This window comes from Mobula birostris, chromosome 9, assembly GCF_030028105.1.
Source record: "Mobula birostris isolate sMobBir1 chromosome 9, sMobBir1.hap1, whole genome shotgun sequence".
NCBI lineage: Eukaryota > Metazoa > Chordata > Chondrichthyes > Myliobatiformes > Myliobatidae > Mobula > Mobula birostris.
This window is the reverse complement of record NC_092378.1, coordinates 136,180,330-136,468,687: the sequence shown is the minus strand read 5'-3', so window position 1 is coordinate 136,468,687 and position 288,358 is coordinate 136,180,330. Positions and strand designations below refer to the sequence as shown.

At 43.4% G+C, this 288,358-nt stretch overlaps 3 protein-coding genes across 7 annotated transcripts; 1 reads left to right on the top strand and 2 right to left on the bottom strand.

The window, feature by feature from the left end:
- Positions 1-10,819: 10,819 nt before the first annotated feature.
- On the bottom strand, positions 10,820-14,870 carry socs1a (suppressor of cytokine signaling 1a). The gene is made up of 2 exons (XM_072269545.1): positions 12,885-14,870; positions 10,820-11,845 (listed from the first exon to the last, which is right to left on the bottom strand). Exon 2 carries the CDS (start codon positions 11,771-11,773, stop codon positions 11,138-11,140), a length of 636 nt encoding a protein of 211 aa, XP_072125646.1. The 5' UTR covers positions 11,774-11,845; positions 12,885-14,870; the 3' UTR covers positions 10,820-11,137.
- Positions 14,871-67,812: 52,942 nt separating this feature from the next.
- rmi2 (RecQ mediated genome instability 2) lies at positions 67,813-162,902 on the top strand. 5 transcript variants are annotated; one of them, XR_011887287.1, is made up of 3 exons: positions 67,813-68,079; positions 93,498-93,595; positions 139,544-139,627. XR_011887287.1 is itself a non-coding variant. In XM_072268933.1 (3 exons), exons 1-3 carry the CDS (start codon positions 111,866-111,868, stop codon positions 139,553-139,555), a joined length of 336 nt encoding a protein of 111 aa, XP_072125034.1. In that variant the 5' UTR covers positions 111,820-111,865; the 3' UTR covers positions 139,556-139,629. The 5 variants fall into 5 exon arrangements, 4 of the variants coding, with proteins under 4 accessions (XP_072125034.1, XP_072125033.1, XP_072125035.1 ...); XM_072268933.1 differs by lacking the exons at positions 67,813-68,079; positions 93,498-93,595 and adding exons at positions 111,820-112,151; positions 125,673-125,710 and having other exon boundaries at positions 139,544-139,629; XM_072268932.1 differs by lacking the exons at positions 67,813-68,079; positions 93,498-93,595; positions 139,544-139,627 and adding exons at positions 111,820-112,151; positions 125,673-125,710; positions 133,853-133,929.
- LOC140203113 (syntaxin-binding protein 4) lies at positions 148,555-282,315 on the bottom strand. Its single transcript, XM_072268936.1, has 22 exons — positions 282,273-282,315; positions 281,917-281,982; positions 250,995-251,068; positions 241,669-241,764; positions 237,045-237,114; positions 234,397-234,471; positions 214,656-214,741; positions 212,732-212,843; positions 211,399-211,537; positions 199,472-199,578; positions 195,631-195,781; positions 189,178-189,250; positions 186,047-186,141; positions 184,334-184,430; positions 182,016-182,143; positions 181,601-181,693; positions 172,333-172,398; positions 171,997-172,188; positions 168,992-169,108; positions 161,273-161,322; positions 160,365-160,486; positions 148,555-150,774 (listed from the first exon to the last, which is right to left on the bottom strand). Exons 1-22 carry the CDS (start codon positions 282,281-282,283, stop codon positions 150,647-150,649), a joined length of 2,148 nt encoding a protein of 715 aa, XP_072125037.1. The 5' UTR covers positions 282,284-282,315; the 3' UTR covers positions 148,555-150,646.
- Positions 282,316-288,358: the final 6,043 nt, after the last annotated feature.

The following is a 288,358-nucleotide window of genomic DNA, read 5'->3' as shown; positions in this document are numbered from 1 at the left end:
TACCCAGTCTTCTGGGTATAACTTCGTTTCTTACTCAAATTAAAGTGCTCAAACATGATTTATCATTAAACATTGAATGTGTAGTTCTGTTTTTCTTACAAATGGGTTAGCCTTTTCTTAGTATCTTGCCTCCATGTTAAGAGAACCAAATACTCAAATGGCAAAATAGTGCAGCCATGTCTGATAAGGGAAGTCAAAGGTAATGTAAAAGCAAAAGGTGGGGCATGCAACAAAGCAAAAATCAGCGGGAAATTAGAGGATTGGGAAGCTTCTAAAAACCAACAGAGAAGAACTGAAAGAATCATTAAGAGGGAAGAGAAAAAATAATAAAGCAAGTTAGCAAACAACATCAAGTGAATAGTAAAAGCTTTTTCAAATATGTGAAAAATAAAAGAGTTGAGGGTAGATATAGGACCACTAGAAAATGAGGGCAGAGAAATAATAACGGGACAAAGAGACAGCAGATGAACTGAATGAGTATTTTGCATCAGTGTTCACTGTGGAAGACACTAGCAGTGTGCTTGGTGTTGAAGGGTGTGAAGGAAGAGAAGTGAGTGCAGTTACTATTACAAGGGAGAAGGTGCACAGAAAGCTGAAAGACCCAAGGGTACATAGGTCACCCGGACCAGACGAACTGCACCCTAGGGTTCTGAAAGAGGTAACAGTAGACATTGTGGCTTCAGAAATGATCTTTCAAAAACCATTGGACTCTGGCATGGTGCCAAAGGACTGAAAAATTGCAAATGTCACTCCACTCTTTAAAAAAGGAGGAAGGGAGCAGAAAGGAAATTATAGACTAGTTAGCCTGACCTCAGTGGTTGGGAAGATGTTGGAGTCAATTGTTAAGGATGAGGTGATGGAGTACTTGGTGACACAGGACAAGATAGGACAAAGCCAGCATAGTTTCCTTAAGGGAAAATCTTGCCTGACAAACCTGTTGGAATTCTTTGAGGAGATTACAAGTAGGATAGATAAAGGGGATGTAGTGGATGTTGTATATTTGGACTTTTAAGAGGCCTTTGACAAGGTGCCACACATGAAGCTGCATACCATGTTAAAAGCCCATGGTATCACAGGAAATTCACAGGCATGGTTAGCGCATTGGCTGATTGGTGGGAGCAGGGCCGAACTTTAGGCTGGGCTGCAGCCCAGGGGCCAGAGCTGCAGAGGGGCCCGAAATAGGTAGCTATCATCATGGCGGACAAAAAAAATGCGAGAGTGGGGCACAGAAAAGAAAAAAAGAAACAAGAGAAAGAGGACCATGAGAAAGAAGCATTAAAAAAGACATTGAAATTGACAGAATTTTTTAAACCTGTTCTCGATGATGCAGCAGTACGTCACTCTTGTCACAGTCTGAGACCGGTGGACAAATGGAGACTTGTTCAACAGCTAGCACTAGCACCAGTGTTAGCACAGGACCACCGTCCTTGCCACAGTCAGCAGCTAACGCTGAAGAGGCAGAGAGCATGACTTTGGGATTCCCGACCACAGAGGCCTCCGAACAACCAAGTCGGGTCGCCATTAATGTTAACGTTACCGCTACTGAGGATCCTTACAGCACTGATCCTGCTCGCTGGGGAAAGGAAATGTTAGATGATTCAGTCCAAGCGTACTGGGCTAAGAAAGGGCCGGAGTCCTGCCAGAATAAGGATGTGGATATCAAAACTTTGGAACGAGTATACGAACAGCAGGGACGTTTTTTCTCCAAATTTCACTTCAAACGCAAGCTGGTAAATGGTGAGTACATATCAAGGCGATCGCTCTTATATTCCCCATCCACTAGCTGTGTGTTTTGTTTTGCATGCCGCACCTTCAGTGACGGTAACTGTCAGTCCATCTTCGAAACTGGCTTTAACGACTGGAAACATGCCGCTGAGCGCATAGGAGAGCATGAAAATAGCGAACACCACAGGAAAACGTTACTGACCTGCGTTACACTAGCATCTGACAGCGGAAGAATAGATACAGAACTGCAAAAACAGTTTGAGTCAGAGTGTGTCTACTGGACCGACATATTGAGAAGAGTGGTGGCGGCTGTGAAGTTTTTGGACGAGAGGGGACTGGCTATCCGAGGCTCCAGTGACATATTTGGCAGGCCTGATAACGGCAACTACATGGACATTCTAGAGGTAAAAAATGGACAAGCTTGAGATAGCTTTTCTGAGCAAATTGTAGCATTGCATTCTTCAGCGCTTTGAAAGTACAAGCATTGCATTGCAAGCTGTAAATCTAGACCTGTGTAATGCTGTGGATTTGGTGAGATCACTACGGGGATACATAGCAAGCTTGCGTGATCAATGTGATACCTTTGAGACCCAAGCTAAAACTATGTCTCCAACAGTCTCACAAGTGTACAAAGAAGACACCCAACAACAAAGAAAACGTAAAGCCTTTCTGGGTGAATCCACAACACCTGATGTTGGCTTGTCAGCCAGAGAAAAATTTTCAGCTACTGTTTTTTTGGTCGTGATGGATAGATTACTTGCAGAAATTGATTGCAGATTTGCATCATATAATGAACTTAACAACACATTTGGCATCCTAAACAATATCCTTTCTCTCTCTGTACAAGATTTGCGCAAGAGAGCATCTGATCTCCAAAGCAGATATTCAGCTGACCTGGAGTTAGGCTTTGTGGAGGAGATTGTCCATTCCAGGGAATTTGTAAGTGGCAAAGATATTTCATCTGCAACAGAGCTTTTATGCTTCCTCAGAGAAAAACACTTGCAGGTCATCTTCCCAAATGTAAGCATTGCTTTGAGGCTTTACCTGTCTCTTCCTGTCACAAATGCAAGTGGTGAGCGATCTTTCACCAAGCTCAAGCTTGTGGCTCAGATCCACAATGGGACAGGACAGGCAGAATCATCTTACCCTGATGTCACTTGAAAGTGATCTTGTTCGGAAACTGGATTTTAGTGATCTGATCAAGGACTTTGCTGAGAAGAAATCCAGAAGAACTAGGCTTTAATTTTGAAAAACAAGTATCTGACTTTGTAAATATCTAGGCTTGTGTGTCAATACTGTTCCTGTTTTTGTGGCAGTAGGCTAATAGTTGACTGTTTACAAACCTAGTAAATAATAAGTGCTCTTTACTCTGCAAGCCACACAGCACAGCAATAGGCTAGTATGTGCTAGATCTAATTTTTCAAAAAGATTATTGGAATATTGTCAAGATTCCTAATTTGCCATAGCGCTATCTCTCTTGGCTTTTTTGTCTCTCATTTCCATTTTACTTTCTTAGAACACACAGTTGAGAAAAATACCTGGATAAAAATGCTTTAGCATTGTTTGAGAAATAAGGTCTATGGTATGTGCAGCAATAGCTAAATAAAGATTTAAGATTGGGTACATCATACTTCATCTCCCCCATAACTTTACTAAGCCAACTAAGCCTAGGTCAATTTTTGAGAGCTTTAGATGCTGTCCTTCAAACTAAGAATCTGCATTACTTTCTGTCCTCCCTCTTAAGGCCTGTAAGTTTATAGCTTACGTATTGTACTAAACCAATGCCCTGGTCCACAGCTTTGATATTTAGACCAGTATGACCTTTGCTCTTGTTCTTGCCTTTTTTTTCTTGGTACAGCAGCACTTTACGGTGTCGGCAGGGGCCCACCAGGGCCTCCAGCCCAGCGGCCCCGGCCCCACTAAATCCGGCCCTGGATAGGAGGCAGTGAGTGGGAATAAAAGGTTTCTTTTCTGGTTAACAACAGGAATTCTGCAGATGCTGGAAATTCACACACAAAATTTGCTGGTGAACGCAGCAGGCCAGGCAGCATCTCTAGGAAGAGGTGCAGTCGACGTTTCAGGCCGAGACCCTTCGTCAGGACTAACTGCCAGGCCGAGACCCTTCGTCAGGACTAACTGGTCCTGACGAAGGGTCTCGGCCTGAAACGTCGACTGCACCTCTTCCTACAGATGCTGCCTGGCCTGCTGCGTTCACCAGCAACTTTTATGTGTGTTGCTTTCTTTTCTGGTCGGCTGCCAGTGACTAGTGGTGTTCCACAGCAGTTGGTGTTTAGGCTGCTACTTTTAATGCTGTATATCAATGATTCAGGTGATGGAATAGATGGCTTTGTTGCCAAATTTTCAGATGATACAAAGATAGGTGGAGGGACAGGTAGTGTTGAGGAAACAGGTAGGCTGCAGAAGGACCTAGACAGATTAGGAGAATGGACAAGAAAGTGGCAAATGAAATACAATGTTGGAAAAATACATGGTCATATACTTTGGTAGAAGAAATAAATGTGCAGACTATTTTTTAAACAGGGAGAAAATCCAGAAATCTGAGATGCACAGAGACTTGGGAGTGCTTGTGCAGAACACCCTAAAGGTAGAGCTGGTGATGAGGAAGGCAAATACAATGTTAGCATTCACTTCAAGAGGTCTAGTCTACAAGAGCTGGGATGTGATGCTGAGGCTTTATAAGACACTGGTGAGGCCTCACCTTGAGTATTGTGTACAATTTTGGGCTCCTCATCTAAGAAAAGATGTGTCGACTTTGGAGGGGGTCTAGACACAGTTCACAGGGATGATTCAACGAATGAAATGGTTATCATGCGAGGAACATTTCATAGCTCTGGGTCTGTACTCACTGGAATTTGGAAGGATGAGGGGGGATATCTCAGTGAAACCTTTTGAATGTTGAAAGGCCGAGACAAATAGATGTGGAAAGGATTTTTCCCATGGTGGAGGAGTCTAGGACAAGAGGGCACAGCCTCAGGATAGAGGAGTGTCCATTTAAAGCTGGACAGGGAGTAATATCTTTAGCCAGAGGGTGGTGCATTTATGGAATTTGTTACCGCAGGCAACTGTGGAGGCCAGGTCGTTGGGTATAATTAAGGCAGAGCTTGTTAGGCTCTTGATTGGATGCAGTATCAAAGGTTGCGGGGAGAAGGCTGGGGTGTGGGGCTGAGGCTGGGAAAAAAGGATCAGCCATGATTGAATGCTGGAGCAGGCTCGATGAGCCAAATGGCCCAATTCTACTCCTGTAACTGATGGTCTTATTTCAAAAGTTCCTACTCAGGATTTCTTTCAATCAGCAATGTTGTAATCAGGATGAACTGCCTGGTAATAAATTCATAACTATAGTTACCAGGAAAGGTCAGCAGTTCTGTAGATGCTAAATCCACCATAATAAATGGAGGGAAGTGCTGCAACTATGTGGCTCTTTCTGTTTTATTTTAGAGTTCCAGCAGTTTGCTTTTTTGGAAAACAACTTTTTTTTGTGCTAATCTTAAATACTCATCTAAACATGCATAGGAAAAATAGCCACAAAGGTGGGTACTCCCAAGGTACTTAGTGACGTAGTTCATTAGATCCGCTGCCTTAAAAAGAAGAGTACTAACCCAGCTTTATTTCTGAATGACTTCTCAGAAATTGTAAGAAATCGGTTTCCCATTACATATCTGATAACCAAAACTTTTCCCACAAGACACGTTTCTCTTACTTCTCTTCTGCAAACCTTAGGCAAGATTAGTAGAGGAGGTTGTTGGTAAGGAACCTATATCAGGACACAAAACCTTTGCAAATCTTAGCCATAGCAATAAGATATAAAACACCAATTATGTCAATTAACTATAGATAAGGTGAGTCTTTGCAAGCAGGTTCAAAGAACCTAGTCTGATATAATTCTCCTACAATTCCTGTGAAATGAGGTTTGGTCAGATGACCTACTTTGGTTACTGAAATAATTAGAGATAAAAATAGTCAGCGTTTAACACCTTCCTGGAATTTTGTGTTTGGTTTTATAAGGAGAATGCTCTGTCTTGTGCTATAAATTGAATTTTTAGGCCACAGTGTCAACAGGCACACCAGTGCAATGTTGAGAGAATACTCTATTTTGGCAGAGCAGTGTTTCAAATACAACATCAAACCATGGCAACGAAAGATCCCATGGCAGGGGAGTCATCCCCTATTGTCTGGCCCATATTTACCCCTCAAACAACAGCCCTTAAAACAAGGAGTATATAGTTAACAGATTTCTGGGCTCCAAAATTCAAACATGAATTAATAAACAGAATTCTACCTCTGGATTTTTGGTTTCTGCACCACAGATGTTCTAAATCAAATATACGGGCAGCACTTTAAAAAGTAGCCTGCAATTAAGAAGAACGTTGCACAGCCAGGACAAGCAAATGAAGAGCAGAAATTTCAAGGGTTCTGTCAAGGATTAAGGGTCAACTTTATTCACCAGAAACACTCAGTGGCCACTTTATTAGGAGCACCTGCTGGTTAATGCAGATATCTAATCAGCCAATCATGTGGCAGGAACTCAGTGCATAAAAGCATGCATTCATGGCCAAGAGGTTCAGACCGAATAATGAAGAAATCTCAGTGACTTTGATCATGAATGATTGTTGTTGCCCGACGGGGTGGTTAGTGTGCATCAGAAACTGCTGATCTCCCGGGATCTTCACCAACAACAGTCTCTAGAGTTTACAGAGAAACCAAAAAACATCCAGTGAGAGACAGTTCCATAGGTGAGAACGCCTTGTTGCTGAGAGAGGTCAGAGGAGAATGGCCAGACTGGTTCTAGCTGACAGGAAGGCAAATAACCAGGCATTACAACAGTGGAGTGCAGAAGAGCATCTCTGAATGCACGACATATTGAACCTTGAATTGTTTGGGCTACAGCAGTAGAAGACCACACCGGGTTCCACTCCTGTACTTAATAAAGTGGTCACTGATTGTACTTTTACAAGTATTAGTAGTTTACACTGATGTGTTGGTCAGGGCATGTCATACACCATTCAACAATTATAAAGAATAAAGAATTATATTAAAAATAAAATTAGAAGTTCAAGTGCAGATATGGAATAATTTTCTACAGGGGCACAATTGAGAGCATCCTGACTGGCTGCATCACTGCCTGGTATGGGAACTGTACTTCCCTCAATCACAGCACTCTGCAGAGTGGTGTGGACAGCCCAGCACATCTGTGGATGTGAACTTCCCACTATTCAGGACACTTACAGAGACAGGTGCATACAAAGAAGGATCATTGGGAACCCGAGCCGCCCCAGCCACAAACTGTTCCAGCTGCTACCATCCGGGAAACGGTACTGCAGCATAAAAGCCAGGACGAACAAGCTCTGGGACAGCCTCTTCCACCAGGCCATCAGACTGATTAATTCATGCTGATACAATTGTTATATTGACTGTCCTGTTGTACAGACTATTTATTATAAATTACTATAAATTGGACATTTCACATTTAGATTGCAATATAATGTAAAGATTTTTACTCCTCATGTATATGAAGGATGTAAGAAATAAAGTCAATTCAATTTAGTTCAATTACCAGCATGTATTTACAATATTATAAAAAGTGTTTTAATATGTTTATAGAGCAGTGCAGTTGTGGGGGTAATAGATAGGCAGGGGTGGGTCCAGACTCTCCTTAGCCTCCTATGGTACAAAAGTGACATTGAAGGATTAGGAAGCTGCAAATGTTGATGCCTGCGCAATGTAGAGGAGTAAAAAAATCTTCTGATCATCAGGCCAGCATCTACTTCAGTTATTCAGTTGAAAACTGACCAATTAACTCTATAGCACGTGGCTGGCGAATGCACAGACTTTTCAGAAAGACGGACCAGCAGAAACCACATTCTCAGTCCAAGTGTTGTGCATTTTCAGTAGCACATAACCAAGCTATCTCTTCCCTTTTTTTCAGTCTATAGAGGCAGGGAAGGTGAAACCACACAACAGCCTTTCCTTAAATGTCTTTTCCAGAGAGAGACAACTAATAAGATGTTACCTCCCTGAGATCACACCTGAAGACAAAAAAAAAGTGTTTGCACAGGCAGTGTGTGCTCTGCAGCCCGTCATCTGGCTCTGTTGGAGGAATTAAGGAATGGAGGGAATATTGTCCTAAAGTTAAAGCTAGGTTATTTTGAATTCGAAACAGTTTTTACTGTGGTTACTGAAAATGTTCCACCAAATCAACTGTGGATACTGGGAATAAATTGGTATCTCCAAATGATATAGGGAAAAGATTGAATGGAGTTAAGCTACAGGGAGTAGTCAGAGCAAATAGTCTATTCTTGTAGAAGATAGTGTGTTAAAGTTGGGTTGCCTATATTGGATCATGGTTAAACAACATCTCAACTTAGCAGTGTGATATCTAATCACACACACTGCAGAAACATTAAAGCTGGGATTTTCAAGTAACAGGGTAGACATGGATGCTCTGCACCAGTTGGGACTTGTAACTGGAGATCATAGAAGAGGCCACCTTGTGGAGTAGGTGTCCCACTTCCCCACTGTCAAAGACAGAAGACTTTACCTTGTGCAGGACCACCTAGTCCATCATTAAGTCTTCCATGTCTATTCAATGGCCCACCACTGGCTTGAGTATGGACGGCCTTCTTACTTGAGTAGGTCTTCGCCCTTCCTGTAAGGTCTGATAATCCATGTGAGGCTCAAGTAGTTTCTCCAACATGTGTTTGTGCTCTAACTTTGCAGCAGCATCATTAACCATGTAGTGTTGCGGTTGGTTGACCTCTCACAGGCCGACTTCTCCTGCAGAGGCCTAGAGGTCAAACTCCCATTGTGCTTTTTGCGTGCAGGGAAATGTCACTCATGACTTAGCTCTTCAAATCAATTACTTGACGTGTAAATAAACCATGTGCTATAAACTGAGTTTTATAGCCAGAGTGTCGGCAGACACACGGTGCAATGCTGTGAGAGTGCTCTATCTTGGAGCAGACTTTCAAATGCGACATCAAACTGAGGCAATGGAAGATCCCATGGCATTTCTGAAGAATGGCAGGGGAGCTACGCCCATTGTTCTGGCTAACATTTACCCCTCAATCAACATCTCTAAAACAAGGAATGTAGTTACCAGATTTATGGGCCTAGGTGGTACATTATATGTATAATTACTACACACCATTTGTTGCCCTGGTCCTCTCCAGGTATGAACCTGTACATATAAGCAGAGCTTAGGAAGCCAACAGAATGGTTTCACCAGCTGCCATGGGGCTGTAGGCATCTCTTATCATGTGGGAACTCTGTTTGCGGCAATATCTGAATGGATGAGTTAAATGCCCTAGTTTAAGATATCTATTACCTGCAGTTGACTCATCTTTTTAGTTAAACATATTGTCAAGCAGCCACTTTTCCAAATTGCAAACTGTTTGGGTTACGAAGTTCTCAGGAACAGAAACTTGTTGTAAGCAGGGAAGGATTTGCTTCAGCTACGTTGCTCTTATGAGTCACTAGGTTGGAAAGGCCCACTAAAGAATGAGGCCACTGTGTAGCAGAGTCATTTTTCACTGTATAAGTGGGCTATAAGTGTGGTTGTACTGACTGTATGAAGTTGTGGAACTACCAACGTAGTAACTACCAGATTATTGTACAATTCTTGTGTTAATATCATGATGCAAAAGGAGAAAGTGACATTCTCATTTTAAAAAATTATACTTGTCCCTTACTAAATGGTTAATTAAACCATCCACCAAACTTCGACAGTTTTCAAGGATCAACTTTTCAAATTAATAGAAATAACTATAAACACAAGAAAATCTGCAGATGCTGGAAATCCAAAGCAACACACACAAAATGTTTCAGGAACTCAGCAGGTCAGGTAGCATGAAAAAAGTTGATGTATCTTGCCAAGCCCCTGCTTCAGGTCTGGGAAGGGAGAAGATATAAAAAGGTGGGAACTGAGATGATCTTTCTCCCACTAACAGCTGGACAGGTGCCACCTAGTGGCATAACTTGGAAGAGAAAGCAGTCAGAAACAATTTTATTGCTCCTCCTAGTCATGGTGTGTAAATTCAGCACCTGCACTCCTGTCAAAAGTCACCGCAATCTCTGCATCTAGCGCCTGCCTAATTCCATTTAAATCAGGAATTGACAGATATCCAAGTTACAAATCTACAATATTTTCAGTGGGTCTCCTTATATTCTTGATGTAAACATTCCACCACCCACACATTTTTTGACACTAACGATTTCTTACTGCCAATGGTTGTAATAAAGCTTTGGGAACAAACCGGGCAATGAGTAACTCTAAGTAGTAGCTATGATTCTACACTATAGTGGGCCACTGAGTTGAACCCAGAAAATTTTGAATAAACTACATTATTATACAAATTCCAATAGAGGACGAACTAAAGTTGGCACTTCAGAAAGTCACAAAGCTGGAGAAACTCACTGGATCAGACGAAGGGTTCTGAGAAATGTCAACTGTCTCGAGTTCCGAAGCAATGTGGACGATAAAGATGGAAGAACTTGGGACAGTTGACATTTTGAGTTGAGACCCTTTATCTAACCCAGTGAGTTTCCTCCGGGCCTGCTGTGTGTGTTGGTCAAGATTTTCAGCACCCGCAGTCTCTTTATCTCTAGTTCTCTGACTGACCTTGAAAGGTGATGATGGATGGCATGACAACGTAATGCTTTACAGTGCCAGCGACTCGGGTTCAATCCCACCGCCACTGTCTGTAAGGAGTTTGTACATTCTCCCTATTACCTCACGAGGTTCCTCCCACATATGGGTTAGTAGGTTAATTGGTCCCCTGGGCATAACTGGGAGGCATTGGCTTGTTGGACCAGAAGGCTCTGTTACCATGAATGTGTCTGTGAATAATAAATAGTTATCTCTTGTTCCTATTTTTTATGTTCTTATGTCCTTGATTCAGTAATAAAGACCAGGCACCCTGAAACTCTAGCCAAAGTGATGATATATTTCTACTTAGGTGTGTGCTAAAAGTCCTGAGAACTCTAATTAGAATTCCAGACCAAACAGGAACAATGCAGGATTAAAAAGATCCCAACAAAAGTGTAATTTTAAATCTTTCACAATATATTTTGTTTTATTACAAAATGAATTAAGAATATTATAACTCTGCACGGCAGAAAAAATACAGTGGGTCACAAACCCCACATAGTGTAAACATTTTCTTTTTGTCTGTAAACAGTCATGAAATGGTTCAAGTTTTCTCCAAAACTAAAATACAATGCTACAAAGAGAAATCCCCCAAATAGGACCGAACATTAGAATTCCATTGATTTGGTGGTCCCCTTTTCTTCACAGATCGCTAAGTGAAGGTTGGGGTGGGGTGAGGTGGATTGGTGAGGGTGGGTGGGGTGGGGTGTCCAGAAGGAAGGGAGAAAAGAGGGTAATGCTGCTTTTTTAAATGCGGAATGGAAATGTGTTCAGGTAATCCTTCAGGACCTTATTTAAGGGGAGGTGGTCAATGCTGTCTCTCCCATAGGACTCAATAATCCTCTTCCTGCAGATTTCTTGCAAGGGCTGCAGCTTGACTTTTCTCAGAGGTTTGGAGAGAAGGCTCCTTGGTGCTGTTGTGAAATGTTCAATTAGCTTCAAGACACAGCTGAAAAACTCCGTGCTACCATCCAAACCGAACTGTCCACCCTTAAACTGAATCCTGAAGCTGACAGGAGCAGTGGCAGTTTTGACACTGAGGGAGAAAAAATAATCCTTTTGTCTGCTGTCTCTGATGAGAAATGTCCCCACAGGTTCAGATTTAAGTTTGTCGTGTGCCACCTCCACTGACATTGGGCCCCAGTAGAAGCCACTGTTCTCCAAGTATCTGCAAGTCTTATTGATGATGAGGAAGTCCGAGTAAGATTTGAAGGGTCTGAAGTGTGTTTCCACCTGGCGGTTGCTGGTGTTACACCTTGCTGGCTGGTGTCCATGGTTGGGCTGCTGGAGGCCATGGTTGTGCTCTGTGGGTTCCAGTATCTGAGGCTCTAGATGGTCCCTGGCGTTGGCAGCTTTGTCAGTCAGATTGCGGTCTGCCACCATCCTATAGCATGGATGATCCTGGGAGGTCTCCCATAGCTAGAGGCTTCACTGTGATGCAGATAATTAGCAATCCTGGAAGGGAAGAGGAAACAAGTGAGTCAGCAAGTTCCTGTAAATGTGCCAAATGTGAAAATAAAATATGCCAGTAATGTAAACGATTCTCGTATCACTGAATTAGAAACTAAAATCAAAAACGTAATTTTGATACTGATATCTCTATAAAAGATCCAACTGGTCCACAGGCTGATCAAACTGCGCAATAGAAGCTAGCTTACTCATAACGATAGTGTAGGAAATCCCATGCTCACGTCCTTTCTAAGTTTGATCACCCAGGGCAGTTCTTGCCATCTCAATTACTTAAAAACTCTGTAAATACCCAGAAGGCAGGCGCCAACCACAGAGCGACTACAGCTAATGAACCCAAATCTACGCTGGAACCCAATTTGGGTCACTGTAAACCGGGAGTGCAGGAAACTCTGCAATTATACATCTTGGTCTTCCTCCCCAACTCTGGTCAAACTAATTATTTTTCTCTGCCTCCGCTAGTGCCTGCGACCATTCCCACCTCTGCCCAGATGTTGGTGCACTTCCGCGCATCTGCACGTTATTTCAAGCACCTTTGATGTGGTCCTGTCCATAAAATACAAGCGATGCATCACGCAAGCCAGAAGGCCGCCTTCCAGGTGGGCTTCCAGCTTTCAACCCTGATGCCTTGGGGTAGATGTCACGGATTAGCGCCTGCTCTGCAGGTACTAGAGAAGCCTCCGAACCTGTGTACATTCTTTATCACAATAGCGGTAAAGAGTATTAACGTTCCCTCACCCCGCCGTGCACAGGGAATCGAATCTCCAAGCTCTCACTGAAAACTATCGTTTAATTGCTTTAATGGTCACCGGGAATCCTTAACAAGATTTTTTTTTGCCTGCAAGCCTTAAGTATGAATTAACCTACTCCCACTCTCCCATTTGCACACATCTCCCATCTGCAGAATTCCTCGTTTGCTGTCATTTGCACTGTTATTTTGACATCTGCAAAATGCATTCAATATTTAAGTGCCGAATCTGTCATTTCACAAACAATGCAAAGTAACCTTTAACTACGCCGTTCTTACCTTCTGCATCAGGCTTGGATCTCCGGAGAACTTAAAAGAAAGATTCCAAACGTCCTTTGCAGAGGACGAGGTGCCGAGAAAGTCCGTTCGCTTGGACGAGCTGCAGCAGCAGCGAGTGGCTGGAGTCTCGGTGAATGCTGAGTTGTGCTCCCTGAGTAGTGAACTGTATGATCGAGTCAATAACCCGTGCCTCTTTACACATTTACAGGGCTCCGAGAAGCCAGGCACATTCATCGCCTCTTATTAGATCTGGTCTGGAGTCTGAATCTGACATCAGTTGTTTTATATCACCTGCCCTCCTCTGTTCCGATTCGAGGAAATCACCTGCTTTCAACCAACCAGTCCCGTCTCGTACACTTCACTTTCGGTTTCATTTCTAAGCAATTCTAAGAACTGTGTTTATATTTCAGGTCGCTGAATGTTCTGTTTTCTGTGGAAGTGTTACTCAGAGAGCAAGTTTTTCTTAAGCCTCGCACGGCCAAATGAAGGCGCGGGTACAGCGGCAGACGAGGGAATGAGGCATTTGAGTGTGAGAGGTGGAAAGAGTGTTTAGACCGGAGACAGGGGTGGGGGGGAGAGGTAGATACCGGAGCAGCTTTGCGGTGAGAGAGACAAAAAGTGTACGGAGTGGTGAGCAAAGAGATAGGAAAACGCGGAGGGGGACGAACAGAGAGAGATGGCGAATTGAAGACCGGACAAATTCCACCTCGGAGCCGAGTGTGCTTGGACTAGAGCTCGGCTCTAGAACAGGAAAGACCTCTCGGTTCCTCCTCGGACCCAGCATGGATTACTGGTCATTTGTTTGAAAGATTTCCCTGTCGAAGGCGGTCGGCATTTACCGCTTTACGGGGCAGGAAGGGCCCGCTTTTACCCGACAACCCAGGCTGCTGCAGTTTACGGTCAGGGCAGCGCTCTCAGGGTCGATGTGGGAGTGGGACTGACGGGAGTGGGGGAGGGCTGGAACAGCCCCGCGTTAGTGCTGGCGCTAGGAGCACTGGTTTTAGAAGCTCGGCCAGGTTGAATGATACTCTTCTATCGCGCCTGGTCGAAACAAAACGTCGTTGGTTGCTGCAGATGGACACTAGTTTGTGTCTCAATTTAAAGCGGATTATCCGGTCCTTTAAACTCAGTAGTGTTTATGGGATCTTGCTGTGCAGCGTCTGCATTCTTACTTCAGAACAAGACTTTACACTTCAGAAGGACTTATAGCTCTCAGACACTAGGGGCAGCCAAATGTTAGCCTTTGTTTAGAAGCCAGCTGCTTTGAAAATTAAAAGAGTAATGCTCCGTTTTGAGGCCGCCCCCTTTTTACTGTAAAAGAAAATGCCTGGAAAAGTTGTAGAGGAGAATGATTACCACTTATCATATTAAATAGATCTGTAAGACACATCCAGTCACAGCGAAAATCCCTTCCAGTAAACGGTGACTGCAGCGTGTACCCAGTGAATAGTTTTAGTTCTGTGTGTTGGAGGATGGGGGTTCACCTTAAAAAAAAGTGATGGTTTCAAAGATGCCCGGGCCCACCTGTTGTGGGGCGGTCGGGCCTAGTTTGAAGCGAAGGAGCTTGTGTGAATGATGGTAAATAGGGGCCGCGGTGCGCAACCGAGCCGCCGAGCGAGATCCGGTCGCTACTGCCTGACAGAGGCTTCTGCTCAAGAGTTTGATAGTCAAGTTCAGGAAAGGTGGTTGAGGGTTTCCTGGAATTGGTTTCTGACCTCCTTTAGACAAAGTGATGCGCAGTTCAGATTTCGGGGAAGAGCCACCACATCAATGAAACTGCAAACTATCAACCTTCTCCATTATACAAAAAGGCGGCAACAGCAGCAGCGTCACCGATGATAATTGTCAGTCGACCCTCCTCCCCCTCCATTTCTGTGAATCGAACCCAATTCTTCATCCCTCTGTAGGTTGCATTCTGACTAGATTAGGGGGTCGCCGGGAACTAGGAGGGATGGTTTCATTTTTAAAATGCGATGTCTCAAAAAGGCGGCATGACCATTGCTACCATCAGGGAGGAGGTACACGAGTTGGAAGACCACCGAACATTTTAGGAACAGCTCCTTCCCCTCCGTCATCAGATTTATGAACTCTTTTTGCAATATTTATATAATTGTAATTTATAGTTTTTTTATGTGCTGCATTGTACTTACATCTTGCGACACATGTCAGTGATATTAAACGTGATTTTGAACGGGGCTTCAGATCCAGGTGCCTGGTTGGATTTGATTTCTGTCATAGTGTGATACCGCTGCTTCACACCTTCTTAGTCAACTATATCTGTATTAGTGTCGCCAGTGTAAGATTGTGGTTCGTTTTCTGTAAGCTCGCTCTGAAATGCAGTAAAGGAGCGCCGGGAGAGAGCATCAGAGTTTTGCAATTTGCATAGTTTCCTGAATGTGTGAAACACCTCTGAGTCTTGACATCACGCTGGGCGATTCCAGCACACACACTGTACCCTAATGTGCTCACCTGCGATTTCTCTCGCCGCCGCTTTAATGTCTGGCATCAACTTTTAAACAAGTGCTACTGAATTTAAATGGAACAACCTCGAATAAATTCATCAATTAAAATCTGGAAATAAAACAAAGCGAGTGATGGAAAGTTGAAATAAAAATAAAATGAATATGATGGCACTACTCTTGGATATCGGGCAGAATTTGTGGAGAGGAAAAATGTTTTGGATTACTATGAAGAAAGACCATCACTATGAAATGTGACCTTTCGTTTTTTCCTCTGGACTTTATTCCCTGAGGTATAAGAGAATGAGGGGAAATTTGATAGAGGTATGCAACATTATGAAGGGTATATAGGGAAAATGAAAGTAGACCGAGGTTGGGTGAGACTAGGTCATAGGTTAAAGGTGAAAGGTGAACTATTTAAGGGAACCCTGATGGGGGAACTTCACTCAGGTGGTGCTAGTGTGGGACCAGGTGCCAGCTGAAGTGGTGGATGTGAGTTTGATTTCAACGTTAAAGAGAAATTTGGATAGGTGCATGGATGTCTATGGTTTTGGGGCAGGTTGATGGGCCTAGGCAGAATAGCAGTTTGGTATGTAAATAGGCTGAAGGGCATTCTGTGCTGTAGTGCTCTACAACTCTGTTGTTGGGCCTGCTAAGTATTTGCAACAGTATTTTATTACTATTGAGCATATATCCTTGAAAATCCATACAATGTGGGATTTTTGTAGGCCAGGGTGTTATGGTTAAAGGATCCAAGGTTGGGTATAGATCAGATTCAAAGGGCAGAATGACATTCTGTTTTTTTTCCATGTTCCCGTGGCCTGGTATTCCGTTGTGCAATTCTAGGGACCTTAGGCTTGGCATTTCCTTTTGGGCTGGAGTGAGAAAGCATGAGAGTATTGTGAGCAGGCTTGGGCCCCCCTATCTAAGAAAATACATGTTGACATTGGAGAAGGTCCAGAGGAGAGTCACAAGATTGATCCTGGGAATGAAAGGGTTAATGCGTTAGGAGAATTTGTTGGCTCTGGGCCTGACCTGCTGAGGATTTCCAGCAACACACATCAAAGTTGGATTTCCAGGATTTTCTGGTTTTATTTCAGACTTCCAGTATTCTGCTTTGTGACTTTATCTGGAAATTTTCACAATGTAATTTCTACCATCCACTCATTCCCAGAGGTAGCAGGCATTGGATCTGATAAACTGTGTAAGACTTCTGAGATTACACTGGTGTTGTTGATAAGTGTTTTAGCATGTGTACATTTGACTGTGAGTAAATTCAACATGGAACACAGAACAGTGCAGCACAAGAACAGATATTTTGGCCCACAATATTTGTGCTGAACACAATGTCAAATGACACTGAATCTCTAAACACAGGAGAATCCAATGAAAAATCTTAGACTGAAACATTTATTAGATGCTGCCTGACCTGCTGAGTTCCTCCAGCATTGTACGTGTGTTAATTTCGTCTGCCTGCAAGTGATCTCGTATTCATGAACCAATCTAAAAAGTCTCTTAAACTCCACGTTTGTATCTGCTTCTACCACCACTCCTGGGCATCCTGTTACAGACACCCACCACTCTCTGCGCAATCTATGCAAAACTGTATGTGTGACTTGTGATATGGAACAGTATGAATAAGATTAGCAGCACTGAGCCAGAAGCTGGAGGAGGGGAGGTTCCATTTGTTTGGCCAGCACTTCTTTTAGACAGATGAATAATGGTGTAGGTGAATGTTATATTTAGATGATTTTGTTTGTTTGCTCTGTGGGAGTAGTGATGCACAAACTGGCCAGGACCACAAAAGTAGTTGTGATGATGGTTACACACATAAAAGTTGCTGGTGAACACAGCAGGCCAGGCAGCATCTCTAGGAAGAGGTGCAGTCGACATCCTGATGAAGGGTCTCGGCCTGAAATGTCGACTGCACCTCTTCCTAGAGATGCTGCCTGGCCTGCTGCGTTCACCAGCAACTTTTATGTGTGTTGCTTGAATTTCCAGCATCTGCAGAATTCCTGTTGTTTGTGGTGATGGTTAGTTAGTCATGAGTTAACAGCCTAGACACTGGATTGTGCTTGAGCTGAGAGAGATGTGGGGACAATTCCATCAAGTGCTGCTGGAAGGTTATCAACTCAGTGAAGGGTCTACCCAAAACTTGTCAGTCTTCCAGCACCGTAAGATGTCTGTAAGGGAACAAAAGCTAATCAAAGGCCCAATCTGTTCTGATGTACACATGACAAATAAACCTGAATCTCGAATTTTACTGACTGACACAGTCCAGGCTTCAGGAGTATGCACTTACAAATGAACTGAAATTCAGTGCTACGAATGCTAAGACTTTGTGGAGTAAAACCACAGAATAGAATCCTTTTGCTACCTCACATGGCGGGGCAAAGTTGGGTGGGGAAACCCCTCGAACAATGAAAGGAGTGTCACCTCTGGGAACCACATGAGGGACAATGGTGCTATATTTGTCTGTGTTTTATTCCTTCAAAGTTTACACAACTAAATCTACTCACCATGAACGTAAAAGTTCTTTTAGCACTGTTTTGTCCTTTTATATATTTTTTAATCACGAATATACTCTGGTTTTTAAAGGAAAAGAATATGTTTCACACAGCAATTGAGGGTCAATTCAGAACGCATCAAATGTTTGAGTTCATGAGGTAATATTGCAGCTCTATTAAACTCTGGTTAGACCACACTGGAGTATTATGTTCAATCTGGCCACCTCATTATAGGAAGGATGTTGAAGCTGTAGAGAGGGTGCAGGATGCTACCTGGATTAGGGAACATGATTTATGAGGAAAGATTTAGCAAGCTTTTCACTTTGAAGTGAAGAAAGACGAGAGACAATTTGATAGAGATGTATAAGATGAGAAGAGACACAAGTAGGATGGACAGCAATGGTGAATACCAGAGAACACCCTTTTAGGGTGAGTGGGGGGATAGTTTAGGCGAGATGTCAGAGGTAGGTTTTTTTGCACAGAGAGCGGTGGGTGCATGAAACGTCCTGCCAGGGGTGGTGGAAGAGGCAAATACATCGGGATATTTAAGAGACTCTTGGATAGGCACATGGATGGAAGAAAAATGGAAGGTGGGTCTGAGTAGGTGGCAAAGGGATGGTCGTGGGGTAAGTTAAATGGTGGCACAACATCATGGGCCAAAGAGCCTGTTCCGTGCTATACCATTCTACGTTCAAAATCACTTTGTTCCTCTCAATACTTTCTCTGGAGGCTGCTTCATAGGCTGTAGCAATGCTCACAACAGTGGAGCAGGCACGTGGGTTGAGAGTGGGGCAGGCAGGGTGAAAGTTGAAGGGGTCACCCAGTTCCGGTGACCTGCGCGTTCAAACTTGACCTTGGATACTGCTTATGTGGATTTTGCACTTCCTCCTTAAAATTCCATGGGCTTTCTCCCCCGATGTTCTGGCTTCCCAAAGGCATGCTGGTCAGTTCAATGGCTACTGTACGTTGCCCTCTAGTGTAGTGGGTAGCAGAAGAATTGGGAGAGAAAGTGGAGGAACAGGAATGATGGATATGCTCTGAAAGCTGCAGGGTCAAATAACCTTCTGCAATGTATAAAATAGGAGATGGAAAGAGTTAAACCCGGTAAACTGGAATCAAATACAGAAGCTCACAATTCCACTTTGGCGTGCTGGGGATCTTTCCTTTTCCTCTCAGATATATATTAACATAAGCAAAAAGTCCAGTAAAATTGCTTCTAATTATTAATTATGCTTTTAAGAGCCTTTATTTAGGCTGCATATATTGCAAAGTGACCAGGTAACTAGCCAGTCACCAGCAAATTTATCAGCAGGAGTTGGACACATCCTCCCCATTTCCAGCCAATCCATCTACCAACTCTAACTATCAAGGCTGTCCTCTTTCTCACAAGGATTGGTTCAGCAGTGAGATTCACCCAACCCCAGTAACCAGCACAGTGTATGGCTTCAGCCATATCTGGCTTCTGTTCCCAGCATCACTCTTAAAGCTGCCTGGGATTTCCGAGGTGCTGACTAGCTTCTCGAATTTCCAGTAATGGCCTCTTCCCCCTCTCCTTCACCATTCCCCATCCCTTTTTGCTCTCCCACCTTATCTCCTTGCCTGCCCATCACCTTCCCCTGGTGTTTGCCCCCCCCCTTTCCTTTCTTCCATGGCCTTCTGTCCTCTCCTATCAGATTCCCCCTTCTCCAGCCCGGTATCTCTTTCACCAATCAACTTCCCAGCTCTTTACTTCACCCCTCCCCCCCCCAGTTTCACCTATCACCTTTGTGTTTCTCCCTCCCCTTCCTCCACCTTTTAACCCTACTCCTCATCTTTTTTTCTCTAGACCTGCAGATGGGTTTCGGGCATGAAACTTCGACTGTACTCTTTTCCATAGACGCTGCCTGGCCTGCTGAGTTCCTCCACCGCTTGGTGTGTGTTGCCGCACTTTTCCTTCTCTGTTTCACAGATGGTTGATTTTGATGACGGCCACGTTCTTCCACAAGGGCCCAGGAGAGAGAGCACTGTCACAATGAGAATCAGAATCAGGTTTAATATCACCGTCGTATATCATGACATGTGTTAACTTTGTGATACTAATGCATTACAGTACAATGTAATACATGATAAATATTGTCAGTATATATGTATATTAAATGAAGTTAAAATACGTAGTGCAAAAACAGAAATAAATACGAAAAAGTAGTGAGGTAGTGTTCATGGGTTCAATATCCATTTAAAAATCAGATGGGAGAGGGAAAGAAGTTGCCCTCCGCAGGGATTGCTCACTACATGACTCGCTTGTCCAGTTGTCCCGTCCCACCGATCTCCCCCCTGGCACTTACCCTTGCAAGTGGAACAAGTGCTACACCTCCCCCTACACCTCCTCCCTCACCACCTTTCAGGACCCCAAACAGTCCTTCCAGGTGAGGCGACACTTCACCTGTGAGTCGGTTGGGGTCATCTACTGTGTCTGGTGCTCCCGGTGTGGTCTCCTGAACATCGGTGAGACCCGACATAGATTGGGAGACCGCTTCGCTGAGCACCTACGCTCCGTCCACCAGAAAAATTACGGTCTCCCAGTAGCCACTCATTTTAATTCCACTTTCCGTTCCCATTCTGACATGTCAGTCCATGGCCGCCTCTACTGTCGTGATGAGGCCACACTCAGGTTGGAGGAGCAACACCTTATATCCATCTGGGCACCCTCCAACCTGATGGCATAACATAAATTTCTTAAACTTCACCATTCAACCCCCTGCCCCACTTCACCATTCCTCATTCCCTTTTCCCTCTCTCAATTTATCTCCTTACCTGCCCATCACCTCCCTCTGCTGTTCTTCCCCCATTTCTTTCTTCCATGGCTTTCTGTCTTCTCTTCTCAGATTCCCCCTTCTCCAGCTCTGTATCTATTTCACCAGTCAACTTCCCAGCTCTTTGCTCCCCCCTCCCCCCTCCACCCACCTTCTAACCCTGGCTCCTCATCTTTTTTTCTCTAGTCCTGCTGAAGGATTTCGGCCCAAAACGTCAACTGTGCTCTTTTCCATAGATGCTGCCTGGCCTGCTGAGTTCCTCCAGCATTTTGTGTTCGTGTGTTGCCTGAGTGCATGCCTTCAGCCTTCTGTTCCTTCTTCTTGCTGGTAAGAATGAGAAGAGCTCTAAACAAGCTCTCTGCACAGCTCTTGGGGCCTGTGGAAGCACGCAGCCTCCCTCTAGGCCATTATCTAGAAAATTCAGCCCATCCTATGAATAGAATTTTCAGCTCAGGATCACTTTACGTTATATTTAAATCAGAAAGCAATTAGCTATTTCAACGGAATGATTTGGAAAAACTCAACCCAATACACTGGACCACCTTAGGGGAACAATTATCTTGTGTGGGCTGTGGTTAATTAGCACCATGTGTTTACGACTTGCAATGCTTCCCACAGGTCATTGATGTTCTGCATAATGCAACTCTGAAATGGGCATGTGTATGCTATTTGCTAATAAATATGTTTAAAAAATTTAGAAATGAAGTTTTATTTTTATGGAGTATCTTTCATGATTCAGACTTTCCAAACCAATTTACAGTTGGTTAAGTCTTATAAAGTTGCACAGCAGAGAAACCCAGCCATCAGTTTCCACTTAATATGTAGCTAATCAAAAATGGCAGCATTCGACGCTGCAGATGCTGAAATCTTGAGCAAAAATAACACAAGCTTGTTGGAGGGGTGTATTGGTCAGGCATCGTCTGTGCAGGCAAAGGGATGGCTGTTGTTACAGGTCAGGGCACAGCGTCAGGACTGCGACGGTAGAGAAAAGATAATGAGCACCTGAATCAGGTTTATTATCACTGTTGGCTTGCGACAGCAGGACAGTGAAATACATTAACTATAATATCAAAAAAATATATTGTAAAAAGGTTTAGTGCAAAAAGAGAGAAAGAACAGTGAGATAGTGGGTTCATTGTCCATTCAGAAATCTGATGGCAGAAGGGAAGAAGCCGTAGCTAAAACGCAGAGAGTGTGTCTTCCAGCTCCTGTGCCTCCTCTCAGATGGTTGTAATGAAACACGGGCGTGTCCTGGTGATCCTTAACGATGGATGCAGCTTTCCTGAGATATCACCTTTTGAAAATGTCCTCGATGGTGGGGAGGCAGGTGCCCGTGATGGATCTTGCCGAGTGCAGAGAGGTGAAAGGGATTGGTGAGGCTGGGGCTGCTAGTATCGGGGACCGGTGGAATCAGGTGAGGCGGAGGCTGATAGGTAGACGGGGCTGGTTGAGGAATTTTTTGAGGGCATCACAGTCATTTTCCGGTTGTTCTTTGATATACAAATACAGTATTTGGGAATTCAAACCAGTCGGGTTTATTGCAGAATAATGTAAATGTAGAGCATATCTATGTTGACATCAGGCTTTGCCATTCATTAGCTGATGTCAAAACTATGTTTCCTTTTATTTTCCTTCAAGCCAAATATGATGGTACCACTTCAAATATCTAAAGCCGACTTTTGTTTTAGGGTGTGACAGTAAAACGTATTTACAAAAAAAATGCTCTGTGGGTGGCCTAATTTGCATGACTTAGGTGTCTAAAAGAAGAGTCATAGAGAAGTACAGCGCAGGAACCTTTGGCCTATTTAGTCCATGCCAAAACCATTTAAACTGCCTATTCCAATCGACCTGCATGGGGACAGTAGCCCTCCATACCCCTACCATCCATGTACAGTACCTATTGAAACTGCTCTTCAACATAGACATCGAGCTTGCATGCTCCACTTGTGCTGGCAGCTCATTCCATACTCTCACGACCCTCAGAGTGAAGAGGTTTCTCCTCATGTTTCCCTTAAACTTCTCACCTTTCACCCTTAGCCCATGACCTCTGGTTGTAGTCCCACCCAACCTGAGTGGAAAAAAAAGCCTACTTGCATTTACCCTCTCTGCACCACTCATAATTTTGTATACCTCTATCAACTCTCCTCTCAGTCTTCTACGTTCTAAAGAATACCGTTCTAACCTGTTCAATCTTTCCTTAAGACTCAGGTCCTCCAGACCCGGCAACGTCCTTGTAAATTTTCTCTGTACTCTTTCAACCTTATTTACATCTTTCCTGTAGGTAGGAGACCAAAACTGTGCACAATACTCCAAATTAGGTGTCACCAACATCTTATACAACTTCAATATAACATCCCACTTTCGGTAATGTGCCGAAAGCTTTCTTTAGGACTCTATCTACCCATGACTCCACTCCCAACGAATTATGAACCTGTATTTCCAGATCCCTTTATTCTACCACACTCCTCAGGGACCTACTGTTCTCTATGCAAGACCTACCCTGGTTGGTCCTACCAAAGTGCAACACCTCGCACTTGTCTGCATTAAATTCCATCTGCCATTTATCAGCACATTTTTCCAGCTGATCCAGACCCCTCTGCAAGCCATGATAGCCTTCCTCGCTGCCCACTATACCCTCAATCTTGGTGTCATCTGCAAATTTGCTGATCCAATTAACCCCACATTATCATCCAGATCATTGGTGTAGAAGACAAACAACAAAGGACCCAGCACTGATCCCTGTAGCACACCACTAATCACAGGCCTCCAGTCAGAGAGGCAATCGTTCACCGCCACTCTCTGGCTTCTTCCGCAAAGCCAGTGTCTAATCCAATTTACGACCTCATCTTGAATGCTGAGCGACTGAACCTTTCTTGACCAACCTTCCAAGTAGGATCTTGTCAAAGGCCTTGCTAAAGTCCACGTAGACAACAGCCACTGCATTGCCTTCATCCACTTTCCTGGTAACTTCCTCAAGAAACTCTATAAGATCGGGTAGACATGATCTACCATGCTCAAAGCCATGCTGACTATCCTTAATCAGTCCCTGTCTATCCAAATACTCATATATCCGGTCCTTTAGAATACCTTGTAATTGCTTTCCTACAAGTGATGTCAGACTCACTGGCCTATTGTTTCCTGGTTTCTGTTTAGAGCGTTTTTAAAACAATGGAACAACATTAACTTTCCTCTAATTCTCTGGTACCTCTCCTTTCACTAAGGATGATTTAAATATCTCTGCTAGTGTCCCGGCATTTTCTGTACCTGTCACCCATAGGGTCCAAAGGAACGTCTTGTCAGGTCCTTGGGATTTATCCATCCTGATTTGCCTCAGGAAAGCAAGCACTTCCTCCTCTGGAACCTCTACAGGGTCCATGAAGTTGATGCCACTTTGTTTCATTTCTATGGACAGTATCTGTCTCCCAAGTAAATACAGATGCAAAGAATACATTTAAAATCTCCCCCATCTGTCATGGCTCCACTCATGTATAATCGTTCTGATCTTCCAGAGGACAACGTTTGTTCTTTTCAATCCTTTTACTCATAACATACCTGTAGAATCCCATAGGATTCTCCTTCACTTTGTCTGCTAGAGCAAGGTCATGCCTTCTTTTAGTCCTCCAGATTCCTTTCTTCAGTATTCGCTTGCATCTCTTGTACTCCATAAACACCTACCTGCGTATGCCTGCTATGCACCTCCTCTCTTCTCTTACCCAGGGCCTCAATATCTCTTGAAAACTAAAGTTCCCTACACTTGGTTTCTTTACCTTTTATTCTGACAGGCACATACAAGCTTTGTACTCTCAAAATTTCTTTTTTGAAGGCCTCCCTCTTTCCAAGTACACCTTTGCCAGGAAACAGCCTGTCCTAATCCACACTTGCCAGATCAATACCTGTAGGAAAGTAGGAAACTTAATGCTCAATATTCAGTTGTTAAATTGTCTTGACATTAATTTTGTGTGTTTATGATCAATGGTTGAGTGCCCCACGCTGGATTACAGTCGCATTAATGTGTTCTTTCTCATATCCATACAGGAGTCAGACAACCATGTATATGGTACAAATGAACAGAGTTATTTTGTGTGTGCTGATAGAAAGTGTAGTTTGGAAATGGCTGACAAACCTACATGGAAGATCTAATGTGTGACCTCTGTAATATGGACAGCCATTGTAGCCATTGAACACCAGCTACCATGCAGTCCTGGCAGAGTGAGGTCTTTGTCCAATGACAAAGAGACCCAAAGGGCTCAAGACCAGGGTTTGCAGTATTGAAATGTGACCAATAACATAAACATACACGGACACACTTACAGAAACTTGTCCACCCTTGTCATTTACATAGATGTTTGCATACGTGTGCACGCGCGCGCGCACACGCACACACACACACACACACACACACCCCCATTTTGACATTCACACATTAATCACATACACTCACTCAACCACACAGACCTTTTTGTTGGATATATTTAAAGTGGTTGATAGGTGTTGATTTATTTAGTTAGACTCCACGCAGAATAAGTTCTTCTTGCCCTTCGAGCCATGCCCAGCAACCTGTTGATTTAATCTTAGCCCAATAAAAGGACAATTTACAATGACCAATTACCTACCAACCAGTGGGTCTTTGGACTGTGGGAGGAAACCAGAGCACCCAAAGGAAATCCACGCAATCATAGGGAGAACACACAGGCAGTGGTGGGAGTTGACCCTGGGTCGCTGGTACCGTAAGGCATGTTAACCACTACACCACCATGCCACCTTGATTAGTAAGGTGCCACCTTGATTAGAAGGCAGGAGAATGGTGCAGAGAAGGAATAATAAATCAGGCATGATTGAGGGGCAGGGCAGATTTGATGGGCCAAAATGGCCTAATTATATTCTTATAACTTATAGGCTTATACATCAGACAGGAATACACACACACACACACACACACACACACACACACATATACACACACACATTTTTGCACAGTTACAACCTGAGCTCACTCCTGCACCCACACTGCCCTAATTCCATCTATGCTGCCATCCTCCTCACCCCCAGATTCCTACCTCTTCCAGGGTAAATGATTCATTTCAGCATCTTGCGGAGGCTTTAGAGCCCAACTCTGGGTTGTGGTCACAGGGAGGACTCCCAACTTCTGTGGGAGTTCTTATGTCTGAGTCAGTTGACTTCTCAGTTCGAGAACAGACACAAGTGCTCAAAATCTAGGCTAACCAGTGCTGAGGAAACGCTGCATGCTCTGAAGTGACCTCTTTCGAATGAGACATTAAAGCAAGGCATTGTGTGCCTCATGTGATTGCAAAGCAACTGTTGTCAATATTTTGAAGGACTGAAAAATGTCAAAGTAAAATTTATTAACAAAATAGGTACAGTATGTGTTACCATATACTACATTGAGATTAGTTTTCTTGAAGGCATTTACAGAAAAATAAATAAATACAATCGGATTTATGAAAAAACTACATATAAACAAAGAATGACAAACAGTCAATGTATACAAGCAGACAAATCAAGCAAATAAAAAATAATACCGAGAACGTGAGCTGTAGAGTCCTTGAAAGTGAGTCGGTCTATCGGTTATGGAATTTGAGCATTACTTAGTCACACAATTCATAGTTATAAATTGAGTAAAGCAAGGGATTAAGCACATAGCCTGTTTACCTGTATAATGGGATATCTGGTCACTATAACATTGCTGGAAAATTACTTTGTAAAAATTGTTTTTCCTACATTATAACAATGGCTACACTTTAAGCATACTTTATTGGTTATAGACCTCTTTGAAATGTCCTGAATGGCGCATTAGAAGTGAACATTTTTCTTTTTTAATAATCAAAGGATTCTAATGTCAAAGAAGGATACTACCTGAAAATCAAAACTCTGCACCTGTTGTGTATCTGAAATAAAACAGAAAATGGTGGAGATACTCAGTGAGCCAAGCAGCATCCGTGGAAAGAGAAACAGAGGTTAAGGTTTCAGTTTGAAGACCCAATAGGTCCATATCTAGTAACGTACCGTACTCCACAAAGAGGAACTGGATTCGGACTCAGATTTATTGATCACGTGTACACTGAAACATACAGTAAAATGCATCATTTGCATTGACAATCAGTACACCAGAGGATGTGTCGGGAGCAGCCCGCAGGTGTCACTACACATTTCGACGGCAACTTAGCGCCACAATGCAAGCACAACAACAAAACAAGAGAACAGTAGCAAAACAAGTCCCTTTTCCATCCCTACCACCCACTCACACATCCAGACAGAACCCCAACCCCAACCCTCCTCTCGTCCTTGTCCCCGGATTCTCAGACTTAGGACTTCACCCCAGGATACCGATCATGTAGCTGGCCTGTTGGGTTTTCCCAACATTAAAAATTCCACATAACAAATCAAAGAAATATATTTATCTCTTTGGTAACAATTATATCTTAGTTGAATAACGTTATTCACATATCATCCTCATGACCCACACCGCCAGGTTCAGGAACAGTTATTACCCCTCAACCATCAGGTTCTTGAACCAATGGGGATAAATTCATTCAACTTCACCTGCCCCATCACTGAACTGTTCCCATGGACTCACTTTCTGATGTTCTCAATATTTGTTGCTTATTTATTTTATTTGTATTTGCACAGTTTGTTGTCTTTTGCACATTGCTTGTTTGTCCGACCTGTCGGGTACAGTTTTCCATTGATTCTCTTATGTTTCTTGGATCTGCTGTGTATACCCACAAGAAGATGAATCTCAGGGTTGTATATGGTGACATAAATATACTTTGATAATAAATTTACTTTAGACTTTGAATAAATGGGTTACATTTAAAATGCTGATAAACTGTTAATCTCCAAAGGGATATTGGCATGGTGTTCATTAACAGCTGAAAGCAGATGTACAGCGATTAGTAGGGTGGTGGCAAAGTTACTAGAGGAATATTCTAGGGGCTTGACTATACACCTGGTTTATGAGTTCAAATCTTAGTCTAGAGCTTGGGAATTTATTTAACTAAAAATTTTAAGTAACGATAGCTATGAGATACTTGATCGTAAAAAGTTCTTACCTGATCACTAACGTTTTCCAGCGATGGAAATCTGTGGCTTTTATCTACTCTGAAACACGAGAAAATCTACAGCTACTGGAAATCCAAAGCAACTCACGCAAAATGCTGGAGGAACTCAGCAGGTCAGGCAGCATCTATGGAAAGGAGTAAACAGTCAATGTTTCAGGCTGAGACCCTTCTTCAAGCGTGAAGAATGGACTCGACCCAAAACATCGACTGTTTCCATAGATGCTGCCTGACCTGCTGAGTTCCTCCAGCATTTTGTGTGTGTTGGTTTCCCTACCCTGGTTTGTTTATGACTCCTGGCCCACTGGAGTGAAATCGCGGTTATAATGAAATGGTGTAAATCATACAGTTTGAAGGCGATTAGCGATGGGCAGTAAATGCTGGACTTGGCAGGTTGTCACAAATCTTGTGAATGAGTTTTAAAAAATATTACTAAAAGTAATCAAAGAAGGCAAGCAATGATATGTCAACCTTTATTGCAAGAAAGTTGGATTACAAGAGCAAGGAACACTTGTTGAGCTGTATTCATTTAATGGCTTAAGATATAACACGCCATGGGAAAGTGGTCATTACAATCAGTACAAATGGGTTAATTCAATGATGTGAACACTAAGGTTTAACGGTTAGAAATTAAAGTTACTTTCACTCTTGTAGCCCACTCCTGCTGTTGTTTCATTGTTTCTTATCACTTTAGTGAATTAAATGAATAAAAATATGTGTGATTGAAACACAGTAATAAGTGACCCTGCACACACAATCAGCTCTTTTGGTTTACAAGTGCACTCTTTAGAGAAATGGAGCATGATCTTGTAGAAATTCTCTGTATTTTCACTGCAGAACTTGCCCAAGTAATCTGTGCATTTCTGTTTATTTAAAACAAAAAGAAGCAGCAATTGTTACAATTGTTTTAAGTTAATTCTGTCCAGTTAAACGTTTAGCTTTTTAAAAGTGTTCTTAATTAGTGCCTTAGCATTTTAGTGTTTCTTATAGAAACATTTTAATAATTTTCATACCTTTTTCAACTGTAAAAGTTTTTGAATGCTTCTGGATTTGAACAATTGTGAACAATTTTTGCATCCATCTGAACTGTTGGGCAACTTCAATGATGGGGACTGTTGTTTCATGGACAGGGCTAATTCTGCCCTTGCCCCAGTGGAAAGCATTACATCAAGCCAATGTCTTGTTACTCCACAGGGCCTCACTATTGACGTTTGGGCCATTCATTTGCAGGAAGCTGGTGCCAAGTTTCTGAAGTTGCTTTCAAACTTATTGTGGAGGTCAATGGCGAGTGTGAGTGCCTTTATGCTAGCAGGTTGCCATAGAGTCATAAAACACTGCAGCACAGAAACAGGCCGTTCAGCCCATCTAGTCCATGCTGAACTGTAACTCCCTCTGGTCTCATGGGCTCACACCTACATCCTACACTGACATCACATTGCTTGTGTACAGCAAGGCTATGGCTTAGCCTGTAGCACACTAGCAAAATCAGATGAGAGTGCCTCTGTTAGTTATGGATCCTTTTCTGGGCAAAATATATACAGTATGGTCTTTGTCTGATTTGGAATACAGAAAAAAAAACAGTCCTTGGATGGCTAAGGAAACTGTTCTTTAAGTAAACATACATTCAGTGGCCACTTTATTAGATACAAGAATGGAACCTGGAGTGGTCTTCTGCTGCTATCACCCATCCACTTCAAGGTTCAATGCATTGTGTGACCAGAGATGCCTCTTCTGCACACCAGTGTCATAATACGTGGTTATTTGAGTAACTGCTGCCTTCCTGAACCAGTCTGGCTACTCTTGTCCGATCTCTCTCGTTGACAAGGCGCTTACGCCCACAGAACTGCCACTCACCTGGATGTTCTTTGTTTCTCGCACCATTCCCTGTAAACTCTAGAGACCGTTTTGTAGGAAAAACCCAGAAGATCGGCAGTTTCTGAGATACTCAAACCACCCATTTTACAATTATGAAGACACGCAGTCCTCTTTTATTGTCATTTAGTAATGCATGCATTAAGAAATGATACAATATTTCCTCACAAAACACAGGACAGAGCAAGACTGAAAAACTGACAAAACCACATAATTATAACATATAGTTACAATTATGATATAGCATCAACAATATGGTCAAAGGTACCTGGATCACTTTTCTTCCCCATTCTAATGCTTGGTCTGAGCAGCAACTGAACCTCTTGACCATACTTGCATGCTTTTATGTACTGAGCTGCTGTCACACGACTGGCTGAGCATTACATCAATGAGCAGGTGTGCAGGTAAAGCGGCCAATAAGTGTATTTTTTCTTGCTTTGTCCCCTCTGCCCTATCACCCTGTTCACCAGCGTTGCCATGTGTCTGCTGGTTTGGCAATATGAAATGTGGGAATCTTTCCTTCCCCAAAATGCCTCTGCTGCCAGGCAGTGCATTAATTGGGTCATGAGCAGTGGATTCCCCACCCCTACCACCAGTGTGACATTTCCTCAAAATGAATCAGCTGGGCTGGCAACAAGGGGAAGACTGAAAATGAATGACAGTACAGTAAAAACTTTCAGCTCAAGCCCTTTCAGTAACTCATTAAAGACCCAGCAATGACACATCTTTAAAAAGCTATTGTGACCCAGTTTAATTTTCACCACATTGTCAATAAGGACTTTTTTCCCCCAAAAACCTTTGCTGTTATAACTTACTGGTATATGTAATATTTGTGAATTGCAATATAAGGTCAGTCTGCTTAGATTACAAATACTTGTGGACTCGGAGTGCACATAGTTGTATATTAAAATACAGTTTGTTTTTATTCAGATTGTGAAATGTTAACAACTTTGTAGCAGCCAATTCTAACAAGCCCATTGCCGCTGCTGGCGCGCTAGCATGGTTGTTATCCTCATATGATGCACCCTCCAATCAATAAAGTAATGATGTTCCCCAAAGCCAAAGTAATGTATTCGAACCTTTATTAGCAGCTAGCAAAACAAGCAATCTGGAAGTGATGCAAATTAGCATAATTAAATGTAACTAAGTGGAATTAGGCGGTCAACGAAAGATATGACACCTGGTGGTCCCCAGAACCAAAACGCCCAGAACAAGCCACAAATATGTAACTTATTCCCTTTGCTTTTACCACATCCCGACACATGTGACCAGCATCCACCATAAGCATAATAAATCCGTAACACGGAATACAATGCAGACAGAAAACAGTTGCATGTCTCCGACAAAGATACATAATTGGAGTTCAGAAAGGGAAGCCTCAACACCACAGATGTGCCAGAAAGCATCTCATTAATAAGACTCCCTCATCAGGATTGCCGTGGGCTGCCTTTCCCCTTTGTTCTTGTTTAATCCCGATGTATGATGAGCTTCTTGGGATAGTTGGTGACATAAGGAAAGGAAAAATGCTGGGCCGGATGGTTTGAGCATCTCGGAAACTGCTCGTCTCCTGGGATTCTCAAGCACAACAGTCTCCAGAGTTTATGAAGAATGGTGCGGAAAACACAAGGACATCCCGTTGGGCGGCTGTTCTGTGGGAGAAAACACCCCTGTTAATGAGAGCGGTCAGAGGAAGAGGAGCCAGGTTCAAGCTGACAGTAACTCAACTAATCATGTGTTACAACAGCGGTGTGCAGAAGAGCATCTCTGAATGCACAACACATCAATCCTTGAAGTGGATTGGTTACAGCAGCAGAAGGCCACATCGATTCCACTCCTGTACCTTGTAAAGTAGTCACTGAGTGTGTGTCACTCGGGAAATTCCCCTTTAATTCTTTGAAAAGAGGAGAGCAGGTGAGAACTTCATTTTGAAAGTTGGCATTTCTGGCACCCATTCACTGCTACACTGAAATGTCATCTGGGTTCATGTTTAGTTCTCGAGAATGTGCCTCAAAGCCAAACTAACAAAGTTTCAAGACCAAGCCCACTGTTGATAAGATTTAAAGTGGGTCTCCAAGTGGCACTCTCGAATCAGCTCTACATTTTCTCAAAAGTCCGTGAGCCAGTGCTTTCTGCAGCGGTAGTGTGTTTCTCTAGATTAGATACAAATCCTTTGCTTGAGGGGTTTTTTGATGTCACATATAAAATTAAATTGTATAAATCTGGCCTGTGTACCGAATGGGGCTCACATACTGAAGCAGATAAGTAAGACCCGGATCAAACCTCGAGGTTGAAGACCGAAGTTGGTGAACCTGGAAGTCAAGGCCTGATGGTCGAAGTCAGTGGGTCAGCATATCCACAAGATGGAGGCTCCACATCTGTGAGTCCAGGCCAGGGACAACCCCCCATGTTCGGAGGCCTGTGTGAAACCAGAGTTCAAAGTCTGGACTCTCACCGGCCTCTGTTTGGTAAACCATGGGGTCGATACCAAAGTTCACAGACCGAAGTTGGCGTGTCTGAAGGTTGAGGCCCCTGTGTTAGTATGTCCAAAATTCAGAGGCTCAATGTCTCTAAGTCTGTGAGTCTGGGCTAGGGGCTGCAGATTGGAGGCTCTGAAGTGGCCTGTGTTGGGGTTGGAGGGTTGTCTGAATGTGGGAGTGGATGGGAGGGAGGGACAAAGGGGCTCGATTTACTGCTGTTGTCTTGTTGTTGTTGTTGCTTGTGTTGTTCTGCTGAACATTAAGGGCATGCCACCTTGTTGCTGGAATGTGTGACAACACTTGTGGGCAGCCCTCAGCACATCCTTGGGTTGGGCTGGTTGTTAACACAAATGATGCATTTCAAGTTTCAAAATTCAAAATAACTTAATTATCAAAGTACATATATGTCACCATATACTACTTTATACTTTATACTTTATTGTCGCCAAACAATTGCTACTAAACCGTACAATCATCACAACGATATTTGATTCTGTGCTTCCTGCTCCCTGGATTACAAATATTAAATATTTAAAATATTAAAAATAGTTAAAATTAGTAAATATTAAAAATTTAAATTGTTAATCATAAATAGAAAATAGAAAAATGGAAAGCAAGGTAGTGTAAAAAAACCGAGAGACAGGTCCGGATATTTGGAGGGTACGGCCCAGATCCGGGTCAGGATCCGTTCAGCAGTCTTATCACAGTTGGAAAGAAGCTGTTCCCAAATCTGGCCGTATGAGTCTTCAAGCTCCTGAGCCTTCTCCCGGAGGGAAGAGGGGCGAAAAGTGTGTTGGCTGGGTGGGTCGTTTCCTTGATTATCCTGGCAGCACTGCTCCGACAGCGTGCGGTGTAAAGTGAGTCCACGGACGGAAGATTGGTTTGTGTGATGTGCTGTGCTGTGTTCACGATCTTCTGCAGCTTCTTTCGGTCTTGGACAGGACAACTTCCATACCAGGTTGTGATGCACCCTAGAAGAATGCTTTCTACTGTGCATCTATAAAAATTAGTGAGGGTTTTAGGGGACTGGCCAAATTTCTTTAGTTTTCTGAGGAAGTAGAGGTGCTGGTGGGCCTTCTTGGCAGTGAACTCTGCTTGGTTGGACCAAGTCAGGTCAGTTGTGATATTGACCCCAAGGAACTTAAAGCTTTTGACCTGTTCCACTTGCGCACCACCGATGCAAATTGAGTCGTGTGGTCCGCTACTCCTTCTGAAGTCAACAACCAATTCCTTCGTCTTGCTGACGTTGAGGGATAGGTTATTGTCTTCGCACCATGCCACCAGGTTCTTTATTTCCTCTCGGTACTCAAACTCATCATTACCTGAGATACGGCCTACAATTGTTGTGTCATCAGCAAACTTATATATTGAGTTTGATGGAAACTTGGCTACACGATCATGGGTGTACAGTGAGTAGAGCAGGGGGCTGAGTACACAGCCTTGTGAGAGCTTGTCTCCTATTTTTACAGCCTGAGTCCTGTCTGTGAGGAAGTTGAAGATCTGAGTGCTAAGGCCCAGGTTCCAGAGCTTAGGAATCAGTTTATTTGGAATGATGGTATTATAGGCAGAGCTGTAGTCAATGAAAAGGAGCCTTACGTATGAGTCTTTATTCTCCAGGTGTTCTAAGGAGGAATGTAGGGCCAGAGAGATGGCATCTGCAGTTGACCTGTTGCTCCAGTAGGCGAATTGCAAAGCGTAGAGGTTGACCGGTAGGCTGTGGTTGATGTGTGCCATAAGCAATCTCTCGAAGCACTTCATAGCAATTGATGTCAGAGCCACGGGTTGATAGTCATTCAGGCATGCCACCTTGCTCTTCTTCGGCACTGGGATTATCGTTGCCTCCTTAAAACACGAGGGGATCTTAGACTGAAGCAAGGAACAGTTGAAGATGTCAGCAAACACTCCAGCTAGCTTGCTTGCACAGGCCCGGAGAACCCGTCCTGGGACGCCATCTGGGCTCGTCGTCTTCCTTGGATTTATCTTCAGGAAGGCCCTTCTAACGTCCTCCTCGGTGACGATGAATCTGGATGCTACCAGGTCCAGTTCTTCCGGAGGGAGCGGGACGCTCCTCTTCTGTTCGAATCTTGCGTAGAATATGTTAAGTTCGTCAGGAAGAGAAGCGCCACAGTTATTGATATTCCCAGCCTTTTCTTTGCGCCCAGTGATCTCATTTAGACGCTGCCATAGTCTACTGGCATCCCTCTGCTTAGCATGGGCTTCCAACTTGGCTCGATATTGCCTCTTGGCGCCCTTAATGGCTTTCCGGAGTTCACGCCTGGATTCCGTGTAACGACTGGTATCCCCGGACGTAAGAGCCGCAGCTCTAGCCTTTAAAAGGGACCTGACCTCATAATTCATCCAAGGTTTCTGGTTAGGGAATACCCGGATCATCTTGCGAGACACACAGTCCTTCGTGCATTTCCAAATAAAGTCCATGACAGCTGAGGCATACTCATCGAGGTTAGCTGCCGAGTCCTTGAATACTAACCAGTCCACTGATTCAAAGCAGTCACGGAGGACCTCATCCGTTTCCTCCGTCATTACTACCTGAGATTCTTGCGGAGATTCACAGTAGAAATAAAGAAACACAACAGAAACAAAGAAATATAATTTCACTAGTTAAGAGGGTTGAAAGCTACGAGTTCCCAGAAGTGAACATCACCTTTCTTATTCAGGCCACTTAACTCACCAATGCCTCGACTTCCCCAAAATGATAAGGAAATTTGACATGTCCCCTTTGACCCTCACCAAGTTTTATTGCTGTACCATGGAAAGGAGTCTATCTGGATGCATCACAGGCACTCTCAACAGTAGTGTAGTGGTTAGAACAACAATTTACAGTGCAGGAGACTGAATTGAAATATCTTTATTGTCATTGTATAGTACAATATGTCATGCACCAATACAGCGAAAATGAGCTTGCAACTCTTATAGTCAATTCTGTAAAACAACAAACAAAATAAATAAACAATAAATAAAATCGAGTAACCAGCCAGTACAAGCAACGTCCAGCAGTACAAAAGTACAACTCAGATGCATGACAGCCGAAGATTCAAGTCCCACCACTGCTTGTAAGGAGTTTGTACGTTCTCCCTGCGACTGTGTGGCTGCTTTGTTTTCCTTCCGCAGTCTGGTTGGTAGGTTAATTGGTCATTGTAAGTTTAACTTAAATTAAATCGAGGTCTGTTGGGCAGTGCAGCGTGAAGGGCTGGAAGGGCCTATTCCATGTTGTATCTCAATACATTCAAGTCAGAATTTGCTTTGGCACTATTTAGCAGGCCACTGCTGCGGTGATATCACATCCACCGTCTCCCTGGTGGGTTTCTCAGTGACTGCGCCCATCCTCAGCTTGCTATTAATCACTGAGAAAACACTGAACATTCTCCCAAACAGTCCCTTCCCAGTCATCTCATCACTGCCCCTCCAAACCAAGTACAACCAACTATCCCATCATGATCCTTTCCTCTCTCATGACCCTGTCCCATTTGGTTCTCTTTCCCTCACCCAATCCTCTCCCCTCCCCATTGCTTGGCTCTCCCAGACTCATCTCTTCCACGATTTTCACCCCACACAACGGAGGAATAATATAGAGAAAGGGTCCTGTGTGCGCTTACTTGTGCGAGGTCTATTCTACCTTGAACACTTTGTATGATAGAACCTTGTGCCAGTTGGTATGAACCTGGCACATGATATCATGCATTTCCATGCATGCTGCAGTTTCTAGGCCACTGGGTAGAAACACCAGTTCAGACTATCCCTTCACCTTTTTAGAACGTGGAGCACTAAAGCACAGTACAGGTCCTTCAGTCCACAATGTTGTAACGACCCCTTAACCTACTCCAAGATCAATCTACGCCTTCTCTCCCACATAGGCCGCCACTTTTCTTTCATCCACGCACCTATCCAAGAACCTCTTAATTGTTCCTGTGCGCCCACTACCCCAGCAACATAGCCCATGCACCTTCCAGTCTGTGTTAAAAAACCTGCCTCTGACATCTCCCCCTATACCTACCTCCTTAAAATTATGCCCCCTAAAATTAATCCATTTCCACCCTGGGAAAAAGGGAGCAGTATCCCTATGGTATCACAGTCTAGGTTAAAATTTCCTTAAGTTACTTTTCCTGTAATATGATGACATAGCTGTTGTTCTTTATTTCTCCTGTTTCCTTCAGCATCTTATTCCTTTGAAATGCAGATCATAGTTGTACAAGCATTATTTCAATTACACAATATTTTCCAAGTACTTTAACCTCAATACACATTACTGCAGGGCTATTTAATTGGAAGCATCGCATTAGAGCCTGATTCATCCTAGGCTTAACCCAGGCAGGTTGCCAGAAATGACTGCTGAATGATGTTCTGAAGCAAGAGATCTGACTGAATAACCTTTTCCCAGCCAGACTGATGTTGTGACAATAGTGCAGTGTTTCCTCAGTTTGGACAAGGTCCATTCTACCGTCTCAAGTTGATGAAGAAGTCCCTTCTGCGCTATTTAGGAGAACTCCAGTGATATCGTGGGTTCTCAGCCAACATCCCTTAACCCTTCAGCTCTACCTCACTATTTTCCCACAACTTACTTAACTTTTATGTACAGTGAATTCCAGTTAATTGGGATCAGTACATTTTGGCTCACTGTAGTGTCTGTCCCAGTTCATTGAGATAGTTAAAGGGTATAAAAAAAGATGAACTACCATTTAAATGAGCAACAATTTATGTATTCAAATGAAGTACAGAACAAATGAGAGCAACTACTGATACCTCTAAAGTACTATAAAACTATGTATTAGTTCATAATGGTTATCGATGGAGGAGTTCATCTGTCACATTCATTTGATTGACTGTAAGTGAACAAAATCAGTACAGACACTTAGTGTAGATAATGTACTGCCTCATACAATGCTTTTGACAATTGTCTCCTCCAAATCTTCACTTTCATTGTAACATGATTGTCGATACCTTCGTGATTCCTAATGTGATGGTGGTGAAATTGTTTCATTTTCACTCGCGTGGTGTGACTAGTGCATTGAGCTGTATACATTTCAATGCAAGGAGTATCATAGGAAGGCCGGATGAGCTCAGGTCATGGATCAACACCTGAAATTATGATGTGGTAGCCATTAGTGAGACTTGGTTGGAGGAGGTGCAGGACTGGCAGCTTAGTCTGTTGTATTAGATGTGACAGAGCAGGAGGGATTAAAGGAGGAGGGATGGAGTTACTAGTCAGGGAAAATGTCACGGCAGTGCTCAGTCAGGTCAGACCAGAGAGCTCAACTAGTGAGGCGTTAAAGGTGGAACTGAGAAATAAGAAAGGTATCACTACGTTAATGGGGCTATATTACAGACCACCATCAGCTCTAGGGATTTTGAGGAACCAATTTGTAAAGAGATCACAGACTGTTGCAAGAAATGTAAGGTTGTTATAGGAGGTGATTTTAACTTTCCACATATTGACTGGGATTCCATACTGTAAAAGGACTAGATGGGATAGAGTTTGTCAAATATGTTCAGGAAAGTTTCCTTAATCAGTGCATTGAAGTCCCAGTGAGGGAGCATGCGATACTGGATCTGCTGTTAGGGAATGAGACAGGACAGGTGACTGAAGTTCGTGTAGGGGAACGCTTTGCATCTGGAGACCACAATGCCATTAGTTTCAAAGAGATAAGTCTGGTCTGCAGGTTGACATTCTAAATCGGAGAAAGGCCAATTTTAATGGTATCGGAAATGATCTGGCAAGTGTGGATTGGGAGAGTCTGTTTTCTGGTAAAGATGTACTTGGAAAGTGGGAGGCCTTCAAAAATGAAATTTTGAGAGCACAAAGCTTGTATGTACCTATCAGAATAAAAGGTGAAGATAACAAGTGCAGGGAACCTTGGTTTTCAAGAGATATTGAGGCCCTGGTTTAGAGAAAAAAGGAGATGCATAGAAGGTAGAGGAAAGTAGGTACAGGTGAGGTGCTTATGGGGTACAAGAAATGCAAGAGAACACTTAAGAAAGAAATCAATAAGACTAAAAGAAGGGGCAAAGTTGCTCTAGCAGACAAGGTGAAGGAGAATCCGAAAAGATTCTGCAGATATGTTTAGAACAAAAGGATTGCAAGGGACAAAAATGGTCCTCTGGAAGACCAGAATGGTAATCCATTTGTGGAGCTAGAACAGATGGGGAGATCTTAAATGAATTTTTTGCATCTGTATTTACTCAGGAGATGGACACAGAGTTTATAGAAGTGAGGCAAAGGGGCATCAACTTCATGGACCCTGTACAGATTCCAAAGGAAGGGTGTCTGCTACCCCGAGGCAAATCAGTATGGATAAATTCCCAGGGCCTGACAAGGCGTTCCCTTGGACTGTACGGGAGACAAGTGCAGAAATTGCCGGGCCCCCACAGAGATATTTAAAAGATCATCAGTGATGATTGAGGGATAGCCTATGTTGTTCCACTGTTTAAACAGAAACCAAGATATTATAGGCTCGTGAGTCTGACATCAGTTATGGGAAAGTTATTGGAAGGTTATCCAAGCGACTTGCTGCCTATTCCCTTTCCTTCTCCTGATAGTCATCCAGGTATATATCTCCTGAAACGTAGGGGTGACTACCTCCCTGTAGCTCCAATCTATCATCTCCTGTATGAGCCATATGTCGACAAATACAGCATGTGTACAGTAGGACTCTACAATCAACCAGTGAGAGTCAGAGTTTAGAAAAGTAAAGGCGATCTTAAGAAAATTTGTAAAAACTGGAAATAGCTCAACAGCTGAGATGTTGAGAGAGTGAATACTGCTTGCAGGGCAGACTTGTTGGGCTGAATGGCCTGACTCTGCTCCTATGCCGTACGGTAATCTAAATCATTATCTGTCTGAGATGAGAGTGCTGAGGAGTTTCTTCCTTCAGATGAATCTTTAGAATTCTCTACCCAGGAAGCTGTGGAGGCTGAATCATTGCATCTATTTAAGAATGAGATATTACCATTTTTGGACCACAGAGGGTCAAAGGTCTTGTGGTTCCTTTGTGAAAATGGAGCTGAGTTCAAAATCGTTGATCTTATTAAATCATGGATTGGACTCAAGGACTGTAGTGGCCTACACCCATCCCATTCTCTTACATTCTTAGTTCTAATTTAAGGGCAGAAATGTTTTCCAAACAATTGGCAGAAGAGTTTCCTGCTCCTCATATTGCTACCCTTGTCATAGTACCAAATGGGATACAATTTAGCGTCATCCAAATGATAGCACCCTCAGAAAAATCTGTCTTCCTTCCGTACTGCAGGGTGTGCCCTCTTCCGTTATGTGGTAAAATAGTGGGATTGAGTCCATAGCCGTGCTGACTCAGATGAGATTTCTGAAACACTGAGTTCGACAAACAGATGGAAAGAGATGTCTGACACTTTTTAAGGAGTTCGGGACCGGCGTGTTCCAGGAAGGGTGAAAGACATAGGTGGAAAGAATAGGGAATGCTGGATGGCAAAGTGTATTTAAGGTTTGATTAGGACAGAAATGAATGAACCATAAGGCAAGGGTAAATCTTTTGAGGAATATGGTGTGGTTCAGAGTCCTCATTTCTGCCTCTATGGTAAGGCACCAAGTTATCTTTGGTCTCTCGGGGTTCCTCCGCTCTTCAAGGGTCCAATGAGGTGCTGCCTCGATGATGGAGTTGGTTTCTCTTCTCAGCATATGATTAAGGAGAAAGGAATGTGCTTTAAGGGGATCGAAGAAAATAATCTTCTCACAGACACTTGGAACTTCAATAGCTCAATATTTCAATAGTTGCATTTTATATCAGAGAAATGTATACAATATACATCCTGAAATTCTTTTTCTTCTCAGGCATCCACGAAAACAGAAGAGTGCCCCAAAGAATGAATGACAGTAAAAATGTTGGAGCCCCAAAGCCCCCCTGTACTCCCCCCTCCCACGAACAAGCAGCAAAACAACGACCCTCCCCCACGCCCACCCACTTCTGCAAGGACTTTCTGCCAGAAGTGGTGGTGGAGTCAGATACAGTAACTACATTTAAGAAACATTTGGGCAGGCACTTAAACAGGAAAGGCATGAAAGGTTAAAGACTCAGGAGAAAGGTCAGTATGGACATGGTGAGAGGATCGCTCAGTTCTGTGCTGTACATGATGACTCAATCACTCTATGCTTTCATCTAAGACTGATATTGCTGGAAAGCAGCTCAATTTCCCACCAGATACCAAACTGAATAAGCTAGGTTGTAAAGTGGGAAGTAACTGAGGCGTTAAAAACTATTTTCAGCTTACTGGCATTTTACTTTATACTCATGTAAATTCTTGGTATATCATATGATTCACTTTGATTAACAAGGAACACAGGATTAACAAGCCTGACATCATTCCCTCTTTTGAGCTCTTGTGATCTGACGAGAGAAGCCTAGCATGTTACTGATTTGACCTAAAATGGACAATTATTATGTATTTATATTAATTCCAGCTAGAGTATCTGTGGTTTCCTTTGGAAACAATGTATAAGCTCTCCATCTTCTCTATGGTTGAAGATGATTGCTTCCACACCACTTCTATAAGTAAATGTGACCTGACCCCCACTGTTGGAAAGGTAATCATTGAACAAGACATCATTGGAGACAAGTAATTAGAATGTAGTTGTGGGGGTCACAGCTGAGATCTAACCATTTGGGGGAAGAATTGTCGCAGTGCGGGACAGCTAAGGTGTATTCCAGTCCCAGGTGCCATGTCTCAATAGATGAGCTTTCCATCTACCAGCCAAGATTCAAGAGGTGGCTTGAGTACAACATGTCTCAATTCTCTGAGAGCCTCTGCACATTGCCGTCTGCTAATTTTAGCATTGAACTGATTTGCTTATTTGTTGAATCTACAGTCGATAGCATTTTAGTAGCTAGTTTAAAGTGTTTTTGGGTGAGAAAAGTTGAGTTCCAATGGGAGACATAACTTGTTTCTAATGATTATCTTTCCAACAGAGGTGTTACTGTCCCAGACAAATGGTGTTTCTGGAGACATGGCGGTGTTGTAATAGAAATCCTTCTGTTCATTCTAGGGTGTGAGGAGTGGTTGACATATATTGAATAACCCACATTGACATGGGAACTTAGCTGTGATATTTTGTTTCGATTTGTTTTCTCCTCATGGCCATCCACGGAAGTTTCACATTGATGGATAGGTTTCCAAGCTTGCTAATTAGCTTTGACAAAATCCCACTGTCCGGGTAATTCTGAGGCAGTGAACTTTCTAAAAATAGAAGAGAAAACTCACCCTGACCTTTGCCACAGTGATGGGTATGAAGTGAAGTGCTGCCTCACCAGGTTGGCTCTTGAGGTTGACTTAGATCTGGAGATGGTTTAGGGGCCTCCAAGTAGATTGATTGTCCTCTTCCCTTACAGTAAGCTGCCTTGTCACTTACGACACCATTGCTAAGGTCTGCATGTTGGTCCTCATGGCAGCTGAAAGGATGGTGTACCACCACAAGGAATCTTTTCCATGACATTGATACAAGTAGAGAGCTTACTCAGCAACTTCAGAAGGTAGCAGAACTGAACCCCATTGGAACTCAATAATTTGAAAGGACGAGTAGAAAGGAAAAAGGCTTGAGATGGTTGTAAGCAATTAAATCAGAGTGCTACTGAGAAGGATAATTAGCTCAAAGTACCAAGACGTATTAATCTGGGTGAAGGCGGGAGAGTCTAAGGAGAGAATATATTGGTGGGAATTATCCATATGTCTGTAAGCAGTAGTGGAAATGCATGAGATGGTATCAACAGAAAATTGGAGTTGCATATAAGAAGCGTACTATGGTAACTTTCGGTGGCAGGGTGGAGACATGTCTCTACTAAAGGAGGTGTGAAGCCATGGGAACAGGTGGCAGGCGGTGGACAGTCGCTTGAGCTGCTGGTGCATATCACAAGCTCTGGTTATGCGACCACCGACGCCAGGAAGTCAATCTCTGAAGAGTATTGATGATGGCTGGGGTCGCCCATCTTGTAAAGACACTGCCCTGAAGAAGGCAAAGGCAAAGTTAATAAAATGTACTATGGAGGAGTGTATAAGATTCTTTTATGGACCAGAATGTTGAGGAGCCAATTTGAAAACAGGATATATTAGATTCTGTGCAGTACAATTAGAAGTGGTTAATTAATAAAGTTGCTTGGCGTCCTTTCAGGAGGATTGACCATAATACGGTAGGTTTTTTCCAACAAGGTCGAACAAGAAGTAATTCAATCGAAAACTGGGATCTTTAAGCTGCATACATGAGTGTGTAAAAGTATAAAGAGTAAGGTAGATTGGAGAGTTTCATTGAAAGGCATGAATGAGTGGGAGTCAAAGAAAAATGCCGAGCAGATAAATAGGCAGAGTTCAGTTTGAATAAACATGTGGAAGCTGTCACTTAGAAGGATGGGTCTACAATGGTCTCTGAGAATGTTAAGATATTACGAGCTAGGAACTGGTAATGATATAATCACAGGATAAACCATTCTAGCACGAGACAATCCAAGATATGAGCAAAGACATCCACCTGTAATGAGATTAACATCTCACTTACATCTTTGACTTCAACAGCATGGAGAAAAGCTAACCCAATCTTAAGTGTGAAAAAAACAAATTTCAGAAGAACTCACTGCAGTATCTGTGGAGGCAGAGAGATAGTCAACATTTCTGTTGAAACTCTGCATCAGGAGGTGTAAAGTCCTTGTCTGAGCTGTTGGAAGAAATCAGTCTAATGCTTTGGTGTATTTAATTGGCTCACCACCAATAACTGAGATGCTTTACAAATGGTGAAATGAACTCTGGAGATAGAACATCTACAGCACATTGCAGGCCCTTCAGTTCACAATGTTGTACAGACCATGTAACCTATTCTACAAACTGCCTAGAATTAGCCCTCTATTTTTCTAAGATCCATGTACCTATCTAAGAGGCTCTTAAAAGACCCTAGTGTGGGTGAAAAACTTACCCCTGATGTCCCCTCAGTACCTATTTCCAAGCACCTTAAAACTGTGCCCCTTCATGTTAGCCATTTCAGCCCTGGGAAAAAGCCTCTGGCTACTCACATGATCAATGCCCCTCATCACCTTATCAGGTCACCTCTCATCCTCCAAGGATGACATCCAAGGATCCAAAGAAGGATGAAATGGCTTGCACCGGGACTGGACTAATCTCCTTGGAGGAGAACAGAAGAGATCGGAAGGAGCTGGATATTGGAAGCAAGATTTAACTCCTTACTAGAGCCTGTATCTCAACATGAGAACTGGGACTAACGCTCAGTTGGATGAGACCCGAGTCTGGGACTCAGCGAAGAAAGGAATCAAAAATGCAAAACTAATGAGCTCATATCCTGATGGTTGGTATACAGTGCAAGTTGTGAGTGCTTGTGTTTGGCCTTTGTAAATTAAGTACTTGAATAAAGCTAAGTTTCTATCTTTCACCAGTTGCCAGTAGTGTCTCTAATATCATTGTATACTAGGCATGACAATGGTCGACGGGTAATGGCTGACAGTTTAGCAATAAAGGCAGGAAATATAATGGTTGTTATGAATTCCTGCCTGGCACAAGAATACAAAAAAGTGACCCAATCATACTAATAGAAGAAGTTAGTGTTAAAGAAAGATTGGCTTTATTTATCACATGTAGATCAAAACATACAGTGAAATGTACAATTTGAGTCAAATCAAATCAGTAAGGTTTGTGCTAGGCATCCCCCAAGTGTCGCCCACATTTCCCAACATAATATCCACACAACTTATTAACCCTAACTTTAACCATACATTTTTGGAATGTGGGAAGAAACCAAAGCACCCAAAGGAAGCCCACATGGTCACAGGGAGAACATACAAACTCCTTACAAACAGTGGCTGCAATCAAACCCGGTCAATGGCCACTGGCACTTTAAAACGATGTGCTAACTTCTATGCTGCCATGTCAGCTACTGTGTTAGATCCGGACAGCAGTCATACAAAGTTACACAAAAGATGACAAGCCTGAGAACTGGGAGTGGTTCGAAATTCAGCAAAAAAAAAAGATCAACCAAATGATCAAAAGAGAGAGCAAAACCAGAGTAAACCCACAAGGAACATAAAAACAAAATTGTAAGAGCTTCTTACAAGAGATGAAAAAAGATTAGTGAAATCAAGTGAAATTTCCTTTCAGAAATAGAAGAATTTATAACAGGAACAAGCAGGGTAATTAATCAAGAACTTTGGTTCTGACTTCACAAAACAACTTACCAGAAATACTAGGGAACAAAGAATATAATGACAAGCAGGAACTGAAGGGAATTAGTATTGGTACGAACAATGCTGGCAGAATAAATGGGACTATAAGCCAATATTGAATTGAATTGAATTGACTTTATTTCTTACTTCTTTGACATACATGAGGAGTAAAAATCTTTATGTTACGTTTCCATCTAAATGTGCAATGTGCAATCATAGTAATTTATAATAAATAGAACAGTCAATGTAATATAGAGTACACTCAAGCCAGCATGAGTTCATCAGTCTGATGGCCTGGTGGAAGAAGTTGTCCCGGAGTCTGTTGGTCCTGGCTTTTTTGCTGTGGTACCGCTTCCCGGATGGTAGCAGCTGGAATAGATTGTGGTTGGGATGGCTTGGGTCGCCAATGATCCTACAGGTCCTTTCTACACACCTGTCCTTGTAAATGTCCTGAATCATGGGAAGTTCACAACTACAGATGTGCTGGGCTGTCCGCACCACTCTCTGCAGAGTCCTGCGATTGAGGGAGGTACATATATCCCCAAGGTTTGGTCATCTGTAACACAGAACAGTAAAAGTAGTAGCCATGGATGCATTAATTTTCATCTTCCAAGTTTCTGCAGAATGGAGGGAGGAAAATATAAGCCGTCTAAAAGGGGGGGAGGGGAAGAAGGAAAACAAAGACTGATAAGGTTTACATCAGTTGTAGGAATAATGCTAGAATCTATGGTAAACAAAGTGATAGCAAGATACTTAGAAAATTATGGGATTAGACAAAATCAACATGGATTTTTCAAAGGGAGGCATTTGTCCACAAAATTAAAGCACGTGATATTGGGGGTAAGATAGAGGCATGGATTGATGGACAGAAAACAGAGGAGGAATAAATGGAGCAAAAAAAAACTCCCCAGGGGATCTCAGTGGGTTAGGTAGCGTCTGTGAAGGGAAGGGAACTTAAGGTCAAAACTTTGCATCAGTCCTGATTACATTAACCATTACTTTCCTTCCACAGATGCTGCCCGATGCTCCGGGTTCTTCCAGCAGTGTGTGTTTTTGGTCCATATTCCAGCATCTGCCGTCTCTTGTGTCTCTAGAAATAAGCGGGTCCTTTTCAGCATGGTGGGTGGTGATTATTGGGATAATCATTCTTTCATAAAGTATTTCAATGATTTAATGAGGGAATATTTCAAAGTTTTCCAATGGCATGGAGCTATTATTATTTTAATATAGTTAGATTAATATTTATATTAAGTGATAAATGACATTATAAGAATTATAAATTCTGAGGAAGATGCAAACAGGTTTCAATGTAAGTTGAGTCACTGGGAAATACATCAAAATGCCACTAAATGCCACTAAAAGCAAGCCTGCAGGTGCAGCAAAAGCAGTTAAGATGGCAACTCATTTGCTGATCTTCATTGCAAAAGATCTTAAGTAAAAGAGCAAGGCTATTTTACTATAATTCACCAGGCCTCAGGGAATACTTACTTCTGCCGTTATGCCACTGGCATTTAGAGCAGCAATGACGGACCTTTGTCTGTCCATACTGTCACATCCCAATGTAGAAGCATTCTTCATTGCTGTTTCTGTAACTTCTTTTTGACCAGTCAGGGTTGTTAGTTCTGAGCTGACCCCCCCCCCCCAAACCTGGAGGACTGGTAGACCACTCCTAGTCTGGCCTCTACCCTTTGACCTGTCTGGCATGGATGACCCTACCAAGAGCCAAAGCAAAAGGCCCTGACTATAGCCAACATAGCTCTTTGGGTCATTGGGCACGCAAGCCTCCAAACCACGACAAGTTTGTGGTCCTCTCGCAGGATTATTGTTCAAAGCTCAAAGTAAGTTTTTATCAAAGTACGATTACGTCACCATATACAACCCTGAGATGCATTTTTGTGAAGGCTTTCACAATAGAACAAAGGCATACAATAGAATCAATGAAAAACTACACACAAACAAAGAACGAGCAAAAGAAGATGTTGTGTATGTGGCCTGGTTACACAACAATGCTATTAATAACAACGCTGGAGATGGGAGCTAAGGTTCATGGTTCTTTACTGGCAGAAACCGAACTCGGCACACACGTACAGATCAATACGTGCCTAATAGCGCATGCTCAATATGCGCCTAATAGCGCATTCAACGATTTGTTACTACAACATAAAGTAGTCCCTTATTATACTGTAGGCTATACGGTACAGAAGACAAACTATGTATAATCCCCAGGTTAGGCTTTCTACTGCTGTGCTGTGAGGTAGTTTATATTAGTAGTTTTCTGGAAAAGCAATGTGTCCTACTGGTAGAATGTTTTGGTTTCGGCTAAAGATAAGAAGTCATGTTGTTCAACTTACGAATGTTGTGTCAGCCAGTCAGTCTTCTTTTCTTCTTCCAATTAACTGTATGATCAAGTTGAAAACTGGTAAATATACTTTCTTTATAATTTTATACGGTGTACAATCTGTTATTTCTTACTGACCCATAATTGTGCGTGGGCAGTCTTGAGGTTCCTTTAATTGGAACATCCCGACGATCCTGATTGGTTGAAACCCAAATCATACCACCCCTAGATGTATACTGTTTATGAAAGGTGACCCTGTCACCGCTGAGTCACATGACTGTTAGCAGAGTTAGCTAACGAGCTGAGTTTGTACACGAGCCCCAGTGAGAGGGTTACATATGCAAGTACAGAAATAATAATAGTTAATAAATAAGTAATTAATAATACTGAGAACATGAGTTGTAAAGTCCTTGAAAGTGAGTCCATAAGTTGTAGAATTACTTGAGTGTTGAGGTGAGTGAAATTATCCACCCTGGATCAAAAGCCTGATGGTTGAATGGTAATAACTACTCTTTAATCAGCTGGTGTGAGTCCTGAGACTCCTGTACATCCTTCCCGAAGACGGCAGGGAGAAGAGAGCATGGCATATTGTGCACAGGTTTAGTCTTAGCCAAGAGAGGATATATTTTATTTACATTAGAGGGAGAGCAGCAAATGCTCATCAGATTGATTTTTAGGCAGTTATATGAGGAGAAATTGTGTTCACTATTTCTCATAGTTTTCTATGACATAGAAGGAAGCCATTCAGCCCATCAAGCACAATGTGTTCTCAAAACCTCTTCCCTCACTTGAAGGACACTGGTGAACCAGATGGACGTTTAACCTCATGGCATTTCTTACTAGTCCATTTTAATAGTTCTGATGGCCAAATTTTGTTGGAATTAGATTGGATTGTTTAAAATAGAAAAGCAAAATTTAATTTCGGTATGCAACACAATCATTCAATAGATTTTCCAGAGGAAGCACAGGAGAATAAAATACTCATTTCATTTTTATTTTATTGAACGTGACTAATGTTTGAACTCTTTTCAACATAATAGGGTCGGGAGAAGAATATCTGTATTTATTTGGCCATTTCATATCCTCAGGACACCTCAGTATGTTTTACAGAATACTTCCATTGTAACAAACACAAAATGCTGGAGGAACTCAACAAGTCAGGCAGCATCTATGGAGAGGAATAAAAAGTCAACGTTTCATGCTGAGACTCTTCATCAGGACTGTATAGTCATTCAGGACATCAGGATTGTGTCGCTCCTATTGTTTGGGTGGCATTCAATTTACACGGTTTGACACAGCTGTTTTTTTAAGTTGTTATTCAAAGGTCAATAATTTTCCATTGATTGAGAAGAAAAGATACCTGTTCCAAGAAAACAGCACTCCCTTGGCATGGAATTGAAATATCCGCCCAGATTGGTTGTAATCACTTAGCTAAGTCGATAGTTATTGTAGATCAAAGTCAATGGTTGGTATCCTTAATGACTCAAATTTGTTTACTTCCCCATCAGATAACCAAAGTAAAACAGCATAGCCAATTCCTGTGAACAGCTTATCTTTTCTCAGCTCCAGAATGCAGTGGATTTTGTGATTTGTTTCCAAGTCAATAATTCTATTCCCTTTCCCAGGAAGACAAAGATTTCATCTGTAGTCCTACTGTTCTCCCGGAGGCATCCTGGCTTCTTTGTTCCACTTTCAAAGGATCCTATCATAAACTCCATGTCACTCCAGGAGTGTGGTACAAGAGTCTTACAGGAGTGTCTCAATATGATGCCTGTTGCTCATTTTCACTGAATAAAACACTTCTATAATCACCAGCTTCAGTGTCTCTCCAGTGATTTTGTTCACAGTTACAACTTCTGGCCGCTCCTCCGGGATACGTTTGTATCCTGTTGTATGGTGAGCGATCACAGCAGTCTAAGTGGGTGAGTAGTTTCTTTAAAGATTAATACTCAGACTTTGATCTGTTCAGGACAGTGACTAGGGATCATGAGGTATCATAATCACGGTGGAGAGCTGAACGGGTAGATATAAATGTTGTAGTGTGTGTGTGTGTGTTTAGTTAAGAGACTAGGTTGGATTGGCAGTAAGGAAAGCGAACGCTATGTTGGCATTCATTTCAAGAGGAATAGTGTATAAGAGTAAGGAGGTGTTGATGAGGCTCTATGGGGCACTGGTGAGACCTCATTTGGAATACTGTGTGCAGTTTTGGGCCCCCTATCTTAGAAGGGATGCTCTGATGTTGGAGAGAGTTCAGAGAAGATTTACAAAGATGATTCCTGGAATACAGGGGCTAACATATGAGGAGCATTTGTCGGCTCTTGGACTGTATTCATTAGAGTATAGAAGAATGAGAGAGGATCTCATAGAAACATTTTGAATGTTGGAAGGATTGGACAGAGTAGATGTGGAAAGGCTGTTTCCCTCGGTGGGCGAGTCCAGGACAAGAGGCCACAGTCTTAGAATTAGAGGGTACCCATTTAAAACAGAGATGAGGAGAAATTTTTTTAGCCAGAGGGTCGTGGATTTGTGGAATTCGTTGCCACATACAGCTGTGGAGGCCCGATCATTGAGGGTGTTTAAGGAGGAGATTGACAGGTATCTAATTAGTCAGGGTATCAAGGGATATGGGGATAAAGCCAGAAATTGGAACTAGATGGGAGAATAGTTTAGCTCATGGTGGAGTGGCAGAGCAGACTCGATGGGCTGAATGGCCTACTTCTGCTCCTTTGTCTTGTGATCTAGACATTGTTGTGTTAATTTGGTGAGACAGGGCCACCAGTTACAATAGGCAGTTACTGACCTTTTGGGACATCAGTCGGGTGCATGTATACTCATTCAGGGTACTGTATTGTAGAAGACACGTTTGTGAGTGCGTTTTGTGTTTTAAGAATAAGTCTGTAACCTTGGTGTAACAGTTTTAAATGCAAATGTGGACATCAGGCATTATGAGCTCAGATACACATAAGTGGCAGATTGCGAAGTGCATACTCTGCAGTTTTAAATGTGTACTGTTTAATTTTTATGTATGATTTATATTTTGTGTAGTGTGAAGATATTTGAGGGAGGGTTATACCCAGATATATCTGTGGGGATAGCACAGATTGAGCTCAGGCAACGTCAGGTTGACAGCCCTGACAATGTGAGCCAGCCCTTGACTTTGATTACCACCATCCATAAGCCCGTCACCCCCAGGGAGAAGCAGTGCACTTTGTCAGAGTTGCTCTCACATAAGGTTGCCTGCAGGGATGCAGGATTCTGGAGCAAGCTCGAGGAAATGATTGAAGTTCACGAGATGCACTCCAACAATCAATCTCTTTTACCCTCCCACATCTATTCCAGCTGTTCCTTGCTATGTGCCCCAGTTGCTGGCACACAAAGAAAATCCTCCGTGACATCACTGCAGATACTTTACAACTTCTCTTCCCTCTCCTCTGGTATGTCTCACCAGCTCATAATACTATTGCAGAGTAAGTCAATCCCAAAATCTAAAATTTCTTGGTGGGCAGGGCTCTGACCTTCCTTCAGCATTTTCAGGAATTATCCAACCCTGAGTACTCCCCATGCACTCAATATTTACAATATTATTATGAGTTGGTAGAAGAAAAGTGCCTGAGGAATATGTGGGACAGGATGGCCCAGGAAGTGCAGGGTGATACATGGGCAACTACCAGGAATGCCAGCAATGAAGAGATGATATCACTCTTTTAAAGGGGAAGTGAGGCAGTGACGGGGGGGGGGGGGGGGGGGAGGCGATGTCATAGAGGGGCACTGGAAACAGACCCAAATGCAAGATACAGACACTGATGTACAAGAAACAGGACTTGACTAGAGTAGGGACATGACAGGATACAGGCAAGGAGCAGGGACAAGAACGCAGACTTGGGCTAGGGAAAGCGGAACCAGGACTAGAAACCATGGACTAGGAGACAAGGCTTCGACTCCGAGCCCAAGACCGGATAAGGACCCAGAACCTGCGTCTTGCCTCGGGCTCGAACCCCAGAACCAGGCAAGGACATGGCTTCAGGACAGGATGTGGCTGAAGTCTAGAGGCCTGAGCTTGGAGGGAGGCTGGGAGGCTGGGATCTGCAAGGCTTGTGTTCTTGAAGCTTCTCCTGGGCAGGGTGCAGAACTTCAACTCACAGAGGCAAGGACAGGGAGGGACAGAGAAACCACAGGGTAATGGCAAACAGCCTGCTTACCCAACAGAGGCAAGGACAGGAAAGAAGATCAATCCAGGGTGGCTCTGAGTCTTGGGGCAGCCAGCAACCTTGGTTGGCTACAGAAACGGCCAAATCCATACCACAATAACTGCTCCAACGAGTGGCAACAAGGCTCCATGAAGCCATGGTCCTCCAACCAGCCTAGAGATCACAAATGGTTTCACTAGCCTTCCATCAGCAGGTTGCTCCAAGGGGGACTGACAAGACAAACCAGCAGCTCACACTCAACCCCAAGGCTACTTATATTCCAAATACCAAGATGGGAATCAGGTGCCTATGCTCAACTCAATCAAAACAAGGGACAGCTGGAAGACCCGGAGTCCTGAGTCCACGGACCGGACCGTGAACCGGAATGCGGACTTCACTGACCAGACAATGACAGGCAAGGGGACTGGGGAAACCATAATGTCAGTGGTTCAGAGAGCTGAAGAACTTGCTATGGATTATGCATAACGTAAATATTGAGTGTGTGAGGTGTATTCAGAGTTGGAAAATCGTCGGGGCGGGGGGCGGAAATGACCCAGTATTCCTGAAAATGCTGAAGGAAGGCCAAAGCTCAGCCCACCGGGATGTTTTAGATTTTGGGATAGCAATGGAATCAGCCTACTTCACAATAGTGTCATGGGCCAATGAGATAGACCAGAGGAGGGGAAGAAAAGTCGTAAGGTAGCTGCAGTGGATGTAGCTGCTGTGACATGACAGAGGACTTGCTTTGTGTGCCAGCAACCGGAGCACATAGCAAGGAACTGCTGGAATAGATGTGGGAGGATAAAGTAGATGATTCGTTACAGACGTGGCTTCTCAGGCCATGGTTGAAGGCAGCATCTTCACCCATGAAGAGACTGCCTTCGTGGGTGAAGAGAGAAAGGTGTGAGGAAGAGAGGAAGGTGTGAGAATCACTCACCGAAACAGGCAGAGTCTACAACAGTGCCCGTTCTTTCTGATTTGACTTCTGACTAGATTGTGGAGCTAGTGAGGCCAGACAAACGGTTGACGGCAGCCTCTATTGCCAGTGGTGGTCATCCACGGATGTACACAAGATGTTTAGAATGTGAAGTGTTGGTGGACACAGGGCGGTCAGTATCAATCACTGATCTGCCCCTGCCCACGACTGGAGAGGCGATTTACATCAGCAATGCAGGAGGCGAAACAATGTGGGCGGAGAGAAGTCAGCCCCAGTCACTAGAGATTGAAGAAGTGCAGCTTCCTGTAGATTTTTGGGTGTGCCCAAACAATGAAGGTACTATCCTGGGGTAAGGCAGGTGTGACCATAGTGTCAGCAAAAGGAGAAATAACGTGGACAAGACAGGGACTGCGAATGTGTGAGACCCAGAAGGCAGCTAACATGGCTCTCAGAGAGGCAGCAGCCCCAAGCAGGGAGGAGAGACAGGGCAATGAGTGGGAATCATATCAGGAGGTCCCAGGGGTAGGGGCCAAGCACAGTCAGGAGCTGTTAGAAGTAGTGCAGATGCCTAAGGAGGGAGCTGAGATTAGAGTAAAGGCTCATCAGAAAGGGGGTAGTGAGGAGCAGAGAGGGAACAAGTGGGCAGACATCAGTGCGAGGAGGGCAGCGGAAGAACAAGAAGCAACAGGGATTACAAGTGTACAGGAAGGAACTACAAGTGCCAAGTTAGTATGGTTACATGGAGATTTGAAGGAACACTGTAGCCAGGGATTGATCAAAGCAGCAGCAACATGCTGTGCATCAGAGAGAGCCAGAGGAAGAAAAGATAGTCCTCCCACAGACAGGTGACCAAGTCATGGTAAGAGAGCTGGCTGAAAGGACTGCCTGTTTTGGTGAGTGATTCTCACACCTTTCTCTCTTCCTCTCACCTTCCTCTCTTTCTCACACCTTTCTCTGTTCCTCACACCTTCCTCACTTCCTCACACCTTTCTCTGTTCCTCAGGCCTTCCTCTCTTCACTCCCAGGTGGACAGAACCACAGTTGGTGCACCAGACGAATGGCGCTTGTGTTGGTGTACAGCCCCGGTGAGTCAGCCAGTGGAAACACTGAATGCACTGCATTCTTGTCGCCCCCACAGACAGATCGAGAGATTGAGTAACAGTGTCATTGCAGAGAACCCAAGTGATGAACAGCAGCCCGGCTGCATCAGATCTGGCCACACCCGATGGAAGCAGACCCACAGCAAACATAAAGGCAGAGGACACTGAGAGGGCCTGGCAGCAAACCGTGAACAGCATGATATGGTAACTACTCTGTAATGAAGGCTGCTTGCTGATGGTAGATGATTTGTTGTACAGCTCAGAATAGAAAAAAAATTGGTGAAAACAGATGGGAGGGGATCCAAATTACAGCAGAGACATCGGGTTCCACAACATCGATGGCATGGCAGACCAAGAAGAAGAAAAGAAATCCACAGATCTTCTGAAGGCAGTCACCCCCCGCCTGAATCGGGAGTGAACACAAATGAGCTGGGCTCTTTCAGTGGTTGGGCCAGCAATCGACTGGACAGTTTGGAAAGGGGTGCCACTGGAGTGAGGTCCTTGCAGTCATTCAAACAGACATCGCCCCAATCCCTCCTATACAGCGATGAGAGGGCCTATGAGCCTGAGTCATTTACCTTGCTGGTGCCCCTGACCAGAGAGTAACTACTGACAGCCACTGCAGAGTTTTAGCTATCAGAAAATGAAGGGGTGAAGATAAAGAATGTGATTAAACTGCAATCGGCCAGCAGGTAACAGGCATATTAGATTAGATTAGATTATGAGGACACTCAGTCCTCACCTATTGTCATTTAGAAATGCATGCATTAAAAAATGATACAATGTTCCTCCAGTGTGATATCACAGAAACACAGGACAGACCAAGACTAAAACTGACAAAAACCACATAATTATAACATATAGTTAAAATGGTGCAAAGCAATACCATAATTTGATAAGATCAGACCATGGGCACGGTAAAAAAAATTCTCAAAGTCCCGATAGCCCCAACATCTCACGCAGACGGTAGAAGGGAAAAACTCTCCCTGCCATGAGCTTCCAGTGTCGCAAACTTGCCGATGCAGCACCCTGGAAGCACCTGACCACAGCCAACTCTGAGTCCGTCCGAAAACTTCAAGCCTCCGACTAGCCCTCCGACACCGAGCACCGAGCACTTCGACCCTGCCCCGGCCGCCGAGCAACAAGCAAAGCCAAGGATTCGGGGCCTTCTCCTCCGGAGATTTCGGATCACACAGTAGCAGCGGCAGTGAAGCAGGCATTGCAGAAGTTTCACCAGATGTTCCTCCGTTCTCTCACATCTGCCTCCATCAAATCAGAATTGTGCACGGCACCCTACTTGACAAGTAACAGGTATTCATCACCGGAGTGGCTGCGTGCGCTGCATCGCGCCGCCATCTTCTCCTCCATAAAATATGAATGTTAAAGCTGCATTTTCAAGAACTATTGGTCAAATTTCTGGAACAATCACTGCTTATAGTCTTGTAGGTAGCCACTAGGGATGATAGGGGAGATGTAGCTCTACATAGGGATATGATAGTCATTGGAGAAGGGGTTCCGAAGTACAGGGCATTTTTGCTGCCCTATTTGATTCAATCCTCCTTACAGTTGCAGAATCTCTTGTGTTTATTAAAACTGGAAGGCACTTTGGTGGAGTGAGAGAAAGGAAGTTTTGAGAAAATGAAAAAATGAATGCTGCCATGTATTTTGGCAATAAGTTAAAATTAAATTATATTAACTTAGTTTACCTGTTTATGCCCCTGTAAGACTTGAAGTTTTGCGCATGCATTGTCAAATGTTGAACTGCGGAACTTAGTTATTTTTTAAAACACTCTGATATCAGATTCCCCACAGAATCTTGCAGCAGACTTGTATCTTGCTGAGATTTTCTGCTATTATACATGGTGTCAGTTCAGAACCAGTGTGGGATCTGCAACCTGATTATACCACACTTGGAATATTGTGTTCAGTTCTGGTCATCCCATTGTAGGAAGGATTGGAAGCTTTAGAGAAGGTGCGGAGGAGATTTATCAGGATGCTGCCTGGATTAGGAAGCATGACTTACGAGGATAGGTTGAGTGAGCTAGGGCTTTTCTGTTTGGAGCAATGGACGATGAGAGGTGACTTGATACGGGTGTACAAGATGATAGTGCTGGGGCGTGGCCAAATGGTTAAGGCGTCGGTCTAGTGATCTGAAGGTTGCTTCAGCTGAGGATAGATGCTTGAGGGAAAATACTTTATTCATAATATACAGCATAAATACAAATGGTACACACCTTTACTACATTTATCAATTCAATACAGCACTGAACAGGCACATGTAAAAAAATTCTGTACAGCGAAGATGCTTTCAAAGATAATAAAATGAAATGCTAATAAATATCAAAAAAAACACTTTAGAGAGTTTAAACAGTAAAACAGCAGGCATGGTCAAGATCAAACCAAACATCAGAATGGGGAAGAAATGTGACTTTGACCATGGAATGATTGTTGGTGCTAGATGGGGTGGTTTGAGTATCTCAGAAGCTGCTGAACTCCTGGGATTTTCATGCACAGCAGTCTCTAGAGTTTACAGAGAATGGTGCAAAAACTAGTGAGTGACAGTTCTGTGGGTAGAAACACCTTGTAATGAGAGAGGTCAGAGGAGAATGGCCAGTCCGTTTCAAGCTGACATGAAGGCGACAGTAACTCAAGTAACCATGTATTACACTCTTGTACCTAATAAAATGACCACTGATATGTAATTTTTCCTGTACAATGAAAGTGACTACTTTACAGACAAGAAATATATTGCAACTCAGTCCCAGATATTTTATCTCACCAATGCCAAAGGCTGAAACGTTTCGTCCTTGTTGCCTCAAAATGCTGGAATGTGTTTCCATTGTTTATACTGAGGGCCCCAGCTTACTATCATAATTACACAATTGTTCCAATATATGCAAAGCACGAATGTTTAACAAAGCAATCTGAAAAATTTCCCCTTGCTTGTTCGTAGGGAGTTAAAATAAATATCTTAATAATGTGGTAAGATAGCTGACAGATGAAATTCAGATAAAGGAATAATTGTGGCGACCCACTTTCTGGCACCCACGAACCGGCTCACAACAGCGCGCGCAGGCAGAGGACCGGCCCCAAAAAGGGCGCCAGGCCATCTTCACCAGCAGGGGGAAAATCCTACGCGCGGAAAGGGTCTGGGAATATGCATTCCCCACAGCAATCCTGCCCAGGGAGGGCGGGAACAGGAAGGCTTTAAAGCAGGCCGCGAAGTTTGAATAAATCTCTTTCATCGCAACTCTAACTCACCGACTCCGTGTGGTTATTCTAGCACTGTGTGTAGCACACCGCTACAATTGGTGACCCCAACGGCCCAAACGATATTTGGACCAGAGATGACCGACGCTGCATCTGTTCACGCAGTTTCATTAAAACTGCCAAGCTTCTGGACGCTGCGACCCCAATTATGGTTCGAACAAGCAGAAGCACAATTCCACATTCGGCAGATAACCTCGGGGTCCACTCGCTACTACTACGTGCTGAGCTCACTCGACCAGGAGACAGCTGCACAAGTTGAGGAGTTTATACAGTCTCCCTCGGAGGACGGCAAATACACAGCATTCAAAGCCCTGCTCATAAGGACTTTCGGACTCTCACGGCGCAAACGAGCACGCCGCTTAATGTACCTGGATGGTTTGGGAGACAGGCCGCCGTCAGCATTAATGAACGAGATGCTGGCCCTGGCTGAAGGACACAAACCCTGCCTCATGTTTGAGCAGGCGTTCCTAGAGCAACTGCCCGAGGACATATGCCTGCTGCTGTCCGACGCAGATTTCAGCAACCCCCGGGAGGTGGCGGCCCGAGCAGCTGTGCTGTGGAATGCCAGGAAAGAGAGAGGGGCATCCGTCGCACAGATCACCAAGCCGCGTGTCCAACGTCAGACCAGACCAGGCCCGGCAGCAGAGCCTACAAACCCCAGCGACGGGAGTGAGGAGCCCAACGAACAATGGTGTTTCTACCACCAGCGGTGGGGCACAGAGGCCCGCCGCTGCAGACCACCCTGCAAATTCCCGGGAAACACCAGGGCCAGCCGCCACTGATGGCTACGGCGGCTGGCCATCAGGACAGCCTCCTGTACATCTGGGACAAGCAGTCGGGACGCCGCTTTTTGGTCGACACCGGAGCGGAGATCAGCGTCTTACCTCCAACGAGTTACGACACCCGCAACAGAGAACCGGGACCCACCCTGAGGGCAGCTAATAGCAGCACAATACGAACCTAAAGCACCCGCACAGTGCGGCTACAGTTCAGCTCCAGCCGGTTCATGTGGGACTTCACACTGGCCGCCGTGGCCCAACCACTGCTGGGGGCAGATTTTCTACGAGCCCACAGCCTGCTGGTCGACCTGCAAGGGAAGCGATTAGTCCACGCCAAGACTTTTCAAGCGTTCTCCCTGGGTGAAGCACAGTTGCCAGCCCCATACCTGGACTCCATCATGCTGTCCAACGATGAATTCACCAGGGTCCTGGCGGATTTCCCATCAGTACTGACACCGCAGTTCACGGCAGCCATGCCCAGACACGGAGTACAGCACCACATCCCGACCCAGGGACCACCCCTCCACGCCCGTGCTCGAAGGCTTCCCCCGGACAAGCTCCGACTGGTGAAGGAGGAGTTCAAAAAGATGGAGGAATTAGGGATCATACGATGGTCCGACAGCCCATGGGCCTCCCCCCTTCACATGGTGCCCAAGGCAACGGGGGGCTGGAGACCAAGCGGTGACTACCGCAGACTGAACGAGGCTACAACGCCAGACCGCTACCCTGTGCCGCACATTCAAGAATTCGCAGCAAACCTACACGGCGCAAGGATCTTTTCCAAGGTAGACCTCGTCTGGGGATACCATCAAATCCCTGTACATCCGGACGACATCCCCAAAACAGCACTTATCACCCCGTTCGGACTTTTCAAATTCCTCCGAATGCCGTTTGGTCAAAAGAATGCCGCACAGACTTTCCAGTGGCTAATGGACGCGGTGGGACGTGACCTGGACTTTGCATTCATCTATTTGGACGACATCCTCATAGCCAGCAGTAGTCGGCAGGAGCATCTGTCCCACCTCCGCCAGCTCTACTCCCGTCTGAGCAAATTCGGCCTTACAATCAACCCAGCCAAATGTCAGTTCGGACTCGACACCATCGACTTCCTGGGCCACAGGATTACTAAAGACGGGGCAACCCCTCTGCCCGCCAAGGTAGACGCGGTCCGCCACTTCCCCCGACCCAACACAATCAAAGGCTTGCAGGAATTCGTGGGTATGGTGAATTTTTACCACTGTTTCCTCCCCTCAGCAGCCCGAACCATGCGCCCCCTGTTCACCCTGATGTTGGGTAAGGGCAAGGACATTACCTGGGACGAAGAGGCCGCAACCGCTTTCATTGAAACCAAAGAAGCCTTAGCAAACGCCGCGATGCTAGTGCACCCCAGAACAGACGTTCCTACTGCCCTCACGGTGGACGCATCCAACACAGCGGTCGGCGGAGTGCTGGAACAACTCATCGAGGGTCGCTGGCAACCCCTGGCGTTCTTCAGCAAACACCTACGACACCCGAACTCAAATACAGTGCTTTCGACCGGGAGCTATTGGCACTATACCTGGCAATCCGGCATTTCAGGTACTTCTTAGAAGGTAGGCCCTTCACCGCGTTCACAGACCACAAACCGCTTACCTTTGCGTTCACTAAGGTGTCCGACTCCTGGTCGTCCCGCCAGCAGCGACATCTGTCCTACATCTCCGAGTACACGACGGACATCTGGCATGTCTCTGGAAAGAACAACGTCGTGGCGGACGCACTTTTCAGACCTACCATACAGGCCCTGTCCCAGGGGGTGGACTATGCAGCGCTGGCAGAGGCACAGCAGGCAGACGCTGAGATCCCCAGTTACAGGACTGCAGTCTCCGGTTTACAGCTTCAAGACCTCCCCGTAGGTCCAGGTGAGAGGACCCTACTATGTGACGTAGCTACCGGCCAACCCCGCCCCGTCGTCCCAGCAGCCTGGCGCCGGCGGGTTTTCGAGTCCATTCACAACTTAGCGCACCCCTCCATCAGGACAACCGTCCGGCTGGTCGCCAACAGGTTCGTGTGGCATGGACTTCGTAAGCAGGTCAGTGAATGGGCCAAAACGTGCACACAGTGCCAAACGGCCAAGATGCAGTGGCACACCAAGGCTCCGCCGCAGCGGTTCGAACCCACCCGCCGGAGGTTTGACCACATCCATGTGGATATCATGGGGCCCCTGCCAGTGTCACGAGGAGTGCGGTACCTCCTAACTATGATAGACCGGTTCACCAGATGGCCAGAGGCAGTCCCGCTCACCGACACCACCTCCGCATCCTGTGCCCGAGCACTGATCGCAACCTGGGTAGCACGCTTTGGGGTACCGGCCCACATTACCTCCGACAGGGGCGCCCAGTTCACCTCCAGCCTGTGGTCGGCTATGGCCAGCCTTTTAGGATCACAGCTACACCACACAACTGCCTACCACCCACAGTCGAACAAACTAGTGGAGTGTTTCCACCATCACCTGAAATCGGCTCTCATGGCCCGCCTGGAGGGGCCTAACTGGGTGGACAAACTTCCCTGGGTCCTGCTCGGAATCTGCACGGCGCCCAAGGAGGATCTGCACACCTCGTCGGCCGAGTTGGTGTACGGCGCACCCCTGGTAGTCCCAGGAGAGTTCATACCACCCCCAAGGGGGCAAAAGGAAGAACCCACAGCAGTCCTGGACAGACTACGGGAGAGGCTCGGTAACCTGGCCCCCATACCCACTTCACAGCACGGACAGAGCCCGACCTGCGTACCCAAAGAGCTGCAGAACTGTAAGTTTCTTTTTGTACGACGGGGCGGACACCAGGCACCGCTACAGCGGCCCTACGAGGGGCCGTTTAAGGTGATCAGGAACAACGGGTCCACGTTCGTGCTGGACATTGGGGGGAGAGAGGAGGTTTTCACGGTGGACCGACTCAAACCGGCCCATGTGGACTTGGCACAGCCGGTCCAGGCTCAGGCACCGCGGCGCAGGGGCAGACCTCCCAAACAGAGGCCGATCCAGACTGTGGACATTGCAAGAGGTATCACCGGTTCTGGCGGGGGGGGGGGGGCAGCGGTTATGTGGCGACCCACTTTCCAGCACACACGAACCGGCTCACAACAACGTGCGCAGGCAGAAGGCCGGCCCCAAAAAGGGCGCCAGGCCATCTTCATCAGCAGGGGGAAAACCCCGCGCGCGGAAAGGGTCTGGGAATATGCATTCCCCACAGCAATCCCGCCCAGGGAGGGCGGGAACGGGAAGGCTTTAAAGCAGGCCGCCAAGTTTGAATAAATCTCTTTCATCGCGACTCCAACTCATCGACTCCGTGTGGTTATTCTAGCGCTGTGTGTAGCACACCGCTACATAATATTGATTTACTGTCAGCTGGTGTAATTTTATAACCTAAGAACGTAAAGCAAGAGTAACACGCACAAAATGCTGGAGTACCCTTTGGCAGGTCTCAGCCCAAAACATCGTAGTTTTTTCCATATATTCTGCCTGGCCTGCTGAGTTCCTCCAGCATTTTGTGTATATTGCTTGGAATTCCAGCATCTGCAGATTTTCTCTTGTTTGTGATAATGCAAGGGTGTCTTGTTCTACCATTCAATAATCTCATGGCTCATACTTAACTTCAGTTCATCTTCTGACACACCTTTCAATGCTGTTATAGCAGCCTCCACAGATCTTGGATAAAGAATTGGAAAAATTTACCAACCTTGAGTCATATAATTGTTACAAGATATAAATTGCTCTAGCCTTTCTTCTAGTAAACCACTCCCATTAGTCGCATTCCTCAACTCATATTTTCCCTCAAGCATCTATCCACACCAAAACAACGGGTTAAGGTTTAAAAATAAGAGTTTGTCCAAGAAAGTGTTGAGGATTTTTCTTCTTTTGGAAGATTGCGAGTGCTGGAACTCGCTTCCTCAATGAGTGGTGGATGCAGCATTTTTGAATGTTTTTAAGGCAGAGCTTCAACATTTTAGATTATTAGATTAGATTATGAGGACACCCAGTCCCCTTTTATTGTCATTTAGTCATGCATGCATTAAGAAATGACACAGTGTTTTTCCAGAATGATATCACGGAAACACATGAGAAACCGACTTAAAAACTAACAAAAGCCACATCATTATAACATATAGTTACAACAGTGCGAAACAATACCGTAATTTGATAAAAGAACAGACCATGGGCACACGGTAAAAAGTCTCAAAGTCTCTCGAAAGTCCCATCATCTCACGCAGACGGTGAACCTCCAGCGCCACCACCTTGCCGATGCAGCATCCTGGAAGCATCCGACCACAGTCTGACTCCGAGTTAGTCCGAAAAACTCTAAGCCTCCGACCACCTCTCCGACACCGAGCACCGAGCATTGCGACCCCAGCCCCAGCAATAGGCAATGCCGAGGATTTGGGGCCCTCATCTCCGGAGATTCTCCATCGCACAGTAGCAGCGGCAGCGAAGCAGGCATTTCAGAAGTTACTCCAGGTGTTCCTCCGCGCTTCTCACGGCTGTCTCCATCAAATCTGGATTGCGCACGGCCCCCTAGTTACATATAATCGATATCATTCGGAACGGCCGTGCGCACTGCATCGCGCCGCCATCTTCTCCTCCCTCCTTATATTTCAGGAGATCTCTACTGGGCCCAACATATTGATGCAGTCATGATGAAGTCACACACCAGCTGCTATACATCATTAGGAGGCTTGGTATGCCACCAAAGACTCCAGTAACTTCTACAGATGTACCGTGGAATCACACTGATTGGTTGCCCCACTGCTTGGTACGGAGGTGCCAATGCACAGGACTTTAAGAGGCCACGGAGGGTTGTAGACTTAACCAACTCCGTCATGGGCACAAGCCTCCTTATCATCAAGGACATCTTCAAAAGGAAGTGGCAAGGCCTCTACCATGAAGGACCCTCAGCATCCATGGCGTGCCATCTTCTCACCAGGAGGTCCAGGAGTCTGAAGACCCACACGCAATGTTCCAGGAACAGCTTCTTCCCCTCTGCCATCCGATTTCTCAATAGTCCATGAACTCATGAATACTACCTCATTATACCACTTTGGCACTATTTATTTATTTTCGTGGTCATTTATAGTAAACTGTTACGCCTGCGCTATACCGATGCACGAAACAACCAATTTCACAGCTTATGTCAGTGACAATAAACCTGGTTCTGTTTCTGATCAGCGAGGAAGTGAAAAGCTTCAACCAGGAGACTGGAATGCAGAGCTGAGGAATACAGTGCTTCAGGGCCACTGGTCTGTTAGGTTAATTAAATTACATCATAAATCTGGATAAAGACTCAAATTTACAGCTTCATAAACAATATACTGTATGATTGAACACTCAATAATGTATACAGGAAGCATACATGTGATTATACTCCTGTATTTATGGCTTTGTAAAATATGCATGTGAATATGTACGAATTCAAATTCAGATTTATAGGTTCATAATATCCAAATGTGTCTCCATCCTAATTTGAAATGATAACACTATCTCCTAAAATACTGCCTGGCATTTTTTGTTTCATTTTATTAGTCCAGCTCATATTTTCAACATGAGTAAATATTTTTCTGCCCATTTCTTCTTGCAGCTCAAAACCCAAGGGCCTGGACCAGAAACCTGGGGAAATCAGGTTCAAATCCCATTACGGCAGCTATGGAGATCACAATCCAAAACAATCTGAATTTTTAGAAAATATAAATACTAATTATGTGTGATGAGAACAGCAAAACAACTAGATTATTGAAAAAAAAATCTCATACACTGATAAACTGCAGGGAAGAAATCTGGGAGTCATGTGACACCGAACCTGTCAAGATGGCAGCTCCTTAAGTACTCCTCTGAACAGACCCACAAGCCATTCAATTCAAGACTAATTAGGTCTGAGCAGTAAATAGTGATGTCGTGAGAAACACCCACATCCTGTAAAATGGGTGAATAATGTAACAAAGTTTGGAGGTATTGTTACTGGTTTGTTATTATTGCGTGTGAAGAGCTTTTGTTGCAATGCCCTTCAGACATATCATACCATTCAAAGGTACATCAAGGTAGTAAAGTGAAAACCAGAATGCTGAATATCGTATTGCAGTTACAGAGAAAGTGTACTTCAGGTGGGCAGATAAAGTGTAAGGGCCACAACAAATAAAAAAGCCTGCTCTTGTCGACAGTGTTTGGTCCTTGCCACACTGCCTTGGTTTATACTTCTTAGCCCTCCCATGATGAAATAGCAGAGCAGACTCGATGGGCCGAATGGCCTAATTCTGCTCCTGTATCCTACGGTCTTATGGTCCAGGCCCCGCCACAGCTCGTAAGAAGTTTGTGCGATCTTGGCCTGACCATGTGGGTTTCCTTAGAGTGCTCTGGTTTCCTCCCACAGTCCAAAGACGTAGGTTAATTGGTCTTTGTAAATGGTCCTGTGATTTGGCTAGGATTAAATCTCGGGGTTGCTGGATGGCGTGGCTCAAAGGGCCGGAAGGACCTATTCCATGCTGTATCTCAATAAATAAATAAATAAAAAGAGAGATAGGTAGGTAGAAAGATAAATAGATAGATAGATAAATAAATGAATACTGTAAGCAGTGTGATTGCTCAAGTTAACCATTGTGTTCTCCGAAGGCATTGTCTATTAGTGGGTCTTCTTGATGTTAGGGTGTATTCCCTTGAAGGAGAATGCCTGTTCTTTGTTTAACATGGAGAAGCTCAAGCACCAGCAGCCACCAAACGGTCCTCGACAGATCAGGGTCTGGATCCAGTGGCGTGGAGTGCAGGACAACCGAGGACCCTTCCCTGCTGCAGGTTCCTCCACCTTCACTGCCGTTGTAATGTGTTGTCATCTTCTGTCAGCTCCACTGTTGAAGATTGCTCTTTGTCTGGACCCTCCCCCTGTGACCTTAGCGCCAGATGGCTAAATTTAGGACCGAGAAGGAAGGGGCAAGACACCAGATTAAAATGATGGGGGGGGGGGGGAAGGAAGCCAGCTAGAAGGGGAAAGGTGAAGCCAGGTGGGTGGAAAAGGTCAAGGGCTGGAAAAGAAGGAATCTGATAGGAGAGGAGAGTGGACCATAGGAGAAGGGCAGCAGGAGGGGAACCTGGTTTCATCTATCTCCTTCCTCTCCCCCCCTCCTTTTAACCTGGTGTCTTTCCCCTTCCTTCTCAGTCCTGAGGAAGGGTCTCAGCCCAAAACGTCGACTGTTTTCTTTCACTTCCATTGCTGCTGAGTTTCATCAGCGCTTTGTGTGTGCTGCTTTGGATTTCCACATCTGCAGACTTTCACATGTTTACTCTCTCAAATGGTGTAAAAAGTCAGATGGCACTATTTCAAAGGAAAGAGACTGAGAATTTTCATTTTCTCAGTTAACAGTGCAGAAAGAAATTGTTTGCCCATTATTGCATCACTATTTGCAGAAGGTTAGTTTGCACAAATTATCTGCAGCATTTCCTCCACTTCAACAGTAGTTAATCAGGGAGGGCAGTGGAACACCCTTCTCAGTCTTTGGGCTGACTGCAGAACTTTGTCTCTCTTCATAATGGCACAGAAACCATGCCTAAAGCAACAGATTCACAAATGAAGTAATCTCAGTAATAAATGATACAATATATCATTGTCTTGGCACTCATTTCAACCCTTCTCACTGCAGTGGAACTAATTGATAGGACTAATGAAAAGCTCTTCAACTTAAGACCTGTGATAAAATAAAGAAAATGAGAGGATTCCAGAACCTAGGTTTTAACAAAGGGTCTCTGACCTAAATGTTAACTTTCTTTTCCCGCAGATGCTTGAAAAAGGTGGCATCCATCGTTACGGACCCCCATCACCCAGAAAATGCCCTCTTCTCATTGCTACCATCAAGGAAGTGGTACAGGAGCCAGAAGACAAATGCTCAATATTTTAGGAACAGCTTCTTCCCCTCCACCATCAGATTTCTGAATGGGCAATGAATGCATGTACACTAGTACCTCACTAATCTTTTATCTTTTCTTTCCTTTTGCACTACCTATTTAACTTAATTATACACACACCACACACACACACACACACACACACACACACACACACACACACACACACACACACACACACGCATGCACACATGCACACATGCTTATTGTAATTTATAGCTTTTTAAATTATTATATATTGCACTACATTATGCATAATATGCATTATGCTGCAACCAAACCACAAATTTCATGACATATGCTAGTGATAATAAAACTGATTCTGATTCATCTGATCTGCTGACTACGTCCAGCATTTTTTGTTTTATTTTTGATTTTCAGCAACTGTAGTTTAAAAAAAAACATCAGTTTAGTAATTCCAAGTCATAATCACAAGCTTAGAAAAAGATGGACCCCCCCCCCACCCCAGCACCCAGGACATGCCCTTTTCTCACTGTTACCATCAGGTAGGAGGTACAGAAACCTGAAGGCACACACTCAGTGATTCAGGAACAGCTTCTTCCCCTCTGCCATCGGATTCCCAAATGGACATTGAACCGGTGAACACTACATCACTTCTTCAATATATATTATTTCTGTTTTTGCACGATTTTTAATTTCCAGTATACATATACTGTGATTTATTTAGTTATTTATTTCCCCTTCTATATTATGCATTGCATTGAACTGCTGCTGCTAAGTTAACAAATTTCATATCACATGCCGGTGACGATAAACTGGACTCTGATTCTGAATATTGAATACCTTTAACCTGAAGGTCCTTTGCCAATCTGCTCCAGCTGTGCAACACTGTCCTTTGACAGTAAAGGTTCACATCAACATTCATTACACCTGATCCCATTCAGGTTCCTAAGGTTGTCCTTGCTGGGGGTGGTACTGGGGATAAGCTCCCACTACTTATAAAGTGCTCCAAATAGCATCTCTAACACCCTCTGACAACCTCTTGGCCTTCACATGTGGCTTAGCTACTAGGCCCAGCGGAGGTGTTTCTACTGACAAGAGAAGGGGCAAAGGTGGACCACTGGCGCCTCAAAACCAGTTGCTTTGGGCGGTTGGGGCTCATCGGCCTTGGACGGCAGCCTGCCTAGGAGCAGGAAAACTCTGATTTTAAACCTCCGCTGCCTTGCGGCCGTACCCACCCATGGGAAAGGCTTCAGGAGTAAAACCCCGAGGAAGAAATCCTGAGCCGGGGTCCCTAAGGCAGTTTGATGTTGTTTACAGCCTCTGCGACGACACCGGTGCCAAGCTGGATCAATCCTTGCCCTTCCCTTGGGCTACATCAGTGATGTGGAGAGCGTGCATGGGCAATAATCAGTTCTTCTAATCTTCCCGCCCAGGCTTGTGCCCTGGAGAGGACACGGTCCATCAGAGGCGCAAACCCATGATCCCCGGGATTGATGGCTGCTTGCTACTGAGTTCATTCAGTAGCAGTGGGCAGAGGTAAATGGCAGAAAGGGTGAATTAGTTCATGAATGGCCCACCCACCTGTCCCGTCCGGCAGTTTCTGAGATAAGGTCTCCGGGCCTCGCATTTACCTCACCAGCCAGCGAACCAGGGTCAGGCTTGAACCCATGGGAATTGAAGAAAAGCAAGGCAGTGACTGAGCAAAAACAAATAAACTTCTGGAGGAACAGCTGGATCAGGCAGCATCCGTGGGATGAATTGGACAGTGAACATTTTAGGTCAAGACCTTTGCTGTGGGTTGCTAAATATGAGATTGAACCCTGTCATATAAGTGGAAAGTATTTTTCATTTTATTCCATTAGCTTGCCTCTTACAACCACAATCTCTCCTTTATAGGGCATTCAGCCCATTTCACCTCTGTTGTTCCTTTAAAGGAGTTTTCCAGTTAATTCTACTGTGATGGTGATCAAAGTCACCAGAGGGACACTGAAGCTGCTAGATACAGAAGTCTTTATTCAGCCAAACAAGTAGGAATCACACTGGAGGCACTCTTGGAAGAAGGTGCCTGCCTGATCCAATACTACATGGCATTTTATATGCTAAAGATCAATGGTAACAGCAAGACTATTCTATTTGAAATATTGCAGAATATTGGTAGCACGGGTTGGCTATTTTGAAGTTTGGTTGATCGCTGAGCTTGGCAAAATGCTTGCAGACATATTGGCTCCAATCAAGAAGCTATCATCAGTGCACATTTGGGGGTGTTGTCTCACCCGGTTTATATACGCCTCTGGGGAACAAATAGATATTGATTAGACATCAAGATGGTTCAAAACACCGTGAACAGATTAGCAGTAGAACCTGGACAGGGAAGCCAACACTTTGAATGGACCTGCTGCGAAGCTAGCCAATCAAAATCTTCGACTTAATACTCCAGACATCCAAAATGAATGTTAATACCCGCTGATGCTGGGCTGCATTCATGCATATGCAGACATTTCAGGTCAATGGAGTGTTGATATGTTTGCAATCAATTCCATCCTGCAGTTCCAAGAACACCATTGTTTTGAGCTGCATTTTAAACTGAATCTACTATACACCTTCAGGCCTGAAGTCTGATTGCTGTTGAAATTATTATTTGCTAGATGCCATAACTCCAGGATACGCCTAACAATTCCACCTACCTGCCTCCATTCCAAGTATCTATCAATTTCTCAGAAAGATACTATAAAATTTTTATTTCCTCTTCCTTTCAAACAGCACATTCTAAATTATAGCAACACTAAGAGTAAACTCGTGAACTTCTTTCACATTTCTTCGTTCTCCTTGTTTAAGTTTTGTTTACTTTCATGAAGCGTGTTCCTAGACTTATTTGAGCAGGCTCACACCGCTGAAATGGCAAGCCGAGCCCTTCATCAAAAATAAAATCATCAGAACCACAGTTCAAAGTGTAGGCATACGGTATAAATAAACAGACAGCGGTCTAATCTCATTTGAAAGAGAAACTCCGTGGAGAGCAACGTAAGCGTAGAAAATCGAAACTCTTCGTTGCACGTCAAATTGAAGTGATTCACCCCAGTTTAAAAGTGATTTCGTGGCAGTTAAAAAATGAGTGGACGGGTAAAATAAAGGAGGATTAAACTTTAAAGAGCGATCTGAAATCTATTTTGATATGATACTCTAATATGCATCCCGCTGGTAATCAGCCATACGGCAGCTGGGACATGAACTAATACAACAGAGGCATTCAGTTCCATCAGTGTTAACACGTCAGAACAAGGAAAATGAAAGGACTCCCGAAACTGATCTGCTGCCGACTTTATGCAAGGTGACTTTGTGTTTGGGTGTTTGTCTTAATTTTGTCTGGCATTCATTCTCACTACCCTTTAGCACTGACGCGGGAAAGTTTCAGCGCGGTTTCGTTACTTCTTTATCCCCGGCGATCTATTGCTTCCAGTGTAGACTCCTTCCCAGAAACGGGAATTGTTTTCCCCGTTTAGGATTAGTAATAAATTGAAGAGAGTTTTGTTATGGGTGTCAGTTCGTTTCAAGTCTGAGTGTTACTTTCATCTTCACCCACTCGGGAGATTCTGCAGATGCTGGAAATCCAGAGTAACCCACACAAAGTGCTGGAGGAGCCCTGTAGCATCAATGGAGAGTGATAAAGAGACGTTTCCGGCCGAGACCCTTCATCTCCACTGTTACTATTTCCTTGAGATTAAATCACTGACACACAAAGAACATTCCACTACACCTCTGTTGGTGTTGGCACACTAGATCTATGTTGAAATATTACTCCACGCTCCTTGCTGTCTTTTGTTCCTTAAACAATGCGTTGCTTTTATCTGTACCTGCCTATCAGGGCAAGTGGATACTCAATCAGTGAGGATGAGGGAAACGTTTGAAACAAATAAAGATTGTCAGGTCAAATGAAAAAAAAAACACATTGCCAAAAGCCAAATGCCACAAGAACAAGGGATAAATAGAGGTAAATTAACCCGAGATCCCATAGATACTAGAAATCCAGAGTAACATAGAGAAAACGCTGGATGAACTCAGCAGGCCAGGCACTATCAATGGTAAGGAACAAAGAGTCAACAGTTTGGCTGTCCTTTCATCTGGAGTGGAAAGGTAGGAGAAAACACAAACCAGAGAAAGTCTTCAGCTTCTGGAAGAAGCTTTTTGAACTTTGAACTTTGAACATGAAGGTGGGGGAGGGGAAGGAGAACAAGCTGGAAGGTGATCGGTGAAGACAGGTGAGAGGGAAGGTAGGTGGAGGATAAATTGTTGCATTGGAGACAAATATTCTTTTAGGATGTGGTGAGGCCAAGAGTTATTACTCCCAATTTGTTCCCTGGAGTGAATGGTTTGTGGGACCATTTCGGAGGGCAGTTGAGACTCAACACTGTTGCAGGCTTGGAGTCACACGTATTCCATGCTGGTGACAGGCAGTAGATGCCTTTCCAAAAGTTTCAGGTGGGCTTTACAGCAAGATAATAATTTTGTTCTTGCATTTGTGTTCCTGATGCATCTAATTAAACAAATGCATTTAAACTGCCCTGCTTCTGTGCTGGTAGTTGAACTCCAAACACTGGGTTCATAGTCTAGACCAATTTAACCACTGACTCAGCATGGTATGAAAGAATTGTAAATACAAATAAAGTGAGGTGTAATCTGTATGTTTTTAAGTAGCTATTACCGTCGACTCCTGTTGTGTCAGGTGGTCAGAACCAACCAGAGAATATAAGAACCTTCTGGAAAAAGCTAGGCTGCTGTGGTAGGGATGTTTGTACTGTTATCTAGTCTGGTTTAGTGCTAAGCAAACATTTAAACACTGCAGAGCTAAATCATGTGCGTTTGCTGAAGTAGTGGCAATACTAAATGGGTAGAGACAATCTCATTCACCTACTGCTCCAACATAATGTCCATTGACCGTATTTTACTTGACCCAAGTCAAACTGGTGCCCCCAGATGACCAGTTAAACTTTCTGGCTGAAGAACACTAGAATAGAGCAGGAGCAGACCATCAGGCCCTATAAATGTACCCCACCATATAATGTGACTGTAGTTGATCTGGACCGTGAAATATAGCAGCAGTATTAAACCACTTGGGCCACCAAGTTTGCTCCACCATTTTAGCATGGCCGATCCATTTTCCCTCTCGGCCCCAATCCCTTGCCTTCTCCCTGTATCCTTTCATACCCCGACTAATCAAGAATCTATCAATCTCTGCCTTAAATATACCCAATGACTTGGCCTCCACAGCCGCCTGTAGCAACGAATTCGTCACTCTCTGGCCAAAGAAATTCCTCCTCACCTCTGTTCTAAAAGGACACCCTTCTATTTTGAGGCTGTGTCCCCTAGTCTTAGACTCCCCCATCATAGGAAACATCATCCACTCTATCGAGGCCTTTCAACATCAGATATGCCTATACCTCCTCCAGCTCCTCTTCTGTGTCACTCCTGTCGGTGCAGAGTGGAGATTATCCTAATTGGTTGCATCACAATGCCCAGGAATGGAAAAGTCTACAGAAAGCAGTGGAAACAGGCCAGTCCATATCCGACAATGCCCTCTCCATCTTTGAGGACATTTACATGGAGCATTGTCACGAGAAAGGAGCACAAGAAATCTATCGTCAAGACCCCTAGCATCCAGGCCATGCTCTCTTCTCGCTAATAGCATCGGGCAGGAGATACAGGAGCTGTAGCTTCCACACCATAAAGTTCAGGAACAGTTACTACCCTACAACTATCAGGCTCCTGAACCAGTGTGGATAACTTCATCATCGCAAAACTTACAGACTCACTTTCGCGGACTCTACAACTCATCACTTTACAACCCATGTTCTCAGTTTTACTTACCTTTATTTGCATAATTTGTCTTCTTTTACCTATTAATTCTCTGTCAGTCTTTGTTTATGCATAGCTTTTTATAAATTCTATTGTACTTCTTTATTTTCCTGTAAATGCCGTCAAGAAAATTAATCTCAAGGTAGTATATGGTAACATATACGTACTTTGATAAATTAAATTTTGACTTTGACTTTTGACCTCGATATCCCTTTATTCCTCAACCTAACAAATATTTATAAACCTCCACTTTAAATATTTCTAATGACCCAATTTCAATCAATTGCCAGGCTTGAGATTCACCGTCCAGATCCAGAGAATCACTGTCGCATTCAAGAAGAAATTTTTATGAACCTCAGTTTTAAATGACTAGCTCCTTATCTTGAGATGACATGCTCTTATTGATGACATTCCCATGAGTGAAAACATTCCAAGCCTGCTTAGGATGCGGTCACCCCTCTTTCTTATAAACTCTAAGGAATGCAAGCCCAAGCTATTTAGTCTTCCTTGATAGGAAATTCCTCTCATCCTGGGAATTAGGCTGGTGAATCTCTAGGTTATGATGTAGGGTGTTGTGCACAGTATTACTGTGGTGAGTGAGTATTTCAAGTATTGCAGACATAAAGAGCAATAGTCTTATTTATCCAGAGTCTACGGTCGAGACTGTTATTATTGGAAAGTTCCTTCAGGATCAGAACATGCATGGAGGCAGACTTTGATTCAAGTGGACATAAGAGTCCTATTTTTGCACAGTGCCTTCTATTTTAAGTGTTGTGTGAATGAAGATATTTCTTGTTTTCTCAGAAATATTGGGAGATATGTTAAATGGGCTGTCACTATGGTTCTATGTGAGAATCTGTGTGTGGTCTCCCACAAAGTTGTTCACATCTTAAAATCGCCGTCAGTTTCAGAGAAATGTGAATACGCATGAAAATGCTCCTTCCAGACTACACTGTGATAAGGAGCACTGCTCTTCGTGTTATAAGAAAACTGGGTACATGTAACCCCATCTTAATGTTCAAGGCGCTGGGTCAGCATGTTTCTTCATTTTATCAACAAACGTTTCTTGTTCTCCTGCTCGATGGCTTCTTACTTCATGATTTTTGTTTATTTTGGAACAGGATGTGATTGGCAATACTAGTGTTTATTGCTTGAGTGCACTACTCTTGCGAAAGCTGAGGTGAGCTGCCTTGTTGAACTATTGCATTCCTTCTAATGAGGTGTTCCCACAGTGCTATTGCACTGACAGTATGAACATTTAGACCCAGTAGCAATTAAGGAACATTGATATTCCCTCCAAGTTTAACTGGTAGTATGCATTTTGGATTGGAGCCTGCAGTTGGTGAGTTTGCATGAGCCAGTTGCCCTTATCCTTTGTGGTGGTGGAGGTCATGGATTTGGGAGGTGCTGTTGGAATGGCCTAGGTCGTTAACCGTGATGCATTTTGTAACTGGGACACACTATACTCACTGTGTGCCATTGATGGTGGGAATGAATGTTCACAGCGGGTGCTGTGGTGTCAGCCAAATGGGCTTCTTTGTCCTGAACGGTGCCTAAGTGTTTGGAGGTGGGTTCATCCGGACAGGTGAAAATTATTCCACGGCATTTCTGACTTGCAATTTGCAGATAGTGGAAAGGCCTTCTAGTGTCAGGAGCTCAGCCACTTGTCACAGGATGCTTCACCTCTGACATGCCTTGTAGCCGCTGAGTTTAGGTGAATTGTCCAGCTGAAACTTCCAGAATGCTGGTGGTAAACTCAGTGATGGTGCTGCTACCAAATGTCAAAGGTAACTGCTTTTGGCTCTCTCATGTTGGAGTTTGGAAGTGCCTGGATCTTGATCTTGATGCTGAGAATGTAATTTGGCACTTATCAATCCATGCCTGAATGTTGTATTAACATGCTCAAGTACAGTTCTGCCCTGCTATTAAATAGCTTCTTCGTGCAATGAATTGGACTCATAACCTATGTTGTTGAACCTCATTCTTTACCTGCCATGTACTTTCTCTGTAGCTGATACACCTTATTCTGCATTGTTTTACCTTGTTCTACCTCAAAGCACTGTCTAATGATTTGATTTGTATGGGCTGAGTGCAAGGCAAGCTTTTCACTGTACCTTAGTACATGGGACAATTACAAACCAATTCTAATACCTAGACTAGCTCTTCATGTATGCAGACAAGTGCTGCTTCATTTCCCGAGGAGTTGTGAGTGGAAATGAATGACGTGCAAGCATCATTTTCTGACATAATGATGGGGGAGCAATTATTGATGAGGCAGCTAAAGATGGTTGGGCTTGGACTTTGCCCTGGCTGTGAGTCTGACAACCTCAGCTATCTTCCATTGTGCCCGTTATGACACAGACTTTTGGAGTACTTTAAATGTCATTCCATTGACTTATGCCTTTCCAAACTACAGTACTTTCAAAGTTCAAAGTAAATTTATTATCAAAACACATATATGTCAGCATATACATCCCAGAGATTCGTATTCTTGTGGGCATACTTAATAAATCTGTAATAAAATAATAATCATAATACAATAACTGTAAGACCATATCAACTAGGGCATTCAACCAGTGTGCAAAAGACAACAAACTGTGCAAATGCAAAAAGAAAGAAATAATAATTATAAATAAATATTGAGAACATGAGATGAAGAATCCTTGAAAGTGAGTCCATAAGCTATGGGAACGTTTCACTGATGGGGCGAGTGAGATTGAGTGAAGTTATCTCCCTTGATTCAAGAGTCTGATGGTTAAGGGTTAATAAGTGTTCCTGAACCTGGTGCTCAGAGTCCTGAAGCTCCTGTACCTTCTTCCTGATGAGACCCGATGTAGATTGGGAGACCGCTTCGCCGAGCATTTACGCTCTGTCCGCTAAAACAAGCGGGATCTCCCAGTGGCCACTCATCATATTTCCATTTCCCATTCCCATCCCGATATGTCCATCCATGACCTCCTCCACTGTCGGGATAAGGCCACACTTAGGTTGGAGGAACAACACTTTATATTCTGTTTAGGTAGCCCCCAACCTGATGGCATGAACATTGATTATGCAGCATCCCACGCCATGACCACTGGACTCAGAACCAATTACTTCCCCCAAGCTGGCAGGCTGATCAACACCTCAACTCATTAACACACTCCACCACCACTAAATACAAACACCTAGCATCATTTTGTGTATGTACAGCACACACAATCAGACTATGTATCAAACAGGTATTTGCACTTTGTGTTTTATTAGATTGTTTTTATATTTATTGTGTTTCTTATGTTTTTTTAAATGCTGCATCATTTGAAATTGAATTTGAGCTGCTCAGTGCAAGTGGTCGATGCACTTTCAACTTCAACATTGAAGAGAAGTTTGGGTGGGGACATGACTGGGAGGGGTATCATCCTGGTGCAGTTTGATGGGACAAGACAGTTTAAATGGTTCAGCATGCACTGGATGGGCTGAAGACCCTGCTCCTGTGCTGTGGTTTTCTAAGACTCCATCAGATCCGGAGAAACAATCATTTCGTTCTGCTTTACAGTCATGTGCTGAAGAATAATAATAAGCAATATTGAATCGTTAAAAAAAAACTTAGCTAAGCAACACACACAAAATACTGGAGGAACTCAGCAAGTCAAGTAGCCTCAATAGTCATACTTTGTTGATCCTGGGGGAAATTGGTTTTCGTTACAGTTGCACCATAAATAATAAATAGTAATAAAACCATAAATAGTTAAATAGTAATAAGTAAATTATGCCAGGAAATTATGAAATAAGTCCAGGACCAGCCTATTGGCTCAGGGTGTCTGACCCTCCAAGGGAGGAGTTGTAAAGTTTGATGGCCACAGGCAGGAATGACTTCCTATGACGCTCACTGTTGTATCTCGGTGGAATGAATCTCTGGCTGAATGTACTCCTGTGCCCACCCAGTACATTATGTAGTGGATGGGAGACATTGTCCAAGATGGCATGCAACTTAGACAGCATCCTCTTTTCAGACACCACCGTGAGAGCATCCAGTTCCATCCCCACAACATCACTGGCCTTACGAATGAGTTTGTTGATTGTGTTGGTGTCTGCTACCCCAGCACACAACAGCAAACATGATAGCACTGGCCACCACAGACTCGTAGAACATCCTCAGCATCGTCCGGCAGATGTTAAAGGACCTCAGTCTCCTCAGGAAATAGAGACGGCTCTGACCCTTCTTGTAGACAGCCTCAGTGTTCTTTGACCAGTCCAGTTTATTGTCAATTCGTATCCCCAGGTATTTGTAATCCTCCACCATGTCCACACTGACCCCCTGGATGGAAACAGGGGTCACCAGTACCTTAACTCTCCTCAGGTCTACCACCAGCTCCTTAGTCTTTTTCACATTAAGCTGCAGATAATTCTGCTCACACCATGTGACAAAGTTTCCTACCGTAGCCCTGTACTCAGCCTCATCTCCCTTGCTGATGCATCCAATTATGGCAGAGTCATCCGAAACCTTCTGAAGATGACAAGACTCTGTGCAGTAGTTGAAGTCCGAGGTGTAAATGGTGAAGAGAAAGGGAGACAAGACTGTCCCCTGTGGAGCCCCAGTGCTGCTGATCACTCTGTCGGACACACAGTGTTGCAAGCACACGTACTGTGGTCTGCCAGTCAGATAATCGAGAATCCATGACACCAGGGAAGCATCCACCTGCATCGCTGTCAGCTTCTCCCCAGCAGAGCAGGGCGGGTGGTGTTGAACGCACTGGAGAAGTCGAAAAGCATGACCCTCACAGTGCTCGCTGGCTTGTCCAGGTGGGCGTAGACACGGTTCAGCAGGTAGAATGAAGGGGAATAAACAGTCTACGTTTCAGGCAAAGACCCTTCATCAGGACTGACAATCTTACCTGAACTTCAGCAGGAACAAACTGAAGAAGAGCATCTAGCAAACTGAATCAAGTTGTAATCAGCATGAAAATCTAATCATTGGGCAATGTGTACCTTTAAGGCTGACATTATCATAGAAACATAGAAACATAGAAAATATGTGCAGGAGTAGGCCATTCGGCCCTTCGAGCCTGCACCGCCATTTATTATGATCATGGCTGATCATCCAACTCAGAACCCCGCCCCAGCCTTCCCTCCATACCCCCTGACCCCCGTAGCCACAAGGGCCATATCTAACTCCCTCTTAAATATAGCCAATGAACTGGCCTCAACTGTTTCCTGTGGCAGAGAATTCCACAGATTCACCACTCTCTGTGTGAAGAAGTTTTTCCTAATCTCTGTCCTAAAAGGCTTCCCCTCTATCCTCAAACTGTGGCCCCTCGTTCTGGACTTCCCCAACATCGGGAACAATCTTCCTGCATCTAGCCTGTCCAATCCCTTTAGGATTTTATACGTTTCAATCAGATCCCCCCTCAATCTTCTAAATTCCAACGAGTACAAGCCCAGTTCATCCAGTCTTTCTTCATATGAAAGTCCTGCCATCCCAGGAATCAATCTGGTGAACCTTCTTTGTACTCCCTCTATGGCAAGGATGTCCTTCCTCAGATTAGGGGACCAAAACTGCACACAATACTCCAGGTGTGGTCTCACCAAGGCCTTGTACAACTGCAGTAGTACCTCCCTGTTCCTGTACTCGAATCCTCTCGCTATAAATGCCAGCATACCATTCGCCTTTTTCACCGCCTGCTGTACCTGCATGCCCACTTTCAATGACTGGTGTATAATGACACCCAGGTCTCGTTGCACCTCCCCTTTTCCTAATCGGCCACCATTCAGATAATAATCCGTTTTCCTATTTTTGCCACCATAGTGGATAACTTCACATTTATCCACATTAAATTGCATCTGCTATGAATTTGCCCACTAACCCAACCTATCCAAGTCACCCTGCATCCTCTTAGCATCCTCCTCATAGCCAACACCACCACCCAGCTTCGTGTCATCCGCAAACTTGGAGATGCTGCATTTAATTCCCTCATCCAAGTCATTAATATATATTGTAAACAACTGGGGTCCCAGCACTGAGCCTTGCGGTACCCCACTAGTCACCACCTGCCATTCTGAAAAGGTCCCATTTATTCCCACTCTTTGCTTCCTGTCTGCCAATTCTCCACCTACACCAATACCTTACCCCCAATACCGTGTGCTTTAAGTTTGCACACTAATCTCCTGTGTGGGACCTTGTCAAAAGCCTTTTGAAAATCCAAATATACCACATCCACTGGTTCTCCCCTATCCACTCTACTAGTTACATCCTCAAAAAATTCTATGAGATTCGTCAGACATGATTTTCCTTTCACAAATCCATGCTGACTTTGTCCGATCATTTCACCGCTTTCCAAATGTGCTGTTATCACATCCTTGATAACTGACTCCAGCAGTTTCCCCACCACCGACGTTAGGCTAACCGGTCTATAATTCCCCGGTTTCTCTCTCCCTCCTTTTTTAAAAAGTGGGGTTACATTAGCCACCCTCCAATCCTCAGGAACTAGTCCAGAATCTAACGAGTTTTGAAAGATTATCACTAATGCATCCACTATTTCTTGGGCTACTTCCTTAAGCACTCTAGGATGCAGACCATCTGGCCCTGGGGATTTATCTGCCTTCAATCCCTTCAGTTTACCTAACACCACTTCCCTACTAACATGTATTTCGCTCAGTTCCTCCATCTCACTGGACCCTCTGTCCCTTACTATTTCTGGAAGATTATTTATGTCCTCCTTAGTGAAGACAGAACCAAAGTAATTATTCAATTGGTCTGCCATGTCCTTGCTCCCCATAATCAATTCACCTGTTTCTGTCTGCAGGGGACCTACATTTGTCTTTACCAGTCTTTTCCTTTTCACATATCTATAAAAGCTTTTACAGTCCGTTTTTATGTTCCCTGCCAGTTTTCTCTCATAATCTTTTTTCCCCTTCCTAATTAAGCCCTTTGTCCTCCTCTGCTGAACTCTGAATTTCTCCCAGTCCTCAGGTGAGCCACTTTCTCTGGCTAATTTGTATGCTTCTTCTTTGGAATTGATACTATCCCTAATTTCTCTTGTCAGCCACGGGTGCACTACCTTCCTTGATTTATTCTTTTGCCAAACTGGGATGAACAACTGTTGTAGTTCATCCATGCAACCTTTAAATGCTTGCCATTGCATATCCACCGTCAATCCTTTAAATGTCATTTGCCAGTCTATCTTAGCTAATTCACGTCTCATACCTTCAAAGTTACCCCTCTTTAAGTTCAGAACCTTTGTTTCTGAATTAACTATGTCACTCTCCATCTTAATGAAGAATTCCACCATATTATGGTCACTCTTACCCAAGGGGCCTCTCACGACAAGATTGCTAATTAACCCTTCCTCATTGCTCAAAACCCAGTCCAGAATAGCCTGCTCTCTAGTTGGTTCCTCGACATGTTGGTTCAAAAAACCATCCCGCATACATTCCAAGAAATCCTCTTCCTCAGCACCTTTACCAATTTGGTTCACCCAATCTACATGTAGATTGAAGTCACCCATTATAACTGCTGTTCCTTTATTGCACACATTTCTAATTTCCTGTTTAATACCATCTCCGACCTCACTACTACTGTTAGGTGGCCTGTACACAACTCCCACCAGCGTCTTCTGCCCCTTAGTGTTACGCAGCTCTACCCATATCGATTCCACATCTTCCCGGCTTATGTCCTTCTTTTCTATTGCGTCAATCTCTTCTTTAACCAGCAACGCCACCCCACCTCCCCTTCCTTCATGTCTATCCCTCCTGAATATTGAATATCCCTGAACGTTGAGCTCCCATCCCTGGTCACCCTGGAGCCATGTCTCTGTGATCCCAACTATATCATAATCATTAATAACAATCTGCACTTTCAATTCATTCACCTTGTTACGAATGCTCCTTGCATTGACACACAAAGCCTTCAGGCACTCTTTTACAACTCTCTTAGCCCTTATACAATTATGCTGAAAAGTGGCCCTTTTTAATGCTTGCCCTGGATTTGTCGGCATGCCACTTTTACTTTTCTCCTTAGTACATTTTGCTTCTACCCTCACTTTACACCCCTCTGTCTCTCTGCACTGGTTCCCATCCCCCTGTTGTGAATTGACCTCCTCTCCCCTAGCCTCCTTAATTTGATTCCCACCCCCCAACCATTCTAGTTTAAAGTCACCTCAGTAGCCCCCGCTAATCTCCCTGCCAGGATATTGGTCCCCCTAGGATTCAAGTGCAACCCGTCCTTTTTGTACAGGTCACGCCTGCGCCAAAAGAGGTCCCAATGATCCAAAAATTTGAATCCCTGCCCCCTGCTCCAATCCCTCAGCCACGCATTTATCCTCCACCTCATCGCATTCCTACTCTCCCTGTCGCGTGGCACAGGCAGTAATCCCGAGATTACTACCTTTGCGGTCCTTTTTCTCAACTCCCTTCCTAGCTCCCTATATTCTCCTTTCAGGACCTCATCTCTTTTCCTACCTATGTCATTGGTACCTATATGTACCACGACCTCTGGCTCCTCACCCTCTCACTTCAGGATATCTTGGACACGATCAGCAATATCCCGGACCCTGGCCCCAGGGAGGCAAACTACCATCCGGGTCTCTGGACTGCGTCCACAGAATCGCCTATCTGACCCTCTTACTATCGAGTCCCCTATCACAACTGCCCTCCTCTTCCTTGCCCTACCCTCTGAGCTACAGGGCCAGTTCAGTACGCGAGGAAGCCAGTTACATGGTCCCCATGTCTGCTGATGGGCCTAGAGCAGTGTGAGATGTGTCAGGGGACTGCTGAACTCTACCAGCAATGCAGAGACTGAGTGGTGGGACTGCTGACAGACCAGTTCACCCGTGGGAAGGAGAGCTTAGGCCCGCTCAGTGCAAGAGCGCTCTGCCCTCCTGAATGAGTTCTTAGTTCATTCAGACCATGAACAGCTGTGAAGGCTGGTCGGTTTTATTGTCAGCATCTGCTTTCACTGGAGATGGCTCCTGAGAAGTGGCCTATGTTTCCAGGGTCTCATATGAACTTCTGTGATCAGAGGGCAGGGTGGCCCTGCTGGGGAGAGATCGGTGGATAACTTTGGTCAAAATTGGAATTAGGATCAGAATCAAAGTCAGATTTATTATCTCTGACATAAGTCATAAAACTTGTTTCATGGCAGCGTATAGTAACAAATTATTGTAAGTTACAATAAAAAGTAAATAAATGAGTAGTGTAAGAGAGGAATAGTGAGGTATTGTTCATGGGTTCCTGGACTGCTCAGATATCTGATGGCAGAAAGGAAGAAGCTGTTCCTAAAACGTTGAGTTTCTGCCCCCAGGCAGTGTTGGTCTTCTGGATGTTGAGTTAATGGGCAATCCAGTGAAGGTGTCAAGAAATGTACTCAAAGGAAAAATCCACAAACACTACTTCTACATTCACTTGTCCAAGTGCATTAGAGGGACAAGTGAACCAATGTTACTTTCTCCTCCCAAGCCAACATCCTGAGTGTTGAAGCCAAAGTTGACTGACAGTCAACTTTGTTGGGCAGTTCTCATCACCTAGCACCAATCTTATGAAACAGACCCTCTGGCTTGTGCCCTGTCACGGGAAAGTAGAAAAGGTACAGGCTCAGATCCACTTAAAGGATGCAGCATCCCCATTGACTCCTTGCATTCTCTGGCTCATAACCATCAAAGTAGACAAGAAGCATTGGGAATGGTATTGAGAACCACAAGGCGAAGCTCTGGGAGCCCATAGCGTTGCTTATTTCATAAGCAATAAAATTAGCACAGCTCCTTACAAACTACAATGGAGAAGTTCTGTAGAAGGGTCCTTGACCGGAAACATTAACAGACATCCCACCTCTCCCGGACGTTCCTGGAGTCTCCCGCATATTAGTAGTGGCTCCCTGATGCCCGCAAATTATATACAAAGTTCTGGAAATCAATTTTTTTGCGAGCGAGAGAGCACATGAGAGTGACCACGAGAAAGCGAGAGAGAGTGACCACGAGAGAGAGAGAGAGAGAGAGAGAGAATGAGAGAGAGCGAGCGCGAGAGAGCGAGCATGAGAGAGAGCGAGAGAGAGCGAGCGTGAGTGACCACGAGAGAGAGAGAGAGAGAGAGAGAGAGAGAAAGAGTGCACACCATGGCAGAGTGTTCCAAAAAAAGAAAATATAAAACGTACGTCACCCCAGAATACACTAAAGTGTACCCCTGCCTAATAGGGGTCAAAATAATGACAGTGTTGCTCACTGCACTGTTTGCAACAGTGACTTTTCTATTGCCCAGGGTGGGTTAAGACTGTTAAAGACATGCTGAGGTGAGTTTAACAGGTGACATTCGTTCATTAACATAGCTAATGTTATTTAAACTAGCTGGCTAGCTGCTAAGGAGCTACTCTATTGCAGACATCCCACCTTTCCGGGAGTCTCCCGCAAATTGATGGTGCTACCTCCCTGAAGTGAGTTTTTGCAGGGTGGGATATCTGCATTAAATGATTTCATTTCACACAGATGGTTCTTATCTGCCTGCATCATTCCAGCTTTTGTTTCGGGTTCTAACATCTGCAGTTTAATTTGTTTTCTTGGAAAGCTGAAACATTTGGTGATTGATGTCAACTTCTGCTAACCCTTCAAACTTCCCACAGGAAGCCCTAGTTAGTGGTCACTGCCGGAACTGCTGGTTGATGGGACAAATAATCTAGCCCAATGTTTCCTAATGTAGGGATTTAGGATTTGTAGTTTCATGCACATGACAACATGAAATACTGGAATTATTTTTAGTCTTTATCCTTTTAGCAATGTGGATCTTTGCCCAACAAAATTGGATTATTAATCTTTTAAAAAACACTGCTTTATAAATTAATCTTTTATTAAAACAATGCAAAATTTCCTCATCCCAATGGCCCATCTCACCATTCTTATATTTGATATCAGTTTCTTTTGTTGTTTAATTTGGGTCATGACTCTTTGATTTTAAAAAAAAATCCTCTTTTAAGAGGTTACAGATCAAATTGAATTTTCAGGATTTTATTCCATGATAAACTCCATACTTCAAAGTTGAATTTATTGTTAAATTTGCAAGTAAGTGAATGCACAGTTGCAATAAAACCTTACCTGCAACAGCATTACAGGCACACAGCCCGTGACGAGACAAGACAACCATAAACTAAACGTAAATTAGACACAGTTTTTTGCAAGAGAGAAGAAACACAATTAGAACAAAAAGTTAATTTACATCTTGTGATCACTGACCTTAGCAAAAGATTTAGGGACTATTAACAAAAAGTCACAGTACTGGCATTTTAACAAACTAAAATCAAGTATCTCACTCCAGCAGAGTACTGGTGAACCTGTAGAGCTAAAGAGCTGGTTAGGGAATTTATCTTAGAAATTTATGGAGAACAATTTCATAGAAACAGGCCAGAAATTTCCCCTGACTGCTTCCTAGACAGACTACGTAAATCTAGTGGCCTAAAGCAGCCTCCATTGTAATTTCTTACAATTCCATGGAAAGTCCCCTGAACTGATGAAGCTCTCTCAAATTTACTGGGAATCCAGTCTCCAAATTTGGGGATACAGAAAGGAAAGATTGAAAGAATATTCCAGCAATTCTAATTTCCTTCTTTTAACTTTCCTGACTGTTGCAATGTTTTCCAGTTCATCTGGTGAAACTCCAGCTACTGCTACTGATTCATAAATGGAAATGGACCAAAAATTTTCTGCTAAGTGACACCCCTGCCAGTCCAGAAGTGTGACTAGGTGAACAATGGCTTGGACGTCAGAAATGAGTGTTCAGGTGATGACTAGGCAAAAAGAAACAAGCTCCAAAATCAACTGGTCACTCGACCATTCAAAGGTGCAAAGCTCAATGATCTGGACTCATCTTAGTCCATCCAACCAGCAGTGTGCTGGATGCAAGCTGGAAGTCAGTAGGTTTACCACTTCCTTACAGTGGTAAGGAAGGCAAATTCAATGTTAGCATTCATTTTGAGAGGACTAGAATATATAAGCAGGGATACAAAGCTGAGGCTTTATTAGGCGTTTGGTTAAAAGAATGAGGGGGGATCTCATTGAAGCCTATTGAATATTGAAAGGACTAGAAAGAGTGGATGTGAATCAGAGTCAGAATCAGGTTTAGTATCACTGGTATTTGTCATGAAATTTGTTGTTATGCAGCAGCAATACATAATAATAAAATAACTGTAAATTACAGTAAGTATATACAGTACATTAGAAAGTTAAGACTGTAAGACATAGGAGCAGAATTATGCCATTCAGCCCATCGAGTCTGCTCCATCATTCCATCATGGCTGATCCTGGATTCCACTCAAACCCATACACCTGCCTTCTCTCAATGACTTTTGATGCCCTGACCGATCGGGAAACCTGCAACTTCTGCTTTGAAGATTCTCACGGACTTGGTCTTCACCACAGTCTGTGGCAGAACATTCCATAGATTTACTACTCTCTGGCTAAAAAAATTCATCCTTACCTCTGTTCTAAAAGGTCGCTCCTCAATTTTGAGGGTGTGCCCTCTGGTTCTGGACACCCCACCATGGGAAAACTCCTCTCCGCATCCACCCTGTCTAGTCCTTTCAACACAACACCACACGGAGTGGTGAGGAAAGCAGGAAATCAAGTGGTAGTTGAATTTCCAACTGGAGTGCAGTATGCAAAAAACACCACACGTAGAAAGTTCAACACAAGAGAGACTTTTGACAAACAGGAGGAAATTCAAGGATTTGACAATGAGGTACCGGGACAGGAGGAAAATACAATGGACATTTATGGACAAGCTCAGGTTCACAGTGAGCAAAAGCCATTACCAGACATTGAATGCAAAAGAGAAACCAGTAGAGAGACCTCAAACAACCTCTGAATTTTAATGATTTTGTCTTGAAGTAGAGCTTTAATTCATGAGTTTTGAAACAATGAAAACTGTTGTAAGTTGAAAATGAAGTCTTCATTTTCAGAGTTATAAAGCTGAAACAGAAAACATGTTGGTTATAGTCATGCTTATCAAAGAATAAGCATGACTATTCTTTTAAATCCCAGAGCTGTCAAATGCACTTCATATGACGAGCCGTTTAATCCTGGAATCATTTTTGTGAACCACCTTTGAACCCTCTCCAATGTCAGCATATCCTTTCCAAGATAAGGGGTCCAAAACTGCTCTCAATACTCCAAGAAAGGCCTCACTAGTGCTTTATAAAGTATTAACATTACGTCCTTGCTTTTATATTCTAGACCTCTTGAAATAAATGCTAACATCGCATTTGCCTTCCTCACCACTGACTCAACCTGCAAAATAGCCTGTCAGGAATCCTGCACAAGAACTCCCAAATCCTTTTTGCTTCAGGTTTTTATATTTTCTCTCCATTTAGAAAATAGTCAACCCTTTCATTTCTTCTACAAAGTGCATGACCATACACTTCCTGACACTGTATTCCATCTGCCATTTCTTTGCCCGTTCTACTACACTGTCTAAGCCCTTCTGTGGCCTCTCTACTTCCTCAAAACTAACTGTCCTTCCACCCATCTTCATACAGTCCTCAAAACTTGCAATAAAGTCATCGATTCCATAATCCAAATCATTGACACATAACGTAAAAAGAATCAGTCCCAAAACAGAACCCTGATGAATATCTCTAGTCACTGGCAGCCAACCAGAAAAGACTCCCTTTATTCCCAGTCTTTGCCTCCTGCCATTCAGCCATAGTTTTATCCATGCTAGAATATTTTCTGTAGTACCATGGGTTCGTAGCTTGTTACGCCCCCTCATGTATGGCACCTTTTCAAAGGTCTTCTGAAAATCCAAGTACGCAACATCAACCAATTCTGCTCTGTCTATCCTGCTTGTTATTTCTTCAAAGAACTCCAACAGATTATCAAGCAAGATTTTCCCTTGAGAAAACCATACTGACCTCGGCCTATTTTATCATGTGCCTCCCAAGTACCCCGAAACCACATCCTTAATAGTTGACTCCAAATCTTCCCAACCACTGAGGTCAGACTAGCTGGCCTATAATTTCCTTTCTTCTGACTCTCTCCCTTTTTGTAGAGTGGAGTGACATTTGCATCATTAGCCACCTCAGAAACCACAAAGCTAAAATGGAGACAATCATTCTTGATGCCAAGTGTCTGTACAAGAGGAGAAAAGGAGTCAGCATAAAAAAGTCTACATTCAACCCAGTTGTTCTTTCCAAGTCCAGCTCTATCTCTGGACCTTTTAAAAGTTTTTGAGTACGTTGTGCATTCTCGGTTCAATGCCATCACTCCCCAGCTTCTACATGACTCACTTATCTGTTAATTCTGACCAGAACTGCAATAAATATTCTTAAACACCAGTGCAGTGGAACACAATGTGCGAGTCACGGAAGACAGCCAGATTGTAAGAGATTTCTTTTGAATCCATCCCAGGGTCTCGGATAAGGCAGTAAGGGTGATGTTAACAGGAGGTCCCATGGCTCAGCTGCTTCTACGCATTTAATAAAACCATCTAATTCACAGTTGTTCTTTTGTGAAATCTGTCAAACATTTACAGTGTCAGAGCACAGCACTCCTCATTTTAACTAAATAATAAGACTGTAGCAATGAATTCTACAGATTAACCACACTTTAGCTAAAGAAATTCCTCTTCATCTCTGTTCTAAAAGGACATCCTTGTTGTCGTGTATTGAAGTGGTAAGTTTGGTTAATGTAGTTTGATACTTGTCAGGTACAGTAATGATGTCATCAGTTGGGGACAGAACAACACATGATGTGAGGGAGCATGGCAGGGAGAAGGAGAAATAAAGACACGTTCAGAGCATGAAGCATTGAGTCATTATATCTGCAGTATCTAATTAAGTACTGAGATAGGTTGCAAATACACAACAGTGGCGACGAGGATACAGACTTTGAAAGTAAGTTTAACATTAGTTGATGAGAATGGAGAAATTTGGGATCCAACACTTCCAATGATTTACGGAGCCTGCTACACCAGGGCCGAGATGGACGTGCTGGCTCCACCCATTTGAACTTTATGCCGACGGTAAAGGACTGATAATGGATGATAATGTAACAGATAATACAAAACAAAGAAAGAGAGCACTACTTTTGCACCTTGCAGGAACCAGATGTGCAGGATATACCTTCAACACTACCAGACACAGGACAAATCACAGATTACATGGCAGCAGTGGAAGTGCTGAATGCTTACTTCATTCCCCAGGTCAACACTGCACTGGCCTGGCAGCACTTTCATCAGCTTGCCCAAAAACAAGGGGAGATGGTTCAACAGTTCTCTACTCGCCTTCAGCAGGCAGCAAAAGACTGTAAGTTTCTAATTAACATGGACAACCAAACCAGGGATGCCATAGTGCAGAAATGTAACTCAGTTTATGTGCGGAGAAAACTGCTGGAGAATATGCAGGGTCTAACACTTGCCCGCACACTGGAAATAGCAGCACAATGTGAACAAGTAGAGGAACAATTGTCAGCCGTGTCACTCCAAGGGAGCCAGCCAGAGACCGTGCACCATGTTTCACACCATGAGGGTACAATACACGGCAAAAAGACAGAGGGGGAAAGAAAGTCTCTGAGTACAGAGGATAGGAAATGCCACAGAGGTGGAAACACAAAACACCTGAGTAGAGACCCAAAGTGTCCAGCTCGTGGACAGACATGCAGAAAATGCACTGGAAAAGACCACTTCGCAAAAATGTGCCAGACAAAAGGATTAAAATCCCAGAAAGTGAACAATGTTGAGGATGGACAGAAGGAACTTGCGTTTATTGTTAATGAAACAGTCATCTGAAAAAATTACTTTGTGTAAAGAGTGTAAATCTCCACATGTTAGATTCAGGAGCCAGAAGTAACATACTAGGTGAAAATGTGTGGGGAAAACTTATGTCAGAGAAGGTAAAGTGTCATTCATATATTTCTAAGCAGAAGAGAAAGGTGTATCCATATTCATCTAGCACATCACTGGGGGTTGAGGGGGTGTTTGAATGTCAGATCAGTATTGGAAACAGAACAGACCAGGCAGAGTTCATCGTGATAAAAGGCAACGGTGAAACGCCCCTAGGTAGAGTAACAGCTCCAAAACTGGGTGTGTCAGAGACTGGAGAAAATGTGTCAGTAGTGACAGATGTTAAAGAGTCACTTAGGCTGCCGTACCCAAAAGTGTTTGAAGGGGTAGGAAATTTGAACACTAAGCAGATCAGTCTGTACGTTGAGCCAAAGGTAAAGCCTGTGGCCCAGCCACTCAGACACATACCTTACAACTTAAGGGAAGCTGTTGAGAAAAAAATGTTGAACAGCCAATGAAAATGGACATTATTCGGAAAATTGAAGGCCAACTCTTTGGGTTAACCTGGTAGTAATTTTACCAAAACCCAACAAAGTCATCAGAATGTGCCTTGACATGAAATGGAAAAGTGAACCAATTGTGAGGGAGGGATATCCCATTCCAACTGCAGATGAGATATTGAGATTGGGTTATCACCACCAGCTAGAACTAACTCCAGAATCTAGAGAGATATCCACATTTGCTTTGCATAATGGAGTGTATAGGTACAAGAGACTGATATTTGTTGTGTCATCAGCCAGTGAGCAGTACCAGCACGAGATAGCAAGTGCTTTAGCTGGAATTGAAGGAGATGAGAACATCTCAGATGATGTGATTGTACATGTGCCGTACCAAAAACTGCATGGTTAGAGACTGCATGCTGTCTTACAGAGACTGGCAGAGTGTGGACTGGCACTGAACCTGGAGAAATATCAGTTCAATGTGGGCAGACTAGTTTTCATGGGAATTCTCTTGTCACAGAAAGGCATCGGACCAGCTGAGGAGAGAGTGCGAGCAGTGATGGAGGCTCGTGAACCACAGAACACCACAGAAGTGAGGAGATTTTCATCCTTACCTCTGTCTTAAAAGGTCGCTCCTCAACTTTGAGGCTGTGCCTTCTGGTTCTGGACACCCCACCATAGGAAAAATCCTTTCCACATCCACCCTATCTAGTCGTTTCAACATTTGGTAGGTTTCAATGAGATCGCCACATATTCTTCCAAATTCTAGTGAGTACAGGCCTAAAACTGCCAAATGCTCCTTCATTTCCTGAATCATCCTTGTGAACCTCCTCTGGACTCTCTCCAAAGACAATACATCCTTTCAGAGATATGGGGCCCAGCACTGTTGACAATACGTTAAATCCGGCCTGACTACTCTCATCTACAGTTGGAATGGATTATCTGTCCCTCACAATTGCTTCAGTATTATCTCCTTGCTTTTATATTCTATTCCCTTTGAAATAAATGTCAACATTGCATTTGCCTTCTTTACCATAGACTCAACCTATGAGTTGTTAAGTTAAATAATAGTGCAGAAAGAGGAAAAAAAGTAGTGAGGTTGTGTTCATGGATTCATTGTCCATTCAGAAATCTGATGGCAGAGGGGAAGAATCTATTCCTGAATTGCTGAGTGTGATCCTTCAGACTCTGTACCTCCTTCCTGATGGTATCAATGAGAAGAGGATATGTCCTGGGTGATGGGGGTCCTTAATGATGGATGTCACCTTTCTGAGGCATTGCTCCTTGAAGATGTCCTGGGTGCTGGGGAGGCTAGTGCCCGTGATGGAGCTGACTGAGTTCACAATTGTCCGCAGTATATTTCGATCCTGTGCAGTGCCCCCCTCCCATTCCAGATGGTGATGCAACCAGTTAGAATGCTCTGGAATGGAGTCAAGTTAGGAAAAGGGGAAGTACAATGAGATCTTGGTGTCCTTGTTCATCAGTCACTGAAAGTAAGCATGCAGGTACAGCAGGCAGTGAAGAAAGCTAATGGCATGTTGGCCTTCATAACAAGGGGAATTGAGTATAGGAGCAAAGAGGTCCTTCTGCAGTTGTGCAGGGCCCTGGTGAGACCACACCTGAAGTACCGTGTGCAGTTTTGGTCTCCAAATTTGAGGAAGGACATTCTTGCTATTGAGGGAGTGCAGCGTAGGTTCACAGGGTTAATTCCCCGGATGACGAGACTGTCATATGTTGAAAGATTGGAACGACTGGGCTTGTATACACTGGAATTTAGAAGGATGAGAGGGGATCTGATTGAAACATATAAGATTATTAAGGGATTGGACACACTAGAGGCAGGAAACATGGTCCCGATGTTGGGGGAGTCCAGAACCAGAGGCCACAATTTGAGAATAAAGGATAGGCCATTTAGAACGGAATTGAGGAAAAACTTTTTCACCCAGAGAGTTGTGGATCTGTGGAATGCTCTGCCTCAGAAGGCAGTGGAGGCCAATTCTCTGGATGCTTTCAAGAAAGAGTTAGATAGCGCTCTTAATGATAGCAGAGTCAAGGGATATGGGGAGAAGGCGAGAATGGGATACTGATTGTGGATGATCAGCCATGATCACAGTAAATGGCGGTGCTGGCTGGAAGGGCCGAATGGCCTACTCCTGCACCTATTGTCTATTGTCTATTGTCTCTCCATGGTATATCTGTAGAAATTTGTCAGTATCTTTTGGTGACATAGCAAATCTCCTCAAACTCCTAGTGAAGTATAGCGGCTGTTGTGCCTTCTTTGTAACTGCATCGATATGCTGATCCCAGGATAGATCCTCAGAGCATTGCAAGGACGTGGCTGGGGACGAACTCAAGAGCAGAACACAGGCACGGAGACAGGGTCGTGAGGCGTTAGCGCAGCTGCAAACATGGAACAGGTATTCAGGAGAATCTTTACACAGAGACAAGGTTTACGTAGATTATCCAGGGAATGATGTGGAGCTTAGAACTGACAGTCCTAAGGAATCAGGAAACGAGGTTTACACACACTAGAAAAGACCAACGAACTGGCAAAGCATGACAGTGACACCAAGGTTCTTTTTCTTTTTCAATCTTTTTATTAATTTCAAAATATAGAAACAAAACATAGCAATAATACAGATAATATGAGATGTATTGTTACATTTAAAAAAAGAGTAATTGCAAAACCAAATAGTGGAAATTACCAAAACTCCCATACATGTAGAACTGATTACGGATAATATAAAGCAAAAAGAAAGAAAAAAGACAAAAAAAGAGAAAAAAAAACCCATCCCAAAAGAAAAAAAAGCAACTAAACTAAACTAAAAGACTTGAGCAAAACTAACAACTTAAAAATGGAAAAGAAGAAAACCTCAGCGTCGACGCCTCCACTCCCCTCCAACAACAGTACAGAGAAATAAAACCAGTTTGGAAATGATCAAATTACATCAAATGAAAATGCTGAATAAATGGCCTCCAAATTTTTTCAAACTTAATAGAAGGGTCATAAACTGCACTTCTAATTTTCTCCAGATTCAGACACACCATAGTTTGTGAAAACCAATGAAATACTGTAGGAGGGTTGATCTCTTTCCAATTCAACAAAATGGACCTTCTAGCTATTAAAGTAAGAAATGCAATCATCCTTCGTGATGAAGAGGTTAAATTGTTTGAGTCTATCATTGGTAGTCCAAAGATAGCAGTAATTGGATGAGGTTGTAAGTCTAGATTTAGGACCGTTGAAATAATATCAAAAATATCTTTCCAATATTTCTCCAACAAGGGACATGACCAAAACATGTGAGTTAGAGAAGCAATCTCAGACTGGCATCTGTCACATATTGGATTAATATAAGAGTAATAACGAGATAGTTTATCTTTGGACATATGAGCCCTGTGAACTACTTTAAACTGTATCAACCTATGCTTAGCACATACAGAGGATGAATTCACCAACTGAAGAATTTTTTCCCATTTTTCAGTTGGTATATTAATCTCAAGTTCTCTTTCCCAGTCAGCTTTAATTTTATTAGAGGCATCAGGACATAAATTCATAATTATATTATATACAATTGCTATTACACCTTTCTGAGAAAGATTTTTCCAAAGTGTCCATTGGATATGGGTGTGGAATATTAGGAGAGACAGTAATTAAAAAGTTTCTAATTTGTAAATATCTAAAAAAGTGAGATCTGGGTAAGTTATATTTATTAGAGAGATGATCAAAAGACATAAAACAGTTATCCAAGAATAAATCGCGAAAAGATATTATACCTTTGGTTTTACAATCAAAGTAAGCTTGATCCATCATGGAAAGTTGAAAAAGAAAATTTGATATAATGGGACTTGCTAGAATGAATTGATTAAACCCAAAAAATCTTCGGAATTGAAACCATATACGTAAAGTATGTTTAACTATTGGGTTATTCATTTGTTTATATGATTTAAAAGAAGTAAAAGGAAGTAAAGTTCCTAAAACTGAACCCAAGGAAAACCCTTGTAATGAATTAGATTCAAGATTTACCCAATGAGGGTTTAAAGATGCGTCCAAATCTTGTAGCCAAAATTTTAAATATCGAATATTAATTGCCCAATAATAGAATCTAAAATTTGGGAGGGCAAGTCCCCCCTCCTTCTTAGATTTCTGTAAATATCTTTTACCTAACCTAGGATTTTTATTCTGCCAAATATATGAGGAAATTTTTGAATCTACGTTATCAAAAAAAGATTTTGGGATAAAAATTGGAACCGATTGAAATATATACAAAAATTTAGGCAAAATGATCATCTTAATAGCATTAATCCGACCAATCAAAGACAAAGAGATTGGGGACCATTTGGTAAATAAAAGTTTAATCTGATCAATTAAAGGTAAAAAATTAGCTTTAAATAAATCTTTATATTTTTTGGTAATTGTTATCCCTAAGTATATAAATGAATCAGTAACCAATTTAAATGGTAAACGTCCATAAATAGGTACATGCTTATTTAAAGGGAATAATTCACTCTTACTAAGATTCAATTTGTAACCAGAAAAGTTACTAAATTGAGCTAACAGATCTAAGATAGCAGGAACTGACTTCTCCGGGTTAGAGATATATAACAACAAATCATCTGCATATAATGATAATTTATGTATTTCATTTCCACGGGTAATACCAACAATATTTGGCGAGTCACGAATAGCAATTGCTAAAGGTTCAAGAGCAATATTAAATAATAAAGGACTAAGAGGGCAACCTTGCCTAGTACCGCGAAAAAGACGAAAAAAAGGAGATCTATAATTATTTGTACAGACCGAGGCTACCGGGGAGTAATATAACAATTTAATCCAAGATATAAATGTCAAATTAAAATTAAATTTCTCAAGAACATTAAATAAATAAGGCCATTCAACTCTGTCAAAGGCTTTCTCAGCATCTAATGAGATAATACATTCCGGGGTAGTAAGTGAGGGGGTATAAACAATATTCATTAACTTCCTAATATTAAAAGATGAATAGCGATTTTTAATAAATCCGGTTTGATCCATGGAAATAATTTGAGGTAACACCTTCTCCAGTCTAGTAGCTAGAATTTTTGAAAAAATTTTTGAATCTACATTCAGAAGAGATATCGGTCTGTAGGATAACACCAAGGTTCTTATCCTCAGTTCGCTGACGGAAAGCAGGTGTGTTGTAATTAATGAAAACTGGGAACAATTGGAAATCAGATGAGAGGATTAAGACCTAATCAAGGAGATATTAGCAAAATGGGGCATTGCTGGGAGGGACCATGACACAGAGATGTTGACAGCTAGGAACTTGAAATTGCTCACCCTTTCCACTACTGATCCCTGATGAGGACTGATGTGTGTGTCCCCGTTGGGCACGTGGCCAAGTGGTTAAGGCGTTCGTCTAGTGATCTGAAGGTCGCTAGTTCGAGCCTCAGCTGTGGCAGCGTGTTGTGTCCTTGAGCAAGGCACTTAACCACACATTGCTCTAGTGTCTGTGCGAGGAGTGGCGCCCCACACAGACTTCCAATCTGCGCCTTGTAAGGCATGAGAATGCCTGACGCAGGCCTCTCATGGTCTGAGTCGACGTTCCCTCCCTCCCTCAAACATGGAGAAGACTAAAGGTACCTTGCTATATCTCCTTTTCTGGCAAATGTCAGAAAGTAAAACCATATCATTTACAATCCTGTTGTCACGATAGAGCATCAGATTAATTGAAATTACATTGCAAATTACCATTACCATTGATAATGCCTATTTCTACTTTTATAATTTTGCAATTCTACCTCTAGCTCACTTTATCTACAGCCAACTCCATCATTCTTGTTGTTGTCATCTCCAGATGACTATTCAACACATTTCTAGTTGTGCTGCCTTATTCTACATTTGTATATTACAGGGCAAATAAATAACATCATGCATTTTTTGTCTGATATGATACAGAGAGACAGATTTACAAATGAAAACAAAGGAAGATCTGAACACAAGAGATTCTACAGATGCTGGAAATCCAGAGTAACACACACAAACTGCTGGAGGAACTCAGGGGTCAGGCAGCCACTATGGAGAGGAGTAGAGGGTCTCAGCCTGAGGCAGGAGGAAGCCAGAATCAGAAGGTTAAGGGAGGTGAAAGTGCTAGTGAGGGGGAAGGTAGGTGGATGGAGGAGGGGGGATGAAATGGGAAGCTAAGAGGTGTAGTTAGAAAAGGTGAAGGGATGAAGAAGGAATCTGATAGGAGAGGAGGTTGGGGCATAGAAGAAAGGGAAAGAGGAGGGAGTACCAGAGGGAGGTGGTAGGCAGGTGAGGAGAAGAGGAGGGGTAAGAGGGGAATGGAAAAGGAGAGATGGGGAGTGGGGTGAAATCAGCAGAAGAAGGAGAAATCGATGTTCATGCTGTCAGGTTAGAGGCTACCCAGATAGAGTACGTCGTGTTGCTCCTCCAGTCTGAGAGGGGCCTTCTTGTGGCAGTAGAGGAAGCCACGTCAGAATGCGGATAGGGAGTGTGTGGTAAAAGGGTTGCCTCTGGGAAATCCTCACTGTTGCGGATGGAGCAGTTCCAGTTTGTACTTCTTCCCCTTCCTGCCTCCACTCTTATCCAGCTTCTACCCTCTTCCTTTCCAATCCTGATGAAGCATCTCAGCCCAAAGCATTGACTCTTCATTTCACTCCGTAGATGCTGCCTGACCTGCTGATTTCCTCCAGGATTTTGTGTGTGTTGCACAGGAAAGTCTGATCAGTCTTATTAGCCTGTTGATGAGGGAACTGATTTTGGTGAGTAACCACAAGTTAATTAATATGTAAAAAAATAATAATTTCAGACAATGGATTTGTTAGGATCTTGGTGTATTATTGTATTTCTAAGGTATGTTGTGTAGGACTCGATGTTAATATCCCTTATTTGCACTCCTGAGACATGCTGTCTAGACTCCGTGGGGTGGCCAAGTGAGTGGTGGCATCTTCTGGGTTATCGTGGGTGACCTCTTTGCTCAGTGTTTCGCTGATAGGCCCACGACACCGCCGAAGGGTTCAGCAGTGAATCCCGGCATCCCGGGCTCACCCCCTAGGTGCCTTTCAGTCACTTGGGGGCCCAGATGGAATCCTTTCTCTTCATCCGGAGCCACTGACTACCCTTTTCAGCAGCTCTGGAGTGGTCTTTGACTACTTGTTGGTGTGTCTTCCCTCACACTCCCAGCTCCCGGAGTAGCCTTGATGTTGATGTGGCTACAAATCCTCTGCAGCCTACTTCGACCGGTCGGACCCTTGCTTTCCAGCCACGTTGTTGCGCTTCGGCTGCAAGCTCAGCATACCTCAGCTTCTTGCACTCGTAGGCCTCCTCCACTGCATCCTCCCAGGGCACTGTAAGCTCGATGATGTAAATGAGATGGAGTGAGGCCGACCATAGCACAAGGTCTTGTCTGACGTTGGTTTCCGCGATTTCAGTTGGGAAGCAGAGCCTCTGGCCTAAGTCTGCCACCATCTTCCAATCACGTGCCCCGCCTAGCCGCCCGGTGTCTGGTCTCGATGTATCGAGTCTGGCTTGTCCCTTACCTTCCCAGACAAACGCTGTTAAAGGCCAGTAGGATGAAGGGGGAGGGAGAGCGTTGAGCTGCAAGACACCGTAGCACCTGGTTGTGTATTGGCCTTGAGTAAGGCTGGTCTTGCAGCCCACCAGAATGTGCTTTAGTGTTGCTGAAGTTGGGCAGAGGGAGCATGTGGGGTCGTCTCCATACCACTGGCTGAGATTCATGGGAGACGGCAAGACATCGTCGGCAGCCCTGATGGTGAAGCTCGCTCTGAATGTCCCCATCTCCCACAGCTCTTTCCAGGAGATCTTTCTTTTCTCCACTGCCTCCTATCTCATCCATTGTCCTTGCCTTGCCTGAGCGACGGCCTTTGCGCACCTTGCCGCCTCCTCCTGCCAACGTATCTCCTGCGTCTCTGAGGCGGAGCAGCCTTGTTCTGGGCTGGTGTACTGTCCCCAAGGCCGAGACCGCTCCTCCCTTGCTGCACTGGGCCCACGATGTCCTTGTCCTTGAGTGCTGCCTGTGCTTGCTTGGTTGCTTCTGATGGAGTCCATTTCCTCCCAGTAAACAGGATGTGGGCAGCTTGTGCTACAAATGGATCACTCGCCTCTGAGATAATGGAATTGTTAGGATCTTGGTGTATTATTGTATTTCTAATAACATTAATTCACTTTTTTTGTTGTGTCAAGTTCTTGCTAAAGTCCTAATGATGTCATTAGCATTGAGATAGTTAATCGTTTTCTGTTGATCTCACTGTGTAGGGTATTACTGAGAAAGGAGTGTGGGTTTGATGAAGTAACTCCATTCTATGAATTCCCCTGTTCAAGAGAATTAGAATATAAAAGCAATGATGTAGCGCTAAGGCTTTATAAGGCATTGATCAGGCCATACTTGGAATATTGTGAGCAGTTTTGGGCCTCTTATCTAAGAAAGGATGTGCTGGAATTGGAGAGGGTCCAGAGGAGACTTATGAGAATGATCATGGGACTGAAAGGGTTAACACTTGAGGTGGGTTTAATGTCTCTGGGCCTGTGCTCACTATTGTTTAGAAGAATGAGGGCAGAATCTCATTGAAACCTACCAAATATTGAAAGGTCTAGATAGAGTGGACAAAGAGAGGATGTTTCCTATAGTGGGAGAATCTAGGACCAGAGGACACAGCCTAAGAGTAGAAGGATTTCCCTTTAGAACAGAGATGAAGAGGAATTTCTTTAGCCAGTAGGTATGGAATCCATTGCCACAGAAGGGCTGTGGAAGCCAAGTTAATGGGTGTATTTAAAGCTGAGGTTGATAAGTTCTTGCTAAGTAAGGGTGTCAAAGGTTATGGGAAAAAAGGGAGGAGAATAGGGTTGAGAGGAAAATAAGTCAGCCATGATTAAATGGCAGAGCAGACTCAATGGTCCAAATTGCCTGATTCTGCTGCTATTTCTCAAGGTCTAAACATTGTTGGGTTGCCTTAAACAAGGGCATCATTGCTTTCCGGTTGCCTGACTGAGTTGACTTATGGCCCTTTACCTACTGTACTTCCTTCTACACATTTAGCACTGTACCGGGAAACATAGGGTGACTCAGTCTTACGATGGAAAGTACCACCACGTAGAAGTAGTGATATGACAATTGAGGGGGGGGGGGTGTTTCTTTACTGATTTTCTCATTATGATGTGACAAAAATGAGTAGAGTGTGACGTTCAAATAGTGATTCAGCAGTCCAGAGTCTAGACCCTTCAGTGCTGCCTCCTCATACGCGAAGTAGAAAACTTTAGTGTGGCTGTTGTAATCTGATTTATGGTGTAGAGTGGAGGGTGACATAAAGTGTTTGGGTTCATTTGTCTTTTCCTGTTCTGATTGATTTTTTTTTCGCATCGCCTATACTCCTCTGCACCTTAAAGTCATTTGCTTTTCATCTTGCTGCAACAGTTTAATTTGCAGACGGGTAGCTTCAGCACCACTATAGTAGTTTCTCATGCGTCGTACTTCAAAAAAAATCATTAGCCTGGATTCTGAGTTCGGTAACTGAGAAACCACATTAATGGTTAAACTTACAGAAAGACCCTGCTGCCACCCAGCACACATGTACATCCTGTCTGAATCCCCTACCAACTCCCCAATTCAGAGATACGCTCTCACCCTGCACTGTGGCTGTTTCCCATATTTGTACTACTGTTTGTTTTTATTATAATAGTGTCAGTAACATTATACCTTCTTCCATAAACATGCACCTCACACTTCATGTCGACCTGTCAATCTTCAGGCCATGTCACACAGGGACTTATGCTAATATTTTGTGACTGTATGTGTTGGACCATAACTATATGTACTGTGAATTGCAGCTTGGCCCGAGAAGAATGATGTCTTGTTTAGCCGCATGCAGTTGTATGGTCGAATGACAATAAACTTGAACTTAAAAGTTGACAGTAAATATTCAGTCAGCGCTGTAACATTAACTTCCTCGATCTTTCCATTATTTTAGACAAGTGCCATCTATGGGTGATTTCTGGCATCCTGCAAACTGGAATCATCTAGCAGGCTAATAAAGCCTATCAAAAAGAAGTATCCACAATGCAAATCTGAAGTAAAAATAAAAACAGACTATAATTAACTTTACACTAATTTTCATTAACTTTGGAAAGCGTGAAATAAGGATACCTTTTGTATTCAAGGAGAAATTTAAATATCATAAACAAACTTACAAGTAAACTAGTGTTCATTGTTTTAAATATTTACAGAAAGTTTTAATACAAAATGGAGCAAGTGACAACTATAGTCATTAAATGAGTTACTCCGGACCACATTCAATAACATTTAATTTCTTCAACTGCTCTTACAGTGAGAATGCATTGAGGTTTATGTCAAACCATTGATTGCCAGAGAAGACTGCAACTGGCACTGTGATGTGGAGCCGAGTTTAAGTGACTGAGATCCTCTAAAGTCCCAAATTTAAATGAACAAGTGCAGGTGCTGCACGTGACGGTCAGTTTTACAGAATGGCGATGTCAGGTCCTCTCCTTACCTTTGCAAGTTCTGGGCTGTTATTTTCGTGCACCAGAGGTGGTCACTGTGAAAGTTTATTGCCCGAGCTACCAGTAGTTCCCTCTGCATATTTCCGCTTTTGGTGGCTAGTTTGTTCATTCTGCTATGAAAGTCTTGCTGAAAATATTTGCTTTTGCATTTGCAATGTGGATTTTTCCTTTAAAAATGTTTCTTTGGCAAATCCACCATTCCACTGTTTGGATGATGAGTAATTTGTTTCTGGAATACTCAGTATTTTGGCATTTTCACTTGTAAATGCCACTCCCTCTCCACACATCACTTAGGTGGGAAACATATCATCACTAATGGTGTTCTCATCCTTGTCCTAGTTTTGTGGGTGTGTTTCTTATGTGAGGAGGCAGTCATCAAAATACACACTCAGTGGCCACTTTATTGGGTACACCTGTACACCCGCTCATTAATGCAAATATTTAATAAACTGATTATGTGGCAGTAACTCAATACAGAACATGGTGCAAAAACACACAAAAAAAAATCCAGTGAATGGCAGTTCTGTGGGCGACAATGCCTTGTTAATCAGAGAGATCAGAGGAGAATGGTTGAGGCTGAGAGGAAGGTGACAGTAACAGATAAGCATGCCTTACAATAGTGGTGTGCAGAGGAGCATCTCTGAATGCACAACATGTCGAACCTTAAAGTGGATGGGCTACAGTAGCAGGAGACCACAAACATACACTTAGTGGGCACTTTGCTGGGTACAGGATATGCCTAATGAAGTGACCACTGTATGTATATCGGAATGTCCCTCCAGCCATTCTGAAAGAGTGTGCAATGTAAACATTAGCACATAAAATGTTTTCTAGTTTGAGCAGGTGGACAATCTAAGACATAAAGCAGCCAAAGTGGACAACTTATTTGGCATGGATGTTTGGCCAAGGGCCTGTTTCTGTGGTCATTTACTCTGAATTACATTAAATAGAAATAGATAAATAGCGCAAAGGATGACTCGTGAGTGAGTGTACATGGACTGTTCAGAAACCTGATTGTGTGGTGAGGGGGTGAAGAAGCTGCTCCTACGTTGTTGAGTGCGTCTTGAGAGCTGCTTTAAGTGGCCAATTAAGTTACCAATGTGGTTGAGGAGGAAGTCAGGGCACCCACAGAAAACCCATTTGATCACAGGAAGGCAGTGCAACAGCATACTGTTCGAATCGGGGGTCAGTAAGGAACCTGGGATGCGAGGGCTGTGAGACAACTGCCCCACAAGCTGCACCACTGTTGTGCCTGACACTTCATCTGGTTCTGCCCGGCTGTGAAAAGCGTGCTGTTGGTGCCTCACGATGGTGCAGCGACACACTGACTTCATCTGAAAATACTGCCTTGGCGAACATCAGAATGTCCCTGGTACAGATCTTCCCACCCAGAAAAGGAGGGCAATATTTCAATAGCTATCATTTTCCCTTTTTGAAAATATTCCAATATTACCTTTGGAAAGGCCAGCAGCAATTTCTTCAGTGTGTCAGATTTTAAGGAGCAGAACACTGAGCAGTTTTGTTGGTGTCTCTCTATCACTTTCAGCATTTTAACTGTTCTCTCACCAAGGCCCGATGCCTCATCTTCCAAAAGCAGAATTTCCCGGTGGTCAAGCATTTTAATTTCGATTCCCATTCCCGTTCTGACATGTGGGTCCATGGCCTCCTCTTGTGCCACCATGAGGCCACCCTCTGGGTGGAGGAGCAACACCTTCTCTGAGTAACAGCTTATCTGGGCAATACCTTATACATTTGAGTTTGGGTAGCCTCCAACCTGATGGCATGAATATCCGTTTCTTCTTTTGGTAAGAAATGTTTTCCCTCCTTCTCCTCTCTTGTTTGATTCCCTGCTCTGGCCTCCTACCTCTTCTCACCTGCCTATCACCTCAGTCTGTCGCCCCTTTCTCCTATGGTCCACTCTCCTCCTATCAGATTCCTCCATCTCCAGCACTTTACCTTTCCTGGCTTCACTTATCGCCTTCTTCCAACTTCCTCTCCTCCCACCTTTTTATTTTTACATCTTCCCCCTTCTTTTCCACTCCTGAAGAATGATTTCAGCCCAAAACATTGACTCTTTTATTCCTCTCCATAGATGCTGGCTGACCTGCTGAGTTCCTTCAGCGTTTTGTGTGTGTCACTCCAGATTTCCAGCATCTGCAACACTTCTTGTGTTACAGATGCTTCTTGGTTGTTCTTTATCTAACTGATATTTGTCTCTTCAAATGTTGAAGGGTTCTGGGAATTTTACAGATTAGATTCTAAGGGACATAGCAACAATTGTTTCTTGGTTTGGAACCATTCCTTCCAATGTTCTTTGATAGACCTTTAACAAGGTAACCACTATTTTCAGACCTCAGTAGCGTGTTTTCTTTATGGCGTAGATGTTAAAGGCTCACAGGTTTGGACCATACATGATCTAAGCCTCATGGAAAATGAAACTTTGCTTATCATGTTAGTAGTTCTTGCATTTCTTTTTGCTTTGTTCATTCACTAATTTTTTTTATATTCTCTGTCTGACTTTCATTGATTTTATGATGGTTCTTGGATTTACTGAGTATGTCTGCAAGAAAATGAATCTCTGGGTTATATTCAGTAACGTATATGTACCTCCAGGTTCAAGAACAGTTACTGCTTCTCAACCATCAGGCTCATGAATCAAAGGAGATAACTTCACCTCTCTTCATTTGCCCCATCACTTAAATGTTCCCACAACTAATGGACTCACCTTCAAGGACTTTTCATCTCATGTTCCTGATATGTATTGCTGATTTATTTATTAGCATTATTTCTTCTTTGCATATTTGCACAACTTATGTTTTCTGCCACTCTGGTTGAATCCCCAAGTTGGATGGCCTTCCATTGATTCTGTTATGGTTATTATTCTATAGCTTTACTGAGTATCCCTAGAAGATAATAAATTTACTTTGAACTTTGAACCTCGGTTTTAAGAGCAGAATTAGGCCATTCAGCCCATTGAGGTTCAGCTGTTTCTATTTGAATAATGGATGATTTGCTAGTCATAGAACACTTTCCTCCAGTCAAAGAGTAAAGGCAGAAAGTCCAATGAATTCATTGCAAACTTCATACATGGTCTGGTTTAGAGTTTTCCCAGTCATCTCCTGTTGCCTTTGCCTGGTGTGTATATGAATTATTCATCATGGAGGTGGCTTTGGAAGTTCTACTCATGCCTTTATCATTCCTTTAACAACAGTTACCACACTCTAATTGCAGGTGTGGTAACCTGCAATTGAGGAAAAACAGAGCTTGAATAGAACTCCCCATAATAATTGCAGGTGCAGAAAATCTGAAATTTTTAAAAATTGCTGGAAATACTCAGTAGTTCAGCAGGGAGTCTGTGGAGAAAGAAAAGCATGTGTTCACATGGATTTCATTGGTTGTAAAATGCTTGGAGAAGGATGAGAAAACACTGTAAGTAACACACACAAAGTGCAGGAAGAAATCAGCAGGTCAGGCAGCATCTATGGAAAGTGCCCAATTCTAATCCCCTCCGACCTTCCCCTCCCAAAGGAGGGTTTCAGCCCGAAACATCGACTGTATATTTCTTTCCATAGATGCTGCCCGGCCTGCTGAATTCCTCCAGTATTTTGTATGCATTACTCTGGATTTCCAGCATCTGCAGAATCTCCTGTGTTTATCAAACTGTAAGTTTTTGTTTGTTTCTTAACATTGGACAAGACCAGTCGTGAACTTTTGTTGCAAAATTTCCAATGATCAACCTGCTCCTAGTGGTACCATAACTGTATAATTGGTTAAGACATCATTCACTTGTTTGATTAATGAGCTGGGCAGCCAACCATAGTAACTCAACGATGGAGTTAACATGTTGTATATACATAGAAGAGTACAATGCAGGAACAGAGCCTTTGACCCTCAATGTTTGTTCTGGCCATCATGCTTATCTGCTTGCACATTAGATTAGATTAGATTATGAGGACATGTAGTCCTCTTTTATTGTCATTTAGTAATGCATGCATTAAGAAATGATACAATATTCCTCCGGTGTGATATCACAAAAACACAGGACAGACCAAGACTCAAAAACTAACAAAACCACATAATTATAACATATAGTTACAACAGTGCAACAATACCATAACTTGATGAAGAACAGTCCATGGCACAGTAAAAAAGTTCAAAGTCTCTCGAAAGTCCCACACCTCACGCAGACGGGAGAAGGAAGAAAACTCTCCCTGCCATGCCCAACCACAGTCCGACTCTGAGTTGTCCGAAAACTTCGAGCTCTGATCAGCCCTCCGACACCGAGTACCGAGTGCCATCTCTATCCGCACGCTTCAACCTCAGCCTCGGTTGCCAGCAGCAGGCAAAGCCGGGGATTTTGGGGCATATGGTTCATATCCCTGCCATTCCCTGCCAGTCCATGGGTCCATCTAACTGCTTTGTAAATGCTGCTAGCACTCCTGGCAGCAAGGTCCAGCATCCATCACTCTCTGTATAAAAATCTAACCTTGGAAATCGCAGAATCAGAATCAGCGTCTGCAGTACAGTGCAAAGACATAAAGTGACCATAAATTACAAAATAAATAAACAGTGCAGGAAAAAGAATAAGAGGTATCACTTGTGGGTTTATGAACTGCTCGGAAATCTGGCGAGGGAGGAGAAGAAGCTGTACCTGAATTGCTGCTGGACCTCCTCCCTGATGGCAGCAACAAGAAGACGTCGTAAGCAACTCACACAAAACGCTGGAGGAACTCAGCAGATCAGGTAGCATCCACAGAAACATAGAAACATAGAAAATAGGTGCAGGAGTAGGCCATTCGGCCCTTCGAGCCTGCACCACCATTCGGTATGGTCATGGCTGATCATCCAACTCAGAACCCTGTACCTGCCTTCTCTCCATACCCTCTGATCCCCGTAGCCACAAGGGCCATATCTAACTCCCTCTTAAATATAGCCAATGAACTGGCCTCAACTGTTTCCTGTGGCAGAGAATTCCACAGATTCACCACTCTCTGTGTGAAGAAGTTTTTCCTCATCTTGGTCCTAAAAGGCTTCCCCTTTATCCTCGAACTGTGACCCCTTGTTCTGGACTTCCCCAACATCGGGAACAATCTTCCTGCATCTAGCCTGTCCAATCCCTTTAGGATTTTATACGCTTCAATAAGATCCCCCCTCAATCTTCTAAATTCCAACGAGTATAAGCCTAGTCGATCCAGTCTTTCATCATATGAAAGTCCATGGAAAAGAATAAACAATCAACGTTTTCGGTCGTGGCCCTTCTTCAGGACTGAGAAGGATGGGAGAAGATGCCAGAATGAAAAGGTGGGGGTGAGGGAAAGAGGCTAGCTGGAAGCTGATAGGTGAAGCCAGGTGGATGGCAAAGTCAAGAGCTGGAGAAGAAAAAGTCTGATTGGAGAAAGGGAAGGAGGAGGGAACCCGGGGGGAAGTGATTGGCAGGTGAGAAGAAGTAAAAGGTGAGAGTGGGGAATGGTGGGGGTTGGGAAGAAATTGACATTGATGCCATCAGGTTGGAGGCTACCCAGACTTAACACAACGTGTTGCTCCTCCACCCTGAGGGTGGCCTCATCTTGGCACAAGAGGAGGCTTTGGACCTTGGCTAAGTAACTGGTGCAGGGGGCAGGGCTTCAAATTCTTGAATCATTGAGATCTATTTTGGGGAAGGTATGACTTATATAAAAAAGATGGATTACACCTGAACTCAAAAGGTACTAATATCCTGGCGGGATTGTTTAATATAGCTGTTAGGGAGGGTTTAAACTAAGTTGGCAAGGGGAAGGAAACCAAGGTGTTAGGGTCGAGGAAGAGGAAAATAGTAATAAGTCAAAAATACTGTGCAGCAAAGATGGCAAGAAGGACAGGCTGGTGAATATACAGGATAATTTGCTGCAAAATAGAAATATAGCAAAATCGGCAACAGATACTGATCTAAATGTACTGTACTTAAATGCACGCAGCATTAGAAATAAAGTGGATGACCTTGCTGCACAGCTGCAGGTTAGAAGGTATGATATTGTGGCCATCACCGAGTCATGGCTAAATGATGGATGTGATTGGGAGCAGGATACACAGTGTACAGGAAGGATAGGAAGGTAGGTAAAGGGGGTGGCGTGGCCCTGATGGTAAGTAACGATATCAAATCAATAGAAAGAAGGGACATAGGATCTGAAGAGGTAGAATCCTTATGGGTAGAATTAAGAAATGGCAAGAGTAAAAAGACACTAATAGCAGTTATATACAGGCCTCCAAACAGCAGCCGGGATGTGGACTACAAGTTACAGCTGGAAATAGAAAAAGCGTGTCAGAAGGAAAATGTCAAGATAATTATGGGGGATTTTAATATGAAAGTGGATTGGGAAAGTCGGGAAGGTAATGGATCTCAGGAGAGGGAGCTTGTAGAATGTCTACAGGATGGCTTTTTGGAGCAGCTTGTCCAGAAGCCCACCAGGGGACCGGCTGTTTTGGATTGGGTGCTGTGTAACGAACCTGAGGCGATTAGGGAGCTGGAGGTAAAGGAACCCCTTGGAAGTAGTGACCATTATATGATTGAGTTCAGTTTCAAATTTGAAAAGGAGAAGCTGGTATCAGGTATATCAATATTTCAGTGGAACAGGGGAAATTATAGTGGTATGAGAGAGGAACTGGCCCAAGTCGATTGGAAAAGTAAACTAAATGGAGGGATGGCAGAGCAGAATTGGATGAAATTCCTACAAGAAATAAGGAAAATGCAGGAAAAATATGTTCCAAGAAAAAAGAAAATCGTGAATGGAAAAATGGCACAAATGTGGCTAACGAGAGGTTAAGGCAAAAATAAAAGCAAAAGAAACGGCGTACAAGGAAGCAAAAATTAGTGGGAAAAATGAGGACTGGAAGACTTTTAAAGACTCACAGAAGAAAACTAAGAAAGTGATTAGGAAAGAAAAGGTGAATTATGAAAGGAAGTTGGCGATTAACATAAAAAAGGATCTAAGAGTTTTTTTAAATATATGAAGAGTAAAAGAGTGACAAGGGTAGGTACGGGACCGATTGAAAATGATGCTGGAGAAATTATATTGGATAACAAAGAGATGGCGGAGGAACTGAATGAGTATTTTGCATCAGTCTTCACAGTGGAAGACATGAGCAATATACCTGATAACCAGAGGTATCAGGGAATAGAATTAGGTACAGTCAAGATTACTAGAGAGAAAGTGCTTGGGAAGCTAAGTGGACTAAGAATAGATAAGTCTCCCGGTCTGGATGAGGTGCACCCAAGGGTTCTGAAGGAGGTGGCTTTGGAGATTGTGGAATCATTGGAAATTATCTTCCAGGAATCAATAGACTCTGGCATGGTTCCGGAGGACTGGAAGGTCGCAAATGTAGTTCCGTTATTTAAGAAAGGAAGGAGGCAGCAAAAAGAAAATTACAAACCTATTAGTCTGACATCGGTAGTTGGAAAGATATTGGAGTCAATCCTCAAGGACGAGGTTATGAAATACCTCGAGGTGCATGACAAGATAGGCCGAAGCCAGCATGGTTTCATGAAGGGAAGATCCTGTCTCACCAACCTATTGGAATTTTTTGAGGTAATCTCAAATAAGATTGACAAGGGAGAGGCTGTGGATGTTATGTATTTGGATTTTCAAAAGGCCTTCGATAAGGTACCGCATATGAGGCTGCTTCATAAGATGAGAGCCCATGGAATTATAGGAAAGATATTGAAATGGGTGGAGCATTGGCTGATAGGCAGAAAGCAAAGGGTGGGAATAAAGGGATCCTATTCTGATTGGTTGCCGGTTACCAGTGGTGTTCCGCAGGGGTCGGTGTTGGGGCTGCTTCTTTTTACGATGTGTATCGATGATTTGGATTATGGATTAAATGGTTTTGTGGCTAAGTTTGCGGATGATACCAAGATAGGTGGAGGAGCAGGAAATGTTGAAGAAATGGAAGGGTTGCAGAGAGACTTAGTCAGTTTAGGAGAGTGGACAAAGAAATGGGAGATGAGATACAACGTCGACAAATGTACGGTTGTACATTTCGGAAGAAGAAATAATCGGGCAGATTATTATTTATATGAGGAGAAAATTCAAAAATCATAAGTGCAAAGGGACTTGGGGGGTCCTCATGCAGGATACCCTAAAGGTTAACCACCAAGTTGGATTGGCGGAAAGGAAAGCGAATGCTATGTTGGCATTCATTTCAAGAGGAATAGTGTATAAGGGTAAGGAGGTGTTGATGAGGCTCTATGGGGCATTAGTGAGACCTCATTTGGAATACTGTGTGCAGTTTTGGGCCCCCTATCTTAGAAAGGATGTACTGATATTGGAGAGAGTTCAGAGAAGATTTACGAGGATGATTCCTGGAATGCAGGGGCTAACATATGAGAAGCGTTTGTCAGCTGTTGGATTAGAGTATAGAAGAATGAGAGGGGATCTCATAGAAACATTCTGAATGTTGAAAGGGTTGGACAGAGTAGATGTGGAAAGATTGTTTCCCTTGGTAGGTGAGTCCAGGACAAGAGGCCATAGTCCTAGAATTAGCGGGTACTCAGTTAAAACAGAGATGAGGAGAAATTTTTTTAGCCAGAGGGTCGTGGATTTGTGGAATTCGTTGCCACATACAGCTGTGGAGGCCCGATCATTGAGGGTGTTTAAGGAGGAGATTGACAGGTATATAATTAGTCAGGGTATCAAGGGATATGGGGAAAAAGCTGGAAACTGGAACTAGATGGGTGAATAGTTTAGCTCATGGGGGAGCTGCGGAGCAGACTCGATGGGCCGAATGGCCTACTTCTGGCTCTTTGTCTTGTGGTCTTGTGGAGAATGGGAACTGGAATTAAAATGTTTGGCCACCGGGAAGTCCCACTTGTGGCAGATGGAGTGGAGGCACCGAACGAAGCGATCCCTCAATTTAAGACGGGTCTCACTAATGTTAAGGAGGTCATATTGGGAGCACCGGAAACCTTAGACGACCCTAGCAGATTTGCAGGTGAAGTGTTGCCTCACCTGGAAGGACTGTTTAGGGCCCTGAATGGAGGTGAGAGAGGAGGTGAATGGGCAGGTGTAGAATTTAGGCCACTTGCAGGGATGATTGCCAGGAGGGAGATTAGTGGGGAGGGATGGATGGACAAGGGAGTCGTAGAGGAAGTGAACCCTGTGGAAGTGTGGGGGGGAGAGGTAAAGATATGTTTAGTGGTAGGATCCCTTCGGAGATGGTGGAAGTTGTGGAGGATAATGTGTTGGATACGGAGACTGATGGGTCGGTAGGTAGGCATAAGAGGGACTATGAAGGCAGTGGGAAGGTGGGGTGAGTGCAGATGTATGGGAATTGGTGAGGGCAGCATCAATAGTAGGAAGAGGGTTGTGCCTGTGATGGAGCTGCTGAGAGTACAACACCTTGCAGCTTCCTGTGATCCTATTCATTGGAGCTTCCATTCCTGTATTTCAACCAGTCAAAATGCTCTCCACTGTACATTAATAGAAATTTGTTAGAGTCTTAGGTGATATACCAAATCTCCTCAAACCCCTAATGAAGAAGCAGCACTGGAATGCGGTCATCATGATTGCATGATCCTCCGAGATGCTGATACCAAGGGACTTAAAGCTGCTCGCCCTTTCCATTCTTGGATCCTGGACTTCCTGTCAGATTGCCAGCAGGTGATAAGAGTGAGCTCTCTCACCTCTGCCCCTCTGACCCTCAACACAGGTGCTCCTCAGAGCGGTGTCTTGAGCCCCCTCCTTTACTCTCTGTATACCCACGACTGTGTCGACACCCACAGTTCCAATCTGCTAACTAAATTTGTTGACGATACTACATTGATTGGCCTAATCTCAAATAATAACAAGGCAGCCTACAGAAAAGAAGTCACCACCCTGACACGTGGTGTCAAGAAAACAACCTCTCCCTCAATGTTGCAAAAACAAAGGAGCTGGTTGTGGACTACAGGAGGAATGGAGACAGGCTAATCCTTACTGACATCAATGGATCTGCGGTCGAGAGAGTGAACAGCTTTAAGTCCCTTGGCATACACATCACCAAGATTCTCACGTTTCTCTGTACATACTGGCTGTGTGGTGAAAAAGGCAAAAGAGCGCCTCTTTCACCTGAGACGGTTGAAGAAATTTGGTACAGGTCTCCAATTCCTAAGAACTTTCTACAGGGGCACAATTGAGAGCATCCTGACTGGCTGCATCACTGCCTGGTACAGGAACTGTACTTCCTTCAATTGCAGCACTCTGCAGAGTGGTGCGGACAGCCCAGCGCATCTGTAGATGTGAACTTCCCGCTATTCAGGACATTTACAGAGACAGGTATGTAAAAAGGGCCCGAAGGATCATTGGGGACCCGAGTCACCCCAACCACAAACTGTTCTAGCTGCTACCATCTGGGAAACGGTACCGCAGCATAAAAGCCAAGAACAACAGGCTCCGGGACAGCTTCTTCCACCAAGCCATCAGACTGATTAATTCATGCTGACACAACTGTATTTCTATGTTGTATTGACTGTCCTGTTGTACACACTACTTATAATAAATTACTAGAAATTGCGCATTGCACATTTAGACTGCGATGTAACGTAAATATTTTTACTCCTCGTGTATGTGAAGGGTGTAAGTAATGAAGTCAATTCAATTCATCGCTATTCCACAATGGGAACTGGTGTGTGTTGTCCCACTTCCTACTTTCTGAATTCCACAATTCATTCCTTGTTCTTGCTGATGTTGAGTGCTAGGTTGTCGTAGCACCACTAAACCAGCTGATCTATCTCACTCCTGTACGTCTCCTTCTTGGTATATGAGATCTTTCCAACAATGGTGGTGCCATCTGCAGATTTACAAATGGCATTCGAGCTGTGCTTAGCCCCATAGTTAGGAGTGTAAATAGAGTAGAGCAAGCGGGTTGAGCAGGCATCCTTTGAGGTGCACCCGTGTTGATTGTCAGTGAGGAAGACATGTCATCAGCAATCAGTACTAACTGTGGTCTCCCAGTGAGGAAGATGAGGATCCAGTTGCAGAAGGAGGTAAAGAGGCCCATGCATTGAAGCTTGCTAATTAGTACTGAGAAGATGTTGCTGTCGAACGCTGACTCTAGTGTACGTTTTGCTGCTGTCTCAATGCTTCAAAGCAGAGTGGAGAGCCAGTGAGGTTGTGTCCACTGCCAACTTGTTGTGAATTGCAGCAAGTCCAGATCCTTGCTTAGGTAGGAGTTAATCCTAGCTATGGTCAACTTCCCAAAGCACTTCAGCACAGTAGGTGTGAATGCTACTTTTTTTTTCATCAAAGATATCTTTATTACAAATTCAGTGTTATATATACAAAACAGTGCAAAACAGTGATTAACACAATTACTTCACTACAAATAAACAATACACATTAAACCAAAATGCAGATCCTCCTGCCACCCGTTTCCAAGACCCATGGATGGCTGTTTCCGCCAGCCCCAGGAGCAAGTTGACAAGGACATCCTCATCCCTCCATGCCCCCCTCCTTACTGGATGACCGTATATAAATAGGGTGGGGATAAAATGCAACCAGAAGGCGAGAAGCAGCCCACGCAGATACGCAAAAAGGCGCTGCAGCCTCACACACTCCATGTACTTGTGGTACACGGTCTCCTCCAGCCCGCAGAAGTGACATGTGGCTGGGAGAACTGTGTACAAACTAAAAAATTGATTACAAGACACCGTTCTATGCAGCAGCCTCCACCCCACATCTGGGAACCTCAGATCGCAGTTGCAAGAGGGTGATGATGTCCTTGAACACACCAGCCAGAGGTCAGCACAGGTTTTCAGTACCCAGACAGGTATCTCATCTGATCCAAATGTATTGCAAAGGTCCACCTCTCTTGAAGGATGTTCTGATATCGGCTTTCAAGACAGAGATCACAGGGTCGCCGATTGCTGTGGGGATTTGCATGGTTGTGGTGTTACTCTCCCTTTCAAAGCATGCATAAAAGACATTGAGCTCATTGGGGAGTGAAGTGTCATTGCCATTTATGCCATTAGGTTTTACCTTATAAAGAAGCAATGGCATGCAAACTTTGTCACCACTGCCATGTATTGCTTTTTTACTCTCACGATGACCTTTTGTAGGTCACATATGGACTTCTTGTAGACTTCTGAATTGTCAGCCTGGAACGCCACAGACTGGGAAACTCCAGGGCTTCTAATTTTGGAGAATTCAGTATGTTCTCAAAGGTCTTGCACCTTATAGTTTATTTACACTGCACTTTCTCTGTAGCTGGTACATTTTGTTCTGTATTGTTACTGTTTTACCTTGTTCTACCTCAATGCACTGCGTATAGAAGACAAGCTTTTCACTGTATCTTGGTACACGCAACAATAATAAGCTAATTCCAATTCTATTTCCAAAGAACGTTTGACACTTCCACCCTGGCTATGATTGGTTTGAGTGTTGCTTTCTCTTATTGGTAGAATGTTATACAAAATGCTGAAGGAACTCAGCAGGCCAGGCAGCATCTATGGAAAAGAGTACAGTTGACGTTTCAGGCCGACACCCTTCATCAGGACTGGAGAAAAAAAAGATGAGAAGTTGGAGTAAGAAAGTGGGGAGAGGGGAGGAAGAAATACAAGGTAGTAGATGATAGGTGAAACAGGGCAAGGTGAATTAAAGAGTTGGAAAGTCGATTGGTGAAAGATATAAACAGGTATAGAATGGGGTATCTGATAGGAGAGGACAGAAGGCCATGGAAGAAAGTGAAGGGGGAGGAGTACCAGAGGGAGGTGATGTGCAGGTAAGGAGATAAGGTGTGGAGAGGGAAATGGGAATGGGCAATGGTGAAGGAGAGGGAGGTGGGGCCATTACTGGATGGTTGAGAAATTGATGTTCATGCCATCAGGTTTGCTCCTCCAACCGGAGCATGGCCCCATCACAGCAGTAGAGGAGGCCATGGACTGGCATAACGGAATGGAAATGGGACATAGAATTAAAATAGGTGGCCACTGGGAGATCCTGCTTTTTCCGGCGGAAGGAGCATAGGTGCTTAGCGAAGTGGTCTCCCGATCTATGTGGAGTCTCACCGATATACAGGAGGCCATACCAGGAGCACCGACCACAGGATATAACCCCAAAAGACTCAAAGGTGAAGTGTTACTTCACCTGGAAGGACTGTTTGGGGCCCCTGATTAGTAGTGAGGAACGAGATGTAGGGGCAGGTGTAGTACTTGTTCTGCTTGCATGGATTAGTACCAGGAGGGAGAACAGTGGGGAGGCATGAATATACAAGTGAGTCACGTAGGGAACATTCCCTGCAGAAAACAGAAAGTGGGGGGGTGGGAGAGAGGGAAAGATGTGCTTGGTGGTGGGATCGCATTGGAGATGGTGGAAGTTACAGAGAATTATGTGCTGCACACAGAGGCTGGTGGGGTGGTAGGTGAGGACAAGAGGAACCCTATCCCTGGTGGGGTGGTAGGAGTATGGGGTGAGGGCAGGCATGCATGGAATGGAAGAGATGCGGGTGAGGGCAGCATTGATGGTAGAGGAAGGGAAGCCCCTTTCTTTTAAGAAGGAGGACATCTCCTTAGTTCTGAAATGACAAGTCTCATCTTGAGAGCAGATGCAGTAGAGATGGAGGAATTGAGAGAAAGGGACGGCATTTTTACAAGTAACAGCGTGTGAAGTGGTGTAGTCCAGGTAGCTGTGAGAATCAGTGGGTTTATAAAATATATCAGTAGATAAGGTGTCTCCAGAGATAGAGACAGAGGAATCGGGAAATGGGATGGAGGTGTCCGAAATGGACCAGGTAAATTTGAGGGCAGGGTGTGAAATTGGAGGCAAAGTGGATGAAGTCAATGAGCTCTGCCTGGGTGAAGGAAGCAGCACCAATGCAGTTGTTGATGTAGTGTAGGAAATGTTGGGGAGTGATACCAGTGTATTATCCAGTGGCCATCCGTTTTAATGCTATTTCCCATTCCAACATGTCAGTCCATGGCCTCCTCTACTGCCGTGATGAGGCCACACTCGGGTTGAAGGAGCAACACCTTATATTCCATCTGGGTAGCCTCCAACCTGATGGCATGAACATCAATTTTTTGAATTTCCGGTAATGCCCCCCCACCCCTTCAGCATTCCCCATTCCCATTTCCCTCTCACCTCCCTCTGGTGCTTTTCCCCTTCCCTTTTCTTCCATGGCCCTCCCCCATTTTATTACGCCGATTTCTTGTCTTCTTTTTCTCCAGTCCTGATGAAGGGTCTCGGCCTGAAACATTTTCTGTTTACTCTTTTCCGTAGAAGCTGCCTGGCCTGCTGAGTTCCTCCAGCATTTTGTGTGTGTGTGTTGCTTGGATTTCCAGCATCTGCAGATTTTCTCTTGTTTGTGAACACACCTGTATCTTTACTTGGGTTTATAATATAGCTATTCTCTGATTGGCAGGAAGGTTCTACCAGTAATGCGATTGGTTAGACTGGTTTCCTGCTCTCATTGGCGGAGACGTTCCGCTTGCCCTGTAATTGGTTGGTTCTGGAGACTCTGGACAGCCGGCGGGCTCGGACGAGCAGTGAGGAATGGAAGCGGCCTCGGGTCGCGGGCGCCTGCGGTCGCCGCCGTGTAAGGTGCTGGCGGAGCAGCTGCGGCTCGGTGCGAGGAGGGATGGGCAGCCGTCAGTGTGGCTGCTGGATCGGCCTGGCGGTCACCGGGCTCCGCTGGATGTGAGCGTAGTGTGGATGCAGGGCACGGTGCTGGAGGTGCGGCCCGAGCACAACACCAGCCTACAGCTCCTCGACGAGACGGGCACGTTCACTGTGGTTGGAGCGGCCGGCGTCCCGCAGGGGAGACCCTGCACCAGCCGAGGTAATGGCTGCAGGCTCGGCGGGGCGAAAGGGTCCTGGGTTGAGGAAATATATTACTCTATTTCTAATTAACTATCAGTCTCCTCTTCGTATCGCTTCACGATATATCAGGAGGCGTTTTGGTCCACTGAGTCCCTGGGGGCTCCAAAATAAATCTCATTTCAGCACTCCTCCCATTATTTCCCTGTAATCCATTTTAATCCTAACCATCCATAACAACCTGTACTAGGGGAATTACAGTATCCAGATAATCTGATGACCAGTGTTTCTTTGGGAAGCGGGAAGAAGATTATGAGAATGAACGATCTCCTCGCTGACATCAATTAAGTTCAAAAGTGAACCTGGGTTGAAGGAATTATGAGACCATGCTGTCTGTCTCTTTGTTTGACCCTCCCCCCCTTTCTTCACCTCCTAAATGTTTCATTTGATCGCCAACACCAGGGATGAGAAAGATATAAGAAATGTTGAGAGAATGGTTTACCTGAAGTTGCTCATCTTTATTGTAGTCATAAAGCACTACAGCATAGAAATAGGGACTTTGGCTCATCTAGTCTGTGCTGCACTTTTATTCTGCCTTGTCCCACCGACCTGCACCTGGACCATAGCCCTGCACACCCCTCCCATCCATGTACTTACCCAAACTTCTCTTAAATGTTGCAATCAAACCTTCATCCACCACTTTGTCTGGAAGGGTGTTCCACACTTGCAGCACCCTCTGAGTGAAGAAGTTTCCCTTAAATATTTCACCTTTCACCCATAACCTATGACCTCTAGTGTAGTCTCACTCAACCTCCGTGGAAGAAGCCTGCTTGCATTTACCCTATCTATATCCCTCATAATTTTGTCTACCTCTATCAAATCTCCCCACTTTCATCTACACTATAGAAAATATAGTCCTAATCTATTCAACCTTTCCCTATAACTCAGGTCCTCAAATCCCAGTAACATCTTTGTAAGTTTTCTCTGCACTCTTTCAATCTTATTGCTATCCTTCCTGTAAGTAGGTCACCAGAACTGCACACTATGCATATTTGGCCTCGCCGACATCTTATATAACTTCAACATACCATTCCACCGCCTGTACTCAGTGCATTGGTTTATGAAGGCCAATGTTCCAAAAGCTCTCCTTACAGTGCTATCTCCCTGTGATAACACTTTCAAGGAATTATGGACCTGTATTCCAGCTTTCTCTGTTCTGCTGCACTCCTCACTGCCCTACCGTTCACCGTGTAATCTTATCCTGGTTTGTCCTCCCAAAGTGCAACACCTTGTACTTGTCTGCATTAAATTCCATCTGCAATTCTTCAATCTCACCCAGACCTTGCTGCAAGCCTTAACAGCTTTCCTCGCTGTTCCCTACACCTCCAATCTTGATGTCATCTGCAAATTTGCTGATTTGTTAGCGGTTTGCAAAGTGCCTAAATGGAAGATAAGATGTTGCTTATGTTACGGAGCAGTGAAGAATGTTACGGGGCAGTAGATCAGAATGGAGTGGAATTGAGAATTAAAGTGTCAATCAGCAGGAAGCTTAGCATGTTTAAAATATTTCGCTGACGGTCAAAATGTGCTCCTTCTCACCTGAACACGAGGAAATCTGCAGACACTGGAATTTCAAGCAACACACATAAAAAATGCTGGTGAACGCAGCAGGCCAGGCAGCATCTATAGGAGGAGGTACAGTCGATGTTTCGGGCCAAGACCCTTCGTCAGGACTAACTGAAAGAAGAGATAGTAAGAGATTTGAGAGGGGGAGATCCAAAATGATAGGAGAAGACAGGAGGGGGAGGGATGAAGCTAAGAGCTGGAAAGTTGATTGGCAAAAGGGATATGAGAGGATCATGGGACGGGAGGCCTAGGGAGAAAGAAAGGGGGGGGGGAATGCCCCACCTCCTCTTTGTACCCCATCCGTTATTTATTTTTTATTATTATTATATATATTTTTTCTCATTTCCTTCCTCTGTCCCTCTCACTATACCCCTTGCCCAGCCTCTAGGATTCCAGTTGGTGAGGAGCTGAAACATTGACTGGTTTCTGTTTCTGACTAAGTTCCTCCAGCATTTATGTTTTTCTTTCAGATTCCAGCAGATGCACTTTTGCTTTTTGTACAATGTGGGATGCCCTTTCATTACATTAGAGGGTTGACAACAATCGTCAGCTTTTCGATGGTACTTGATATGTAGTACCTTTATTTTATAGAAGTCTTATTTACATAGAAAACATACCAAAAAGCTTTATAGGACTGTTATCAAATAAAAATTAAATTTCAATAAATTGCAGGTGTGCTTCAGTAACAAGATGCTGGAAGCATGCTTTCTCACTTGTCTGAGTAAATTTAATTTCCCATTTCTTGGCCTACCTTCCCATTTGATCTTTGTCCCATGTAACTTGAATAACATTCTCTGTCCACTACATAAATTTTAGTGTCATCTGCAAACCTACCAATCACTGTCATTACATTCTTAGTATCACTGGCATATATGGTGAAATTTATTATGTGACATCAGTACTTCAAACTTGCACACACTCATTAAATAAATAGTGTAAAAAAGGGGAAAAGAAAGTAGTGAGGGAGCATTCATGGGTTCAGTGCTCATTCAGAAATCTGATGGCAGAGGGGAAGAAGGTATTCATGAACCGTAGAGTGTTGTGCTTTCAGGCTCCTGTACCTCCTCCCTGATGGTAGCCATGAGAAGAGGGCATGTCCTGTGTGAAGGGGGTCCTTAATGATGGATGCCGCCTTTTTGAGGCATCTCTCCTAGAGGATGTTAGGGAGGCTAGTGCCCATGATGGAGCTGATTGAGTTTTTAACTTTCTGCAACTTATTTTAATCCTGTGCATGCTCCTCTACCATGCTCTGACTCCTGCCACCAAGTCAATTTTGTGTCTATTTGGTTAGCTCACCCTGGATCCCACGTGATCTAGCATTTTGGATTAGCCTCCCATATAGGGTCTTGATCACCTCTTGAAAAACCTTAAAAATCTTGAGACGCTATTTTCCATGAACAAAGCCATGCTGACTATCCTTAATCAGTACATGTGTTTCTATTTGCATATAGGTTCCTTCCAGTAATTTTTCTTCTTCTGAAGGTAGGCTTACTGACTTGTAGTACCCCGGCTTGTCTTTGCAGCTTCTTAAATAAAGGCACAACATTTGCCATCCTTCAGTTTTCCAGTTCCTCACCTGTGGTTAACAATGATACAAATATCTCTGCCAGGGCCTCAGCAATCTTTTTCCTGGTTTCCCGCAACATCCGAGGATACTCCTGGATTTATCCTCCTTCATGTGCTTCAAGACTGCTGGCACTGCTGCTTTTGTAATGCCAGAATATCTGATGACATCCCTGTTCTTCTTCCTGAATTCCCTGGCTTCTATGGCTACCTCCACAGTAAATACAGATGAAAAGAATTCATTTAAGATTTCTCCCATTTCTGTGGCTCCAAACATAGCCATTCTGATCCTTAATCGGACATATTCTGCTATAAGACTGAAATAGAGAATGCTGGGAGCATAGCGTCTGTGAAGAGCAAAGCATTTGATATCTCCAATCCATAACCCTTCTTCAAAGGTGAATAGATCTAGAGAGAGCAAGATGGAGGGATCCAGAAAGATCAGTACCCTGTGCTGAAGACTTTGGGCAAAGGAAAGAGCACAAAGGAAGAGACATAGAAATGTAGAAAACCTACAGCACAACACAGGCCCTTTGGCCCACAAAGCTGTGCCGAACATGTCCTTACCTCAGAAATTACCTAGGGTTACTCGTAGCTCTCTGTTTTTCTGAACTCCATGTACCTGTCTAGGAGTCTCTTAAAAGACCCTATCGTCTCTGCCTCCACCACCGGCAGCTCATTCCACGCACTCACCACTCTCTGTGTAAAAAAAAACAACTTACCCCTGACATCTCTGTACCTACTTCCAAGCACCTGAAAACTGTTCCTTCTTGTGCTAGCCATTTCAGCCCTGGGAAAAAGCCTCTGACTATCCACACGATCAATGCTTCTCATCGTCTTATACACCTCTACCTAGTCACCTCTCATCCTCTGTCGCTCCAAGGAGAAAAGGCCTAGTTCACTTAACCTATTCTCATAAGGCATGCTCCCCAATCCAGGCAACATCCTTGTAAATCTCCTCTGTACCCTTTCTGTGGTTTCCACATCCTTCCTATAGTGAGGCGACCAGAACGGAGCACAGTACTCCCAAGTGGGATCTGACCAGGGTCCTATATAGCTGCAACATTATCTCTTGGCTCCTAAACTTAATCCCACGATTGATGAAGGCCAATGCACCGTATGCTTTCTTAACCACAGAGCCAACTTGCGCAGCAGCTTTGAGTGTCCTATGGACTTGGACCCCAAAATCCCTCTGATCCTCCACACTGCCTAGAGTCTTACCATTAATACTATATTCTGTCATCATATTTGACCTACCAAAATGAACCAGTTCACACATATCTGGGTTGAGTGCCATGTCCAACTTGGATTAAGATGAGGATGAGGGGAGTAAATTTGAGGTTTCTACTGAGGACTGATTGTTGGGAATTAGTGAGGGGAAGATGAGAAGGAACAGTGAAAACATTGCAGGCCATGGCCTGGGAGGAAAGGGAGAAGAGGTCAAGGTTATGATATGTTTATGAGGACACGCAGTCCCCTTTTATTGTCCTTTAGTAATGCATGCATTAAGAAATGATAAAAATGTTTTTCCAGAATGATATCACGAAAACACATGACAAACCAACTTAAAAACTAAAAAAAAACACATAATTATAACATATAGTTACAACAGTGCAAAGCAATACCATAATTTGATAAGAACAGACCATGGCACAGTAAAAGTCTCAAAGTCTCTCGAAAGTCCCATCATCTCACGCAGACGGTAAACCTCCAGCGCCGCCAACTTGCCGATGCAGCATCCCGGAAGCATCCGACCACAGTCCGACTCCGAGTCCGTCCGAAAAACTCCGAGCCTCCGACCACCTATTCAGCACCGAGCACCATCTCTGCCGAGTGTTTCAACCCTGGCCCCGGCAACAAGCGATATGCAAAGCCGAGGATTTGGGGCCTTCGTCTCTGGAGATTCTTGATCACACAGTAGCAGCGGCAGTGAAGCAGGCATTTCAGAAGTTTCTCCAGATGTTCTTCTGCGCTTTTTCACGGCTGTCCCATCAAATCCGGATTGATGCACGGCCCCCTAGTTACACATATCGATATTCATTCAGAACGGCTGCGTGTGCTGCATCGCGCCGCCATCTTCTCCTCCCTCCTGGTTCAAGAGCTGTTTGAGTTTGAAGTCAAATAGAAAAGAAAAATTTGGTGAAGAATAAAAGAAAACTGCGACCACAACTGCTTGGAGGTAGTTAGAGGAGTGAAGAATGTGCCTATGCTGACACATGGTTGTAAGTGTGGATTTTGCAATGTGATTGAATTTAATTGAATTGACTTTATTTCTTACATCTTTCACATACATGAGGAGTAAAAAATCTTTACGTTACATCTCCGTCTGAATGTGCAAAGTACAAATTGTAGTAATTTGTAATAAATAGTATGTACAGTAAGATATACAACAGAACCGTCAATATAGCTTAGAAATACAATTGTGTCGGCATGAATTAATCAGTCTGATGGCCTGGTGGAAGGAGCTGTCCCCGGAGCCTGTTGGTCCTAGTTTTAATGCTACAGTACCATTTTGCAGATGGGTGTACAGAGAGTAAAGGAGGCGGCTTAGTACACAGCCCTGGGGGGCTCCTGTGTTGAGGGGCAGAGTTGAGGGAACCCACTCCTACCACCTGCTGGCGATCTGACAAGAAGTCCAGGATCCAGCTGCACAAGGCAGGGTGAAGGTTGCGGTCTCTGAGCTTCTTGTCAATCTTGGAGGGAATTATACTGAACTGTAGTCCAAGAACAGCATTCTCACATAAGCATCCCTCCTCTCTAGGTGTGTAGAGCTGTGGCTATTGCATCATCTGTCGATTGGTTGTGACGGTTGGTGAATCATAGGTGGTCCAGTGTGGGTGGTAGCAAGCTGCAGATGTAGTCCTTGACCAGCCTGTCAAAGCATTTGCTTATTATTGAGGTCCAGTCATCCAGACATGTTACCTTGGCCTTTTTAGCTATAGGGACAATGGTGGATGTTTTGATAACGCTACTTCCAGGGTTGCTGTTTGGTTGAACGTGCCTATGATCCTAGGTGGGTCTGAAATGTACAGGGTGGAATTCAAATCCATGTGGGATGAGTTATTGCTAGAAGCATCACCTTGTGACATCTGTTCTTTTTCTTTGGCTTTAGCACTTCCTGACCTGCTAGTTTCAACTCAAGAAACCTTTGTCACCCTCTGCTGCCACTTGTCTCCACAGCAACCCTGGTCTGAACTTATCGCAGATATTCCATTCGTCCAAACCAACCTTTCTCTGTCCTCTCTGCAACTTAATAACTATTTCCTCGCTTTATCAATCCTTGCCCAAGAGTCACGGACCTGAAATGTTAACTAATTTTTTCAACAGAATCAGTTCTTGAATTTAAAGGGTTATTTTAATAATTTAAATCTTAAGGGAGCAAAGTTATGTTTATAATGCAAGTCATACGGAGTTGCAACTTAGAGATTGTTCAGTTCGGTTTAAATACAATTTTTTTTCAAAGATGTACATTACGATAACTTTTACTAGAAAAAAGCTGTCACTAGTGAAAGCCAAAAACTGGTGCATTGTAAAACCATAACCTTCAGCAGGTTATTTCCCAAATTGAAAATGACATCTCCTCTTCCCTACAACACCCCAACCCCCAACTGACTCTACAGCGTACAGCAGCTGATCTCTATTTGTCAAGCGGGAAGGTGGTACCACAGAGTTGATGAGCTGGCTGCTTCTAATGGTTGGTTCCATTAGCCTTGTGTTGTAAGAGATATAAACGAAATGCTTTCACACTATATGGTAAAGATGAACCTTTGATCTCTCGACCTACCTCATCCTGGCTCTTGCACTTTACGTATCGAGCTGCATTGCACTTTTTCTGCAACAGTAACACTATGTTCTGCATTCTGTTACTGTTTTCCTTTTGTACTACCTCAATGTACTTATGTATAGAATGATCTATTGGGATGGTATGCAAAACAAAGTTTTCGTTGTATTTTAATACACGTGATAACAATAAACCAATTACCAACAGTCTTCTCTGTGACTTAAGATCATGGTCGGCTTTGCGCCTTAAATCCACTTTTCCTCCTAATCCTTAAAATCCTTGGTACTTTTGCTGCTAAAGAAACAAATGATTTTAACGTACATTATCACACAATGATTGAACAACCATAGTTCTTTACCTCTTTGGGGTAAACGGCCATCTGCCTTAATCTGAGCCTTGCACTCTAGTTCTGAATCCTCTGGTTGGAGGAAGCAGCCTTTCAGCATCTACTCTTTCCGAATGTTGTTCATTTCCATTGTTTTGGACCCCAGTTAAATATAGGCTGGTTTTACTTTGTCTTTCCTTATAGGACATCTCCTTTACTCTGGGGATCTAGTAAATTATGTGCACAGCCTTCTATGGCAAACATATCCTTTCTTCAATATGGAGATGAAAGCATGTGCAGTGGCAAAATTGTCTCTGGACAATAGTGACCGCATAATTTGATTTGCTAATTTTTTTGTAACTACGTGCTTACTTCTGACTTTTCATGAGTGATCAAACCAATGACATATTTTAGACTCCCTCTGAAGATTATATTTTTTATCCTTTTCTTTCTAATGAAACAAATGGGCGTAAGGAGTTTAGAAGCAGGAGACCTCCAGATGATCCCTCCTCTGTCATTCACTAAACTTACCTCTGCTGCAGCCTTCACTTCAGCCCCTATTTTCTGTTTTCTCCCCATATTCCTCAACTCCCTAGTAATTCAAATATTTATTAATCTCTACCTCATAGATTAGAGATTTCCACAGACTCATGATTTTCTGTGACCCTTAGACTTACTTAGCATTCACTCTGTCATTTCCTTTCAGAGTTTCGTCTGTTTCAATTAGTGTAGGTCCAATCTGCTCAATAGCTTTTCATATGCCACCTAAGTTATATTCTTGTCTGTCATACTCTTGCCCACTATTTAACCTGTACATATCCCTTTGTAAAACACACAAAATGCTGGAGAACTCAGCAGGTCAGGTTGCATTCTTACTCCACATAAACAACCAATGTTTCAGTCAAGATCCTTCATCAGGACCTATGTAGATTTTTTTTCACACCTTCCTCACAGCCTTCCTGTCTCTTGTCACTAAAAATTGCAAAGTACAAAGTTCAAAATAAGTTTATTATTGAAGTACATTTATGTCAACATGTATAACCCTGAGATTCATTTTCTTCTGGACATGCACGACAAAAATATAGTGTTTATCCAAATCGTTTACTATAAATTGTAAATTGCTGATGGTCCAGTACTAATCCATTGGCATACCACTTGCAACCACCTGTCAGTCTGAAAAGTCAAGTCGTTCCTAATGTAATTGTGACTGTTGTTTTATCTTGTGATATCTGATAAGATCAATTTAATCTTTCAACTGCTTGCCAATCTAGGCATTCTGCTGTGTATATCTTCATTAAAAACTTCCACTAGATTTGCTAAAAACTGTTTTCCACCTTAAAACTGTGCCTAATATTCTCTACATGCACTGTTAACATATCCCTAATTCATGTTCTTGACATCAAAAATGTCTCGAGGTGTTTTACAAGAGCACTATCAAACAAAAATTGACTCCATGCCACATTAGGAACTATTAGCCTGGCTGACCTGAAGGTAGGTTTTAAGGAGTGTCTTAGAAGGTAAGAGAGAGCAAAGTTTGTGGAAGGGATTCTGAGTAAGTCAGCTAAAGGTCCCACCACCCATGATGGTGCATTTAAGTTGCAGAATGCTTGAAAACCTAATGAGCAGTGCGGGTATTTGAGGAAGGTGATGATGGGTGCTGAAATCTTGGAGACATTTGAAAATAATGAAGATTCTAAAATCAAAGCTCCTATTAAACCAGCAATTTTCTGAATGGTAACCAGTAGGCTTTCGGTTGAACAAGAAGGTTGTGCATCCTGGATTGAAGTAAAATATATTTGAGAACTTTAATTGCCTATCCGGGAGAAATTATAGACTGAGTACTATTAAGTAGGATTGGTATAGATTAGCAACACACACAAAATGCTGGAGGAACTCAGTAAGGCAGGCAGCACCTATGGAAAAGAGTACAGTTGATGTTTTGGGCTGAGAATGTTACTCTTTTCCATAGATGCTGCCTGGCCTGCTGAGTTCCTCCAGCAGTTTCTATATGTTGCTGGGATTTCCAGCATCTGCAGATTTTCTGTTGTTTGTGATAAGTATAGATTAGTACCTCAATCACAAACTCCAGCATTTTGTGTGTGTTGCATAAATTAGTACCTGCTTGGCATGAGCATGGAACATGCTGTCAGGGAAAGGAGTTGAAGCAGGTACAATTTAAAATGTATTTGGTTAAGTACGTGGGTGAGACAGGTTTTGAGGGGTATGGGCCAAACGCAGGCAAGTGGGACCATCTTAGGTGGGCACCTTGGTCGGTCTGCCTTCGTAGTGCCTGTGTACAAAGCTAGACAGGGAACTAAACGCCTCAAAAATCACTGGAGCCAGAAGCTTTCTGCAGGGTTTTTAGTGAGATCTTACTTGTGAAAAGATACTACTGTTTCAAGGGCAAGTAAAGAGGGGTTGGAGATGGATTTCTTTGAAGTCGAAATCCACGCAGGAAATTGTATAAAAACAGTGTACGTGCAGGATGTGATGTTCATACAAAACAAACTGTGTCTCTAGAGGCCAGAACACTCTGTGCTTGGTATCCCAACTTAACTACTGAAATTAAAAGACAAATGATCATTAAATCTTTGGCAAAAGAAGGACAGTCTCAAAGATTGGTTTTGAAAATGGTCTTACTACACAGTCTTTAACCATTCTCGCTTCTTATTGACATACTTGTGGTAATGTCTGACATGCAGACTGGTGACATGGTGCTCACTCGATGATTGGGTGAGGGTCATCTGAAGTGAGTTGCGCCATCTTAATACGTCTTCTGGACTGTTCCCCTCAGAGTCATGAAAAGGACTGAGTTCATTAAGGTAATCTTGGATTAGGAGAGGTTCCTGCTTTGTGATGCATTGCACATCCTCTGCATTCACCTGTCTTTGAACAACAAGGATTCTAACCTTTGCCCAATTCAGTCGCTCTGCACTGAGACGTTGCTTACAAATATGCCAACCACTGCAAAGGCTGTCTTTGGCTACTCTTACAATCTTCTCTTTCATGGAGACACTCTGAGCAAATGGCCTAGTTTTGTTCCCATGTCTTATGATCTTTGGCCGGCTGGTGGCGTAGTGGCATCAGCACTGGACTTTGGGGCGAGAGGTCCCGAGTTCGAATCCGGCCGGCTCCCTTGCACGCTCTCCATCTGTGCCTGGATTGAGTGTCGAGCTTGTAAAAAAAAAGTCCTGGAGAGGGATGGGCTCTGCCAGTTTTCAGATGCTCAAGACACACTGTGTCTTGTCGTGATGATGCCCTGACGACTCCATGAGGAGTTAAGGGTGCGCGCGCGCGCGCACACACATCTCTCAAAATATCTGAAGTGACTTGGGCACCCATTTTCCAGGATATTAGTCTTAAGTGCACCAATAAACACCATCAAGACACTCTTCACTCCTCATGACCCAACCCAGGTCCAGTCGTTGGGCAGGGGTTCATCGTGCCAACCATTGCGCTGTTCATGAACCTTATGTGCACAAATGGTGTCTTTGCCAAGCAACAGGAGAGTTTCAGTGGAAGTGGGGGAATCTTGTCAGCTATATCCTTAAGGTGTGAATGACCGTGTGCTGTTTAGGGGTTGGGATTTCATCCTTGTTTGGGAATATGGTTGTACTCAATGAGGGCAAGCAGACCTCCCCTCCTGTCGGTTCTATGACAAATTCATTGGCTGTTCTGCCAACAACTACTGATGTTCCAGAACATGTCTTTGGAGTTTATGAGGAAGAATCTGCATCTGATGTATGCTCAGATGGCTCTCTGCCATGCTCTGTTGTGAGTATGCTAGTACCAGTAGTAACTCGGTGTGTTGCCCTGAATTTACAGTTGTATCTGGGTCTAATTCTTCTGAAGTGTCAATTGGTTCTTGGCTCAATTTCGTGGAGTCTACTGGTGCTTGCTGCACTGTGTGCCCATTCATTTTCTGCAATATATTGTTACTGCTTCTCCAGCTCTCCTTGTTACCATCCCCAGATGCTTCACCACTATCCTGATAGCTGTCTCATCCACATCAGGACTGACTCAAACTCAGGGCTTCTCTGGCCAGACTCACTCACACTGTTGTCCAATGGTGATATATCACCCCAGCCTGGCACAGTGAGTGAGAGATGTGCAGTTGGTTCCACAGTAGCTTCTGTTGAGAATTGAGCCGGTGATACACTTAGTGCACTGTTCAGGCCTTGTGTGCTCTTATAATGTGATAAACACCCATGTGTTTCCAAGTTGGGTGACTTTGGGGATTTTTCAATTTGTACCTTAAATGAGGGCTCATCTTTCTTTGGGTTTCAATCTGAAGCAGAGGATGCAATTGCAAGAGGAGGACGGGGTAAAAGTCTGGTGCGAAGCATGACAAGATGTTGGATCCTATCTTTGTTTGCTGCTTTAATTTCATCCTATGTTGAGCAATCATGTCATATTAGAGGGCTTGCACCAATGGTTGGTTTGTTAGAAAGATGACCACCACTCTAAGTCAGCTGCTGCTTCATACACCTTTGCCTCTGCTAAGATAGCCTCAGCATGGTGCTTCTTCTTCAGTGCATGCAGTGTAGCTAGATTAAAAGGCATCCATTAGTCTAGCGAGATTAAAAGGCATCCGTTAGTCTTGCGAGATTGTGTGAAGTCTTCACTCTCCAGGGCGCAGGCCTGGGCAAGGTTGTATGGAAGACCAGCAGTTGCCCATGCTGCAAGTCTCCCCTCTCCACGACACCGATGTTGTTCAAGGGAAGGGCATTAGGACCCATACAGCTTGGCACTGGTGTCATCGCAGAGCAATGTGTGATTAAGTGCCTTGCTCAAGGACACAACACGTTGCCTCGGGTGGGGCTCGAATTCAGGACCTTCAGGTTGCTAGTCCAATGCCTTAACCACTTGGCTACGTGCCCACGCAGTGTAGCTAGATAGACACAAGCTTTCTCCATGTCTGTATGAGCTTTCTCCTTTTGCATTTTAACATTGCTCTGACACTGGCTCGTGCTGCAGCAATGCTAATAGTGGTTTTGCTTAAGCATCGTAAAGACTCGATTGATGTGCCACATTCTGACTTGACTTCCAGGGCTCAGCGATCAACGTTGTTTGGGTAGAAAGCTGTCGTTGTAGCCTACAGCGATCAGCCGTGTCTCCGATCCATGGTCAATGCCTTTGAAGATGAGTTATCATTTCACTCTATTGCCTTCACAGAGCATTGCATACAAAGCTAGGCAGGGAATTAAACACCTTCTCAAAAATCATCCAAGCTTGAAGCTTTCTTCAGGGTTTTTGATGAGATCTTTCTTGTGAATAGATATTGCTGTTTTAAGGGCAAATAAAGATGGGATGGAGTTGGATGTTTTTCTACACCATGTGCTTCAAGTCAAGATCCAAATTAACCTGTGCAGGAAATATGTATTAAAAAAACAGCTTACAGCAGTTGATGTTCATACAAAATGAACTGCATACAAAACAAACAGCGCCTGTAGAGGCTAGAACAGTTGGCATGGACAAGTTCAGCGAAGCGGCTGCTTCCCATCTTGCATCTCTGTAGGATTATGATTCCATGATGCACCAAAGGACCTGTTTCTCTGCTGTATGACTATCAGCATGACTAAGCACAATTGAATTGTGGAGATTAATTTGCAAAGTCTTTGGACTTGAAAAATCACAGCATCACAGCTCCAAGTTCCCCTGGAGTTGTTAAAAATGATGACAGTAGCGGCTCTGGCTGCAAGTTGTTTCTAACAGGGGTATCCTCAGCTTGCAAGTGGTAGGCTTAACCCATCATTCATTGATCAGCAGCAGAGAAAGTCCAATGATAGAAAAGTTGCTATCCAAGTATATGAACAGGTAAAATGATCAGTGAGATATGAAGGCAAAAATATTTAAGTCTCGTGGAAGGGAAAGGAAAGTCATCTTGGAATTGATTTTCTTGTAGTTTAGCTGCCATTAGCAAATTAAGTGGCTTTGAATGCTACAACCATAATTTGATGTCTATGATTATAATGAGCAAGAAAGTGAAAGTTTATCTGCAGCCAGATTGCAACAACAGTGTGGTTAATTCTGTCAAAATTCCTTGCACAATAACATGTTTATGCAACTAGTGATTTGTTTGAGACAATGTGAAGTTCTAGTGAAACTACACCAGAGAAAAGGAGCCCTTGGTTCTATTAGACACGCTCTTTTGCTATGTCATAATGAACTGTTTGGCTGAAAGTTCACAGTGTGGCAAAAGCCAAGCCTAAAATCCAAAACTAGTTTGTGGTTTTCTTTCTCTTCAGCTTTAAAGAGGAAGAAGAAGTTCAGCTTCAACATTCTGGTAAGCAGGAGTTAAATATCGGAATTGGGTCATTATCACTGATTTACATGACGTTAGCTTTGTTGTTTTGCAGCAGTAGTGCAGGGCAAACACATAACAATTACTTCAACTTACTGCAGTCTGTACAATGGACCGAGACAATGAAGTTGACAAGGCATTGTCATAGAATAAGGATTTTAATGTAGTTCCTGTGTACTGACTTGAGGCTGCCAACACCAGCTGCCCTGCGTGCTGGTCTGGCCTGTTACCAAGGTGAATGCTACTTGGTGTTGGTGCTTACAGGTGTTCTCAGGGCTAGAGGACTTAGGGTGGTAGTGGGGAATGGAATGATACAGAGGACCAGGGAATGAGTGAGTGGAGTGTTCAGTGCAGGAAAGGAAGGAGGGTGTCAAGCAACAGGATTCAAAAGAGAGAGACAGGCTCTTAAGGTTTAAAGGAATGGGTTCTGAGGGTGAGAAGTGGAGGGTTCACCCTCAGAACCCATACCTCTGAAGAGATCTGGAGCAACACACACAAAGTGCTGGAGGAACTCAACAAGTCAGGCAGCGTCTATGGAGGGTAATAAATAGTCAACATTCAGGGCTGAAGCCTTCATCGGGACTCATGAAGGGTCTTGGCCCATAATATCGACTATTTTATTCCCCTCCATTGATACTGCCTGACTTGCTGAGTTCCTCTAGCGCAGCGGTCCCCAACCACCGGGCCGCAAAGCATGTGCTGCCAGGCCGCGAGGTAACAATATGATTTGGTGATAGGAGTCAGTTGCACCTTTCCTCATTCCCTGTCATGCGCACTGTTGAGCTTGAACGCACGCGAGTTCATTATGCATGCGAGGTCATCACCCGCGCGTCATCCATGTCAGCGCGGGAAGGAGATCAACTCCTCGAGCTTGTAAATGACGGCAGGCTGAAAAGTGTGTTTGACATAACATCTCTGCCGGCATTCTGGATCAAAGTCAAGGCTAAATATCCTGAGATAGCCACAGAAGCACTGAAAACATTGCTTCCATTTCCAACATATCTCTGCAATGAATGCAACGAAAACTAAATTGCGGAATAGACTGGACATAAGGAACCCCCTTCGACTATCGCTGTCTCCCATCACCCCTCGATAGGACCGTCTTGTTGCAGGAAAACAAGCCCAGGGCTCCCACTGATTCAGCGATATTGGTGTGTTGCAATGATTTTATATGTTCATAGGGGGAAAATATGTGCTGTGTGTTTAATATCCAAACGTTACTTAAAATGTTATGATGCTATTGACTTATAAGTGACTTATATAACCAGATAACAATTACAGCACGGAAACAGGCCATCTCGGCCTTTCTAGTCCGTGCCAAACGCTACTCTCACCTAGTCCCACCGACCTGCACTCAGCCCATAACACTCCATTCCTTTCCTGTCCATATACCTATCCAATTTATCTTTAAATGATAATATCGAACCTGCCTCTACCACTTCTACTGGAAACTCGTTCAACACTTACTTCAAGCTCCCCTGATAATTGACTTATCACTATATTCATGCGAGGAAAATATGCGCTGTGTGTTTAATATTAAATTCATTAGATAAACCCTTTTAGAAATGAAATTGAGTGTATTAGCCACTTATCACCTATATTCCGGTCGTGATTAACACACCCCCCGCACAGAATTGCCAAAAACAATTTGTAGAAAAAAAATCGGCACATACACGCATGGGCAGTGGTGCCCACGCAAGGCTTCATGGTCATGGTAGTCTTTCTCGGGGTAAGCTCAACGTATTTGACTGCTACTGTTGTCTGTTGGCAACCCTACCCCCCCCCCCCCCCCCCCACCTGGTCGGCCGGTCCGCAAGAATATTGTCAATAATAAACCGGTCCACTGTGCAAAAAAGGTTGGGGACCCCTGCTCTAGCATTTTGTGTGTGTTGCTCAAGATTTCCAGCATCTGCAGAATCTCCTGAGCTTAAGAAGAGATCTGGAGATGGGGAGGATGGAAATCAAATGAGGCGAAGGAGTCGAGAGGGGAGGAAAGAGGCAGTGGGAAAGAGTTTGTGTATGATTGTGCACATGCTGACAGGCACCTGCAAGTGTCTGCACATTCATGCATTTGATTACGCCCATGCAGCACATCCTAGTCTCTAATCATTTTGCACAAGTTTTCCACTGGATATTCTGTCATATGTATATGGTAGCTTGTGAGCCATGGCCAATACCTGTAACGGAGGTCCTGCAGCAGCAGCCACTCCCTCATTATGAAAGTCAAGTCCTGGAGCACCAGGACCCTCGCTGACCTGGTGTAGTTTCACGAGAACTTCACATACTCTTGCATAAACATGTTGTTGTGCAAGGCCCTAACCTACGTGAACATCACTTCTATCAAAAATGTGGGAATTATGATACTTTGTTACATCACAACTCTGGGTGAGGCATAATGGGCTGAATGGCAAGGGTAAGTAGAAAAGGAATGCACTGTTAGTGATGTGAGCTCCATTATTGAGAAAGTGATAGTCTAATGTATCTTCACCTCATTCATGCGGAGGCTGGAAAACAAAATGTCAGAGGAAGGAGACAGGGAGAAATGCAGGTAAAAAAGGAGAGGACCAAGTTCATGGTCTTCTGGCTGGGACATCAAAGCGAGGGTAGTGTTCTGAACTGTGTAACAACAATAGATTGTTCAGTGGATAAAGGAAGCTATTCAGAGATTTATTAAAGCCTCCTCAAAGAAGGTATAACATATTGCCAGTCCTTTAAATAAAATGGAACATTTGGGATGGCATTGAGGGTCTTGAGTTGGGACGTGAAGCTGGAAGGCAGAAACGGGAGTACAGGACAGTGGGTCATTGAGTTTGAGCTTTTATCATCGGTGAGGTATTAGTTTGGGGTTAGTTGTTTGGCAGCAGGCAGGCAAGGAAGACTTAGCTTTTGTCAACTCTAGTAGCTATTGATGAAATAATTTTGTAAACGGGGTGGGTTATCAGATACCTTGGATCAGGCATTCATGTTTTTGGGTTTCTTTTACAAAGTGATGTAAGTAATAATTTGGATCTTCAGAGTAAATATATTTACTAATGTGATATTAAGAAATATACAAACGGTAGTTCAGGTAGGTTCAAGTTTTCATTTCTGGGCTGTGTTCAAGCTTACTGATCATTGCCACAAAGCATCAAAGCTTGAACTAGACACATCTCATGGTGCTTGAAATTATGCCAGTGTCATTAATGTGGGAAGCCTGGTGGCCAGTTTTCATATAACAAGCACTCAGAGCAATGGAAGAAATGACTGGATTGTCTTTAGTGACGTAGAATGAATGACAGGCAGGATACAGGAGGCTAAAGACCCACACGCAGTAATTCAGGAACAGAATCAGGTGTATTATCACTGGTATGTGTCGTGAAATTTGTTATAGAATAGGAATAGATTAAAGTTGGTGCCAAAACAGATATAGTATATATTTAAACAGTGTGGTAGTGTTCATGGGTTCAATGTCCATTCAGAAATCGATGGCAGAGGGGAGGAAGCTGCTCCTCAATCACTGAGTGTGTGCCTTCATGCTTTTGTACCTCTTTCCTGATGGTAAAAATGAGAAGAGGGCATGCCCTGGTTGTTGGGGGTCCTTAATAATGGACGTCGCCTTTCTGAGGCATGAGTCCGTGAAGATATGGAGGCTAGTACCCAAGAAGGAGCTGACTAATTTTATAACTTCCTGCAGCTTCTTTCGGTCCTGTGCAGTAGCATCCCCACCCCTGTACCAGATAGTGATGCAGCCTGTCAGAATTCTCTCCATAACCTTCTATGGAAGTTTTTGAGTGTTTGAGTTGACAGACCAACTCTCTTCAAACTCCTAATGAAATATAGCCACTGTCTTGCCTTCTTTATAGCTGCATCGACATATTGGGACCAGGTTAGATCCTCAGAGATCTTTACACCCAAGAACGTGAAATTGCTCACTCTCTTCACTTCTGATCCCTCTATGAGGATTGGTTAATGTTCCCTTATCTTAACCGTTCCTGAAGTCTACAATCATCTCTTTCATCTTAATGACGTTGAATGCAAGTTTGTTGCTGAAGTACCACTCAACTAGCTGGTATATCTCACTTCTGTATGCCCTCTCATCTCCATTTGAGATTCTGCCAACAATGGTTGTATCATCAGCAAATTTATAGGTGGTGTTTGAGCTATGTCTAGCCACACAGTCATGGGTATAGAGAGAGCAGAGCAGTGGGCTAAGCACACACCCCCTGAGGCGCGCCAGTGTTGATAGTCAGCAAGGAGGAGATCGTCCCATCAGTCATCAGATTTTTGAACACTCCATGGACACTACTATTCTCTTTTTTTGCGTTATTTAGTTATTTTGTAATTTATAGTGATTTTATGACTTTGCACTGTAGTGCTGCCGCAAAGCAACAAATTTCATGTCATTTAGACAGATAATAAACCAGGTTCTGATTCTGAATTACCATATATTTTCGTTCTAGAATTAACTGCATTATTCTGTCCCCCACGCATAAGGAAACTCTTGGCTTAATACTTAAATTTAAAGTGGGACTTTCCGCAGTGTTTTGATTTGAAGGCTATAGTGTTACCACTGGTCCAAGGCTAAAATGATTTAAAAAAATTAACAAGGGAAACTCTAGATAGATTTCCCCTATGTCCTGTTGATCAAGGGGCTACTGTTGTGGAAAGTACATTGATTAGTTTTCTTGTGAAGGAGGCCTTTCACAATTTACCAATATCTTGACAGTCATTGTGCCTGTATGTGAAGGATGGGTAATCTACCAAGTATGGAAAGCATGAGCTTCCCAGCAGTAGTAACTTTTGCCTTTGATTCGGGGACGAGTGGGTTTTTTTTAAAGGGGATCAAAATTAAATGTTTGATTCTTTTCAATGTGATCATTCAAGATGGGTGGCCATTTCTTGCAAAATTTAATAAATACATTTCACTGAACTGTAATCTTTTATGTGTGCAGCATATTAAAGTAATGTCAGGAGTTTTTAAACTCAGCATAACTATATCTGATTAGGATTTAATAAACTTGTAGATGTTTGAACCATGTCTGCCGACAAGCCATAAAAACCATCAAACCATCAGACATAGGAGTGAACAATTTGTACATGACATTTCCATTGAAGTGAAGGAAGAGTAGGTGTTCGTTTTGATCTGTTAAGATAATGCTTGAAATTAGGTTCAATATTCGAATTTGTTCTGAAATGTTTGTGAATGGCTAATTTTGAAGTGGTCACTTCAAAGATCAAAGCAAATTTATAATCAAAGTACATGTGTCACCATATAAAATCCTGACATTCATTTTCTTGCAGGCATACTAAATAAATCTGATAACCATAATAGAATCAACGAAAGACCGCGCCAACAGGGTGGACAACCAATGTGCAAGATACAACAAACCGTGCAAATACAAAAAGAAAGAAAATAAATAAATAATAAATGCATACATACATGCATACATGCGCAAGCAAGCAATAAATACTGAGAACATGAGAGGAAGAGTCCTTGAAAGTGAGTTCATAGGTTTTAGGAACAGTTTGGTGATGGGGCAAGTGAAGTTATCCCACTGGTTGAGGAGTAATAACTGTTCTGAACCTGGTACTGTGAGTCATGGGACTAATGTACCTTCTTCCTGATGGCAGCAGTGAGAAGGGAACATGACCTGGGTGATGGGGCTCTTTGATGATAGAGGCTTCTTTTCTGTGACAACGCTCCGTTTACATGTGTTCAATGGTGGGGAGGGCTTTGTTGGGGTGCTTTTAGGGTTAGGACATAAAGCGAATATTGACTTCCGTGAGCAACCTTCAATTTCAAATATGTATTGAAGTTTACATTTAAAATGTCAATCAGACAGACCAGAAAACAGACACTTAACTGATTGTCTACATATGCATCAATTTGATAGTAATTAGTAATTATTTTGGGTGTGATGGTGGGAAGATCCAGGCTTTTGAGATTGTCACATGTGTAGCTTAAAGAAGGCATTGTAAATATGGGTTTGTTTGAATTGTCCTGAATTTTCTTTGATGTTTAGCACATAAAATGTTGTGTAGTGTTGGGCCAGGCAGACTTTTCCACTGAAGGGATCTCAATCTAATGCCTGCTGCATCTTGTTGAATAAAGAGGTTGCTTCATATCTACCAGTACTTTTCTCCGCTGACTTCATTCACGTAACAGGCTTTACCTGCGATGGACTGAGTGGTATCCGCTACCTTTTGTAGGATTTTCTTTTCAAAGCATTGGTGTTTCCATAGCAGACCATAATGCAATCAGTCAGTATACTCTCCACCACACATCTATAGAAGTTTGTCAAAGTTTTATGTCATGCTGAATCTTTGCAAACTCCTGAGAAATTAGGGGCGGTGCCATGGTTTTCTCACAATTGCACTGATGTGCTGGGCCCAGGACTGATCCTCTGAAATGATATCACCGAGGAATTTAAATCCCTCAGATCCTGGGCCCTGACTCGGGGACCTTAGTTTTCCTCCTTTTGAAGTCAGTAATCAGCTCCTTGGTCTTGCTGACATTGAGTAAGAGGCATCACACAGCCAGATTTTCAGTCTCCCTCCTATATGCTGATTTGTCACCACCTTTGATTCGGTCTACAACAGTGGTGTTATCAGCAAACTTGAATATGGCATTGGAGCTGTGCTTAGCCACGCTGTCATAAGTGTAAAGTGAGTAAACCAGGGGACTAAGTACACAGCCTTGCCTTGTGATGCACCGGTGCCGATGGAGATTGTGGAGGAGATGTGCCAATCCCAACCGATTAGGCTCTGCAAATGGGAAAATCGAGGATCCAATTGCACAAGGAGGTACTGATGCCAAGGTCTTGAAGCTTATTGATTACTTTTGGGGAGAGGGGTTGATTTTATTGAATGACGAGTTGTAGTTGATAAAGATCATCTGGATGTATGCATCTTTGCTGTCCAGATGTTCCAGGTTTGAGTGAAGAGCCAATAAAATACTGTCTGTTGTGGACCTGTTGTACTGGTAGGCAAATTAGAGCGGATCCAAGTTACTCTTCAGGCAGGAGTTGAGATGTTTTATCAGCAACCTCTTAAAACACTTCATCACTGTGGATGTACACACATTGACTGGACTATGCTACAAAAATCTAGGGTATCTGTTTTTGTATGTTAATAAATATGTTTTGGCCATCAAGTTATTTTTGTTTTCCAAGCGGAACATATTTTTGGAGAAAAAAATAGGGCCTACCATCCTGCCTAAGTGATATTCCATTTTGGAGCTCCTCTGCCTTTTCTGCATTTCACTTTCTTGTTATCTGAGATTTGTGGAGTAGAAATTCAGTTCTTTTTTTTAAATAGTGAAGTATCAACTGCATTTAACTCGAGTAAGTGTTTGAAAAAAATTTTCCCTCTGATTTTCTTTTATACAATATCTTTTGACCTACTTGCATTGAATAGAACTGAGCACACACATTGGCAGTTTCCTTGAATTTCTGGCTTTAATACGTGCCTCATTTAGGATGACCTAGACAGAATGTTCTTGGAGAGGATGTTTCTTATAGTGGGGGAATATAGGACTGGAGGGCACAGCCTCTGAAAAGAAAGACGTCCCTTTAGAATAGAGATGAGGAGGAATTTCTTTTAGCCAGAGGGTAGTGAATCTGTGGAATTCATTGCCATGATGGCTGTAGAGAGGCCAAGTTATTGGGTATATTTAAAGTGGAGGTTGATAGATTTTGTTTAGTGAGGGCATTAAAGTTCACACTGAGAAGACAGGAGAATGGGGTTGAGAGGGATAACAAATCAACTATCATGGAATGGCAAGTAGACTTGATGGGCCAAATGTCCTAATTCTGCTCCTATGTCTTATGGAATAACAGGATATAATTGTTTTCTCGTATGGATTAGCAAAGTTGTTTCTGTATTAAAACAACTGTAAGCTAAAATTTGTGGTACTATTTGGTTTAATCTCTTGGTAGTGTGGTACTGTATCCCAATTGAAGAGTCAGTTGTTCACAAATCAGCAATACTATTAAAAATCACACAGCATGTTTTTTCTCTGCCTTTGTTTATAGCTTACCTTGCCTGTAAAGATTTTCAGATTGAAAAGTGCCATTTCTCTAGTGCTGCTTGGTATTTTCCATTCCAAGGTAAAATATTAAATGGTCATTTGTTGATGAATTTGAGATCCAGAATTTTCAAGAAGTGGTACAAGGATCATTGCTCCCATGTCACATCTGAAAAGATGAAGCAGTGCCAGAAAATCTGCCACCTTCTAAACTATGGCCACTATTCCACATCATTTGAGAGGTAACATGACAATTTTATGCATTTTTGGGTTATATTCTAAATGGTTCAGCAAAGCCCTTAATCTGGGTTTTACTTGGGAAGATAAGATGGAAAGATGCAGTGAGCAAAAAGCACTTGCCTATTCTATATGTCCAAATTACCTGGTGAAAATGTTGAAGGGATGCTTTAATGTTAAGGTTGGGAATCGCTCAGTAGGGTCACTGTAGATTCTGGTTCGATACTTCTTTGGTTAAATAATGGTGTGTTAAGCTTTGGGTTACAAAATTCCATGGTATTACACTCCTGAATGATAAATCACCCTCAAATAACATACTTGAACATTAAACTTGGTTTATTACCCATTAAGACAACAGCAAAACACCTCCACTTCACTCTGTCTCTGGTGGGCCTTTTAATGGTTCCTCAGCTATGTCCATCATTTTACAGTTGAACTACCATTGTCACCTGCCACGATTTCAGGTGACCCTGTTTCACATGCCTTCAAGTATTCTAATGGTGCTCTAATGATGGAACTGTCTTCCATCTGTAACATCATCATCACTTAGTAAATTTGATGCTCATATCTTTTTAGCAGCTCTGTGCAACTTGTATTGGTTCGACATTATTTTGGGCTAAAAGATTTAGAGGATATTTAGAGGTTGCTCTTTGAATAACTCGCCCTCTGTCATTCTTCAACATTCTACACTATATGAATAAATGGTTCTTGGGCTTCAAGCCAGGTACAGGTATTGATTATAACCAACAGTTCAATGGCAAACTCTGCCATCTTCTTCCCTGAATGACTTCAGGGATGATTTCTTCCCTGAAGAAGATGGCAGAGTTTGTCATCGAAATGTCGGTTATAATTAATACCTGTACCTGGCCTAAAGCCCGAGAAGAGTCTAATTGTCATATACAAGTTTCCTCCGCCATCCGAAGGTAGAGCGTTCCTAAGAAACGGTTCGTAAGCTGGAATGTCGTAAAGCGAAGAAGCAGTTACCGTTAATCTATATGGGAAAAATTTGTGAGCGTTCGCAGACCCAAAAATAACCTACCAAATCATGCCAAATAACACATAAAACCTAAAATAACAGTAACATATAGTAAAAGCAAGAATGATATGAAGAATACACAGCCTATATAAAGTAGAAATACTTTTCCACAATCATTGCTGCACTGTTCTCCGTAGCGTAAATCTCACGCAAGCACTCTCGGCAGAAACACGGCGCAAGCGCCATCCGCGGAAACACTCTCCAGTAACCTTTAAGCTATGAAGCTGCCAAATCATACCAAATAACACGTAAAAATACACAGCCGATATAAAGTAGAAATAATGTATGTACAGTGTAGTATCACTTACCGGAATCGGGAAGACATCGAGCACACTGATGATGGTGTGTTAGGCTGAGTCGTTGGAGGTTGGGGCGGTACAGTGGTCCCCACCCTCTGGGCAGCGAACCGATACCGATCCGTGAAGCATGCAGGATACAGCGGTGGCCGGGACGCACTCAGCACATCTTTAAGAAAAAAGCTGAAATAAACAAGCTAATTAATCAGCAATTGCCTCTGATCTGGGCCGACATTTATGTGCCGGACAGCACCTAATTAATTAGCTTGTTTATTTCAGCTTTTTTTCTTAAAGATGTGCTGGGTGCGTCCTGGCTACCGCTGCATTCTTTGCGGATCAGTATCTGTCCGCGGCCCGGTGGTTGGGGTGGTGCAACACTGGGGTGTCATCTCGTTGTCTGTTTCCATCAGGGCAGGCAGGCCATCTTCTTCTGTGTCTGCCTGCCTCGATGTCGAAGGTCGAGGTTCGTCGTCTGCTGTGGCTAATGTGGAAGGCTTGCTTGATTGCTTAGCCTCGCGCATTTTTAGATCATACAGTTCTTTGTAAGCACTCAAACTATCCTGCAAATATGCCCTAAACCGATGTACCCTTTCAAAATTAAAGTCGTACTTTATCATTGCAGCGAAAATCTCACGCAGTTGCTTCACGTTCAGTTCCTGGACGACTTCATGTTTGCTACTACATTCGGTTTTGTTTGTTATCCTTTCCTCTTCCAATTGCATCAGCTCTTCATCTATCAGTTCTTGGTTATGGGATGCAAAACCTCTTCAGCATCATCTTCGTCAACTTCCACAAGCCAAACTCACTTTGTCATTACTTAGTTCACTACGATCGAAACACTTAATTATGTCTAGTTTTCCGCTAAGTGTAACACCCTTACGAGCTCTTTTAGGCTTTTCCGATACCTTAGAACTCGCCTTGCTAATGGCTGCTCACAGGCACGTGTTTAAGCAATGCCGGCGAGAATGCCGTTCCGAATCCGGGGGAGAGCGGCTGCTCGGGGTGCGCACTGCCTTTTTTCATAACAGTGAAAACACCTTCTGTTAGCGAAAACAGGGAACTAGTGTAGGTCTTTCGTAACAGTGAGGTTTCGTAAAGCGAACGTTTGAAAAGTGGGGGACATCTATATGCTGAGAAAGCACCAGAGCCTTTCTCCTACAGTATAGATTCATCTGATAAATCTTGGATGCAGTTTTACCTTGATGATTGAGCAAAATTTAAATATGTGATGTTCTGGTTTTATTGATTCTGTTCCAGATATGCTGTTTTGATCCATTATGATAGTCATTGGAGCTTGCCAAGTATGCAAATATTTTGATTAGTAAGAATATGGCCCTCTGTCTGCACTAGTTCCTTGTACTATGTTTACACTGATTGGCCATTTTATTAGTACATGTATGCATCTGCTCGTTAATGCAAATATCTAATCAACTAATCACGTGGCAGCAACTAAATGCATAAAAACATGCAGATATGGTCAAGAGGTTCAGTTGTTCAGACCCAAAATCAGAATGGGGAAGAAATGTGATCTAAGTGTCTTTAACTGTGGAATGATTGTTGGAATGATTGGGTAGTGTATGTATCTCAAGAACTGCAGATCTCCTGGGATTTTCATGCAAAACAGTCTTTAGAGTTTACAGAATATGATGTAATAAACAGAAAAAAACTTCCAGAGAGCAACAGTTCAAATGCCTTGCTAATTAGAGAGCCACATGTATATGTGCTGGGGGTGAGGGAGAATCCTTCAGCTTCCCTCGGAACCTTACACCTCTCACTTCATACCTATGCCTAATGTTTAAGATACCCCTACCAAGGGAAAATGAATCTTATGATCTACCCTATTTATTCCCCTTATAATCCTGTATATATTTCTATCTATTCCCCTCATAATCTTATATACAGTACTGTGTAAAAGTCTAAGGCATCCTAGAATTTTAGATGTTTATTTTTTGTCTTCGACATCAGAGTGTCAATAGAAAAAAGCAAACTTCAGATTTCCAGTTTCCAAAAAATTAAATGTTGCAGAGAATTTTTTTCTATTTCATTAAAGAAAGTAGCATTTAAGTAATAGACCACTTTTCAAATAAAAATTTGATTACTTTACGGATGTATAGCTCAGTGCATGATTAAACAAAGATAACCCACAGGTGCTAATGATCAATGACATTAGTTGAATGAACTAAACTGATTAACTGAAACGGGTGTAGAAGGAATAAAACTAGGTGAAGGACAATCAAACCAAAAGATGAGGTTGTGGCAGATGTGACAGTTTAACCTTCAAATCATCAATTCTTACACCATGGCAAGAGTGAACATAGCAACAAGACACAAGGTGGTCATAACTGCATCAGCAAAGTCTCTCTCAAGCAGAAAATTTGCAATAGACAGGAGTTTCAAGATGTGCTGTCCATGCTCTTCTGAAGAAGCACAAAGAAACGGTGAGGGCCAGAAACTCAGTGGTCAGGCTCGGAAACCAAATGCAGCAAACGAGAGATACATCAAACTGACGTCCCTTCTAACTCAAAACCTTCCACAGTCTACAGAAGTCTTGTCTGAAGTAGTCTTCATGGAAGAGTTGCTGCCGAAAAGCCATTCCTCAGAAGAGGAAACAAAGCCAAGAGACTCACCAACACACAAAAACACAAGGACTGGGGTGCTGAACAATGGCAGCAAGTGCTCTGGACTTGTGAGCCAAAATTTGGCATTTTTGGCTCAACTAACAGACAGTTTGCCTGTAGGAGAACAGGAGAGTGCCATATGGATGACTACAGCCAATATTCAGGAATGGTGGAGGATCCCTGCAGGTTTGGGACTACATTTCTGCAAATGGAGTCAGTGATCTGGTCATAATTAATGAAATCCTCAATGGCGAGAAGTACAAGCAGATTCTCATCCATCAGGCAGTACCATCAGGGAGATGTCTGATCAGTCCCAATTTCATTCTATAGCAGGAAAATGACTCCAAACACATGGCTAAGGTCAGAGAGAATTATCTTCAGGGAAAATAAGAACAAGGAGTGCTGCCACAGATGGTATGGCCTCCACAGAGCCCTGATCTCAATATCATCAAGGCTATCTGGGATTACCTGAAGAGACAGAAGTAAGCAAGACAGCCAAAGTCTGCAGAAGAATTGTGTCAAGTTCTCCAAGGTGCTTGGAACAACCTACCAGTTGATTTTCTTATAAAGCTACACGACAGTGTACCTAAGAGAATTGATGTGGTTTGAAAGGCAAAGGGTGGTCACACCAAGTATTGATTTGATTTAGTTTCCTTTACTGTTTACCTCTTTATAGTAATTTTTTGATATTTGTTAATTTTTCATTTCATTATTTTTGAAAGCTTTTTTGCTTTACTGGGTTTGTTTTACACATGCCTAAGACTTTTGCACAGTACTATAGTTACTGAGATACAGTACTGAATAGGCCATTCTAGTCCTTTGAGCTGTGCTGCCCAGCAGCCCCCAATTTAACCTTCACCTAATCATGGGACAATTTACAATGACCTATTAACCGGTACATCTTAGGACTGTGGGAGGAAACCAGAACACCGGAGAAAATGCAAAACCCTTGCATCTCACAGGAATAACATACAGGCTCCTTACAGATGATGGCAGAATTGAACTCCAAACCCCCAAGCTGTAGTAGCGTTGTGCTAACTGCGATGGTGAGGACTACACAGTAAAATTCTGCACTCCTGTAGCCGAGTGTCACTGACATAGTGTACATTTAGTACTTATAAGAATCATTGTTTTCAGAACTACAGCAGACAATGAAGGCAGAAATAGGTCACTAAAGTCACTGAGATGGATTTGCAATTTCTTTAATGATCTAGAGTAGTTTCACACTATTGAGCTGTTTTATGTGTGACATATCATCAAACATATGTTTCACTATGCTCATTGTGGATTAAAAAATGGATATAATTAGGGCAGGAATATTACTTCACTTCCTCACATTAAGTCATTTGAAAGTTTATTCACAAAAGGTTTTTCAACTTATGTACATCATGTAATGCCATTTGGAACATAATTTACACTTACTAGTTGTTTCCAGGATATATTGATTTTAAATTATTAAATGCAAATTCTGTTGAAAGACCAGCAACCTGAAGCTATAACATTTTCACTCCACGCAGGTGATGCCTAACGTGTTGTCTTTGTTTTAATTTTTCTGTGGTGTTTGTATTTAATTGCCTATTTTGAGACTGTGAGAACCTTCACTACTGAAATACTTCCTTGCAGGAAAATATGTGATGGTGATGGGCGTGGTGCAGTCCTGCAGACCTGAACCTGTTGTACGTGCTGTCAAGGTGACTGATCTCTCTGGTAATCCTCTGCATAGGAGCATGTGGAGACTTGAAGTGGAAGACCTCCAGCAATATATGCCATAAGCTGATGCAAAACACTGCCTCCTGCTTGATTTCTTATCAACTTGAGATGCCAGGGAATGTGATCGCCTTGGAAGCAGAGTAAAGACATGAATTCTTCGAAAATGTTTGGATGCAATCCATGAATAGGAGTTGAAAAACATAAAATCTCTTGGCTTGATATCCTCCTGTGAAGATCTTGAAGTTTGTTAACGTTGGGTATATGTCCAGTTGCATATAATATCAAGTTGCATATTAATAAATAACAAGGAAGCTATTATTGTGAACCATGGGGAGAGTTACAATTGGGAACTTGTATAATGAAATGAGAAGCAAAGGGACAGCTTGAACATATTGTTATGATTCCTTGGATTCCTGGGACAGAATTACTACCGCAAAATATTCTTTGGTGTTTCTTTTATGTGTAATATGTATAATTTTCAGAGCAATTTTTCTAGAACTGTCTGGAAGGGGAACAGCAACCATCAACTCACTCATGACTGCGTTGGTTAGAAGTTGCGGCCTCAGTGCTGTGAGTTTCCAGGAAACCAGTATGAATTAGGGTAATTTATTTTAAGTCCATTGCATGAAAGATAATGTTAATAATGTCATTTATGTAATATTACTTAGTCAGCCTTAACTTTGCCTTTATTTTTTTTCCAAAATCTGAATTACCATTTTTATCTTGAGACCAGGTAGATATTTAGTGGTTTAAATAAAACTGTACAGTTTATACATAAGAGAAATCAGTGTAAGACTGGACTCATTCTTGGACAAGTTAAAATGAACAGCAGTATTTAATGCAAAAGGACAACTGTTTATTAAATGCAATATTCTATCCTTCATAACAAACTGGAACTGACAAGTAGCTGACAGCTCTTGGTCTTTCAAAACCTCTGGGGCAAAAGTAATGTTGCTTGAATCTGTATTTATTTTGAATGTTTGGGTAAATCTTTCTTCCATGTGCTTGGCTTTATTCTCCAATCCTTAATCCTTGGCCACTCAAACAACGTGTGGTCTACTTGGTTTTCATTGGCTCTTGGTGGTCACAGCACTGAAGACCCCAGGAGACTTCTTTCCTCCACTCAGGTCAGCATCTCATAATTGTTTACCATGATCTCCCTTACTCAGATCATTCACACGCATTCCTACTACATTGTAGACAACTGGAGTCTTGCTGGGGTAAATCTGGGCTGGAGTTGCTGGAGTGGACTTGGAGACAATTTGCTGCGGTGGAGCCAAATTGTGGAAAGATTGGGTAATTCGGTATTTGTTGCAGGAGCGGCCTCTCTCTCCCTTTCTCATGAGAGAGTCTGTCTGAGATACCGAAGTGTTGGGTTATGACTGTAGTTTTCTAATGGACTCTAGATCAAGGTCTCTGACGGCTTTGCTGTTGTGTGTATGGTGGGGGAAGATGGTTGATGTTTTTGGTGAGGCAAGTGGGGGTTGGGGGAGGACTGATGCTTTTGCTACTGGTTGTGCATAGGAGGAGTGAGGGGGCTTTGGGGTTCAGACATTTCTGTAATTTATTCTTTGGGTTTTTTTCTGTGTTGTGGATGCCTGTAAAGATTAAGAATTTCAGGTTGTATACTCTATACATTCTCTGTTTTTAAATTGGACCATTGAGGTGGAGCTGAGGCGAGAGGGATTTGAGGTTTGATTGATTTAAGAGCCAGGGCGAATTGGAAAGTTTGGGTACTGGCCTTATCAGGATGAATGAGCCTGAGGGTGAGGAACGACTCAAGGTTTGGACAATTTAGGTGCCGGGCCATATTGAAATGGTCGCGGTGTCAGGGTTGGAGGTGAGAGATAGGTCAGTTTGGCTCACTGCTTCGTGGGGTTTGATGGACTCAATGCTGGACTTGAGGCCTTCTGAATCGGCTGTAGTGATGTCTGGTACTGTTAGCTTCAGTTCTGAATGCTGTTTTCTTGCTTTATTGTTTGCACTGTTTGTTTTTTTTTCCCTCTCTGCACGTTGGGTCTTCGACCATTTTCTGTTTTTAATGGTTTCTACTGGGGTTTTTTGTTTCATGGCTGACTGTAACGAGATGAAAGTCAAGGTTGTATAAAGTATACATACTTTGATAATAAATGTACTTTGTACTTTGAACTTTGGACAAATAAAGCTGATCTTTTAATGGAATTCTACTTCACTAAAGAGATATTTTTATTCAAATTTAGTTTTGCATTACCTCCTTGTATAATTACGAGACCACAGATCCTGTCTCAGTTAACAGAAACCCCGGTATGTACAAGGTTTATATATTAGCTCCACGAGTCTTTACTTGCTCAGTTAATCAGTAAATGGCGCTACTGAATGTGCGTGGCAGCTTACTGGTGGTTTTCAAAGCAAGAAGTTCGACTCTCATAATAACAGTTTTTATATGGAAAGTTATAGTAAATAATCACCGCAAGCAATGTAGAGGCAAGTGAAGGTGAGGCTGATCTGAAGGTTGAAACGTGCGGGTGCGAGATGGACTTGGAGTGAGGTTGAGACATGGTCCAGGAGAATTTGGAAAGAAGTAGAGATGTTGGAATTTTGGAGTGGATGTTAGACTTAGCAGAGTTGAGAAAAGTTGAAGCAGAGTTGTTTCGGATTCCGTCCACGTAAACTGGGAGTGAGGTTTGATCGATCTAAGGTTGATTGATCGAGTTGGAGGTAGTAATGGGGGACAACGAAATGGTGGATGAACTGAATAAGTATTTTGCGTCAGTGTGCACTGTGGAAGACACTAGCAGTATGGTGGAAGTTCCTAGTGTTGCGGGTCATTAAATGTATGAATTTACCATAACTAGAGAGAAGGTTCTTGGGAAACTGAAAGGTCTTAAGGTAGATAAGTCACCTGGACCAGATGGTGTACATCCCAGTTCGGAAAAATGTGGTTGAAGAGGTCATGGAGGCATTAGTAATGATCTTTCAAGAATCACTACAATGGTTCTGGAAGACTAGAAAATTGCAAATGCCACTCTAATTTTCAAGAAGGGAGCGAGGCAGAAGACTGGAAACCACACACGAGGCTGCTTAACGAGCTACGAGCCCATGGTATTACAGAAAATATCCTAGCGTGGATAAAGCAGTAGCTCATTGGCAGGAGACGAAGTGTGGGAATAAAGGTAGCCTTTTGTGGCTGGCTGCCAGTGACTAGTGGGGTTCCACAGGGGTCTGTGTTGAGACTGATTCTTTTTACATTATATGTCAATGATTTGGATGATGGAATTAATGACTTTGTTGAAAAGTTTGTAGATGATATGAAGATAGGTGGAGGGGCAGCTAGTTTTGAGGACGTAGAGTGGCTACAGAAGGACTTAGGTTAGGAGAATGGGCAAAGAAATGGCAGATGGAATACGGTATCAGAAAGTGTATTGCCATGCATTTTTGTAGAAGAAATGAAAGAATTGACTAATTTCTAAATGGAGAGAAATTACAAAAAACTGACGTGCAAAATGACTTGGGAGTCATCGTGCAGGATTCCCTGGAGGTTAATTTGCAGGTTGAGTCTGTGGTGAGGAAGGCAAATGCAATCTTAGCATTCATTTCCAGAGGACTAGAATATAAAAGCAAGGATGTAATGTTGAAACTTTATAAAGCACTGGTGAGGTCTTATTTGTATTGTGAGCAGGGTTGGACCCATTATCTTAGAAAGGATATGCTGAAACTGGAGAGGGTTCAATGGAGATTCACAAAAATGATTCCAGGATTGAACTGCTTGTCATATGAAGAGTGTCTGATGCCTCTGGGCTTGTATTCACTGGAATTCGGAAGAATGAGGGGTGACCTAATTGAAACCTATTGAATGGTGAAAGGCCTTGATAGAGTGGATGTGGAGAGGATATTTCCTATGGTGGGAGAGTCTAGGACCAGAGGACACAGCCTCAGGATAAAGTGCGTCCTTTTAGAATGGAGATGAGGAGGAGTTTCTTTAGCCAGAGAGTGGTGAATCTGTGGAATCTGTTGCCACAGGCAGCTATGAAGGCCAAGTCTTTATGTATGCAGTATTTAAGGCAGAGGTTGATAGATTCTTGATTGGTCAGGGCACAAAGGGATACGGGGAGAAGGCAAGATGAAATGGCAGAGCAGACATGATGGGCCAAATGGCCTAATTCTGCTCCTATATCTTATGGTTTGGAAAGTTCAAGTATGGGGTGGAAGCAGCCCAGAGCGTACTGCTGGGTGGGGCCTGGGTCCAAGTGCAGGGGACGACCCAATGCTTGGGCAATTTAAAAGCAAGGCCAGATGGACTGAAAAGTCGGCATGTTGGGAGCGGAGGTGGGGGTTGAGCCAGTTCTGCTCTGCAACGTTTTATTCTGTTCTCCTCGGCGCTGAGGCTACGCGCTTCATGCCTGTGAGCCTTGCATCAATTTGCCCCGCTATAGGTTGAACTAAAACCGAGGCTAAAAGCCTACTCTGGCTAATCTGATATTTGGGCTTAGGAACTCAATTTGCTTTGGAATGCTGTTGCTTGCTTTTATTGTTTGCATGATTTGTGTTTTTTTCTCTCCTCTGATTGGGTGTTGGTCTTTTTTTTAAATCTGTTTTCTGTTGGGTTTCTTGCTTTGTGGCTGCTTGTAAACAGATGAATCTCAAGGTTGTGTAATTTAGATATACTTTAATAATAAATGTACTTTGAACTTTTCAATATTCCCACATACTCTACAATTACAATACAACAGCAATTTACAAAAAAAGTCTGTTGTCCAGGAACTACATTAGAAAGACTGCATTTATTTATTTATAGTGTGAGTTTCTTGACCTCAATGTACAAAAATACTTTATAGATAATGATTTATTTTAAACCATTGTCATCTTAGTCCCAGTGCACAAATGCATGCAGAGTACCTTCAATACATTGACTTCAGACGTTCAAGTTAACTCATGATAATGATGACAGCATAAGGGTTTTCAAACTGAAATTTTCACTTTTACTTTTCATGGATCTTGTATGTTTACAGTATTTTCTGGTTTTATTGTAATCACAATGATCATCTGGGATGAACAATAAATACTAGCCTTGCTAATGATGCCCACTGCTAAGAACATAAAGCAGGAGATGGATATTGGCCAAGTCCTTGGGATCTGTTAAAATGAAGGAATGCACAAAACCTCAGTTTAGCATCTTATGCACAAGTCAGCACCTCCGTACTGCATTAAAATAGAAATCTCCATTTTTTTCTGGAATTTATGTCTGGCAGATTGAATCTTGAACTTGCAAAACTTCTAGTATGGAAGTGAGAGTATGGATCTGAGCCATAACTGACATTTAATTAAAGGAATTGAGTTGCTTGATGTCATTAATATGGGCTTCTTGAGTTTCATTTCCTCACTTTTGGGCCATGCAGCTATTACTGTAGTCAAGGGCTTTTAAATGGACATGTGCCAATTAATTTTGTTTTGCATTGCCCATTTCTCCAAAGTTGAGTGAATTGGAGAGAAATCCTGGCATTTTTAATGTTACTCAGCATACTTGTGTTTTTAACTTACTGCAATCCTCCTGTCTTGATTTGGGTATTTTGGACTGCCAAGGTAGAACTTAAGTGTAGATCTTAAACTTGAAAATGTGAACTTAGCCATCTGTAAGAAATCTTAATTGTTTAAGCTCTGGAAGGATGTGGCTTATGATGAGGTTACACGGAAGGTATATCTGGTGCAAGGAGGAAGACTATATGCTTTTCCCAAAAAACCTGACACATCCACACCAATTTAAATCAAACACTCTGAATGTTGTAACTTTACGATATGATAAACTGTCCTGCAGTGATGGTGGAACAAAATTTTACTTCCAGCTGCAAGTTAAATATTGATCTGCTTTAACAGGATGTAGAATGGGTACTTTTTGAAAAACTGGGCATCAAGAACTGGACAAACAGCATTTGTGGTGAGTTACAATGAACCCCATTGCAAGCATGTCCCTAGTGTGGATGCTGTGCTGAATTTGAAGTGATCCAACTTGCCTTCTTGCTCTGGATGGCAAAAGGTCTTAACATACATCTTTAATCAACCTGGACTTTTGCTGTTGGACAAAACATATATAAAGTAATACCGAACTAATTCAGATAGTTGCAATTGATTATGATATGAAAGCTCACCAAGCCCTGTGTGATCATGCACATGAAATCTTTCCACTTTCGGATTTTTAGGAAGTCGATGACTTACTTAAAATGTTCATCTCCAGTATGAAAGGGAGAATGGATGGACTATTGGTCCAATATGGGTTTTCTGGTAACTCATTCTGAACGTAAACTCAGCGATGACTTTATTAGGTACAGAGTGGAACCTGCTGTGGTCTGCTGCAGTAGCCCATCCACTTCACGGTTTGACATGTTATGTGTACAGAGATGCTCTAATGCATTAATAAGCACGTGTAGCTAATAAAGTGGCCACAGAGTGTATAACTAGGATTTAGGTATGGGCCTGTAGCGCATGCACCACCGGGCAAAATAGGATTTAAAATGTATGAGTGGCTTCCAAAAATTCACTGAAGTTTTTTTAAAATTTATTTTTGATTTTCCTCATTAATTAATGCACTAAAGCTACACATGGTTCTTTGAGAGCTGAGGAATCGTCCTTTGGATTTAAAAAAAATTCTTACACTGATGTCAACTAGAAATATTGTACATTGTGTACATTGTAAAAAATAGAAGCACTTATTTATACATAATTTATTAAAAGCAGCAATTGTTTAATGCTTAGCATTGGTGTTAATACCAGTTCCTGGACCTCTAGTACAGTCAAATTACATACAGGATATGTCAGTAGAATTCTAAACCATATCTGATGCATAATTGGTTTTAACCCTTGATGGAACTTTTAACATTTCAAGGCTAAACTCTGCAATTAAATAGTTTTATGTGAAACTAATCCATCTGGCATACTCGCCCATTTTAATATGAGGGGGATCCGATCCCATCACTAGAAAATTTGTTCTACACCAGCATTTGCTCTTCAGCACAAATTAAATAAAATGTTAAGAGGGGTGCTAGAACGTTTGAAGAAGCGCTCTTGTATAGACATAGTTAGGTTTGTTAATTGATGTTGATAGAGTCTCATAACATCCTGATGATGACTAATCTCAAACAGAATACTTATCTTTACATCTTTACATCTAGTCTCAGTAGATGCCTTAGTTATCCTTAGCTTAGATTCTTCTGTACCTTGTCCTGGAATAGTAAATTATTTTTATAGTTGGTCTTAAAACCAGAGGCTTTGCTTTACAATGTTGATTTTACTTAGTTGATGACCTTATCTGCATTGTGGTGAATTTTATGGGAGTCTAATGATGTATTCAGTCCACTGTAGAGCTGTAGTTGATGGCTTTTCAAAAGGGATGTGAGGCTTTGTGCAAACTTATTGCAGATACAGTGCCTATAAAGTATTTACACCCCCTTAGAAGTTTTCACGTTTTATTGTTTTTACAACATTGAATCACAATGGATTTAATTTGGCTTTTTTGGCACTGATCAACAGAAGATGACTTGTGGCAAAGTGAAAACAGATCTCTACAAAGTGATCTAAATTAATTACAGATATAAAACACGAAATTGCAAAAGTATTCACCCCCTTTAATATAACACACTAAATCATCACTAGTTCAGCCAATTGGTTCTAGAAGTCATATAATTAGTTAAATGGAGACCACCTGTGTGCAGTCAAGAAGTTTCAATTGATTGTAGTAAAAATAACCCAGTATCTGGAAGGTCCAACTGCTGGTGAGTCAGTATCCTGGCAAAAACTACACCATGAAGACAAAAGAACACTTCAGTCAACTTTGTGAAAAGGTTATTGAATAGCATGGGTCAAGAGATGGATACAAGAAAATCTCCAAGGCAGTGAATATCCCTTGGATATACAGTTAAGTCAATCATCAAGAAATGGAAAGAATATGGCACAGCTGTAAATCTGCCTGGAGCAGACCGACCTCAAAAACTGAGTGACCATGCAAGAAAAGGACTAGTGAGGGAGGCCACCAAGAGACCTATGACAACTTTGGAGGAGTTACAAGCTTCAGTGACTGAGATGGGAGAGACTGCGCATGCAGCAACTGTTGCCCAGGTGCTTCACCAGTCACAGCTTTATGGGAGAGGGGCAAAGAGAAAGCCATGGTTGAAAAAAAAATCTTGGTTACAGTTTGCCGGAAGGCATGTGGGAGACTCTGAAGTCAGTTGGAAGCAGCTTCTATGGTGTGATGAAACCAAAACTGAGTTTTTTGACCATCAGACTAAGCGTTATGTTTGGCATAAGCCAAACACTGTACATCGTCAAAAACACACCATCCCTACTGTGAAGCATGGTGGTGATTGCATCATGCTGTGGGGATGCTTCACTGCTGCAGGCCCTGGAAGGCTTATGAAGGTAGAGGGTAAAATGAATGCAACAAAATACAGGGAAATCGTGGGGAAAAATCTGATGCAGTCTGCAAGAGGACTGTGACTTGGGAGAAGATTTGTCTTCCAGCAAGACAATGACCCCAAGTGTAAAGCCAAAGTTATACAGGAATGGCTTAAAAAAAACTACAAAGTTAATGTCCTGGAGTGACCACATTAGAGTCCATACCTCAATCCAATTGAGAATTTGGCAGGACTTGAATTTGCCGGGACTTGAAAGGGGCTGTTCACTCGCGATCCCCATGCAACCTGACAGCGCTTGAGCAGTTTTATAAAGAAGAATGGGGAAAAATTGCAGTGTCCAGATATGCAAAGCTGATCAAGTGCTATCCATATAGATTCAAAGCTGTAATTGCTGCCAAAAGTGCATCTACTAAGTACTGACTTGAACGGGTGAATACTTATGCAATCAATTGTTTTGTGTTTTATATTTGTAATTAATTTAGGCCTCTTTGTAGAGATCTGTTTTCACCTTGACACAAAAGTCGTTTCTGTTGATCAGTGTAAAAAAAACAAATTAAATCCATTGTGATTCAATGTTGTAAAACAATAAAACATGAAAACTTCCAAGGGGGTATATCCTTTGAATAGGCACTGTAGTAGCGCAAAACAGGCAATATCATATCAACTGCCAAGCAACACACATCAAAGTTGCTGGTGAACGCAGCAGGCCAGGCAGCATCTCTAGGAAGAGGTGCAGTGGACGTTTCAGGCCGAGACCCTTCATCAGGACCAGCAACTTTGATGTGTGTTGCTTGAATTTCCAGCACCTGCAGAATTCCTGTTGTTTTCATATCAACTGCCGGTTGTTTTCCCCACTGATTTTTCTGTGCAGTCAATTGACCAGAATATAAGGCTGGAGAGCTTTTGTAGTAAAAAAAAAGGTGAAGTTCTATTTCTCACAGCAAATGTTGCAACTGCAGCAAGAGTGTTTTGGTTTACACTGTTTTGCAGTAAATGTGTATGTCTGAATCGGGGTTACGATCTGACTTAATGTTGGGGGGCGGGGGGTGGCTTGCTGCTCTTTACAGCAGGTCTTTGACCTTAAACATGCACTCGGAGTGTAGGGGCTCGTGTGGCACAGTACAAGCAATATGATATCAAACTTGAAGGTGAAATGCACTTTAGACGTGGCAGAACTACACTCAGTGGCCACGTTATTAGGGACACCCACTCGTTAATGCAGATGTCTGATCAGCAAATCACGTGGCCGCACTCAATGCATGAAAGCATGCAGATATGGTCAAGAGGTTCAGTCGTTCAGAACGAACATCAGTATGGGGAAGAAATGTGATCTTTGACCATGGAATGCTTGTTGGTGCCAGACAGGGTGGTTTGAGTATCTCAGAAACTGGGATTTTCACGCACACCAGTCTCAAGTTTACAGAGAATGATACAAAAAAAAACTAAGTGAGTTGCAGTTGTGGGTGAAAACACCTTGTTAACAAGAGAGGTCAGAGGAGAATGGGCAGACTGGTTCAAGCTGACAGGAAGGCAACAGTAGCTCAAATAACCATGCATTACTAGTGTAGAAGAGCTTCTCTGAATGCACAACATGTTGAACCTTGAAGGGAATGAGCTATAGCAGCAGAAGACCACAAACATACTCATGTTTATTAGGTGCAGGGGGTTTCTAATAAAGTGGCCACTGAGGATACCTTTTGGTCTGGAAATAAAACTGCAAATGATACAAATCTGAAGTAAAACAGTAAATATTGGGAAAAAAAGAACTCAGCAGGTCAGATTGCACCTGCGGGAAGAAAAACAGGTTTAAGGGCAAAGGCCTTTCACCAGAACTGGGAAAGGGAAGAAAATAACTTGTGTTTTCAATAGCAAAAAAAAATGTGGTTGAATGGGCAAGAACAAAGGGAATCTTTGAAAATGTGAGAACAAATAAGTTAATTCAGCAACTAGAATTATACTTCTCTGCCTGTGTTGCTAATAGCAAATATTAAAGGCCAGCCTGTACCTTCAGAAAAGTAAAACAACCAAAATATTAATTGCATTTAGTGTTCACATTGTGGTTTTTCTACATCATAGAAATCAAACACAAACTAGGTGAGCAGCCATGTTTAGTCCACAGGATGGACTCTGAGCTGGTTTGCTGCCATTTAATTGGCTACCCCACTCAGCTACCTGTGACCTTCCCCAACACAGGAAAATAGGAACAGCAGTAGGACATATAGCCCCTCAAGTCTACTCTGCTGTTCACCACATTTGTAGCTAATTTCCCCCATCGTTGTGCCAGATCCCCAGGCAGCCCTTTAAACCTTCACTGCCGTTCAGTAAGATCACAGCTGATCCTTTATTCTGATGGGCAGAGCCTAACGCTTTGATCATGTTCAATGCGTTGAAGGACCTAATGCCTGTTTTAGGGAACCTTTTCAAAAATGAGTTTCTATTCAGCAAGGTAGCCCATTAAAAAAAGATGATGACATTGGACCCAACATTCCTGCTGTCTCTTGGAGAAGACTCTGATCAATCTCAGGAATGGTATCTTCAACACACACAAAAATATATGTAGATATTGCATTTACATTGAATATACATTTACAATAGGTATGGATAACAATAGAATGCAATCTGTTTTACATTATCTTTAGATAAATAACATTTCTTGCAGCTGGCTGGTTTGATGCGTGCGTGGTGGAGCATTCCTCTGCCGGTTGGTCTTCTGCACTGCTGGCTCCTGTGAGGGGGGACCACGTTGTACTTCCGTGGCTTCCGCTGCAGAGGAGCAGAACAAGGGTAACAAGTTTTGGAAAAGGAATCATTTGACACTAGAATTAGCATAAAAGTATCTCCTACCTGGAATCAAAATTTGACCACTGAGGTGACAATTTTACTTCAGCTGAAACCATTCACTGGGCCTGAAATGGTGAATTCTTCTTCACCATTTTTATTTGGAAAGCAAATAAAAGTATTTTGGGCCATTGAACACAGCCCAAATGCAAAGTAGATCCTAGTGGACTTTAATCCCTACCTGCTAAAAAGCATGCAAAGTTATAGACTGACGGCATGGAAATTTTCTGAAGTAATAGCTGACGTTTTTCCTCAGCTGGGCCTCCAAGCTTGCCATATCTAAATCTACCAGCATGGCAGAGTGTGGTCTGCAACGTGGAATCAGCTGCCAGAGGAAGTGGTAGAGTTGGGTACAATTACAACTTTTAAAAGGCATTTGGACAAATACATGAAGAGGAAAGACTTTGGTCAGTGTCCTCTTGCTACCATCAGGGAGGAGATACAGGAGCCTGAAGACATAAATTCAACATTTTAGGAACAGTTTCTTTCCCTCTACCATCAGGTTTCTGAATGGACAGTGAATCAACTCAAGAACATTACCTCACTATTTTTGCTCTCTATTTGAACTACTTAAAAAAAATACTACTTACTGTAATTTATATATTTTATGTATTGTACTGTACTGCTGCCCCAAAACAACAAACTTCATGACATATATAAGTGATATTCTGATTCTGAAAGATAAACACAAGAAATTCTACAAATGCTGGAAATCCAGAGCAACACACAAAATGCTGAAGAAACTCAGCTGGTCAGGCAGTATCTTTGGAAGTGAATAAACAGTCAACATTTCAGGCTGAGACCCTTCATCAGAACTGGAAAGGAAGGGGGAAGGTGCCAGCATAAGAAAGTTTGTGGGGTGGGGGGGGGGGAAGAAGTATGAGTTGGAAGGTGATAGGTGAAGCCAGATGGGTGGGGGAGAGGGGATGAAGAAAGTAACTCGGAGGTGATAGGTGGAAAAGGTAAAGGGCTGGAGAATGTGGAATCTGATAGGAGAAGAGAGTGGACCATGACGGAAGGGGAAGGAGGAGGGGCACCAGGGGGTTGTGATGGGCAAGTAAGGAGAAAAGGTAAGAGGACTGAGTGCAGAATTGAAGAAGGGGGAGGGGGAAAATGACCAGAGATTGGAGAAATCTATGTTCATGCCATCAGGTTGGAGGCTACCTCAACGAATATACAGAATATGAGGTGTTGCTCCAACTTCATCGTGACAGAAGAGGGAATGGGGATTGGAATTGAAATGGTTGGCCAGCGGGAAATACTACTTTTGGTGGATGGAGCAGAGGTGCTTGACAAAGTGGTCCTATAAACTATGTCAAGTCTCACCAATGTAGAGGAGACTGCAGAAGGAACACCAGATACAGTAAATGATTCACCTTCTCCGTCACCTCCATTCAGTGTCCCTAAGTGATTCACCTCACCTGGAAAGACTGTTTAGGGCCCTGAATGGAGGTGAGGGAGGAGGTGAACGGACAGGTGTAGCACCTCTACCATTCGCAGGGATGAAGATTAGCAGGGGGGATGAGTGGTCAAAGGAATCACGGAAGGAGCAATTCCTGCAGAAAGTGGAGAATGGGGAGTGGGAGGTAAAGATGCGTTTGGTGGTAGGATCCCATTGAAGATGGCAGAAGTTTGCAGAGGGTGATGTGTTGGATGCGGAGGCTTATGGGGTGCTAGGTTAGGACAAGAGGAACTCTATTAAGGTGGAGGGAAGATGGGATGAGGGTGGATGTTCAGGAAGTGGTGGAGATGCAGGTGACAGCAGCATCAATGGTAGTGGAAAAGAAACCCCATTCTTTGAGGAAGGATATCTCTGCTAACCTGGAAAGGAAAGCCTCTTCTTGGGAACAGATGCAGCAGAGACAAAAGATTTGAGAAAAGAGAATGGTAGTTTTAAATGAGACAGTGTGGGAAGAGGTGTCACCCAGATAGTTCTGGGAATCAGTAGGTTTATAAAAGATATCGGTAGTTTCACTTCATTCTTCAAACCCCTCTCCTCCCACCCACCTGGCTTCGCTGATCACCTTCTAGCTTGTATTCCTTCCCCTTCTCTTACTCTGGCATCTTCCCCCTTCCTTCCCTGTCCTGATGAAGGGTCTCGGCCAAGAATGTTGACTGTTTATTTATTCTCATTGATGCTGCCTGACGTGCAGCAGTTTGTGTCTGCAGATCCTGAGAGATATTGGCCATATGCAGACAAATGGGACAAGCTTAGTTGATGAGTACTGATGACTGGGCCTGTTTCCCTGCTGTATACCTCTATCATTCAGTAACTTTTGAATCCATTTTTCCTATAAGTTTTCCTTTTTCACAGCCCCTTACCAAAATGAGAGAGAATAAGCTGTATTGGAGCATAAAGACACCTGTGTGATACGAGTTGAATAATGAACTGACAGTGATATTCTGTGCAGCCTGAGAACACAGCAGCTCCAGCTGTTCGAGTTCTACCCGTTCTCCGTGTGGAGTTTGTGCATTGTCCGTTTGGCTGTGTGGGTTTACTCCATCTGCTCCAAAAACATGATGGTAATTTAACTGGCTAGAGCAGATTGCCCCTTGTGTGGTTGGATGGAGGAGGAATTTTTTTTTTTTTTTTATTTCAAAATATACTTTATTCAAAAATAAATATATACAGTAAACCATTCAATAACTTTTCATCCTTTACATACGTTTCCATTATACTCAGTAAAATACCCGTGTTTATAGCCACCCACGTGGCACTCCAGTAGTTCAGCTTTGCATCTCATTGTTGAGGGGTATACTCCCCGCCCACCGACCCCTCCCACTCCCACGGGTGGAGAAACCTATACTGTGGTCCTCCCCCACCGGGCCCTTGCGGTGGCTGCACCGAGTTTCAGTGCGTCCCTCAGCACGTACTCCTGCAGCCGAGAGTGTGCCAGTCGGCAGCATTCTCCCACGGATATCTCCATGTGCTGGTAGATCATCAAGTTTCGGGCTGACCAAAGAGCGTCTTTCACCGAGTTGATGATCTGCCAGCAGCACCGGATGTTGGTCTCCGTGTGCGTCCCCGGGAACAGCCCGTAGATCAGAGAGTCCTCTGTCACGCAGCTGCTGGGGATGAAACGTGACACTAGCCCGTCCATCCTCCTCCACACCCTCTTTGCGAACTGGCAGTGTGCAAAGAGGTGGGTCACAGACTCCTCCTCACTGCAGTCCTCCCGTGGGCAGTGGGGTGCGGAGACGACGTTCCGGGCGTACAGGAGGGCTCTGACTGGGAGGGCCCCTCTCACCGCCAGCCAGGCGAGGTCTTGGTGCCTGTTGGTGAGATCTGGCGATGAGGCATTTTGCCAGATGAACTGGACAGTCTGCTCAGGGAACCACCCCACTGTGTCCATCACGTCCTTCTCCTGCAGTGCCTGCAGGACACTTCGTGCCGACCACTGCCTGATGGCCTTGTGGTCAAAGGCGTTCTCCTGGAAGAACTTTGCTACGTGGGATAGGTATGCCGGCAACGACCAGCTGACTGGGGCGTTGCGCGGGAGTGGGGCCAGACCCATCCTTCGCAGCCAGGGCGACAAGTAGAACCTGGGCACATAGTGGTACTTGGTGCCCACATACCTGGGCTCTACACACAACCTGATGCAGCCACGTACGAAGCTGGCCATCAGGGTGAGGGCGACATTGGGGACGTTCTTGCCCCCGTTGTCCAGGGACTTGTGCATGGCGGTCCGTCTCACCCGCTCCATCTTGGATCCCCAGACGAATCTGAAGACAGCCCGGGTGATTTCCGAGCTGTAGGAGCGGGGGACGGGCCAGACCTGCGCCAAGTACAGCAGCCCTGAGAGCACCTCACACCTGATGACCAGGTTCTTGCCCGTTATCGACAGGGAGCGCCCTCCCCACAGTCCCAGTTTCTGTTTCACCTTGGCAGTCCACTCCTGCCAGTTCTTGTTGCACGCCTCAGCCCCTCCGAACCAGATCCCCAACACCTTCACGTGGTCAGACCTGATGGTGAAGGGGACGCTGGATCGGTCGGGCCAGTTGCCAAAGAGCATGGCTTCGCTCTTCGTGCGGTTGACCCTGGCCCCCGACGCTAGCTCGAACTGTTCGCAGGTGCCAATCAACCTGCGAACTGACCTCGGATCAGAGCAGAAGACGGTGACGTCGTCCATGTACAGGGAGGTTTTCACTTGGGTCCCTCCACTGCCTGGCAGCGTCACCCCTCTTATGCCCTCATCCCTCCTGATGGCTTCCACAAAGGGTTCTATGCAGCAGACAAACAAGACAGGGGAGAGGGGGCAGCCCTGCCTGACTCCAGACCTGATGGGGAAGCTGTCTGTTTCCCACCCGTTGACCTGGACTGCACTACGGATGTCTGTGTAGAGCAGTCTGATCCAATTCCGGATTCCCTCCCCAAATCCCATTTTGGAGAGCACGTCCGCCATGTACGTGTGCGATATCCTGTCGATTGGGTTGGGGATGGAGGTAGCTGATCAACCTGCAACAAAGAAGTTACTTGGAAATAACTGGGAGGTGCAATGGGATTGATGGGAATGCTGGTGCTAATGTATTCTTGATGAGCCGACTGGCCACTTATGTCTGTCTTTCTTGTTAACAATGTGTGGCATTGAGATGCATTTGCAATTATAATTTATAATTAGCATTATAAAACATCTTTTTCTCCACAGTTGTCACCATGTCCATTAAACATCAGAGCATGTGTTCTCATTTTTAACAACCTTAAATACATCATAGAAATATTATAAGTTATTCCCACTTCTTTCTTTTTTTGTAATCCAGTATATTTATCCTCTTTAAATACATATCACTTCCCTCTTAGAGTTGCCTTTAAATCTTCTACTATTCTTTAAGGTAATGCATTACCGTTCGTAGCAGCCTACTGTGTTCTAAGGAACCCTCCTCTCTGCAGTAATATTACTTTATCTGCAAATTTTAGAAATCGATTAGAGTGTTTAACATTGAAATGAATACTCCATGGATTGCCTCAAGCTGAAAACAGATTCTCATCATCAATTCTGGAGTTTCTAACGTAGAAAACGTTGACATGCCAACTGAAATTCTGGCACTTAGGAGTGTGCTTCACACGCCTTCATGTTGAATTGTCAGTGGCTATTAAATATTTTTGTTTATATTCACAAGTTCCAAGATATAAATTGATGTTATTCCTAATACTGAACTTTAACGTTTCAGTATTCCTAGTGTATAGACAACAACTGATGTATGTCTCAGTAGTTCAATACATTGCTTCGACTTGCTTAATTTTCTTTTCACTTAGTAAATATTACTGCAATTTAAAAAAAAATTGGTCAAGTTGCTTAGGCACCCTGTTCAGCACAGTTGAGTTGGGCTGAAGGGTCTGTTTTCCTACTCTATGACTCTATCATTGCTCAAATGAACAAATCCACACAAAATCAAATTTAAAAACCTGAACTGCTGGAAGTCATATAGAAAATGCTGGAAAAACCATATCAGGCAGGATCTGTGCAAACAGTTAATGCTTTAGGTCAAAGACTCTCTGCCTGAAACATTAATTGTTCCTCTTTCCATTAAATTCTGTCATTGAAGATCTTGATATACATGTGATCAAACTTCCTCATCAACTTCAATTGTTCATGTGGAGCTCATGTACTCATCACAAGAATGTGAAGACACTTTCTGAATCCAACTGCATTCTACAACACTTCACCGACTTGCGCGGCATTGATAGCAAAGATAAATGGAATCAGTAGCAGCACTGTTGGTGCTGAATGACTGAACTCAGCTGAAGGTAACCAGGAAACGATAGTCACTTACTACAAAATATTGCATTTCATTTTTAACCCACAGGAGCCTGAAGGCATACACTCAGTGATTCAGGAATAGCTTCTACTCCTCTGCCTTCCGATTTCTAAATGCACATTGAGCCTATGAATGCTACCTCAATAATTTTTAACTTTGTTTTTTTTTTGCACTATTTTAACAACTAGCTAATATACATAACTATACTTACTGTAATTCAGTTTTTCTCTATATTTATTTATCATGTATTTCATTGTACTGCTGCTGTAAAGTTAACAAATTTCATGACATACACCAGTGATATTAAACCAGATTCTGATTAATTCAGAGTATGGGAGGTGCAAACTCACATACCATCTTATTCTACCTTTTGCCCCCTATTCCCTACACATCAATCCCTGATGAAGGGTCTAGACCCAAAACAACTGTTCATTCACCTCAAAGATGCTGCCTGACTTGCTGAGTTCCTCCAGCACTTTCTGCAAAATCTCTTTTGTCAATCATTTTTGGAAAGTACTACAAAAGAAACGAGTAATCTCAATCGTGAATATTCTGATTTTACTTCCATAATCTTCTTTTGCATAGAATTTCATCCCCAGTTAGCAACATCAAATAGTAGTCCCAGAGCTTTCTGCCTCTGGTTTAATTCATTCAAACAAACAAAATGAATTTCAGAGTCAGAACAGTGTTAACTGCATGGCAAGATTAGCGCACTAACAACTAAACCCATGAGTCTGTCTCATTGAGTTCTGTTACCAGCGTGACCAGCCAATGACAAGTTGATCCTATTTGCCTTGCCAAATGGTAGACTGTTCATATATTGTATTTTTAATATATAAAACTGCCAATGAAACAAGGGCTAACATTATGTTTGAACTTCATTTGACCGGTACGGAATCTGAAAAAGTTCCATCATTAAATGTGTGCTTGAATGACGGGGTTAACAGTGACTCATTCTAAGCAACCCTGTTACCAGCTCAAACCACAACTGCATATTCACCATTCTGAGAATTATTCTACCATAAACCAACCTTTAAAAATCGTAATCTTATCAGGTATTTTTCACACTATTAATTAACGTCACAATTTTAAGAATGACCATTGGATTTCAAGGCAAAAACCACAGTGAAATAAGGACGGTGTAGATTGGACAGAGGGTTTGTTCCTCATTTTTAACATTTAAAACAGATATTTTAAAATGTCTGTTTTTATTGTAATAAAATTATTTGAATTACGTGGAAAAATTGTGCATGCAAAATGGTTCACCAGTGTTGTGTTTATCTCAGTACTTACATCTTTCTGTTCACGCAGAAACAAGTTTGATTAAGAATTTTACTTTCAAAGATAAATAAAGATTTGCGTGCAGAAAATTTCCCAACTAAGGTTAGCACCTTAGCACCCAAGCAGTTAGAGCATGGCCACTAATGACGAACTGATGAGAGTGGAAGTGGGGAAGGTCAGAATGAGAAGAGCAGGATGTCAAAACAATAAATCAGAGGAAAAAAGGAGAGGCAAGGTTACAGGGGTAATTGTAAGCATATTAAAACTGATGATTTATCCAGCCGACAGCAATGAAAGTCAAAGAGCTGATGGATAAACAGGTTTTGGTGTGAATTTTGGTCGAATGAAGCACAGGATGCACAAAGGCTGTTGTAAATCTAGTCAAAAAGAAAAGAAGAGCCTTACAAAAGGTTCAAAGAACGAAGTAATGATATGAATCTAGAAGATTATAAGGCTAGCAGGAAGGAGTTTAAGAATGAAATTAGGAGAGCCAGAAGGGGCCATGAGAAGGCCTTGGCAGACAGGATTAAGGAAAACCCCCAAGGCATTCTACAAGTTTGTGAAGAGCAGGAGAATAAGATGTGAGAGAATAGGATTTATCAAGTGTGACAATGGCAAAGTGTGTATGGAACCGGAGGAAATAGCGAAGGTACTTAATGAATACTTTGCTTCAGTGTTCACCTTGGAAAAGGATCTTGGCGATTGTAGGGATGACTTGCAGTGGACTGAAAAGCTTGAGAATGTAATTAAGAAAGAGGATGTTCTGGAGCTTTTGGAAAGCAACAAAGTTGGATAAGTCACCGGGATCGGACAGGATGTACCCCAGGCTACTGTGGGAAGCAAGGGAGGAGATTGCTGAGCCTCTGGCAATGATCTCTGCATCACCAATGAGGACGGGAGTGGTTCCGGAGGATTGGAAGGTTGTGGATGTTGTTCCCTTATTCAAGAAAGGGAGTAGGGATAGCCCAGGAAATTATAGGCCAGTGAGTCTAACTTCAGTGGTTGGTAAGTTGATGGAGAAGATCCTGTGAGGCAGGATTTATGAACATTTGGAGAGGCATAATATGATTAGGAATAGTCTGCATGGCTTTGTCAAAGGCAGGTTGTGCCTTACGAGCCTGATTGAATTTTTTGAGGATGTGACTAAGCACATTGATAAAGGTAGAACCGTAGATGTAGTCTATATGGATTTTAGAAAGGCATTTGATAAGGTCCATGCAAGTCTTATTGAGAAAGTAAGGAGGCATGGGATCCAAGGGGACATTGCTTTGTGGATCCAGAACTGGTTTGCCCACAGAAGGCAACGAGTGGTTGTAGACTGGTTATGTTCTGCATGGAGGCTGGTGACCAGTGGTGTGCTTCAGGGATCTGTTCTGGGACCCCTACTCTTTGTGATTTTTGTAAATGACCTGGATGAGGAAGTGGAGGGATGGGTTAGTAAATTTGCTGATGACACAAATGTTGGGGGTGTTGTGGATAGTGTGGAGGGCTGTCAGAGGTTACAACGGGACATTGGTAGGATGCAAACCTGGGCTGAGAAGTGGCAGATGAAGTTCAACCCAGATAGGTATGAGGTGGTTCATTTTGGTAGGTCAAATATGATGGCTGAACATAACATTAATGGTAAGACTCTTGGCAGTATGGAGGATCAGAGGGATTTTGGGGTCTGAGTCCATAGGACACTCAAAACTGCTATGCAGGTTGCCTCTGTGGTTAATAAGGCATATGGTGCATTGGCCTTCATCAGTCGTGGGATTGAGTTTAAGAGCCGAGAGGTAATGTTGCAGCTGTATAGGACCGTGGTCAGACCCCACAAGGAGTACTGTGCTCAGTTCTGGTCGCCTCATTAGAGGAAGGACATGGAAACCATAGAAAGGGTGCAGAGGAGATTTACAAGGATGTTCCCTGGTTTGGGGAGCATGCCTTATGAGAATAGGTTGAGTGAACTTGGCCTTTTCTCCTTGGAGCGACGGAGGATGAGAGGTGACTTGATAGAGGTGTACAAGATAATGAGCGGCATTGATTGTGTGGATAGTCAGAGGCTTTTCCCCAGGGCTGAAATGGCTAGCATCAAAGGGCATAGTTTTAAGGTGCTTGGAAGTAGGTACAGAGGAGATGTCAGGAGTAATTTTTTTTTTCCACAGAGAGTGGTGAGTGCGTGACACGGGCTGCCAGCGGCGGTGGTGGGAGTGGAAATGATTGGGTCTTTTAAGAGGCTCCTGGATGGCTACATGGAGCTTCAAAAAATAGAGGGCTATAAGTAAAGCCTAGGTAGTTCTAGGGTAGGGACATGTTTGGCACAGCTTTGTGGGCTGAAGGGCCTGTAGTGTGCTGTATGTTTCTGAGCTTCTAAAATGGTGATGTTTCTTGCTTCAACACTACAATACCTTTAACACAAATGATATCCTAGAAATTTTACAATCATTAGACCAGTGATACAGAGTTCTGTCAACTTACTGTCATGCCGGACTCCTTACCATTTTCACAGTCCAGGGAACAGACCCACTCAATCAGCTCTTTGGCTTCAATGGCAAGCTGCCCTTCAGGTCCGGGAGGGGCCAGACTGCTTTCTCTTCGTGTTTTCTTAGACAGATTTAATCTGAAGGGAGGTAGGAAGTATATCTCTTGAATTCTTTGGAAAATATTCAAGTACAACGTGCTCAAATTTCAGTGCACTTGTAAAAGACTGAGTCATACTTCTTAAATGCTGAGATGAAGTTGATAAATGGTTGGACTACAATCACATGGAAGTGATTATCAGGTATTAAAGATAATGTTATTTTTATTGGTGTTCATATAGAACACTCAGGGATAGATCTTCCCTTTGTATAGGTATGAAATAGGAGTAGGCATACCTGCTCCACCAACAAATAAGATCGCAGCTGATCTTACGCATTGTATCCACTTTTCTGCTCTGTCTTTATCCCCATCAATTCCCTTAACGCTCACAATTTCAATCACTTCCTTGACTGATAATCTACAGGTTACAGCATGCCAGTGTGAGCCAAGTAATATTGAGTCAGACTTCTTGCCCAATTTCTACTTTAACTAATTTAATTGAAGAGAAGAGGTACGTGATGTAAATATGGCACTAGACCTGCAGTTACACAGGGTGGTGAATTTGTTGGCACAGGCAGCTGTGGAGGCCAGGTCTTTGGGCGTATTTAAGGCAGAGATTGATAGGCCCTTGATTGGACATGGCATCAAAGATTACGGGGAGAAGGCCAGGAACAAAGGTTGAGGAGGAGAAAACAAAAGGATCAGCCATGATTGAATAGCAGAGCAGAATCGATGGACCGGATGGCCTAATTCTGCTTCTGTCTTATGGTCTTACGGTCTAAAATCAATATCTATAAGTCAAGATGAGTTGAACTTAGCCAATTACCTTTGGGTAGTCCGGTGTTGGCTGGCAGATGTTAGGACTTTGTGGACTTTCTGTGGGAAAAGGAAAATAGTCATCACTGAAGCTTTCAAAGAGAAAGTTAACATAATTCCAATTTTGAGATAAATCAGTTAGTTGTGCTTTTGGTACAATGATATCAGTGTGGGGGAGCACAATAGTTTCAATAGTTACACTTCCCTTTCCATTGTTTTTTATGTAACTGCTAATATTCCCCCCACTTCCAGATCAAGACAGTTAGCAGAGACAACAGACTCCACAAATGGTCCTGTTTCACTTTCTGCATGATCTCTTTTTTTTCATAAGTCATTCTGATACCAGACACAAAGAAATATTTCACTTTGTCATCAAGGGTAGAAAGCAGAAAGGAAAAGCAGCCAATTGTTGTATCTCTTGGCCTACAGGATTATACGGAGGTGGAATCACTCTATACCAGCCCCATTGAATTATTTCTAAGAAGCCTTTCCTGAGAAGGTATGAGTGTTATGGAGCTGGCTAGAGCAGATTTACAAGCAGTTGTGAAGACACTAGTCCCAGATAAAAGGTAAACTACCTGTGCTCACTTCCTGTGACAACAAAGTGCAAACCACAAGAGTACATACTGAAGATCCGAGGCAAGGGCTCAGAAGGGTGGCATGTTAGCCTCGAGGTTAGTGTAACACTTTACAGCGCTGACATCCAGTGTTCAATTCCCAGTGCTGTCTGTGAGGAGTTTGTACATTCTCCCTGTGACTGCGTGGGTTTCCTCCAAGTGCTCCAGTTTCCCCCCACAGTCCAAAGATGCACTGGTTGGGGTTAGTAAGTTATGGGCGTGTTACGTTGGTACTGGAAGCTTGGTGACAAATGCAGGCTGTCCCCAACATACCATTGGTTGTTGATGCAAGTGATGCATTTCAATCAAGTTTTGGATGTACTTGTTATAATTAAAGCTAATCTTTATTATTATCACTGATTTTTATAGATGCACCATAGAAAGCATTCTTCTACGGTGTATCACAACCTGGTATGGAAGTTGTCCTGTCCAAGACCGAAAGAGCTGCAGAAGATCGTGAACACGGTGCAGCACATCACACAAACCAATCTTCCATCCTTGGACTCACTTTACACCGCACGCTGTCAGAGCAGTGCTGCCAGGATAATTAAGGACACAACCCACCCAGCCAACACACTTTTCGTCCCTCTTCCCTCCGGGAGAAGGCTCAGGAGCTTGAAGACTCATATGGCCGGATTTGGGAACAGCTCCTTTCCAACTGTGATAAGACTGCTGAATGGATCCTGACCTGTATCTGGGCCGTACCCTCCAAATATCTGGACCTGCCTCTCGGTTTTTTGCACTACCTTACTTTCCATTTTTCTATTTTCCATTTATGATTTATAATTTAAAATTTTAATATTTACTGATTTTTACTATTTTTAATATTTAATATTTGTAATCCAGGGAGAGGGAAGCACAGAATCAAATATCACTGTGATGATTGTATGTTCTAGTATCAATTGTTTGGCGACAATAAAGTAAAGTAATCTTTTATCTCCTTAATCTTTAAAGAACGAAGTAGAAATGTAATAATGACAGGTAGGTAGATGGTGTTCTCTGTAGCCAAGAACAAGAATATCAAGGGCTTGTGACATACTCAGCGCCAGAATAAAGTACATCTTGTAACAGCTCACGAGACTCTTATTGGGAAGGAAATAATCTAGCTTTTGTCATTCATGTTGGAAAAAGTGAAACAGGGGGAAGTCCTGCTGAAAGAGTTTCTGGAGTTAGGTTCTAAAATAAAAAGCAAGATTTCAATTGTAATATCCTCTCCATTATTACGTGAACCACATGCAAATGAAATACTGGTAGGCAATTCAAGAGATCTACTATGTAACAAAAGGGCTAGCATAGGAAAGAAGGTACCAGTTCTGAGACAAGGAGGAGTTGGAACAATGAGACAGCTTCCAGGTGAAATAGCGAAGTACCTATGTCCTACAGATTCACTTCTCACTCCTACAGCTAAATACTTTGTTAATCAGTCTTTTTCTGGTAAATGATCACCGCAAGCAATAGTCTGTAACATCCCTTTGGAAGTGGAGGAAATTTAATGTGGCAGAACCAAGGCGAGGTAAGGTAGTGGACCCGTTGCCAGGAGCGAGGAAGACCCAAGATTTGATCAATTTAAACGCCGGGGCGGATTGGAAAGGTCAGGTACAGGCCAAATTGAGGCGGTGGCGTCCAAGCCCCAGAGTGTACTGAAGCGATTGAACCCGGTGTTTGGACAACGATTTAGGTGTCAGGCTGAATTGTGAAGTTCAGGCACAGGCCCCAGAGTGTCTCGAAGCATTTGAACCCGATCTAAATGCCGGGCCAGATTGTAAAGGTCAGGGTGTTGGGGCCCGAGGTGAGAGATGAGCCCATTCAGCTCAGTGCTGAACTGAAGGTCAGGGCGTTGGGATCCGAGGAGAGGGATGAGCCCATTCAGCTCAGTGCTGAACTAAAGGTTGGTGCGTTGGGGCCCGAGGTGAGGGACGAGCCCATTCAGCCCAGTGCTGAACTGAAGGTCGGTGTGTTGGGGCCCGAGGTGAGGGACGAGCCCATTCAGCTCAGTGCTGAACTGAAGGTCAGGGTGTTGGGGCCCGAGGTGAGGGACGAGGCCGTTCAGCTCAGTGCTGAACTAAAGGTCGGTGTGTTGGGGCCCGAGGAGAGGGACGAGGCCGTTCAGCTCAGTGCTGAACTGAAGGTCGGTGTGTTGGGGCCCGAGGAGAGGGACGAGGCTGTTCAGCTCAGTGCTGAACTGAAGGTCGGTGTGTTGGGGCCCGAGGAGAGGGACGAGGCCGTTCAGCTCAGTGCTGAACTGAAGGTCGGTGTGTTGGGGCCCGAGGAGAGGGACGAGGCCGTTCAGCTCAGTGCTGAACTGAAGGTCGGTGTGTTGGGGCCCGAGGAGAGGGACAAGGCCATTCAGCTCAGTGCTGAACTGAAGGTCAGGGTGTTGAGGCCCGAAGAGAGGGACGAGGCCATTCAGCTCAGTGCTGAACTAAAAGTAGGTGGATGGGACTCTCTGTGGACTTAGGTTCAGATCGATATTTGCTTGTGTTTATTGTTTGTATAATTGTTTTCTTTTTCTCTGCACATTGGGTGTTTGGTGGTCTTTTTTTTTTGCATTTCTTTGTTTCATGGCTGCCCGTTAGGAGATGAATCTCAAGGTCGTATAATGTATACATATTTCGATAAATGTACTTTGAACGTTGAAGTGTGAGTGAGTGAGGGGGATGGAATATAAGCAGACAAGATATAAACGGAACACGAAAAGAAAGGACCGGGGAGAGTAAAAGACGGGAGGAAGAACACTTTTGATATAAGGGAGTAAATGGAGTTATAACAGGAGCCTAACAAGATGGTTAACTGCACAAGGTAGGAAATCCTGTCAAAAATGAGTTAAACTCTCTATGTAGCCACGCATACAAACTGGAGGAAGTCATATTGTGAAGAACCGAAGACTGTACATATTATTAACATACAACAGCAGAAAATCAGGTCTGGGAATTAAACATTGCTGGGTGTAACATGTTTAGAAAAAAACAGGGGATAAAAGAATGAGGTGGGGCATGAGGACACAATTATAAGGAAGATATAAAATCCATATAAATTGAGTTAGAGATAATAAGAATAAGTGATACTGATAAACAGAGTCAATGGAAAAGTGACTGAAAAATGTAGAAATTAATAAAATGAGTGAAAAACAGAGAATATTAGTCCAATTTTAATTATACTACGAAGGCAGATAAAAGAGATAAGGGAATTGTGTTCCTGAATGTGGACAGGACTCCATTCTAACCTAGCATGCAAAAAGACCCAAAATGAGAAGGTTTGCTATTGGATCTAATAACGGGGAAGGGAATGAAACAGAGCAGGTGAGAGAAGAAAAAGTAGGGGAATATCTGGCAATAGCTACTGTAATATAATACACTTGTAAATAGGGAAGGGCGTGCATGACAAAAACAAGCTCAATGGAAGCTTAGGTTGAGAATAGGACAACGAAATGGAGAATAGGAACAAACAAATGAAAATATTTAGAATGTTGCTCAACTGAGTGTAGAAAAAAATCCAACTAGAGATTCCATGGATGAAAAAAGAGAATAATTGAGGGTTGGGAAAAGGTATAAAATACATGCAAGTACAAAGAGAGCGCAGTAGTCCATGATAACAGAGAAAATGAAGAGAGGGTAAAATAAATCTAAGGTGGCAAGATGTATGATTAAATAATAAAGGAACACTTAAAAGTATTTTATAGACATTAAAAAGGGAAGGTTGGTACAGGAATGGGATCATTAAAGCATGGACAAGGCAATACAGTATGACGATGGCAGAAATATTAAAATCATTTCTTCACTATTGGTGAGATAGAACAAGTGGATATTTTAACAGATTACAAATAAATAATAAAAGAACATTTAAATAAAAAGGTTAAATCATTAAAATTAGATAGGATATAGAAGAGTACAGCACCGGACTGGCCATTTGGCCCAAGATGTGCCAGTCTTGATGTCAATTCACACTCCTGTTTGTGTATCATCCATATGGTTCCATTCCCTTCACATTCATGTGTGTCTAAAAGCCTCTGTTATCCTTTGAGGAAATAACAAGCAGGATAGACAAAGGGGAGTCAGTAGATGTTATGTATTTGGATTTCCAGCAGGCCTTTGACAAGGTGCTGCACATGAGGCAGCATAACAGGGTAAGAGCCCATGGTATTACAGGAAAGATACTAGCATGGATAGAGCATTGGTTGATAGGCAGGAGGCAAAGAGTAGTATAAAGGGAGCCTATTCTACTTGGCTGCCCGTGACTAGTAGTGTCTGCAGGAGTTGTCTTGGAACTGTTTCTTTGTATATTATATGTCAATGATTTGGATGTTGGAATTGACATATAACATAAAAAGAAGCGGTATCAAGTTTGGCCAAGTTTGCCAATGATGCAAGGAAGCTGGAGAGCCAGGTAGTGTTGAGGCAGCAGAGAGACTGCAGAAGGACCTAGACAGATTAGGAGAAAGGGGCAAATAATTGGCAGATGGAATATTGTTTTGGGAAGTGTATGATCATGCACTTTGGTAGAACAAACAAAAGCATAGACTATTTTTTAAATGGGCAGAAAATTCAAAGCAATGAGATACAAGAGGCCTTGGGGGAGTCCTCATGCAGGACTCCCTAAAGGTCAACTTGCTGGTTTTGTCAGTGGTGAGGAAGGCAAATGCAATGTTCGCACTCATTTCAAAAAGGACTAGAATACTGTATAAAAACAAGGATGTAAAGCTGAGGCTTTATAAGGCACTGGTGAGGCTTCACTTGGTGTATTGTGAGCAGTTTTGGTCCTCTTATCCAAGAAACTATATGCTGACATTGGAGAGGGTTCAGAGGATGTCCACAAGAATGATTCTGGGAACGTAAGGGTTATTGTATGAGTAGTGTTTGATGGCTCTGGGTCTTTACTTGCTGGAATTTAGAAGAATGAAGTGGGGAGATCTCATTGAAATGAACTGAATTTTGAAAGGGTAAAGTGAATGAGGAGAGGATTTTCCTATAGTGGGGGAGTCTAGGACAAGCCTCAGGATAGAGGGATGTCTATTTAGAACAGATGAGGAGGAATTTCTTTAAACAGAGGGTGGTGAATCTGTGAATCATTGCCACAGGCAGCTGCTGAGGCCAGGTCATTGGGTGCATTTAAGGTGGAGGTTGACAGGCTCGTGATTAGTCAGGGTATGAAATGTTATGGGGAGAAGGCAGAAGAATGGTGTTGAGAGGGAAAATGGATGAGCCATGAAGAAATGGCGGAGCAGACTCGATGGGCCAAATGGTCCAGTTCCGCTCCTGTGTCTTATGGTCTTAACCAAATTGCATGCTTTCCACTACTACCCACTTACTGGCACCTATCACTGTCTGTGTAACAGACCTGCTTTGATATCCTCCTTGATCCAGCCCATCGAGGACATTTCATGGCTCCTTTTTGGCCTCTAAATCATCGGTTTCTGCTCTGCTTATATTCTACAAGGGCCAAGTCTGATTTTAGCTTCCTAAATCTTACGTTTGATTCCTCTTTCTTCCTGACGAAATTTAGGACCTCTCCATCACCCAAGGTTCGCTTACCTTGCCATCCTTGTTTTTACCACTTACTAGAACATGCTGATTCTGAACTCTGATCAGCTGGCCTTTAAAGAAAAATATTTTCCTCCTCCTTCCCTCTTCTTTCCCCACGGGCCTTTTACCTCTTCTCATCTGCCTATCACCTCCCCCGGGTCCCCTCCTCCTTCCATTTCTCTAATGATCCACTCTCCTCTCCTATCAAATTCCTTCCTCTCCATCTCCTTACCTTTCCTACCCACATGGCTTTACCTATCACCTTCTGGCTATTCTCCTTCCCCTTCCCCACCTTTTTACTCTGATGCCTTCCCCCTTCCTTTCCGGTTCTGAAGAGGTTCTCGGCCTGAAACAGCGACTGGTTATTCATTTCCATAGATACTCCCTGGCCTTCTGAGTTCCTCCAGCATTTTGTGTGTGTGTTGCTTTGGATTTCTAGCATCTGCAGAATCTTGTGTTTATGAACAACTCACACATGTCAGGACTTGTCCGACAGCTGCTGCTCCCAGTCAACACACCTTATCCTGTCTAAATTTGTTGTCGCCTAATTTAGTACCTTCCTGCAAGATCCAATTTCATTCTTAGTTATAACTATCTCAAAGCATAATAAATTGCGACCATTATTCCCAAAATGTTTACCATACATCTACACCTGTAGGGTTTTGAATTTCATTTGGTAGATAAAGTTTATCAACTATCGGTGTGAGGAAAAATAGGCAAATAATTTATTGTCTGGAAGGTTTAAATCCAGGCGGGGTAGGATTAGATTTATTAAACTCATGTACATAGAGACATACAGTGAAATACTTCATTTGTGTTAACAACCAACACAATCTGAGGATGTGTTTGGAGGCAGCCCGCAAGTGTTGCCACCCATTCTGGCATCAACATAAGATGTCCACAATGTACTTCGATCACTAAATTTACACTGCAGCATCGTAAATTCACAAAGAAAGCAAACCAATCCCCAGACTTTCTTTCTAGATGGATAGAAAGCAGGGAAGTTTTGATAAATCTTTATCCCAAGTTGCTGGTCAGTTGGTTAAGTGGTGACTGTAAATTATCCCTGGTGTGGCAAGTTGATGCAGATGCGAGTGGGAATAGGTTATAGGGAAATAAGTGGGTGGAGCGGGAGTTCGATGGGGCAGCACAATCTTCCTCTGGCTCTCAGCTCTCAGGCTGAGAATCTGCCCTTGGGGGGAAATGTAATCCATCTGGCGTTATCTGGAGCACTGTTGTGGTCACCGTGGTAACCAGGTTGATCAAGGATCTGGGCATCATTGCTTCACTTTTTGTGGGAGCTTGCTGTGCACAGATTAGTTGTCTTGCTTCTCTGGCTTCTCCATAATAACAGCAAATATGCTTCAAAAATGTTTAATTGGCTGAACATTCCTGAGGTTGTAAAAGCAGGTACACATGTACAAGGCCTTAAACAGGATTAGTTCAGTGAGTGCTAGCATTACTCAGTGTATTGTGTCAGTAATGATAATAGCTCGGTTTGTTTTGCAAATTTAAACCACCAACACACTGGCAGATTCCAATCGGATCAAGTTTTCCACTTGTGAAAGTACTTAAGCAATAATCCAGCCTCACCTCAGCAAAGGAAAATAGTTTCTTGTTTGAGATTTCCAACTGCTTGCGGGCGAGCTCAGATGTGTGCAGCTGAGAGACGGTGACCGACAACCTCTGTTGCAGATCGTGCGTATCCTCCTAACAAATTAAATCTCAGTATCAGCAGAGCAGGCTCTTGGAGAAGCATTTCTCCGTTCTGTTTACTTTGCAAGGCACCAAGTTGTTAAAATATCTTATTTTGAGATTCTCTCGGTGTATGACCATAAGACCATAAAACATGGGAGCAATATTAGGCCATTTGGCCCATTGAGTCAGCTCTGCCATTTCATCGTGGGTGATCCATTTCCCTCTCAACCCCGTTCTCTTGCCTTCTCCCCGATAGGGCGGCGCAGCCGCGTAGTGGTTAGCACAACGCTTTACGGTACCAGCGAACTGGGTTCAGTTTCCACCGCTGCCTGTAAGGAGTTGGTATGTTTGTGACCACACGTGTTTCCTCCGGGTGCTCCGGATTCCTCACACAGACCTACTGGCCGGTAGGTTAATTGGTCATTGTAAATTGTCCCATGACTATGCTTGGATTAAATTGGGGGATTGCTGGGCACTGTGGCTCAAAGGGCCAGAAGGGCCTAATCCGTGAGGGAGGGAGGGAGGAAAGGAGGGTGGTAGGTAGGTAGATGACTTGAAACATCAGGTGTTTTGACTTAAATGTTACTTCATCTTATCTTAAGTATCATTATTTTCAATTTGCCTCATTTTACAAAGACAATGCTGCCACCAAACTTGCCAGTGCTATGGCAAAATTGGACAAAGTAACACTTTTGGACCAGAAATGGACAATGCATTGCCAGGAATTTAATAATTTTCTTCTGAGATAGCAGCCTCTCAGTAAAGATGCCCGCTGAGCTAAATCAGGCCAGCTGGAGCCTCTGCCTTTCCATAGGCAGTGTTTTATGAAATTGTGGCCTGGTAGTTTAGTCATTGTTTGGGAATAAAGGTCCTTTTAAATTTCCAACAGGGTAAACGGGAAATGCAGAGCTGTCACAAGCTGGAAGTGGCTTAATTAAAAGTAGTGCCTGAAAAGGCCCTCTGTGCTTGGAAATAAGATCACAAAACCCCCCACATCATGACTGATTTGCCGTGATAAAGTCAGCGCTAAAACCAACCACTGGAATTTCGTGTTAATTCGGATAATGAACGTTGGGCGCCACAGTAGTGTAGCGGTTAGTGCAATTCTATTACAGCTCAGTGCATTGGAGTTTGGCGTTCGAATCCAGCACCCTCTGTAAGGGGTTTTGTACGTTCTCCCAGTGACAGCGTGGGTTTTCTCCGGGTGCTCTGCTTTCCTCCCACAGTGCAGTGACGTACTGGTCAGAAGGTTAATTGGTCATTGTGAATTGTCCTGTGACTAGGCTAGGGTTAAGTAGGTGGGCTGCTGGATGGCATGATTCATCGGGCCAGAAGGGAGTGTTCCGTGCTGTATCTCTAAGTTACAAATAAATAAAATTTTATTTTTGTTTCTGCTTGGTACCTTAGGATGTAGTGGTGAATCTGTGGAATTCTCTGCCACAGGAAACAGTTGAGGCCAGTTCATTGGCTATATTTAAGAGGGAGTTAGATATGGCCCTTGTGGCTACGGGGGTCAGGGGGTATGGAGGGAAGGCTGGGACAGTGTTCTGAGTTGGATGATCAGCATGATCATAATAAATGGCGGTGCAGGCTCGAAGGGCCGAATGGCCTACTCCTGCACCTATTTTCTATGTTTCTATGTTTTGTAATTGCAAGGTATTAACATATGAAGGACAGCCGAAAGGTAATGGACCGGAACTGAATCAGTTGTGAGTTGTTTGCACTTGTCATCAACTTCCAAATAAATGTCATACTCCATTAGAGGAATGTGGATAACCACATTTGCAATTAACTAGATCAGGTAAAAGATTATGAGAAGGAGTAAACACATAAGCTCTCACCGCTGTCTGAGGTAGAACTGTCAAAGCAGTAACACTGTTTGTATATTTCTGACTGCCATTTAAAAAAAATCAAAAAGATCATCAAGGTATTAAAACCTTTAAAAATTTTGAATAATCTAAAACTGAAGTAATTTTTGAAAATATTAATTAACCAATATCTTTGTCCTTTACATCCACTCTCCTCCTTTGGAATTAAGGGGGAATGGTCATTGTACTGTCAAAACTAGTGTAAAATGCTTGTGCGGATTAGAGAGTTGGGAATTAGTGTCTCTTCAGGCTTCAGGTTGAGGAATGCAATATCAGAGCTCAACCAAAGAACTAGCAGCCGCCTTGCCTCAGGCACCGTGAAAAGGGGATGGTGGAGACAGGTTCTGTCACACATTTTGTTTGGATAGACTCTTTGTCAAGTGGATAGATACCTGATGAAAATAAAATTGAAGCACTACATGAAAAAAGCAAGGCATGGGAATAATGTGGTTATCTTGACAGAGCTGAACCTCCCGTTTTTTGTGTTTTAATGATTCTATAAATACAAGTTTTTCATAATTTTGGAATCAGGGAGTTAAAAGAAACTGCTCACGGTAGCTTCCCAAATATCCCTAATGCTCTACGTTACAGGAACAAGACTCTCACAGGCGGTTAAATGTTAGACAGGCAAATTTCTTTCTATGGTAAGCGTTAAAAACATTGGCAATGTTTACAGGAAATGTGTATGTTTAATTCTTTTACAATAATGTTTCCTCTGAGCGTAAGGTCTTTAATTTTGTTAAAAGGCATTTACCACAGGATTACTATATTCAACCAGAAATGACTAATGTGATGTCACATGACATTTGTGAATACATTTCGTGAAGTGAAGAACTTGCAAACTGTTTCGTACACAACATCCCAAATCTTCCATTCCAGCAAACTTAGCTGGTGTTGTGTGAGCTAGAAGGGGTGGGGTGGTGGTCCTTAACATAAATTTCAGATTTCATGGTCTCAGGTGAAACAAAGAGAATCACTTCATTCCCACCCACGTGCACCTAGCTATCTCACATCAGTCGGAATATAACTCGCCTTGGAGACTTCGGCACGATCCTTCTGCAGCTTCTCTGCCAGCTCAGCTTTGAGGTCTGTGATCTCAGCTTCCAGAAGGCGGATCACCTCCTCATAGTCCTGCTCAGCACTGAGGGCCTGGTGCTGGACAGAACTGGCCAACTGCAGCTTGCTCTGTAAAGTCCTGTTTTCCGTAAGTGCAGCTGTTGCTTTCTGCAGGATTTGGAAACAAGAGAGTTAGCTCTTTCAGTGCCGCTCTTCACCTCCGAGGCAATTTGACTGGTGCATAGACTTCCCAAACACGCGGAGTGTGAATGGCAATTCTTTTCCATTTCTGCAGCCAGAAGTCACACTAACCTGAGAGAGCTGTTGAAGCTCATCCTCTAGTGTTTTCTTGCTCTTCTCTGTCTCCTTGATGAGAGCCTACGATGGCAAAGGAAGACTCGATGATACACAGGACTTGGTTAGTTACATTATTAAAAATACCTACCTTGAGATTAATTAACAAAATTGTGAACATTGAATGAAATAATTAACATCTGAGATGGATGTGAAACATTTCATTACCCTATTTGGAAGCTCACAGAGGAGCTCACAGTCAATAGTTATCCCTTGGTCAACATCACTAAAAGTTATGATGTAACTATGTACATCATTGTTGCTTCTGGAATCCCAGAATTAGAATTATAATCAGAATTGGAATCAAGTTTATTATCAGTGATGTATGTCATGTAAAATATACATATATTTCACTTCTTTAATGTCTTTTACGTTTGTTTTTTTTTGACTTGGATGTGATTCTGGAATTGTTGGAGCCTGTGGTTTGCTGTTTGGAGATCGTTTGGGTGCTTCAGTGCTCTGCAGTCTCCGAGAGCATTCCGGGAGGTGGGGAAGTGTGTGCAAGCCTCATGGTGGGCAGGCTGCGGGGACAGGGCGCGAGCCGGTTCAACGCCATTCCACCAATTAAAACTTCCAGTGTTTGCCGACAAAAGCAACAAGGGAGATTGAAACATCGAAGGGAATGCAGAAGGTGAGCATGGCTGCCTGCCTTTTGATTGCTGAGATCACTCTGCAACACTACCTGAGAGGGGAGAGCCTGCTGCTGGGCCTGGAGAATGCTGCCCAGCGTTTCTGCGTTTGGGATGTGGACTTGAACTATAGACTCTTTTTTTCGGTCTTATAGTTTTTTTTTGTATTTTGTGTTTTTTGCCCCATCTTTCTCATTTTCTTTGTTGGGGGGGGGTGGATTTGGGAGTCAATGTGCCTGTTCCATTTTGTTCATTTTTTGTGGGAGGAGGTATTTCGGGGTTGATGTGCATGTTCTGTTATTGTTCGCATTTTTGTGCAGGGAGGAAAGATTTAGGGGTTGATGATTGTGCTGCCTTTCTTTTATTTTCTTGGTTTCATGGCTACCTGGAGAAGAAATATTTCAGAATTGTATATGTCAATAATAAATAAATGAACCTTTGTTGTTTTGTGACAGTGATATAGGCAAAACATAACAAAATTACTACAAATTAAAAATAAGAAATATAAAAGAATAAATAAATAAGTAGTGCTAAAAGAGAGCAAAAAATAGATAGTGCTCATGGGTTCAGAAATCCAATGACAGAGTGGAGGAAGATATTCCTAAAACGTTGAGTATGTATCTTCAGGCTCCTGTACCTCCTCCCTGATGGTAGCAATGAGAATAGGGGAGGTCCTGGATGGTGAGAGGTCTTAATGATAGACACAATAGGGATGGTTATTTATTGTCTCAAATTGCACAGACAATTAAGAGTCAACCATATGGCTGTGTCTGGTATCACACAGAGGCCAGAACAGGTAAGAATTGCCACTTCCCTTCACTGATGAATTGGATGGGTTTTACAAAAAACCAGTGGTTTCCCAGTTATCACTACTGATACTAGTTATTATTTTATTTAACTGCTGGATTATCTCATTACTTGAATCCTAGTTGCCATAGTGGGATTCAGACTGATAATTCTGGATCAACAGCAACTCCTAGGCTGTGAATATTAAGTTCTCTCCCCTTGTCCTTCTCTTATTTTCTAGTCACAAGTTCTGGTTCCCCTCTCACCCCTTCTCTTCTCCTCACATGCCATCACCTCCCTCTGGTGCCCCTCCTCCTTCAATGGTCCATTGTCCTCTCCAACAAGAGTCCCTCTTTTTCAGCCACTTACCTTTTCCACCTATCATCTTCTGCATTCCTATTTCATTCCCTCATTCCCCACCCAACCCACCCCTCTCCTGGTTTCACCTACCATCTGCCAGTATGTACTCCTTACCCTTCCCTGATCTTTTTAATCTGGCCTTTTCCCTCTTCCTTTCCAGCCTTGGTGAGGGGTCTTGACATGAAATATTGACTTTATTTCTCTCCATAGATGCTGCCTGACTTGCTGAACTTCATCACCATTTTGTGTGTGTTACTGTGCATTTCCAGCTTCTGCAGAATTTCTTGTGATCTTGGGCTGTGAATCCAGTAGCTTAACCACTAGGTAACTAATGCATGGTTAACCACTTCTCTGTGTCCAATACATGGTCAACCACTTCTCTGGGCTGCAGTAACATCCATACTTTTCAACTATTTTGGAGTTCATGATGTCCCTATATAAATGTTTACATTTTATTGTTCATTTTATGCAGTGGTCATTGCTTATCATGAATAAAATTAAAATGTGTATTCTTTCCATTTTCCCTTCACTATACCAAACCATACATTTGGTCCCGATAACTGAATGATAACACTACAACAGCAGTAACAATAATATATAAATTATTGGAAGCAATGGGAAGATTTAGCTGAGGATGGAAGAGTGTGCCAAGTGTAATTCCTCTTTTATTTCAGAATCAGATTCAGGTTTATTATCACTGATTTATATGAGATGAAATGTATTGTTTTGTGTCTGTAGTATAGTGGAAAGTCTGAGTCACACATATATAGCCAGGGTGCCTAAGACTTTTGCAGAGTACTGTAGTAATTTTATGTATTGCACTGTACTGCTACCGAAAAAAATAATTTCATGACATATGTGAGTGATTATGAATCTGATTCTGATATGGGTCTCTATTGTGGACTGAGAGTGGGAAGGGGACAGGGAGAGGGGAATCATGGTTGGGAAAAGGGGAAGGGAGAGGGAAAGGGAAGGGAAGCACCAGAGAGACATTCCGTAAATGATCAATAAACCAATTGTTTGGAATTAAATGACCCTGCCTGGTGTCTCAGGGCTGGGCGTGTTTGCACCCGCACCACCCCTCACCCTTGGCACTCCTTCTCTCCCACCTGTCCCACATCCCTCCTGTGGCACCCACTCTCACCATTCCCAACATCCTTGGCTTTGGCCAGATTTACAAACTCGCTCTCCATTCCACATTGACAAATACAGTACTGTGCAAAAATACTACATATAAGTGCCTAAGACTTTTGCACAGTACTGTAAAATTAATAAAAATTTAAAAAATAGTGCAAAATAAAGGAATAATGAGGTCCGTTATTCATGGACTATTCAGAAATCTTGTGGCAGAGGGAAAGAAACTGTTCTTGAATCATTGACACTGGGTCTTCATGTTCCTGTACCTCCTCCCTGATGGTAATACCAAGAAGAGGCCATATCAAGGATGGTGAGGGTATGTAACGATGGATGCTGCCTTCGTGAGACACCAACTCTCGACTGAAGGGAGGGAGTGCCTGTGATGGAGCTGACTGAATCTATGACCGTCTGCAACCCCTCGCAGTCTGTGAACTGTGAGCTTCCATACCAGACAGTAATGCAACCAGCCAGAATGCTCTCCGCCATATATCCATAGAAATTTGAAGGAGTTTTTGGTGACACAATAAATCATCTCAAACTCCCAATGAAGTAAAGCCCCTGGCCTTCGTTCTTCATGACTGAATCAACATGTTGAACACAGGACAAATCCTCACTGATGGTGGTGCCCAGCACCTTGAAACCGCTCACCCTTTCCACAACTGGTGTGTGTTCTCCCAACTTCCCTCTCTGGTGTCCACATTCAATTTTGTGGTTTTGCTGATGTTGTGTAGAAGGTTGTTGTGACACCATTCAGTCAGCCGATCTGCGTTACTCCTGTATCCCTTGTCATCACCTGAGTTTTTAACCAAAACAGTGGGGTCACCTACCAATTCAGTGACGGTGTTTGAGCTGTGCCAAGCCATAGGTGTAGAGAAAGCAGAGTGATGGCCTAAACACACATCCTTGAGTTGAGTCTGTGCTGATTGTCAGTGAGGAAGAGATGTTATCACCAATCTACACTGACAGTGGTCACCTGATGAGGAAATCAAGGATCCAGTTGCAGAGGGAGGCACAGAGGCCCAGGTTTAGAATCTTAGTGACTAATATTGAGCGAGATGATGGTTTTGAATGCTGAGCTGTAATTGATGAATACCAGCCTGACATACATTTTGCTGTTGTCCAGGTGCTCGAAAGAAGAGTGGAAAGCCAGTGAGATTGCATCCTCTGTTGACCTGTTGTGGTAGAGGGTGAATTGCATCTGGTCCGGGTCCTTGCCCAAGCAGGAGTTAATTCTAGCCGTGGCCATCATGTTTAACTGGTCAGTAGAAGGTCTGGACTCATTGTGAGTACTGATAACTGAAGTGTGCAGCTCATGTGAAACAATCTCAGGTTCTGGGGCCTCCTCCATGGTAATTGTACGAGTCGCCTCTAGGACTGCAAGGATGTCAAGATGGCCAGGTGAACAATGATTCCTCAGGTGACATCTTTCAGATAGCAAACCTCTCCAATTATTTCACTTTTTCTACGCCTTCTGCTTGTCTTTTTGTCTTGTTTGTGTTACAGAAACTGTTGGAGCCTGTGACGTACAGTTTGGAACTTGATCGAAGTTTTCATTGCTACGCTGTGTCCAGAGAACTGGCTTGTGGAGATTAGAAATGGGGGACCAAAAGAACATGAGCTGACTTGTGGAAAAAAAAACAAAGACAGGATGTGGGGTCTTGAACGACTCCATCTCAAAGAGGGGAGGAAGATTGAAGCACCAAGGTGAATGCAGAGGGGTCAGCAATCACTCCTAACAGAGATGGTCAGCAGCCAGATTGGTGCGTTCAGCCCTCGGTATCTGGGCTGGCAGTCGCTCTTTATGGAAGGACTGAGTTCACGTGGCTGCTAACCTCGTATGCAGATGAAAAGATGGTTCCAATACTTTGTTATTTATGTGATTTTTGGACTGTGCTTTATATTGGTTTCCTTCAGCTTTTCAGCGTTTTCGTTCTTGTGGCCGAATGTCGGGTGGGTGATCTGTTAATGTTTTTGAGTTTGGGGGGCGTTGGGGCATTGGTGCTACGGTTGCTGTTCTTTTCTGCGAATGGGGGGGATCAGGGATTGTTATTGTCACGGTTCTTTTCTGTGTGAAGGGATTAGGGTTTGTTATTGTGACTTTTTTTGCTGTGGGGGTGGATTTTGGAGTCTGCGAGTTTTGTTTCCTTTCTTTTTCATGTCGGGGGTGGGGGGGAGTTGATGTCTTTTCTTTCATCAACACCCATGGTCTTTCTGTATTTAATGGCTATCTGGAGTAGACAAATATTAAAGTTGTATTGTACATGCATACTTCGACGATAAAATGAACCTTTGAAGTGGGGTCTGACAGCTCCAGACACCTTTCTTCTGGGTGTGTTGGCATCCTGAATAGTGTATGGCAAACTTCACTGTACAATGTTGATCATAATGTGTGAGTGCAGTGCCTGACATCACCATTTTCTTTACCTTTTGGAAAGCCAACTCACACTGCCTTGCCCATTGCCAATTCCTCCCTCTCTGTAGAAACGAGTTCAAGGGGTGGACCACAGTAGCCAGGTTTGGCAGGAACCTGTTATAGTGATTGACAACTGAGACCTATCCTTTGGCCTTGAGGCATCCACCACTGTTTGAGTTTTCTCAGCCCACTTGTACAATCCTTATGCACCAGTGGTGTGACCACAGTAAGTGATGTTTGATTTAAAAAAAATTCACAGTTGTGTCATGCTCAGAGCCCATAGCCTTCTAATCTTTTAAACACTGTCTTGAGATTTTGGAGATGTTCCTTGTCATCCTCATCAGTAACAATAATGTCATCCAGGTAACACTGAGTGCCTGGGCAGCCTTGCATCACCTGTTCCATAGCTTTCTGCCAGAGTGCAGGTGCAGAAGCTACTCCAAAAATAAGCCTGTTATATTGATGAAGCCCTTTGTGAGTGATTATGGTGAAGAACACTTTGGACTGTTCTTCCATTTCCATCTGTAGATAAGCCTCAGCTAAGTTTGATGAAATGTTTCTCTCCAGAAAGGTTTGAAAGATATCCTCTATCCAGGGCATAGGGTATTGATCTACTTTCAGTACTGGGTTGATGGTGACATTAAAGCCACCACAGAACCTGACGAACCCACTCTTCTTAGCTACTGGGATGACTAGTATTGCCTATGGACTCCATTCAGGTTTGGAAAGAACTCCATCAGCCTCAATGCGATCTAGCTCACTGACTACTTTATCACAGATGGTATAAGGGACTGGACAGACTTTGCAAAACTTGGGTGTGGCATTTTCGTTTAATACCATTTTACCCTTGATATGTTTGAATTCCCACTTAGACATTTTTGAATGTTTTCTTGTAAGATGCCTCAAATTAAATGATTGGTCATGTCATCATTAAACCCATCATTGAACTGACAATGTTCAGACAATCTTTTCAATTCAGCCACATATGCTGAGATTGTTTCCCCTTCCTTCTGATTCTGCTTATGAAAGCTAAAGTGTTTGCAATCAACAATGGTTTTGGTTCTAAATGTTCCTGCATTATTTTCATGATATCAGCAAATCTCGTTTCAGTTGGTTTGGCTGAAGCAGTTAAATTTCTAAGCAAACTGTTTGCTTTTATACCCAATGCACTCAGCAAAACTGGTGCTCATTTTTCATTTGGCTTTTCATTTGCTTCAAAATAGCAATTGACTACGTTTATCTTTCCAGTGTAGCCAGCTATTTCTGCTATTTATATATTTATTGTTAACCTCCTGTTCTCACAGTTCATGGAACTGTGATTCATCCATTTTTTGCCCTTTTTTAAAACTCTTTCTCTTCCTCTTGCGAAGAAACAAACATGTTGCACTTTTTAAAAGAAAACTCAAATGTCTCACTGCGCTTCCACGTTTTCGGATTTGCTTTTAACTTACTCAGCACCACTGTTATGTTTTGTAACTCCAAAACATAAAAGTAACAAAGAAAAAACACAGAGCTAGGGGATGCATGTCTTAGTTTTGTTTTTACTTTAGCAAGGAGTGCACTTAAGACGTGGTGACATAGTGACGTATGCTATTCACGTACTTTTACATATAACCTGTAATTAATTATGTAAACAACAAAGAATGCTGAATCAAACAATATGTTTACAACATTACTCAAATATTACTGAAATATTAATTACTCAACAGAGGAGTCTAGGACCAGAGGGAACAGCTTCACAATACAAGGACATGCCTTTAGAACAGAGGTGAGGAAGGAGGTATTTCTTTACCCAGATGGGGTTGAATCTGTGGAATTCATTGCAACAGATGGCTATGAAGGCCATGTCATGGGGTATATTTAAACTGGAGGTTAACAGGTTCTTGATTTGTAAGGATGTCAAAGGTTATAGGGAGAAGGCAGAAGAATGGGGTTGAGAGGGATAATAAGTCAGCCATGTTTGATTGCCAGAGCTGACCCAATGGGCCACATGGCCTAATTCTGTTCCTATGTCTTACAGTCTTATAGTCTTACTGCAATGATCTAATATGACATTTTTAACATTTTTAAATCCAAGTTAAATCCACAGTGCTTGCAACACTGTGTGTCAGACAGAGTGAACAGCAGCACTGGGGCTCCACAGGGGATTGTCTTGTCTCCCTTTCTCTTCACCATTTACACCTTGGACTTCAACTACTGCACAGAGTCTTGCCATCTTCAGAAGTTTTCTGATGACTCTGCCATAGTTGGATGCATCAGCAAGGGAGATGAGGCTGAGTACAGGGCTACAGTAGGAAACTTTGTCACATGGTGTGAGCAGAATTATCTGCAGCTTAACGTGAAAAAGACTAAGGAGCTGGTGGTGGACCTGAGGAGGGCTAAGGCACCGGTGACCCCTGTTTCCATCCAGGGGGTCAGTGTGGACATGGTGGAGGATTACAAATACCTGGTGATATGAATTGACAATAAACTGGACTGGTCAAAGAACACTGAGGCTGTCTACAAGAAGGATCAGAGCCGTCTCTATTTCCTGAGGAGACTGAGGTCCTTTAACATCTGTCGGACGATGCTGAGGATGTTCTACGAGTCTGTGGTGGCCAGTGCTATCATGTTTGCTGTTGTGTGCTGGGGCAGCAGGCTGAGGGTAGCAGACACCAACAGAATCAACAAACTCATTCGTAAGGCCAGTGATGTTGTGGGGATGGAACTGGGCTCTCTGACGGTGCTGTCCAAGTTGCATGCCATCTTGGACAACTTCTCCTATCCACTACTGGTTGGGCACAGGAGTACATTCAGCCAGAGACTCATTCCACCGAGATGCAACACTGAGCGTCATAGGAAGTCATTCCCGCCTGTGGCCATCAAACTTTACAACTTCTCCCTTGGAGGGTCAGTCACCCTGAGCCAATATGCTGGTCCTGGACTTATTTCCTGGCATAATTTACATATTATTATTTAATTATTTATGGTTTTATATTGCTATATTTATACTCTGTTCTTGGTTGGTGCAACTGTAACAAAACCAAATTTCCCTCACAATCAATAAAGTATGACTATGATTATAACTATTAAGGCCAAGGTGGGCAGGGTCAAGGTAGGGCACAATCTGCAGGTTGATCTAAGCTCACATACGAGGCTGCACAGACTATTAAAAAAGCTGGAATTCACAAACTGAGAAGTATTTAAAAATTATTAAAATGATTCACATTACTGAAAAATTAAAATATTTAACAGTTTTAAAAATGAAAATGTTTAAAATCACAGTACTAGAAACACTGATGTACATTTAAAATAACAATTCAATAGTTTAAATCAACTCAGTGTATTCAACTAAGCGAAAATACCTAAAATATCTCTCATCCACATCATCAGCACTGCTCTCCTCCACTGCAATGTGTGCAGTTTTACAATTTGCACTCAGTCTAAGTTCATTGCCTAGATTTCCTTGCATAGCTGGGAGAAAAACTGCAGGAAATTGTGATTCCGAGACGGGATTCCTTGTTAAAGCACAGTTAGAGTAACTGCAGTAAAGACGCTTTTGGACATTTGGGACTTTGAGTCAGGTGCTCAAAAGTCATTTGCTTGTCAGTCTAGTCTTCCCAGCAAAAAGAATTGTTCACCGTCCTCAGTTGTAAATATTAAAATATAATCCTTGTTCTTCATTACTGCTGGGTCAAAAGTCATTATCTAACTGGGTCATCATCATTATGTAGGTGGCCTCACCACAGGAACATAACAGTTCAAGGTGGCTGCTCACCAACTGGCTTCTCAAGGGGTCTTCGGATTGAGCAATAGATGCTGCCCTTGCTACTAACTCCCACATTCTGTGACTCAAACTCAAAAAGAACAGAATTGTTCCACCATCTCTTTGCACCACATCCTTTGTATAAAGAAACCTCACCTTCAGTTTTTTCACTTCCTGACGTAACTCAGTTACCTCTGTCTGCAGATGTTCCAGATTCTCTGACTCACGGGAGGTGACAGAGCTAAATATCTGAAATGTACAAGGTGAAACAGAAACAAAACTTAGATCTTGATATTGTATTGCACAAATAAATCTGTGAGGATTCATTCAGAAACTAATGGGTTCAATGGGCATCTTAAAAGGGTCGCTGCTCTATTTGTAACTTCGAGAATAAATACAATCTAAAATAGTATATGCATTTCTCACTTTGTTTCACAGGAACAAATATCTATTTTGAGCTGGATGCTAGGGCAAGGAGCATTTTAAACAAGGAGATAGAGCCCAAGCAGGGAGCTTTAAAAAGGGAGATCTAAAGTTTGATGTCTAGCCAGGTAAAAGCAATATTTCTTACCGGAGATTGGAAAGCTGTTGTATCCAAAATATTTGCAACTTCATGAGGATAAAACATCAGGGGACTCTGACTAAGGCCGACATCCTCTAGTTCCTTTGGTAGTTTATTCCTTATTGCATGCTCAAAATCTGTATAGAGTTCATTCAAGGTTATTATGGGCCAAGAGAGATGGCAACCATCAGCACGTCCATCAGCCAAATCCCAGTTCCCAATTAATGTAAGAAGCTCCAGTCTTTCCTGTCCCTGAAAAGTTTCAAACCCAGCAGAGGAGAGATAGATTGCGTTATCCCCTCAATGGCTCAGTATTCGGGGTCAGAGCTCAACACAGCATGCAGCATAGAATCATGCCTTTCAAGAACCAATTACACTAATTCTTCACTGATCCCATTCTATTCTGCCCACACTTCCCTCAGCTTCCCCCCCTACACACCAGGGGCAACTTGCAGTCAGTAGGTTAGACCTGCACGGTACCTACGAAAAGAGCAAGGATACAAAGAAGTGGTGGGAGTAAGCGTGAACATGTGTGAAAAAGTGTGTTGCATGACTGTGTGAGAGTGTAACTGTGCTTTCCAAAAGAGTATGCAGTTGTGTGTGGCGGTGCTTGAGTTTGCCTAAGTGCTCGAGAATGCTGACTTATTTGAAGCTTTAGTGCAGGATTTCAGCCCATGGAGAAGGAAACTGTGAAAAGATAGTACATTTGATAAGCAAAGTGGCTAGACTCGTTGACAGGTGGTTGGGAAGACAAATGGCATACCTGCCTTTATTAGTTGAGTCACTGAGTTCAAAAGTCAGGAAGTTATGTTGCAGCTTTATGTAACTCCAGTTAGTCTGCATTTGGAGTACTGCACACAGTTCTGGTTGTCCCATTATAGGAAGGATGTTGAGACTTTGGAGAGGGTGCAGAAGAGGTTTCCCAGGATGCTACCTAGATTAGAGTGCATGTGTTATTATGAGGGGTTGAACAACTTGGGTTGTTTTCTCTGGAGTGGCAGAGGCTGTGGGGAGATCTGATAAGGTTTGTAAGATTGTGAGAGGCAGAGATAGATTAGATAGCCAGCATATTTTTCCCAAGTTTGTAATGCCTGATACCAGAAGGCATGCATTTAAGGTGAGAAGGGATGTGTTCAAAGGAGAGGTCAAGAGCAAGTTATTTTACACAGGAAAGGGTGGTTGCCTGGAACGCACTGCCTGGGGTGGTGGTAGTGTGATGAGAGCCTAGGCGAGGATGTTGGGACCCAAGCACTGGAGTATCTGAGACTAGATTCGAGATACGAATCGAGACTAAACAAAGACTGGGTTTAAAACCAGGATGCTAAATGAGAATCCGGGGTAGAGCTGATGATAGAGCACCAAACCTCAGTTCAGGTGCTCATACTGTGTATATTGAAATCCTGGTGGCAAAACGTAGCCATCAATTAGCGGAGCGGACCTGAATCACCAGCTACCCATATTCCGGAGAGGCGGAGTGCCTAAACCCTGGAAGCTGGCCCGGTTGGGTGCATATCGTAACGGGTAGAGGCAGATACATTAGGGATTTTTAAGGCACATTTAGATAGGTTTATGAATGAGGAAAATGGAAGGATATGGACATTGTGTAGGCAGAAGGGATTGGTTGGCCATTTGATTACTAATTTAATTGGTCCAGCACCACATTGTGGGCCGGAAGGCCTGTCCCACTGCTCGACTATACTGTGCTCTATTCTTTATCTGTTACTCAATACCCACCAACGTGGTTGCACCTTAATTCAAAAGATTTACAGTGCTGTGGGTAAAGTTGTTCTGCATTCCTCATCTGAATCCTCAGTGGTTTATCCAGAGACTGTATTGTTCAGTTCAAGGCCTTTGAGGTTGAGGGAACAATCCCACAATATCTCCCTTGCCAATCCCTCACAGATTCTAACATAGTAGTGGAGGTGGTAGACTATATTCTTGTACAATGCAGTCTGCCACGTTGGTTGGGGAGAATAATAAGAACATAAGAGCAGAATTATCTCATTCAGCCCACTGAGTCTGTTCCACCATTTGATCATGACCGATTTATTTACCTTCTCTGCCCTATTCTCCTCTCTTCTGCCCATAACTTTAATGCCCTTACTAATCAAGAACCTATCAACCACTTTAAATCTACCCAATGACTTGGCCTGCACAGCCATCATTGTCTGCGAAGGCCGAGAAGGCTTCTAATAATGGAACTATGCTGATAATAATCATAGTAAGTTCTATTTAGAGAAAGCAATTCCTGTGAAATAGATTCTTGCAGCAATAAAACATGGATAAATGTACCTAAAGTGTTATTTTACTTAAAAAGCCGTCTTTACCTCCGAAGGCTACAGTTCCCTGAGAGTCATTTCTCAGACCGTGCTTCAGTGCTCTTCTCTGTTCTTCTGTGACAGGTAGCCCTAGATACTTTAGTGCCTGCAACAGAGAGGATGCTGTAACAGACAAAGCTACAGCGAGAGTGTGGTCCGACTACGACCCGTGTTAGAATATTACTGAGGTGCAATGTGATGCTCCTTTACATTGGTTAGATGATCACTGTTCAGTATTTCCATTCCATCATCCCTTCTGCCTGGTGCTGATTGAGCAGGACTGAACGATGGGATTCAGATCTAATCTCGTGCCCCAAGCTGAGGCAATGTTTAAACACACTGTGCCTTGGAATCCACAGCAGGCAAAGAGGATTTCAGATTTTACCTTTTCATCAAACCAGAGAATATTCACAAATCAATGCTCCTGGGATTCTGGTTTGCCTCCAGTTTTCAACATCAAGAAATAACTTGGCCATATTAATAGACTGTGCTTCCTTAAGGTTGTTATAGCCAGGGGGTGATAATGAGCCCCAACTACCTATTAAATGCTCCCAATGGTGACTGTCTCAAATAGCCTCGGACAACCAAGTCCAGCACCACCAAATCATTTCTACTGATAGGAGAAGGGGCAAAGGCGTGCTACTGGCGTCTTAAAACCAATCGCTCTAGGCAGGTCGAGCTCGACCGTCATGTTTGGCAGCTCAGTTAGGAGAAGGAAAACTCTGATCTCAAACCTCTGCTGCCTTGCGGCTGCACCCACTCATGGGGAAGGCTTCAGGAGCAAGCCCCGAGGGAAACATCCGGCGCTGGAGCTCCTAAGTCAATTCAGTGCTGACTGGCAACTCCTGCGACGCTGCTGGTGCCAGCTTGTATCGGTCTCTGCCGTTGCTTTGGGTTCAGCAGATACGTGGAGAGGGGGAGATCATGGGCAACCGCTTACCGTCCATATGGTACTGCCCTGGCTTGCATATCTAAACAGCTAGAACACAACATCCATGGTGAACCCTGACCTATGGAGATAATAGACTGAAAAATAGCTGAGTTCACCCTTGTGACAATGCCTTAGTGAACTAATCAGCTTTAAGGTTTGAGAATTTCCGTACCCTTAAAAGTTTTTAAGGTGAAGACTTCACACTCATTGTCAGCATTAGGTTTTCTTCTGGTCTGTTTGAATAACTCCAACGTAATCAACCTGTTTGAATCTACAGGCCATTATCGAGGAATTCAATTACACAACACCACTCTTTGTAGGACTGAAAGTTGGGGATCTCCTCTGATTGATGCACAAAGGGTTCTAAAAATTCATTGTGGCATCCAACGGTGTGGATGGCTACATCCAGAATTTCATTTGCCAATCGTAAGCACTTTATGAAGAAAAAAAAGCTTTCAGAAGGACACTGCTTTATCTTTATTTAAAGGGGCAAAAAAAAAGAGCTGCTGGAGGAACTCAGCAAGTCGGGCAGCATCTGTAGAGGGAAATGGATGGCTGACTTCATCTCTAGACTAAAGGACTAAAGGGCAGATAGTGTACAGTGGTGACGGGGAAGGATGGAGCTGGCATGTGATAGGCAGATCGATGATTGGTTGGCAGTTGGTGTAAGATGTCAGAAGGGTGGAAATTATGATGCAGCTGAGAGCTGATGAGGTGACAGAAGGGAGGAGGAGGAAGAGAAATAAGAGAAAGGGAGTGAGAGAGGAGGAAGACAGACAGGAGATACTTACCAACTCCAATTTGTCCATTTTTAACCGAACATGAGGATCCAGGCAGACTTTCAGTTTGCTGCTGGGCACTTCTTTTGGGATGGATGTTTTGGCAGCTGCAAGTGAAGGAATAAAAGAGAATTACTCTTGATAATTTGTATAAAATGTGATATCCTTTTCAATGGCAAATTGAAAACCCTCATCCTCTCAGTGGGAGGAATCCAGAGCACCCAGAGGAAACTCACGCAGTCAAGGAGAGTACAAACTGCTTACTGACAGCAGTGGGAATCGAACCCCGATCGGTAATTGCTGGTGCTGTAAAGTGATTCAGCTGAACACTATGCTACCATGCCACCCCACCTACGCTGCAGTGGGTGTACACATTACACATGGGTTAGGGTTAGAAAGTTGTGGGCATGCTACGTTGGCACTGGAAGCATGGCGACACTTGTGGGCTGCCCCCAACACAATCCTTGTTGATTTGATTTGACACAAACGATGCCTTTCACTGTATGTTTTGATGTACACATGACAAATAAAGCCAATCTTTGCATTCAACCCGGATCTACATTTTCCACCTGGATCAGCTGAGACTTGTGGCCAATGGAGGTAAGGGGTAGCTGACTGGATGGAGGTGCGAGTAGATCGTGAGGTGGTACACTCTTTCTGCCTTTTGCACAGGACTCCTGAAGCATGGCCTCAGGGTTATCAATGCCATTCTCAATATTCCTTCTCCGCTTCGAGCAGGCGAGGACCTGAGGTTCCTGGGAGTCAGTGGGATGTTGCACTTCCCCAAGGAAGGTTTGAGAAGATCACTGGTATGTGATAATGTAGCCAGGTGGAACAGAGAATTGTGCCTGTTATTACCAGCAGGAGGGAAAATAGCGTGGGACCTTCCTCCCCAGGCGGCCTTAAATGCTTGCTGACCACGTGTGCTTTGGCCATTATCATTGCAGAAGGGGAGTTGAGTGGCAGCATTGCTGATCCTTCTGGTTGATTTATTTTAGTGACCATGTGTACCTGTGTGAGGTGTGTTTCTTATCCAGCTCCTTCTGTACACTGCAGGACAGTGTAGGTCTTTGTGTGAGTCACTGCTTTAGCCTTTTATTTAATACCTTTTGTGGAACTTGAGTTTGTGGTACTTGTATGGCTGGTCTTAAATTTCCCTGTAAACCTGAGGTACTGGTGTAGAAACTTCACCTAACGCACTTTATTGCACTTTATTCAGTCTGATGATGGCTCAGGAGCTGTATTTTATGTGAAATCTGACTCGCCTCTCTATGTACAATGTTTTTAACAAAACTGTTATTTTTTAAATAAAATTTGTTATAACTTTAAGCTACCTTGTAGGACTGCCTGCCTAAGGAGGTCCAGAACCTGCCTGTACTACTGGCTCAGTAGTTATAATAACCTCCTCCCATGACAGAGCTTGGGACAGTGCCTCTTTTGGGAGTCTGGTGTCTTCCGTGCAACTGAAGCGACCAGCCCAGTATAGCTGACTGACCGTAACTTGGGTCTCAATGCTGGAGATGTTGTCCTTGGAGAGGACACTAACATTAGTTCACTTGTCCTTCCAGTGAACTTACAAGATTTCACAGAGATAATGGTGGTGATCCTGTAGAGCCTTACGATGCCAACTATAGGTAGTCTAGGTCTCAGAAGTGTATAGGAATTGAAGGATTTTTGCTGCCCAAGGGACAAGTTTTGTGCTAGACCTGAGGTTTTGATCTTCAAATAGTCTTTTTGCTCAATCAACAAATACCGCATTGGTGCCTTTGAAGACACTGGTGAATGTCATCCCTGATGTCTTCCTTTGATGTGATGGTCAATCTTTTCCAGGATCTTGTCATAAATCTTTATTGTTGGACAACAGTGTGCTGAAGTAGAAATGGTTCATAGAGGACCTTGGTCATGTGGATATTGTGTGTAAGGCCTATTCCCTCATGTGTTTTAGTGAACTAGTCAACAATATCTTGGAGCTTGTTCTTGGAGTGTGTGCAAGGTGAAGCATCCTTTGTGTACAGTATCTCGACTACTGAGTTTGGGTCACCTTGAATCTGGAGAGCTTTGACTTTGAAAACATTCCTGGTTCACATTGAAAAGAGATAATGCCAGGATTAGAAGGGAGGAAACTTTTTGGGAGAGTGTCATGTGGAAAAGGAATAGAGAAAGTTTAATATAGCAAGGTCTTTTTCCTGACAAAATGCCTAAAGCAAGGCCATGTCGTATTGAACTCCCTGTTTCATCAGTGGGAAAAGTACAGGATGTCATGGTAACATCCCTGCTCCAAGTGCTGGCACCTGTTAGATTATTTGAGGGTCTGCTAAGATGTTTGCATCAGCCACACAACAGGTTGACTGCTGGATTGACTCCTGGATTGACTCCTGCTTACTCCACTCTGTTATCTCCATCAATGTGGCTGCAAAACATGAACATTAACAGAGGCTTTACCATAGATCTAATGAACTGCCTTGGAGCTGGCAGTAACTGGTAACAGTGAAGAGAATTAGGCCCTTCTACCAGGAAGAACCAAGACCATAAGACACAGCAGCAGAATTAGGCCATTCAGCCCATTGAGTCTGCTCCGCCATTCCATCATGGCTGATCTTCGATCCCACTCAACTCCATACACCTGCTTTCTCACCATATCCTTTGATGTCCTGACTGATCAGGAAACTTAAATATGCCCACGGACTTGGCCTCCATCGCCATCTGTGGTAGAGCATTCCACAGATTTACTACTCTCTGGCTAAAAAAATTCCTCCTTACCCCTGTTCTAAAGGGTCGCCCCTCAGTTTTGAGGATGTGCCCTCTAGTTCTGGGTACCACCACCATAGGAAATGTCTTCTCCACATCCACCCTATCAGGACAAACTCTTGCAAACAAATGTGAACCAACCAATCAGAAAACAGAACTAAAATGGCTGCCCTCATGATCCATTCATTTGGAGGTCAAAAGACCCTCTTTAATTTTTTCCACTGAGTATACTGTACTTGGACACGGATACCTTATGGCATAATATAGCTTAATCCAAGAGGAAACATGGGAAGTCAGAATGAACTGGAGAACTACCCATTGTTTGGTTAACACTGTTCTAAAACCATATAACTTAAACAACCTCAGTAGATTTCTCCTCCATCGTTGATAGATACCTGAGGCAGTGAGCTCTGGTGGGCAGATGTCCGGTGACTGAGAAGGCACGAGATAATGGTCTTCATGTTGAGGCTGCAGAAGTAAATACAAATAATGGTGAGCCTACTACAGAAGATTAAGGAACAACAGCTCAGAAAATCTGTTTGAAATTTCACAAGAAACGAGAACTTTGACATTTTATCTGCAACATATTAGAAAATCTTTGATAGCTGAGTCACATTCAACTTGAAATTGAGAAACTAGGGTCATCTGGTAAATTACAACTAGTAACCAAGGATACGACCTAGATTCACTACAAAGAAGTAGAATGGACAGGCATGTGGACACATTTTTGCCACTTTTTCCTCTTTATTCTCTTGGGAAGCCACAGTGTGTGATGGAGTCCTAAAGGTGGCAAGAGCTCTTTGGTTGTTATCCAAGTGGCCATTTTGTCAATGAGTATCAGCCAGCTTGTCACCAGCAGAGGCTAATCCCTCCTCAGAACCAGGAAAGGAGTATTCCACAGAGTCATAGAGCACTACAGTACAGAAACAGGCACTTCAGCCCATCTAGTCCATGCTGAACTATTAATCTGCCTGGTTCCATCGACCCGCCCCCAAACCATAGCCCTCCATATCCCTCCCATTCACGTACCTATTCAAAATTCTCTTAAATGTTGAATTCAAACCTGCATCCACCACTTCTGCTGGCAGCTCCTTCCACCCTCGGAGTGAAATTGTTCCCCTTAAATATTTCACCTTTCACCCTTAACCCATGACCTCTAGTTCTTGTTCACCCAACCTCTGCTTACATTTACCCTATCTATATCCCTCAAATTTTGTTTACCTCTATTAAATCTCTCCTCATTCTCCTATGCTGTAAGGAATAAAGTCCCAATCTTTTGAAACTTTCCCTATAATTCAGGTACTCCAGTCCCAGCAACATCCTTTGTAAATTTTCTCTGCTCACTATCATTCTTGTTGACACATTTCCTGTAGATAGGTGACCAGAACTGCACACAATACTCCAGATTAGATCTCACCAATATCTTGTGCCAACTCAACATCACATTCCAACTGCTATACTCAATACATGATTGATGAAGGCCAATGTGCCAAAAGCTCTCTTTACGATCCTATCCGCCTGTGATGCTAACTTCAAAGAATTGTGGATCTGTATTCCCAGGCTCCTCTGTTGTACCACACTCCTCAGTGTTCTGCTCACTGTGTAAGTCCTACCATGGTTTGTCTTCCAAAGTGCAACACCTTACACTTGTCTGCATTAAAGTCCATCTGCCATTTTGTTTCAGCCGATCTTACCAGCTGGTCCAGATCCCACTGCAATCTTTAATGGCCTTCCTCACTATGCTCCCAACCTTGCTGTCATCAGCAAATTTGCTGATCCAGTTAATTGTATTATCGTCCAGATCATTTATAGGAGACCCTTTGTTGGTTGACCATGGATGTTGCATCCTTGCTGTTGGTCAACACAGAAGCCAGGGCAGTAGAATATGGAGAGCAAGCTATTTGCCCATGCAGCAGGCTCCCCCTCTCCACACAGCTGATGAATCCAAAGGAACGGCAGAGACTGATACAGTTTGGCACTAGTATTGCAGGAATTGCCAGTCAGAGTTAAACTCAACGTAGGGACTCCAGCTCGGGGTTTACTCTTGAAGCCTTCTCCATGAGTGGGTATAGCCGCAAGGCAGCAGAACCTTGAGATCAGGGTTTTTCTTCTAAATGAGCTGTCAACCACGGCTGATGAGCCCAATGTGCCCGGGGATTATTGATATAGATGACAAGCAACAACAGGTCCAGCACTGATCCCTGTGGCACACCACTATCCACAGACCTCAGTCAGAGAGGCAACCGTCCTCGACCGCTCTTCGGCTTCTCCCGCAAAGCCAATGTCTAACCTAGTTTACAACCTCATCCTGAATGCCAAGCGACTGTAACTTCTTGACCAACCTCCCATACGGGACCATGTCAAAGTCCATGTAAACACCCACTGCCTTCTCAATTTCCCTGGTAACTTCCTCGAAAAACTCTATAAGATTGTTTTGACATGAACCATAGCTGTCTATATTGCAAAACAGAGTGCAGCACAATAGACTGTCCTTCAAAAGTATTGTATTTATAACATGTTATTTTTAAGTAGATACTCTTGAGTTTGCAGAAAATAATTCTTGGTAATATTTATGTAATTGTTAGTTTCAAAATTCAAGGATGTTTAATGTCACTTGCAGGACACAAGTGTAAAGGAAAATAAAATGATTGTTACTTGGAAATGATACAACACAAAAAACACAGTAAGATAAAGAACACAATAATAAAAGACAATGAATATAAGTACATAGCTTATATACATAGATGGATTGTATATTGGCGGGAGGGGGGTGGTGCAGTGAGGTAGTGGGTGGAGATGTTCATTAGCCTTACTACTTGGAGAAAGTAACTATTCAGGAGTCTGGTGGTCCTGGCATTTTTGCTACATGGCCTCCTTCCCGATGGGAGTGGAACAAACAGCCCGTGAGCAAGGTGTGTAGAATCCTTCATGATACTGCCAGCCTTTTTATTGCATCTTTCTTGATGTATGTCCTTGGTGGTGAGTTAACAAACACAGCTACAAAACAGAACAAGGAGCTTGTTTATGTGGCTGCTTTGTCAAGTGTGTTGTAATCCTTGTTGGTGCCTGCATTGTACTTTGATAAATATGTTCTATTAATGGCCACCCTATATCATGATACATGATGATTCACATTCCACCCATCTTCCACAGAGTTTTCTTCTTACTTATTCATTTAATAGATTTGGGGGTTACTAGTAACTTTGACAACAAGCCTGGTTCTGGGACTGAGGAGGCAGTTGAGAATCAACCTCCTCAGTGGACCTGAGGATACCTACAGGCTAGATTCTTTAATGAGCTGGACAATCCACTAGTTTCATGGTTATTACTCCTGAGACCTGCTTTCCTCTAATACTATGCTACTTCAAAAGTGTTCACTGTCACTATGTCTATCCAAGAGGAGAGACTTTCTGATCAATCAACTTCGTTTCTATTGTCAGGAACCCCCAAAGCCATCTACAACCATAATCACGAACCTATTCACTGTCCGGGAAGGGGAGAATGTGAATCATGTATCAATATATAGGGTGGGATTACAAAATGATAGTTATCATGGTTCAACTTAAAGGATAGTGTTTGTTCTAATGCAGAAATAGTCAGCTGCAAGATCCCATAAACAGCAGTGGAAAAGGAACTCTTTTTAGGATTTAACTGAGGGATAAATATTGCCCAGTACGCTGAATGGACACCCATTCCTTTTTGTTTTGAAATAACAATGTTCAGTTTTCTCCATCTACATGAAAGGACAAATTAAATCTTGGTTTAGTCCCTGTCAGAAAGAGAGCCACTCTGGCACTGAAGCACTGACCAGATTTTGTGATCAAGCAGGCACAGTGAAATGCATGATACTGTGAATCGGGGCAAAGGGGGACCACTGAGTCACAGCATAAGTCACGGGGTAGATCAGCACATGAAGAAAAAGGAAGTAGGATATCAGATGAATTCAGGACTGCTGCTTACGTACAAAGCAAACGCAGACTCTTGTTTTACATTCCCTAAAAAGGCTGTAGACTCAGCTAGCTCAGTCACAGCACCATAAGATGTTGGAGCCAAATTAGGCCACTCGGCCCATTGACTCTGTTCCACCATTCCATCATGGCTGATCCTGCCATCTCAACCTCATACATCTGCTTTCTCACCATATCCTTTGATGCCCTGACCAATGAGGAAATGATCAACTTCCATCTTAAATATACATTTACATATGTACCTGGCCTCCACCGCAGTCTGTGGCAGAAAATTCCACAGATTCACTTCTCTCTGGTTTAAAAACATTCCTCCTTACCTCTGTTCTAAAAGGTCACCTAAGGGGGGTGCTGTTATAGTCTGGTGTACTGACCTCTACCTTGCCGAGGCACAGCAACAACTCACGGATACCTCCTCTTATTTATCCCTCGATCGTGACCCCACTAAGGAGCACCAGGCCATTGTCTCCCACACCATCACCGACTTTATCCACTCAGGGGATCCACTGCTACCAACCTTATAGTTCCCACACCCCGCACTTCCCGTTTCTACCTCCTACCCAAGATCCACAAACCTGCCTGTCCTGGCCGACCTATTGTTTCAGCTTGCTCCTGCCCCACCGAACCCATTTCTGCATACCTCGACACTGTTTTATCACCCCTTGTTCAATCCCTTCCGACCTTTGTTCGTGACACTTCTCACGCTCTTAAACTTTTCGATGATTTTAAGTTCCCTGGCCCCCACCGCTTTATTTTCACCATGGATGTCCAGTCCTTATATACTTCCATCCCCCATCAGGAAGGTCTCAAAGCTCTACGCTTCTTTTTGGATTCCAGACCTAATCAGTTCCCCTCTACCACCACTCTGCTCCGTCTAGCGGAATTAGTCCTTACTCTTAATAATTTCTCCTTTGGCTCCTCCCACTTCCTCCAAACTAAAGGTGTAGCTATGGGCACCCGTATGGGTCCTAGCTATGCCTGCCTTTTTGTTGGCTTTGTGGAACAATCTATGTTCCGTGCCTATTCTGGTATCTGTCCCCCATTTTTCCTTCACTACATCGACGACTGCATTGGCGCTGCTTCCTGCACGCATGCAGAACTCGTTGACTTTATTAACTTTGCCTCCAACTTTCACCCTGCCCTCAAGTTTACCTGGTCCATTTCCGACACCTCCCTCCCCTTTCTAGATCTTTCTGTCTGTCTCTGGAGACAACTTATCCACTGATGTCTACTATAAGCCTACTGACTCTCACAGCTATCTGGACTATTCCTCTTCTCACCCTGTCTCTTGCAAAAACGCCATCCCCTTCTCGCAATTCCTCCGTCTCCGCCACATCTGCTCTCAGGATGAGGCTTTTCATTCTAGGACGAGGGAGATGTCTTCCTTTTTTAAAGAAAGGGGCTTCCCTTCCTCCACTATCAACTCTGCTCTTAAACACATCTCCCCCATTTCACGTACATCTGCTCTCACTCCATCCTCCCGCCACCCCACTGGGAATAGGGTTCTCCTGGTCCTCACCTACCACCCCACCAGCCTCCGGGTCCAACATAATATTCTCCGTAACTTCCGCCACCTCCAATGGGATCCCACCACTAAGCACATCTTTCCCTCCCCCTGTCTCTCTGCATTCCGCAGGGATCGCTCCCTACACAACTCCCTTGTCCATTCGTCCCCCCCATCCCTCCCCACTGATCTCCCTCCTGGCACTTATCCGTGTAAGCGGAACAAGTGCTACACATGCCCTTACACTTCCTCCCTTACCACCATTCAGGGCCCCAAACAGTCCTTCCAGGTGAGGCAACACTTCACCTGTGAGTCGACTGGGGTGATATACTGCGTCCGGTGCTCCCGATGTGGCCTTTTATATATTGGCGAGACCCGACGCAGACTGGGAGACCGCTTTGCTGAACACCTATGCTCTGTCCGCCAGAGAAAGCAGGATCTCCCAGTGGCCACACATTTTAATTCCACATCCCATTCCCATTCTGATATGTCTATCCACGGCCTCCTCTACTGTAAGGATGAAGCCACACTCAGGTTGGAGGAGCAACACCTTATATTCCATCTGGGTAGCCTCCAACCTGATGGCATGAACATCGACTTCTCTAACTTCCGCTAAGGCCCCACCTCCCCCTCGTACCCCATCCGTTATTTATTTTTATACACACATTCTTTCTCTCACTCTCCTTTTTCTCCCTCTGTCCCTCTGAATATACCTGTTGCCCATCCTCTGGGTTCCCCCCCCCCACGTCTTTCTTCCCGGACCTCCTGTCCCATGATCCTCTCGTATCCCCTTTTGCCTATCACCTGTCCAGCTCTTGGCTCCATCCCTCCCCCTCCTGTCTTCTCCTATCATTTTGGATCTCCCCCTCCCCCTCCAACTTTCAAATCCCTTACTCACTCTTCCTTCAGTTAGTCCTGACGAAGGGTCTCGGCTGGAAACGTCGACTGCACCTCTTCCTACAGATGCTGCCTGGCCTGCTGCATTCACCCGCAACTTTGATGTGTGTGGCCTATAATTTCCTTTCTTTTGCCTTTCTCTCTTCTTAAAGAGTGGAGTAACATCATCAAGGATATCTTCAAAAGTGATGCCTCAGGAATGTGACATCCATCACTAAGCACACCCACCCTCCGGGAAATGCCCCCTTCGCAATATTATCACCAGGGAGGAGAGAAAGGAGCCTGAAGACCCACACTCAATGATTCAGAAACTCCTTACCCTCCTTTGGACAGTCCATGAACACTACTTTTTTCTACAGAAATTATTTTTGTAATTTACAGAAATTGCTGCTGCTCTAAAATAACAAATTTCTTGTTGTGTCAGTGATGATAAATCTGATTCTGACACTCATATGATCACATTTAATATTATTCACACTAACCTTGGGAGTTCTTACATGAACCTTCAGTCTGCAAGAACTGAAGTCATTTCCTATGTTCCTCTGAGCTGAGTCGTCAGCATTGTGTAACGAGGATTGACGGCGTAAAAGTCCTTTGCCTGGTAAAAAGGCAATTGTTATGGTTCCTTCATTCCTTTAAAAAATGTTAATAAAATGCACAATTACAAACTAATAGGACAATTACTAAAAAACTGATTTGTCAATTAACAAGTCCCAAAGCCAATTTAGATTTAAACCCGCACATAATGCATTTTTACAAGTCAAAGTACAAAGAAAATTTCTTATCATAGTACATATATGTCACCATATACAGTACCATCCTGAGATTTGCTTTTGGAGATGCGGTACGGAATAGGTCCTTTCGCCTCCCGAGTCGTGCCGACCAGGCAATACTGCCTACCCTAACCTCATCATGGGACAACTTACCGTGATCATTTATCCTACACGGTGCACCTTCAGACTGTGGGAGAAAACCAGAGCACCTGGGGAAAACCTATGCGTTCCACAGGGTGGGTGTCCAGACTCCTTATAGAGGACACCAGCACTGAACTCCAAACTCTGACGCCCCCAGCTGTAGTAACGTCACGCCAACTACTACACTACTGTGACGCCCAGATGCCTTTCTTGCAGGGATTCACATTAAAGCAAAGAAATACAATGAAAAGCTACATACAAAGACGGACAAACATCCAAAGTGCAAAAGAAGGCAAGTTACACGAACACAAAAAACTGGTAATAATAATATAAATAAATAAATAAACTTATTCAATGGGCTGACACATGTTTAAATGTAAATCTTCTCCAGAATGTCAAACTTTGCAGGCCACTTTTTATTTTGAGATAAATATAAGTGCCCTGAAGTTGCAAAGATTTTCTGATTCAATAAAGAGAATAACTAGTAGCATATCTGATAAATGGCCCATTGCCGCTCACTTCCCTCAATGATCTGAAAGACATTCTGTCCTGTCTGTGGAAAATGATAAATACAACTGTTGGATCTTCAGCTCCATGCACCCAATTTATGGCTAAAGAGATGTGGACTTTCTCACCGGAGCATTTGTGTTAAGCCAGTACTTTGGAAAGGTGAAGAGGAACTCCTCAAGTACCATGGAAATACAATTCAATGGAAAAACTGCAGCAGACAGATTTCAGTGTAAGTGTGAGGTCATCTGCTTTGGAACTGAAATGGAGAGATCAGTGTATTTCCTGAATGGGGAATACCTAGATACGACGGAGATCCAAAGAGGTATCTGGTTGAGTGAAGAACAACATTGTTCAAATGTCAGGGATGTGTATAGAAAATAGTCACAAAAACTAAAGAGCACTGGCCTTTGAATATTAAACATTAGCTTTATTTCTTACATCAAAATGCAGTGAAATGTGTCATTTGCATCAACAACCAACACAGTTTCAAGGGTTGTGGTGGGCAGACTGCAAGTATCGCCATGCTTCCGTTGCCAACATAGCATGCCCACAACTTACTAACCCTGACCCTAACCCATAGGTCCTTGGAATGTGGAAGGCAACCGAAGCACCCAAATGAAATCCACGTGGTCACGGAGAGAACTTACAAACTCCTTACAGATGGTGGCATAATTTCACCTGGGTTGCTCACGCCTTAATAACGTTATGCTACCTTGATACAGTGAGGTAGAAGTTATGATAGAGCTAACTAAATCATGGAGCACATCTGGTGGAAATCTCGGTTAGGTAACATTGACACCTGGACTATTCTGAGAGTTAATTACAAGGAGACGTGATAGAAACTGGTTGTAGTTTTTGATATTCAAAGGCTAACAGAATCATTTGATTAAAGATTTTATGGTATCAGAGATGGCTATGGGCACTTACAAGTTATTTCATATGTTGGACATTCTGGAATTGGACAACAGGATTCAAGAAATTAGAGGAAAGTGGCAGGGAAATGGAGTTAGAATTCTTTCTAGAAATAGCTGCTGATGCTCAGTTTTTAATTTTAAACTTTACACTCTTAGACTTTAACTAATTGAAGGTGTGAAGGGACATTGGCCATTGATTGTTCATAGATAAGTCATGCTGAATGGCAGAAGAGGATAGAAATTGCCTCCAGTCCTGTACCTCTGCTTCTTTTTTCCACAAACTTTAAAAAGAAAATGGCATATTTTACACTGTCCACCAATATTCATGTCCAGATTATACAGAACATAGAAGAGAACAGCACAGTATGGGCCTTTCAGTCATACTGTGCTGTAGGTGTCTTGTTGACCTATATAAATCCAATCCACAGTCAATCTAACCCTTCCCTTCTACATAGGCCACGGCCCTCATTTCCTTACATCCATGTGCCCACCCAAGAGTCCTTTAAGTATCTCTTTTGTATATCTTTCTACTACTATGTTTAGCAGTATGTTCAAGGCAGTACTGCTCTCTGTGTTAACAAAAACCTTACGTCTGATATCTCCCCAAACCTTCCTCCCCTCACTTTAAACAGATATCCTCCAGTATCGGCCATTGCTGCCCAGAGTAAAAGGTGCTGGCTGTCAACGCTTCTCATAATCTTGTACACCTCTGTCAAGCTACCTCTCAACTTCCCTCATTCCAAAGAGCAAAGCTCAACTTTTCTTCATAAAGAATATATTCTAATCCAGACAGCATCCTGGTAAATCTCCTTTGCACCTTCTCTCAAGCTTCCACAATTGTTTTAAGAAGGTCAGCCAATGAAACATTTGAAATATACACCACGGGAGATGCAGAAGTTAATGTGCATAAGTAAGCACCACTAAAGAGCAATTAAATTAATGTCAAAATCACTTCTGCATAGTGGTTGGCTAGTGGTTAAATATTGACCAGGCCACCAGGAGAATTGGCTAGTGTGCGAATTTTGGTCAGGTGAGTGTTAAAGACAACATCCAGGCAAGAATAGTCAAGAGCAGTGTGTAGCCAACTCAGGCAAGTGGAGCCTCTGAGGTGAGCCTCTTTCTAGAAAGTTCTATGATGAATATAGCTTCAATTTTCCCTCTAAGGTATGCACATGTGCGAGCGCACACATCTTTTGCTACTAGCACACAAAGGAATTTAAACTGCGCACGAAAGGTTGTCACCACCCTCCTCGCGGGCATGCTAAGTACATTTCATGATCACACTTTCTTTTCTGGTTTCTGATATGAACTTTGTTGACAATGGTTTGTCTTGTAAATTTTAGAACTGGCTTGCTTATACTGTTTTATCGAAGAAATTATTCAGTGCACACATGTTGGTACTGGGTAAAAAATTTGCGCAACCCAAGATTTTTGTGCACACTGGTCATTACAAATAGCTTCCCTTTATATAGTAGTGGGTGCCAGAGATAGATGAGATCAGAATATAATGGAAGGATGCGAAACACAGCCAACAACTAATGGACAATGACTTTACTAACTTCAAAGTGTCATCAGTGTATGCTTGTAGTTTCTATTGACTTTTAACACCTGTATTGTGAATGGTGATTGATCTTGCAAGTAAGGAATTCAAACATACACAGTTTAGCAAATGGTCAATATCTGTACTCGATAAGTCAATTCTGTATAACAATATCATATTTCTACGCAACAGGACCATGCTGTCCTCCTTGTGCAGAAGTACAGTAGAGTATGAATAGTCTAGTTAATCAGTGATGACACTTGCACTTCTTTCACATTTGAGCCAGAGGAATTAATTATTTACGGTGCATTACAGTATTGAGTGAAAAGGGTAGTCCAGATTATGTGCTCCTGTCTCTGGAACAGGGACTGAACAAATGATATCATTCTGAGTTAAGGGTGCCTATCCCACCACTGACCCACCATATGAAATTTCATCCACTTACGTCAACTTTATTTTCTTGAGGATGCTTTTGGCTTCTTCATGCGTCACTCCGATCAGCGACTTTTTATTAATTGCAACCAGCTGGTCTCCTGGACGAATCTGGCCATCCTAAGAAAACCCATTTAAAAATCAAGTAGCTGGTTGTCGTTTTACTGCAGCACACTGTTTTCATGGTCTTAGCCGGTTTCAAACTCTCAATATGCACACTTTCTCTCTTTTATTTTCTGTTTTCAGGACAATATTGTGAAATACACAGATGTCAGCATTGCCGACAGTCAGCACCAACACCAGCATCAAAAATGCCCAGATCATATATGACAGACAACGGCCTTTATACTCTCCCCAGTAATGTACTGTTACGTATACTCAAGAAACAGTCCACAATTTAATTGGGTAACATTTTCCTACTGGGGGTTTGAGTTTCGTCTTTATCATGGCCTCATGAGTAAACTGGTGGAGTGGATTGCTTCTGTTACCATTGGGTGGAGATGAAAAAGGCTTGCATTTACAGTACTGTGCAAAAGTCTTAGGCACATCTACATTTGTATATTGCTAGGGTGCCTAAGACTATTGCATGGACCTGTAGTCATTTTATGTATTGCACTGTACTGCTGATGCTACAAAAAAACAAATTTCATGAAATGTGAGTGATGATAAACCTAGACACTAGACACGAGAATACTACAGCACAGTACAGGCCCTTCAGCCCTCAATGTTGTGCCGACCCATATATTCCTAAAAAAAGTACTAAACCCACACTACCCCGTAACCCTCTATTTTTCTTTCATCCATGTGCCTGTCCAAGAGGCTCTTAAATAACCCTAATGTTTCAGCCTCCACTACCATCCCTGGCAAGTCATTCCAGACACCCACAACTCTCTGTGTAAAAAACTTACCCCTGATGTCTCCCCTAAACTTCCCTCCCTTAACTTTGTACATATGCCCTCTGGTGTTTGCTATTCATGCCCTGGGAAACAGCTACTGGCTATCCACCCTATCTATGCCTATTATAACCTTGTAGACCTCTATCAAGTCCTCTCTCGTCCTTCAACGCTCCAAAGAGAAAAGTCCCAGTTCTGCTAACCTTGCCTCATAAGACTTGTTTTCCAATCCAGGCAACATCCTGGTAAATCTCCTCTGCACCCTCTCCATAGCTTCCACATCCTTCCTATAATGAGGTGACCAGAACTGAACACAATACTCTAAGTGTGGTCTCACCAGAGATTTGTAGAGCTGCAACATGACCTGTCTACTCTTGAACTCAATCCCCCTGTTAATGAAACCTAGCATCCCATAGGCTATCATATCAACCTGTGTAGCAACCTTGAGGGATATATGGATTTGAACCCCAAGGTAACCGACCATTAACCCTGTATTCAGCCTTCTGGTTTGTCCTTCCAAAATGCATCACCTCACATTTATCTGGATTGAAATCCATCTGCCACTTTTCTGCCCAACTCTGCATCCTGTCTATATCCTCTTGTAACTTTCAACAACTTACGGCTCCATCCACAACTCCTCGAATCTTCGTGTCATCCGCAAACTTACTCACCCATCCTTCCGCCTCTTCATCCAGGTCATTTATAAAAATCACAAAGAGCAGAGGTCCCAGGACAAATCTTTGTGGCACTCCACTAGTCACTGACCTCCAGGCAGAATACATTCCTTCCACTACTACCCTCTGCTTTCTTCCTGTAAGCCAATTTTTTATCCAAACAGCCAAGGTTCCACTGATCCCATGCCTCATTACTTTCTGGATGAGTCTCTTGTTGGGGACCTTGTCAAGTGCCTTGCTAAAATCCATGTAGACCACATCTACTGCTCTACCCTCATCAATTTCTTTTGTTACCTCTTCAAAAAGCTCAATTAGGCTTGTGAGGCATGATCTTCCCTTCACAAAGCCATGTTGACTATCCTTGAGTAGACTGTACTTCTCCAAATGCTTGTAGATCCTATCCTTAAGAATCCTTTCCAATAGTTTGCAGACCACCGATGTAAGACTCACTGGTCTATAGTTCCCAGGATTCTCCCTATTACCTTTTTTAAACAAGGGAACTATATTTGCCATTCTCCAATCCTTCTGCACCTCCCCTGCAGCCAAAGAGGATTCAAAGATCATAGCTACTACACCAGCGATCTCTTCTCTCACTTCCCACAGCAATCTGGGGTATATCATGTCCAGCCCTGAGGACTTATCAATCTTGATGTTTTTAAGAAGATCCAACACTTCTTCCTTCATCTCCACGTTGTCCAGCACACAGGCCTGTTCTATTTTGACCTCACCCTGATCAAGGTCCTTTTCATTGTGAATACTGAACCAAAGTATTCATTTAGGACCTCCCCAACCTCCTCCACCTCCAGGCACATGTTACCTTCTTTATCCTTTAGCGGCCCCACCTTCATTCTAGTCATCCTTCTGCTCTTCACATATGCATAGAATGCCTTGGGGTTCTCCTTAATCCTACATGCCAAGGCCTTTTCATACCCCCTTTGAGCTCTTCTAAGTTCTTTCTTAAGCTCCTTCCTGGCTACCCTATATTTCTCATGAGCCCCTCCTGCTTCCTGCTTCTTATATCTAACATATGCTTCCTTCTTCCTCTTGACAAGTTGCCTCACGTGTTTTGTCAGCCATTGTTCCCTTTTCCTACCATTCTTTCCTTGTCTCAGTGGGACAAACCTATCCTGAACCCAGCACAAGTGGTCCCTAGACTTCCTCCATATTACCTCTGTGCTTTCACCCTTGAACATCTGTTTCCAATTTACTCTTGCTAGTTCCTGCCTCATCCCTTCATAGTTAGCCCTTCCCCAGTTAAGCACTTTCCCATTTTGTCTGTTTTTATCCTTTTCCATAGCTATGCTGAAGCTAAAGGAGTTGTGGTCACTCTCACCAAAATGCTCCCCCACCAAGAGGTCTGCCACCTGACCAGGTTCATTACCCAGAACTAGATCCAGTATGGCCTCTCCTCTCGTCGGCTGGTCCACATACTGTGTCAGGAATCCTTCTCGAACACACCTGACAAATTCAGCCCCATCTATCCCCCTTGCAGTCAGGAGGTGCCAGTCAATATGAGGGAAGTTGAAATCACCCATAACTACAACCCTGTATTTCCTGCACCATTCTAAAATCTGCCTGCTTATCTGCTCCTCGGTGTCCTGAGGGCTATTTGGGGGCCTACAGACTACTCCCAGCACAGGATTCATCCCTTCCTATTTCTGACTTCCACCCACACCAACTCGATGGACACTCCCTCTGCAGCGTCCTCCCTTTCTATAGCCGTGATACTATCCCTGACCAGTAATGCTACTCCCCCCCCCCCCCCCCCCCGCTTTTCTACCTTCCATCCTATTCCTTTTAAAACACCTAAACCCCGGTACCTGCATCAGCCAATCCTGCCCTTCTTCCAGCCAGGTTTCAGTAACAGCCACAATATCGTAGTTCCACATACTGATCCATGCTCTAAGTTCATCCCCTTTATTCCTAATACTCCTAGCATTGAAATAGACACATTTCCACCCCTCTAAATGGCTACATTTATGTTTTGTCCCCTGCCTGTCCTTCCTCAGCAACTCAGAACACACAGCATCATGCCCTTGTCCTTCTACCCTCATCTCTGCACTCACATTCTGATTCCCACCCCCCTGCCAAACTAGTTTAAACCCTCCCCAACAGCTCTAACAAACCGGCCCGCCAGGATATTGGTCCCTTTCCAGTTCAGGTGCAGCCTGTCCTTTTTGTACAGGTCAGACCTTCCCCAGAAGAGATCCCAATGATCCAGAAACCTGAACCCCTGCCCCATGCACCAACTCTTCAGCCACACATTCATCTGCCATAACTTCCTGTTCCTACATTCTCTGTCTCGTGGCACAGGCAGCAATCCCGAGATTACCACCCTTGAAGTCCTGCTTTTTAACTTCCTTCCTAGCTCCCTATATTCCTTCTTCAGGACCTCATCCCTACTCCTATCTATGTCATTGGTCCCCACGCGGACCATGACATCTGGCTGCTCACCCTGTCTCCTAAGAATACCGAGAACTCGATCCGAGATATCGTGGACCCTGGCACCAGGGAGGCAACAGACCATCCGGGATTCTCGATCTCTCCCACAGAACCTCTTATCTGTCCCCCTAACTATTGAATCCCCTATCACTACTGCTCTCCTCTTTTCCCTCCTTCCTTTCTGAGCTGAGGGTCCAGTCTCAGTGCTACAGACGCGACCACTGCAACTTGTCCCTGGTAGGTCGTCCCCACCAACAGTATCCAAAACGGTATACTTACTGTTGATGGGAACAGCCACAGTGGTGCTCTGCTCATTCTGACTATTCCCCTTACCTCTTCTGATAGTCACCCAGCTACCTGTCTCCTGACTCTTAGGGGTGACTGTCTCCCTGAAACTCCGATCTATTACTGCCCCTGCCCCCCGAATGATCCGAAGTTCATCCAGCTCCAGCTCTAGTTCCCTAACTCGGTTTGACAGGAGTTGCAGCTGGATGCACCTCTTGCAGGTGTAGTCAGAGACAATTGTGCTGTCCCTGGCTTCCCACATCTTACAATCGGAGCACCGGACTGCCCTATCTACTTACCAACTCCTAAGTTAATTAAATTAATTAAAGAAATTTACCCAGCCTTACCTCACTGGGAGCAAGCTTGTCCTCAGCCTCTGCTTGCCAAAGCCTCTGCTCGCCAAAGCCTCAAAGCTCCACTCCTTCACTGGCCCACTCACTCACTGGCCGCTCTGCTTGAGCTACCCCTCTTTTCATTTGTTTGAGCTTTTCAATTTTCAATTGCCCAATCAAACTGCTTGGTCACCTGACCTCGATCGCCCAATCAAACTGCTTGGTCACCTGACATCGATTGCACAACCAGCTGCCTTCTGCTGAGTCTGAGCTATTCAAATCTTGATTGACTTGATTGCACAGTCCAACTGCCAAAACTGCTAAAACCTCTCAAGCCAAAGCCTCAAAGCTCCACTCCTTCACTGCCCCACTCACTCACTGGCCGCTCTGCTTGAGCTACCCCTCTTTTTATTTGTTTGAGCTTTTCAATTTTCGATTGCCTGGTTCTGACATTGGTCTCTATTGTGAACTGAGAGTGGGAAAGGGGCAGGGAGAGGGTAAAGGGGAAGGGAACAGGAAGCACCAGAGAGATATTCTGTAATGATTAATAAACTAATTATTTGGAATCAAATTATCTTGCCTGGTGTCTCCCGGCTGGGGTTATCTGCACCCATGCCTCCGCCCACCCCTGGCATTCCTTCTCTGCCACCTGTTCCATGCTCCACCATCAGCATTCCCAACATTCTTTGTTCATGCCAAATTTACAAGCTTGTTCTCTGCTCCACATTGATGAATGCAGTACTGTGCAAAATTCTTAGACACCTTAGTTAACACATATATGTGCCTAAGGCTTTTGAACAATACTGTATATAGTGCTTTTCACAATCTTTTGAGGGCATCACAAAGTGTTCACAGCATTGTCAATGGGCAAGATACTGTGGGTGCTGGAATTCTGAAATAAAGCCTAGAAACGCTCAGAAAGGTCAGGGAGCAACTACAGTTATTAAGATGAAATACTGACTCAATTTCTCTCTCAAAGATGCTGAGTGCTTCCGGCATTTTCCGTTTTCTTTAATTCAAAGTGCAGTCAGTGTTGAAAAAATTTAATGAATTGGATGAGAGTGCCAACCAGTGAAACAAAAATCCGTCCTGGGTCTGTACATCAGTTTGCTAGGTTGCCTTTATATTGCGACCACTGTCTTTGGATGTGGTCTTTTGGTCACCTGTATTTCTAATTGACTTCCTATACTCTTTACAGTGCTAAGTTTATTTAGCAGAAGCTTCACTATAAAGATTCACTACCTTGCTGCACTGAACTAGTCAAATAAAACTCCTGGTTATAAAGATATGAGACCAATTAAGAGATAACATCTTATCCGGAAAGATGCATGATGAAGATTCAAATTCTATCACTAAATAAGGCATGACTTGACTTTGAACTTCATGTGAAAATTATAAATAAGTTCAAAGATAATGACAAACATTGGGACAACACAGCTAATGAGAGGATTTCCACTCTGCCAGAACAACTGGATTTAAATGCCTGAAAGGTGAAAGGATACTGTAACATATAACCAAATTCACTATGATCAGTGTTTCTTTTGAAGAAAGCACTGCTGCGCCTCTGCTTCCTTAGAAGTTTGCAAAGATTGACATGGGTAGGAAAAGGGAGGAGGTCCTGAAAGCAGACTACAGGGAGTTAGGAAGGAAGTTGAGAAGCAGGACCACAAAAGTAGTAATCTCAGGATTACTGCCTTTGCCACGTGACAGTGAGTATAGGAATAGAATGAGGTGGAGGCTAAATATGTGGCTGAAGGATTGGAGCAGGGGTCAGGGATTCAGATTTTTGGATCATTGGTACCTCTTTTGGGGCAAGCGTGACCTGTACAAAAAGGATGGGTTGCACTTGACTCCCAGGGGGACCAATATCCTGGCAGGGAGATTTGCTAAGGCGACTGGGGGGAGTTTAAACTAGAATTGCTGGGGGGTTGGAACCGAACTGAAGAAATGGAAGAAGAGGCAGTTGGCTCACAAATAGAGAAAGCTTGGAGGCAGTGCGAGGGGGAGGATCGGCAGGTGATAGAGAAGGGACGTGCTCAGACTGATGGTTTGAGATGTGTCTATTTTAATGCAAGGAGTATTATGAACAAAGCGGATGAGCTTAGAGTGTGGATCTTGGAGCTATGATGTTGTGGCCATTACAGAGACTTGGGTGGCTCAGGGGCAGGAACGGTTACTTAGAGTGCCAGGCTTTATATATTTCAGAAAGGACAGAGAGGGAGGCAAAAGAGGTGGGGGCATGGCACTGTTGATCAGAGATAGTGTCATGGCTGCAGAAAAGGAAGGAGTCATGGAGGGGTTGTCTACGGAGTCTCTGTGGGTGGAAGTTAGGAAAAGGAAGGGGTCAATAACTCTACTGGGTGTTTTCATAGACCACCCAATAGTAACAGGGACATCGAGGAGCAGATAGGCAGACAGATTCTGGAAAGGTGTAATAATAACAGGGTTGTCATGGTGGGAGATTTTAATTTCCCAAGTATCGATTGGCATCTCCCTAGAGTGAGGAGTTTAGATGGGGTGGAGTTTGTTAGGTGTGTTCAGGAAGGTTTCTTGACACAATATGTAGATAAGCTTGCAAGAGGGGAGGCTGTACTTGATCTGGTATTGGGAAATGAACCTGGTCAGGTGTCAGATCTCTCAGCTGGAGAGCATTTTGGAGATAGTGATCACAATTCAATCTCCTTTACCATAGCATTGGAGAGGGATAGAAACAGACAAGTTAGGAAAGTGTTTAATTGGAGTAAGGGGGAATTACGAGGCTATCAGGCAGGAACTTGGAAGCATAAATTGGGAACAGATGTTCTCAGGGAAATGTACAGAAGAAATGTGGCAAAATGTTCAGGGAATATTTGTGTGGAGTTCTGCATAGGTACGTTCCAATGAGACAGGGAAAGGATGGTAGGGTACAGGAACCGTGTGTACGAGGGCTGTTGTAAATCCAGTCAAGAAGAAGAGCTTACGAAAGGTTCAAAAAACTAGGTAATGATAGAGATCTAGAAGATTATAAGGCTAGCAGGAAGGAGCTGAAGAATGAAATTAGGAGAGCCAGAAGGGGCTATGAGAAGGCCTTGGTGGACAGGATTAAGGAAAACCACAAGGCATTCTACAAGTATGTGAAGAGCAAGAGGATAAGGCGTGAGAGAATTGGACCAATCAAGTGTGACAGTGGACAAGTGTGTATGGAACCAGAGGAGACAGCAGAGGTACTTAGTGAACACTGTGCTTCAGTATTCACTACAGAAAAAGATCTTGGCAATTGTAGGGATGACTTACAGTGGACTGAAATGATTGAGCATATAGATATTAAGAAAGAGAATGTGTTGGAGCTTTTGGTAAAGATCAAGTTAGCTAAGTCTTCAGGACTAGAAGAGATGTGCCCCAGGTTACTGTGGGAGGTGAGGGAGGAGATTGCTGAGCCTCTGGTGTTGATCTTTGCACCATCAATGGGGACGGAAGAGGTTCTGGAAGATTGGAGGGTTGCGGCTGTTGTTCCCTTATTCAAGAAAGGGAGTAGGGATAGCCCAGGAAATTATAGGCCAGTGAGTCTTACTTCAGTGGTTGGTGAGTTGATGGAAAAGATCCTGAGAGGCAGGTGTTATGAACATTTGGAGAGGCATAATATGATTAGAAATAATCAGCATGGCTTTGTCAAAGGCAGGCCTTGCCTCACAAGCCTGATTGAATTTTTTGAGGATGTGACTAAACATATTGATGAAGGTAGAGCAGTAGATATAGTGTATATGGATTTCAGCAAGGCCTTTGATAAGGTACCCCATGCAAGGCTTATTGAGAAAGTAAGGAGGCATAGGATCCAAGGGGACCTTGCATTGTGGATCCAGAATTGGCTTTCCCACAGAAGGGAAAGAGTAATTGTAGATGGGTCATATTTTGCATGGAGGTCAGTGACCAGTGGTGTGCTTCAGGGATCTGTTCTGTGACTCCTTCTCTTCGTGATTCTTATAAATGACTTGGATGAGGAAGTGGAGGAGTGGGTTAGTAAATTTGCTGATGACACAAAGGTTGGGGGTGTTGTGGATAGTGTGGAGGGCTGTCAGAGGTTACAGTGGGACATTTATAGGATGTAAAACTGGGTGAGAAGTGGCAGATGGAGTTCAACCCAGATAAGTGTGAGGTGGTTCATTTTGGTAGGTCAAATATGATGGCAGATTATGGTATTAGTGGTAAGACTCTTGGCAGTGTGGAGAATTAGAGGGATCTTGGGGTCTGAGTCCATAGGACACTCACATCTGGTGCGCAGTTTGACTCTGTAGCTAAGAAAGCATATGGTGCATTGGCCTTCATCAATTGTGGGATTGAGTTTAGGAGCCAAGAGTTAATGTTGCAGCTATATAGGAACCTAGTCAGACCCCGCTTGGAGTACTGTGCTCAGTTCTGGTCACCTCACTGCAGGAAGGATGTGGAAACCATAGAATGGGTGCAGAGGAGATTTACAAGGATGTTGCCTGGATTAGGGAGCATGCTCTGTGAGAATAGGTTCAGTGAGCTCGGCCTTTTTTCCTTAGAGCAACAGAGGATGAGATGTGACCTGATAGAGATATGCAAGATGATGAGAGGCATTGATCGTGTGGATAGTCAGAGGCTTTCTCCCAGGGCTGAAATGGCTAGCACAAGAGGGCACAGTTTTAAGGCTTGAAAGTAGGTACAGAGGAGACGTCAGCAGTAAGTTTTTTATGCAGGGAATGGTGGAATGGGCTGCCGGCGACGGTGGTGGAGGCAGATACAATAGGGTCTCTTAAAAGACTCCTGGATAGATACATGGAGCTTAGAAAAATAGAGGGCTATGGGCAACTCTAGGCAATTTCTAAGGACATGTTCGGCACAGCTTTGTGGACCAAAGGGCCTGTATTGTGCTGTAGGTTTTCTATGTTCTATGACACCAACTTCTATAGATGTGTGTAGGAGAGTATATTGACCGGTTGCATCACAGTCTGATATGGAAATGCCAATGTTCTTGCATGGAAAATCTTACAAAACATATTGGATATGGCTCAGTTCATCACTGGCAAAACCCTCTCCAACAATGAGCACATCTACAGGGATGGCTGTCACAGGAAAGCAGCATTCATCATTAGGTGCCCCCACCACCCAGGTCAGGCATTGTTCTCATTGCTGCCATTAGGAAGGAGGTGCAGAAGCCTCAAGGCTTACACCACCACATTCAGGTACAGTTATTACTCCTCAACCATCGGTATCTTGAACCAGTGGGACAACTTCACTCAACTTCACTTGCCCCATCACCGAACTGTTTCCTTGACCGCTGGACTCACTTTCGAAGACTCTTCATCTCATCTTCTTGATATTGATTGCTTATTTATTTATTATTATTTCTTTCTTTTGTATTTGTACAGTCTGTTGACTTTTGCACACTGGTTGAAGGCCCAGTTGGTGCGGTCTTTCATTGATTCCATTATGATTATTATCGTATTATAGATTTATCGAGTAGGCTCACAAGAAAATGAATCCCAGGGTTGACATATGTACTTTGATAATAAATTTACTTCGTACTTTGTAACTGCAAGAAGATAGTGCTAGCCCAGAAAGGCAATTTGGTCAGCATGGATGTGTTGAGTCAGAGGGCCTGTTTCTGTGCGATAGAGTTAAAAAATACACATGTACTAAGATGGTAACTGTCCTGTGCTATCACCAGTGGGATCATCAGTTGATCTGCTACCTGTCTTCAGGAGTTTCGGCCCGCTTATGATCAAGACTCCCTCGAGGTGGTGGGCCAGATAAACTATGACTCTGTAACTTTGCCATGGTGAAGTACAAATCAGCAGCAAGTTCTACTGCTTACACCATTCAATAGAAGAGAGAGGCCATTCATTTCAATGAAGAGGAACGGTTGCAAGGACTTAGCTAGTAAGTAATGTATACTTTTTGGAATTAAATGAGTTTGTTGTTTTGATGTTTAACATTTAACTAATTTTGTACACTTTCTGTATTTTGAATATTTTTTTAAAAATGTCTCTGATCAGAAATATTCATAGCTTTTCACATATTTGACAATTGACTAAACTAGGAAGGATGCCTTAGTTGGATGTCAGAGACTTCTTCAGCAGTTCTGTGAGCAGAACTTATTCTACAACCAACCATTACCCTCAGCTCACCCTGTGAGAGCAAAAGCTTCTTGTTGCGTACCAACATCATCCACGGGCTCCTAGCATTTACATTCAGAGTGGCTTCAGAGGGCATGTTTACAATTACAAATCTCCAAAGGAAAGTTCTGTACTTGCTGTGTGGGTCAGTGATAAAAATGAGCAGTTCACCACAGGCAGGACAATCTAACCCCTTAAATTAATTTCAACTCATTTAGAGGTGACAACTGCTTAAGGTGAGGTATTGCACAGCATCATATAAGCAGGTCGTGAAATGTTGCTTTCTTCAAATAATGGGGAAGATTTGATTTTGGGAAACTGGATAAATATTTAATTATTTGTTTTTCACATGTACTTCCTAATATCACTGTCACCCAAAAATCAGGAAGTCATCTTTGATACTGAACTGGAAGTGGAGCGATCCAGAGTCTGTAAATGGAAATGGCATCTTCAGATCTGGAATACTGCTGGCTGGCTTTTAGGTGACATCTACCTTGACAGCCATTGCGGAATGGGTTGTTTTGGGAATATGGTATCTGATTTGATTGGTAAGCAGAAGGTCAGAGGTCAAGCTCCTGAACTCCTGTGGAATCAAGAATAGGATAGGAAAACACACTGTGGTCAGGGAGATTTAGCATCAGAGGGGCAAAGGTTGCTTCCAGAAGAAGGGGAAGAATTAATCACAGGAGTACAGACCAGACTGTGTTCTAATTCACAAACAGGACAAAATGCAGCCTATTTAGTTATTCTTTAACATTTCCTATAACAGATTAAATAAATCTGTGTTCATGATTAACTGACATAACTTGATAAATAAACTAGCTTTTGGATAGTTTTTCTCCAATAGCTTCATCCCAATGAAAAATCAGCAATTCTAGGTTCTGAAGAAGTTCAGATGGGTGACTTTCACATTTAGTGCAGGTTTCATTATAAAGAAGCCATTTCCTGATCTACATGCCCAGACATTGAGCAGTGAAGTGAAACTCTTAAACAATTTACAGGTGACACCATACCCAGAAATATATATTGGGAAGATGCAGAATCTAATACAAAATAAGAACATGCCTTGACTTTAGACTTAATATAGAAATAATAAATATCAAATTATCTCAAAGGAAATTGCAAACATGTTTCTTGTGAAAAAAATATAAAACTGACTTCAGTGATATTTCCAAAATCCCAGATAGCCAGCCCTTACCATTTGGCCGTCTTCCCCGAAGATGATATCCTCCACGTAGACTTTGGGTCCATCAGGCCTGTTGGATCCTCCTGAGACAGTGAGTCCAAGGGCTGCAGATTTGGTGATGGTAACGAGCTGAATCTCTTCATCACTATGACTATGAGAAGAAGAAAAATCTGTGAGAAACAATATTAAATCTAAGTTCCTTAAAAAAAGAGACTCCTCTATCAATTAAACTGCAGTGACTTTCATGCTCAATTTATGAATAAAGTTTGAATTTCTTGATTTCCAATGAGCTTGCAGTATTTATCAACAAAAAAAACAACATAAGAACACAAGAAAACAGAAGCAGGGGTAGAAGGTCACGTGGGTGCTCGAGCCTACCCCACCATTTAATACCATCATGGTTGATCTAAACTGGCCTGAACTCTTCTTTAAGGTAGCTGAGAGCAAGGGATATTTGAGGAAAAATTGCTTCACACGGAAGACTTATGAGTGGTTTGAATCTCATAAGTGGAAAGAGGTAGTGACCCCAATTGGATGAGCACCAACTATTCCAGTATTCTACAAGGGTGCACACTTTGTAAGAGTCATAGTCACACATTGAAGAAATGGACCCTCCAACTCCTACACCCATGATGAACATCCCATTTGCAAGCGCTTGATCCGTGGTCTTCCATGTGTCTGGCAATTCAACTACTTGTCTAGAGGGATCCTGAATGTTGTGAGAGTACCTGCCTCCATCACCCTCTCAGGTAGTGTCATCCAGATTCCAACCATCTGGCGGGGGTCTGGAAAGAGGGTGGAATCCTCTCCTAGCCTCTCGCCTCTCACCTCATACCTGTGCCTCATTTTTAGACACCCCTATCCAGGTAAAAAGATTCTTACTTCTACTTTATCCATTCCCCTCATTATTTTGTATACTATCAGATCTGATCTCAGTCTTGTCTGTTCAAAAGGAATTCAAATGCAACCTATCCATTCTCTCCTCATAACTAAAACACTTCATCCTAGATAATAATTGGTAAATCTCCTCCGTACCCTTTCCAGTACAAACATAACCCTGGTCAGATAGTTCTTTCCCAGGAAGTATGCATACAACTAGATGAATGGTGTCATGGTATATGCTGTTTCTCTGATTCACCAGGAGGTTTTGATCAATAGTTGCTGGAATTCAACCATAGGTCAGACTGAAAGGATTGCATGCTGTCGCATTGAGGTGTGGCCTTCTCAACATGGAAACGCACCAGTGACAATTGGCTGCCTTTATTCAAAGGCCTGCACATCTCAGAGACTAGCTGAGTAAACAATGGAGTGAGTGCCACACAAAAATGACAGTTCTCTGACGTACACTACATTAGAATGAAGTAAACTTCCAGTGTTTCCATTGGACGAGTGGTGGGAGCTCATTGGGCTTGACAGTCGAGGGCTCACAGAAGTTAATGAGGTGCCTGATGATCTGCCTGTTCCAAATCCAAAGGGAAAGAGGAAAGAGATAATTAACAATTGAGATGAAATCTGAAGAATCCTAATCTTATATATTCTATATTATCACTAGATTGCTTGTCCAAGTGTAGGAGCCATGTATCTATTTTCTGTCTGTATTGTATTTTGTGTTGTGCATTTACTAATGATAATTTGTCATGTGGTTGGGGTGTGGTAGAAGGAAAGAGTATAGTTGAGTATTCACACTTTGTCTAAGTCAGCTTGGTCTAGGTAGAACCAGTGAGGCAGTTGGGATGACTTTTTTTTTGTTGACCACTTAAGAATTAAGACTCAATTAAGAATGCTTAAATATGCTTAAATACACTAAGATTGCTTATGCTATTGCTTAGACTGTTTATTTCATTATATCACTAGATTTAGTTTCATTAGGTTTAATTGTTACAAGATTGTTCATTGTTTAGAAACGCAAACATGAGGAGATCTGCAGATGCTGGAAATTCAAGCAACACACATAAAAGTTGCTGGTGAATGCAGCAGGCCAGGCAGCATCTCTAGGAAGAGGTACAGTCGACGTTTCAGGCTGAGACCCTTCGTCAGGACTAACTGAAAGAAGAGCTAGTAAGAGATTTGAAAGTGGGAGGGGGAGGGGGAGATCCGAAATGATAGGATAGCCTGTCTTCTCCTATCATTTTGGATCTCCCCCTCCCCCTCCCCCTCCCACTTTCAAATCTCTTACTAGCTCTTCTTTCAGTTAGTCCTGATGAAAGGTCTTGGCCTGAAACGTCGACTGTACCTCTTCCTAGAGATGTTGCCTGGCCTGCTGCGTTCACCAGCAACTTTTATGTGTGTTGTTCGTTGTTTGCTGGTTTCTTAATAAGGGATCGAATGCATTCTTTTGAACTTGAGAACTTGGATAGCTCGCCTTACGGTGTTAACCACGCCGCCACCCCATGCTTAGTCTTTAAGAGGTTTTGGTTGGCTTTCAAGTAGCCACTAAACCAAGGTTGCAAGAAACACAAGAAAACAATATTAAGGAGAGTATCAAATAGCTGGCTTCAATTTGTTTTGCTCTAATAACCTTCCACCATTCTAAAGGACACCTGAATTATGAAATATAATATTCACTGGCAGGCTATTGCACCTTTGGAGCTGATGAAGTCTCACTCAGTTACTCTAACAGAGAGGAAACTTGCATTACACCTCTCATTTATATCCTGATCACAAATGAGTTCCTGGAATCTGGGCATTGGCATAAATTTGGCAGTCGTCAGGAGCAAGCATTTCAGTTGCGAAATACCTGTCAGTGATTTGCTTGTGAAAAGGCAATGCTGGAAAGCCATACGACACACCGGTAGAAGGTAGATCCCAGAGGAAATGACCAGTGCTACCTCATAACCCACAGCTGCGATGAAACTGATTTTAGAACAGTTTTGTGGGCCTGTCACCACTTTGATAAAAGACCCACTGGCTGCACTTAGAGATATCGCTCACTACCTGCTGAAATCATTCCCTCCATTCACCATATCAGATGGGAAGTGGGTGGGGCAGATCTGTGCAAGGGGCATTAGCAGACATAAGTACAAGGAAGATAAAAAAAAATATGCTGGAAGCTTGGAATAAAAACAAAAAATACCAGATATGTTCAAGAGCAGGCAGCATCTGTGTAAAGAGAAACAGAGTCTAATGTTTGTCTCCACAGACACTGATTGACCCGGTGTGTTTTTCCAACATTCAGTTTTTGTTCTTTAATGTTCCTTTGCAATAACCAGATTATATTGTATGACAAACTTTAGAAATAGTTGGCATTTGTCACAAAAACTGAAACTCACAATTTCCTCGTGGGGTGGGTGAATTCTGTCCTGATCCTGTACTACTCCTGGATTCATGGTTTTCCAACAATTCGGAAAATTCTCGCCTGTTAGAAATGAAATAGAACCATGATGACATGTGTGCATTACAATAGCTTTAACATACTAAGAAACATGTTTGAAATACTACAAAATATTCTGTCTGAGTGCATAATGACTTTGTTGGCAACTGCTCTGCATATGACTGCAAGAAACTGCAGGAACTGTGGACACAGCTCAGCGAATCATTGATTCAGCCTTCCCTCTATGGACTCTGTCTATACTCCTTGTTGTCTTAGACTAGATTAGATTCAACTTTATTGTCGTTGTGCTGAGTAGATACAAAGGCAATGAAATGCAGTTAGCATCTAACCAGAAATGCAAAGAATAATGTTATTTAGAAAATAACTGTGAATAAAAAGTAAGTGCTACAGTACACAAATATAAAAGTACTGAGTCAGTACAATACAGATGCATTACGCTTAGCGCTGTGATGTGACGTTCAGCAGGGTCACAGCAGGGAAGAAACTCTTCCTGTGCCTGCTGGTGTGGAAGCGGAGGCTCCTGTAGTGCCTACCGGATAGGAGAAGAGTGAAAAGTCCATGGTTAGGGTGAGATGCATCCTTGATAATGCTTTTCGCCCTGCCCAGGCAGCGTTTATGGTTGATGTTCTCAACGGTGGGCAATTGGGTGCCGATAATCCGCTGGGCAGTTCTCACCATACGCTGGAGTGCTTTGCGGTCCAATACAGGGCAATTGCCCTACCACACTGAGATGCAGTTGGTGAGTATGGTCTCAATGGTACAGCGGTAAAAGTCCATCAGTATCCTGGGACAGAGGTGAGCTTTCTTGATGCTGCACAGGAAATAAAGGCGCTGTTGCGCCTTTTTGATCAGGATGGAGGAGTTCAGGGACCAGGTGAAATCCTCGGAAATGTGGACACCAAGGAATTTGAAGTTTGATACACGCTCCACGACAGCTCTGTTGATGCAGATGGGGACGTGACTGTGGCTCCTAGCATGCCTGAAGTCCACAATAATCTCCTTGGTCTTCTGGGTGTTAAGGGCTAAGTTGTTGCTTCGTAAAACAGCTGCATAGTCAACAGCTGCATCCGTCCCAGACATTCAATCTTTTCCCCTCTCCCATCGGGCAGAAGATACAAAAACCTGAAAGCACACAGCAGCCGGCTCAAGGGCACTATTATCAGAATCTTGAATGGTCCTTTTGTGTAGTCAGATGGACTCTTGACCTCACAATCTACCTCATTATGATCTTACACTTTACCATTTACCTGCTTTGTACCTTTTGGTAGCTTTTACACTTAATTCTGCATTGTTACTGTTTTACTTTATTCTAGCGAATGAATTCGGTCTATACAGACAGTATACAGGACAAGCTTTTCACTGTATCTTGTTACCTATGGCAACAATAAGCCAAGCCAAACATCATTCTACTATAAAGAGTGCAGAAAACATTTATGAAGATGGAATGGGGACTGAAGGCCTGTGCTGTAAGGAGAGACTGGATAGACCAGGCTTTTTTGCCGGGAGCATAGAGGCTGAGAGGTGACCATTTGGAGTATTCATGAAGAACACAGATAAGATGAATGGTCATAGTCTTTTTCTCAGGATAGGGGAGTCTAAAACTAGAAGGTACAGATTTAAGGTGAGAGGGAAAAGATTTAAGCAGGGTCTGAAGTGCAATATTTTCACATACAGGCTGGTGGGTACATGGAACGAACTGCCAGAATAGTAGGGGCAGGTACAATTACAGCTTTTAAAATACATCAGGGCAGGTAAATGGATAGGAAAGGTCTAGGGGGATACGTACCAAACTCGGGGAAAAGGGAATAGCTGAAGTAGGCTGGCCACTTGGTTGGCATGAATAAGTTGGACTGAACAGCCCGCTTCGCCTCTATACCACACTAGGATTCCGTAAGTGGGTACATCTGTACTCGAGGTGGTGTTGCAACAGCACTCCTGCCGCTCACTCCAAAGTTCCTGTGTTCAAAACCCACTCCGGAGATCGGAACACACATTGCGCACTGCAACTTTAAGCCAACAGTCCTAATGAAGGGCCTCAGCCTGAAACATCGACTGTTTATTCCCCTCTGTTGATGCCGCCTGACCTGCTGAGTTCCTCCGGCATTTTGTGTGTGTTGCTCATTCTCTCCTTTCCTTTCCCCAGTTCTAATGAAGGGTCTTGCGTTCAAAACGTTAACTCTATGTCAGATTTCCAGCATTTGCAGCTGTTTGATTTTTATGTTCTGACACACCCAGTGCCAGTTTTCATGTAAATGGTAAACAGTGGCCTCTCTCCTCTCCGCACTAGTACTGCAAGTCTGAACTAGGGAGAACATACTCACTGCCCGATATGCCGCTGGTGTTTAGGGCAACAATGAAGGTCCTCCTTTTCAGTCTGCGTAGAAGGATTCTTCATTGCTGTTTCTGTAACAATTGCTTTTTGACCACTCAGGGTTGTTAGCCCTGACGGAACCCCAAAAACTGGAGGACTGGTAGACCACTCTTAGCCTAGCATCTACCCTTTGGCTTGTTGGCATGCGTGCTGCCACCAAAAGCCAAAGCACAAGGCCAACGTAACTCTCCTGGTCATTGAGGCAATCAAGCCTCCAAACCCTACGACAAGGTTGTGGTCCTCTAGGAGGGACTAGGGAGAGGTCCACACTGCTTTCATTACATGTCACCATCTACTACTTTGCTGTATGTGGGGTCTTGCTGTATATAAGTCAACTGCCTTTTAAAAAATAGTTCTGTAGGGTTTGACATGACTGACAAGGCCAGGGTTTCTTGCCTATTCCTGGCCACTGAGAAGGGGGTGATAAGGTCCCTATTTGAATTGCTGGATTTCCTCCAGTAAAGAGACTCCCACAGTATCATTTTGTGGCCAGATAAAAGATTTAGAAACAGCAGTACTGAAGTGGTTGTTGGTTAGCGTCCGTCTGTCTTGAAGGATGTATTGAAGGGTGATGATGATCGTCGTCACAAGCCTGAGCGGAAGGTCTGGAGATCCTGAGATGCCCAGTCGTCAAGATCCCCCGCTCGGCCTCACCAGTGTAGTCCAAAGGAAAGCTTGTGAAGCAATACGTTTGGCACCAGCTTGGCTGCAGGAGCTGCTGGAAGGATGTTCAATGACGTCCGGCCACCTCAGGGGGCTCCACTCTGGATTTGCTGTCTGGGTTTACTCCACTCGCTGTCGCCTCTCTCGAGGCTGCCCACATGGCAGTGGGGCTATTTACTCTTTGCTGGGGATCTGGTTCACGAGCACTGGGGCGTGTCCACAGACCGCCGGGCCTACGTGCCATGTGTGCAGGGGCCAGACATCCTCCCCGTCCTCCATAGTTCAACCCGTGTCCGAAGAGTGTTCAGCTTCCGTGTGTCGCCAGCGAGGAGGCACTACATGAGGCTTGCTTTTGGAGAGGCTATGTACTGGCAGGGACAGACTTACACATTCAGCTCTCCTTTTCGTGAGACTGCTAGCCAGCGGCGGAAGCTGAAAGCGAGAGCAACAAGCACTAGCCACTGCACCACCACACTAGATGCATCACAACAACCATAATGCATTTCCAAGTTCAGGATGATGTGGGCTTGGCAAGGAACCTGCAGGAGGTGGGGGTTCCAATGTGCTTGAATACTTGTAGACAGGTAATTTGGGGTAGACAAGCTTTTTGGAACTGGGGCTTTTTGATCTGCAGCTACTGCTTGCTGATGGTGGAGGGAATAATAGGGTCATGGTGGTAGATGGGCACCATTCAAATGTCGTTGAGCTTCTTGAGTTGCTGCTGGAGCTGTGCTCATCCAAGAAAGTAGAGATAATTCCATCACACCTCAGAGCCTTGCTCTGCACATGATGGGAAGAGTTTGAGGCATCAGGAGGCAATTGATAACGTGATACCTATTGTATGTCCTTCTCACCACAGCATTTATGTGCTGGTTAATCTGTTCCATACCTTACAATATTTCATTTATGTACTTCTGTGTGATGCTGATCATCTATATATTTCATCTATGGAGGAATCTAAGGTGGGGGGTTATATGGGAGGCAGGGTTTGAGGGTCAGCACAACATTGTGGGCCAAAGGGCCTGTAATGTGCTGTACTATTCTATGTTCTATGTTCTACTCTAGTTTGTTATTTATGCATGATTCATCTGTAGATTTTATTCTTACCTTTATAAGTTATCGTGTGTAATGTATGTTATGTGTACTACTGTGCTTTACACCCTGGTTCAGAGAAACGTTGTCTCATTTCTATGTATATTATATGGTTATATACATCATATACATGTACATAATTGTGTTGAAATGGTTGTTGTGATGTATCTAGTGCGGTGGTGTAGTGGGTAGTGCTCGTCGGCACCCCCACTTTCAGCTTCCACCGCTGGCCAGCAGCCTTGTGAAAAGGAGAGCTGAATGTGTAAGTCTCTCCCTGCCAGTACACAGCCTGTCCAGCAGTAAGCCTCATGTAGAGCCTCCTCACGAGCGACACACGGAAACTCAATTCCCTTCAGACTCGATGAACTGCCGAGGACAGGGAGGCGGTCTGGCCCCTGCACACATAGCACACAAGCCCACTGGTGTGTGGACACACCCTGGTGCTCATGAACCAGATCCCCAGCTACGGGTAGATTGCCCCACTGCCCTGTGGGCAGCCTCGGGAGAGATGAGGCCCACAGGATGAATCCCAGGGAGCAAATCCAGAGTGGAGCTCCTCAGGCAGGGGACGTCATTGGACATCCTTCTGGCAGATCCTGCAGCCAAACTGGTGCCAAACGTATTGCTTCATTGGGTTTCCTTTGGACTACACTGGTGAGGCTGAGTGGGGGATCTTGACAACTGGGCATCTCAGGATCTCCGTACCTTCTGCCCAGGCTTGTGACGACGATCATCACCCATCGTCCTGCGAGACAGATGGATGCCAACCACCATTGTTAAATGACAATAAACTAGACTTGACTTGACTGGGTTTCTGGTCAATAATTATGGTAGGGGATGGTATTGGCACAGAATATTAGACATAACTGATTGATTCTGATTTATCTATCACACGTACGTTGAAAAATACAGTGAAATGTGTCATTTGCATTAACAACCAACACACCCAAGGATGTGCTGGGGGCAGCCTGCAAGTGTCTCCACATATTCCATTGCATGTTCTCTCCAAGTTCAGCAGAACTGCACATGCAGTAGCAACAACAACAAAACAAAACAAAACAAGACAACAACAGCCAAATACTGCAGAAACTTCCATTAAGGTGGCGGCGCAGTCGATTGCAGCAGCTTTTCAGGTCCAATAAATGATGAAATGTGTGACTTAAACATTTTTATTTTGACTAGTTTTATAAGAAAATTAACTGATAGGTTGTTCCAAGCATCTTAGAGGACTTGCCAGAGTTCCTCTGCAGACTTTGCCTGTCTCGCTTGCTTCTGTCTCTCAAGTAACTCCAGACAGCCTCAGTGCTGTTGAGATCAGGGCTCTGTGGAGGCCATTCCATCTGAAACCATATAAAGAATCTCGGGTGCCTAAGACTTTTGCATAGTATTGTAACTCAGAAACTGCTGATCTCTTGGGATTTCCACACCTAACAGTTTTGAGAGTTTACAGAGAATGGTGTAAAAAAAAAGCAAAAAAAAAAAAAAATCCAGTGAGCAGCAGTTCTGTGGGTGGAAAGGCCTTGTTAATGAGAGAGGTCGGAGGAGAATGGCCCGATTGATTCAAGCTGACAGGAAGGTGACGGTAACTCAAATAACCATGGGTTATAACAGCTGAAGAACATCTCTGAACGCACAACACGTCGAACGTGTACCTAATAAAATGGCCACTGAGCGGAGCATAATCAATTTGGCTGTACTTGGCACCATTTCCAAGTGTGTGTACAACTCACATGTGGAACTGTAGTAAACAGTGAAGGGAGCAGACAATATAGATAGGATGGTGAACTAGGTGGAAATAATGCAGATGAAAATTAATGCATTAGATATAATGTGTTATATTTTACTTTATTTTATTTTAGAGTTACAGCATTTAACAAGCCCTCCTGGCTTTCAAGCCAGAATGATTTACAATGACCAATGACCTGCTAACCAGTGCACCTTGGACTGTGGGTGGAAACTGGAGTACCTGGAGGAAGCTCGTGTATTTCACAGGGAGAACGTACAAACCTCTCACAGAGAACACCGGGATTGAATTCCGAGCTCAGATGTTCCAAGCTGTAACAGCATCACGCTAACCTCTGCCTTCTCATGGCACCCCAGTTTTGGTAAGAGAAATGAGAAGAAGGCACTTTTCCAAACAGACTACAGGAACATGGGATCTTGGGGAATCTGTGCACAGATCATTGAAATCGGCAGGGCAGGTTGAAAGGATATTTCAAAAAAAAGCATTAAAATCCTAGGCCTTTCATATCAAAATAACACACACGAAACCCTGGAGGAACTCAGCAGGCCAGGCAGCATCTATGGGAAAGAGAAAACAGTCAATGTTTCGGGCCAAGAACCTCATCAGGACTGGAAAAAAAGTCCTGACCCCTTTTTTTCCAGTCCTGATGAAGGGTTTCAGCCCGAAATGTTGACTGTTTATTCATTTCTATAGAAGCTGCCTGGCCTGCTGAGTTCCTCCAGCATTTTGTGTGTGTTGCTTTGATTTCCAGCATCTGCAGATTTTCTCATTCTTTTATATTGAGGCAGTCATAATTTCTCACAAGATATAAAGACACCATCCAGACAATCAGCCCTATGCCAGCTCATTGAGTAATCCTGTCTCTGCCATTTGTCATAGTTCACATGCCATTATCTCCCCTCAGATTCCCATCTCTTCTCTTCCACAACCTATGCACTAACTTTCAAGGACAAGTAGGTCAAATATGATGGCAGGATATAGTATTAATGGTAAGAACTTGGCCGTGTGGAGGATCAGAGGGATCTTGGGGTCCGAGTCCATAGGACGCTCAAAGCAGCTGCACAGGTTGACTCTGTGGTTAAGAAGGCATATGGTGTATTGGCCTTCATCAAGCGTGGAATTGAATTTAGGAGCCGAGGTAATGTTGCAGCTATATAGGACCCTGGTCAGACCCCACTTGGAGTACTATGCTCAGTTCTGGTCACCTCACTACAGGAAGGATGTGGAAACCATAGAAAGGGTGCAGAGGAGATTTACAAGGATGTTGCCTGGATTGGGGAGCATGCCTTATGAAGACAGGTTGAGTGTACTCGTCCTTTTCTCCCTGGAATGACGGAGGATGAGAGGTGACCTGATGGAGGTGTATAAGATGATGAGAGGCATTGATTGTGTGGATAGTCAGAGGCTTTTTCCTAGGGCTGAAATGGCTGCCACAAGAGAGCACATGTTTAAGATGGTTGGGAGTAGGTACTGAGGAGATGTCAGGGTATGCTTTTTACTCAGAGAGTGGTGAGTGCGTGGAATGGGCTGCTGGAAACAGTGGTGGAGGTGGATACGATAGGGTCTTTTAAGAGACTTTTGGATAGGTACATGGAGCTTTGAAAAACAGAGGGCTAACCCTAGTAATTTCTAAGGTAGGGACATGTTCGGCCCAACTTTGTGGGCCGAAGGGCCTGTATTGTGCTGTAGGTTTTCTATGTTCTATGACTGTACAACTCATTTCTCGATACAGTGGATTCTGGTTAATCGCAGCAGCCGCTTATTTGGGAACAAAAACTAATCGAGAAAATAGCCGGAATTCCTTTCATTTATTTGGGACAACATGCCACTTAATTGGAACAGGAGACTGTTGCTGAACTGTTTCTAACTAGCGTCAGTCATGTGTGCTTGTGTGGCTGTTTGACACTACAGCGTGCTTAGAGCGAACAGTATTTAAATAGCATTAGTTGTGTGTGTTTGTGTTCTAAAATCTGTGATTTTTGTCACTAATACTTGGCAAGAAGTAAGTAATAAAACAATTCAGAATTGTTCTGCTCACTTGGGTTTCAAGCATTCAGACTTGGAGATGCCAGAAATGGCCAGGAGTGAAAATGAAGCAATTTCACTACTTCAACAAGTTCAGAACTACCAAGAATTTGAAGGTATTGACAATCATCTTGAATGTTGTCTTCGGTCCCCACCGGACACTCAGCTCTCACCTGTGGCTCCAAGTGGCTGTTTGCACACGACAGCCGCAACACCCTGGGTCACTGCTTTGACAGGCGGGCCAAACCAGACGAGGGGAGCTGGTGGGCTTCATACGCCAGTGAGATAGGGTCATGCCTGTCCTAGCACGTTAAGTCACCTCCTGCAAACTGAGCAGATGAGATCTGCAGTGGTTTCCTGTCATCCCCAGATACGACAGACAACCATTAGTAGTATTGGTAGTGTTCTAATTTGTTCTGTATTTCATGTAAATAAATAATTTTCAACTCAGTCAAATGGTAGTTTGTCCTTTCCATGAAGCTTTGGCTAATTGGGGCAGCTGATTAATTTGGCCAAAATATACTTGTCCTGGTGTGGCCCAGTGAACTGGAATCCACTGCTGTATGTATGTATGTATGTATTTATTTTCTTTGTGATTGCACAGTATGTCTTCTTGCGCACATCGGTTGTTAATCTGACTTGGTTAGTGTGTCACTTAACATTGATTCCATTGTGTTTACGGTATTTACTGTGAATGCCCACTAAAAAATGAATCTCAGGGTAGCATATGGTGAGATACGCATTCTTTGGTAATAAATGTTCTTCGAACTTTGATCTCACAGTGAGCAACTGCCCGGTCCATCGTTGGGAGTTGTGAGGAAACTAGATCTTCCAGGGTCAACAAATGCGGCCACAAGGAGCTGACGGACAGCACCTCAGATCAGGGCTGAACCCAGATCTCCAGAACTGCGGAGTCTCGAGCCCGAACCATTAACCACCCTCCACCCGACCCGTAGAGTCCCTCCAGCAGTTAGTTTTTGCTAGCGGCACTACCAGCTAGTAGGTCACTGTGCTGTGTCGGTACAGAGTGCAAGAGGAAGGAAACGATCAGAAGCTCTACAGTGATTACAAACGTGAGTCACACTGATTTTGCAATGCTACTTACAGTGGCCGGCTGTAATCTGGTGAGAACCATGGGCAGTAAGGACAGAGTGCTTAATAAGAATATCGGGAAAGCTGACACAAGCATCTGATAACACTGCCAGATAAACTAACATTCTGAAATATGGGCCTGAGGCTGAGTACATTGCAATGTGCATTGTAGGATCCCTGGGAGCAGTGGAGAATTTGAAATAATGTATGAAAAAAGGGCAGCAACACTGAGCAGGGCAAATATTTGACAAAGAAGTGTAATGGCGTTAAGAATCGTTGGGGGGGGTGGGACATCCTTCAGGGATTATGGATAGGATTAAGAGCCAGTTAATATAAACAAGAACCAGTCTTTAGTCTAAAACAAGGAATACTGAATAATTACACACCATTGTCTGCAGACATAAACACGAGGAATTCTGCAGATGCTGGAAATTCAAGCAACACACATCAAAGTTGCTGGTGAACGCAGCAGGCCAGGCAGCATCTCCAGGAAGAGGTACAGTCAACGTTTCGGGCCGAGACCCTTCGTCAGGACTAACTGAAGGAAGAGCTAGTAAGAGATTTAAAGTGGGAGATCCAAAATGATAGAAGACGACAGGAGGGGGAGGGATGGAGCCAAGAGCTGGACAGGTGATTGGCAAAGGGGTATGAGAGGATCATGGGACAGGAGGTCCAGGGAGAAGGAAAAGGGGCAGGGGGGGAAAACCCAGAGGATGGGCAAGGGGTATAGTCAGAGGGACAGAGGGAGAAAAAGGAGAGTGAGAGAAAGAATGTGTGTATAAAAATAAATAACGGATGGGGTACGAGGGGGAGGTGGGGCATTAGCGGAAGTTAGAGAAGTCAATGTTCATGCCATCAGGTTGGAGGCTACCCAGAGGGAATATAAGGTGTTGTTCCTCCAACCTGAGTGTGGCTTTATCTTTACAGTAGAGGAGGCTGTGGATAGACATGTCAGAATGGGAATGGGACGTGGAATTAAAATGTGTGGCCACTGGGAGATCCTGCTTTCTCTGGCGGACAGAGCGTAGATGTTCAGCAAAGTGGTCTCCCAGTCTGCGTCGGGTCTCGCCAATATATAAAAGGCCACATCGGGAGCACCGGACACAGTATATCAACCCAGTCGACTCACAGGTGAAGTGTTGCCTCACCTGGAAGGACTGTTTGGGGCCCTGAATGGTGGTAAGGGAGGAAGTGTAAGGGCATGTGTAGCACTTGTTCCGCTTACGAGGGTAAGTACCAGGAGGGAGATCAGTGGGGAGGGATGGGGGAGGACGAATGGACAAGGGAGTCGCGTAGGGAGCGATCCCTGCGGAAAGTGGGGGGGGGGAGGGAAAGATGTGCTTAGTGGTGGGATCTCCTGATGTGGCCTTCTATATATTGGCGAGACCCGACGCAGACTGGGAGATTGTTTTGCTGAACACCTATGCTCAGTCTGCCAGAGAAATCAGGATCTCCCAGTGGCCACACATTTTAATTCCACATCCCATTCCCATTCCCATTCTGATATGTCTATCCATGGCCTCCTCTACTGTAAAGATGAAGCCACACTCAGGTTGGAGGAACAACACCTTATAGTCCGTCTGGGTAGCCTCCAACCTGATGGCATGAACATTGACTTCTCTAACTTCCACTAATACCCCACCTCTCCCTCGTACCCCATCCATTATTTATTTATAGAAACATAGAAACATAGAAAATAGGTGCAGGATTAGGCCATTCGGCCCTTCGAGCCTGCACCGCCATTCAGTATGATCATGGCTGATCATCCAACTCAGAACCCTATACCAGCCTTCCCTCCATACCCCCTGATCCCTTTAGCCACAAGGGCCATATCTAACTCCCTCTTAAATATAGCCAATGAACTGGCCTCAACTGTTTCCTGTGGCAGAGAATTCCACAGATTCACCACTCTCTGTGTGAAGAAGTTTTTCCTCATCTCGGTCCTAAAAGGCTTCCCCTTTATCCTCAGACTGTGACCCCTCGTTCTGGACTTCCCCAACATTGGGAACAATCTTCCTGCATCTAGCCTGTCCAATCCCTTTAGGATTTTATACGTTTCAATAAGATTCCCCCTCAATCTTCTAAATTCCAACAAGTATATGCCTAGTCGATCCAGTCTTTCATCATATGAAAGTCCTGCCATCCCAGGAATCAATCTGGTGAACCTTCTTTGTACTCCCTCTATGGCAAGGATGTCTTTCCTCAGATTAGGGGACCAAAACTGCACACAATACTCCAGGTGTGGTCTCACCAAGGCCTTGTACAACTGCAGTAGTACCTCCCTGCTCCTGTACTCAAATCCCCTTGCTATGAATGCCAACATACCATTCGCCTTTTTCACCGCCTGCTGTACCTGCATGCCCACTTTCAATGACTGGTGTACAATGACACCCAGGTCTCGTTGCACCTCCCCTTTTCCTAATCAGCCACCATTCATCTGCCATGAATTTGCCCACTCACCTAACCTATCCAAGTCACCCTGCATCCTCTTAGCATCCTCCTCACAGCTAACACTGCCGCCCAGCTTCGTGTCATCCGCAAACTTGAAGATGCTGCATTTAATTCCCTCATCTAAGACATTAATATATATTGTAAACAACTGGGGTCCCAGCACTGAGCCTTGCGGTACCCCACTAGTCACTGCCTGCCATTCTGAAAAGGCCCCGTTTATTCCCACTCATTGCTTCCTGCCTGCCAACGAATTCCCTATCCACATCAATACCTTACCCCCAATATAGTGTGCTTTAAGTTTGCACACTAATCTCCTGTGTGGGACCTTGTCAAAAGCCTTTTGAAAATCCAAATATACCACATCCACTGGTTCTCCCCTATCCACTCTACTAGTTACAACCTCAAAAAATTCTATGAGATTTGTCAGACATGATTTTCCTTTCTCAAATCCATGCTGACTTTGTCCGATGATTTCACCGCTTTCCAAATGTGCTGTATCACATCTTTGATAACTGACTCTAGCATTTTCCCCACCACTGATGTTAGGCTAACCGGTCTATAATTCCCCGGTTTCTCTCTCCCTCCTTTTTTAAAAAGTGGGGTTACATTAGCCACCCTCCAATCCTCAGGAACTAGTCCAGAATCTAAAGAGTTTTGAAGAATTATCACTAATGCTTCCACTATTATATACACACACTCTTTCTCTCTCTCTCCTTTTTTTCCCTCTGTCCCTCTCACTATACCCCTTGCCCATCCTTTGGGTTTTTCCTCCCCTCCCCCTTTCCTTCTCCCTGGGCCTCCTGTTCCATGATCCTCTCATATCCCTTTTGCCAATCACCTGTCCAGCTCTTGGCTCCATCCCTCCCCCTCCTGTCTTCTCCTATCATTTTGGATCTCCCCCTCCCCCTCCCCCTTTCAAATCTCTTACTAGCTCTTCCTTCAGTTAGTCCTGACGAAGGGTCTCGGCCCAAAACGTCGACTGTACCTCTTCCTAGAGATGCTGCCTGGCCTGCTGTGTTCACCAGTAACTTTGATGATTGTCTGCAGACAGCTATCTCTCAGGGCAGTGGTTTGGAATGCTTTGATTCCCATCAAAGGACTTTGAATTCCTGGAAGGTGGTACTGAGATACATATGTGCTGGGACACATCATCGGTGATATAATCTGGGGTCATCAGGTGTTTCGGATCTTTCAACATCAGACACCCTCGACCAGGCAACCCAGCCAGGGTTGATCAGGCCCTGGCTTGTGTCCCAGCAGCACTGGTCCACAGGTCACACCTCCCGATCGATAAGCATATGGAGGCTTGCTCATCAGCCTCTATGATGGTCCTGATGGCTGGAAACAGAAATGGTGGAGCGGGTGGAGGGATGATGGACAGATGGAGATGTTCTCTCACTGGACTGTGGTTGGACAAGTTCTGATCTCCCAAGGGACCATTCTTGCCATGAACAATGAGTCCATTGTTATCAGGGAGAGGGTGATAATGCGAGAAGCCCACCAAATTTAATGTCAGGAGCTTATCTTAATTGTTCTCCTTCATTATTACCTAATATGTTGGGTGGTGGAACAGTAGCTATTGGGGAGGAGAGCAAATGTCACAGCCAGGTGACCTTTGAAGAGTGTGCCGATCACTTGGGAATGCTGAGGTGTACTGTGTGTGGAAAAAGAAGGTCGGGGATCAGAGCTGGTGCAACACACACAAAATGCTGGAGGGACGCAGCAGACTGGATGAAGGGTCTTGGCCTGAAACGTTGACTGTTTATTCGCCTCTATAGATGCAGCCTCGCTTGCTGAGTTCCTCCAGTATTTTGTGTGTGCTGATGAAGATTTCCAGCATCTGCAGAATCCCTTGTGTTCAGGGCTGGTAGCCAGGGAAGGGGAACCAAGTGTGCATGGCCATCATTGTGCTTAGGATTGGGAGGAGCTCTGTCATGATAAATAGGGAGTGGGAGAGGCTGAGTTTAGCTGGGGAACTGGGATAGAAAAATGGGCACTAGTGAGGGGATGGACAGCACCCCAGTTGATCATTTCATGGTGAGAACTTGACAATGGAGTGCTCTGTCTCCACATCTTGGGGGTGAGATTGGTGATATTCACCATTCTGGGCCCAGAGCTAATACTGAAGCCAATGAATCTGCGGAAACTTACTGAACCCAGAGATCATTGAAGTGGTACCCAGAGCAGTAGTGTGATCACTTGAGCCGAGTATGATGTTCTCCTAAGGGGTTGTCCATTGGTGGGTCCTTAAGTGGCTGTAGCAAACTGAACACTGGTCCATCCCTCTCCTCCAGCCCCAACAGCCTGACCTTTTCAATCTGGCCCGGTGCTTAAATCAGCCAAACCTTGAGTCGTTCCTCGTTCTCAGACCTGGGCCCTGTCACTTTGATACGCTCTCGCCTCAGTTCTGCTGCTTAGAATTGCCTCTGCTTCAGTAATGGCCAAACATTGGCTCATTTCCTGCTCTCAGGCTCAGGCCTTAACACCTCAATTCAGTTTGTACTCGCCTTACCACAACCATCCTGCACCTTCGAGACTTCCGTTCAGGCTGCAAAAATGCTAGGTTGTGCGGGTGGGTCAAAGGCTCAACTCCGAAAGGGAAGTTACAGGCTATAGATTGCAGTGATTGCTTCAGAGAAAATATGTGATTAATAAAGCAGTTAGTAGTTTTGTTTGCTGCCAACAAGTCGTCACTGTGCTTCACCATTGTGCATTTACCCTTCAGCAAAACCAATACCTCATTTTTGCTTCCAGACCATTCACTGCCTTTGTAGATTGACCAATTGGAAGAAAATCCCTTTATGATTCTTTCCATGGGAATATTTCATTTATTTCGGCTACGTGTTCTTGTCATTATTTATCTCTCAACTAATATATCCAAAGCAGATCTTTCATTATTCCAGTACTGACTAAAATTCATTGACATAAATGTTAACTTAATTTCTCCCTCCACAAATCTTCCTGACCCCCATTTTCTGTTTTTATCCCTGAAAGAGATTATTTACTCATTATTTCATCCCTTTTTGCTCCAGCTTGTGGTGCTCAACTTAAATGAACTATTTCCCAGTGCAACAACAACAGCACACCAAAAATACTTCAATAACTTTGAGACAAACCGGTAGCTCAAAACAAGAAATTATACAGATGCTGGAAATCCTGAGGAACATACATCAAGTGCTGGATGAATTTAGCAGGTTAGGCAGCATTGTGGAGAGGAATAAACAAGTCGTTTCATTTTGGACCGAGAGCTTTCATCAGGAAGGGAGAAAGAATCCAGAGAGTGATATGTGTACAAGATAGCAGGTGAGAGGTGAAACCAGGTGAGAGGGATGTAGGTGGGTGGGAGATGATGGGTGGAAAAGATTAAGAGCTGAAGAAAAATAAATCTGATATGTGAGGACAGTGGACCATGGGAGAAAGAGAAAGAAGGGAACCAGATGCACCAGTGGTTTAAATAAATGTAAGTCTCTTTCTAACGCAGAATATTCCTTTTAACTACTTAGTTTAATCCACATGTACTATTGTCTCAGTGAACATATATAAGTATATTTGAGGATTTTATTTTAAGACAGAATTTGCTAAATGAGACGGGCATGAAGCTTACATCTCAGTCCTTGCTCTGTAATCCTTGCACCTGGCTACCTGCCTAAATGGTGATTGTCTTCATCTTTCAATAAGCAGTTTGACCCAGCATGCATGCATGTGTACCAGGTCAAAAACCCATTTGGCTCAATCCAGCTAACTCATTTCCATGGCAAGTCTCAATCTGCTGAATCGTTAACCCCCTCGAGCATCAATTTCTTCAGTAATCACAAGTGGACTTGAGATTCCTTTTGCCAATGCTTTTGTTAGCAACATCTACAATACCTTTTGGTGAAACAGCAGCAGAATAATTTCACCTCGTGCTTCTATCAAGAAGCTTCATAGAGCTGACAGAGATAACAAATAGCTTCATAGAGCTGACTGTGATCATGGCTTTGGTTAAAGTATATACAGTATACTATATAGTATATAGAAATCCACGGCATAGTAAATTTTAAATTGTCCCATTCAAGTCTAATGATTTAATCATTGTGGAGTCTTTCAACTCTTGGGGGATAACATCTTTCCTGAAAAGGGGAGTCACTCTGCTCGGCTCGTGAGAATTGTAGCTGTGAAACAATCTCAGTTTCTGGGGCCTCCTCCATAGCGATTGACTCTGGGACTGTAGGAAGTGGTTCTGACACCTCCGGCCACCTTTGTTCTCTAACAATTGACTCTGCTCTTCTCAACTGATCGATGTGTTGTCTCTAGGTGATATCCGATGGAATCTCCACTGTGTAGGAGAGTGGTCCAGTCCCGTACTTAATCTTTCCAAGTACCCACTTTTAATCACTGCTGTAGTCCCTCACCAGGACTGCTTGTCCAGGAGTGAAACATTGAACCTCCTTGTTTAAGGAGCCCTCAATTTGTCTCAGCTGATTGTTCTGAGATTGGGTTTGAGGAGATTGGAGCGTGAACACAAGGGATGACCTAGGAACAGATAGCTGGTGAGCTGTCGGTTGTGGAGTGTGCTGCATTGTGATATGCAAGGAGAGAGTTGGCGAGATTCTGATGCAGGGCAGTGTAGTGTGCTCTGCTAACATTGCTCACAGTACATTCTTTAGATCCGGGACAAACCTTTCTACCAAGCCATTTGTGGTTGGGTGTATGATGTAGATGTAATATTTCTTATTCCATTCATTTTCAGGAATTACTGAAACTGTTTTGCAACAATCTGTGGTCCACTGTCTCTGACTAAGTGTCTGGAACACCAGTTCTTGAGAGGAGTCTTCTCAACATATCAGCAGTGTGCGAGGCTGAAGTGGAGACTATTGGGAACACATCTGGCCAGTTTGTAGTTGCATTGACTACTACCAAAAAATTTTGCCCATGAAAGGTCTGGCAAAATCTACATGAATCCTCTGCCAGGCAATGCAGGCATTCCCCAGGGATGGAAAAGCACTGCTGTTGGCATCTTGCACACTGCATGACAAGCTACTTGGTTTATAGATCTATCCCAGGCCACCAGACAAAACTACAAGCCAATGCTTTAATTTTAACCTTGCCCAGATGACGTGTATACAACTCCTCCAACACTTTAGCTCTCAGATTGGATGGTACAACAACTCTCAATCACCATATCAGACAACCTCCATCACAGGCAAGCTTCACTGGATGATATGGATCATAATATATAAGTACAGAGTCTGAAGTCACCATTTCCTTTGCCTTTTGAAAACCACCTGATACTGCTTTGTCCATTGCCATTTCTTCCTGATCTGTGCCAATGAGTTTAAGAGGTGGAGCACGGTAGCTAAGTTTGGTATGAGCCAATTATAGTAATTGAAAAATCATGTGATACTTCCTTTGGCCTTTGGGCATCCAGCACTGCTTGAATTTACTCAGCAAGCTTGTGACACTTGGTTAAAAGAATTCACACTTGTTGCATCCTGCTCTGATCTAATATTTAATAATCTTATAGTATTTTAATATTGTCTTGAGATTTTGGAGATGTTCCCTGTCATCCTCACCGGTAACAATGATGTCATCCAGGTAACCCTGAGTGCCTGGGTAGCCTCGCAGTACCTGTCCATAGCTTTCTACCAGAGTGCAGGTGCAGAGGCTACTCCAAAAATAAGCCTATTATAGCAATAAAGTCCTTTGTGAGTGTTTATGGTGAGAAACTCATTTATCTCTTATTCCATCTCCATCTGTAGGTAGGTCTCAGCTAAGTCCACTTTGCTGAAGTATTTTCCCCCAAAGAGGTTTGCAAAGCTACCCTCTATCCTAGGCAGAGGGTATTGATCCACTTTCGGTATTGGGTTGATAGTGACCTTAAAATCACCAGGGATCCCGATAGTCTCATTCTTCTTGACTACTGGGACTGCTGGCATTGCCCATGGGCTCCACTAAACCTTGGGAAGAATTCCTTCTGCCTCCATGCAATCTAACTCACTGGCTGTTTTATCACGGATGGTATAAGGAACTGGATGGGCTTTGCAAAACTTGGATGTGATATTTTCATTTAACACTACTTTACCATTGATATGTTTGAGTTTTCCAATGCCATTCTTGCAATGGATTTTGTACGTAAATGGTGGATGGATCTCCAATCAAGTTGTAGCTGTCTCAGCCAATCACTATGCGGGGCCTCCTGTTTTTACCACATACAAGCCCAATGTGGGTTGTTAGCTGTTGTATTTCATTGTTACAAATGTCAGTGTCAAGGAATTATCTTTTCTCCAGTATAAGTTCTTAGTTGGATATCTGCCAGCTTCAGTCCAGCATCTTTGAAATTCTGTTAAATTCTTTTGTTTTGAATAACCAAAACAGTCGAGCCAGTGTCCAATTCCATTTTAACGTGTTTGCCGTTTAAACCATATTGCTTGTCTATTTTTGTTTTTACAATGTAAGTGTCAAGGCTACACAGTCCTGAGGGTAATCTCATCACTATCAGAGTTTTCATCAACAGCACACAGATTAGTGCTCTTTTTGAAACTGCAACTTGACTCTAGCCTTTTCTCTTCACTGTTCAGTCCATTTACTTTTGTCTGCCTGATATGCCCTTTTGTATGTGTCATACTTTATTTCATTTTCTGCAAGTTTCACCTTTAAATCTGCGTTGGACCCACATTTTAATTCCACATCCCATTCCCATTCTGACATGTCTATCCACAGCCTCCTCTACTGTAAAGATGAAGCCACACTCAGGTTGGAGGAACAACACCTTATATTCCGTCTGGGTAGCCTGCAACCTGATGGCATGAACATCGACTTCTCTAACTTCCGCTAATGCCCCACCTCCCCCTCGTACCCCATCTGTTACTTATTTTTATACACACATTCTTTCTCTCACTCTCCTTTTTCTCCCTCTGTCCCTCTGAATATACCCCTTGCCCATCCTCTGGGTTACCCCCCCGTCTTTCTTCCCAGACCTCCTGTCCCATGATCCTCTGTTATCCCTTTTGCCTATCACCTGTCCAGCTCTTGGCTCCATCCCTCCCCCTCTTGTCTTCTCTTATCATTTTGGATCTCCCCCTCCCTCTCCCCCTCCAACTTTCAAATCCCTTACTCACTCTTCCTTCAGTTAGTCCTGATGAAGGGTCTCGGCCTGAAACGTCGACTGCACCTCTTCCTAGAGATGCTGCCTGGCCTGCTGCGTTCACCAGCAACTTTTATGTGTGTTGCTTCTGTTTAGATGTTGCAATTTTGTTCATACTCACTATCATTCCTGACTGCAACTCAATTGTGTCTCTGCTGTTTCCATGGCAACAGCAATTCTAACTGCTCTTTTAAATATAAGTAGTGATACAGTTAGGAGCTGTTTTTGAATACTTTGTCGTAAGATACTACAAACTAAACAATCTCTCAGTGCACCATTAAGCCCATTACTGAACTAACAATGCTCAGACAATCTCTTTAATTCAGCCATGTACACTGAAATGGACTCCCCTTTCTTTTGATTCCACTTATGAAACCTAAAGCATTTTGCAATTATGAATGATTTTCATTCTAAATGTTCCTGCATTACTTTCATGATATCAGCAAAGCTCATTTCAGCTGGTTTGGTTGGAGAAGTGAAATTTATTAGCAATATATACACACTCAGAAAAACTGGCACTCGCTTTTCACTGGCTATTTCATTTGCTTCAAAACACTGCTTGATTTGTTCAGTACATAATATCCAGTTTCCTGTTGTGTAATCAAACACACCAATTTTTCTGGTGTAGCTAGCCATTTCTGCTCTTTTATTTGTTTATTATTATTATCACCCAGTACTTACTGTTTATAAACCCAGAATTCATACTTTCTTGTCTTTTTCAACTCAATCGTTTCTGTCCCCTTTCCACTGCACTTCAAGAGGTAGGGAGTCATCTCGGATTTATTTAAAACTTACTCATCACCACTGCTATGTCTTGTAACTCCAAAATGTAAAAATTAATTGAAAGCTGAACAACAGAGGTGGGAGATAACTTGTGTTCGTTTGATTTTACTTTAACTGAGGCACACTCATATGACATGGTACTGTTACTTCTTAAAAAAAAAGAATGTTTATTCAATCAATATATTTACAACATTACTGATATATTACTGACATGTCAAGCACACAACAGTCAGCACAACATTGTGGGCTGAAGGTCCTCTACCATCCTGCAATGCCCTGTGTTCTATAAAGAGACAACACATTAGATTACTGTCTAACGGCTTGGAGTTTCTTACCTTCCCTGTTCATCCCGTGCAATCATCAGCCTCATGTTATTGGATGAAGAGGCAGCTCGAAGGATTTCCACTGCACTAGAAATGAGAAAGGTTGATAAATCCAGAAATGTCACCAAAACAGACTTTACATCCATAGTAATGTAATGGCTATAAGGAACTAAAGTTGAAGATTTACTCCCTGGTTTCAACAGCTCCCTGAAAACTAAAGAAAATAAGAAATAGGGGCCCTCAAACCTGCTCTGTTACACAATAAGATCAGGACTGGTCTTATTGTTAACTCCACCTGCAACTAACTTCCTGTTTGCTCCCCATTATCTTTAATTGTCCTATATTTCAAAAATCAGTCCATATCAGCCCTGAATATATTTAATGGTTCAGATTTCTGGAGTAGAAAAAGACATGTACAACAATAAAAAAAATCCTCCTCATCTTGGTGTATCGATATTGGTTAATTATTGTCACACATGTTGACAAATAGTGAAAAACTGTTGTGGATGATCCTTTATTCTACTCTGACAGAAGGTGGAACTTTTAAAGCACATCCTGGAAAGTTTTTTGATCAAATATGTGGATAATATCACCAGAGAAGAAAGGAGCTGAATCTTTGGAAATGTGATCTTTAGAAATACTATGCAAAAGTCTTAGGCACACATATATTGTTAGGGTGCCTCAGACTTTTGCACAGTGCTGTATTTGTCAACGTGGAGCGGAGAGTGAGTTTGTAAATCTGGCAGGAGCAAAGGATGTTGGGAACGGCGAGGGTTGAGTGCCGCGGGAGGGCTGTGGGACAGGTGGCAGAGGAGTGCCAGGGCGGGGGATGGTGTAAGTGCAGGCACACCCTGCCCAGAGACACCAGGCAATGTCATATGGTTCCAAACAATTAGTTTATTTATCATTACAGAGTATCGCTGATGCTTCCTGTTCCTTTGCCTCTCCCTTCCCTTTTCCCAACCATGAGTCCCCTCTCCCTGACCCCTTCCCTCTCTCAGTCCACAACAGAAACCTGTATCAGAATCAGGTTTATAATCACTCGCAAATATAATTTCACTAGAATTCAGGAGAATGAGGGGTGACCTAATTGAAACCTATTGAACGGTGGAAGGCCTTGATAGAATGGATGTGGAGAGGTTGTTTCCTATGGCGGGAGAGTCTAAGACCAGAGGACACAGCCTCAGAATAGAGGGGTGTCCTTTTAGAATGGAGATGAGGAGGAAGTTCCTTAGCCAGAGAGTGGTAGGTCTGTGGAATTCTTTGCCACAGGCAGCTGTGGAGGCCAAGCCCTTATGTGTGTTTAAGACAGAGGTTGATAGAATCTCGATTGGTCTGGGCATGAAACGATAAGGGAAGAAGGCAGGAGATCAGGCCTGGGAGGAAAATTGGATCAACCATGATGAAATGACAGAGCAGATTTGATAGGTCAAGTGGCCTAATTCTGCTCCTATATCTTATGGGCTTTTGGAAATTAGGTTTTTTGTGCAGCAGTGCAGTGAAATATATAAAATTACTACAATACTCTGCAAAAGTCTTAGGCATCCTAGCTCTATATATGTACCCCAGACTTTTGCACAATCCAGTAACTCTATTAAGTAGAGGAAGTGTCAGTGGGGGAGCATTTCAGAAATAATGACCATAGCTCTAAATTTTAAAACTACTAAGGATAATTAGGAAATTAAAGATCTGAATTGAATGAGGTACTTCCCAAAATGGTGGTGGAGGCAGGAACTCTCACAACACTTCAGAATTATTTAGCTGAACACCTGAAATGGCTGGAAAGCTGGAGAATGGGATTAGTATAGATTGGCACCCAATGACTATCATGAACACTGTGCACCGAAGGACTTGTTTCCATGGTATATAACTCTGCTCAATTGTCCTGGAAATGTCTTAACTAAACCCACCCCTTCAAGCCCACTTAGAATGTTATATCTTTCAATAACATCACCTCACATTCTTCTAGATTTCTAAGCGATGGCCCTGCTTGTTCAGTCTTTCTGTTATCAACTAAATAGGCCAAGGAAACTACAGCAAACTTTGCATTTCTGAGGTGGTGTTGCCTTACTCCTTGCTGGGCAGAGCTGCTTCAACACGAATGACTCACTTAAAGGTTCTTGGGCCCCATTTAGCAGAAGAATGTTGTCAAATGTTATTTAAAGCCTTGAGCCTCCACCATGGAGTCAGGTGAACCAAGGTTTAAATATATCTAAAAGTGGCCTTAAAAGGAATTTAGCCTGTGAGATGCTTATGGTTCTGCACTAGGAAAGCATCAGTTTTATCTTGCTCATGAGACTGATAGAGGGGATAATTACATTACTAGCAACTAACAAAGATTATTAAAACTTCTTGTTTTGAAATAGGTTTTGTTGTAAATAAACAATTTGAATTTTAGCAGTACAGATTAAAGGTGGTTTCTGGTAGCTTTAGACATAGATATAGTGAATCAAAATATGCTTTAGAAAATGAATGCATTCAAATGGTATCTTTTCTGTCCCTTTCTGGATATCCCAACAATTTTAAAACTATTGCAGTAAGTACTTAATACACACACACACAGAGTAGATAAATTTCATGTCTAATAGATTGGAGCAGAATGTTTAGCAGATAAAATTATGTAGAACAAAACAATTTTTTGTTTCTTTTGCCTACTGTACCTTTCATTGGTCACTCCCACCAGACTGTCACCATTAACTTCAAGAATCTGGTCTCCTGGTTGCAGACGACCTAAAAATTTAAGAGTAAGAGCATAAATTGTAGAATATTTAGAATGCATTCCAATATTGGTTTATAGGCACCTTCGGAAGTTCATTATTAATCACTTGAAGGTCATTTGGTCTTTGAACTCTGAGGAGAGATGGATAGAGCCAAAACTACTCATGAACCTGCACACTTCAATATCTCGGGATATGTTCTTAAAAGCTAGCAACCAACTTACTCAGAGGCATCAAGGAGAATGTGAGACATTAGACGATGATCATTTGATGACCAATCCTGAGACAGATGTATGTCATTTGTTGACCAATCCTGAGATAGATGTATGTCATTTGTTGACCAATCCTGAGACAGATGTATGTCATTTGTTGACCAATCCTGAGACAGATGTGTGTTATTTGTTGACCAATCCTGAGTCAGATGTTGGTCCTCTGATGACTAATGTTGTTGTCTGGAGAGATACTTCCAGTAAGATGGCAGCAAGTGCAAACACAGCAGCCTCTCGAGGGCCAACCAAATATGCTATTTTCTTTGTACAGTTTGTTTTTTATGATACAAAGACAATTCTACTCCAAGAACTTTGAGCACTGCAGGGCTACTCCTCAATGAGCCGCTCATTGATCAGAGTAGCTGGATTAGTGTTGGTGTCAGAGCCAGCCGGGGTACAATCCTAAGACTCTGTTGGACAGTGATAATGTAACTTGCCACAGGCCTGTTACCCTTGTCTGGGGGAAGGACAGATGACATAGGAGCTCTGTAGCCTCAGCTGTAACAAGAACTGGGCCTCAAGCCTCAGGCTTGCCTGCTGCTACAGAGCAGGTGAGAGATGCGTAAGCGTTTACAGTGTAGCGTCCGAGCTTGGCTGGGGCCTGACTCCTCCCATCAGTGCTGCCCTCTTGTGTTCAAGCAGTGGAACGACAGGCTGGATTGCGTGCATCTGCTCACTGCTTGGAGACTGTACCACCAATTGCTAGACATTGCCGCTCAGGGTCTTGGGTGATACATATTTTTTTCGAGTGAACATGCTTCTTTTCTTGCTATTTTGAATGATATTACTCACTATTTTTGAATCTTTTCTTGCTATTTTGAATGTTTTGCACCTTAGCCCCAGGGGAATGCTGTCTCATTCAGCTGTATCTGCGTATGGCTTGAATGATAATTAAACTTAAACTTGATTTGAACTTAAACTTGAAACAACATTCTGCTGCACCACCTGGTCCAAGTGGAGCTCTCAGGAGCATTGGCAACTGATCTGCCGGCAAAACTCTAGGCCAGACCCTAACACTTTGAGACATTGGAGAGAACGATGCAATGTAATTTCAGGAATTTTTGCGCAGTGTCCTGACCTATAACAGGGGAGAATTGTAGGCAGGACTCACACTTGGCGTGACCAGAATCAGCCTATGTGATTCCTCTGTCATGTTCGGTGTCAGCTCAGGCGATCTTTCCATCCAGTACTCTCAGGTATCCGAGAGGGGCAAGATGCAAGGCCGGGCTGCCCAGGGATCATGGCACAGTGGCACGACTATTAGAGTTTTTGCCTCACAGGGGCAGAGGCCAGGTTCAATCCTGACCTCAGGTCCTGTCTGTGTGGAGTTTGCACCTTTGTCCTGTGATTGCATGGGCTTACCCCCCCCCCCCACAAACCCCAAAGATGTACTTCTTGGTAGGTCCACTGGCCACTGGAAGTTGAGCCTAGTGTAGTGTATAGATGAGTGGTAGAACCTGGGAGGAGTGGATGAAAATGGGGGGGGGAGGTGAACAAAGGAAATAAGATTAATGGAAATAGGTGGTTGATGGTTAGCGCAGACCCAGCGAACTGAGGGCCTGTTTCTGTGCTGTATCCCTCTACGACTTTATAGTCTGTGGTGTCCATGCAATCAGCAGAGGAATCCTTCTGCAGGTAAAGAGCCGGAAATATTTTTACAAGTTTATCCACTGAGGTACAGTGCGGAACAGGCCCTTCCAGCCCTTCAGGCCATTCTGCCCAACTACCCCTGATTTAATCCTAGCCTAATCACAGAACAATTTACGATGACCAATGAACCTGTCAACCAGCTTCTGGGAGGAAACCCACACGGTCAACTGGAGAATGTACAAACACCTTCCAGGAATTAAACCCGGGTCACTGGTACCGTAAAGCATTGTGCTGCCCACTTCAGTCCCAAAAGGACCCCTCAAACATATCTGGGATCTTTAACTCAATGAAACTCCAGGATATTCTTTGAGATCTTAGAGAAACACAGGGTAGGTATGCCATGAGCACATGCCTGTAGAGGAAGATCACACTGAGGGTTAAATCCAGCATCCGTGTGTTCTGTGCAGGAACCTGAAGGTCAATTTTCAGTAAATGGAAGAATCATTACTTTCTTTTATACCTAGGGCCTCTTGCGCCCATTGATCATCACCATGTACTGAGGGCTACATGGGAATGGTCCAGGGCAGAAGGGCAATCAGAAAACAAAAATACTACAGGCACTAGAAATTATGAAATAAAATTAAATCCTGGAGTTACATCTGTGCCTATTTCTGATGAGAGGTCTCAGAACTGAATTATTAACTCTGTGTCTCTCCCTTCAGATGCTGCCTGACCTACTAAATATTATCGATGTGTAATCTATTTTAATTTCAGAATTACACTCTGACTCTTGGCCAAAGTGAGTATGTTGGGGGGAGGAAGAAGAGAATTAATTGATATTTGGTTCATTATTGTCACATTTCCCAAGGTACAGTGAAATGTTGTTGTTTACATGCCACCAGGCAGACCACACCATACACTTATGCAGTACAAAAGGAAATAAAACAATGCAGAAGATACAGTAGTTTCACAGTTATAGAAAAAGGGCAGTGCAGGTTGACTGAGAGATCAAACATATATTTTTATACCAGCAGGATTGACACAGGAGATTTTGCAGATGCTAGAATTCCAAAGCAACACACACAAAATACTGGAGGAACTCAGCAGGTCAGAGAAGCTCTCTTTGAGCCTGGTGGTGTGTGTTTGCAAAGTATCAAGGATCCACTCTTCAAGAAGGGGGAGAGGCAGAAGAAAGGAAGCTGTAGGCCAGTCAGTCTGACCTCAGTGGTTGGGAAGATGTTGGAGTCAATTATCAAGGCTGAGATCTCAGGGTACTTGGAGGCACATGATAAAATAGGCGTGGTTTCCTCAAGGGAAGATCTTGCAAGGGAAGAAATCTGTTGGTATTCTTTGAAGAAATAACAAGCAAGATAGACAAAGGAGAATTGGTTGATGTGTATTTGGTCTTTAGAAAGCCCTCGACAAAGTGCCACACATGAGGCTGCTTAACAAGCTACAAGCCCATGGTATTACAGGCAATATTCGAGCATGGATAAAGCAGTGGCTGATTGGGAGGAGGCAAAGAGTGGGAATAAAGGGAGCCTTTTCTTACTGGCTGCCAGTGACTAGTGATGTTCCACAGCGGTCTGTGTTGGGACCAATTCTTTTTATGTTACTTATCAATGATTTGGATGATGGAACTGATGGCTTCATTGCAAAGTTTTCAGACTTACAAAGTATGCAGATAGGTGGAGGGGCAGGTTGTTCTGAGGAAGTAGAGAAGCTACCGAAGGACTTCGACAGATGAGGAGAATGGGCAAAAAAATGGCAGATGGAATACAGAGTCAGGAAGTGTATGGTCATACACTTTGGCAGAAGAAATGAAAGGGTTGGCTGCTTTCTAAATGGAGAGAAAACACAAAAAACTGAGATGCAAAAGGACTTGGGAGTCCTTGTGCAGGATTCCCTAAAGGTTAATTTTCAGGTTGAGTCTTTGGTAAGGATGGCAAATGTGATATTTGCATTCATTTCAAGAAAACTAGAATATAAAAGCAAGGATGTTATGTTGAGACTTTATAAGGCACTGGTGTGGCCTCACTTGGAGTATTGTGAGCAAGTTTGAGTGCCTTATCTTAGAAAGGATGTGTTGAAACTGGAGAGGGTTTAAAGGAGGTTCATGAAAACAAGTCCAAGATCAAATGGCTTGTCATATGAAGAACATCTGAAGGCTCTCGGCCTGATTTCACTAGAACTCAAAAGAATGAGGGGTGACCTCATTGAAACCTATTGAATGGTGAAAGGTCTTGATATAGTGGATGTTTAGAGTATGTTTCCTAAGGTGAGAGACCCAAAGACCAGAGGACATAGCCTCAGAATAGAGGGACATCCTTTTAGAATGGAGATGAGGAGGAATGGGAGAGTGGTGAATCTGGAATTCTTTGCCACAGGCACTGTGGAGGCCAAGTTTTTATGTATATTCAAGACAGAAGTTGATAGATTCTTGATTGATCAGGGCATTGGGGGTACGGAGAGAAGGCAGGAGATTGGGGCTGAGAGAAAAGATGGATCAGCCATGGTGAAATGGCAGACCAGACTCACTGGGCCAAATGGACTAATTCTACTTATGGTCCATCAGTGACAAGAATGGTAAAAAGAATTGATTTGTTACATAATTATAAATGTTTGCGAAAAATCATCCTGATCTTGCAGTACGGTGGAAGTGGAACAACAGATGAATAATAAGAACTGTCAATGAAAGCATCACTCACCATCCACTGAAGCAAGACCACCAGGCAGAATCCTCTTCACATACAGACCGTGTTCCTCTCCAGTCAGCTCCTTCACTCCTCCAATAACCTTAATTCCTGCAAAGACATTTTAATCATCTTCAAACAATCAGCGTTGTGATTTCTTCTGTGTCCATAGTCATAGAGTCATAGAACACTACAGCACAGAAATAAGCCCTCTGGTTCTTCTAGTCTGTGCCAAAGTGTTATTCTGCCTAGTCCCGTCAGCCCACATATTGAGAAGACTACAACGTTTAATATCTAAGAGTAACTACTGAACTGTTCTTGAGATGATTTGGCTTGTTTGGATTTTTTTGTAGCATCAGCAATTTCAATTTGCAAATAAGGATACAAACACCTTCAACAAGTTCTCGTAGACTTCCAGTTATGCAACGTTGTTCTGGAATACCAGCATCTGCAGAGTCTCTGGTGTTGATCTTGCTGCTCCTATGTTTTTCTTGTCTCCTGTGCTGAACTGAGGCAATGGCCTGCAGTTAATGGGCTCCTGCATTGGCTGTGACTGGCTTTGTGGCTGTGAACTCACTTCCGTGAACTTCAGTTCTGATTTTACTTGCTTACTTTTATTGTTTCATGATTTGTTTTTTTTTTTCTGCGCAGACTTATCTCCTTACAGTATTTATATAGTATATATATTTTGATATCATATGTGGTTGGTAAGTTGATGGAGAAGAACCTGAGGGGCAGGATTTATGAACATTTGGAGAGGCATAATATGATTTGGAATAGTCAGCATGGCTTTGTCAAGGGCAAGTCGTGCCTTACGAGTCTGATTGAATTTTTTGAGGATGTGACTAAACGCATTGATGAAGGTAGAGCAGCAGATGTAGTCTATATGGATTTCAGCAAGGCATTTGATAAGGTACCCCATGCAAGGCTTATTGAGAAAGTAAGGGTGCATGGGATCCAAGGGGACATTGCTTTGTGGATCCAGAATTGGCTTGCCCACAGAAGGCAAACAGTGGTTGTAGACAGGTCATATTCTGCATGGAGTTCAGTGACCAGTGGTGTGCCTCAGGGACCTGTTCTGGGACCCCTTCTGTTTGTGATTTTTATAAATGACCTGGATGAGGAAGTGGAGGGATGGGTTAGTAAGTTTGCTGATGACACAAAGGTTGGGGGTGTTGTGGGTAGTGTGGAGGGCTGTCAGAAGTTACAGCGGGACATTGATAGGATGCAAAACTGGGCTGAGAAATGGCAGATGGAGTTCAACCCAGATAAGTGTGAGGTTCATTTTGGTAGGTCAAATATGATGGCAGACTATAGTATTAATGGTAAGACTCTTGGCAGTGTGGAGGATCAGAGGGATCTTGGGGTCTGAGTCCATAGGACACTCAAAGCTGCTACGCAGGTTGACTCTGTGGTTAAGAAGGCATACGGTGCATTGGCCTTCATCAACCATGGGACTGAGTTTAAGAGCTGAGAGGTAATGTTACAGCTATATAGGACCCTGGTTAGACCCCACTTGGAGTACTGTGCTCATTTCTGGTCACCTTACTACAGGAAGGATGTGGAAACTATAGAAAGGGTGCAGAGGAGATTTACAAGGATGTTGCCTGAATTGGGGAGCATGCCTTACGAGAATAGGTTGACTGAACTCAGCCTTTTCTCCTTGGAGCAGCGGCTGATGAGAGGCGACCTATTAGAGGTGTATAAGATGATGAGAGGCATTGATCATTGGATAGTCGGAGGTTTTTTTCCCAGGGCTGAAATGGCTAACATGAGAGGGCACAGTTTTAAAGTGCTTGGAAGTAGGTACAGAGGAGATGTCAAGAGCAAGTTTTTTGATGCAGAGAGTGGTGAGTGTGTGGAACGGGCATACGGCAATGGTGGCGGTGGCAGATACGATAGGGTCTTTTAAGAGACTCCTGGATAGGTACATGGAGCTTAGAAAAATAGAGGGCAATGGGTAACCCCAGGTAATTTCTAAAGTACATGGTTCGGTACAGTTTTGTGGGCCGAAGGGCCTGTATTGTGCTGTAGGTTTTCTATGTTTCTCATGTTTACTTTGAACTTTGAAACTTTGAACTGTCTACTTGTCCACCTGACCCTTATATTTATCAAAGCTAATCCCATCTGCTTACATTTGGTCTGTAGCCTCTATACTTTGGCAATTCAAGCACTTACCTGGATGCTTCTTCAATGTTGTGAGATTACCTCCCTTAGCCACCCCTTCAGGGAGTGTGCTCCAGATTCTGAACACTTCCTGGGTGAAAAAAATCCACCTTCAAACCCCCTCTCAATCTCCTAGCTCTCAACTTAAACCTCTTGTCTTAGACACCCCACCAAGGGAACAGGATTCGTACTATTTGCTCTACCTATCTCCCTTATGGTTTTGTATATCTCTGTCAGGTCACCCCTGGGTCTCCTCCACTCCATGATAAACAAGCCCAGCCTCTTCAGGTATTCCTTGTAGTTGAACTGCTCCAGTGCAGGCAACGTCATTGTAAGTCTCCTATGTTCCCTCTCCAGTGTAATCACATCCTTTCCATGGAGATATTCTTCATTAATTCCACAGGCTGATCCAGCATTTAATTGTCCATCCGTAACTGCTGTTGGCGCGTGGCCAAGTGGTTAAGGCATCGGTCTGGTGATCTGAAGGTTGCTAATTCGAGCCTCATCTGAGGCAGCACATTGTGTCCTTGAGAAAGGCACTTAACCACAGATTGCTCTGCGACGACACCAGTGCCAAGCTGTATGGGTCCTAATGCCCTTCCCTTGGACAACATCAGTGACGTGGAGAGGGGAGACTTGCAGCATGGGCAACTGCTGGTCTTCCATACAACCTTGCCCAGGCCTGCGCCCTGGAAACCTTCCAAGGTGCAAATCCATGATCTCATGGGACTAACGGATGCCTACATATAATTGCATAATTGCTGTTGAGAAAGTGATGAGCTGCCTTGGACAGTTGGAGCTCTTGATGCGAGGGTATACCCACAATGCTGTCCAGGGTTTTCACCCAGCGATGATAACGGGATGGCAGTATATATTAGTCATAATATAATGACTAGCATTGGCACACACACTGAAATGTGCTACTTTTCATCACATCAAACCAATAAAGTTTGTGCGGGGCAGCTCGCATTTGTCGCCATGCTTCCAGCACCAACGAGGCATGCCCACCACGTGATAAGCCTAACCGTACATCTTTGGAACATGGAGGAAGCTGGAGCACTTGGACAAAACCCCTCGGTCATGTGCAGGATTAACGGTGGCTTGGAGGGGAGGGGGCAGATTCCGAGGGGAAATCAGAACTGCAATCAGGTGTTATCTGTCCAATTACTTCTGAAGTTATAGAATCATAGAGCAGGACAGCACAGAAACAGGCACTTTGGCCCATATTGTCTGTTCCAAGCTGTTAGTCTGCCTCGTCCCATCGACCCGCACCCGGACCAGAGCCCTCCAAACCTCCCCCATCCATGTACCTATCCCAACTTCTTTTAAATCTTGTAATCCAACCTATATCCACGACTTCTGCTGCCGCTTGTTTTGTACTCACACCACCCTCTGAGTGAAGAACTTCCCGCGTGAGGGAGAGAGAGAGAGAGAAAGAAAGAGAGAGAAAGAAAAGAGAGAACAAGAGAGAGAGCAAAAGAGAGAGAGAAAGTGAGCGAGAGAGGGAGGGAGGGGGAGAGAGAGATTGCGGATATTGTAGAAGTCTGTCATAGGTTACAACATGACATTTACATGCTGCAGATCTGGGCTGAGAAGTGGTAGATTGAGTTCAATCCAGAGAAATGGGAAATGACACACTTTGGAATGCCAAACTTGAAGACAGAGTAGAAGATTTCTGACAGGATTCTAAACAGTGTGGAGGAAGAGGGGAATCTTGGAGTCCACATCCATAGATCCCTCAACATTACTGTGCAGGTTGATAGGGTGGATAAGAAGGTGCATGGTGTGTTGGCCTTCGTTATTCCATGGATTGAGTTTAAGAACCATGAGATGGTATTGCAGATCTATAAAATTCTGGTTAGACCACACTTGGAGTACTATGTTCAGTTCTGGTGAACTCGTTGTAGGAAGGATGTGGAAGCTTTAGAGAGGGTGCAGAGTAGATTTACCAGGATTCTGCTTGGTTTGGAGAGCTCGTCTTAATAGGATAGGTTGAACGAGGTATGGCTTTTCTCCTTGAAGTGAAGGAGGATGCAGGAGGGAAGGGTTAGATTGATCTTGAAGTAGGTTAAAAGTTTGGCACACCATCATAGGCTGAAGGGCCAGTATTGTTCTCTACTGTTCTATGTCTGAACATGCTTCAGGCTGTAAAATGTGCTCTACAAATGTATCACACTTGAGTCCTGAATTATCTAGCCTGCAGAGCAGGTCTAATGAAAAAAATGTAAACTTCCATAATGACATGATGATGGATTCAAGAATAATTAGGTCCTGTAGAAATTATTCTGATGTCAACTTCATCTGGGGGAACACTTGAACAAGTGAATAGTTGCTCGGACAAGTAAATTTTTTCCATGGAAACAGATTTCAAGAGCACAATGTTTGCATAAGTGGCTGCAGAGCCATCTATGGGTTAACAAAGGCATCGTTAGGAACACAGACAGGAACATTGGAGCATTATAAAAACCATCCAAATGTAAAGGCAAGTGATGTGCGTCTTAATGTCGAAAGGGCACATGGTGAGACTAAGCCAAACTGCCCAGCTGATCAGGGAGAGGATTAGTAAAGATTTAAGCATAAAGAGTTTAACCAATTGAAACAACCTGACTCTCACAAACAGGGAGAGGTCATAGATTCAGTTTGTAGCTGCCATCCTGGTGTAAAAAGGAGGTTGTGCAAATGTGCAGAGGCGGTTCTTCCCTAGTTATACAAGAGCTTTCCTAACATGCTTTGCTGCAAGCCATTCCAAAGGAGGGCCGCTTTCTCCGAGCCCTCTCCCCTCTAGTTGTAAACACTGACAGATAAATTCTCTCTTTACCGTGTCCTTTCCCGACAGTATCCCTGTTTAAAAGCACAGATGTTAGAGGTCATAAACACAAGAGATTCTGCAGATGCTGGAAATCTTCAGCAAGGCACACAAAATGCTTGAGGGACTCAGCAGGTCAGGCAGCATCTATGGAGGGGAATAAAGAGTCAATGTTTTGGGCTGAGAACCTCATTCAGGACTGGAAAAGAAGGGAACAGAAGCCAGAAAAGATTGATAGATACTTTATTGATCCCAAATGAATTACAGTGTCACAGTAGCATTACAAGTGCACAGATATACAAATATTAGAAGAGAAGTAAGAGTAAATAAAAAATTAAGTTTCCTCAAACAGTCTAACAGAAGGGGATCATCACTTTCCCAGATACAGGTTGACTCATAGAGCCTAATGGCTGAGGGCAAAATTACCTCATATAGCACTCTTTGGAGCAGCACAGTTGTCTTGGTCTATTACTAAAAGTGCTCCTCTCTTCAGCCAAGGTGGCATGCAGAGGGTGAGAAACATTGTCCAGAATTGCCAGGATTTTCCGTAGGGTTCTACAACAGCCTCCAGTGTGTCCAGTTTGCCTCCTTAACAGAACCAGCCTTTATAATCAGTATATTAAGCCTGTTGGGCATTTCCCCAGCACATCACCACGTAGGAGGTTGTGCTGGTGGCAATGGGGTGGTAGAACATGTGAGGGGAGGGGCCTGCATACCGCAATAGGAAGGTGGGTGGGGGGGTAGGAGCACAAGCTGGCAGGTGATGGATGAGGCAAAGTGAAGGGGAAGGTGGTGGCTGGGTGGGGGAGGGGAAATGAAGTAAGAAATTACAGGTCAGAGGTTAAGATGGCATACTGATAGCCGCCCGTGGTTTCCTTGGCAATGGTTCAGTAGAGCGCCCAAGATGAGAGATTTAAATGGTCTTTCTGCATTAGGTTCGACTGCTGTGGTTTGCTGAGTGACGTCGCTTAATGTGTGGCTCCCAGCGTTAGAATAGATGCGGGTCTTTGGGCCCTGATGTTTAACCTGCTGTGGGCAGCAGAATGGTATGGAGAGTTGTTAACTCACACAGGACTTCAGAGGCCTGCACTCTTTTGGCCTGTGCCTCATTTAAATCCTAACAGCTCACTGCCTGGAAATGTTAGAGGCAGCTGATTCCCATTTTAACCTACTTTATTTATCACAGTTCCCATTCTTGTTTCCATTGCTCTTTGGAATTTAGCTCTGGTGTCGCTGCCAATCTTCCTCCAGCAGCTGCCTCCCATCCTAACACTTCCTTACCCTCTTCCTGCTCCATCTGCTGTCCCGATGACGGGTCTCAGCCCGAAACATCCTCTCCACAGGTGCAGACTGACCAGCTGAGTTCGTCCAGCACTTTGTGTGTGTCTTCCCATTTATTGTTTGTTTCTTTTCTCTCCCTTTGTCTCCCTCCATCTATCATTCATTTGCACCAGCCTTCCAACTCTGATATAAACGTATAAAATGATGAAAGGGATAGATAAAATGGAGGCAGGAAAGTTGTTTCCACTGGTAGGTGAGACTAGAGCTAGGGGACATAGCCTCAAGATTCGGGGGAGTAGATTTAGGACGGAGATGAGGAGGAACTGCTTTTCCCAGACGGTGGTGAACCTGTGGAATTCTCTGCCCAATCCCGATGAAGCAGTGGAGGCTACCTCAGTAAACATATTTAAGACAAGGTTGGATAGATTTTTGCATAGTAGGGGAATTAAGGATTACGGGGAAAAGGCAGCTAGGTGGAGATGAGTCCATGGTCAGATCAGCCACAATCTTATTGAATGGCAGAGCAGGTTCGACGGGCCAGAAGACCTACTCCTGCTCCTATTTCTTATGTTCTTATGTTCCATCCCAACTTGGCACTACCCACTGGTTCAAGGGCCTGATGGTTGAGGGGTGCTAACTTCTATACAGTACCTTCTTCCTGATAGCAGCAGTGAGAAGACAGCATGTGGGGACCCTTCATGATGGAAGCTGCTTTCCTATGACAGTGCTCCATGTAGATGTGCTCAATGGTGGGGAGAGCCTTATCTGTAACGTACTGGGCCATACCCACTACCTTCTGTAGGATTTTATTGTAACTTTTCTGCACCATGATCCTCTGGCCAAGGAAAGTAAGTGTTTGTTACCATTTTGTGGAAAACTGTCAGGCCTGCAGAGTTCCAGTCTGCTAACCGAACTCAAGGGACAATATTTTAATTCAATAACTTTACTAAACCTGTCGAAACATTGCTTGCTGCTGCAGGGTACAACGCAGACACGCGGGACTGTGTTAAAACGGGGAGGAAGGAGACAGAATTTTATTGTGGGGTGGGAATCATCACTGGCAAGCTTATTATAGTGTCCTGCTGTGATGGGGATTAAATTATTTAGATAAACACATTGCAACAAGAAGGGTGCCCTCCAAGAGGAGGAAGGTAATAGAAATGAACGAGAGAATGTAGCAGGGCTTAATCCAAATGCCTCCCAAACAACTGTCACAGAATTAATTTATTTGCTCTTCATGCTCTTCTGAATCAAAACCAGTCACAGACAAGGCAAGACAACATCAGCTCACCCTCCATCTGTTTTTTTTATTAACTGTCCATACTAGTTATAATTATGCTCTGATCTCATGTTTTAAGCAAACAACAGATTCAATTCTTTCAAATGGTCGGTTTTGTTTTCTCTGTCGTAAACTCTGGTTATTGTAAGCAGAGGAATTTTTTGACCATAAAAAAATAGTTCCCTTGTTCCAGTGAGTCTGTACTGGTAAGGCTCAATCTTTGGTTCCTTCCTTTATTTGCAACAAGTTGTGAGGTGTCCAGACAATGAGGATCCACTGTAGGCTGTGTTTTATTAAGAGAAACAATTGGGCAAACGAGGCCTGTACTCACTGGAGTTTAGAACAGCAGTGAGCAAGGACCTAACTAAAAAAATCGTCATGAGAGGCTTTAACAAAAAATGGAGAGGAGGTTTCTCTTTGTGGGAGAATTTAAAACTAAGGGTCACTGTTTTAAAATGAGGACAGATTTTTTTTTGTTTGTCTCTTTCTCAATGGATGGTGGAAGTAGAGTTTTTAAATATCTTTAGGGCAGAGTTAGATAGATTTGTAGTAAGCAAAGGGGTGAAAAGTTACCACAGAAAGAGGGGAAGATGTATTTGAATGATAATTGACTCATAGGGAATGGGGGAGGAGCCTAGCCATGCTTCTAGTTTATACATTTGCATATTCATTTCCTGTTTTTCTCGTCTTCAATGATCATCATCTCAACTCCCCAGCTCTGGGTTAGAAAGGGGAGAAATTTATTTATGGCATTGTTCAGTGTCTTCCATTAGGTGTCTGAGAGTTTTACTTTAGTACAGGATTACAATCACTCACAAGGCCCACGTGATCACAAAACCTGTCATCATCAAGGTTACCTATGAATAAATCCATGGTCGTTTTCAGAATGTGAACAGTGATTGTGGAGCCAACCTCCAACAGGAAGTCAGGCCTTGGGAAACAATAGCTACCACTTACAACCTCAATGTGGCAAAAATCTTCCAAGGATTAACCAACAGAAAGTTGATGTCAGTACAGTAAGTACTGGGAACATGATCAAAAGTTTCATCAGTGGAGTATATTTTAAGCAGTGTCTAAAGGGGTAAAGAGAGGTGGAGAGATTAAGGCCTTTGGCAGTTGATGGCATGGTCACTAATTCTGGAGCAATTAGGTTTGTGATGAGCGAGGAAGCTGATCAAATGTGTCTGCACTTCCCAGAGGGTTGCAGAGGAGGGGAGGTTATTCATGGAATATTTCAGCCTGTGCTGTAATAGGAAAACCATATAAACAAAACAGAATACAGAGTTAAGACTTCAACAAGGTGACATCAAGAAGCACAAAGGATAAGCTTACAAACACAAGAGATTCTACAGATGCTGGAAATCCAGAGCAACACACACAAAACACTTGAGGAACTCTGCAGGTCAGGCAGCACCTATGGAAATGGATAAACAGTTGACATCTCAGGCCAAGACCCTTCTTCAACACTAGAAGGGAAGGGGGAGGATGCCATAATAAAAAGGTGAGGGGAAGAGGAGGAAGATAGCTAGAAGGTGATAGGTGAAGCCAGGTGGGTAGGAAAGATAAAGGGTGGAAGAGGAAGGAATCTGATAGGAGAGGAGAGTGGGGCAGAAGAAAAAGGGAAATAGGATGGAACCTAGGGGAAGGTGATAGGTAGGTAAGGAAAAGAGGTAAGAGGGGAATAGATGAAGACGAAAGGAGGAGGAAAAAAATACTGGAGGGAGATACATTTATTAATAAGAAGAATTCTAACACATCATGTGATTAAAAATTCTCTTCCCCATTTGTACATATAATGAGGTCACTCACCCAGTCCATTTTCGCAGTCTGTAAAGTCTACGCAGTGTACTCTCCGGTCTACCCCATAGGGGCCCAGTACTGTCCTGGAACAGAAGACACAAGCCAAAACTGAGTCCATATTCAGAGGCCACCTTATTTTGAGGCTAAGCAGAATAAATTCCCAGAAGCCATGAAGTGGCGTCGATGTAGAAAAATTGTAACTTCAGATTTAACAGGGTACAGAGTCATAGAACATTACGGCACAGAAACAGGCCCTTTGGCCTCCATAGTCTATGCCGAACTATTAATCTGCCTAGCCCTATCGATCTGTGGGATACTGGGCTTTCAAAACTAAATCAATTGCAAACAATTAGATCCTCCACCTTTCTAACCAGAATACAATTCCATAGTGGTTATAATTCAAGATTACTTTGTTGGCTACACACCTCTACCTCACTTAGCCTCAGGGTGAGTTTTGAGGAAGGAGCATGCTGTGTTTTGTAACTCCAGAAACTAAGCAAGAGACAAACATAGGAACCCGGGGATAACATGTCTACTTCATTTTACTTTAGTGAGGCACGCACGTATGACATGATGGTCTATTGACGTATGCCATTCACATACCCTTACACATAACCTGTAATGAATTATGTAAGCAAACATAGAAAGATTAATCAAACAATATCACTCAAAGATTACTGATATATTAAATAAAAAAACACAGCACATCCTTTGATCTGTGTGACCACAAACAATAGAGTATAATGTACCGAGCAAAACATTACTGACAGGCTACAGAACTGGGAACCTGGTATAAATTCCTACCTTCATCACTGCTGTCCACTCTGTGTTAAGAGAACTCAGCTGTCTCTCTCACAGAAATCAAACAATTAAGATGGTCTCATCGTCACAGGTAGAGTGAGATACCGAGGCAACATGATGGGTGAGCTGGGACGGGCAGTGTGGCTACCCTGAGCTGATATCAGACATCCTACCCTGCAAAAACTCAGGGAGGTAGCACCCCGACTCCCCCCCCCCCACAACACCATATTCCCCCCACCCCCCGCCGACCTCCAAGGGTGTATGTAATCAACAGGAATTCTGCAGATGCTGGAAATTCAAGCAACGCACATCAAAGTTGCTGGTGAACGCAGCAGGCCAGGCAGCATCTCTAGGAAGAGGTACAGTCAACGTTTCAGGCCGAGACCCTTTGTCAGTCCTGATGAAGGGTCTCGGCCTGAAACGTCGACTGTACCTCTTCCTAGAGATGCTGCCTGGCCTGCTGCGTTCACCAGCAACTTTGATGTGTGTTCCAGGGTGTATGTAATACTTTGTTTAGTGATTTTGTCCAACCTGTAAACCAACTTGGGTACATGCAGCAAATGTGACCTTAAAATATGTGCTTATATTATAGTATATTATCATGTTTATTCTATTACAACTTTAAGCAAGTCTACAGGGAGTTTGGCCTCATCACGTCGGACATCAATAGAGTAGCTCCCTAGCAGCTAGCCAGCTAGTTTAAGTAACGTTAGCTATGCTAATGAACAGATGACACCTGTTAAACTCAGCTCAACATGTCTTTTACATTTTAACCCACCATGGGCAATGGAAAAGTCACTGTTGCAAATAGTGCAGCGAGCAACACTGTCATTATTTTTGAGGTCGACTGTAAAGCCCGCCCACAGAGAAAACTGATAGGTCTACTTAGCAGGGGTCCCCAACATGCTCTGCACCGCAGACCGGTTTAATATTGACAATATTCTTGCGGACCGGCCGACCAGTGGGGGAGGGGGGGTGTTAATCACGACCAGAATATAGATGATAAGTCAATAGCATCATAACATTTTAAGTAACGTTTGGATATTAAACACACAACGCATATTTTCCCCGTATGAACATATAAAATCATTGCAACACACCAATATCGCTGAATCAGTGGGAGCCCTGGGCTTGTTTTCCTACAACAAGAGGGTCCCATCGAGGGGTGAGGGGAGACAGCGATACTCGAAGGGGGTTCCTTATGTCCGGTCTATTCCGCAATTTAGTTTTCGTTGCGTTCATTGCAGAAAACTCTGCTTCGCAACGATATGATGTTGGAAATGGAAGCAACGTTTTTAGTGCTTTCCTGGCTATCTCAGGATATTCAGCCTTGACTTTGATCCAGAATGCTGGCAGAGATGTTATGTCAAACAAACTTTTCAACCCGTCGTCATTTACAAGCTTGAGGAGTTGATCTCCTTGCCACGCTGACACGGATGACGAGCGGGTAATGTTCAAGCTCAACAGTGCGTGACAGGGAATGAGGAAAGGTGCAAATGACTCATATCGTTTCATATCGCCAAATCATATTGTTTCCTCACAGCCCGGTGGTTGGGGACCACTCTTAGCACGAAGAGAGACCAATCAGGATGCTCGCTCTCACTCTCCCTCTCAAAAAAATCTATTTCTGGGATATTGTATATAATTTCCAGGCATCAGGGAGCCACTATCGATATGCGGGAGACTCCCGGATCTTCTGGGAGAGGTGGGATGTCTGTGATATGTACTCTGAGCCTCAGTCTGGTCTACACAGTGAGCTAGTTGGGGGCTCTGGGCCTCAGCCTGGCCTACACAGTGAGTGAGGAGCTCTGGGCCTCAGTCTGGCCTACACAGTGAGTGGGGGGCTCTGGGCCTCAGTCTGGCCTACACAGTGAGTGGGGAGCTCTGGGCCTCAGTCTGGCCTACACAGTGAGTGGGGAGCTCTGGGCCTCAGTCTGGCCTACACAGTGAGTGGGGAGCTCTGGGCCTCAGCCTGGCCTACACAGTGAGTGGGGAGCTCTGGGCCTCAGCCTGGCCTACACAGTGAGTAGGGGCCATTGCTGGGATCTGGCAGCACCTTGGGCACATGTTATCAGACCACCCAGATCCTCCAGTCTCTCTCATCAATGGGAAGGAAGCTTCTTGAGAAGGGGGTAGTTAGGCACGTTCCTGAACCGTTACTACCCTTCTGGTAAAGGATTTTGTTGCTAGGTGCACACTATTATCATATTAATGTTCATTGAAAGGGTTGTTGTTCAAGTGTTTCTTAACATCCTCTGAAATATACTGCTAGTATAATGATTTTTGGGCAGCACGGTGGTGTAGAGGTTATCACCACACTTTACAGTAAAAGTGACCCAGGTTCAATTCCCACGACTGCCTGTAAGGAGTTTGTACGTTCTCCCCATGACCGCATGGGTTTCCACCGAGTGCTCCAGATACCTCCCACAATCTAAAGAAAGAACTACTGATTGGTAGGTTAACTGGTCATTGTAAATTGTCCTGTAATAGGCTAGGATTAAATCGGGGGATTGCTGGGTGGCGTGGTTCGAAAGGCTGGAAGGTCCTGTTCCACGTTGTATCTCAATGAATTAATTTTCCAACTTTTATTACCTGCAGGCTCTCCCCAGGCTTTGAACACCTGATATATGGACACCCCATACAAGCTCTCTCTCACCACAGATGCTGCCCGTCCTGCTGAACGTTCTGTTTTATTACATTCGATTGAAGGTGCTAAATAAATGTAGACTGGAGCAGCATGGTTGCACAGCAGTTGGCGAAGCACTGTTACAGCACCAGTGATCCAGGTTCAATTCCGCCACCATCTCTAAGGATTTTGTACGTTCTCCCTGTGACGGGTTTCCTCCAGGTGCTCTACATTCCGAAAATATACAGATTAGTAGGTTAGCTCGTCACATTGTAATTGGGAGGCGCTGGCTCATTGATTACCGCGCTGTATAAATAAGTAAATAAATCTTCACTTTTACATGCACTGGCCTCATGTTATCATTATTCTGTGAGTGTACGCACATGTAGTATTGCAGAGCAAAAGCCCTTTGATATTATGGAGATTTGTATAGAACTGGAAGTTTAAAACAAATGTGAATTATACAGCATACAAACTGGCCTTCAGTCCACTGAGTTTACTTCACCATTAGATACCCGCTTACACTGACCACTTCTTATTGGCCCCCTCATTCCAGTCAACTGCCCCCAGATCTGGCCACTCACTTATACGACAGGGGCAATTCACAGTGTACAAACCCACACGTTTGGAATGTGAGGGGAAACTAGTCATAGGAAGAACATACAAACTCTGCACAGACACTATCTGAAGTCGGGATTGGACCCAGGCCATTAGAGTTGTGAAGCAGTTTCTCTAATAGCTACGCCACCGTGTCACCATGTTTGCCCGAATTTTGCAGAATGCTTTGTTTCTGTATTAATTTACTATCCATAGCACAGGAGGGAATCTTCCATGAATGTATGCATTCACACATAACACAGCAAGCCACTTTCTCTCCTCCCCACCCTCTGAGATATTCACACACTTTCATTCCGAGTTCTCGTTCATCTTGTATTTAATTGCTCTGTCTTCAGTGTCTTTGTCTTCAATATCCTGACCGTTTCCCCCCTATCTTTGCCCCTTAAGACACAAATTAAAATGTACCTCTTTCACAAAACCATCAACTGCCCTAATACCTCTTTCAGCTGTTTGTGGTCCATGTTTTGGATGTTAAAACTCAAGTCAAGTGCCCTAGAAGATTTTAGTAGATTCTATTTGCACACATTAAGTGTTCAAAAAAGAAGCCATTGTTTTCTCAGGGTTTGACATCCTGCTGGGAGTTGATTTCACAAAAAATGGTTTAATTTATTAAATTGACATGTCCTTATTCACTGGTAGCCTTGACAATGACCGTGAGCACTGTTGCCAATGGTGATGTGAAAACGAGCCAACTCCACACAGACACGGCTGGTTGGGATTGAACTTGGGTCACCGGAGTTGGTCAGAAGCACTCTGTCCCCTGCGCCATGGTACCATTCACAAAGGGTGGGACAGCAATGCAGGTGAATTTCATAGAAACATAGAAACAGAAAACCTACAGCTCAATACAGGCCCTTCGGCCCACAAAGCTGTGCCAAACACGTACTTACTTTAGAAGCTACCTAGGGTTATGCATAACCCTCTAATTTTCTAAGCTCCATGCACCTATCCAGGAGTCTCTTAAAAGTCCCTATCATATCTGCCTCCCCCACCATCACTGGCAGCCCATTCCATACACTCACCACTCTCTGTGTAAAAACTTACCCCTGACATCTCCTCTGTACCTACTTCCAAGCACCTTAAAACTGTGCCCTCTCGTGTTAGCCATTTCAGCCCTGGGAAAAAGCCTCTGACTATCCACACGATCAATGCCTCTCATCATCTTATCTCATCCTCCGTCGCTCCAAGGAGAAAAGGCCAAGTTCAGTCAACCTATTCTCATAAGGCATGCTCCTCAATTCAGGCAACATCCTTGTAAATCTCCTCTGCACCCTTTCTATAGTTTCCACATACTTCTTGTTGTGAGGTGACCAGAACTGAGCACAGTACTCCAAGTGGGGTCTGACCAGGGTCCTGTATAGCTGTAACATTACCTCTCGGCTATTGAACTCAGTCCCATGGTTGATGAAGGCCAATGCTCCGTATGCCTTCTTAACCACAGAGTCAACCTGCGTAGCAGCTTTGAATGTCCGATGGACTCAGACCCCAAGATCCCTCTAATTCTCCACACTGCCAAGAGTCTCACCATTAATACTATATTCTACCATCATATTTGACCTACCAAAATGAACCACATCACACTTATCTGGGATGAACTCCATCTGCCACTTCTCAGCCCAGTTTTGCATCCTATTAATGTCCTGCTGTAACCTCTGACAGCCCTCCACACTATCCACAACACCCCCAACCTTTGTGTCACAGCAAACTTACTAACCCATCCCTCCACTTCCTATCCAGGTCATCTATAAAAATCACGAAGAGAAGGAGTACCAGAACAGATCCCTGAGGCACACCACAGGTCACCAACCTCCAAGCAGAATATGACTGTCTACAACCACTATTTGCCTTCTTGTAGAATGCCTTGGGGTTTTCCTTAATCCTGTTCGCCAAGACCTTCTCATTGCCCCTGCTGGCTCTCCTAATTTCATTTTTCAGCTCCTTCCTGCTAGCGGTATAATTTTCTAGATCTCTATCATAACCTAGTTTTTTGAACCTTTCGTAAGCTTTTCTTTTCTTCTTGACTAGATTTTCAAAAGCCTTTGTACACCATGGTTCCTGTACCCTACCATCCTTTCCCTGTCTCATTAGAACGTACCGTGCAGAACACCATGCAAATATCCCTTGAACATTTGCCATATTTCTGCCGTACATTTCTCTGAGAGCATCTCTTCCCAGTTTAAGCTTCCAAGTTCCTGCCTGATAGCCTCATATTTCCCCTTAAACACTTTCCTAACGTGTTTGTTCCTATCCCTCTCCAATGCTATGGTAAAGAAGATAAAATTGTGATCACTATCTCCAAAATGCTCTCCTACTGAGAGACCTGACACCTGACCAGGTTCATTTCCCAATACCAGATCAAGTACATCTTCTCCTCTTGTAGGCTTATCTACATATTGTGTCAGGAAACCTTCCTGAACACACCTAACAAACTCCACTCCATCTAAACCCCTTGCTCTAGGGAGATACCAATCAATATTTGGGAAATTAAAATCTCCCACCATGACAACCCTGTTATTATTACACCTTTCCAGAATCTGCCTCCCTATCTGCCCCTCGTTGTCCCTATTACTATTGGTTGGTCTATAAAAAACAACCAGTAGAATTATTGACCCTTTCCTGTCCCTAACTTCCACCCACCAAGACCCAGTAGACAATCCCTCCATGATCCTCCTTTTCTGCAGCCGTGACACTATCTCTGATCAGCAGTGCCACGCACCCACCTCTTTTGTCTCCCTCCCTGTCCTTTCTGAAACATCTAAAGCCTGGCACTCGAAGTAACCATTCCTGCCCCTGAGCCATCCAAGTCTCTGTAATGGCCACAACATCATAGCTCTAAGTACTGATCCACACTCTAAGCTCATCCGCTTTGTTCATGATACTCCTTGCATTAAAATAGACACATCTCAAACCATCGTTCTGAGCGCGTCTCTTCTCTATCATCTGCCTATTCTCCCTCTCATACTGCCTACAAGGTTTCTCTATTTGTGAGCCAACTGTCCCTTCCCCCATCTCAATGAACGTAAAACGAATCTGGGGCAATCACAATGCTTGCAAATTTTCTTCCACGGCCTCCATTTGTCTAATGTGCTGATGGTTTTTGTGTAAATAACTTTCACTGCGGTAAATTTTCAGTTGTGTATGAACTGCATGTGGAGTTCTTCAGCTAAGTAGGCCCTAATGAAAGGTCTCGACCCAGGAACACTGACTGCTTATTCCCCTCCATAGAAGCTGCCTGACTCGCTTGCTGATTTCCTCCAGTAGCCTCTGCATCTGCAATAGCTCTTGGAGTTTATAAGTAGGTTCCAGACCTTGGAGCCATCTGCTAGAAACCATCTTTAGATAGGCAACAAATTATCTTAACTTATACGATATACTTTCTACTGTTTATTATGAATAAAGTGTATTTATTTTTTGCCAATAATGCATAAAGATATTCACAATAATTTTCAGTATTAACAAATGCTGTGATACAACAGGGTTGGAGGTAGTAAGAGTCCGCACATCCCTTCGTAGAGCCACAAATGTCTGCCGGGTTTCTGTGTCCGTTTAATTCTTCAATTCTTTGCACTATACAAAAATCTGGCAGAGTTCCCATGGGAAAACTACCAAGACACAATAGCAGAGGTAGAAAGTGAACAACACATCGATGGAGGAGCTCCAAAAAAGCTGAAAACCATTTCATTGACCATCAAAGTCAAACTAAAAATTTATTATCAAAGTACACACAGTACATATTGCCACATACAACTCTGAGTTTCATTTTCTTGCAGGCATTTACAGAAAAATAAAGAATTAGAATAAAATTTATGGGAAAGTAAATACATGAACAATATTGGCAGGCAAACAATGTGCAACAGAAGGCAAATTGTGGAAATAAAAAAATAAATAATACTGAGAACATTTTTTTCCTTCATTTCACCTTTCTTTTATTGGTTCAGTGTGCACTCTTTTTACAGTCAACATTAAATACAATAGTAATTATTGCCCACGTAAAAAATGTTCTTTAGACAAAAGGGCCTGATGTTTCTATGGATTCATCCTAGATTTGGCAACAACATTCATCCAAGACTGAACACCAGGAGCAGGACAGCGAGGACCTCCAACCTTCAATTCCACCTTTGGCATCAGTTTAAAATTCTTCAAGTTGGAAGTCTGACCATGAAATCCAGATTGTATTAATCACCATGGTAAGCTTCACCACAGGTTCAGGAAAAGTTGTTACCTCTCAACCATCAGGCTCTCGAACCAGTAGGATAACCACTCAACTTTATTGACTGTTCCCACAACCTATGGACTCTTCATCTCACTTTTAAGGACTCTTCATCTCATGTTCTTAATATTTATTGTTTATATATTTATTATTATTACTTTCTTTATTTTTGTATTTGCAGTTTGTTGTCTTTTGCACACTGATTGTTTACCCTGTTGGTGCGATCTTTCGTAGACTCTATTATTGAGTATGTCCACAAGAAAATGGATCTCAGAGTTGTATATGGGGACTTATGAGTACTTGGCTAACAAATTTTCTTCGAACTTCTGCTGATGGTACTTGCTTGTGGAGTTTAAAGGAGGCATTAATTTGTAACTTTTTCCAATTGCCAGGGCACTTATAAAACTTTTAATATTAAAAAAACTGAATAATTGAATACCATATATCAACAAACCCTTCTGTGTAACTGTTAGAGATTTTCAGTTGTTTTAAGTTCTAGGTTTCTCACAAATACAAGACTGATGATTAAAAATGCCTCCTCTTTATAATAAACACAATTTCAGCTGAATTAGTCACTGTCATATCACCAAACTTAAATACCAAGGAAGCACTTTAATGCCATAAAAATCCTCCAACTAAGAATGCTGTTCTAAATTGCTCCCCCAACACACTCAATGAATGTCAAGTTTAAATTTAATGCAGAAACCTATTCAGTTAAGAAAACTCACAATACTAAGTACGCTTTACAGCATTGTTACCAACTGTGCTCAGAGAGGAGACGTTATGCCACAAAATGTGCTGATTCAAGGGAGCAGTGGCATGATTGTGAAATTGTATGTATGGTCATTTTATTGGTATGCTCTGATTTACACCCACCAACAAGATGATAGATACATAATACAGCTTTTCTAAACTTCACCAGAGGAATATAACAGTGCAAGTTCAGCAGAGATTTGCACAAGTTTACAAAGTCCATTGGTGGGTGAATTCCCACCGATTTTCAATGTCCATTATTCACCCCACAACTTAGGCAATTCCTGTATCACTGTCTAACAGGAATCAGCAAATCCAACAAACTGTTCATCTCACTTAAGAAAGCAAGTACAACTTTGAGAGCCACATAACATTCACGGGTGGTCAGTGAGAAACACCTGATCTGTGTAAACTACAGATTAAGTTATGAAGCAAGAATGAAGTCCTTGAGAAATGACCTTATAGGCAGTATATAACAAGATTAAAGGATACTGATAGACAATAATAGCACACTAGCCCATCTTAATTTATCCATCCCAAAAGACCTTCTGTTCCTAATTAAATTAATACTGGGTCTTTACTTCCATAGAAATATATGATTGCTCACTCCAAGAGCCCATTGCATGATCTATGGAGATGAGTTTCCTGATATCTACGTCTGATTTACTTTTATTATGTTTGAACTTCTATCTACTTGTCCTTATCTAGTGATTATTTTGCCTTGATACTTTATAAATTTCTTTACAATGGTGCAATTTGAATATTGAAAGGCCTAGATAGAGTGAACGTGGAGAGGTTGTTTCCAATAGTGTGGAGGTCTAGGACCGGAAAACACAACCTCAGAATGCAAGGACATCCATTTAGAAAAGGGATGGGGAGGAACCATATAGCCAGAAGATGGTGAATCTGTGGAACTCATTGCTACAGACCAGGTCATTGGGTCTATTTAAAGCCGAGGTTAATAAGTTCTTGATTAGTTAGGGCATCAAAGGTTATGGAGAGAAGGCAGAAGAATGAGGTTGAGAGCGATAATAGATCAGCCAGGATGGAATGGTGGTGCAGACTCAATGGGCTGAATGGCCTGATAGTTCTGTTATGTCTTATGGTCATCTACAATTTCCCTTATAAAGTTTTGTCCAGAACGGAACAATCCCCAGTGCTGCATTATATTCATCCTAGCAGAGTGAAATGCATTTGCTTCTAAACCAGGAGATGGAAAGCCTGGCCTGATATATTCTGTTTTCAATTTAAAATGGCAAACTGGCAGCGTATGTCATGGCTTCTCTGACAGCATACATATTTCAGACAATATTACAGTGTTGGAGAAACGGCATGTGCCAGAGGGATCAAAGGCAAAATCTGTTTGGTTTGGCGAAGATACAGTAGAGAAAATGTTAACCTTCTGGATGTAACCTTATTCAGCACCAAGAGGGAGAAAGATATGGAGGAGCATGTACAGAGGGTAATGTTTGAGGGCTCATGAACCAATGAACACTACCTGGCCATTCTTTTCTGCTATTTATTTACTTACTTGTTGTAGGTTATAGCAATTTGTTGAGCTTGCTTTGCACAGCTGCCACAAAACAACAGTGACAATAAACCTGATTCTGATTCTAAGAAATTACTGAGAAGAGCCAAAACTATATTGTGGTTCTGGAGAACTTTAGTTATGTTTACGTAAGCAGAGATAGTAATAGAGTTAGGGCAGTGAGGATGAAGTAGCTCTGAAATGTGTTCAGGATACTTTTCTAAACCAGTGTGTATAATAGTGAAGATCCAATTGGTTCCAGGAAATGAGACGCACCAATTTTGGTTACTAATGGAAAAAGAGGGAAGAACTATCCAAAGTGAAGATAATTGGGGGAAGTTCAATCAAAGTTGATTTGAACCAGATAAGCTTAAAGCAAACACTGAAAGGCCTAGCAGAACAAAGGACTAACTCCGAGAAAGAGATAGTTCAGATATGCATGAGCACATTCCCAGGATGAACAAAGACAGAAAAGAAATCCAGAGCTCCCTGAATGACAGAGAGAGAGAGAGAGAGAGAGAGAGATAAGGTTTCAAAAAAACAACCCAGCTGTTTTTGACAACTGTAGGTTTATAACTGGCAGTTAGAATCAGACTGATTACAAAATATCAGCGGGCACGTGAAAGTTAAAATACGAAAGGTAAAGAAGGCGCTTGAGATAAGATTAGCTGCCAGTATAAATGGGAATCTAAATGTTGTATAGACATATGAACAGTACAAAGGTTCATACATGGAGGTGTGGGGGCTACTGAGGACAAAAATGAGAACTTGTACGTGGATGCTGAGAGCACATTTAAGGTACTAAATGACTACTTTATACCTGTCTTCTCCAGGGAAGAGGGGGTTTCGAATATAATTATCAAGTATAATTGTGACATGGATTTGATTAAAAAAATTGATAGCAGAGAGGTATTAGGAAAGTTGGCTGAGTTTACTGTAACACACTCACAAAACACTGGAAGAACTCAGCAGGCCAGACAGCATCTATGGAAAAGAGTAAACAGTCGACTCCTGATGAAGGGTCTCGGCCTGAAACATCGACTGTTTACTCTTTTCCATAGGTGATGCCTGGCCTGCTGAGTTCCTCCAGCATTTTGGGTGTGTTGCTCGGATTTCCAGCATCTGCAGATTTTCTCTTCTTTGAATTTACTGTAGGTCACCAAGACTGAATGGAAAGCATTTGAAGAAAAATGGAGGAAAGTTTGTGAGCAGTGACTATGAGCTTCTTTGAGTACAGGAGTGGTTTGCGAGGACCAGAGAGCAGGGTATGTTATATCATAGTTCAAAAATGGGAGTAAGGATAAGCCCAGACACTACAGCACAGTTACTTCAACTTTGGTTTTATTTATTCATTTATGGGATGGGGGATTTCTAAACAGTGGCATTCCCAGGTATCTGCTGTTCTCATCCTTCTCAATGGTAGTGGTCGTGGGCCCGGAAGGTGCTGTCTTAGGAACTTTGGTGTGTTGTTGCAGTGCATCTTGTAGACAGTACACACTGCTGCAACTGTTCGTCGATGGTGGAGGGATTGGATGCTTGTGGAAGGGGTACCAATCCAGTGGGCTGCCTTGTACTGGATGGTGTCAAGCTTCTTGAGTGTTGATGGGGCTGCACTCAACCAGGTGAGTGGCGGGTATTCCATTACATTCCTGGCCTGAGCCTTGTAGATGGTGGATGGGCTTTGGGAAGTCAGGAGGTGAGTTACACACCACAGGATTCCTAGCCATGGACCTGCTCTGGTAGCCACAGTGTTTATATAGCTAGACCAGTTCAGATTCCTGTCAATGGTGACCCCCAGGATGTTGATAGTAGGGGATTCAGTGATGGTGATGCCACTGACTGTCAAGGGACGATGGTTAGAGCCTCTCTTATTGAAGATGGTTATTGCCTGGCACTTGCATGGCTCGAATGTCACTTGCCACTTGTCAGCCCAAGTGCGGAAAAGTTTTCAGAAACATTGATCCAATACAGGATTAATGATCATCTTAAGTATTAACCACATTAATTAAGGCAAGGCAGCACAGATTAGATCATTTAAAACTGCTTGTTAAGTATTTTTGATGGGATAATGCGCAGAGTTGATATGAGCAATGGAATCCAAATGGAATGGCATTATAGATAGACTTTCAGGAAAAGTTTGTATTAAGTCAAATATTGTAATGATATGGAGATTGGGAGCGCTGCAGAAGAGGCCAAATCTCTCTGCATGAAGTTGCAAAGGTCTCCTGGTTTTTCTTATCTATTTCTGTCTTAAAAGGAATATCAACCCCCACTTGGCCTCCTATTATCAACGTTCCTAATCAGCTGTAGCCATGTGAAAGCTACTCATGATCACCAGTATCTATGATCAAGCACTTTTCCTCTTTCACAATCACATCTTTTATTTTAGATTCCCTGTCGTAACACCAATTTCATTCTCAAAATACTAGATTCCCAATGGTGCAATTGATATAAAAATGAGTTGATTTGCACTGCATGAAAAAACTGATGGACTTAATGTATGTTCTACACTCACAGGGTACCTGTAGAGTCTAGCTTTCCAATAACACTGCACAATTTATTATTTCTCTCCTTTTGCACAGTCTGCGTAATTCTATGGGCCACATTCCAAACGGACACGTGTGTCATTCCTCAGAGTGTGATCCAGCATAGTTCCCACCAGAGTTTCTCAGCCCAATGGAGATTGTCTCATCTACATAATAATGGTGTCAGCAGACAAAGCAACCTAGGGTGACGTCCTCCCGAAGGCTCACAAAACTACTGCTTCCACTTCTTTTTCTTTCAAATCTGGTTCTTCTACTGTTGGAGACTGTGATCTACATTTTGGTGGTGTGTTTTCGGGCTGATTGTGCGATCTGCTGTTTTGCTGTCTCCAAGGGAGTTCCATGAAATTTCAAGCGAAGTGTACAGACTGGAGGCCAAGAGGCCTGGAGACGGAGCGTGAGTCCATTATTGACTCCATTTCTCACTGATCTTACTAAATAAAGCATCAAGGAAGATTGAAATCATCGACGTGAGAGTGGAAGGTGAGTGGGTGTTTAGCGCCGGCTACCAGCCTCTTCCTCCCCACTGACAGAGGAAGGTCTCTGCCTTCCTATGTGATGGTCTCCCTCTCCCTCTCATCCGCAGTTCCTGGAGGAAGGTCCCTGGATTCCAATGGTCTCTTTCTCTCTCTCCCCCTCTCACTCAATACTGCTAGAGTCCTGGGTCCTGGGCAAGGCCTAGTCATCATGGTTTGTGGATTGGAATCTATTGTTCACGTTATAATGTGTTTCGGTACATGGTTGCTCCTTTTTTGTTGCTATTTTTGTGTGATTTTGATTGAGGTGGACTGGCTCTGAGATCAGAAGTTAACACGTGACACAGAGCTAGGTTTAACTAAATTGAAGCTGAACTGAATATGCCTGGACTAGTTCGATGATTTTTGGTTTGGTATTGTATTTTCTGTATTTTTTTGCTCTTTTTTTGCCATTTGCACAATGTTTTTTGTTTTACACATTAGGATGCTTTTCTTTGGAAAGGTTCCATGGATTTCTTCCTTTGTTTCGTGGCTGTCTATGGGAAGACGAATTCCAGTGTTCACTATACACGTACTTCGATAATAAATGTGCTTTGAATGTTGAACTTAGAAGCGGTCCGAAAGATCTTTTGGGGAACATCCCAACCTGCCTGTCCATTCCTGCTGGAATATGGTACTCAGCAGCTTGCTTCGGGGAAAGATCCCAGAACTCTGTCACACTGAAGTTGAAAATCTTCTTATCACAAGATTGAATCTGCAAAATATTTAAATTTTATTCTAACTTCTTGAGGATTGGGAGGTGAGGGTAGTAGGGGTACCAGAGACTGCCCTTGTTGCTGATTACATTTCAGGCCGAGACTTTTCATCAGGTCTGCCAGCTTGTACTTCGTCCCCTCCTCTCATCTTCTTATCCTGGCTTCCGCCCCCTTCCTTTCCAGTCCTGATAAAGGGTGTCAGCTCAAAATGTCGGTTGTTCATTCCCGGCCATAGATTCTGCCTGACCTATTGAGTTCTTGTCGCATATTGTGTGCATAGTTCAAGATTTCCAGCATCAGCAGAATCTCTTGCGTGTAAGTGACGTTAACCAGATGTAATGTTCTCTGTGGAACTCTTGTCAGTTGATCACAGTCCTGGGAAATGCAATAACCCATGCAAACATAGGCACTTGTTTAATTAGATTCTGTCACAGATAAGGCATGCACACATTTTACAACACTCCCATTTCCCATAGTAAATTTGGATTATTTTCAAAAGGAATTCAATCTTCTTTTAGTGTTGCTAAGAGGATGCTTTTCGTCACACAGTAATTGGGTCAGTGGTGTATTGATACAACCATTCCATAAGCCTTCGTACTATGATAGACTACAAAACGAAGTCAGGCACCATTGCCAACAACAGCAGCACAATCATTCCTGATGAGTTTAATGCTTTCTATGCACATTTTGAACAGAAAGGATTAATATGTCACCCCTAACACCCCAAATCAGAATCAGAATCAGGTTTAATATCACTGGCATGTGTCGTGAAATTTGTTAACTTTGGGGCAGCAGTATGATGCAATACATGATAATTGAGAGAAAAAGAAAACTCTGGATTACAGTAAATATATATATATTAAATAGTTTAATTAAGTTAAATAAGAAGTGGAAAAAATTAGTGAGGTAGTGTTCGTGGGTTCAATGTCCATTCAGAAATCGGATGGCAGAAGGGAAGAAGCTGTTCCTGAATCTTTGAGTGTGTGCCTTCAGGCTTCTGTACCTCCTACCTGATGGTAGCAATGAGAAGAAGGAATGTCTTGGGTGATGGATAAATGTACCTGAATCCACAGTCATCTTTGTGGAACATCTGTGATTCTGCTAGAGAAGTTGAAGATGCAATGCTTGTGAAGCCGTAAGTCTGTTGGAGACCAAAGACGACCTGTCCTGGGTTTCGAGGACATGTGCATGGGCGGGTGAGAGGGAGGTGTTGCTTTGCCACTTCATATATTCTGTCTTGCTGTGTTCTGTGTTGTTCTGCCAAGCACTGTGGGCATGCTATCTTGGCACTGGGATGTGTAGCGACACTCACCGGCTGCCCCCCAGCACAGCCTTTGCTGTGTTGGTTGTTAACGCAAAAGGTACATTTCACTGTGTGTTCTGATGTACGTGTGATAAATAAATCTGAAGCTACTATCATGACTTGCTTTGAGAGGCTGCTCATGGCACACATCAACTCTAGCCTCCCAGACAACACTGATCCAGTTCAATTCATCTACTGCTATAACAAGTGTATGGCAGATGGCATCTCCTTCATCCTACACTTATCACTGGAGGATTTGGACAGTAAAAACACTTATGCCACACTATTGTTTATTGACTACAGTTCCCCCTTCAATACTGTAATTCTCATGACCCAACAGAGGGAGACAACACCTCTCTCTGAAAATGGATCCTTAACATTTTAATCAACAGATCACATTCAGTATTGATAGGCAGCAACACCACCACCACGATTATTCTGAAACCTGGTCTGCATTCTCTGTCTCCTACTCTGCTCCCTCTACACTCATGACTGTGTGGCCAGATTCTGCTCGAACTCCAGCCACAGGTTTGCAGATGATGCCACCGTAGTGGGCTATATCACAAATAATGATGTTGGAATGCAAAGAGAGAGCTTAGTAACACGGTGTCACGACAATAACCAAAGAAAAAATAGCTTTGTCTTTCACACGTACTGTGTACCGAAACATCAAAACACACAATGAAATTCGTTACCCGTGTCAACAATTAACACAGTCTGAGATGAGCTGGGGGCAGCTTGCGAGAGTTGTCATGTTTCCTGCACCTGCACAGCATGCCCACAACTTACTAATCCTAGCCCGTATGTCTTTGGAATGTGAGAGGACACCAAAGCACCCAGAGGAAACCCATGTAGTCGAGGGGAGAACGTACAAACTCCTTACAGACAGTGGTAGGAATTGAACCCCAGTCAGTGCTGTGAAGCATTACGCTACTGCTATGCTACTGTACTGACCCATGTTCCTCCTTTCCCTCATTGTCAACAAAAGACAGCTGGTCAGAGACTTCAGGAAGTGTGCGCTGCACGGGCTCCTACCTGCATCAACGGCCCTGACGTTGAAAGGGTTGAGAGCTTCAAGTTCATAGGAGTGAATATTACTACAAGCCTGTCCAGGCCCAGCCACTGCCAAGTAGGCTCACCAATGCTTCTAGTTTCACGGAAGGCTAAAGCAATTTTGCATATCCTCTTTGACCTTTACCAATTTTTTTCCAATGCACTATACAAAGTAGCCTGTCTCAATACATCATGGCTTGGTATAGCAACTCTTCTGCCTGTGATTGCAAGAAACTACAGAGAGTTATGGGCAAATCACGAAAACCAATCTCCCTCCATGAAATCTGTCTATGTTCTCTCTGTCCCAGATATGCTCTCTTCTCCCATCTCCTATTGGGTAGAATACACAAAAGCCTGAAATCACATATCAAGCTCCAGAACAGCTTCTAGCCAGCTGTTATCAGACAATTGAATAGGTACCTCTTGCATCTTAATAAAGTGGACAATGAGTGTTTGTTGGTGGGTCTTCTGCTGCTGTACCCCCTCCACTTCAAGGTCCTAGGTATTGTACACTCCGAGATGTTCTTCTGCACCTCACTGTTGTTACACGTGGTTTCTTGAGTTACTGTTGCCCTCCTGTCAGCTTGAACCAGTCTGGCCATTCTCCTCTGACCACTCTCATTAACAAAGTGTTTTTGCCCACAGAACCTCTGCTCAATGGATGTCTTTTACTTCTTGTACCATTCTCTGTAAGCTGTAAAGATCGTTGTGCGCACAGGAATGAGCAGGTGTAGCTAGTAAACTGGCCACAGAGTGTATATTGACCAGAGTAACTCTCACCATGCATTGTCACAGAGGATTTGTACAGTTGCAGACAGTGTGGTATAAAGCTGATTGCAAGCAATAGAACTTTTGGAAAGGATTATACCACAGCACCCACCCACACATACAGAGACAAACATACAGAATCCCTATTGAATTCTAGAACCGGTGCAAAGGGCCGAATAGCCTGTTTCTGATTCTATTCCTCATTTTCACATTTTACAGATAAGATTCTGCGTGATTTTTCCCTATGTTTGTCCTTCAAATGGTCCTCACTTGTGCAGCACTTTAAAAGAGATAGTGGAAGTATCTCCTGCTCCTTTACAACATTAGGTGCAACAGCACTAAGATAAGGGAATCGCACTGCTTTTGCACAAATCAACAATGCACAATATTCAATTCCCTCCAAACTCAGACACCCATTAGCTAGGATGTATGCTGCTTTTAAAAATGCTTGCAAATCTACTTTATTGCGATTAAATTGAAACTTCTTGGGCACCAATTAATTGGATCGCCATCTTCCCACCAACATCCTAATTATCAGAACCCTGTGTTATTCTAACCTAAATGAAAAAACCTGGTGTTCAAACCTTTGAGCAAGGAGGTAGAATGGTGAAGATTGTTTTCAATTTAATAATATAATTTTTAAGTTAAAACAGTACATGGAATTTAATTTGGGGTAAATATATTGAAAATGCACCTGCTACTCTGAATAATGACCATAGCAAAGGCGATTCCTTAAAGTCGTCAACATTCGATTATGAAAGATTTTCCAGCAAATCTTCGCGTAAGGTTGAAATAAATAGCATCACAAGAGGTTTTACATTAGCTCTGGTCAGTGTAAGGTGGAGATAGACCTGTTTGGTTTGCTTTAGAATACCTGAATTCATGTTGAAATAGCTTGTTCTGGCAGTGATCCGTTGCAAGACAGTAAAGAACGACAGAATTGCCAACCTCAAGATCATTCAATTCAGCCAGCCGGTAGAGGAAGCCAAAGTCGTGAAATGTGTGAATAGGTGGTAAGGTTTCTAAGTAGAATATTCTACCATACATGTTACCCATATTGTAACTAAGTAATCACACCTTCTAAAGTGTGCAAGAACTTCAATATACTCTTAGCACAGACCTTCCAGTCTCCAAAGTCCTCCATTATTTGCCGATCTCAGATTCTGTGCCCTCTACTATTATTCATTTCAAATTTGGAAAATATATTCTGGCTGTCTATTCTCCCTACGCCCCTCATTAAATTTTAAACTTCTGCGAGGTTGCAAATAATTGAATTGATCATTCTAAACGTTATTCAAAACTGGTTAAGCTGCATCTGGAATACTGCACTCAGTTCTAGCCACCCCACTACAGGAAGAATTTGGAGGCTGTGAAGACGGTGCAGTGGAGGCTTACGGGCACCCTGCCTGGATCAGAGGCCAGGCGCTATTAGGAAAGTTTGGACGAGCTAAGGCTGCTTTCCCTGGAACGCCGGAGGCTATGAGGAGACTTCACAGAAGTTTATGATTTAATGAGAGGCAGAGGTAGAATAGACAGCCAGAATATATTTCCCAAGTTTGAAGTGAATAATACTAGAGGGCATGCACTTAATGCGAGACAGAGAAAGTTCAAAGGAGATGTGCTGGGCAGGGCTTTTTTTTTAAAACACATATTAATGGGTATTTGGAATGCACTATCGGGGTGGTATTGGGGACAAATACGACAGATACATTTAAGGGGTGCTTATAAAAGCACGTGATTATGCAGAGAATGGAAGGATATGGCTCATGAAGGGTTTAGTGTAATCAGGCATTATTAGCTTAACTACTTCCAGACAACATCATGGGCTAAAAAGCTTGTTTCTGTGCTGAACTATGTTATATGCAACTGCCAGTTGATCGGAATTCTCACAATGCAACAGTGATCTCATTTTGAACGAATTTCATCACCTATTAAATGCTTTGGCATTTGCTGCCTTGCCTGCTGTGTTCCACCAGCATTTTATGTATGTTGCTTTGGATTTTGTGAAGGTTTGTTTTCAAATTCAGGTTCATTTTTTCTTTATGTATCTATGATAAGGTTGAGGCCATGGCAAAGTTAAAATAAAATTGATACCTCATTATTCCCTTTTTTGGCACTATTTATTTGTTTTGTAGTTTATAGTAATTTTATGTCTTTGCGCTATACTGCTGCCACAAATTTCACATCATGAACGGAAGAGATTCTTCACATGCTGGAAATCTTGAGCAAAACACACAAAATGCTGGAGGAACTCAGCAAGTCAGGCAGCATCTATGGAGGGGAACTAACAGTCAACTGTTCAGGCCAAGTTTGGGACTGAAAAGGAAAGAAGAGAGGGGAAATTACACGTCATGTAAAAAAGGAATAATAACCCTCATTCTTATTCTGAATTGGGCACTCAGAAATTGGTTCAATCCAGACGTTTCCTGTTGGACACCTATGTAGAGTAATTGCAAAGCCCCTGAAGAATTTCTGCCCTTGTATTTGAATCAGGTTTAAAAAAAAACGGAAGAGTTTATCTCAAAGGGGTTAAAATACAAAGGGAGTTTGGGGAGGAACTTGGAGAGTGATGTGACATTTGTTCTGAGCTCTTGTAAGACTTCAGTGGGAACCAACATTGATGGAGGGTCTCAGATGTAGACCAGCCAAGATCTAACTGAAAGACAGAAGAGATCTGAAGGACTGAGAGTTCAAATTCTGTTCCTGCGTATTTTACCATGTAACTAATATGTACTGCAATGGATTATTAAAAATGGAACTGACTACTGAAGTAACATCTGATTACCTGACTCTGAATCCTTAACTTACACATATAATTTGGGGGTTTCTAGGACTGGAGAAGTTTAACTATGAGGATAGATTGGATATGAAGGGGTTGGTTGCCTTGGATTAGTTGAGGCTGCAGAGATTGTTAATTAAGGTGTATGAATTTATGAGGAACTAGTGTGAAGAGGGAGATGCAGTGTCCTTTAGCTGAGCAGTCAAACACTGGTAGGCATAGAGTTAAAGTAATTGGTTGAATGATCAGAGGGTGACATAAGATTTAGTGTTTCCCACTGGCGTCTGGAATGCACTGCCTGAAAGGTGGGTAGAGGCTAAAATCCTTGCCACATTTTGACCTGTGTGCTTGTGGAGCACAGAGTATTGAACGGTGGGCTTGATCTGGGTAGCACTTTCCCAACTAGAATTGACATGATTGATTGAATAACCACCTTCAGTGTCATAAATTTCCTCTGATTTCTTTGAGTATCCCCAGCTCAGCATTGTTTTTAAGATATTAATTTATTCACAGGATGTGACATTGCCAGAAATTTTCGGTGGATAATGCAAACAGTCCAAAGATCGTAAGACATAAGACACAGGAGCAGAATTAGGCCACTCAGCGAGTCTGCCATTCAATCATGGCTGTTTTATAATCCCTCTTAACCCCATTCTCTTTCCTTTTCCTCATAACCTTTGATGCCCTAACTAACCAAGAACCTACCAAGCTCTGCTTTAAGTATACTCAATGACTTGACCTCCACAGCCATCTGTGGCATTGAATTCCACAAATTGTCACCACCCTCTGGCTAAAGAAATTCCTTCTCATCACTATTCTAAATAGATGTCCCTTTATTCTGAGCCTGTGCCCTCTGGTCCAAGTCTCATCCACTATAGAAAACATCCTTCCCACATCCACTCTCTCCAGGCTTTTCAATATTCAAAAGATATCAATGAGATTCCGTCTCATTCTTCTAAACTCCAGCGAGTACAGGCCCAGAGCCATCAAAAGCTCCTCATATGATAACCCTTTCATTCCTGGGATCATTCTCGTGAACCTGCTCTGGTCCCTCTCCAATGCCAGTACATCTTTTCTTAGAAAAGGGGCTCAAAACTGCTTGCAATACTCCAAGTGCAGGCTGACCAATGCCTTATAAAGTCTCAGCATCACATCCTTGCTCTTTAATTCCAGTCCTTTTCAAATGACTGTTAACTTTGCATTTGCCTTCCTTACCACGAGCTCAACCTGCAAGTTAACCTTTAGGGAATCCTGAACAAGTCCCCATGCACCTTAGATTTTTGAATTTTTCTCCCCTTTTACAAAAGAGCCTACGCCTTTCTTCCTTTTACCAAAGTGCATGACCACACACTTCCCCGCAGTACATTCCATCTTCCACTTCTTTGTCCATTCTCCCAATCTGTCCAAGCCTTCTGCAGACTCCCTGTTTCCTCAACACTACCTGCCCCTCCACCTATCTTTGTATCATCTGAAAACTTGGCCACAAAGCCATCAATTCCTTCATCCAAAGTGTTGACATATAATGTGCAAGGAAGCGGTCCCAATACCAACCCTTACGGAGCACCACTTGACACCGGCAGCCAATCAAATTAGACCCCTTTATTCCGACTCTTTGCCTCCTGCCAATCAGCCACTCTTCTATCTATGCTATTATCTTTCCTGTAATACCATGTATGGGTCTTTGTCAAATGCTTCTGAAAAGTCAAATAAACAATATCCGCTGACTCACCCTTGTCTCTTCTGCCTGTTATTTCCTCAAATAATTCCAACATATATGTCAGGCAAGATTTCCCTTAAGGAAACCATACTGACTTTGGCCTACTTTATCATGTGCCTCCAAGACTTCAATATCCTCCCAAGCACTGAAGGCACACTAACTGGCCAATGATTTCCTTTCTTCTGTCTCCCACCCTTCTTAAAAAGAGGAGAGACATCTGCAATTTTCCAGTCCTCTGGAACCATTCCAAAATGTACTGAATAATGAAAGATCATTACTAATGCCTCCACAATCTCTTCAGCTACCTTATTCAGAACCCTGCGGTGTAGTCCATCTAGTCCAGGTAACATCTACTTTCAGACCTTATTAAAGCAACTACATTCACTTTTACCCCCTGATACTCTCAAATTTCTGGCATACTGCTAATGTCTTCCACAGTAAAGTCTGGCACAAAATACTTAAGTTCATCTGCCATTTCTTTATCCCACATTGCTACCACTCCAGCATCATTTTCCTGCAGTCCACTATCTACTCTTGCCTCTCTTTTACTCTTTATACAGTATATCTGAAAAAAAAAACCTTTGCTATCCTCTTTGATATTTTTGGCTAGCTTACCTTCATATTTCATCTTTTCTCTCCATATGGTGTTAATAGTTGCCTTCTGTTGGTTTTTTAAAAGCTTCCCAAGCCTCTAACTTCCGACAATTTTTTGATATATGCCCTCCCTTTAGCTTTTATGTTGGCTTTTCGTCTTTTATTAGCTATGGTTGTGTCATCCTCCCTTTAGGATACTTCATCATCTTTGGGATGTTTTTATCCTGTGTCTTCCAAGTTGTCCCCAGAAACGCCAACCATTGCTATTCTGCCATCATCATTGCTAGTGTCCCCTTCCAGTCAACTATGGCCAGCTCCTCTCTCGTGCCTCTATAATTCCCTTTCCCTCTGTTGGGATCCAGAACCAATCTGATTTTCCCAATCTACCTGTATTTTGAAATCACCCATGACTATTGTAACATTGCCTTATTACTTGCCTTTTCTAGTTCCTATTGAAATTTATATCCCACATGCTGGGTACTATTTTTTGTGGGGGGTGCTGAATATATGGTCTTTTTAACTTTGCAGTTTCTTATCACTTCCCACAAAGATTCTACATCTTCCGATCCTGTCACCTCTTTCTAAGGATTTGATTTCATATTTTATCAATAGAGGGCTACCCCCTCCCCCTCTGCCCATCTGCCTGTCCACTTGATGAAAGATGTATCTTGAATGTTAAGTTCTCAACTATGATCTTCTTTCAATCAGGACTAGGTGATGCCCACAACATAATATCTGCCAGTCTCTAACTGTGTTCCAAGATCAGCTACCTTATTCTGTATACTGCGTGCAATCAAATATTAAACCTTCAGTTCTGCATTCATCACCCTCTTCGATTTGCCCCCATGTTACACTTCACCTCATCCCATTTGTCCTATTATCTGCCTGTCCTTCCTCACAGTCTCACTGCGCACTGCATCTACTTGTACACCAATTGTCCCATCCTCACCCTTATTACTATGGTCCCCATACCCCTGCCAAGTTCGTTTAAGCTCTCCTCAACAGCTCTAGCAAACCTGTCTGCAAAACTAAAGGTCCCCCTCAGGTTCAGGAGTAACCCATCCTATTTATACAGAAGAGATCCCAATGATCCAGAAATTTGAAACCCTACTTCCTGCGCCACTTCCTCAGCCAGTCCTTCTCCCTGAATTGTCACCTTGTCGCAGTGGAGAAGCTTGTGTGGTCCTGTGATCCCGAGAGCAATGCTCCTGGTAGGGTCACCCATGGCGGTAAGGTCGAGGGTGAGGTCCCTGACAAAGAACAATCCAACCAAGACCTCAACGGTGGAACAGGCGGACGAAGTTACTTTGAACTCAACGGCTGTGAAGGCGGATGAAGTCGGCAACAAATCCATCAGCTCCAATCGTCGTGGTTTCCATGCCATTGGAATCAGTTGGTTGATTTGTGAAGTATCGTGTGCTTCTTGGAGTGCAACATCAAGTACACATTAAACAAATACACACACAGGCGTCTTCGCTCTGTGGGCCACTTCTTCATCCTCAACCCCGAGGGATAGCCACAACAACCTCAGCCAGTCATACATCTAGCACGTGGCACTGCGAGTAATGCAGAGATTACTACCTTGGAGGTCCTGTTCTTCAGCCCTTTCCCAAACTCCCTAGACCCACTGCACAGGACTTCTTCCCCCTTTCTATCAATATCATTGGTGCCAGTGTGCACCACAACCTCTGGCTGCTTACTCTGTCTCTTGAGAATCTTGGACCCTTGCACCTGGGAGGCAACACACCATCCTGGCTGCCCTTTCGCGGCCGCAGAATCTCTTCTCCGTCCCCCTAACCATCGAGCCTCCAGTCACTATCGCTCTGCCTGACTTTACAGCTAAGCCTGAGAGCCGGCCACAGTACGACTGGCAGTGCCCTGATCGGTCATCACCCCCAGCAGTATCCAAAGGGCTGTACTTGTTGCTGAGGGGAATGGCCACAAGGGAACCCTGCACTGACTGCCTACTCCCCTTACTTCTCCTGGTGGTTACCCATCTACTCTCCAAAGCCTGCACTCTGGGTGTGATCACCTCAGTAAAAGACTCATCTATGAAGGTTTCAGCCTTCTGGATGGTCCTGAGAGCATCCAACTCCAGTTCCTTGACCTTGTCAGTTAGGAGCTTCCAACCCACTCTGCGATCTCACGCTCTGAGCGTAAGTCCTAACAGGCCACACTTGCTTTTTAAAACTGCTGCATAAAGTCCACAAGAACTGTTTCCAACTCACTCCATGACCTTCCACTCCGCAGACGTTCCAACAGGCCCCGTTTGCTTTTTAAAACTGGCGCGTAAAATCCACAAGGAAATCTCTCCAACTTGCTCTGCGACCTTCCGCCTGCAGACAAGTCCCAACAGGCCCCACTCAATTCTTAAAAATCATGTTTAGCAACTTAGGCTTGATCTTAAAGTTAATTCTGTTGTTGCATTATTATAAATTACCCAAATATGTGGCTTTCTTACTTTATACATATCAAAATCTACACTCGTCAATCAGTGGTACAGTGAATCACCACTGTAGTGTAAATTGGAGTCACAGAAAATGGGTTCATTAAGACCATAAGACAGAGGAGCAGGATTAGGCCATGTGGCCCATCGAGTCTGCTCCACCATTCAATCACGGCTGATCCTTTTTTTTTAATCTCCTCCTCAACCCCAGTTCCTTGTCTTCTCCCCATAACCTTTGATGCCATGTCCAATCAAGAACCTATCAATCTCTGCCTTCAGTACACCTAATGACCTGGCCTCCACAGCTGCCTGTGGCAACAAATTCCACAAATTCACCACCCTTTGGCTAAAGAAACTTTTCTGCATCTCTGTTTTCAAAGGGCACCCCTCTATCCTGAGGCTGTGACCTCTTGTCCTAGACTCTCCCACCATGAGAAACATCCTTTCCACATCTACTCTGTCTAGGCCTTTCAACATTCAAAATGTTTCAATGAGATCCCCCCCTCATCCTTCCAAATTTCAGTGAGTACAGACCCAGAGTCATCAAACGTTCCTCGTATAACCCTTTCATTCCTGGAATCATCCTTGTGAACCTCCTCTGGGCCCTCTCCAATGCCAGCACATCATTTCTAAGATGAGGGGCTCAAAACTGTTCACAATACTTAAGGCGAGGCCTCACCAGTCCCTTATACAGCCTCAGCATCACATCCTTGGTCTTGTATTCTAGACCTCTTGAAATGAATGCTAACATGGCATTTGCCTTCCTCACCACTGACTCAACCTGCAAGTTAACCTTTAGGGTGTCCTGCACAAGGACTCTTAAGTTTCAGCAAGTTGGCAGCTGCTTCACAGAGAGCAGTAGTGGGCAGATCGACAGCTGTTACCTTCACATACTTGACCAAGGAAACAACGTGGAGTGGAGAACCCGAAAAAATAAAGAAACACAGAAGACATTTCCCTCTGTACTTCTAGCAGATGTGCCCAAGATGGGGTCTTAAGTTGTGACTTTTCCTTAGTGCAGACACTTTAGTGAGAAAACTGAAGCCATTTAAAGTGCCTGCTAACAGCAGTTTGTACTCGATCTGTACTTAGTGGCCACATTATTAGTACACCATGTACACCTCTCATTAATGCAAATTTCTAATCAGTCAGTCATAGGGCAGCAGCTCAGTGCATGCAGACATGGTCAAGAGGTTCAGTTGTTGTTTAGACCAAACACCAGAATGGGGAAGAAATGCAATTTAAGTGACCTTGACCATGAAATGATTATTGGTTCAAGAAAGGTGATTTGAGTATCTTAGAAACTGGTGATCTCCTGGGATTTTCTTGCATAAACAGTTCTAGAGCTTACAGAGAATGGAGCGAATAACAAAAATAAAATAAAATCCAGTGAGCTGCAGTTCTGTGGGCAAAAACGTCTTTTCATGAAGGAAACCAGAGGAGAATGGCCAGACTAGTTCAAGCTGACAGGAAGGCGACAGCAACTCAAATAGTCAGGTGGTATAACCGTGGTGTGTATAAGAGCTTCTCTGAACGCACAGCATTTTGAACCTTGAAGTGGATGGGTTACAGCAGCTGAAGACCACACAGGATTCCACTGAGTGTAATCTTCCAACAGTGATTAACCAGGAGTGAAAAAGCCAGATCTCACTTAAAGTTACAGAAAAAAGGTTTCTACTGTATAGTTGCTTGTCATTCATCAGCAGACTTTATGAAACTTCTGTCATATGTTAACTAACACAGCTTGTATGAAGATATTGGCTAAAAATCAATATTTGACACCTTGTAGGAGCCATTGGAAGAAAGGGTTTTGACAATAGTATTGCGCTAGGAGTTTTCATCAGTCTGTGGGAAGAAAGAAAGAAAGAAAGTGGGAGGTGGATATAAGTTAAGGAAGAGCAGGACTCTCTGTCCAGGCACAGGACACAATTGCTTCGTTCTAGGATATCCAATCCCATTAGGAGATCCATGCCTTCTCCCAACAATCTTCCATTGCGCAAAATTCATTCTCAGTCGGTACCATTAAAGCACTTCATAGTGCACACTCTGTTACCCAGAGTACATGTCTTTGAAATTCCTCCTATTGACTTCAAAGCAATGAATTTCAGAGGGAGTGTACAATATGCTGATTCATCAAAGATAAAGAGGGAGATTAGCTATATTTGTGATATGTACAACAAGTTGAAATATACAGTAAAATACGTCATTTGTGTCAATGACGAACACAGTCAGAGGATGTAGTGGGAGACAGCCCTCCAAGTATTGACATGCTTCTAATGCCAAAATAGCACGCCCACAACCTGCTAACCCCAGCTCTCAACACACAAAAAATGCTGGTGAACGCAGCAGGCCAGGCAGCATCTATAGGAAGAGGTACAATCGAAGTTTTGGGCCGAGACCCTTCGTCAGGACTAACTGAAAGAAGAGATAGTAAGAGATTTGAAAGTTGGAGGGGGAGGGGGAGATCCAAAATGATAGGAGAAAACAGGAGGGGGAGGGATGGAGCTAAGAGCTGGAAAGTTGATTGGCAAAAGGGATATGAGGCTAGAGAAGGGAGAGGATCATGGGACGGGAGGCCTAGGGAGAAAGAAAGGGGGAGGGGGGAAGCCTAGAGGATGGGTAAGGAGTATAATGAGAGGGACAGAGGGAGAAAAAGCAGGGAGAGAAAAAATAAATAAATACATACATACATACATAACAGATGGGGTACGAAGGGGAGGTGGGGCATTAACAGAAGTTAGAGAAGTCAATGTTCATGCCAACAGGTTGGAGGCTACTCAGACAGAATATAAGGTGTTGTCCCTCCAACCTGAGTGTGGCTTCATCTTGACCGTAGAGGAGGCCGTGGACAGACATATCAGAATGGGAATGGGATGTGGAATTAAAATGTGTGGCCACTGGGAGATCCTGCTTTCTCTGGCAGACAGAGCATAGATGTTCAGCGAAGCAATCTCCCAGCTTGCATCGGGTCTCGCCAATATATAGAAGGCCACATTGGGAGCACCAGACGCAGTATATCACCCCAGCCGACTCACAGGTGAAGTGTCGCCTCACCTGGAAGGACTGTCTGGGGCCCTGAATGGTGGTAAGGGAGGAAGTGTAAGGGCATGTGTAGCACTTGTTCCGCTTACACGGATAAGTGCTGGGAGGGAGATCGGTGGGAAGGGATGGGGGGGGACGAATGGACAAGGGAGTCGCATAGGGAGTGATCTCTGCGGAAAGCAGAGAGATGGAGGGAGGGAAAGATGTGCTTGGTGGTGGGATCCTGTTGGAGGTGGCGGAAGTTACGGAGAATTATATGTTGGACCCGGAGGCTGGTGGGGTGGTAGGTGAGGACCAGGGGAACTCTATTCCTAGTGGGGTGGCGGGAGGATGGGGTGACAGCAGATGTGCGTGAAATGGGAGAGATGCGTTTGAGAGCAGAGTTGATGGTAGAGGAAGGGAAGTCCCTTTCTTTAAAAAAGGAGGACACCTCCTTCATCCTGGAATGAAAGGCCTCATCCTGAGAGCAGATGCAGCGGAGACGGAGGAATTACGAGAAGGAGGTGGCGTTTTTGCAAGAGACAGGGTGGGAAGAGGAATCGTCCAGGTAGCTGTGAGAGTCCGTAGGTTTATAGTAGACATCAATAGATAAGCTGTCTCCAGAGATAGAAAGATCAAGAAAGGGGAGGGAGGTGTCAGAAATGGACCAAGTAAACTTGAGGGCAGGGTGAAAGTTGGAGGCAAATTTAATGAAGTCAACGAGCTCAGCACACGTGCAGGAAGCAGCGCCAATGCAGTCATCGATGTAGCAAAGGAAAGGTGGGGGACAGATACCAGTGTAGGCTTGGAACATGGACTGTTCCACAAAGCCAACAAAAAGGCAGGCATAGCTGGGACCCATACGGGTGCCCATGGCTACACCTTTAGTTTGGAGGATGTGGGAGGAGCCAAAGGAGAAATTATTAAGAGTAAGGACTAATTCCACTAGACGGAGCAGAGTGGTGGTAGAGGGGAACTGGTTAGGTCTGGAATCCAAAAAGAAGCGGAGAGCTTTGAGACCTTCCTGATAGGGGATGGAGGTATATAGGGACTGGACATCCATGGTGAAAATAAAGCGGTGGGGGCCAGGGAACTTAAAATCATCGAAAAAATTCAGAGTGTGAGAAGTGTCACGAACATAGGTAGGAAGGGATTGAACAAAGGGGGATAAAGCAGTGTTGAGGTATGCAGAAATGAGTTTGGTGGGGCAGGAGGAAGCTGAGACAATGGGTGGTTACCCCTCGATCATGACCCCACTAAGGAACACCAGGCCATTGTCTCCCACACCATCACCAACTTTACAGCTCAGGGGATCTCCCATCCACTGCTACCAACCTTATAGTTCCCACACCCCGCACTTCCCGTTTCTACCTCCTACCCAAGATCCACAAACCTGCCTGTCCAGGTAGACCCATTGTCTCAGCTTGTTCCTGCAAGCTGGAACATTGCAAATGACTTGTTATTGCTGATAATGTGGTAGATTTCTACAAACCCACCCAATGATTCACCCACAAAACCAGATTATAAGGAATATAAGGAACAATACCTTATATTCCGTCTGGGTAGCCTCCATCCTGATGGCATGAACATCGACTTCTCTAATTTCCATTAATGACCCACCTCCCCTTCATACCCCATCCGTCATTCATTTATTCGTTTATTTATTTATCTATTTATCGATTTATTTTTTCTCTCTCCTTTTTCTCCCTCTGTCCCTCTCACTATACTCCTTGTCCATCCTCTGGGCTTCCCCCCTCCCCCTTTCTTTCTCCCTAGGCCTCCTGTCCCATGATCCACTCCCTCCTCTAGCCTCAGATCCCTTTTTTGCCAATCAACTTTCCAGCTTTTAGCTCCATCCCTCCCCCTCCTGTCTTCTCCTATCATTTCGGATCTCCCCCCCCCCTTCCCACTTTCAAATCTCTTACTATCTCTTCTTTCAGTTAGTCCTGACGAAGGGTCTTGGCCCGAAACGTCGACTGTACCTCTTCCTATAGGTGCTGCCTGGCCTGCTGCGTTCACCAGCATTTTTTGTGTGTGTTGCTTGAAATTCCAGCTTCTGCAGATTTCCTCGTGTTTTTCAACCCTACCTCTCAATATGTCTTTGGTATGTGGTCCTGGGGGAAATATACAAACTTCTTAAACACAGCGTCAGGAATTGAACCCCCCCCCATACACTATGTTATGGTGCCACCCCAGTAGAACACGCTTGGTGTAACTGACCAGGAGTCAATTTCTCATCCAGGGTATGTGGGGACCATGTTTACCGAAACATGAAAATTGTGCCTTATCAGCACCTCAGTGCTAAACCTGAGCAAGTCATCAGGTTGGGTGTGTCAACCACCAGTGATGAACACTCCCTAGTGAGAACTTAACGGTGTGAAATGTCGGTGGGGGAGCATGACCAGCTCTTTAGGCTGTAAACAGTATCTAACCCCTGCAAACAATTTATGATGACCTACAATTACGACCACTATAGCCTACTCAACCGGACTCTGAAACAAATGTAACTCATTAGCACGTTGCCCATCTATTTTCAATTTTTCAAAGAAATAACGTTTAAGATTCATCAAGCAGAATTTGTCCTTCAAGCTTTTTCCTACTATATAAAAAAGCACACGGCTCAATGTACATCTGCATGTGATTCAACACATCTTACTCCACTCAGCTCTGGGTGACATTTCCCGGTCACTGAGTTCCGTATAATGAAAACTATCAGCTCCAGCTACGGAGAACCGAGCTTCAGATTTCTCTGATTTATTTCATTGTCAGTAAGAAAAAGAAATTGAGTTCAAGCACAGTTCAAATCATACCAGAGAAGAAGAAGCCGTTAGTGGCTCTAAATTTTACTTCACCAGAATTGAAGACTTCCTTGTGAACTGATCGTGCACGAAAACCAGACAAAATAGGTAGTGGACAATTGAACAGATTCTCATCCATTACCTGCTAATGATCACAGCTCCCTTGTAGAGGACGGAAAAGGTTGGCATCGCGTTCAGAATCCCGTCCCTGCAACACACACATTCATTATTTCCCTCATTCCCACTCTATTTCAGAGAAAGGCGGCGTGGGGGTGGGGCAGGGAGCTGAGAACCAATACAGAACTAAAGCTTTAAAACAGCTGCACCACGTGACAGTTCTTATGGATGTTTAATACCACGAGATATTAGAGGGTTCATCCACATTATCACTATCTTCATGAATAGATTAAGCTTATGCAAGAAGCAAAGGCTGTAATGCAGAACATTCATTGCTGGTGAAGTGGAAGCAATGCAAAAAGACGAAGAACGCCTCCGTACCGAAATCCCATTGATCCTGCTAAAAGCACGCCGGGCTGGTAAGGCAGTGCCTGAAGTATAATTGATTCATCACTGTGCTTCTCATCTGGGAAGTCACAGGGTCCCAGTTCCCTGCTGTAGCGTGCTTGCAGACGCAGAAAACAGGTTTAAATCCGAGCCATGTTCCTGGCATCCATCCAGCATTTATCTCCCTGCACCTCTACCCGGTCAGGAAGTTACTCCAGGCACTGCTTGTATTCGCCTGAGTTTGCAGTTTATTCCAACATCATTCTAAGTATGCACAGGCTTGTGAAACATAGGACCATAAGACATAGGAGCAGAATTTGGCCATTCAGCCCATCGAGTCTGCTCCTCCATTCCATCATGTCTGATTTATTATCCCTCTCAACCCATTCTCCTGCCTTCTCCCAGTAACCTTTGACACTCTTTACTAATTAAGAACCTATCCATCTCCTCTTTAAATATACCCAACGACTTGGCCTCCCCAGTCATCTTGTGGCAATGAATTCCACAGATTCACTACTCTCTGGCTAAAGAAATTCTTCCTCATCTCTGTTCTAAAGGGACGTCTTTGTATTCTGAGGCTGTGCCCTCTGGTCCTAGTCTCGACCACTATAGGGAAAGTCCTCTCCACGTTCACTCCATTTAGGGCTTTCAATATTTGTTAGGTTTCAATGAGAACAAAGCAGCTTTTATACTTAAACAGGAGCTGCTTGGGTTGTAGAAACTGTCAAACTTACCAAACTGTCACAATATGTACATTTTCCCATAAACGGTTAAAGAAATTTTCTAGGTAGGAAAGTTTATTACAGAACTAGAAGTTAGTATTCATAAGCCATTGGATACAGTGTATGTTCCACGAGTTTAATTATGGGTCGTGTTTGGTTAAACATAAAAGGTACCTGATGAACTGAAAGAATTCAATGGTATACGCCCTATCGAAAGGACAGACTGATGGGCAGAAGGGGTGGGGTGGCTCTGTTGGTGAGGAATGATATTCAGTCCCTTGCGATGGGGAACATAGAATCAGGAGACGTAGAATCAGTATGGATAGAACTGAGAAATTCTAAGGGTAGAAAGACCCTAATGGGAGTTATCTACAGGCCCCCAAACAGTAGTCTGGGTGCAGGGTGTAAGTTGAATCAAGAGTTAAAATTGGCACGTCGCAAAGGTAATGTTACAGTTGTTATGGGGGACTTCAACATGCAGGTAGACTGGAGAAATCAGTTTGGTACTGGACCCCAAGAAAGGGAGTTTGTGGAGTCCCTCCGAGATGGATTCTTAGAACAGCTTGTACTGGACCCTACCAGAGAAAACATAATTTTAGATTTAGTGTTGTGCAATGAACCAATTTGATCAGGGACCTCAAGGTAAAGGAGCCATTAGGAGATAGTGACCATAATATGATGTTTTAATCTACAATTTGAGAGGGAGAAGGGAAACTCGGAAGTGTCAGTATTACAGTTGAACAAAGGGAACTATGGTGCTATGAGGGAGGAGCTGGCCAAAGTTCAATGGAACAATACCCTAGCAGGGATGACAGTGGAACAGCAATGGCAAGTGTTTCTGGGAATAATGCAGAAGGTGCAGGATCAGTTCATTCCAAAGAGGAAGAAAGATCCTAAGGGGAGTAAGGGAAGGCCGTGGCTGACAATGGAAGTAATGGACGGTATAAAAATAGAAGAGGAGTATAACATAGCATAGACAAGTGGGAAGCCAGAGGATTGGGAAACTTTTAAAGAGCAACAGAAGGTAACTAAAAAGGCAATATGCTGAGAAAAAATGAGGTACGAAGGTAAACTAGCCAAGAATATAAAGGAGGATAGTAAATGCTTCTTTAGCTATGTGAAAAGGAAAAAAATCGTAAAGACCAAAATTGGGCCCTTGAAGACCGAAGCAGGTGAATTTATTATGGGGAACAAGGAAATGGCAGATGAGTTGAACAGGTACTTTGGATCTGTCTTCACTAGGGAAGACACAAACAATCTCCCAGATTTAATAGTGGCCAAAGGACCTAGGGTAATGGATGAATTGAAGGAAATTTATATTAGGCAGTAAATGGTGTTGGATAGGCTGTTGGGTCTGAAGGCTGATAAGTCTCCGGGACCTGATGGTCTGCATCCCAGGGTACTTAAGGAGGTGGCTTTAGAAATCGTGGACGCATTGATAATCATTTTCCAATGTTCTATAGATTCAGGACCAGTTCCTGTGGATTGGAGGGTGGCTAATGTTGTCCCTCTCTTCAAGAAGGGAGGAAGAGAGAAAACAGGGAATTATAGACTGGTTAGCCTGACATCGGTGGTGGGAAAGATGCTGGAGTCAATTATAAAAGATGAAAAAAGATGACACATCTGGATAGTAGTAACAGGATTGGTCCGAGTCAGCATGGATTTACGAAGGAGAAATCGTGCTTGACTAATCTTCCGGAATTTTTTGAAGATGTAACTATGAAAATGGACAAGGGAGAGTCAGTGGATGTAATGTACCTGGACTTTCAGAAAGCCTTTGATAAAGTCCCACATAGGAGATTATTGGGAAGAATTAGGGCACATGGTATTGGGGGCAGAGTACTGACATGGATTGAAAATTGGCTGGCTGACAGAAAACAAAGTGTAGCGACTAACGCATCCCTTTTGGAATGGCAGGCGGTGACCAGTGGGGTACCGCAGGGTTCAGTGCTGGGACTGCAGCTGTTTACAATATATATTAATGATTTAGATGAGGGAATTAAAAGTAACATTAGCAAATTTGCCGATGACACAAAGCTGGGTGGCAGTGTGAAATGTGAGGAGGATGTTATGAGAATGCAGGGTGACTTGAACAGGCTGGGTGAGTGGGCAGATGCATGGCAGATGCAGTTTACTGTGGTTATCCATTTTGGTGGTAAGAACGGGAAGGCAGATTATTATCTAAATGGAGTCGTTAGGAAAAGAGGAAGTACAACGAGATCTAGTTGTTCTTGTACATCAGTCATTGAAAGCAAGCATGCAAGTACAGCAGGCAGTGAAGAAAGCTAATGGCATGCTGGCCTTCATAACAAGGGGAATTGAGTATAAGAGCAAAGAGGTCCTTCTGCAGCTGTATAGGGCCCTAGTGAGACCACACCTGGAGTACTGTGTGCAGTTTTGGTTTCCAAATTTGAGGAAGGACATTCTTGCTATTGAGGGAGTGCAGCGTAGGTTCACAAGGTTAATTCCCGGGATGGCGGGACTGTCATATGTCGAAAGATTGGAGCGACTGGGCTTGTATACTCTGGAATTTAGAAGGCTGAGAGGGGATCTTATTGAAACATATAAGATTATTAAGGGATTGGATACGTTGCAGGCAAGAAGCATGTTCCCACTGATGGGTGAGTCCAGAACCAGAGGCCACAGTTTAAGAATTAGGGGTAGGCCATTTAGAACGGAGTTGAGGAAAAACTTTTTCACCCAGAGAGTTGTGGATATATGGAATGCTCTGCCCCAGAAGGCTGTGGAGGCCAAGTATCTGGATGCTTTCAAAAAAGAGATGGATAGAGCTCTTAAAGATAGAGGAATCAAAAGTTATGGGGATAAGGCAGGAACTGGATACTGATTGTGGATGATCAGCCATGATCACAGTGAATGGCGGTGCTGGCTCAAAGGGCCGAATGGCCTACTCTTGCACCTATTGTCTATTGTCTATAATTGTAGACAATGCATATTGAGCTATATATGTGTAGCTATATAGTCTACCAAAAGGATGCTATTCAACAATATGGGGCAGTTTTATTCAGATAATAGTTTCTTGTTCCCAATCCTATTTAATTAGATTTTTGTGGAACCTGGTTTTGTGGGGGAATCATTTGTAGAAATCTACCACATTAACAGCAGTAACAAGTCATTTGCAATGCATTAAGGAACAGATTGACAGCAGCTGTGTACACCCAGGTTTACACCCATTAAATAGAGTATTCATTAGGTATATGTAAATATAGTTTTCATCACAGGACTGAGATAAACCCTAAAACCCTACTATCCACTGCCCAACTTACAATAAAAGTCCCTCTTGCTAATAACTTCTGTACTCATTGACCTGTACCAGTTTATAGAAACATCAGATAGTGGAGAGTTGTCAGGAACAGAACCCTGATGTAAACTGGTATGGCTGTACCTTTGCATGAATATTTGTTTGACCTGTAATGAACTCATTTATCTTCACAGCAGAACTATCAAGAAAGGAGATTTAATCAGGATGACGGCAGAGTTTGTGTTGCTTATCTTATGGGCTTCAGGTACATAAGCAGGTACTCTTTGCATCCTAAAGGAAATGAGGCATTTCTGTTCCATTTGAAAACAACTGCATGAGGTCTGTTCTATAAATCAATCACATTGTAGTTTGCAGCAACAAGACAGGAAACCTCACGATAATACCGATCTTTGCAAATTATATTTTGTGGGTTATTGCCTGAGCTTGTCATAATAATTGGAAGAGATAATTTCACAATTTACTGCCATTGCAGAACTCTTGTTATTTTGTACATATCCCTACTCAGCAAGATAAAGTTCCACATTGCAACCAGTGTATGAACCTGCAAAGAGAGAGTGCAACTCAAAACATTCTGAGACGTGCGAATGCCAACAAAATACATTGGAAGTTCAATTACTATTCTGCGATGTTAAAAAGGAACTATGTGCAACTTTCAGAACATATTTCCCATTGTAATAAAACACAAGAGTGTTAGTTGCTACTCGTAGAGTCAAAGTTCAATTACTGTTCTGTGATGTTAAAGGGAAACTGTGTGTAGCTTTCAGAATATATTTTCCTATGTAACAAAATATGAGAGTATTAATTGCTACTCATAGAGTCATAGAATACTACAGCATTGAAACAAGTCTTTCAGCCCACCTAGTCAATGGCAAACTACAATTCTACCTAGTTTCAAAAAACCTGTGCCGGGATCATAGCGCTGCACCCTGCACCTGGACCAAAGAGATAATGCTTTGCTTGCACATTAGTTCATTAGCTCCTTATTACCTTAAGCTGTATCCGTTGAAGCAGAGATCTTCCCTGCCACCTTCAGAGGCTGGTTAGATTTCTTCAAAGTAAATAATCTGTCCACGGTAATTTATGCAAGGATGCCACCGTTCCTTCTAGCACCACTGCAGATATTCAGATAACTAGCTGTAGGTCAGTTATCCAAAATGAGTCTGCAGCTCTCCAATGACATTGAGTTAGGTGGGCCAGGTGCTGAAAGTATTTAAAAGTTTGCAGTAACTTTGAACGGTGATTTTTACTTTTATTTTTATATTTTTTTTAATTTTAGAGATACAGCACAGACCAGACCCTTCCAGTCCAAAGACCCACGCCACCCAGCAACACCTATTTTAACACTAGCCTAATCACAGGACAATTTACAGTGGCTTTTTAACCTACTAACCAGTGCGCCTTTAGAATAACACTCACAACACGCTGGAGGAACTCAGCAGGTCGGGCAGCATCCGTGGAAAAGATCGGTCGACGTTTCGGGCCGGAACCCTTCGTCAGGATGTCACGTCACCTTTAGAATGTTGGAGGAAACCGGAGCACCCGGAGGAAACCCATGCAGACACAGGGAGGACATACAAATTCCTTAAAGGCAACGCTGTAATTGAAATCCAAACTCCAATGCCCCAAGCTGCAATAGCATTGCTACCGTGACACCACGTACTAAGAGCATTGCTAAAGAGTTTCGGGACGTGGCAGAGAAGGAGGTGAGGAGGGAGGTGGCATTGCAAGGAGATATCAATAAATGTCCCTTTACGCTTCACCCCATGAGGACTTGGGACCCTCCCTCCCCCCTCCCCCCTCCCCATTCCCTAGCACGACCTTGGCAGCCTTGGAACTTGCATTGATCTCTAAGAAGACTCACAGATGGAAAAGCATGCAGGACACTGATCTCATTGCGCATACACAAGGGCAACACAGTGGAAGCATTGCTTGAGAGGATTATCTGTGAAGTGAAAACTCAGTGCACAAAAATAATCTTAGCTGAACTTCCTTTTTGATAAAAGCAACACTTGAGAGGTGGGAAGAACAAAAAGAATCCTGACCCCCAGAGCATTAGAAGAATGAGAGGAGGTCCCACT

Coding starts and splice junctions, on each gene's coding strand:
- socs1a (XM_072269545.1), bottom strand. CDS start 11,773: ATGGTGGCAGACCGCAATCTGACTGACAAAGCTGCCAACGCCAGGGAC.
- rmi2 (XM_072268931.1), top strand. CDS start 111,866: ATGGAAGCGGCCTCGGGTCGCGGGCGCCTGCGGTCGCCGCCGTGTAAG. Junction 112,152..139,543: donor GAGACCCTGCACCAGCCGAG/GTAATGGCTGCA, acceptor ACTTCCTTGCAG/GAAAATATGTGATGGTGATG.
- LOC140203113 (XM_072268936.1), bottom strand. Junction 189,251..195,630: donor TTCATGTAAGAACTCCCAAG/GTTAGTGTGAAT, acceptor TTACTTCTGCAG/CCTCAACATGAAGACCATTA. Junction 184,431..186,046: donor AAATGGACAAATTGGAGTTG/GTAAGTATCTCC, acceptor TCTCTGTTGCAG/GCACTAAAGTATCTAGGGCT.